Here is a 256,184-nt window from a genome sequence, read left to right on the forward strand (position 1 = left end):
TCATCTTGTGCTTGCCCATTCGGTTCTACAGTGAACTCATCCCAAAGACAGACACCTCAGTGTCCTCTGCCATGTCTGTGGGAAGCAGAAGGACCTGGTCTGAGTCCCCAGGCATCCTGACTTTTCCAGGGATATCTCATTGCTGTGCTCGGCCCTTTGAATTTCTTCCTCTCCAGGCTCTCAGCCCTGAAAAGATTCACCAGCAAAGGGAGCAAACAGGATCCCACAAGGGTCTGGAGGACAGGGGTGGCTCCTGGGACAGTGCAGTGCCGCAGCTCAGGATCCCGGCGCGCAGTGCCATCTCCTGGAAAGCCGGTCTGCAGCCGGACACATGGTAAGCAGAGCTTTGCTCCGGAGGGAGCAGAAGCGCTTCTGGCGGCTTGGCGATGCCTCCATGGCCACATTCTCTTCTCACCACTGAGAATCCCCCACCAAATTTCCCTTTCCCCAGCAGGCCGGAAGATGCTGCTCACCCTCATCTCCGAGGCACCCTGTGGCAGAACATCTCTGCATGGCTCCTTCCCAGTCTGGATGTTGAATACAAATCTCTAGGTACAAAAAGAACAGTAGAGAACAAATAAACATCTATAAATGCTACTCCTTAGCTTTTGTTCTGTTTGGGCATCAGTTGCCTGTTCAGTTGAGTGTCCTGTGTATTTGTTTGCCCTGTCAGTGTCCTGTTCACCTATTCCTCCTGGTTTTAAGGGACACTTTTCTCTGTCCCTCCCCAAGTTTGATGACCTCTTCATGAGCAACAACCAAGCCCCTCATCACACAGTTCACCCTATATTTAAAATGTTGCCACATCTTTTTAATGAGACAAAAATCTGTACACAGAACACACACTTGAATGCTGCTGGCTCTTGACTAAGCTCTACACTTACCCTGAAAAGAGAAGAAAAATGGGTGGTTCCGATGGCAATATGTTTACTCCTCTAGAAAAGTAACGCAGCTGAAGTGCTTAGTCACTGAAAAAATGCACACTGCAATTTAAAGCCAAAGGTTGGTATTTCTACCATTATTTTAGGCTTTGTGACATCTTCTGAGCTGTTGGGAGATTACTGTACTTCAGTAATCTGTCAGACACTGTGAAATAACTCGTGCTCCAAGGTAAGCCTGTAAAAGCTATTATTTGAAAAAGACTGTAATTATGTAAATACAAGGCCACAAGGTTCACAAACAAGAAGAAAAGCTACTGTGACTCGTGGTTGTTCACAGCTCTCCTTGGTCCCTTCACAGTGAGGATTCTGTGTTGCAAAGTTGTTGTCATGAACTCATTTTCACTTCCGCCTTGGCCCATACCAATGAACTGAAACAGCCTGTTTACCAAAATGTATTTTTTATTAAAATTCAGATTTGTAAAGGAGAGATCATTACACAAATGAGGTAAACCAACACATATGACATAGTTCTCACTTTAAAAATAAATTTCAATTCAGCAATTGATTTGATTCCACAAAGTCTAAGAGGAAGAGTCAGGCAAGTGCTACGCATGTGGTGAGATGCCAGACAAGGCAGGATCCACCCCGTCTCAGCTTGGAGGTGTCAGTCCCAAGGGAGCCTTTCAGGGACCAAACCCTTCTCATTGTGTTGTCCTTTTCTCCCCCTTCAGATTTGCAGACAAGAGATGAGTAAAGGACAGGGACCAACAGCGGTGACCTCTTCACCTACTGCTCTAACCAGGGGACTCCCATCAGCATCTCCCCATTAAAGGCTGTGTAAAGGTTTCATTTGATTGTGCAAATTCACTCCCTTGCCAGCCCTAAAGGAGACTTAACAGCAAGTAAATACCAGCTCTGGAAAAGTTCCATTTCAAAAGTAATACCTGGCAAGCAACAAGCCTGTTAAATGTAAGCCACTTTGCAGGTAGAAGGAGACGAGTTACACTTCCTTTTTTTCTTTCCCTAAGTTTTCTTCCATGTATGTACAAGTGGACAAGTTTGTGAAGTTACTGCAAGTCTGTGAAAATCATGTTGACCATCCTGTGCAATTAAGCTTTCTCATTAAGGACCGAGCCCCATAGCCTGAATGCTTCAGAAGTGGCTGTGATGATGTTTTACCCTGTATAACGGTATAGGACAGTGAGGAGAACCTCAGCTCTGTTTCTCAGGATGCGGCCGGCCAGCAGACAAACACGGAATGGCTGGACTCACTTCCAGCTCCCAAACAGTACAAAACAAACTCCACCAGCAGCAGAACCAAGTAATGCCCCAAAATTCACTCAAATCAGTGGCTGACAAACTCCTAAACATTGGGAACTCCTGTGTGGCTGCAGCTTAGTCCGGGACCTTAGTCCAGGTCCACTTTGATGGATCAAGGTATTCTGGAGGTGCCAAACTATGCAGATGAGGCAGAGATGGAGTTTCATCATTCAATCCACCTGAGTGAAACTCATCCAGGCCCTTGGGCGTTTACGCTGTGACAAATAAAGACATTGCACCAAGACATATCCCAGGAGAGTTTCTGGTACCCAAGACATGAAACTTCCATCACATCTGCCAAGCTGATAGAGAAATTTCATGACTGCACGCAGATAAAACATGAGGTGAATACACTGTTTCAATCCCACCGGGATCCTCAGGGGAGGTGGGTGGCACTTAAACTGCACAGAGGCTGGGTGCTGGTCTGCATGGGCTGGATGTCACGCTGCAGCATCCATAGCTCTCAGTGCAGAGGGAAGGTTCAACCACATCCAGGACCATGTTTCCAGTAAATGCTTCCAGCAAGAGCCAGAAATGCATTCACTGTGTGCGCTATGGTTCACGATCACTGTACCTTGGCAGCTGCAGCACTGATATCCCGACAAAACTCTCCACGTTAGAAGTCAGTTAAAGGCTATAGATCTTGAGAGAGAGACAAAGAGAGAGGCATCATACTTAGGAGAGATTTTTTCCAAACAGAAATTAAAAAATAACTTTAAAAAAAAAAAAAAAATCTATTGTTCGAGGAACTAAAACAACCCATATTAAGTTGCTGGTTTATTACACATCCTGCTATGGCTCTGAATGAGAGTCTTAAAAGGCAGATTAGCACAAGATTAGCAGAGAAAGCTGTTCAGGCTTAGCCAGGCTCCAAGGGAGCCATTCACACTGAGAAGAGCCAGCACCCCTCAGTCCCAAGTGTCCTCTGCCAGCATGGGCAGGTTTTTAGCATGGCAGATGTCCTATAGAATCATAGAATTGTTCAGGTTGGAAAAGACTTCTAAGATCATTAAGTCCAACCATTTCCCCAGCACTGCCACATCCACCACTAACCCATGTCCCCAAGTGCCACATCTACACATCTTTTAAATCCCTCCAGGAATGGTGACTCCACCACTGCCCTGGGCAGCATGTGCCAGGGCTTGACAACCCTCTCAGGGAAGAAATTTTTCCTAACATGAATCTGAAGTTCCCTCCCATCACTGTTTCTTTCACTGGATCATACCATCTTGCTGCCCTGTCTGGCCAGGGTCAGTGGTGACCGATGGACTGGGTGTATTGCTCTGCAAAAATCGACGGAAGTCCTTAATCATGGGGCGGAGGACCTGGATGAGGGCACTCAGTGCTGCCTGTGTCCCTTCCATGGCCTGTGCCTGCCGCTCCTGGGCGCACGCCTGCACCTCCTGCGAGCGGCGAATCATCTGGAGCAAGTCATTCTGCTGCTCCAGGTGCTGGGCAATCTCCTTCACGTGCAGATTGGTCACTCGCTGCTCCTGCAGGAGCTTGGCTGAGTTCAGGGCAATGCGGCTTTTCAGCTCCTGGGGCTTGGCAGACACCTCGTGTTGATGGGCCATCATCTCCAAGGGCGCCTCTGTGGTGACAGTGGTGGGGGCTTCTGTGGTGCAGTACTCCACAACCCCATCCTCCAGACTGTGGTAGGTTGTCTCTGCAGGAACTGAGAATAAAGGACAGAAAGGGAGTCAGGAGTAGCTGCGATACAGGATTTTTATCTACAGGACTATTCAGTGAATAGCACAAAAATATGGCCTGTTCAGTGAGATAACATACAATGGCCAGACATGCACAAAATGACCTATTTAAGTCTACTCCACCCTCAGTCGAGCTTCCTTCTGGGCAGTACAATCCAAAGGAATAGGGAATGCCTTATCTGTCTAGACAATATAATTTCTCAACCTCCAGTTTAGAACAATTTTTCCAAGCAGCATGAACTGACTGACATAACAGCAAAGACAAGATTCAGAATGGCCCCTCTCGGTAGAAGAGCTGCTCTTTACAACACTGCACACTGGGAAATCAGCCCTGGATATGTTTTTCCCTCTGCTTTTGTTCCCAGAGAGGGACTGAAGAATCTCCCAAGGTGCAAAGGATCCTTGACTCCTTTGTCCTTAAGGCTGAGTCCAGCTCTCAAAGCTGACTTTCAGTATGTGCCTGTCTTGCGGCCACTCCCCTGCAGCACAAGGGCAGACTGGGAGGAGCATTTCATTGCAGAGGTGTGGGGATTTCTTTTTGTTGGGGCTTTCTTTGCCCAAAGAACTTGTGGGCACCTGGAAATGCTCAAGGCCAGGCTGGATGCAGCAACCTGGTCTAGTGGAAGGTGTCTCTGCCCATGGCAGGGGGCTGGAACTGGGTGCTCTTTAAGGTCCTTTCCAACCCAAACCATTCTGTGGTTCTTTCCCCACACAAGGCTCGGGGTCTGCTCGAAGAGGGGTTTCAGGGCCTCTGTGTGACCCTCCAGTCCAGCCCAGAGCGTTCCAGCGGGCGCAGCACTCACTCTGGGTCAGGGTGACCGTGGTGGCCGACGCGGTGATGGGGATCTCGCTCCCGTCACCCGCGCCGCAGTCCCCGCTCGGCAGGCTGATGATGGTGGCCTCTCCCAGCAGGTTGCAGATGCGCTGCTGCATGGGGGTGAGGATCACCGGGGCGGCCGCGGCGCCCGCCGGGTCCTCGCCCTCGGGCCCGTTGCCGCCGCCGTTCTGGTTCTCGCCTCCTCCTTCCATGGCAGCCCGCACTTGGGCCACTTTGCGCCGCACCTCGGTCTTGAGGTCAGACCACTTCTTCTTGACCTCGGGCAGCTCGCGGTGGCAGGTGGCGACGGCGTTGACGCGGCGCAGGATGTCGTGCCAGGCGGCGGCCTTGGCGGCCAGCGGCACGCCCGCGTTGAAGTGGTTGACGAGGAGGTGCTTTCCCCGCTCCAGCTCCTCCACGATGATCTCCACCTCCCGCTCCGAGAAGTTCATCTTCCGCTTCTTGGCTGGGGGCGCCGGCGGCGACGCCATGGCCATGGGGGGGGGGGGGGGGGCACCGGGAACGGGGCACGGGGTCACACCTGGGGGGCCTGGGAGACGCTGGGCAGGGCCAAGGGGCGGCAGGGCCCCCCCACCCCCGGGACCGGGGACAACAGGGGGGCCCCGAGGCCCCTCAGGGCCCGAAGGGCTCGGTCCCCCCCCGTTCCCCCCTTGGCACCGCCAACGATACGCAAATTGCGTACGGCGCCCGCCCGGCAGCCCCGCGCAACAGCCCCCACCCTGCGGCACTGGCGTAATGGCTTCCAGAATCGGCCCCTCTTCCTGCCACGCCTGATTGGCCCTCCCGGCTGCCCGTCACATGACTTTCCCGCCTCCCGCCTGCAGTGCCGCATTATTATTGGCCAAGAGCCCTGTCCATCACGCAGCCAAGAGGCAGCCCCGCCCCGCCGCTGGTCTCAGGGCACTGGGCCTGCGTGGGGCCGGTGAGGGGTTGGGCCTGCTCGTGGATTTTCCCCGCTCTAATCCCATTGGGTACTTCTCCTGTCCATCAACCCAGAGCGCGCACTGGTTTCCAACCTACCGGATGCGCACGACATTCGTCAATCTCAAACTGACTCCCGGCTCTCGCTCTGATTGGAGATGTTCGCTTTATCACCGCCTTCCCAAGGGGTTCAGCCAATTGCGGTTTGGTCCGTGCGCCTGCCCCCAGCCCCTGTGCTCCGCGCCGAAACCCCGCGGCGCTTCCTTCCGATTGGTGGAGGCGAGGGCGTCCTCGGTGACGTCACGACCCGTAAATTCGCGTGGGCGCAGCGGGGCGTGGCCCGGGGCGTGTCTCCCGCTGTGATTGGCCAGCCGGGGGCGTCACGTGGCGGCGGCGGCGCGTGGCGCGAAGGCGGAAGCGGCGCCATTTGCCGGTGCCGCGGGCGTGAGGGGCGGGTGGGGGTTTGTGCCGGCGTAGCCATGCCGGGGGCGCGGCGCTCGCTCGCCTCCCCCGTGGTGAGCGGCGTGCTCTGCCCATGCGGCTCCCCGCACGGATCAGCGGTGGAGAGCGGCGGTAGCGGCGGGGGGAGCGCAGGGTCCTGCGGGCGGTCGCTGTGCGAGGCCTCCGAGCAGGACCGGCGTCTCCGCACCCTGTTCCAGAAGCTCGACGTGAACCGCGACGGCGCGCTCTGCATCCACGACCTGGCCGTGGGGCTGGGCCGCCTCGGGCTGCACCGCACCGAGCTGGATCTGCGGGTGAGCGGCGGCGGGCGGTGGGATGTGGCCCGGCGCGGCTAAGCGGTCCCGCGTTCCGGGGGTGAGGGAGGCTTTGGCCGCTCCCCTCGTCCCGTATCCACTGCGGAGCCGTCTCCGTGCTCGTCTCGCGAGCAGGACGTGGACTCTGGAGACCTTCCAGATGTGTCTGGCCGGGGCAGCGGTGGCACCTGCGCATTCTAGCACCATTGCAGAACCTGCGTCCCTTTAGCGTCCTGATCCCCGAGTGAGAGCGGGGCTGTGTGATGCGACACGGCCGCTCCGCTCCCCAAGGGTCCTGGCCTCAAAGCCCCCCTGCCGGCTTGCACACTAGACCCGGAGGAATCGGCTTGCTTGCCACCTGTAGGCATGGACGGTATTAACTGCCCGTAATTAATAAGAATAAAACCGTAGTATTTCGGCAGGAAAAACCATAAAGGAAATCGCCTTTCTCCAGGACTTAGGACAACTTGCATTTTGACTTACACTGGTGAAAGGTCCTTTGGAAGCGATTCTGTAGTCAAGAGTATTGTGCAGGTTTCATTCTATCACCGTTTTCCTCATATGAGTCTGGCACCGTGTTGCTACTCATGTTTGCCCAGGATGGCTTATGCCAGACTCGTTTATTTTAAGGGTTTGGAAATACCTTAGAATGTAGGGAGGCTACTGTACTGTACAGTTTGCACATGGAGTACATAAAACATGCAGCACTGGCTTTCTCTTTCAGTATTGGGAGCCTTTTGTGCTCACACCGCTGTGTGTGATGCTGTACACTGAGGGTTCCAAGGTTCAAAGTGATGCTGCTGTATTTAACTGTGATTAGTGTAATTTACATGTCTATGATGAATGGGCTTGTCCTCAGTGCTGCACAGTTTGTCCCTGCCTAGTCGCTTGTATTTTATGTGCGGGGCCATGAAAAAGCTGAGTATCATGTGAAGATAGGAGATAAACACATGGGCGCAGCCAGGGATGCGCCACCACAGAGTGCCTGAGTCCCGCAGGAAGGAAGAAGAGTTTAAGAATAACTTCTGACTCACTGAAAAGATATTTAATTCAAGTGACAGTTTGTATTCTCTCCCTGTTCTGGGAGTGGTGCCCCAGTTTGAGTGCTTTACTTGCACAGTCCTTTCCAGGGTTTCTAGTTCCTTTCTAACTTTGAATCTCCAGCATCTTAACTTCTAACATTTCTTTTTGGTCAGCATCTTCCTTGTTGGTGTAAAATACAAGAATTCCTTGTCAGTGTGATCTTGTGAGTAGTTTGGTTGTGCTGTTTCTCAGAAATAACATGAGTGCCATGGGGGTTTTCTGCTGGGTGTGTTTGGGTACCTAAAACTGATTGTACCACAAGTCACCTGTGCATGCCTGTGACACTGACCTGCTGCCACTTGTGGGGCCCAATCCTTGACCTCTGGCAAAAGACCCTCATAACCCAGAATGTTCTGTGCTTATGCCTGCATGCCTGCCTCGGTTTGCATTCCCTTCTCTTTCTGTGCATGTAATTCAATCCAGCCTAACAGTCTCCAGCCCAGGAAGAAGCACCTTAAAACAAACTGCGTTTTTACTTCCCAGCACAGAGTTTCTTTGCTTGGCGCGCTGCGGGAGCGGCACAGAGGAACCGTTCTGCGGGAACTGGAACTCGCTGCCGGAGGGAAGTGCTGGCTGGATGCTGCTTAACAATCCTGTCTTTCTGCTGAAGCCCTTGTCTGTCAGTATTGTTCCTCAGCCCTTTGCTTCCTCTGCCTCCTCTTCCACATCAATAGTGTGAGGGGGGTGAAACCCTGGCACGGGTTGCCCAGAGAAGCTGTGGCTGCCCCGTCCCTGGAAGGCCAGGCTGGAAGGGGCACTGAGCAACCTGATTTAGTGGAAGGTGTCCCTGCCTATGGCAGGGGGTTGGAACTGGGTGCTCTTTAAGGTCCTTTCCAACCCAAACCATTCTGGAGTTTGCAAAGCATTGTTAGTATGGTAGAGCATCCCCTTCAGCCGGATAAAAACCATTCAGAGTGAGGATGCAGGGTTCAAAACTCTCAAGTTCCAGTTAAAAATGTGGGAACAGCCCTCAGCTGGCTAGCAAACTTCCATGTTGTGCATTTTTTAGGGAAATCAAATAAACTTCCTGTTTCCCAGGCAGTTCTATTAATAAGTCAGTCTTTTTTCTGCTCCCTCCTTAGCTAATTATGGCACCTCAACGCTTAACTAATGTGAGGTCACGCTCGCGAAAAGTGCTTAAGTGTCAAGATGAAAAACCTTTCTGATTTATTGGGCATGGTGTTTGGAGACCAATTTAGGTATAAATCACATGGATTGCTTGTGATTAGTAAATTACTTGGTGCCTCTGGTGCACTTTATTTTTCCTTCCATGCAGCAGTACATTTGATATGGGAGTTGCCTTCCAGCGTTTGGGAGCAGATGGAGCATTGGGCTCGTAAAGTGAGGTTATCGCCAATCTTAGCTGCGTCAGTAGGCTAAAAGTCCTTGTGGTAACAATAACTTTTGGGCTGAACTTGAAAAGAAAATGAGCAATATTTTGGCTCCTTCAATGCTTGAGAGTTCTTGCTGAGATAAAATCCTTTGTGGCATTCTTGGAAAATTGCTGCCCTCTCTTTTAGACGTCGCCTTCTGTGGTGGGGGAGAGAAGGCTTGTACTCAGATGTCCCTTGAGGTGGAATTTGTTTATGTAAATGATGCTTGCTTTTTTTTTTTTTAACCCATACTGTAATCTTTAAACCAACGGACAAATACAGGGTGCCAAACCAGTGAGCCTTGTAACGAAATGCTTGTTTGCACTGGTCAGCATGAAGCAATCCACATACTTCACTCTGTTTAGGCAGTAAAGTGATAACCATATGAAGAATTTTTAAAATGCCTTTTTTTTTTCTACTGTGTGAAGGGATAGTCTTTTACTGCTAAATTTCATCTACCTCTGGAATGGTCAATGTCCTGTTACTGTTGCTTTCTGACTTTATATAGACCTATGGAACTGGAAATATGCACTTAATGGAAATACGGTGAATCAGAACTGTTTCCTACTTTGTATCTGGAGATGTCCTATTGCTGAAAGAATGTGTGATGGTAATATTTGTGTGTTTGCTAATACAACTGTTTTCCTACTGATCCTGATTAACTGCAGGGCTGGAGTGCCATTCCAAAACCTCATCTCTGCTGCTGAAGTTCCAGACAGTCTGAACTGGTGGGATTAATCCCAGCTGCCTAGAGACAGACTGAAGTGGTGAACTTTGTCTGCAGCTGCCTCTTCTGTAGTGGTGCTGAGCATCTTCTGCTGGACTAGTTCACTTTAAGAAACAGAGAAAACATAACCTTTTTCTCTTTTCAGTCCCAAATGTCCTCTTTGCCTCTGCTCTAACAATGATGTCCTCATTGGCCTTGTGATACTTTGCCTTCCTAAGTTCATATATGTGACTGTGATTGCGCCCTTGGTTTCAGCTTCCCCATGGGAAACTACATCAGCTCCCAGGCTGCTGAAATCTGCTTTCATCACTTCTTCCTTAGCCTCGTATCTCCTCTTTGATCTCCAGGTCCTGGCTGTCCAAACTTGCCCACAAGGTCTGTTTTGCACTTTTCCCATGTACTGAAGAAGCAAAGCTGTGCTGCTGCAGCTGGACTCTGCAGTGTTCTGTTTGCTTCAGGCCTTTCCTCCGAACAACTTTGCATTTTAAGTGTGTCCCTGGACTCTTCCAGCTGTGTCCATGCCATTCTGGGATAATAGATCAGTTAGCCCTTTTGCTAGTGACTCTGTGGATGGATTGAGAAACTCTTTCTACTGTAGCAGTTGCAATTGTAAAAAAATTTAATCTTGTTTCTGATCAGTACTTCATCTTCTGTTATGATGTCATCTAATTCTTCTTTCCAGGCTCTATTTCTGTAACTGTTTTATTCTTCAGCACTTTTGATACTCTGTTTTATACTATGTGCAATGTACTGCAATTCTTAGCAATTGTAAGGGGCAGAGGAAGCAGGGACTTCTTCCAGTATGATGCTTTCACCTGTTTTCCATTCACAGCCATCTGGAATTGGAGGACCCAAGTTTTTATTGTGTTACAAAAGTCAGTTTATGATAAAAAGAGCAAAATTCTAACACTGTTGTGTAATTTGGACTGGAATATCGCTCCAGCTCTCATTTAGATCTCTCAATATATCTCCAAACCTATATACATTTATGCATTATCACATTTTCATGGTTTATGTGTCTTGAATCCTGCTGGGGCACTTGTGGAGCTTTTAGCTGGGCCTTTGTAATTCATCCTGAAGGGTTGAGCAACACGAGGTTGTATCAGACAAATACTGTTACAGTTTGATATTACAGTTGATAGCCTTCCTTCTGCTGCCAACAACTTCTCATCCACCCATCTCCTTACTAATCCCAAAGGATAACCCTTTGTGGATATCCCAAACCAGCTGTAATACAAGGTGAAACCATTTTCAAGAACATGTTAATAAAATTCACACATTCATGAATAATGTTTATTAAAATAATAAAATAGATCATATTTGCTGGATCTGTAGGGAGTGGAAGCCTGTTTTTGCTCTTTGTAAATTATGAAATGTGTGGTTTGGTGGAGGCCCTGTTCTCATGCACTTGAGCAAGAGCAGAACTGTTGGTCAGTGATTTAATTGTAGATAAAACTTTCAATCTGTGATGAGTGGTTAGTTGGTATGAATTTGGGGTTTGTTGCCTTCTCTGAGTTAGGCTGAAGGCGCAAATGAACTCTTTGTAATTAAATAAACTCTTTGTGAGTTCTTGACAGCTGCAGAAAAGACTTTGAGAAGACAGGCCTTGGCTTTGGCACAAAGGAGACTTCTGGGTGCAGTGTTGGTTATTAATAGCCTTGGCCAGCAGCCCCTACAGTGAGAGCTTTGGGATGGGGAATGTCAGGGAGATGGGCTGGCACCCCAGCCGCCCGAGGCTGTCACTCTGCCAGAACCCAGAGGTCTTGCAGGGAGGGGCAACAGGGAGAAGAGGGGTGCTGGGGGACCAGGGAATCTCAGACTATCTTGGTGAAAGTCTTTACCCAAACTTGGTCTCTGGTCAGCCCTGCCTTAGTGTGATTAATGTGTGAAATGGGCAGTATGTGTCCACTCGATGTTCAGAGGGGAGGTTGGGAAGCAGGTTTTAAATGCAAATATGCACAGGAGAGACTTGCTCCTGCATGTTTCCTGTGCATATAAACAAACAATTGCAGATTAGACAAGTGTTGCTTTATGTTCATGTACATATAGGACCAGGTATACAACTCTTGAGGGATGTTTGCTCTTCCAGGATTGTTTTTTGTCCTATCTTGCAGAAAATTGGAGAAGCCTGGTGATTCTCTGGTTTATTTAGCAGAGACCTTTGTCCTATTTGCACAGTGCTAACCACCAAGGGCTGCTGGCTGACCTTTGAGAGATGTAGGTGCAACTTTGACTAGAGCATATAAATTTTAAATGTCAGCATTGTGTAAGAGTCTCTCTTCTAGAAAGGCATCCTGAATATCACTGATGTGGCCTCACAGTATTACTTCCTGCAGGATGGGGTCTGTTCTGAACTTTGTAGGGAAATGAATGGCTGTAGGAACCCCTCAGCCTGAGAGGAATGAAACGACAAAACTCATCCAAAGCAGCTGGTTGTGCCTGTGTAGAATATGCAGCAGTGCTTTGGTCTTTCAGTGTGTTCTGTGGGGCATTTTTTAGTGACCGGGCTCAATGCCTGTAGTGGACATATCTTCTTGTCCGCATCTGCACTGGCTTATTAGAATCATTAATATTGGAAAAGACCTGCAAGACAGAGTCCAAACTTTTACCCAACACCACCCTATTAACTAAACCATAGCACTAAGTGTCACATTGAGTTGTTTCGAGAACACCTCCAGGGATGGTGACCTCCCTGGACAGCATGGGCCAGTGCCTTACAAACCTTTCCGTGGAAAAAATGCTTCCTGATGTCCAACCTGAACCTCCCCTGGCATGTCTTAAGGCCATTTCCTCTTGTCCAGTTGCTGGTTGCCTCAGAGAAGAGGTCAACTTCCAGGTGGCTAAAACCTCCTTTCAGGGACTTGTCAGATTACTGAGATAACGGCAGGTAAAAAACTCCAGACTTCAGCATACTTACTGTTTCTTTTAATTTTTATTTTTAATCCAGCTGAATATTGAGCAGAACCCTTAAATGGCTGGTGAGCATTAATAAAATGACATCAAAGCCATAATAAAGACTTGGTCTCTTGTTTAAAAGCCCTACAAAATGGTGGTGCTGCAGCCCTGGGCTCTTGGTTGCACATAGTATAACATTATACGGTGTTGGGAGGAGGAGAAGGGGGAGGGAGCTTTTTCCTACAGCCCTACTTGTAGCAAATGGGAGTCTTTGTTCTTGTTCATGTCCTATTGCTATATTTGTCCCTGTGAATGTGGGACATGAGCACAGTTTAATGATGGCTCAGTCTTTGTCTCGGGTGGAGAAGCATAGCTGTGATAACTCATGTCCATTTGGGAAGGCAACGGAGATATCTTGAGTTTTTCCAGCTCACATGTCATGAGCTTCAGGGGAGCTTCTGGCAGCTAAAGTGGTTTGCAGTGGAGAATTCTGCTTTTAGAGAAATTGTTGAAATGTTTAGATCATGAGTTCCTTGGAAAGGCAAAGCTGCTTGGTATGCGAACCTACATTGTTTAGCCTGAGGAGAACCGTGTGGGGGCAGGTCTGGGCCCGGGCTGCTGCAGGGCCATCCTTTCTCACTACCTATTTTCCTGCTTAACTATCTAGTGCAGCAAGAAGTTGATTTTCTAATTTCTGAGTACTAAGGATGCCCTGTCTCTTGGTTAATCCCTGCTCTTCATAGAATATGATATGACCTTGGTGGAACTCTCTGTCCTGGGCAGTGGCTCTGTGCTCCCCCTCCCTGGCCAGCTCTCTCTGTATTTTTCTATTTGGCACTGGCTGTGGATGCCTGAATATATCAGCTTGGGTAGCTAATTGCTTCTGCCCGGGTTCCTGTAACAAGGAGACCTGGGTTTCTTTGTAGTGTTCCCTGAGCTATGCTGTGTCACCTTAATATATGAATGTACTTGAATGTCACCAGACAGTTTAATTATTTAAGCAGCAGTGGCCAAGACGTTTAGATTTTATGTCATGGTTCGAGAAGCACCGTGCAGGGTAAACCTCAACTTTCTAAAAGGTGTGAAGTAGTGACATACTTAGTTTTCTTCTTTCAGAAATTACATGTGAAAAGATAAGAGGTAATTGGTGGAGTCATGGTGGCCCATCCCAGCTAGGGGCTGGGTGCTATCTCTGGGTGGCACACAGTGTAGGCAGCAGGGCTCCCTGGGATGCTTCCAGGAGGCTCCCAAAGGAGATGAGTCACTGCTCATTCCTGCAGGGTCACCTAAGGAACCAGAGACTGCCAGCAACTCTCCTTGTGCTGGAGGAAGAAAGGGTCATTGCTCCCAGCACAGCTCACTCCCCTCTGGCCCCTTTTCTTTTTGCCCTCCCTCTCACATTTTTTACATGTTAGCAAGTCGTCAGTGATGAGGCCCACATATTTGCAGGAAAACGCTGTGCATTTACCCAAAAGTCTTCTAGAAACCATCTTAAAGCAAAAGTGAATTTCTGCCAGGTATACCAGCCTGGAAAAGGCAAGTGTCTGTCTGAAAACTGATGTGGCTGAAAAGGATACAATATACCTTAGTTCTATGGCTTACACAGAACCTCCCTCTGCCAGCTTGCAGTACTGAGGAAAATACTTTAATTGAGCAAAACATGTCAGTCTCGTGGCTTTTTTCTCTCTCTCTTTTGTCTCCATTTGGATAGATTATTGTCTCTTTATTGTCAGCTTCTCCTCAGGCTGTCTAATGACTGTCCATTTTGGTGTGCAGGGCTCTGAGGCCAGCTGCCACAGGCGCCTTCTGTCCCCAAGTGACTGGTGTGCTGGCTGAAAGCCAGAATTCAGATCACCCCTCCTGCTTTTTCTGCCTTAAATCCCAGGTCTGGATCATGCAAATGGCTGGAATTGGAGGAATGGCTGTCTTCTAATGAAGCTGAGGTTGGGAAAGCTGTTTCACTGTGGCCTAGGTGTTCAGTGAATTCTTGCTCCTCGTGTTCCTTTGTGTCAACTTTCACGCTGGACTCACAGTATTTATTACATCTATTTTATGTGTGAATTATTGGCTTTATGGTTTGTTTTGGTAGGGTAATACTTCCCTACAAATTCCCTGTAGGAGTGCAGTTGTCTTGCTTCTAGCTATAATCATCTTGCTGTTACTAGGTTTATTATTCTGAGCTAATAGAATTCCCCACTTGGTAAAATAAAATGCTTTTTTTTTTTTTTTCTTAAATATGATTAGAAAATTCCGTCTGTTCTCAAGGAGTTGTGTGAAATTAGTGTGGTGGCAGAATTCATCTGAGGTTTCCTTTACTGAGGACAGAGGCCAAGGAAGCATTGCATGTAGTTTCTTGCACAAATTATTATTTTCTTATGAAATCTCTGCGTGAACAAAGGAAGATGGGGGTCCCTGATGTGCACACACCTCTAATGTTAATACTAATGCAGGGGAACAATTCCAACAGTGTCAGGTAACATCTGCTCTTAAATGGGGCCTTTTGAGTATTAAGTGACCACAGAGGACAAATCTCAAGTTCTAATTTGGGTGCTTTGCCTTCTGTATCATGACTTGTAGCTGGGTGAGTGGCAGGGCAGCCTGCCTGTTGCTGCAGGCAGCTCAGATGCCCTTTCCACACTTTTTTGGACCCCATCCATGGGTAGCCTCAACTGGTTACCCCAGCAAAAAGCTCTGCAGATTTCTGGCTGGGTTAATGAGGTTGTCAGAGGAGCATGGGAGCAAGGTAAGTGCAGGGCTTAAGTGGATGTGTGAGATGACTTGTAGTGGCAGTAAGCTTCAGATTAGTTCACAGCTGCTTATGAAACCACAGCCTTAGGCTAATAGAAACTGATTTTGAAGAACCATGCCCAGTTCAGAAAATCTGCTTTGTTCCTCTGACTTGAGATCATTAAAAATTTCCAAATGTCATCTTAAAGGATCTGATTTATTACGTGTTAGAAAATAGTTTAACTTTTGTGCTTGTAGCTGTGATGACTAGCAGCAGCTCAAGGTAATGGAGGCATGACAAGAATTCCTCAGTCTTTTCTGCCTGTGCCTGAGCTGCTGACTGCATCCCAACTAGAACCAGACTGTGCCATTCTTTGGAGAGAGACACGGCTTTCCCACACCCTCACCCCAGTGTTACTGTCCCATAATTCTGTAAATTTGTTCTGTGTGGTTATTTTTTGGTATGTGTCAAATTTTAAGATAAAAAACTTTGTTGCATACTGTGCATCGACCTTGTGATTAAAAAGCATTTTTTTCTTCTTAAGTAATTCTGGTGTATTTGCAGAAGAATTTTTTTAATGTGATGTCTTCTATGTACTCGTCTCTCACGTTTTCCATTACTTAGATTTGTTACAGGAATTCAATGATAGCAAGTTCCCGAAAGTGATGTTCATCTCAAAATTTATGTGCAGCTTAGCTCTCAGACTTTTTAGATTTTGGATTGTATTTTCACATCTGACATCTGTATACTAGAAGTTTCCTGCAGTCTGTCACTCTCAAAAGCTGAAAACTGAGGTCCTTCGCTTGCTCTTGCTGTTCTGTGTTGGGTAGGGAGCCCCTGGTGATGGAACCTGTGGGGTCTCTACTCATTTCTCCTGCCTCTTAAAACCCCCGAAGTTATGGAAGAGTCACAATATTTTTGAAGTGAGGCATGCAGTGCCCTCTGTGGACACAAAGAATTTGGGAATATGAAGTAAGTTGAACTGTAAAGTGGAACATGCTGCTGGGTTCCTCCAGGGTGGGTTCTGGTGGGAGGCTGATACAGCCTCGCCAGTCAATGAACAGCTGCTGCTGTGGCAGCAGAGGAAAGTGTGCTATTTCTTGTAGAAGTCCAAGCAATATCATCTGTCCCTGTGCATATATATTACTATCTCCTTGCAGTCCTGCTCTGGCTGGTCCTACCTTTGACTAGGTGGCTCAAGGCTCCTCCAGCAGAGCTCGGCCAGCCGACCAACCAGCGATGGTTTAAGCACAGCTCTCGCACTGATGAATGGCCGTAAACGCTGTGCTGGGAGCCAAAGGCAGCAGCACAATGCAGCACCAAAGAGCTATTGTAGGCACGGATGAGACTATAATAGACCGGGGAGAGAGAGTGCACTTAGAGGTTAATGCGGCCATGGCTGGGCAAAGCCGGCTTCTCTCTGCAGAACCATCTGCTGCCGTAACAAAGAGCTGCAGCTGGAGCTGCGGAGCTACACACATCCCTCGCACGCTGCTCCTTGCTTTGGGGCAGTGCCTTCCAGCTCCGGCCGCTGCCCGGCTGCCCAGGGGCCGGCAGGCGCGTTCTCCTGCGGGCGGCCTCCCGCGCCGAGGGCGCGCTCCCGGCCGGCTGCGCGCGCTGCCGTGCTCCGGAGCAGCGCAGTGTTGGGAGCGAGGATTGGCTGGGCACTGCTGCAGTGGGGACGCAGCCTGGGTGCTCAGCATCGCTGCTCAGCCTCGCTGCTCGCCTGGGCTGCCGTTGGGATGAGCCGGGACGCGCGGCTCAGTTGGCAGCTCTGAGAAGCTCTTCTCGGAGAGGCTCATCTTTAGCTTTCCTCCTAAGCGCAGCGTCTCGGCTTCTCTGTCCAAGCAAGTCTCCAAAGCGCAGCGTCTCGGCTTCTCCGTGCCAGGGGGCTTGTGCTTTGTCTGTTGCCATCAGATTTCTGAGGCTCTGGTACAATGAGCTGCTTGTCAGGCCAGGCACGACTGCACTAGCAGCAATTTCTAAAGGCAGGAAGCGTCCGCAGGAGCGGTCTGTAAAGAATCTGAGCCTGTGGAGTCGCTGGGTTGAACCTCCCGCTGGCTGCCGTGCCGATTCCCGTCTTGGGGGTGCTTGGTAGTGCAGTCACATCATCCTTGGCAGCGGGCAGCTCCTGAGCGCGCAGGGTTTCCCTGCCCGGGATGCTCGCTGGAGCAGCAATGCTGCAGACCTTGTGGCATTTTCTGTCTAGCTTCCTTCCCAGGGCCATATGCCAAGGTCCTGCAGATGAAAAAGAGGATGAGGCCAGAAACACCACCCCACTTCCAGGCCCCGGGGAGAAAGGGCCAAAGGTGTTGGGGAAGACACAGGACAGAGGGACTGATCCCACTGAAAGGAGACCAACTATCCTACTGGTGGTTGGACCCGCAGAGCATTTTCCAAAGGTAATGGGATATCCAGGGGCCTGAGGAGGGGTTGGTGCACATGACAGTGGAGTGTGTGGTCTGCTGGGAGAAGGGGTATTGCAGGTGGAGTGTGTGAGTAGCTGTGTGTGTGAATTTGGGGAGGGGGGAGAGGAACAGGAAAAAGGAGCAGAGTCCAACGCGTGTGCTTGCTAGAAAGGAAGGGGGCGGGGGGGGGGGCAGGGGAGTGACTGAAGAGAGGAGGTGATCTAACCTTCCAAACATGATGTTCAAAGTGTGGGAGAAAAGTGCTGTTTAGGGGCATGGGGGAATATGGGGGCCTCCAGTGTTCCTGGGCAACTTGTAAGAAGCATGACTGAGAGGGCAGGGAATGATAATACAGGTTAGTGGCGAGTCCCACCCTTACACTGGAGACCGGCAAAGAATCAACTGCATCCTAAAATGTTCTGGAGTCATTCTCTGGTAATTTTGCAAGCCTTTGGTAAAACTTGCATGTTTTGAGCAAATGAGGCTCAAAAGGCAGAGCCCGGAAGAGAGTAAAGCCTGTCCCTGGGGAGCGGGTCGCATAAGGGAGAGGCTAAAATCTGCGTGAGGATGGAAAGTTCCCAGGGGGTGGGAGAGTGGGGAGGTAGTGGGGGTGCGCAGTTGGCAGAGAATAAATGGTGAGGCTTTGTCTGGGGGGAGGCGAACAAAAGCTGATTAGTTTAGTGCCGGAGCTCCCAGCACAGTGCTGGCCAACTGCAGTTCTGACTTATTTAATGGAGGAAGTGTTGTCTGTCTCCCCTGAGGATGATGCAGTCAGCTCTGACTACATGTGGTTTAAAACCAAGGGCGTGACCTGGGATTAGGGGAGAAAGAAGTTGGGCATAAGGTCTGTGAAGGGTGGGAGGTGAGGATAATACTGAAGGGCTGCAGCAGAGATAGGGGTGTGTGACTTTCAGCATCCAGTTTATTTGACAGGGAATTTGGCACGGTTGTTGCTATGAGCTTTCTCTTTAAAATGAGGGATGAACAGGTTTAGATTGTAGAGGGGATTAATATCTGTTCTGCTGCTGTTTGAATGGAAACAGACAGGGCGGCATTTCGCATTCCGGGGAGCAGAAGCCACTCCCTGCTTGAATCAGACTGAAAAATCTGCAGGGACTTTTGCCTTCATATGTATCCTTAGTAGTTAGCACTCTGCATCCCCTTCCAAAAGATGAACATGCGCATTTTGAGGAGGACTTTGGTGCACAGAGGTTGAAGAAGGACAGAGGCTCAGAACTGAAGGAAGTGGTGATGAAAACCTTGGAATTACAGGGCTGAAAATCTCTGGTGTCTTCCAGAAAACAATGGTCTCTCAGTCAGGGAGAGTCCATCTGTTCACACCTGGAAATAAAGCTTTCTCTGAAAGCTGATACCAGTCTCCTCTTTCCTGTGTGACCCTGGGAAGTTCTGCTGCATAGGAACCCTAGGATTGGCTAATAGAGAAATACCTAGAGGATAAGGATGTGGTAAAATGGAGTTATTGCATCTTAGGAATTAACTGCCCATCTACCAGGAGGTTGTGACTTTGTAATTTTAGCTTGCCCTGATTGTAAAGTAAAACGCAGAGTAAAGCTCTTCTGTTGAGGATTATGCAGATAGGTTTCACCTTGCAATTCGGGCTGGCTAATGCTTCATCCAGCCCATGGCTCAGCTGATGGACAATAACTTCTTAAGATGCTTGACTTGTTTGTGCTTGATCAGATATCAGTGTTCCAATTACCTGTCTGAAGGAGAAGTGTTGGGAAAAGTCTCGTACAGCCTTAGGGATAGATAATAAACCACTGTGAGCAAACAGTGTTATTTGGTGTTTATAGAAAATGTGGGGGCTTTTGTTCTCTGCCACTGGCTGGCTGTGACCTTGGGAGCAGTCTCTGGACTGGCAGACCACTTTGTTTTGTAAAAACACCTGTTACTACTTCTCTTATAAAAACACACAAAATATGACACCTGATACTGGGGTTTCTGTAAGGAATTGATGTGTATCAATAAACTTGACTGGAGGGGCTTCCTGGCCTTGGCTCTTCAGTCTTCACTTGTTGTTGGTATGTTTCTCCTCAGATGTTTGCCTGTTTGAAGCTGTTCCAACATGAGGCTGTTTTTGCAAATACGGGATAAAATCCTGATTGCAAATGTGTTATGTTGGCCCTGGATCTGTGTACACAGGAGACAGGCATGATCTGCTCCTGACGTCACCATCTGGACTTGTAACTTTGGATCTGTGTGTTGTCAGTGGAACAGGTCATCTTTCCTGGTTACCTTTATGTCAAATACCACATAGTGCTGTCTGCTGTGCCTGGTCTCCATCCTTCCCCTGGCAAAGCCTTTGCTGGTTGCAGCTCTTTCCTCTGCTGGGGTCTCTTAAATCATTAACTCCCCTCCTTCATACACCGTACGCTCTCTGTGCTTTGTGAGGACTTTCTGTACTGTCCAATTAATTATAAGCTAGTTTCCAGAAATTAAAAAAGACCAAGTCAGCGGAACCCAGCGAAACCTTCTAGCAATAGGGTTGGAGCCCAGAAAGCTGTTTTGCCTCTGAAGGAGGATGTTACGTGACTGTGACGCTTGCTGGCACTTGATATTTTTAGAGCCTTTTTTTTAGCAAAGAAAATTCAAAATTAAACAGCATACTTTCCTGCTCCTTGTATGGCTGCATCTTTCCATCCCTTGGGAGGTATGTTCTGGAGCTGATGTAGTAAACCAGTTATGAAGCAGATGCCTAGAAGAATACAAATGGCTTGGAAAGGTTAGCGTTGGAATGGCAGGGTATGGAAATTGGTAACTCAAGCAGCATTTAAAAAGAACCAAATCCTATAAATAAAATGAAAATCAGTTTGCTAAAAGGATAAAGAGCTGGGTTTGTCTTACTTCACGGCTCACTTTTCTTGTCATCAAGGAAACTACAGAGGGTATTAGCCAGGCTGGCTCCACATGGCTCAAAAATGTGTCGTTACAGTGGCAGAATTGGTGGATGGAAATATCAAGGAGGAGCGACTTCATTTGGAGCTCTGTGCCCTGTCCTTGGTTTGATCAGGAATAGACGGTGTTAATGAGGGATGTACTGTCTGTAGCTGGCCCCTGAAGCCCTGGGCTGAGTGTGCTGCTGCCCGCAGGGGCTGGGGCAGTGGGACTGGCTCTGTGTGTGCTGACATGTGGGCAGTGACCCCACACCAGTGTCGCAGCAGCACTGATCCCTGCAGCTTTGGAGAGCTGCCTGGCTCTTGAGCATTTCCAGCTTTACCAGGAATTTTTTAGCTGAAATATAAAAACTTCTTAATACTTGTTTAAGTTCCCTTTGTCATTATAACCTGAATTACTGGTATAAACTTCATTTGTAATCTGTCTCTCCTTCTTAGCTCACTGTCCTGTAATTAATACCCTGCTTAAAATCAGCTTTAACCTCATTAGCTTTCTCCTTTCCTCTGACGTAGGTAGTAGGGCCTTTTTTCCTAAAATGTGCCGATTTTGCCTTTTGTCTCTAGCTGCCAACTCCAAACAGAGTTTCTTAGGAAAATCTGCATCATGTTGGCATAGCAACTGAGCTGCCAAGCAGCTATAATAGTGATGCTTGGCAACTCGTGGGAAGGACTACGCAGGATCTTAAGGCTTTGTGAAGCAAATCTGAGCTAGATTTGTCCACTTACTACCTGTTGCTGGGGGTACCTGCTCTGCTCTGCTCGGTGAGGGCATTTGGTGTGTTCCGGTTTGGCCAAATTTAGAAATACATCCTCTCAGAGAAGGCACAACCACCCCTCCCCCACCAGGTTCGGGGAAAAAAAAAATTTCCTCGAATGAAAGTGAAAGAGATAAAAACTATTTATTTAACAAATACACAGGAAAAGGATAATAATGCTAAATGATAAAACCTCTTGCTCTGCTGAGAGAAACCTGGGGGAAAATTCAGAGTCCTTCCGTAGATCTCTCTCCCCCTCCTTGGAGCTGGGATGGGGTGGTGGGCCCACCTCCAGGGCCAAGGCCTCGGTGGAAAATCCTCCCAATGTATTCTGATGTTGAAACAGTCCAGCAGAGAAGAAGGGGAAAAAAAACGAAGTCCCAGGAAGACAAAAGTTCAACTCTCTGGAGGAAAAGGAGCTGAGAAAAAACTGCTGAAAGCTGGCTGGAAAGAAAAGCAAGCCGGGTACTTCCCTTCCCTCCCGCTCTCCTGCCACAGCTGAAAAAAGTGTCTCTATCTCTGTGTGACCTTGGAACATGAAAACAAACTGCTTTGAAAAAGTTTTGCTCAGTTTTTCCTCCCCTCTCTCAGGCTCAGTTTAAAGGCATAAAAAGGCAAAAAAATTAATTTCTGGGCATGGGGCAGCGATAGGGGATACACATCACAAAGTCACTCCAAGACAGGCATTGGACAATGGGGTGTGTGTATCATGAGGGTGCTGCTTGCAGTGAGACTGGACTTGGTGGGAAGGCTGGGGTGTGCTGTGGGTATGCATGCAGTGAGCTGCTGCAGCTGATCTTTAAGAGGATCTGGAGTCCCTGAGAAGATCCTGTTTTCATGCAGAGAGACGTCAGCAGGGAGTAGATTAAGCCTGGTTAGGTAACGTGGCAGTTGTGCCATGGTAGGTGAGGTGCCTCAGCGAGGGCAGAGGAGACCATTGTAGGTCCCGACTCCCAAGGGTACTGAGTTGCTGTGAGTCATGATCCATTAAGCTTTTTTTTTTTTAAAATCCTTGAAATTAAGCCACTGATTAAATATTCCCAGTTTGTGTGATTGACATGCAGCTCCATGAACAGCTCATTACAGACCTTGGCTTTGTTTGAGGAACAAAATACCACAGTAAAGATGTTTGGGTCCCCTGTGCATGAGGGCCTGAGGGGTGTGCTGGTTGGACTTTGCTCTGCCAGGCAGGCTGTTCAAACACAGCAAACACTAGAAAATGTTGCTGTGTCTGCAGCAGTGGGGAAGGCTGTTATCTGGTCTGGCTTGAACCAGTTCAGCAAACACACTGTGTTACTTCTAGTGCAGACAGGATTACAGCGTTTGGGTTACTGGCAGTGGCTTCTTGCATCTTCCTTGTGTGATAGCTTCTCTCTGATAAATACCAAGACTATAACTTCATTGAGAATTCATGGTAGCAGTCAGTGATTCTGTCCTGAACAGCATTGTTGCCTGCTGCACATTGGTACTCTCTCTGGAGAGCTAGGTGTTACTCCATACCTCAAACTCCACTAAATGCTCAGAAACCTGTAATTATACCTGCATTAAATGGTGCTTGTGCCACCCTCCCTCCAGCCTGGCTTGCTCCTAATGAGAGCTCAGGAACTTGCTTACAAAGTGGTTAAACTGTCAAGGGTAGAAACTGGAAAATGTTGTTCTACCCAGGACACTTCTCATAGCACATATCTGACTGCAACATTTAATTGGAGTCAGAAGAGGATGAAAAATATTAAGCTGGTGTAACTGCTGTGTGGATGCTTAGCTAGGAGGCTTAGAAGCAGATGAGGCTGTTTTGAAGCCTGCCCTTGATTTGGGCGATTTTCTCTGTATTTGGCTCAATGACAAACCTCCACAGGCTTTAATGGTACTGTGTTAGTAACTCTGGAGTGCTACAGCGGGGAGAGATCTTTGTGTGCAGGGGTTGTCTCCTCTTAGCTGGCACAAGTGGTTTTGGGAGAACTTGCAACCAAAGCCAGTCAACTCTGGCATAACAAAGTAACCTTGTAAAAGTGGAAAACTTTTGCTTAAACTAGCTATCCTAAACATGCATTAAAGCAATAAGTGGCTGGCATCCTGTTCTTACGGCACTTTAAAAAATTAATTTTTGGGAAGACAATGATAGTCCTCCTGTATTGCATGGGAGGGTTGTGATCAAGGGTGGGAGAGGTTGTGATCAAGACTGGTCCCCACTGTGCTACCTGTGTAAATCCCCAAAGAGGTGAGAACAGCATGAGAAAGGACTGATCACATGTAAAGAACAGCGAGTGTCCTGGCCCTTGGCCAAAGCCTCTTGGGTTAAGAGAGACACCCGGTAAGGGTTAACTGGCAGCGAGTGTGATTAAGGTACCTGGGTTTAATGGGAGGCAGCTCACGTGTCTCCTTCGTATCAGCTGGGTGGGACTGTACAGCCCCGGTTTCCCTTTTAAGTAGAAGGGCAGGGCTTGTGCAGCCAATCCCACTGGAGCCAGGCTCACTCGTAGGCATGTGTCATGAGACTTGCTGGTATTTCCTTTCCACTAGGTACTGAAATTAGCTCAGGGGAATCACTCAGTTTTACTTCCCTTCCTTGCTGTTCGGACTGAGCAGGGCAGCTGAGTCTCGGGCTCAGAAAGATGCTCTGCCTCTGTCTGTACGTGCCGGTGTTTGGGGAGAGGCAGACAGAGTTTGAGTACTTTGAGTCGAAGGGGCTCCCAGCTGAACTCAAATCCATCTTCCGACTCAGCCTCTTCATTCCTTCCCAGGAATTCTCCACCTACCGCCAGTGGAAGCAGGTATGGCCCTGAGGGACGAATGGAAGGGAAGGAGTGAGCGATGGAGGGGTGGGTGGTCTCTAATACCTTGAGTGGCTCGCTTGAGAGGGGGAGAAGTTCATGATGGCTCTGTTGTAATAACTGAGTAAAGCATGGAAACACTTCTCATGTCCCTTGGCAGGGATTGCTGAAGCAGCGTGAACTCTTTTCTTTTTGATTCTTTTGTTTTGAATTGGGTGAGATCCCAGTGTCTATCAGACTGTTTAAACCAGTTGATGTGAGTTAAATAGAAAAAAGGGGTTTTCCAAACGATGGAGTCTTCTGCTTCTACTGGTCTGTTCAGATACAGCGTTTCACATCCTCTTCCTCCTTCTTACATCCTTCCACCTGCCTCCTTCTGACAGCAGGACTGTAATGTAGAGTCAGCTGAAGCTGGTGAAGGTGAGCAGGTTTGTGCTGTGAGTGGGAGAGCAACTCTGAGTGACTCAGCCAGAGGTGGGTGGGCTGAGCTGGGGAAGGTTGTGCAAGAACGTTTTGCTTTGCTGTGGAAGGGAAATGCACTAAATCCATGGAGTGCTCCATCCTAATGTGTCTAGCTCTTGCTTTCAGCTTGCTGCTACTTTTTTTTTTCATGACCAGGCTGTCAAGGGCCCAGAGAGCTGATTATTGATCAGCCAAGCTGGGGAGGCTTTTCACACCTCTGTGCAGAGACATGGAGAGCAGGCTGGAAGGTGTGTGGGTTCCCACAGTGTGCTCCAGGGGCTGTGACTGCAGGTGACCACTTCTGCAGCTGAAATAGCTTTAATGACCAGATTTCACGGTTGCTGTTGAGAGTGAAGAGGTGCAGACAGATATTTGTTCGCACCTCCAGAGAAGATGCTGGGAGCTTGGCTTTCTCACCCCTCACACATATGCTGTGGGTTACTGTCAGGCAGGCAGCGGTTTTGTGCTGTGACTGTGGGAGAGGAAGGTGAACAGGGCAAAGCTTTTGCTGCCTGCAGTCTCTCATCACTCGTGGTGCATCTCTGCAGTTGTCGGGGTGTGCTGAGAGAGAGGGAGCAGTTGCACAGTCACATCTCTCTTACAGTGCCACCGAATTATTAATGCCTGTCAACTGGTTGGGGGTTGCCAGTGAGAGGGAAGCCCTGATTCAGCGGTTCAAGCCCAGTGTGCTGACAGGAGAGGGGTGTTGGTCTATATTTAGCCTATGAGTTGAATGTGAGGTCGTATCTGAACTTCACAATGGTCATATGATAAATGGCAGGTTAGGAATACTGGGCATACCTCAGAGGTCAGGGCAGCTGGGACAGCACTTTCTTATTTAAGGTTCATAAAGTGATTAGGAATAATCCTCATAGCATTAGGACTAAAGAGACAGGACTTGGTGGGTGAGAGAGAGAGTTTCAATAGCAAATCATTTAGTACTGAAGTAATTTTAAATTACACTGAAACAAAGACGGCTTATGAAGGGGACTGGTGGTCATAGACTGAGGACATACCACAGTGATCTTAGGCTTGCCTAATACTTTGAAGCCTAAATATTGAACAAGATACTGGTGAACAGAGGGTTAACCCAGTGTTTGATCTCGGCTCAGAGCTTCTTTAACAACCCGTCTGCTGTTAACATAAATGTTACAAGAATCAAACCAAAGCTTTGGGTGATGCACTAGACTGAATCACACCTCATTGAGTGTTGCTCACTGTTTCATGTTGGAAAAGACATAAAGGCTGTCAAAGGCAAGTGACTGAATCAGAAGGGGAATAGGAACTCCCTGAGCCACATTCTTGCAGTCTGGAGATCACCTCACCTGTCAACATGCAGCTGTGTGCCCATGGATAGGACAGTCCATGGGCTATTGCCTCATGTTACAGTGAGTTAATTAGTCATTTACCTTGTCCTAGATGTCTGGCATGGTTTGATCTTGATTTTAGCTTTGTCCTACTAAGAACCTATTCTTGCTCTATATGCATCTCATGGAAACTTGTGTAATTAAAGCACATAGCTTCAGGGTGCCTAAACCAGTTCACAAAGGTTTTTATCTTTGGCTGTGTTCGCTAGAGCTGGACAGGCTTTTGCTGGTTGGAGTTAGTTATTGCCAGAGGGAACTTAACTTCTCTAAGGATTGTAGTAGGCACAAATTCCTTCTCCTGTTCAGTTTTTTTAATTACCTGAAGTTCTGTGATTCACTTTTTATGCAAATCTGTTGCCTCATACTTAGTTCAAGAACCTTCATAAGGTTCATAAGGGCTTTACAAGGTGTTAATCAAGATACAGTCCTGAGATTAGACACATGACACTAGCAGAATATCCCTGATAAAACCATGAGGCATTCCATCTGTGTAATGGACTTTGGGAAACAGTTGGAATCAGGTGACTTTTCTACGCTACTGCATTGCTCAAATCTCTTGGAGGAATTACAATTCTGTCAGCTACTTTTTGGAGAAAAAGTCGAAGTTGTGTAGGAAGTGTTTTTTAAATATGGTAGAAGGGAGGATAGATCTGTCTGAATGAACAAAGGAACTGACAGTTCTTGGTTGTTTTCTGAACAGAAAATTGTGAAGGCTGGAGACAAAGATCTGGATGGACAGCTGGATTTTGAGGAATTTGTTCACTATCTCCAAGACCATGAAAAGAAGCTGAGACTGGTTTTCAAGAGTTTGGACAAAAAGAATGATGGTAAACACCTTTCTCATGCTCACGAGTGGACTCTGGTGCACGTGTTAGCCTGTAATGTGTGTCCTTGAGCTCACTGGGTATCTTTGCAGGCCGCATCGATGCGCAGGAGATTGTCCAGTCTCTCCGGGACCTGGGAGTCAAGATCTCTGAACAGCAGGCTGAGAAAATACTGAAGAGGTGAAGATTCCACTGGTTTTTCTGTTTTTTGTTGAGGGAGTTAGAAAGAAATGTAGGGACATGGAACCCATCTCTTTTTCCCCTGTATGCACTTTCCAGAGACTTTGGCTCCTCCCTTTTTTCCTATTATTTTCCATTTTGATTTTTCCCTGTGAATTGACATACAATTACAAAATCATAATGCTATATTGAGAGTTACTGTCGGTCTCTCCCTGACCTGTTATGGGGAAGTGCTTGCACCTAAGCTGATTTGCATCCTTGTCTGATTGTCCTGCTGCCCTGATCTTGCTGCTTTGGGGAGGGACTCTGCAGAGTGTTTGCTCTTTGCTTTATGCGTGTGGCACTAACATGTTAACAACCACTTATTTGTGCTGTTTTTTTCCTCTTTTTTTTTCCTCTGCTACCTTCCCTCTGTCTGTTTGCCTGTGTGTCAGAATAAGGACGGGACACTTCTGGGGTCCTGTCACCTAGTAAGTATGATTTTCCCTTCAGTGTCAGTTATGTCCCTAAATTTGGTAGGAGGGGGTGCAAATACTGTTGTGGGCTGGTTAGAAGGGAGACAGAGGGGAGGAGAGCCCACTTCTACCTCTGCATTGTTTGGTGAAGAGAAGATTTTCTAGGTTTGTCTTGTGTCTCTTTAGAAGTCTTTTAGTAGTTGCTTTGCAAAGCTCTTTTTGGTGTAGGCCTGGATAATCAAAGGGAAGGGGACGAGGAATTTGTCACCCAGTGGGATTCTGTACTCACCTGATGATCAATCTTTTTAGCATGGATAAAAATGGGACAATGACAATTGATTGGAATGAGTGGCGAGACTATCACCTGCTGCACCCCGTGGAGAACATTCCTGAAATCATCCTGTACTGGAAGCACTCCACGGTAAGAAGTAGTTCCTGTACAACACGTCCCAGTGTTTGCCCAGCGTCTTGGTCCAAGTCCTGGCCCCCAGGAGCTGCTATCAGCAGTTCCTATCTTTCTCTTCATGGTTCATAGCTGCCCTGTAGCCGTGGAAACTCAATTGCTTCCTGACCTCTGCTGTAATCTTGTCACCTATCACTGTCACAGCTGCTGGCACACGTGATGACGACTGCAGTACTGCAGGGAGACGAGGGTGTTCTCTTGGTGTGCACCTCCAGGAGCTCCTGCCAGTGGCTAGCCCCAGCTGGTTCAGGACCTGTTAAAACCAGAATCTGATTGCACAGCCAGCCATCCTTCCTGGAGATACATGTATGTGAATAGTATGTAATGAGATTTAACTGGCAGTGAGCTTGGAAGGTTCTGGAGAGGTCCAGCTTTTTTGCCATACAACTGCCTGCAGTTGGTCAGTTTGTTCCTAAATACAACCCACAGTATTTTGATATAGACAAATGTTCAGCAGTTGCCAGGTTCTTAGAGAGAAATCTTGACAGTTTCCCCTGTGACAAGTTCTAGCAGTGACAGCTCCTGTGGCCAGGCACAGCAGTTAGTGGCTGTAGATAAACTGCTGGCTTGGAATAAGCATATTCTGTACTTCAGCACTTGGCACTAATAAAGAGCAGTAAAACTTCAGCAAGATCACTGGCTGATGAAGCATTTCTCAACACCTTCTACTTTTGCAGATCTTTGATGTAGGAGAGAATTTGACTGTCCCTGATGAGTTCACTGTGGAAGAGAGGCAGACAGGGATGTGGTGGAGACACCTGGTTGCAGGTGGAGGTGCAGGTGCCGTGTCCAGAACCTGCACAGCTCCCTTGGACCGTTTGAAAGTGCTCATGCAGGTATGATGGAGTGGTTCCAGTTTGTTTAAATGCCTGAGCAGATTCCTTTAATATTTATGGTTACCTGGGAGATGATAATGTTCATCAACACATCCAGCACTCTGGCCAATGTTAATCTCATCATTCTTTTATTGCTATTTTTAAAAGCATTTTGAATTATTTAAGTGATCAAAGTTATATAAAAAAAGTTATTATTCATTGACTAGAAAAAGTACAGAGAATCTTTTTGGAGGTAGACATGTCAAAACTGTCAGTAATAACTTTTATGGAAAACTTGGGTTTTGGTGAAACAGGTTAAAATCCTGTGTTCGTTTGAAAGACCCTGAGGCCATGAGAGTTGAAGTGAACATGGTGGTCAGTTGGCAGAGCTTGTATTCAGTACTATCAGCATTAGAAAGAAGGTGGAAAATATTGATTTTAGTCTGCTTTGTCACTGCACCTGCTCTTGAACCATCTGAATTGTTGATGGGTAGTTGATCCTGTGCTAGGTATGGGAAAAAACCAGCACACTTGCCTGTTTAACCTTTCCTCCCATTCCAGAGGGAGATATTGATTAGATTCATTAGTTAATGGTAGACTTGCCAAAAAAGAAAAGAAGCTTGGTTTCCTATTGTAAAAGTTATCTGGAAGGGATTAAAGCCTTGGCAAATCTCTGGGTAAATAAAAAAGCGCCCTTTTGTCCCTGGATTACAGAAAAACGTTGCACTGTCGTAATGGGGACTGGAACTAATCCAGGCTTGTCTCTCTCCTCCAGGTTCATGCCTCCCGCAGTAACAACATGTGCATCATTGGCGGCTTCACTCAGATGATCCGGGAGGGTGGCCCAAGGTCACTGTGGCGAGGGAATGGCATCAATGTGCTGAAGATTGCACCCGAGTCAGCCATCAAGTTCATGGCCTATGAGCAGGTGAGGGCACAGACAAGTGTGACTGCACAAGGACATGCTGAAAGGAAAATGCTGGCTGAGATAAGTTATGGAGCCTCAATATCTGTCTGTTGTGGCTTCTGCAGATCAAGCGGTTCATTGGTACTGACCAGGAAATGCTGAGGATCCACGAGCGGCTCCTGGCCGGTTCTCTGGCGGGGGCCATTGCACAGAGCAGCATCTACCCCATGGAGGTGAGGCAGGAGACTGAGAGTGCAGCCCAGGAGGGCTCATGGGGAGGGGCAGGGATGGGAAGATGTGGGTAGAACAGCAGCGCTGTGATATTTAATTAATGAGTTCTCGGAGGTGGTACCAAGTAGTATTGCTTGCAGGACACTTGCTGTGGTCCTGACAGTCGTGCTCCTAAGAATGATTTTGTCTGTACATTGTTCTCCTGCTGATTCTCACAGGCCTTCATGCTATTTATTCTTCTAGGTTCTGAAAACACGGATGGCTCTAAGGAAGACAGGACAATACTCGGGCATGTTGGATTGTGCCAAAAACATCCTTGCAAAGGAAGGAATGGCTGCCTTCTACAAAGGCTACATCCCCAACATGTTGGGAATCATTCCATATGCTGGTATTGACCTGGCAGTCTATGAGGTATGAAGCCTTTAACCTGTTGTTAGGTTAAGCCTAACAATTATTATATGTTATTGCTAACCTGTTGTAGGGCTGTGCTGCTTGTGTGGCCTTACCACTGTCAGCCCTATCCGTCACAACAGGAGTTTAAGTAATTTATCAAAGCTTTCTTGAACAGCCTTATGGGGCACAAATGGATTTTTTTACTCAAAAACGGCCTAAAAGATAATCCAATATAATAATTCTATTTCATAAACCATAGTCAACATCATGCATGGTCTCTTGTTTCTTTTCTTCATGAGAAAATTGCAGCAGAAACTTAAAGGAGGGATTTTCCCCAGGCACTATGGCAGCAGCAGCTCAAAAAGATTTGAGAAGTCCTCTGCTTCTGGCTGAACTTGAATGGAACTTTCTGGGCCTTTACTCTAGATCTTTCATGAAATGTGATACTCCTTTGCTTGCCTCTTCCCTGCTAACATTGGGCTTGTTCCTTCCAGACACTGAAAAATACCTGGTTGCAACGTTATGCTGTCAACAGTGCTGATCCCGGGGTCTTTGTTCTGCTGGCCTGTGGCACCATCTCCAGCACCTGTGGACAGCTTGCCAGTTACCCACTGGCCCTTGTGAGGACACGCATGCAGGCCCAAGGTGAGAACTTTGGGAACAGTGGGAACTCCTGCCTTGGTTTCTGAGCAAGGCTGAAGGTTCTCTAGTGTAAACATTGCAACAACAGCCTCAGCTGGCCCACGCAGCTGAGCTGTGAGCTGTTTACGATGCTGCAAGGGGACAGTGGACTTCGTGCTGCCCTTCTAACCTCTGTGGCCAAGGACCTCCAGGACAGAGGTTCTGTTTTGCTCAGATCAGCAGTTCTGGGCTGAGGGCATCTGCAGAGCAGTTTGAGAAAATACTTGGAATGTGGAGCATGGAATGGGTAGCTGAGAAGTTAATGCTGTCCCCCACAAAGCACCTTTGCTGTGGGAACATCTGAAAGCACATGGATCAGAACTGCTCTTAGAAAACAAAAGTGTTTTCACCACGTAGTCTGCATTATTTATTGTGGCTTTCCCTGTTGCAGCTTCAGTGGAGGGTGCTCCTGAAGTGACCATGAGGGGACTGTTCAAACACATACTGAAGACAGAGGGAGCGTTTGGGCTTTACCGGGGTCTGGCGCCCAACTTTATGAAGGTGATCCCAGCTGTGAGCATCAGCTACGTGGTGTATGAAAACTTGAAGATGACTCTGGGCGTGGACTCGCGGTGACCAGGAGATGCTGAGGACTCGGAACTCTGAAATCTTGGGATGTGATCTCAAGACGTATAAGCCATCTCTCATTCTGTGAATGTGTCGACACTAAGCTGACTAAGCAAAGCTGTGAAATCTCAGATTGTTTGTGAGTCAGTAAGGAAGGGGGAGGAGAGGATCTGGTGTCCTTTGCCATCTTGCTACTCAGAGCTCCACATAAACCATCACGGGGTCCTTTTTGTTGGGCCTTTTGGGAGACCAGGAGATGAACTCCTGGGAACTCTTAAGGCGGGAGTTGCTGAGGTCAGTTCCCAGCAGTATGACAGAGTAGCGAAGATTTGGGTTACAGGTCTGCTCTCAGCATGTTGCCTGTACAGAGTGGTTTGCCTACAGATAAGCACCTTCTGACTTGCTGAAAGAGCTTCTTTTTTCATTCAGAGAGCTGCTTTTTCCATTCAGTTGTTTAACTTCCTACCCATTGTTTAAATTTGTACAAACCTTGTGTAGGAGCTGCTGCCACACCAGGCTTTTTATGTTTACAAGTATTCCTTTGGGTGGGAGACATTCACGTTCTGCTTCCAAGAATTGACATGAAATGTAACTTTGATCTATACTGGTTTGGAGGGCTGGTGGGCAGTGGTTTATCAAGCCAGGCTGAAGGTTACTTAAACCAGCCTGATGAAGAATTAGGATTATTTATTTTTTATAGGTTTAAGTGTGTCTCATAAACCTACTAACAGGATGCACTTACTAACAGAAGCAGCAGACTAGAGCCTGCATGCCTGTATCGTTTGCATGCCGGGATTGGCTTGTCTTATACTCTGCAGGGGCTTGGAAAGGGGAAGGCAGGAGAGCCCTGGGCTGCCCGGCTCATGTGATGCATGGCTTTAGTGAACAAAGACAAAATAACTCAGATCTCCTGTGCAGTTGTGCTCCCAGCACGACATGAGAGCCCCTGTGCAGCGTTGCATGGACCTCTGAATTCCATCCTGCCTGGTGCCGAGGAGAGCTCGTGAACCTTTTCCAAACCCTGTGCCTATGCTGCTATCTTATCTCTTTAGACCTCTTGGTAGATCGATGTTCAGGTTTCCATTGGTGCGATGGAGGCCCCAAGTCAAGAATGTCTGCTGTGGGAACAGGTGTTAGGGAGAGGGGCTGGCTGTCACTGGGAGAGGTGAGCTTTCAGTCCTGAAGACATACTTGCTTGTCTTTCAAAGGGTGCTTTTCATAAGGCTAAGGGAAAGAGATGGCTTTAAAATTTCTCTGATCGCATTATGGGCTGCTTTAGTTAATAGGATCCAGCTTCTGAGGCCTGGGAGATCCTCACCCAACTTTTCATTTTGGGTAAAATGGACGAGCGTTGCATTCCACTGTTTTACTGCTTAAAGCATATTTATTTTGTATTTATTTGAACAGAGTTATGTCAGACTATTTTTATAGGTTTGTTTAAATATTGTTACTGTGCTTGTATTTCTTCTGTTTTAAAAAGTTCTCTATTGGTTCTCTTACATCACACAGCTGAGTCGTGGGGAGGGATGCTAAAGTTACTCGTGTACCTGCCCTCTGGGGCTTGAGCTGCCTTTCCCACGCCTGGGTTTGTTGCTGGAGGACTTCAGCCCAGAGAAATTCTGTAGCAAGAAGCCATAGAGAGAAGGGAGCAAATGAGGAAGCAGAACCTTGGGGAGATGGTGCACGGTGAGGCTTGCCTTAGTTTGGAATCGCCTCTGTGCACGGTGGAAAGGCTTTGGGTGGATGGCTGAAGTTGGGAAGTGGAAGGTCTGTGGATGCTGGGTGTCACAACAGTTAATTAAGAGCACTTGGGGGAATTCTTAGGTAAGGGGGGAAGAGAGAAATCTCAGGGACTAAAGACAATACACGTTTCCAGAGAGATGGAAGGAAACTTGCACTTGGACATGAGCTGCTGCAGTTGTGCTTTGAGGCTGAATCAGCAGACCCTGCTGCTGAGCCAGTGCTCATCACATGCAGGAGGACATGCGGAGATGTGTGTGAGAAATCGGAAAAGGATTTGCTAGCACTCAGCAGCTGCTTTTTTTCTGACAGATTTTGGTGGTTCATGGAGAGTCTCCGAGGTGAGAGAGACTCTGCCTTGACTTTCAGTGCTGTCAGTAGTAGTCACATGGAAATCTAACCAGCAATGGATTAGTGATACGATTTTTTCCCACCCCCCTCTTCCTGAGACCTGTCATAAATTCTGCAGTGGCTCCTTCCTACCAGTGTGGCCTAATGAGAATATGAATATCAGAATGCAAAAATCAATGCAAAATGACAACCATCTTTGTAGCTGTAACCACAAATTGTTATAATGCAAATCTAACTTGGATTCTTCATGTAGGGAACAGTCTGCTAATAAAGGTCTGTTAAAGAGATAACCATGTCTCCATCTCTTTCTCTGTGGTGTATTGGTGCTCTTTGGGACCAGACTCTTCCTTGGCTAATTCGCTGACACTGGGAAGGATTCTCACTATGAGGACCTGGGAGAACAGAATTCTTAAAAGCAAAGCCAGCAAGATCAAGGCTAATGATAGTGATGATGAGTCAGGGATGTTCAGACACTGTTCACCTGTCTCTGAGGGTTGCTGGACTTTGCTCATCTATGCAGTATCCACAACACTCCATTCAGAGAAGTGAATTTCCCAGAAAACCTGAAAGCTCTGCAGTCCAGTTATCCCCTTGAAAGAACCTGGCTTACATGGTTTTCAAAATAAAGGCTTTGCACAAGTTTTTTAAGGAATAACAACCCAGCCAGGAACTACCCTTGAAGGTCATTCAGGAGCCATAGCCTGTAGTGCAAGTGGCTTCTGATTTGTGTAAGAAAACTTGCTGTGGGGGCCAGACTGGCTTTGTTGGTTCCTTACGTCTCCTGTAATTCAAGGCTTTTATTCAGCTATAAATCTACTCATAAAGCCTGGGTTTTTGTAATCTGAGCCACAGCTCTTCAGTGGTGTCTGCTGAGATGGGCCCTTTCACCGCAGCACTGGAGGCTGCTGCCAGCATCCCCTCAGCCCCTCTGCCCTCTAGAGAGGTTGGGGAGTTATGTTTCACATCACAAGCTGATAAAGAGGTGGGTAAAGCAAGGGCTGGCTGGATACCAGTGCCTCGAGACCTGGAGGGAACAGGCTGAACTTATTTTTTATCCTGCAGAAAAGCAATCTCAGGGGCGACCTCACTCTCCACAATTCCGGTGGGGGTTGGGCTCTGCTCCCAGGGAACAAGGGACAGGATGAGAGGGAATGGCCTCAAGTTGTGCCAAGGGAGGTTCAGACTGGACATGAGGAAAGATTTGTCAAGCATTGGAAGGGGCTGCCCAGGGAGGTGGTGGACTCACCATCCCTGGAAGCGTCCAAGGAATGGCTGGATGTGGCTCTCAGTGCTCTGGTCTGGTTTACAAGTTGAGGATGGGTCACAGGTTGGACTTGACCTTGGAGGTCTTTTCCAACCTTAATGATTCTGTGATCTTGTAAAAATTCATTTTTGCTAGCACAGTCACTCCAAAGGCTTAACACTGAAATTTTGCCTGGTAAAGGCAGCTGGACAGACACAGAGCACCCTGGAGCTCCAGAGGGAGTCACAGTTCTGACTGCTGCCTTCCCTCTAGCTTTTCTCATTTTCTTCCTTTTTAAGGAAGAGAGATATTTTCAGTGCTTAATTACTAAGTTAGAGCTGATACTGAATTACTCTCCAGACCACACAGCAGCAGCAGTCTCTTGTTAAATGCCCACTTCTACAATGGCAGTGATGGTGCTGTCTTCCCTTTGGGGCTGGGATAAGGGGTGTATGAGGTGCCTGACAAGTGCAGGGGTGCACTGGAGGCATGGAGAGCAATATCGTTCTTGGCACGTCTCATCTCCAGGGTGTTGAGCTTACGGAGAAATGAGAAAACATGACCTTTCCTCTGGGAAACGAAAAATCCAGGCGCGGTTGGGTTAGCACCCCTTCCCTCTGGCAGGAGGGTAATTTGTCAGTGCAAACCAAGCTTACAGATGGACATTAGCAGGGAGCACTTGCCTGGTCCAAAGGCTTTGGGCAGGAACATCTGTCCCACCTTAGCTACCTGGCAGTCAAGCTGCTGTCAAGAGAATTGGGTGGTTCCTTTGAGCTAAGCCCCCTTTTCCTCAGGCTGTAGTTACGGATAAGTTTCCCGCCTTCTCTATATCCCAGTTACTCCTCAAATGCCTGGTTTGTGTAAAATAGTTAATGATTGCCCTCTCCTGGTTGGCCTCCCTCACTGCTGCATTGCAGCGCTGCTTTTTGGCAGAGCTCTTTTCCAAGGTCAGTGGGAAGCTCCGGGTTGACTCTTGCAACTCCTGCCTGGATGACACAAGATGAATTGGGTGTTCGCTCTCTTTTTGCAAACCCCACTTCTGACCTCTTCAGAACCCTCTGCTCTCGCAAACCCCACGTCTGACCTCTTCAGAACCCTTTGCTCTCAAAAAATTTGGCACCAATTTGCATCTAATTTGAAGAAAACATTTATTGCCCAATGTGGGGTCAGTTCCCTGCACTCCCAGGCCAGGAAGTACCTGGAGCAGGTGATGCTGTGCCTGCAGCCACAGGCTCTGTGTGTGGGCTGTTGCTGCCTTTGTCTTCTTTCACTTGACACACCTCCTGTCAAAACAACAAAAACAGGGTAAGTGAATCTCAGCAAGAGAGAATTTACTCAAGAAAGAAGTATTTTCCTTCCCCCTTTTAGCTGATTATGTCTAAGAGGAGCTAAGGAAGCTCAGGGCTTTGCTGTGCTGGCCCAGACACAGACATTGCTTGCCCAGATGCTGAGCTCCTGCTGGTGCTATTTTCCAGGCCTGTGCTGGAAAGAGGAAACCAAGTTTCTGGGGCCAAGTTGGGCTATGTGTGCTCTGAAGAAAAGGGGGAACTCAGACTTTTGGGGGAAATAAGTAAAAAGCTTGTGCTGCTCAGGCACTCAGCATAGGTTAAATTCTGTTAATGCCTGCAGCTGGCACGGGGCTTTGTGAGTCGGCTCTGGTGCTCTGTTCACATCCACCTCCTTCAGCCTGATGACAAAAGTCCCCAAAATGTTTTCTGTGTTTGTTTAATTGGTTTTTTACTCCTTGGGTGCAGTGGCTTACCTTGGCCAATAACTGCTAACCCCAATTGCACCAGAGCTTGTAAGCACAGACAGTCCTGACTTATTCCCCTCATTTTGCCCAAATTTAAATGTGATCCACCGTGTGCAGTTAATGTAGAGGAGCTGGGCTCTGCCTCCCAGCTGCTGCTCGTTTGCTAAATGGGAGAGGAGGCCTGACCCTGCCCCAGCCCCAGGTGCAGCCCCATTCCAAGGGTTTCACTCTCTGCCCCTACACTCTCTGCCTTTGTTCTCTGTTCCCCTGAACCTGTGGGGCACAGTTTTAGAAGAAGCTTCTTGAGGGTGGATAAGGGTTGGGGACAATGTTGGATCCAGCCTGGCAGCCTGGTGTAGGGTTTTGGGCACCTCTGAAGACTCAGAGCCTCCTGATGTGGATGAGCAGATGACCAGGATGGAGCAGCAAAGGTAAGATGTTTTTCACCTTCACTTCACAAACGGGAGCCCCTGTCAAGCTGACTCAGGGTCTGGGTCATTTGCAGGATAAAATGTCTTGAAGTAGGTGGCAGAGGTGAGGACTGGATCTGGTAAACATTTTAGTGGAAAACCTGAAGGAAAAAAATCACCTGCTCTTTCTGCAGCTCATGGGGGCACCTGGTCCTTGCTGGGGGGCAAAATCAGGGGTTTCAAGGCAAAATCAGTAATTTCAGGGTAAAAATCCCTTGCCTATTCCCCCCCAGCAGGGGTAGACAAGCTGTTACCAGGGTTCCCAGTGGAGATGCTCAGGTGTAGTATTTGCTTTAGGAGTGCTATTTTAAACCTCAGTTGAAGCAAGCCTGTGGTTATTTAATCTCCTAAATCATTTCCACCACCTTGAAAATGTCTCTCCAAGACCCCAGTTTGGCAGCCAGAAGTGCAGCTTGGGCTCTTGCACCCCTGCCTGGAGGGGGCTGTGGTGGCTTTGCTGACCCTGGCCCCCCCCCAGAGGGCCCAGTACCGTTTTCCATGGCGCATACACGATCTGCTCTGCCCTCAGCCCCAGGCACTCGACGTGGTGCTCAAATTCCTCCCGATCAGCTGTGCTTATGCTCAGGTTCCGGGCTGGAGAAGAAGGATTTGTCAGGTGTTAGATTTGTTGGACTGATGGCCTCAGCACAGCCCTTTGTTCCACAAAATGCTGCTCCCCTTCCCCACCAGTGCTTGCTGTGGATGTGGTCTGTGTGGGGGTCTCTCACTCCCATAATGAACACACCTGAACAAAACCAACCTTGGGCATCACTTGTTTTAACCCTCTCCCAAACAACTCTGGTCCTGTATGCTTAAAGGGGTTGCAGGATGGTCTGAACCTCCTGGGGTGTCAGGAGGGACCGAGGTGAGCGTGGAGGCAGTTCTCTATATGTGTCTTCAAAATCTCTTAAAGCAACTGCTTTGCAGCCTGGCAAGATGATGGAGTCAAAACTGCCGCTTTATGGGGTTGTGGGTAAATCTGATCAACTTTAGCACTGCAAAGCCCAGGGAGGTAAGTATTGAAACATCATGGTTGGCTTGAAAATGTTGAGATTTTACAATGATGTCGATGCTGAATTGTATTTGCTTCCTGTTCTTTGAGTATTTATGTCATAAGTGGATTTGGTCTTTAACTTGCTCTTTTCTGCTCTGTCAGGAGATGTGGGGTTTAATGGGGTTTGCAAATCCTGTAACCCGTGGAGCGTTGGTCTCAGAAAAGTCACTGACTGTTGGTGAAACCAAGGTGCTGCATGGTTTTAGTTGATAATTTTGTGTGTGTTTGGGTGTTCCATGAGAGCTTTAAATTACTTTAGGATGGAGTTTCATACCGTAGAGATACTGCCCCAAATACGTCCTTTCCCTCTGCATTTGGTACTGGATGAGTAAAAGGTTTTCAGAGCTGAGGTTCATCAACATCCCTTCAGTTTTCTGGGTCTTGGCTTGGAGAGAACAGACACAATAATTCAGATTTTCAGTGCTGCAGCAGCAATAAACTCCAGCCCAGATGTGGGCAATGTCAGTAGTCCCTGGAATTCAACCCTCAGTAGCAGGTGAGGACAAATGTCTTGAAATAGGGTGACTTTTTTGGTTCTTGGTTTATATAAGTTGTATTTCTTAAAGATGGGGCTGGGGTGTGAAAGAGCCAAAGTCCCTCAGCTCCTGTCCTGCTGTTGGAACCTTGCAGTTTGGGGGTCTGTAAGAACAGGGAGAAACTGCCCCCTGCTCACAGCAGTGCTGTTGTGGCTGGGTCAGTGCAAACTGTATCCCAGGGGGTTGCAATTCCCACCCCAGATTGGCTCACCCCGCTTCCTCAGCAAGGAGGAAGCAACTCAGAACGAGAGGCTTCATTAATTCTCTGAAACCTGCCATGAGTGTTCCCTCCTTTCCCCAAGGGATTGTGAAATAACTTCACAACCAGGATGGTGTTCTCCTGCAGGGGTGGCAGCAGGTTTGCTCCTGGCACAGCATTACTCTGTGGGTTTAATGTGGCTGGGTGGTGGGGCTGTGATGCCTGGGGTGCCCCAGGAGTGGGAATAAACCTGGGTGCCCCTGGGTTTGGGGAGCTGTTTGGAGCCCACCGAGGCTTCAAACAGGCAAAGAGACTCAGGAATAAAATGCATTCGATAATGTAAAACAGGGACATGGGCCCTTTGTGTGTCTCAATCCATGTGAAACGGTGGGCTGGGTGATAACCCCACCTGCGCTGCTTACCGTGCTTCACCAGCGTGGTGTTACTGCCAGTGATTTCCAAGTAAGTGAGGTTGTTGGTAAAACACTGGTCCCCCCTGGAGAGAGAGGGGAAGGGGGTGATGCCATGGTCTGGAAAGGACCAGCAAAGCCCCGGTCCTGACCCCACATCGGGCACCTGCCACCTCCTCCCCAGGGTTAATTTCTCTCACTGTTAAAATCAAGGCATTTCTCCCGTGCCTCTGCCTGACCTCCAGTGGCAGCTCGCGGTCTCAGCCTTGCAATTGCTCCCCCACTCCTTGGTGGTGAGACATTTTCCACCCTGAAATAACTGAAACCTCAAAGTGCTGCCTGCATTGCCACAGAAAAATTCATCCCCTGAAATTCTGACCCTGTTGGGGAAACAGCTTTTGGTGCCTGGCAGAGTCAGCAGCCATGCCACAGGGACTTCTGGAAAAGTCTCCTCTCCTGGAGAGGTCTTCTCCTTGCCTTCATCCTCCATGCCTGCAGGGCTTGGTGCCTGTGAGACCTCTGTGCCCTGCAAAACTTGTCTAAACCTGCGGTCTGTTGAAATAAATAAGTAAATAAAGGGGATGAGGAAGAGAGAAGAGGGGAGAGGGTGCACAGAGCAGGCAGGAGAGACTCCTTTTGAAGAAACCAACCTGGAACCGTGCTCGTATCTTGTGCTAAAAGATTTTGGGGCTGTAGCAGGGAGGAGATGGGTTGAGAACCCAGGGACTGCATCTTACACAGCCACGTAGTGGGTGATGAGCAGCTCCTGCCCGCTGGCACTGGGCTCCATGTGCAGGTAGGCATGGTCGATGAGCAGCATCTCCACGCGGTGCGGGGGGAATTGGGCAGCCCCTGCCACATACAGCCACGTCCCCAGCAGCTGTGGGGAGAGAGGGACAGGGTGGTGAGGGTGAGATACCCTGAGATTTCCACCCTCCCCGTGGCATAATTGACATTGATGCTAGTTCTCCCTCTTGCATTTGCAGCAACAAGGTGAAACATTTGCAAATGAACTGGGGGAAAAAATAAATAGCTGAGTGTGGGGGTTGGGAAGGGTGCTGGCACCGGCTGTGGGTGCCCTGGGTGGTGCGGCAGGGTCAGGACAGTTTGACTTTGTTGCGGGGCATTTGCACCAAAAAATACCCATCCCACCTGCCTTGTTTCAAGGTCACTGTTGGGAACCTGAGAAAACTGGGTAATTCGAGGATTTTTGGACAGCAAACGTTTCCTGTTTGTTGCAGGTGTTTCTCTGACAGCACCTTGGCAGATGTGCCAGGGCAGCAGGGGGGGATAAGGTGGGGTATTCCTCTTTCCCAGGAGACAGTGAGGCTTAGCAGAGCACCCTCAAGCTGATTGCAGGCGTGGGAGAGCCCCCCAAGGCTCGTGTGTCTCCTACCTTGGAGGCCATGGAGTTGTCCGGGCGTTGGGCTCCGCAGGGGACAGCGTCCGTGGGCAGCAGCGCCGTGAGGCTGAGGATGACCACGAGCCCGGCTGTGTCCATGGCTGTCCGAGCACACTGGGTGAGCACAGTCCTGGACAGACGGACGCTGTTGGCTCCTGCAGCTGCACTGGGAGGGGACAGGATGTGCTCAGGGCTGCCGGATCTGCACTGGTGTCGCAACCGGTGCCTTTTGGGGTCGATGCCCAGGGAAGAGCCACGTGCTTGGCACTTGCCCTAGCCTTGGATGGATGTGGCTGCTGTTGGCAAGTGTCGGTAGGAGGAGGCTGTTGGTGATGCAGTTAACTGCATTTAAAACTTAAATCTGCCCTAAATTTCCCCACTTTTTTTCCTGCGAGCAGCTGCTGTAGTCCCATCTTGCTCTGCTAATGAGATGTTGTGTAGCCCTCCCAGTGCTGGCTTCGCTGCAGACACCCCTGCCCCCCAATCTCAGGCAAAGCCCAAGGGGCTTTGAAGAGAAGGTGCTTTTGCCGTCCTTGCCAAAACTGGCTTTAAAAGAGGTGCTTATGGGCCTCAGAGGTCACCCCGTCCTGTTGGACGTATCCCTGTGGCAGCTCTCTGACCCTCCCTGTCCTGCTGTTGTCCCTGTGTTGTCAGACAGGCAGGACTTGTTTTTCTGACATTTTGTTTGCCTTTTCCTCTCTGGCAGCAGAGCCTCCCTGAACCGTTTGGTCTGGCTCTGGGTAATGGTTTTTCCCATTGTCTCCCCTTTTCCCTCCTCAGAGACACCTGGGGAAGGTGCAGTGTCACCTCTTGTCACCCCACCCTGCAGTGACCCCTGCACAAGGCTGTGGTGTAGATGGAGCCTTGTGGGATTTGGCTTGAAAATTGAGGGTGGGATGTTCAGGTGCTAAAAGTGTTGTGGTGGGGGAGACTCAAGGGGGTTGGCAGGTTTGTGTGTTACCCTGATGGGTGGGTGCTCATGTCCCAATGTCCTGAGGCTGAGAGGGTCCCCTGCCACCACAGAGCTGGCATGAGGGATGAGCATCTCTGTGCCCACTGCCACACTTTGCCCTGGTTGAATTTTGTCTGGTTGGGTTTTGTCTGGATGTCTTTCACATCTCTGGGTGGGTTTGGAGATTCAGCACCATGGGCATGGCAGGCAGGAGGGGGTCCCAGAGAAGATGGAGCAGGAACAGCCAGTGGTAGAAACAAAGGAATTTATTTTGGGCCCAGTTGAGAACAGTGAAATCCAGGAGGAAAGGCAAAAACATGGATAGATAAGAAATCCTGAGGCTGTGCTGAGCCTGGCTGGGGCTGGAGGAGGATGAGGATGGAGCAGCTGACCCGGTCCATGGGGGTTACCCCATCTGTGGAACTGGAACTGCATTGCCTTCACCCGTTTGCTTCCCGGGCAGGGGACAGGCATGCTATGGGAGAGGGGAGATCGGCTCTTGGTGCTCCCTTACCACAGAACCACCAGGAATGGCTGGGGGAGGATGCTTGAGGAGGTTTGGGGATGCACAGCGGGGAAGCTGCGCTGGGGGGCTAAACTTAATTCCCCCCAGACCCCCATCCCAGCTGGAAACAGAACCTGGCCTGGGGCTTATCCACCCCAGGGAGGGGTTTGTACCTCTCTGGAAGTGTAGAACACATCCTCCTCAGTGAAGCCCAGGCAGTGCAGGTGGGCTTTGAACTCCTCCATGTGCTCTTTGCTCACGTTGGGTGTCCGTGCTGTCAGAGAAATGGAGAAGGGGGGGAAAGAAGTGGTGTTTTAGGGTTGCTTTGCTCCTGGGTGATCCCCATAGTGCAGATGGGGAGCTCACTGCCTGTCCCCATCTTTCCCCTCTCTGTATCAGGGGAAAAGGGGCTTTTTGCCCTGCTTGTGAGGACAGGAGATGTCTGTGCCTCTTGACTTGTCCCTGGGAAAGCATCTGCTCACCTGAGAGGCTCAGACTCGGGAAGTCAATGTTGATGTGGTTCAGGATCAGCAGGTCTTTGTCACTTTGGATCAGTCTGGCCATGGAAGCCACCATGTTATTATCAACTGGAAGGTATGGAGAGAGTGAGATTCCCCCACTGGTGAGGATCCACCCCATGCTGGGGCTCATCACCTTTTATCCTAGCGACTCATCCCAGTGGGGACCCACAGTACTGCCATAGACGCGGTGTGTGGTGGAAGAAATCTTTTCCCTCTGCCTCCAGACATGATTTTAGGTGTAAAAGGCTCAGGGTGCCAAGTACAGGGAGGCAAGAAGCACGAGGGTCCAAGGTGTGGCTGAGTCCCCCCACCCCATCCCATCCCTGTGCTACAACTGGAGCTTTACCGTGTATCAGGGTGGAGTTCTGGTGAACGACCTGGACCTTGCTGGAGTTCTTCACCACACATGTCTCATTCCTGTGGGGCAGAGAGGTCAGAGGGCGCAAATACCCCCCAAAACTGCCCCAACCAAACCTGAGGGATTTGGAACATGAGCAGGACTGCAGAGCTTAAATAAATGTGGCATAACTGCTCTCCAGCCCCAAATTTGTGGGGTGTCTCAGCCCAGAGGATGGCACCAGAGGGTAGCAATGCCCCTGGGGATGGAGGAGCCAGATCAGGGGGGTGAATCCCTGTCCTTACATTCTTATGATTTCAGTGATGTCGAGCTCATCTTCGTGGCTCCCGGGAGAGAAGGAAAAAGCCTCAAATGTCACTGCTCTCATCTCTTCCAGGTGAGGGGGATACCTGGAGGCACCAGCAATGTAGAACCACTGTCCCAGGAGCTGCAGAGGGGAGCAGAGTGGGGAAGGTTGGAGGGGCTGTGCCAGGTTCACTCCCAGGCACCCTGTGAGTGAAAGCAAATGCTGTGTCTTATGTCCTGCTGTCCCACAGCCAGGAGCACCCCCGGTAGGTGACTGTCCTGGGCACGATCCGGGCTGGGTGAGGGTCTCTGAGTTTTGTCCCCTCTCTGTTAAGGCACTGCTCCAGCTCCCAGGATGGCCAGTTCTTTCTGCAGGGGTGTCTTTCCTGCTCCATGCCACGCTGTCATTGCTTTCCTCCCATTAAAAGCTCCCAAGGGATTAAATACTGTTTATGCAGTTGAAGGGTTTGTGGATGGAGACTCATGACCTGAGTCACCATCACTTGAAGGACTTACAATGGTGTGGTGAGGCACTGGGATGGTGCTGCCCATCCTGGTTTGCAGGGAAATGGAAGCAGGACCCCTAAAAGCACCTGCTCATGAGATTATGGGTGCAGAGCCGCAAGGCTTAACCCCTTTCCCGTGCTCCTGTGCAGCAGTCTGGATTTTTTTTTAGGAAAACAAGCATGGACAGGCAGTGAGATAAACACTGAGCTGCCAGTGCTCTTCCCATAACCTCCTCCCGGATCCATAAGAGCTAGGGATGGTGATAGGGAACCAGAGGATAGGTGCCTCAGATGAGGGCAGGACTTACCCAAGGGACGGTGGTGTTGTCGAAAGTGATCGGGATGAGTGGGGCGCAGCTTGGGGGCTTGGTGGCCAGGGTGAGGGGCAGCCCCAGGAAGAGGGTGAGGGTGGCCAACATCTTCTGGCCGTCCAGGAGGATGTTCCTGCTCTGCCAGGCTGTTGCTCAGCTCTGTCCCTTATATAGGGCTGCCAGCAATGCTGGACATCCCCAGCACCAACGTGCCTGCTCTGCTGCCAGGCTGTTTGCTCAGGCATGAAGCAATAGCAGGCGGAAGAAATTCAGCTTGCAAAATCTTGGATTTCGCCAGTGTAAAAAGAGGAAAGAAAACCTCCCACCAATCTAATACGTCACCAATGCAGGCTTTTGTTCTCAGAAACTGCAATTAATTTTGTGGGTGCCTGGCGAAGTGCTCGGCAGCTTCAGGTGTGTTTGGAGACCTTGGGGACGCTAAGGGCAGCAGGACATGGCTTTCCTCCACAGGGCAAATAAACTGTTATGGAGATGGCTGGTTGGTAGCTTTAAGGGCTTTGGTCCCCGCTGGCCTCGTGTCCCCTTGGGACATGGGGCTTGCACGGGGGTTCACGTGTGCTCTTAGGAGTGCAGATCCCGTGGGGGATTCCATGGGGAAGGGGCCTTGGGTATATGAGGCAGGGAACCCATCAGTGCAATGGGCTCAGACTTTTTAAAAACCATAAATTACAACTTCTTTAAATGCAGCATCTCCGTATTTGACAGTGCCTTACAGCTCCTCTAATGTTGGCATCGTAATTAAGTGTGGTGATTAATTAATTAAAGGTGTTTGCTCTCACCCTGCCCTCAGCAGCTGCTTCAGGACCTGTGGCTCATGGCAGGGACAGTCAGCCCCAGGTAGCCGGGTTTTAGTGCCAAGGCGGAGCTGGTGCAATCAGCTAGCAGTGCCGGGAAGGGGCAGAGCACCAGCTGAGCAAACAGGGCTCAGCCCCTTCCCGCTGCCCTGTCGCATCTGGCACCACCCAAAGCAGCTCCTGTGCTGCACCGTAACGGGGTTTTCCCCCTTCCCTCCCTTCCTTCCCTTTGCCGCTCTCTTTTTTCGCCCCCTCCCCCTGCTTTGCCCCCTGCTGTTGCCCTCATCTTTCCCCTTTTTTCTCCCTTAGTTTCCCCGCTCTTCCTTTCCCCTCCACCCCATTTTCCCCCTACGTTTTTCTTTCTTTTTTTCCTTTCCCCTCTTTCTCCCCAGCACTGTGGCAGGATGGGGACACGGATGAGGCACAGCAGTTGGGAGCCATTGGGATCCCGACCTTGTTGTGTGTTTGGCATCATCCTGAGGGTTGGGCAGGTCATGCAGGGACTGGCAGGTTTGGCATGAGGAAGGTTTGGAGTGTGGGTTTGGTTCCTCAGATCACTTGGAGGAACCCCTGGGAAATGGGATATTTCTGTGCCTCTTGCCCACCTAGTTTCTTATGAAGAACCAAAAAAACCCCCGTTCCAGTCCTGTTTCATTGCCTCAGTTTTAAATATTTATTTAAAGTCAAAAAAAAAAAAAAAAAGAAAAGAAAAAGGGAAAAAAAAAGCTTTAATGAGAACAAATGGTAACTGAAGCCTTGAGAAAACACAAAACCAATGGCATGGGATGAGAGATGGAGAGACCTGGAGTATGGGGGGTGTGCAGGGAGGCAGCGAGTGATGGGTGGTGGTGGTTTTGGCCTGGGGATGAGGTATTTCTGGCAGGGGCTGTGTGGAGGGCGAGGTATTTGGGACAGATTATGTTAACCTTTTCCGATGGTGGCTGGGAACCAACCAGCAGGCAGTAGTGACAAAAAAAAACAAACAAACCAAAAAAAAAACCACAAAGAGAGACTCACAGATAATTTTTTTTCCTCAAAAAAATAAAATCCATGGTCCATATGAGACATCACAACTCCAAACAGGCACTGAAGAGTTTCTGATACAGTACAGCTCTGATTACATCAATATTATTCCTTATATAGAATTAAAGATTACCATAATTATCCTCTTAAAAAAAATTCCTCCAAATTTACATATAGAGACTAAATGTCTACAAAACTTAACAAACAAAACCCTTCCAAGCTCGGCTGGGTTCTGAAACAAGGTACCATCATGTCAGTCTTGACAGAGGGGCCGAGAGAAGAGTTGCAGAGCTGGGTTTAAACGTGAACTTAGCACAGGGAGTCATGTGGGCAACTCAGTACAGCCCGACTCAGTACATGACAACCGACTCCAAAGGAGCTCTCTGAGGCTCAACACTTCTAGATGAGATGTGTCCCTCACTCCCCTCCCGAAGCAGTGAAGTGCTGATCAACAACAACAACAAAAAGCAAATTTGCGTGTAAATTGTCCCGTAAGTGATGTTGGCTGTGGTGTGAGTTGTGGTATTGACACCCATGGCCACTGAAGGATCCCTTTTAAGGTGGCTGTTTCTCTGATTTAGCTGTAGAACACGATCTCCTCTCTTCCCAGAGCGATGATTCTATGGGGCTTATTTTTGGGTCTGTGGTGAGACATTGTAGCACCTTCATAACTTTAAATAAAGTCATATATATAAAATAACACACTTTTTTAAGAGCACCAGAGATTTCACAGTGAGAGGTAGAAACAAATCAGACGAGCCCATTCCCTCTCTCTATTTTAGCACCAATCTCCTCCCCTCTCCTCTTTCCATTCCCCCTTCTTTGCTTCCTGACTCTCCCCTACTCCAACACCACACGTGAGAGGGAGTGTTGATTAAACTCATGGAAGGAGGAACTTGGCTTTTTTTTTCTTTTTTTTTTTTTTCCTTTTTCTTTTTGCTTTAAATAATATAATATATATATTTTGTTTCTTCTAATATTGCACATCAAAATGCTTCCTGTACACAGAGCAGCCAGATTCAACTTGCAGCTCCGCCTGGGAGACCTGATGCAGCACACGGCCGTCCAGAAGGCGTCAAGCTCTGAGAGGGAAGCTCTATTTTTTTAATTATTTTTTCAATGGAAAGAACATTTGGTAACTTAGGAACCAGACAAAAATGGGTGGGTGGGTGGGTGGGGGGGAAACAATGAAAAAACCCACACGCTGCAAGTCGCTTGAGGTTTCTCTCAGCGTTTTCTTTGGTCATGGAAAAAGCTTTGTGTGTGGAACTGCAACATCCAGTCCCCTGATCCTTTTTCACTGCTCACGTCCTGACTGACGCCCGCTTCCCTCATGCCCTTGTTCTTCCTTCTTTCAACAACTGGCTGAGTTCAGTAGATCATGGGTTCTTGGAGAACTTGAGCCAAAGGCTGGAGCAAGAGTTGACCTAAAAGATACAGCCCAGCTGCCTTTGCTGCAGAGAGGTGGGAGAGCCCCTGTAAGGACAGGCCAATCGTGGGATTGGAGCCTCAGAGCCTGGTTTCCATAGCTTGGTTCAAAGGAAGCAGATGGGGCCGACCTCGAGGTGATACTGCTTTCCTGGCTCGGATGGGGGCAGGTTGTAGATGTTGACAATTGGCAGCTGCTGAGGGTCCTGGGTCCGAAACGAAAAGAGGGTCCGATGCCAGCGTCCGTCCTTGATCTGTGGGGAGAGGGGGGACAGAGAGAAAGCTGATGAACCAGGGGGTGAATCCTGCTGGAAAGGAATGTGTTTCATGAGGTGTAAGCCTGAAAATCCCTGTGTGAGACAAGGGACTGTCCCTTGGGCTGAGCAGGTCTGGGGTGGGTTTGGAGAGCATTTTGGGGAACCCTTTATCAGGCTGATGAAAACTGAGCTTGAGTGGTATCACCAAAACAAACTCCTAATGCTGTGAGCCTGAATGCAGCCCTGTGTCTCCTGACTCTCTGTGGCACCAGACAAGAGCCACGGCCACCACCCATGGGGAGCTGTTCCCCTTTCTGCCGTTTAACTGCTCCTATACATCACAGGTAACTTCAGAATTTCATCTTTTGCTTTCTGTTTGAAGGCCATCTGCTTCACAGGAGCTGCTATAGCATCCTGGACTGGAAAATAAGTGGAGACCTGGTAAACTTGACCCTTCTCCCTCGTAGGATGAGCAGCATAGGTGTTACTTGAGCTCCAGAGTGGGCTCTGGCATTTCTCTCTACTTCTTCTTCCCTCTTTCACAGCAACATACCTTGCAATCATCAGCTGCCACTTCTGGCCTGAGCTGCCCACCCGCTTCAAACATCTGCCCGTTCCAGGCCCTGAAGCGCACGGCTTTTTCCGAGGGCTTCTCAGAGGAGCCTTCCTGCCAGACAGAGGTGTTCAGGCAGTGGATGGTGATGTGCTGAACCACCTCTGAGCTCAGCAGTCGCAGGAAGTTCATCTGGACTCTCCCGATGTCAAAATCCAGCTGTAAGGTGACAGAGAGGTCATAGGGGCACCCTGCAGAGGGGCTGAGGGGAGCAGGGTTAGTGCAAGGTGGGATAGCAAAGGGGGTCTCCTTTCCTCTCAGCACTGGTGTCCAGCGCTGGATCTGATGTGAATATGGGCAATAAGGGTCAGATGCCAAGTCATTTTGGAAAGTTTTCATGGGGACACAGCAGGTCCTTAAGTAGGAGGAAAAGAATGTAAACTTTGAATTCAATACAACTTGCAAAGCAGGTTCCAGCTCATCTGCAGATACTGCTATTTGTATTTTTAGTACAGGTACTTCCTCAACAAAAATCCTGCAGCCATAACTTCACTGGAAACTTGTGTATTTAAGCTGATCTCACTTTTCCAGGTAGCGGAAAACAAAATGCGAGAGTGACTCGAACGTAAGTTAATTCAATAGAAGATTTGGGAGCACGTGTTTGTGAAATTACTGCTCATGTTAAGGCTACGCTAAGTTCATTAAACAGCACTAGCACACATGGCTTTGTCTTGACAAGAGTCAGTAACAGCCTTAGGTGTATTTTTTAACTTCTGAGAGCAGTCCTGAGTTCTGGCACTAATGCTGCCTTGAGGAGAAACCTGTGTGCTGTGTCCTTGTGATCACTGTCTGGCGTCCTGGGACAACACACCCTGCATAAATATTTGGCAATAGCAGTATGGGAAATGCTGCTCTGGGGCTGTGCCTACCTTGGAGACAGTGACAGGGCTGAGACACGTTTGGCCACCATTGGTGAAGTTGCAGATGACCTGTATGGTGTCTGAGGAACAGCCAAGATTTGGGTCAATCCAGTAGGTACCTGAGGAAATGGAGGATTTGGGAATTAACAAGGACACTTAACCTTTTCTGTGAATGACAAAAGGAGAGTTTTGGTTTCTTCATGACTAGTCCCAGGGAAGGAGACCCTGTGAAACAGCCCTGTGGAGGATGCAGCCTTTGCACATTCAGGGCTTCCTACCATCATTCAGCTTCTGTTCACAGTTCATGAGGTCCCGGCAGATGCGTGCAGGGTTTTCCTTGGTTCCCAGGGGTCTTTTGATGCTCTGAATGAGGTTGCTGAGGTAGTGTAGAGTCTTAAAGATCTCCCCTCCATGGTCCAGCATGAAAAGGTCTGGATGTTGGTAACCCTGGAGAAAAAAGAAGGCAAAGTCAGGGGTGCCTTGGGGGCACTGGGTGCTGTAACCACAAGGGTTTCTGCATCATTTTGAGAAAAATCAGTGGGTCAAAGACAGGCTGTGCTGGCTTGGGGCCAGTGAGCCACAGGCCTTGTATTGTCCCAAACAGGACATTGCTGAAATACTGGGAAAGTCACAATGGCAAAGTCAGGAGGTTTGAAGCTTCACAAATCAGTAACACAACAGAACCATATCTTTTAACTGGACCTTTGTCTGCATAAACTCCAGATATTCCACTAGAACAGTGACAAATCCTGATTTGTCAGGGCTTTGTATAAACTTTCTGCACATAGAAAGCACTGATAAGACCATTCCTAGTCTCCAGCTCAAGCAAAGACCAGGGAGTTCAAAAATTCCCTTGTACCTCTGTCTTGAGCGCGCTGTTGGAGTCGATCAGTGTCTGGAAAGCTGCCCCAAAGCTGTCTTGTTGCTGGTGTGGGGTGAAAAAGATGGAAACTGAGATTGTTAGAAGCTGAACATGCCCTGATGCAAGAAAACACTTCTCAATCTAAGGCTGTAGTTCAAGCATTGCTCTGCTAACAGAGCATCTCCTGCTGGACCTGAGTGTGTATCTTCAAGGTCCCAGCAGCACCTTGGCTCTGCAGGACTTACATCACCATTAACAAATGTACAGAGAATGGCAACTTACAAATGAGGCTGGAACTCCTGGCGGACCCTGGAAATCAGAGGGAAAAAGGGGCATCAGCCAGAAAGCTGGTCAGTCACTGCTGCACGGATATTTAGCCATGGCCTTTTGAAATCCCTGTTCCCCTGGAGCCCCTCAGTGCAGAGAAGTGAGAGCGGCAACAATGCTGTCTCTATAAAACACTTGGGGATGGTTTGGACTAAAGCACGAGAAACACTGGTCCATTCATGCACATGGTTTTGCATATGAGGAACATAACAAAGCCATAATTTCCAGTGAGGGAACAGTCCCTCTGGAGAGTACCATGGCAATCATTTCAGCTTGTTTCAATAATGAACTCTTCCCGCATCTACGTACCGGAGGGCCAGGGTATCCTCGTGGGCCTGGAGGACCCTAAAGACAGAGTGGTATCAGTCAGTGAAATATCTCCAGTTTTTATTTCCATTTCTCATGGTTTTCACCAGCAGGAATCTATTCCCAGCCGTATTTTTGACACCTCACAGCAGCTTGTCCCTCAAAACTTTCAAAAGACGGGAAGTGGTCCCATTTTGTCCCAGCTCTGGGCACATCTGTCTACGCCTGGTCTATTCCTGCTGCATCCCTTGTTTCCAGCCCTTTCAGCTCCTCAGCTGTCACTAAAGCTCTGTCCCCAGGTACTCGTCGCATTCTCTTTGTGCAATTACCCACCCTGGAGCTTTGCCCTTGCTGAAAGCAACTGTTTTACTTAAATACAAGATATCAGTCAGAAAAAGGGAAGTCAGATACTTACCCTTGGACCTTGCAGACCCTGCAGGGGGAAAAAAAAGGCACAGAAGCTGTCAGAAAATGCTCATTACTGACCCAAAATCTCCCTGTACAGCCATGTGCTGTTCCCAAGGTGCCTGTGCAAGGGCTGAGTGCTGTACTGGAGATACCACAGTTGTGGACAACATGGTGAAGTGTTGCTGGGTTAAGGAAATGGAAATTTTACCAGCAGAGTGGTGTGGATGTATGTGCACATGTGTAATCAGTGTCTTGCCCTCATGGGAGCCTGATACACCCTGTGGTCATAGCAGAGCCCAGAGTGACTCTTGATTGTTCAAAATCAGGGACCCTCTTAGGGGCACCCAAGGTGGGACCAGCACTTACCATCTCCCCACGGCTGCCTTTGTCTCCCTTGGGCCCCTGGAAAGCACAGGAGGTGGCTGTCACTGACCATTCACAAACTGCCCTGCTGGGTGCTGCCCCCCAGAAGCTCCTTGCAAGGACCCAAGTGCATCTCTAACTCATCAGCTCAGGTTGTCATATTGGCCTCCCCATCTCAAAGCAAAAAATGCCATTACTGGCTATTTTGGCAATGTCTGAGTTCATCTCACTGGTTTTTATCTCTGCCAGTAGCAGCCTCTGGACCAAGCTCTGAGTAGTGTCATGCTTGTGTTTTCACAAAGAGCTGACCTAATCTTTCACTTGTGTTCAGGGCCTTTGTCATTTCAGGGCAGGCAGGGATTTTCAACAATTCTCAAAATCAAGTGGTTCCCAGTTTAATACTTTAAAAAAAAATTATTTAAATGTGTTTTTTTTCCCCCTCAGGCCAAGTTATTTGGAAAATCTGGCTTTCAAAAATCTGCAATAACATTCTTGTCTTCCAGTCTATTGAAAACCTTGCACATATGTATTGCTGTTCCTCACTTTTCAGCTAATAATCTCCTGGCAACTGTTTATGCAGCCAGAGACTAAGCCTACACTTTTCTGAAGCTGCTGATCTTAAAACCCCATTTTGTTTTCCTGATTACAGCAGGATTTGGGGGTTACTTATGCTGGCCTCAAACACCTTGGATCTCATGCACTTAAATTCTTCTAAAAAATACAGGCAGAAAAGGAGTGTGGATACTTACAGGGCTTCCTGTGGGACCTTGAATGCCGAGAGGACCAATAATCCCTTCTTTTCCCTAGAGAAGAAAAGACCTGTGTGAGCCACCACATGGGAGCTGCCAGTCATTTTCAGTAAGGCAGACTCAGTGAGGACACAGAATCTTTGCTGCTTTTCAGCAACTTGGTGGTAGTATTTGCTGTAGCTGGAAGAAAAAATAATTTCAAACTGCAAGTCCAAAGAGACAAGTCCTCACAGTATGGTTGTCACAAGCCTTGTTAAACCTCAGAAATTCCAGAAGTAGAATGATTTCAGTGTAGCTGGAGTGCTCTGTGCAGTGTGGCTGTCTCCAAGCCCCATGCAGATGTGGTCACCTACAGCTGTGGAGCTCAGAGGTGGTGCCATGGCCTCAAGTCACCGTGCTCCTCACAGCCCCTGGAGCCTCACAGAAACAGGGGTGAAGGAAGGAAATCCTCCCAAACCCCACAAACTGGAAAACCACTCACCATGAGACCCGGTGGCCCACGTGGTCCCTGAATGCCTTTGAACCCAAGGTCTCCTGGGGGGCCCTGCGAACAAAAAATGAGATGTGAGGTCCACTAAATAACCAAACCCTGTGTTTATGTCCTTGCTTAGAGCTCTGTGTTAAGGACAGGAGTGCTGCCTCTTGTATATGGGAATGGGAAGATCCAATTTGTTGTAAATTCTTTTCCCAGTCCTGTTTTGCAAGGCTTTTACTTTTGACAGAAAACAAACAGTCCCCTCTTCACCAGGGAAATTATATGCTGATAAAATTAATCTAAATTTCAAGTCAAGGCTCTCAGTGTTAGGGATGCACATTGGTGTCTCAGGTGCAGGCTGATGTTTGATGCTGGAAATACAAATGTCAGAAAGGGGGAAGACAGCCATGGAATCTCTAGGACAGCCCTTTTCCTCCAACAAAGCATACGTAAGCACACACTCATTTAACAAATGAAGATTCATAAATTAAAGAAAGTTGGTATCAAAATTCAATTTCCACAGTTTCTGCAGAGCTGCTAGCAATGCAAAAAGTGTGGCATTACCTGTCCCCAGTAAAGTGAGACTAGAAAACCAACTGGTCACCAGCAGCCTCTTACCTTTGGCCCAAACAGTCCTGCAATCCCTGGAAATCCTGCCTCACCGAAGTCTCCCTGCATGTGACAGCCAAGACAAACACAAGAACAAAGGACAACAGTAAATTCACACTGGTGGCTGGAGATGTCACTCAGAGATGCACCAAGAGTTCAGCAGCTTCAGAGAAAGAGAAATCCGTGAGTCTCCTTCAGTCTAAGGACTGATAAGAAAGAGGAATAAAAAAAACCTGGAGGAGGAACTACACAAACATCAAGCTAGAAGCAACTCACTTGATCCCTTAGATCTCACCAATGCCACCTTTTTGCCCCCAAAATGGGAGGCAAACCAACACTATTCCTAGCAGATGCTTCTCTGGCTTGGCCCAGCAGAAGCAGGATGGAGAGCATCTACTCTGAGACTGATCTTGGAATTTCATGCTGCAAAATAACAGCCTCAAAGTTCTTTAAAACAAGCTCCTCTTTTAGTCCTAATGCAAACTGGACTGACCTACTAATTCAAACTATAATTTCAAACTATGCTCATTCAAGCTGTTTAAAAAGTGCATGTTCCTACAACATAACCTCCCACTCAAACCCAGGAAAACCATGCATACCCCCTAATCCTTTTCCTATTAACTCTGCAGGGATTTTTCCTCAATTTTGTAAGAAAAATAATAATAAAATAGTTGAAAGGCCATCAAGCTTGAATCAGCACATAGCATGCACCCTGAGAATAAAAAATGCACCCTGGGTAGTATGTTCTTGTGTAAACATCCTCCTTTCACCATGTTTGAGATGGTTATCCTTTGATATTTTTGAGCTTCTCAGATGTCAAAATTCAAGAAGATTCAACTTTTTTTGTAAAAAAAGGGATCAGAAACCTTCACCAGATGATTCTTCTCCAATGTTAGGAACATCAGAGATAGATAAGGCTTGTTTGGCCTCTTGGCAGGACTGTGTCAGCCATTCTGATGGTGCTTTTTGGGGTGTATTACAATGGTTTGTTCACTCAGTTGTAAATGACCCAAGTGGTGGGGCTTCCATCCCCTTTATTACAAGGTTGTTCCAGTGTCAGCCTAGAAACCTCACTTTTAGCAAGTTTTCCCTGCCATGACAGTGAGAAACTGCTTGGCGAGAAAGGGCTTGGTTGGACTCGGTGGAGCGTAAGAAACTTTCTAAGGATACAAATTGATTTAACTGCCCATTTATGGGTCCTGGAAAGGAAAACTGCTACCAACAGAGGACTAAGATCTTTCCTGCATCAGGAGAATCAACCAAGCCTTCTTTCTAGAGGAATTTCAGGCAAAAGCAAGTAGGAAGTCAGAAGGGTTTAAATGTCATGGAGTCACCTCAGCCAAAGGGACATGGTCGCTAGTCCTGCAGCAAATCAGGCAGTGACAATATGGGGCAAATGAATGTGTCACTTGTGTCACAGAGACAAAATGATCTGTGAGATTGATCTAGGATCAATAACAAAATGACATATGGTGGTGTTGGTTACTACCTTTCAGCCTGAAAACTGTCAGCACAGTTTTATATAAAACAGCCAAACAAGTATAGTTTAGTTGAGGTAGTTTGGGCAATCTTGTGCCTTGTTTTGTATCAGTCCTAATCTCTCTCCCAGAATCATGCTCAAGCTGGATATGGGCTCCCCTATAAAGACCCTCCCAGGAATCACCCTGCTTTCCAATCCTGTGGATCCACACCCTCTCCAGCTGGAGAAGCCTGGAGTCAGCTCTTATCAGCTCCATCACCACTAACCAGCTGTCCTTTGGGTCCCGGATCGCCAGGGCTCCCTGGAAGGCCCGTTCCTCCTGGTGATCCTCGCTTCCCTGTTTGGCCAGTCTGCCCAGGCAATCCTCTTTCACCCTAAAAATAACAGAATTCAAGTAATTCCAAAGGACAGGAGCTAAATACAACAGCACTCAGCTGAGGTAGCCATAGATGGAAAGCTGGAAAAGATGGCTCATTGGGATAAGGAATGTGGTTCCATCAGTGGATGCCCCAGGTCTGCTAAGGCAGGTTGTTCAGGATGCACAGGGTGAGACCAAGGTGGGCATGGCTGTGTCCCCTCCTGGGCTGCCCACAGAGCAGGAGCCTCAGCAGAGCTGTCCCACCTGCACGGGGGTGAGGAGAGAAAGGGGATCAAATATCTTCTCTTTGCATTTCCTACGTTCTTTGTCCTGCCCTGCAGCTTCCCATAGTCTCTTCCCCCAGCAGGCTGGCAATTGATGATTAATTCATGGAAAATGCTGAAGGCCTGCCAAGAGCAGGACTTCAATCCAGAGGCTGCAAACCCAACGTTTTCTCAACGTTAACTCTACAACTTCAATCCAGGGAGAGGCTTCTGCCACCCAGCACCACACTTTGCTCCCCACCTCTTCCCCTTGCCAAGTGCCAGGAGCAGCACAAGCTCCGGCTGCTCAATCTGAGGCAGACTGGGAGAGGGGAGCAAAGGCAAGGAGATGGTGGAAGGTAGGATGGTGGAACAGATGGAAAAGGGGCAACAAATTCTCCTGGAGGTAGGGTGTGAGTGTGTGACAAGGACACAGAGTCTGTCAGTCACCTCCTGTTGTACTGCCCAAGGCAGCTGGAGGGCAGCAAGTGACAGATCAAGGGCGATGTGTTACGGAGTCCTAATTTAAATCAGATCTCAGAGCTTCTCTAAACCCAGCTGGAGTCTTCCTATTTACAGAGTCTGTCTACAAACGACTGAATTGCTGTGAGTCCAGTTTAGATCCTGTGGTGAGTCTGAATCAGGGCAAGGACCAGGAAGAAACCCCAAGGTCACAAAAGCAGCTTGTCCCTGCTTCCACCCAGTGCGATGTCCAAGCTCATACTGGCTTCAGTCCTTCTAATGCAGTAAATATGCTAAAAACCAAGCAGCACAAATTTCCTTCCAGCAGCTCAGGCCTTGCAGAGCAGCTAGAACACTTGAACATCCCACAGAGTAGTCCATTCTGGACATCCTACAGGTGGGCTGCAGCAGTTCCTCTGCAACTTCTCCATGTTTTTTCTAGCCAGGTTTCTAATGATAAAAGACTAAAGTGTTTGTAGTGTGAGTATGTGTGTCTGCAGGCTCCTGAGTGTCCTTGGTAAAGGAAGAAAGGTCTCTGGGACATTCAGCTGCTGTGTACATCAGGAAAATGGATGGAGGGATGGATGGATGAGATGAAAGATCTACAGAGCCTCTAGCTAAGTGAAAGATGGCAGCAGGAACTGAGACTATATTAGACCTTGGAGAGTTCAAGCTCAGAGCCATCAGGCTCACAGACTGGCTCTCTCACAGCAGCATCTTAGGGAGTCAGAAACTCACCTTGAATCCTGGTGGTCCCTGTGCCCCTGGGAGTCCTGGCACACCGGGGTTCCCTCTCTTGCCTGACATCCCGGTCACACCTTCTTCCCCATCATCACCCTGCTCTCCCTAGAAAAGAAACACAGAAGAGGTTATGATACAAAACCCTTTTCCCTTCTGCACAGCTTCTGGGGGGACAGCAGAGTAGTGGGATTCTGCCCTCAGCAAGAGGGGGATAGGTTTGCAGGGGTGGGTTTGCAGATGTGGACAGAGTTCTGTGCATGTGAGTGTCTGTCAGGCTACAAAACCCACTTTATTTACAGATCTGGTCATGCAAAGGCAGCTGCTGCCTGTATGTGCAAGTGAGATGTGAAGAAGATGTACATGTACATTACATCTACTCTGGGTACATGTAAATTGGAATATCCACAGCTGGATCACATAATTTCTCCTGTGCTACCTTTTAGTTTTCCAGCTCCAATGTTGTGTTTGCTGTTAATGCCACAAGGTTACAGATGAAGCTTACCAGCATCCCAGGCACACCGTCCTTCCCAGGCACTCCGTCCACTCCAGGGGCACCCTCTTGACCCTGCCTTCCCACCACTCCTCGAGGACCTGGTAGCCCAAGGATGCCCTAAAATTACAAAGATGTTAGAGAAGGTGCTCCCAGACAGCGTTTCCTGGGGCAGAAAATGGAATTTTCACCTACCGGTGAGCCTCTGCTCCCTGCACTGCCCTGTGCTCCTTGCTTTCCTTTTTGACCCTGCAAGTAAAAAAAAGAAAGACATCTAAAATTGCAGCAGTTCTAGCACAGCTCCACTTGGGACTGTGACTTCAGAGTGTGCTTTTGGATAATGACTGGAAAGAGTTTTATAAAAGGGAGATTTATAAAGTCAGTTGCTCCAGCACTGGGGAATGAACTGCTATTTGGTTTTATTACAAGTGATTCTTCGTATGTCTTGAGAGTTCTAGGGCAGGAATGAATAGCTAGAAGGCAAGGACCTACATTTTTCCTAATACAGAGCAGATGAGGACAAATAAAGCAGGATGAACTCAAGGGAGGACTTGGTGCACTGGCAAACATTAGAACAAGATGCTAAAAACCTGAGTCCTCCATCAATTCCCTGACAGCAAACCCAGGACCCAGTGAGTCCTCTGAGGGTGTTCTCTGAGAAGTAGCTCCCTCTATTTTGGAAAGCTAATGGAAATTAAAAAGGGTGTCTTCTGTCTGAAATTTGCAGTGCTACTTTGTGAATAAAGGCATAAAAGAAATACTCCTGAGGTTTATTAGCTGTATAAAGGGTTAATTTGTGCAGAATGAATGGAAAACTCAGCCTCACCACCTTCACTAGGGCTCTCTTAGTGAGGTCATGTACTAAAGCACTTTTAAATTGAATAACTCATTTTCTGTGCATTGTTTCTCCATCTGCAGAGGACCAGGCTGGCCAGCTACATGAAAGAAATATTCCTGGGGGTGCTTTCCCTGCTATTCATTAGACCCAAAGGCAGTTCCAGATTGTCCATCGATGGGCAGAATTTATTTATCACCTGGTACACTTCTTGCCAAGAAGACCTAAAACTATCTTCTAGCCTTACCCCCAGCAGGGTCAGATTAAAAACCCTGACATCTGTCAGGAGAGAGCAGGAATTTGCTGAGTATTGAGGTCACATACTTATGTTTTAGCAAATAAAGTCCCTGGTCTGTGAGAATAATTAGCAAGCTGTCATTACAGCCAGATGTGGAGGTAGGAGTAGGTATGAAGTGCCCCAATGAACCCTGAAGGACCCATGTGTCCTGGGTTTTCTTGCTCAATTAGGACAAGAAATTAGAGGGATTGTTCCAAGAAAAAACTCCATGGATAAATGGACTCCAAACCCAGAAGGTTTCAAGCCAGAAAAGTTTATGGTTCAAATGAAAGGGAGAGACACTTGCCTGGCTCAGCCCTCCTTGGGGATGGACGAGACAGCTGTGGCTGGAGACAGCACAAACAGGGCATGGGAAAGAGACATAACCCATGGCAGAGACTAAAGACCTGCCCAAGAGTCACCCATCATGCTGGAGCTGGAATTGTCTTGATCTTCTCCAGCTCCACAAAGCGAACAAACCATTTGGCCTGTACACCCAAATATTTACAGCCCTTCCAAAAGGATCCCCACAGTCTTTTAAGGCATAGACCATAGGCAAAAATCCCACATGCTGGGCAAAACCATGACAATCCTCTTAATTAGACATTTTCTTTAAACTCAGGACACTATAAATGCACCCTGCTGAAACCTACCGCATCACCTTTGGATCCCTTTGCTCCTGGCTTGCCTGGTGATCCAGGATCCCCCTACAAAACATAAGCAAGAAAAATCTGCTTAAAATTCTCTTCTGGCAGTACCTTGCATGAAGTACAAAGAACAGCATTTTTTGTGCCCTAACAATGCTGACTGTATGGAAACAATTCAGGGAAACAGCCTGTACTCAGACAGGCCCCTGGGGACAAAGAAGCAAGGAACTGTCTCCAGAGAGCATCTAACAGGGTGTCGATTGGAGAAGAAGCAACTCTGCCCCTCACTTGGGTGGTGCCTGCATTTGTGGAAATCATTGACCAAATTCCAGATGGTGCCTGGAGAGCAGTGCTGAGAAGTAGGCAGGAAGGAGCCTGTGTAGAATGACTAGTTTACACAGTGATTGCTGGTACCACTTCCCTTTTGCACACTGCAGCCCTTGCCTTGGTTTCACCTGGGGAGTCAGGTGTTAGAAAAAGGGCTATGGAGTAAAGCAGAGAGGGTATTTCACTGCTCTCTTGCTGGTCTCTTCCCCATCACACTCATCTCAGTCTTTTCTCCCAGCCAGCCAGGTTGGGTTTTTTGGTCTGTATTTGTGTCAGTGGCCATTTCTGGATTAATATAAAATGAATGGTAAGGAAGGACTCCCTGCAGAGCTCTCCTTCTTCAGCTTGTTTTTGACCCACGTTCCTAATGGACATTTACTAAAGACAATCCAAAGCTCCTGCTTCCTTCTGAATCATCTGAGGGGCTACCACCCTCCCCCCCATAAACTACATCCACTGGGGAATGCAGCAACTCTACTCATTTCTGGGCCATATAACAGAGCAGTAGCATTTTAACCCCAAAATAGAATCTGTTGTTCTTCCCAGCAACCTTACAAAGAGTGGGAATTGATTCAACTTTATTTCCCAATACAAACTACATTTAATGTGCTGCTGCACTCACAGTTGCAATAGTCATGTATAAAGATGAGATGCTACTGTATATAACAAGGGAATAAAAAGTCCTTCCTTTGAATTTGGATTTAATTTAGTCTTTCACAAAGTCTTTCACTAGTTTGAGAGGAAACAATTTGCAAGCAGAATAATATGGTCTCACCTCACATTGGACTAGCAGAACATCAAAAGGATCACTTTCAAGCAGACCCTTCCACTGTCATTGTCATCTTCCACCACCCATCTCCTGAGATTTCTAGTCCCTCATGGACCATTCAGAAAGGAGGTTTTGGAAACAGGCACTGGGAGTGCTCCCTGTTATGTCACCCATTTATTAGTCTCAAATGTGGCTCAAAATACCCATTCCATAGGCCTGGCTGATGGAAATGGCCACATTTGATAGCTCACTACGCACTCCTCCTGCAGCCCTTCCCACCTCCCTGTTTTTCCCATGCCTGGGGCATTGGGTAGCTTACAATAAAGCAGCATCTCTTACTGGTAAGCCTTGCTGTCCAGGTTTTCCTCTTTCTCCATCAAGCCCTTCTTGACCCTTAAATAAATAACAGAGAGGGAACATGTCTTTGTTCTTTTGTGGCAATGGGAAAGAAAAATGAATGTAATGTGATTTAAGGGGCAGAAGAAGACACACGTGTCTGCATTCTGCTGACACAGAAATGGTGAAGTTGTGGGTAGTGCCCATGCTCCTGTGGATGCCTTTCCATGCTGTGGAAAGAGGAACTATCTAATGCATCCCAAAATACACACAGCATTAATGGAAGTGAACAGCTGGAGACAGCTGTCCTAGAAAGTAAGGCAGCAGTACTGCTACTCTGATGAACTCAAAATCTTCTGTAAATTACTGTAATGGGTCATTCTGACCAGGTGCTTTTGAATGGAGGTAACACTTAAGTCATGGCACCTTTGCAGATCAGCCCCAATCAGCTGGAAATGTCCTGCAAAGAGGGTATAAGGAGCACAGCAGGATAACTCATAGCCTTGATCTTGCTTTTGAGAGAAACCTTGCAAAGATTTTGGAAGCCTCCAAATCTTAAAGTTAACAGATCTTCCCATGGAAGAATCTACAGCCACAGGCATGTCAGTCTTGAAATTTCTGCAGCACTGGCATGGACTCATGCTCACACGTTGCCCAGGGTGTCTCCTTGATAATCACAGAGACCTCTGCTCAAATGGCACTGCTAATTCTTTTAGCCTCACTCAGGTGGGTGCAGGGCAGGGTGAGGTGCTGACTTTTTTGCCTTCAGTAATGTTTTTCTGCTTTAGGTAAAGCTGAATTGTTCCTTGTCTGAATCATAGCAGCAGCTGACCAGGGACATCAGCAGGTTATGAACTGGGACTGCTGGGCAAATCTGTGGGCTGATGTGGACTGGGAGCACTTCCCCAAGGCAAACATTTCTGAATCATGCATTTGGAATAAGACTCACAGGATAACCAGTGTCTCCAGGCTCCCCTCGGTCACCTCTGTCACCAACAGGGCCCTACAAGAGCACAACAAGGACTTGAGGTGGATGTAAACAAGCTGTCATCTGCAATATCTCAATGGTTTGTGCATGTTCTACAAGTAAGGCAGCAAGCCAACTAATCCACCCACAAAAATCAGTCCAGGATTGACTAGAGAAGGAATTTAACATCTTACTCTGTCTCCAGGTGGTCCCTGTGGGCCTTCTACCTTCCCGTCATCACCTTGTTCTCCCTGTGAATAAAATGTTAGTATTAATATAAACAGTAGATTTTACAGCAGATGCTTCTGTACAGATCCAATCCAGTCCTTCCATAACATGAGAAGGCAAAGCCTCTGTTGAATTTACTTTTTCATCCAGAGAAAGACTAAACATTTTTTTTTTTGTTGTTTGTTTCACTGACTCTTCACATTGCTTTCCTAATTTCTGGTGTTTCTGCCTGGTGCAACTCTCCTCCCTAAGTAACCAGGTGCAAAGGGTTACTTTCAACAATTCCTAAAACTAAGCAAGCAGGATGTAATTGCGACAATATGGGAAATAGCTCTCTGCCTCTGAATTTTATTGCTGACAGTTCAACCAAACTCTTTAATCAAGCATTTCCCCACCCTTGTTGAGTCCTGTCTGGGCTGTCGGTGGGAGCACGGGTGGTCTGGATGGGCTCCCTGGTTGTGTGCCACCATTGTGGGCTCATTTTACAATCAGCCAGGTGAGACAGCCTCCTACACACTCCTTTCCTTGCTGAGATGCTCCACAGCACAAGCTCAGAGCTCATGGTTTGGCTGGTAGATAACATCACCCAGCTTATTTATGACCGAGGTCTCTTCAAAACATCCACAGAGAGATCCCTTAAGACTTAACAGAGACACTATCCTTTTAAATTCTGTTGTGAAAGTCACTCAGGGTCACAATGTCCTGTTTTCTCTGGAGTCCAGCTCAGAGATAGCTGTTTCTTTGCTCCCCATGGAAGAATGCTATATTCCAGCTCCTCCAGTTTTTGACTACTCCATAGCAGTCTCTGGCACTTTGGCTCCTTAGGATGGACACGTCTCAGAGCTCCTTTGATGCTGCACTACTGGAGAAAGGGAGCTTGGGGTGTTCTGGCACAGTGGAGCTGCTGTATTTGGGGTGCTTGGGGTGCTCCAAGAGCCTTGAACATCCAAATCTCCAAAGAGCCAAGTTTTTCACAGACTTCTGTAATTCTCAGTGGTTGCACCAGCCCTTTCTGATGTATTTACAGTTCTCTTTGATGTTCTCTCTTTGATGTACTCTCCTGTTGGAGTTGCAGCTGCTGATAGTAAGGACACTTGGGAAATTTCTTGGTGAGCCTGTCTCTGAGAGAAACTTGGGTGGCAGAGAAGAGAGGAGGGGAAGCAAAGCCTCACAGGTTCTGCTGATGGTTTCCAGCGCTACTGAACTTGCTGCTGGAAGCCAGCACCAGAATACCTGGCAACTGATTTGCTTTCTAGCCACCATCTAAGGAATGTTGACTAGAAGGGAAACAAAGCCACCATTTCTCAAGTCTCAGGGAAAAAAATCATCCCAGTGGGTCTGTTACTATGCAGAAGTCTTGGCACTGATTGCTTCTTCCCAAGCAGGATGTGCATACCTTTGGCATTTGGGAGCTGAGTGTGATGAACTCAGAGAAAGCTCATAATTCTGGGGACCCTTGAAGAGCATCAAGACTCACAGACTTTCTCCCCATTGTAGCTTTGTTTCTCCTTGATGCTAATTCCCACCTTGTTCTCTGTCTCCTGCCTGAGAAAACCCTGTGGCCTGGTCAGCTCTAGGACTGTGAAACCAAGCTCCTCCAGAACTTCCTGGTGCCTCAACTGCTTGAGAGAGAGATGAAAGGTCTGTGCTAAATCTTCGGAAAGTTGCAGCGAAAAAAGTTAGAGTAAAGGGCAGCAAAGTAAACATGTTAGGATACAAATGGAAAATGCATGAAGAAGGGAAGGCTTGTTGTTGTTGGCTCCTGTCCCAAAGTGAGATACACCAGTTTGTAATTTTTAAAAGGATCACATCTGGACTGCTTTAAGCAGCTGCCAAGAGCAGGCGTCTGCTCTGAGCAAGGCCTCTTTGAGGAGCTGCTTCTCTAACACATTTCAAATGTATGAAATGTGGTGGAGTAGCTGCCTGGGATGGCACAAGGGAGCAGGATTCCACAGCAGTGCCTCTCAGCAAACCGCTTTCTACTCTGGAAAAGGGAAGACCTTCCCCACCATTATATCCTCCTCCTTTAGCACAGGTCCATTTACCATGTTACTTAAAGCTCACAGAGTACTCCTGGTCCCATTTCCATTTTCTCTTCATTTCTCACTTCCGGGCTTCCATTTTTGTGTTCACACACTTGTGAAAGGTTACAGATGTCTGGAGGGAAGGAGTCTGTCTGTCTTTAGGCTGGGATCCAGGCAACTCTTAGGAGATGAGGGTGGGTGGATAGGAAAACTTAGATGCAAGATTTTGTGGAGCACCTGGATGCTGCAGAAAGTGGTGCTGGAGGCTCAGCACATGATTTTGTGCTCTCCTGGTTCAGCATCTCCTCTTTCTGCTCCCCAGCAAGGTGTCAGCAGACCCACTGGCCTTCCAGGGGAACATGAGTGAGGAGATCCAGCTGTCAGTGGTCATTAACAGAGCTGACTGCTCTTAGCAGGGCGCATTGGATGCTTTGGTGGCTTCATCAGGCTTCAGCTTGGATACTTGCATGTAGAATTAATTTATCATAATACTGCTGTGCTCTTTTGACACCAGATCCACTCAGGGAGTGCTCTTCTAGTGTCCTTTTGCAGAGGAACATCTTCTTGTTGAAGGGCAAAATGCTCCACTGAGTGCTTCAGATGAATAATTTGGGGATCATTTGCTACTGAAATTATGTGACGTTTCAAGATGGCAACTTTAAAGGTTTCCAAATAAAACAACAGCTGCAATTTAAGCAATAGACACACATATCTGCACATCTCAGTGGCTGCAGGGTCAATGGCTGACCCTTCTTGTCCTAGTCATGACCCACAGCTTTTTGCCAGGATGCTTAAGATTCAACAGTGGAATTGTTGGAACCTCTGGGCAGGTTCTGAGCTGACCATGTGCCCGGTCATGAGCTCTCACATCATCCTGGACTGGTTGTGCTTGTCTAACACTTGCCAGGAAATTCAGCAAGGCAGCAATGGAGATATGAAGCAGCAGGAACATCACCAGCTGTTCCTCCATGGATGTGTTTCGGCAGCAGGAAATGAGAGAAAAAGCAAATGACCGTTGTTCACCCCCAAAGCAAAATTTCTGAGGCATGTGAATGTCTTAATGGAACACAACAGCTTGCCTTGCCCCAGTGATTCCTGGCTGCATGGGGCATCTCCAGGCAGAGCACAGTGTGAACAGGGTGTCCTGACACCAGGAGCCTGAGCTGAAGGGATCCATTCAAAGCCCCAGCAACGGCAAGTCCTTATAAGCTCATTTTATAAGCGATGAAGCTCCTGTCTGCACTACAGCTGCCCTCCCACCTGTGTGCAGAGGCAAAGCTGAATGCTGTCTTGGTGCTGGGGAGTAGAAAATGAGCAAAAAGAGTTCATGCAGCTCTCCTCTTCATGGGGACCTCACAACTGACCAGTGCCCATCACCATCACTTCCCTTCCCACACTGAGGGAGAATCACAGAATGGTTTGGGTTGGAAGGGACATTTAAGTCCATCTTGTTCCATCCCCTGCCATGGGCAGGGATGCCTTCCACTAGGCCAGGTTGCTCCAAGCCCCATCCAACCTGGTCTTGGACACTTCTAGGGATGGGGCAGCCCAGACCTGTGCCAGTGCTTTACCACCCTCTGAGTAGAGAGCTTCCTGACATCTAACCAAAATCTTTACACTTTTGTTTTAAAAGCATCCCCCCTTGTCCTATCCCTATCTGTAGTGTAGTGTCCACTGTAGGAAGTTGCTCCCCTCTTCCAGATAAGCCCCCTTTAAGTACTGGAAGGTCACAATGAGTTCTCCCCAGAACCTTCTGCAGAGAGATCTCAGGAGGGAGGGAGCATCGCTGCCGAAGGCATGTGAAGGACTCCATCAGCTCCGGGAGCGCCAAGCAGCCGGCAGAGCCGACAGGAAACCATTAAAGAGTGAGTCACTGCTCCAGCCTGAACTGGTTATGGCTGTGCTGACTCAGCAAAACGGGGAAAACACCAGGGAAAAGCCACCGTGGAAAGAGGGCTCTGAGTCAGGGCAGCTGCGGCCAGGGGGCTGTCGAAAGGTGGGCGACGAGGAACACGGAGCAAGGGCCATGGGGAGGAGAAACGCCAGCAGCTGGAGATCAGCTCATTTGTGCAGGGAGTTTTTCTGACCTGATCACAGAAAGCTACGAGTCTGATCTCTTTTGGCTTGGGGATGGAGCCGAATTCCTGAGGATACTGGAAAAACACATCCTCAGGGCTCACGCTGGCTGGCTCAGCCTCTGGCACAAGGGCACATGGTGTCTGGGAAGCACATGCTGGTGGCATGGTGTCCTGGCACTGACTGGCAGAGACAAGGCTTTGAGGGGTTATATAAATGGCTGTGTGGTTGAGGAGGCACCTCTGCCTGTGCCACAGGGTGAGGAGAGTGCAGATGCACGTGAGTTACAGCAGTGAGACAATCATCTCATTCAAGGGGAAATGAGATGGCCAAACCCCCTGACTTACCTTTTCCCCCTTTGGCCCTGGTGGTCCAATCGGCCCCGGTGGTCCTGCATGTCCCTGTGGAGAGCAGACAGCATGTGAGCAGGCAGGAAAGAGCTGCGAGACTGAAAGTCCTCCCTGGTTCTCTGCCAGGTCTTGTAAGCCCTGCGTGGTGCATGCCAGCTTTGGAGGGACACGTGGGTCATGGCAGAGATGAACCAAATGCAGGTGGTGCAAATGCAGATTTGACAAAGAACTAAACTCGAGATCAGAAATAAATCACTGCTTAGGAACAATCTGCATCCTGGAGTGGCGGTTTTGTTGCATTTAAGAACAGATAAAAACTGGAAGATGAAAATAAAACCCTTACCTGGTAACCCTTTAAGCCTGGGTCCCCTTGAGCACCCATCCTTCCTGGAGCTCCCTGGAGAGGCAAACAGACAGGGACTGAGAGAGCAGCCCATGGTGTTAGCACAAGAAGAGGATGCACTGGGCTGTGCAAAGCAAAGCTCGGCACCACGTGGGAGTGTGGCCAGTCCTTCTGGCCACCAGTGAGCTCTGCTGCAGCCACCTGATGGGCTTTTGCTTGGCTTTAACCTCTTACACATGGAGAGGGGTGCCAGGAGGCCATTCTGTTCCTTTGCCAGCCTGCAGCAATAGATTCCCCACCTCAGTCAGATTTGCTATCAGAAATGGCTGCATTTGTGTGCTCTTCATCTGCACTCCTGCACGTCTTTGTATCCAAACTAGTGTTGTGCTAGGAAGTCCACCAGTGAGACCATGCTCGGGCATGACCTAATCCTAAACTGTTGGGTGAAAACCTTCTGATGTGGGTTCTGAGGCAGAGAAAGGAGTTTTCTGGATTGTGATGAAGGCACTGCAAGAGCTATTAATCACATCTTTAGCAGAGTGAACAAAAGGGTTTAAATCAGATCATCAGATTAAAGTGAGTCACAAAATTTCCATATAATCCCATTTAGCATGGAATAAAGCTCTTTCCACAAGACAGAGATGTGTCCACTCCAAAAGACTGTTGCTCAGATATTGCTTTGCTTCCTTGTGAAATAATCCATGGAGGCTTTACCAAAGACTATTAAGGGAGGATATATGGTGAGGCCATAATTTTCAGTGCAGGAAAACACTATCAGCAGAACCATCACTCATTTGCTACTGTTCTGAAGTATCACCACTATTCCTAGTTCATAAATAACTGCTGACTTTGCACTAATTTCTATCAAATAGAGTGCAAGAAGTTTCCTTGCCAGCCTGCAATGCACAAGGTACTTTTACTTACCACTGCTGTTCTGATGCATTTGTCTCTTGTGCCTAAAGAAAATTAACTTTCTCCCCTCTCTGCCATACTGTTACCTCTGGAAGCCTCACCTTCAGTCCCCTGTTCAAACCCTTTCCCATGCTATATTTCTTGTTGCTCCAAGTGTTTTAGATAAGTAGATCAAGAGTGGGTGTAGAAACAGGGCAGAAGTCCAAGGCAGAGTTCCTTGTAACAACACAGCTCAGCTTGGAAGCAGCTCTTGCCATGAGTGTGTAGTCTCAAAGGGGGAAATCTTAACAAAAAATAGCTTATCAGCTCACTCAGCTGAGGAAAAATCCCCAATATTTCAGCAATTTCAGCCGAGCTGGGGAGTTGTGAAGAACTGCCATGATGCAACATGAGCTGGGCTCTCTTCTGTGCTGCTTGGAATGAGGGCTAAGATATTTTGGCCAATTAAAGCCATCTAACAGCATTTCCCTTTCTGTGCCCTGAAGCCTCTGCTGGGCTCTCTGCTCCATTTAGGCCCATGCCCACCACTGCCAGTCAGGTTTCTGCGTGTTGTGTTCAACCATTTGCAGAGCTCTTCTCACCATCGGTCCCAGGGTACCTCGGGATCCTTTAGGGCCTTGGTTCCCCTTTGGCCCTTGCTTCCCTGGGGATCCCATCTCACCGAGCTGCCCCTGGTAGCCTTTGCTGCCCTGCAGAGAAAAGGCAGAAACATCAGTGTCGGACAAAACTTCCTCTGCAGGAAAATATCAGAGATGAGTAATGAAAGGGAGGAGGTGACGTTATCAAAGAGAGGTGTTCCTACCTTCTGGCCAGGCTTGCCCTTTCCTCCCTGTTTTCCTGGTTTCCCTTCTGGTCCCTGGAAGAGGAAAAAAGAAAAAGGCTGTTGGAATGGGAAAGCAAAGAAGTCGCATCCCAACCAGCCACTCCCAAGTCATTTCCCTGGCACACACAAACCTGAGAGCATCCTCACCCACCCATGGGAGACAACAAGGAGGCCAGGAAGTTGTGCAGGTCAGACCACAATCCACAGGTGCTACAGCTGGGGTATGACTGAGTTTGGTCTTCAGCTGCTCCAACATGGAGGAAAACTCCTTGCTTAAAAGTGGAAAGATCTTTGTGCTCAAGTGACTACTGGGCAACACCGCTGAAAGGTGATACTGTGATAATTTTGATGATGATGATTTTAAAATCACATCTTGAAGACAGGTGGGTCATGGAAAACTGCCATCAGTTGTGTCCATCTGTCTCCAAGGGTGCAAAAGAGGGATCTCCAGAAGTTCACCCACCCAGCCTCTTCTACAGAACGGGCAGAAATGTGGAAAACACATTTACCCTGATTCCCCCTAAAGGTTTCCTCTGGTTTGCACCTGAGCTGCCATCTTTGCACCATTACTCTACCAACAGTTGTATCCTTCACCAACTGTGGCACTAAATTAGATATCAACACTTTCTATATAGTTGTAAGATCCTACCAATAGAACCATTGATTCCACAGCACCTCTCCTTATTTTTACCTTGTGAAAACAGGCAATGGTTTCATTCTCTATCCACCTACCATGCACAACTTCCTGCTCACGGTGAAAACCCCCTCCCTCTATTTGTGTTATTACTGCCACATGCCAAAACCACAATCTACTTCTAGAAATGGAATGGGATGCAAAACTTCAAGTGGGAGCCATGCCAAGCAGAGACAGGAATGCTGAACTGCTTTCAGAACCCAGTGTGGGTGCAGAACCTGCTGCCCCTCCTTGCACCCCCACCACAGAAATGCACTATGATGAGCAGCTAAATACAGCAGCCTCTCCTTAGGGAACCCAGGGAGCTCATTTTTTCCAGTGTTTGACTCTGTTAGCTGCAAGGGAGACAGAGTATTTTGAACTTGACAGAAAGAAGCAAAAAGTATAACTGAAGAAAGTAACTCATGCTTTTTGGCAATTATGACAAACTTTTCAACATCATCTCCACACCAGCACCACATCTCTTCCTCTTCTCCCGCTCCTCCCAGCTAAGAAGATATAATTTTCACCATGGTTGGTGTTGCAGTCTCAGCTGAATAAAAGCAGTTTATATATAAAGTGAGACGTATGGGGGTTTTCACTCTGATCTGAAACATGGGCCACAGAAGTGCCTGCTCTGAACACAAAGGAGCAATTCAGACTTATTCCAACCCTAAAGAATTGTGCCAGTTCACTTCTCCAGAGGGAATAGCTCCATTTTACCTGTCAAACATTTCAGGAGCCCGCCTTGCCAACACTATTAGGCTTCACAAAGGACAGGTCCCTGCTGAGGAGTACACGAGCCTTGTTCTGTGTCTCTTCCATACTGCTCAGGGTTTTTTGTTTGCTATTTTTTGCTGCCACTTCCCAAGAGATCACTTTTGGAACTACTTTCCCACAGATGCTGAGCAGCCGCAGTAGATGATGGGTGCCAAGCCTCCAGCATCACCCACGTGATTTACACTTTTGACAGGAGTATACAGAGAAGTCCTCACGAATGAAAGCATCAGAAATGGCCAGACCCTTCCAGCTCTACAGCAGCTCACTGTGGGACCTGTTACTCAACACCTGAAGCACAGTAACTCCCACAGCCCCTGCTCTGCAGCAGTGCCCTGGCACATTATGGCTTAAAAATTTGGAGAGGAAATAGTGGAAGCACTCACAAAACTTTACTGTCAAAACAAGATGTGACTGAATAAAGAGACAACTGGGGTTTCTAATCAGTTGCATAGTGTTTTTCCATCAGTCTCCCTGGACTGTGCTTTAAGAGCTTGTGGAAGCACAAGCAGTAGATGCTTCCTGCAAATGGGAGAAAGCCCATTTTAAGCTAGATCTGTTCCTAACCCAGTGATGGCCAAGCCTATGGTCTTCTCCAGCAGAGTAGTTTTCCACACTCAGATGTGCTCCTGGAACTGCAGTGCTGTGGCAGCTCACGAAACAAAAATTTCCATGCAAAGGTTCCATCCCCAGGCTGAGAATGTGCTATATTGTCTGTAAAAACGCAGATACCAGTACATTGATTAGACACACCCTTTATCATTGGGCAGGGCAGGTGGACCCTGTTCATGGGGAGGTCACGAAGATCTCACAGCTACTTCAGAAGAGTCTGAAGTACAGCTTGGCTCCCTCCACCAGGATTCATCTCCCATGGAAGTCTCATGACTGAAACTTGCTTCTACCCTGCATTGGAAAATGACTTTGCTTTTTGAGAAGACAAGTTTAGGCCTTACATTTTTCCATCTGAGAAACAAAATTTCCACACTGCTCCTAAAATTTGCCAGCGTTCAAGCTCCTGCTTGCACTCACCATCATGGAGTACAGATAGAGGGGCTGGAGTCATCTGGGAGAGGGTAAACAACAAAAACCAAACCCAACTTTGACAGTCCAAGTCCTGCTCGCAAAAACGAGCTCAATCCACAGTGAAACTGTGCCACGTTCAAACAGCTTCTCAAACTTTCTCAGGGTTCCTTCAGGTCGTCTTTTGCATTGGTGGTGGATGTGAGCACAGGTATGGGCTCCAATAAACTCCTTGTACCATTTTCCCCTTACGATGCATCGGCCTCATGGAGCAGGGATGTTCATGTGCTCCAGAAAGGCTCTCCTGGGTGCTCCAGCTGGGGTGCAGCTCCTTCTCCATTGCTGAAGGAAAAAACCATTGGCAGCATCACCAGCTCCTTTCAGTGATAGTGAGACAAGCTGTCACTCACAGGAAGCCGTGGAGACCTTGTTCCAAGCCTCCCTTGCTGTTCTTGACTCTCATCCACTGGTTAAAAGCTTGGCTGGTATAAAAAATTGGGTCAAACCATGCTGGTGACACCACTGGCAGAGATGTGGCTCAGATTTTGACTGACTGAGTCACCTCCTTGAGAGGAATAAGCTGTATCAGTCAGGGATATTTCCGTGCTCACCCAGCACGCTTTCTAGGACTTTGGCCAGCAAGCTCTGCTGGTGAGTGGGAAGCCTACCATGTGTCTGATTTTCCTGGATATGCTTTCTCCAACTGTGCAGGAATTCTTCCCAGATGAATTTAGAGGCAGTTCAACACTTGTCTGGGGTTCCCAGATATGTGATATCTCTACTTGTGATGATTCAGATGTGGTTGCTGTTGCAATCCCAGATGTTCCCAGGGCACATACGCAGGGGTTTGCACAGTTCCCAGAAATCACTGCACTGCCACACTCCACACATTGCACAGGGAAGAACAAGCTCAGCAACAACTTTGATAGCCTTCAAAAATAGCCCCATCCTTTTTCTCTCCATTCTTCTGACTCATCTGTCCAGGGATGAAAAAAATCAGGGCCAGAACAGGAAGAAAAAAAAAAAGCGATAAAAATAAAATCCAGTGAGATCTTATCTTCATCCAGGCTCTCCCCAAAGTACATCAGGAATGTAGCACCTTTTGATACCTCTTTCACTGCAGTGTGAAGTTCCTAAGGTTCCTAAGATTTCTTCTCTCTTTGCAGAGATAGGAGTGATGGCAGAAGATGTACAAAATCTTGCACATCAAAATAATTAAATCCAAGTTCCCTTTGCTGGACTCACATCAGTTGGGTTACTGTTCCAAGGCACTGAGCGTCTATGCTTTTATTCCCAGGGTTTGTACACATTTTGTTGTATGCTTTGGGTTACTGGTTTGCTGAGAAAACAAATCTTTCCAAGCTTCTTCTGTGAACAGGACTATTTTTAAATGGTGATTTCTCTTTATATGCTGCATTCTTCACTAGAAAAGCATATCAGTACCTCCAGATGACAATGGTATTTGTGACCAGGGACAGTGGAAAGCAGCAGTTTTATAAAGTCACATGCCTTCAGCTATGCCAAAATATCCAAAGGAAGCAAAAAAATTACAGTTTCAGGTCTAGCATATTTAAAATTTCATTGTAATCTTCAGTAAGGACACAGATTTACAAGGTTTTTTTTTAGTATAGCCTTAGATATTCCCCTAAGGGAAAGAAGAATGGTTTATTTTCCAATGCAAATTGGTTAATTCTTAAAGAAAAAGAAAAAGAGACTTCCAGCTGCTGATGGCCTTGACAGAAAAGTCAGATCTATTGCCCAGCACAGTGGTAACATTTAGTGGGAGCAAATAGATGAGCAGCTCAGCTTTAAATTCTCCAGACATCAACAGTTGAAATCTATGTTCCGACAACAACATCCAGAAAAACAAAACAAGGAAGTTGAATGAACTGCAGAGAGATATGCCCTGAACAGAGCCAAACAACAAACAGGGCTAAAATCCTGACCCAAACTTCACCATACCCAGTGATGCTCTTGCTGCAGGCACTGGGTCTGGGGAGTGGGAACAGAGATGTCACCCACCATCCTGGTTTGGCTCTTGGCATTCCAGAAGGCAAATATGTTCCCACCTTCCTTGCAGCACAGCACAGGAAGGAAGCTCTTGAAGGCACAGAACTGCTGGGAGAGCTTCCCAAAGCTTCCCTCAGGCTGCTTCATGATTGCTCAGTACTGCTGTGGAGCAGGAGCATATTTTCAAACTATTTTTTTTTTGGTTGTCATTGAGTAAAGGTCTGAGGTCACTCCTCCCTCCCAAAAATGAGGCAGGAAGAAACAGTACCACCAGAATACAGCTACTGAGTAAAGAAAAAAGTGACATGGTGACAGAGAAAAAAAAAAGTGATAGTTTGAGGCACTGGATGTAAAAAGGGCAGGAAAACTAAAGCAGCAATAAAGGTAGGAAGCATGAACCATAGGATGACCATGCCCATATTATCCAGGCCCAGCCAGTGAGTTCATTTAAAGGGAAATGAAAAAGCCCCATATAATTTCCTACTGCTCAGCAATGTCTCCATATGAGAACCTCTACTTAATAAACTTTGATCGAGAGAAGTCTCCCCCCATGGAGGACAGTTCACAAGCACTCAGGAAATTAGTGGGATTATTTGGGCTGGGCATTTGAAGACATAAACGTTTTGGATTTATAAGAAACACATTTCATAATCACTCTGCCTAGCAGTAGTTTGGAAGGGGAGGAGACAGGGGCAGCAGCTCCTGAATGAGTATGGGGAAAGAAGAAAGACTCAACTGTTCTCGAGAAGAAAGACCTAATTGTACTGTGAGGTTCAGAGGGTTTCACTGGGAACACTGGGAAGTAATGGGCTCTTGGCCTGCTTGTGGAAACCCGAGTGGGGAGTGCAGGTAGAGCTGGCTGGCTGTGCTCAAAGAAACAGCAAATTGGGGAAATCCTATAAAAAGGTCTTGGATGGCAAGACTACAGCCAGAGTCATTGTGACTTTCCTTTCAGCTGAGCTCCTCAGCTTAAAATAGGAATCCAATCCAAAATTTGTATCCTGAGCTCTCTGCTTTAGAGCAAACTCTTACCTGCATGCAGCTGTTGCTCTGAAACGTGCTGCTTTGGGTTTTGTGGAGGAGGAGGTCTATTTAACTTGATTTTCCTAAGCAGTCACAGTGTAAGGCAGCAAAAAGAGTCATGTACAGAGCAGTGCTGTGTGCTCTGAGCTGCTCTGGTTCAGTCTGATAGCTCTGAACTGCCCCCCCGCCCTTTACCTCTATTTCCTCATGTCTAAGAAAGCATGGGAGACAAAGGTGCCACTAAAACACTTGATGGCTGAGTGGGAAGTGTAGGAAAAGTTTGAAGCCTCATCCCCACTGCGCTGTGAAGCTTTCATACACAATGAAACCAAAATGCTCCAAAAAATTAGTATCAGAATCTGACAATGGGAAAGAAAAGAATAGAAAGAGCACCTGGGCAGCATAACTCTGACTGACACTCCCCCAAACAGTAAGGGTTAATATCTTCCTTTTGAAGGACACAGATGCCCTGGGGTTGTGGAAGAGGAAGGGAATAAAATCCTCTCTTGCAATAAGGAGGGGAATCTTGGAGGAACTGCCCAAAAAGTGTGTCTCCTTCGTCTGAGTCAGGAAAAAAACCATGCCAAGCCAATGGGATTTATTTCAAATTCTGGCTCATTATGACTCCTATTAACTCTAAATGAAGACCAGCTGGGATCAGCCTGCCTTCCCCAGCAGCAGAGCCTGTGAGGGCCAAACGGCCCCTCTGCTGCTGGAGAGCAGCCTCAGTTGCTGCAAGCAGCAGCTCCCTTGGGATTGGGAAAGCTCTGTGATTCCCTGTAGGATACACAGGGCTCACAGGCAACCCTGGTGCACTTCAAAGGTTTCAATGGATTTGGTGGACTGAGTCACAGAGAGCAGAATAGCAAAAAAGGGGGAAAAAGTCCCACACAATAATATCACCCAAACAACAAAATCTAGCATGTACCTCTCCATAAAGTGGGATGTTTAGAAAAGGCTGACCCTGTGGCCATCAGCACTGGTTATCAAAGCAAGAGGAGAAGCTGATTGCAGCCATGGGCACAGGGGCCCAGGGATGATCACATTGGTTCTAGGAGGGGAAGCAAAGAGACCCAGGCCTGCAGCTCCACAGAAAGGCATCACCCTGACTCTTGGTCTCATACTCTTCAAAGCAGAGGTTTTCAGCATATTTGACTGCATTTCTGAGCAACTTTATTCACCTTTGATTTTTGATGCAAGACAAATACCTGCTTATGGCTTTTCGGGGTGTTGGTCTGCACGAGTAATGATACTCTAGGGCTGTAACTCAAGGATACATCATGGCCAAGAGCAAACACCTTCAGCTTGGGAAACTGGGCTCCAGTATAAGAACTGGCCCCGCTGATATAGCAGCTACTGGAAAGGACAGGCTGTAGGGCAGGAGTATGGCCTGTTGTGATCTCCTGCTCCCCCTCTGCCACTGACTGACCTCCTGCATGACCCTGGGCAAGCCACTTTACTATCTTGTGCATCTACTCCTAACACATCCAAGGGCAGGACTTGGAGTAACACTACTCATTTACTAAGATTAAGGGTGTGAGGATCTCGCTGTTACCGCTGCCACACCGCCCCCCGCCCCCACACACCGAGCCTGGTGCTCTCCATTCCTTCCTCTGCTCAGTCAGAGGGTGACCCCACACCCTCCAGCCAGGGAGTTTAAGAAACTTCTTTCAAGTAATTACTCCACAGACAGCCCATGGTCCAGGGCACAAAAAACAGCTTTTCCAGGAAACAACAGCTCAGCACATTATCAAAAAAAGCATAAATTTCTGCATGGAAAGCAGAGATTAAAACCAGTGGTGACTCCAGGATTGTCCTTCGGCAGCCTCAGTGTTTTCAGGGAGCTGAATGCCATGGATGTGGTACTGCCAGCTGTGGCTGAGCTCATGTGTATGCAGTGAATGGCTGGATTCAGTGACAGCAGAACGAGGCGCTTTGTTGCAGAAAACCTTTCAATCATGTTTTCAGTGGCAGGAAACAGAAAAGAACAAAGAGCAAAAACCACTCTGGGACAAATTCTGCTGTAAGTGATGTTTGGACAACTTTGTAGAAGAGCAACATGTTGGATGAGAAGAAGCTCCTGCTCTGCCCTGGCACTACAAGGCTCAGACAGCAGCCCCATCTCAGCATGGCATTGCTGGAGCAGTTCTGCTAACTCAGAGCAGAAGGTCCATCCTGGCCAGCAAGTCCTCCTTCCAACTTCAGGACTGTAGCCTGTAGAGGAGAGAGGGACAAAAATGTGATGGGAAGGACCCTCAGAACACCATCCAGAGCTGTGTGTGGGGTTGCTGCTGCTCTGGGGAGCGACCACAGCACTAGAGCCATGAGTTCCCTCCGTGCTCTGTACTGGGCTGGAGAGTGGGCCTGTGAGTTCCCTCAAAAAACCTTCTCAGCTCTCCACCCCAGCCCAGCTCTGTCACCCTACCCTCCTGAAGAGCAAATAAAAAGACTTTGGATCTTGTTGCATCAGAGCAAAAGGATTTACAGCCCTTCAAGCTCTTCTGGGCTGATGGTGCACATCTGCATGCCACAGCAGGGCCAGCAAATGCAGCAAGATCTTCTCTGATGTAATTGTTTATGGCAGTTTAGACCATTGGAGTGTCTGGCTCAAAGCTTTCTGAGTCCTGACGTGGCTTGAATGACACTGCAGATAAGATTTCAGGTTAAAACGGAAGTGGAAAGATCTCCCAGTTTTGCTGAACAATGAGGGATTTTCTTGTTTCAGAGCATGTTGTTCAGTATTTCCAGGCTCTCAAATTGCTTTCCTGGAGCTGTAAACCCCTTGCTATCAGATGTCTGCTGTGTATGGCAACCAGCACATTACAAAAACCACGGCACAGAGCCACAGAGTGCAGCTGGAAACCCATCACCTCCCTCTGCCAACTGGCCTGGGTCTTCCTCAGCCACTGCTGGATCTGTCATCCTCCCAGGGAAGGGCTGAAAATGCTGCATTTTCCATCACTGCAGAGGAGAAGCAGCAGAGGGAAGCACTTTTGGAGGGAAGAGGTTGCTCTCAGGGCCCACTCGCCTGTGACCTGTTGGTGGCACACCAGTGACTTCAGCCTCTGGCTTTTACCATCCTCTGATGCAATGAGCAGCTCTGATGGGCAGTCAGATCCTTTGTGAATGCAGGGTACTCTCCAGGGATGTTCTCTGGGTGTTGCAGGCTCTGTGGCACTATTCCTTCACAGCCTTACAGATAAGCAGATAAATTATCTTTTTATTTTGACAAACCACACCATGACACTTGCACTGCTGATGGATGCCTTGCCAGGCTTTAGCAGGCTGTTGTACCTTCCAGTGCCCCACACACTGAGGAGAATATTCTTGTTCTGCCTTGCCCATACAAAAAGTCTGGATTTCCAGCCAGTCTCTCTGAAAGCAGATGCCCAATTAGTCCCTGGTGCTCTGCAAGGGGAAGGGCTTTTCAGCCCTTTTTGTTCAAACCAGAGGGCAAATGGCCATGTTCAGAAGAGAGTCAAGGTCAAGTGAAGGCAACAAGTTTCTGTTAGAAGACAGAAACCACTGTGAGGAGATAATACGTGGGCCAGCAGCTCAGGAAAGGTGCAAATCTCTGGAAATCTCTACTGGATCTTGCACTGGTGCTTTGATTTCTCTCTTATGGCCAGGGGAACAACTGGCCCATTCCTCCACTGAGCAGGAACTGGGGCTGAATGGAGCAGTGTGAACTTGGACAAAGTGACCAAAAGATAGAGGATACTCACTTAGCTCCAGCTGCCTTGAGCCCTGCCAGCCACAGCTGTGAAGCTCACGGACCATCTCAGCTGCCAGGTTTGTTTGCTGAAATCCACTGGCTTTGAAACACGTACAGATTACCCCTGGAGACTCGACTGGGGCCTCCCTGCGCTTTTTGTTTGAGATTCAAAACCACAGTGGAAACCGGTTTTCAGATATGTTAATGCTGTAAATGGCTGAGCCAAGTTAAAGCTAGCGATCTCTGAAAAACGTTTCCTGAGCACAGAGGGAAGTTTGGTTGTGCTCAGGCAGTCATGTGGTATCAGCATCAGGATGGCTTTCTGGAAAATGAAGCCTTGCTCAGGAAAGCCAGATGTGCCTCTGCTGATCCCACTGATCGCTAGGCGAGTGTCTCTCTTCTGTATGACCCAAAATGGCAGCACAGACCCTCTGTGCTTCCTCCATCTTTCAAAGTTGCTCTGGAGTAGGTCCCTTCATCTGCCATCTCCAGGGAGCTCCAGGACTGCAGATCCTCTAATCTCCTACCATCCCTCATGCTGGCTTGTTGCCACGTTAGGTGTGAGCTGGTCACGCCAAATTCCCCAGCTCCTATACCTGCTCTGCCAGCACTAGCCTCTGCTTCAGGCTGGGATATACAAAACGGGTCTGAAGATGTACCACCAGTGAAATCAGATCATTTCAGAGCAATCTGGCACCTCATCTCCTACATCTGTCACAAGGACACTTAATAGTGAAGTGTCACATTCCTGTAGACATAAGCAAAATAAAGATTAAGACTAAACATTTCCTTGGCGTTAAGGACAAACCTTCTAGATGTGGTGTGGCTGCATGATGAGAAGAGTTTTTCCAGAGATTGTTGCTGTCCATCGAAGGCATGCCTCTGTGAGTACCACTCTGGAGTAACACAGGGGCAAGCCAAGGTTTAGGAGAACCTTGTCTGTGTCCACAACTGCAGATGGGCATCAGCTTCCTCAAACTAACACCAACCTCTTCCAGAAGCAGAAGATGAGCTTCACACCCCCAAATGGAGCTCAGTTTGTTGTCACAGGTAACTGTACAGATCCTTGTGTGTGCACCTCTCCTACTAAGGGCACAGAAACACCAACATCTTCCCTGTCCCCTTTGTAGCTGAGCAGGATACCCCAACAAACACTAGAGCTGAGGAAAAGCCCAGGAAAACATCAGTGAATCCAGGCAGGAATGTGGTGAAGCAGACGTAAGGACTAGGGGATGTCATGCCAGGAGAGGCCAAATGAAGATGCAATAGCTGAAGATGAAGTTCTTAAAACCATCTAAACTGATTATTGGACAGCATTACACAATCACATCAGAAGTATTAAAACCATTCACAACAGGGTGGTGTGGAATCACTCAGTATCTGCAGCACCCAAACCCAACGTGCACCCTCTCCCTGCAATCCAAGTGCCTCCAACACCTTCCCCAACCAATTTCTGTGCCACCATATAAATCCTGGACAGGAGTTTGTCACCTTGACATCTGCCCTTGGGTGAACAACCTTCATGACTTCTCCATGACAAAATTTTTTGTTAACTTTGTCCAGTAGCCTTAAAGCCTTCTGTGCATCATGCAGTTTGTGGTGGGCTGTGCCTGTGGTGGCTTCTGCAGCATGTCCTCCAGAGGATGGCTTGGCTGGGTATTCCAGCTTCCAACCCTCAGCTGGAAAGGAGGGGCTTGCAGTTATCTCTAGCAGTGTGCACCTCTGAGCTGTAAACCTTATCTTGACAGAAATCTAAGGAAGATCCCACTGATATTTGTACTCGCCATGGGAACATAGAACGAAATTCTCAGTAATGGGAAGAGAAAAATTATTTGTGCTTCTGTCAGAGGACTTCCATATTTAAATGACCTCAGTGAGCACCAGAACACCAGCCTGTGTATTAGGTAACAGTGTCTGGCAGGGGAGGCAGCACTATCTGGAGCCTATGCAGGTCTGAAAGTCTGCCTGACTTAGGCATAAGGAAATACAAAGAAGTATATTAAAATAGTAGATGGAAATGTAGCACTCTGCAGTAAAAAAAAAAACAAAAGGGAGTGATTATGAACAGGAATCTTGGCTCTATTGACTCCTTTTTTTAAAAAATAAAACAGAAAACAGCATCATGTTCGCAGGGACATGCTGGCAAACAGCAGGGACAGAGTCTGAGAGAATTTGTATTTTATACTTTTAACTTAATATGGTTTTTGCATGATTTCAGTATTTTTATTGGTTCTTAAAACATACACATTATAAGCACATGAACCAGCCAGAAGTACAGCACATGCAGGGCGATTGTCCAGCTGTGCCAGCCTGCAGCTGGAAAAGAGCTGAGGTGTTGGGGACCACCCTTGCCTGTGGAGTGATCCCAATCTTGAAAGGGCTCCCTGTTGGGTACAGGGCCTGTGGCAAAGGGTAGCTTTATTTGGGGCAGGACTACAGGCTTATACTGCACATTTATGGTGCTGCATTAAAGCATTAAGCCAATGTTTCCACTTGCTAGTCAAGTCAGTACTCAAATACCAACCTCAGCCCAAAAATAACATAAATCCATCTCTTCTGCTGCTTCCATCTCCTCACACCCTTCTCCCTGTGCTCCTTTTAGCCAGCCACAACGTCACCAAGAGGAAAATCAGCGTTTCACCACGGAGCATCCACCCAGGCTCGGCGGTACCTGCCGGCCCTGCTGCTTCCCACCCAGCCTGGGCTGGCATTTCAGAACTGCCTTTAAACTCAGGCTTCTTGTTCCTTTGCCACAGATGTGTGGGATTGGAGCTGGTGTGTTCCCCAGCTGCATGAGGGGTAAGACACATGCTGCAGGGGAGCACGTGCATCCCACTGAACTGGGCTATCCCTCTGCTGAGCGAGCCTTACAAGCCCTTGCTGCTGCTAACTTTGATCCAAGACAATAATTACAATGAATAAACAATGTCATCAACCTGATAAACTCCACATTTCAAGCAGAAAGGCCTGACTTGCAGAGAAGCCCATTGAGGCACTGGGCAGAGCCATCCTCCACCTGACACTACCCTGTTCCCTCTCATCTCAGAGCCAGAATCAAACTTTTTCTAGAGCACCAAGATCAGACCTCCAAGTGAACCAGACATGCCCAGGATATTCATTGAGGATTCAGGAGTCATAGCCTGCTGATTTCTTCTAGTTGTTTTCTATATTTAATTGGGAAATCTTAGAAGGGAAGACCAGAAGCAAGCAAGTGGCCATCAGAGAAGGCACAAGGTGAATTCCCAGCTCCAGGCCCAAGCCAGCTGTAGCAACCAGGGAAGACTCAACCCCTCTCAGTCCTCTGGGCCTCCTCCCCATCACCCTGTTGGGTCCATCTTACAGATGTGGGAGGGAGGCACTATTTCTTAAAGACTGTGGCAGATCAGATTCACATTCTCACATGTGAATCCTAGTTGAAAGACCAAACCATCTCCTGGACATAGTTTTTCATGAAAACAACACATTTTACCATAATATTTATGACAAATTACATCTCAGGTGACCTCCTGCCCTAAGCAGTGTCCTGGTTCACACACTCATCACTACAGGGAACCCACGGGTCACCAAGGGCTGGTTTCGCAGACTCACTCGGACACCTGGGATGCCGGGAGATCCAAGAGATCCTTCTTTTCCCTTCAGTCCTTCATTGCCTTTTTCTCCTTTCTCTCCTTCTAGGCCTTGCTCTCCTTTGTCTCCCTGTGGAAGAGAGGAAGGTGGGAGGTTTTCATACCCACACAATACGTGGGTCACTGTACGAGGCTCTTGCAAGGGAAAACCTCACCACATAATTAGTATTTCAGGAGTGTGAGAGGAAGAAAGCCTGCAAGAAAAAGGATGAATGAGGATGAGTCATAATACACTTGACATTTAAAAAAGGAGCAAATCCAGGTTTCTTTTCTTTAAAATCTCTTGGCTGAAGGAGAAAGAACTCCCCCACTACACAGAGTAACCTGAACCCCTTTTCTTCTCCTGCAGTAAGGCCTGAACCTCCCACGTGAATGAGGCAGGCAGACAAGATTTGAAAGTCTCCCTTGCCTCATGCAGAAGACCTGAGCTTGGGATGCTGAAAGACTTTTAATAGGATGGGTTTGTCTGGAGCAGCTGCTCAGCTCTTGCTGCCAAACAGAAATCAGCCCAGGGCTCCAATAAACACTCTGTGAAACAGTGTCACTGTGCCCTGTAAAGGATCTATGGCCTGAGCAGTGGGTATCCTGTCAAATCACTGCTCTGACAATTACAGAATCATAGAATCAAAGAATCATTTGGGTTGGAAAAGGTGTTTAAGATGAATTAATCCAAACATCAACCCAGCACTGCCAAGCCCACCACTAAACCATGTCCCCAAGTACCACTTGTAGGGATAGTAACTCCACCACTTCCTGTTCTGACGCCTGGCCACCCTTTCAGTGAAGAAATTTTTCTCAATATCCACTTAGAGCTCCCCTGGTGAAACCAGTCATTGAAATTTATGAAAAAAATCTGGCAGATAATTAAATTTCAGTATTTGGCAAGATCAACCAACTGGAACACAAAGCAGAAATACAATCACAGAAGTGTAAGAAGCAAATTTGGAGCTGCTTTTCTTTTATCAAGATAAATAAAATACTGTAAATATTTTGTAATATTCAGTACTACCACTCAAAATTATATGGAGACAATGAAAAAGGCCAGTTTTATACTGACAGCAGCATGTGCAGCCAAGCAGCCTTGAACTGAACCATTTTCCTCTTGCACCTGTGTTGGGAGAGCTCAGCAAGATCTCATCTGGTTAAAGAGCACAGACACATCTGGTTAAGTGTCCAGAGAAACATTTGGGGTGGAAAGAGCTGGTTTGGTTCAAGAGCTCCTGGGCACAGCTAGCAGTGCAAGAGAATACAGAAGCCTTGACTGTCCTTAAGGAAGAGATTTTTGGTCCAACATTCAGAGATATGAGCAGAAGTAGAAACACATGGCAAATAATTTAACTAGAAAGAAGCATTAAACTGCATTGTTGTGGGATGGGCTGCTCTTTCTTTCCATGGAACAAAATTGTTGGCCTGTTTGGAAAGGCTGGCTGTGCAGAGACATGAATCAGAGCCCTGTTCCAAAGGCAAGGTAGCGAACTCACAGCAGTGAGATACAGAGTGAACCCTGAGCGAGATGCTGGGGCTCTGCCAAGGAAAAGGGATCTGGTTTCTTTACTCTCTAATATTGTCCTGGTCAGTGGTGCAGGGGAGAGTGATGGACAATTCTTGATTTCCCCTGCCAGGCCCAGGAATTCTTGATTAGTTGGAAATTTGATCTGTAAAGACTCAAATGAAACAGACAAATTGTTGGAAACCAGATTTTGAAGAACTTGACCTTTTTGGAGATCTGATCAGATGCCAAAAATGTGGGTAGAGGAGTGAAACAGGAGGGGTTTGTTTGCTTGCAGAAAAACAGTCCTTAGAGAGTGCAGGGCAGAGGCTTATTCCACAGAGGACCCAATAATCCCCTTGGCCTCATCCCGGCTCTGGGAATCACAGGGCCCTGAGTGCACAGAGATGTGTGTGAGAGCTGGAACTCCACGGGAGTGAGATTTACCTTGATCCCATCTGGCCCAAGCTGCCCGCTGTCCCCTTCTAGCCCGGATTCTCCCTGTGGGCAGAAGCAAACACCATAAGGATGTGCCTAAATGTCCTTTTCCCTGAGCTTTCTGCAGCTGGCTCACAGCGGCAGCGATGGGAGCCCAGTCCTGCACTCTAACACGTGTCCCATCTCATACCCTAATGCTGAACAAGCTCTTCCTGGAGCAAGAGCAGGAATTCAGCCTCTTGCTCTATTCTGAGCCACAGTTTCTCCTCCATGGACTCGCTGCTGGCCTGCAGGAAGCCCTCCTTCCCTGTGTGAAAAGGAGCTCAGTCTGAATTCATTTAACCTGGGGCTTCCTTATCCTGCTCCAACAACTGACCTCAGTCCTGGGAAGGGACACAGCCCCTCTGCCAGCCTCAATCCGTGCATTCATCCCCTCCTGCCCCCTCCCACGCACAGTGTATCCAGTGTTTCCCTGCTTAAAGCCGCCTTCTGCTCCAGTGTCCCTGGCCCTGCACGGACACAGCCTGTGGCAAACAGGAGAGGTCTGTTCCCACATCTGTTCCCACACTGCCTCTTTCACACTCGGTGTCACAGTGGCATCTGAGAGGCTCAGAGAGGCTGGTGAGCTCAGGCTGATGGGCTCTGTGGGAAAGGTACTTCCACCACCCGCAGAAGGAACAGGGGTCAGGACGCAGAGAACAGGGTCAGCCTGTCCAGGCTGTGGGAGAGCAGAGACAGAACCTCTGGGGAACTGATGAGGCACAGAAGCCCCACCAGAAGGTGGCCATACTCACTCTTTGGCCAACGAGACCTTGCTCTCCAGGGATTCCTAACTGGCCAGGATCACCCTAAAAAGAAGGAAGCACATACAAGGAGGCAAGCTGTTTACTGACAGTGAGTGAACATGAAGCACTTCCCATTGCACTCTTAATTTTGACTTTTTCTTTCCTTCTCCCACACAAACACCTTCAGCTGAGTTTTCAAAGGGGGTTCAAAGGCCCAGCATAGGGACAGTGCATAGGGACAGCAAAGAAGGACACATCTCACAGGCTCTGTTGCAATGATGCTTGACAGGACAGGGGTCACAGAGGGGTCTGAGCTGCCTGAAGCTGCAGACCCAGAAGGCATTCTCTGGCATGGTCCCTCACAGGCAAGCAGCAGTGTGGGTGCAATGTGGTGTGGTGGCAGACACGACCAGTGTGAGGGACAAAAAACCAACAGCTCTTTTAGCCCCAGTTCCAGAAGAATCGGAATCTTTGATAGCAGTAAAATGAATGAACAGAAGGCAGTGGAGCTGGCAAACAAATGGATCTTGCCAATATAGCACTGGGGGTAGGACGGCCGTAGGGCAGCTCTCTCCCATGTGTGCCCATCCCAGTGATCTGCTTTGCATGGAAGAGACCTCAGGAAATGCAGAGGATTCAAGGGAAAAAGGTTTGAGATATCCATAAGCCTCATCCCACAGCAAACTGCTCTGCAAGTGATGATTGCACAGACCAGTCTTGCTCCAGCACCTACCAGCTTGGAGAAGGAGCAGGATGGGACTCTCATACCACACCTTCCCAGCAAGGACAGCAGGTAAAGGGGTCTGTGCAAATCATCATGTCCTGCTCCACGGAGGGCAGCCGGGAGCACTGGAGCTGAAACACTCATGCATCAGGATGCCAAAGACACAGTAGCTCCAGTGAAGTGTCAGAAGATTTGCCAAGGAAAATATGGCAAAGGATGGGATGGGGGTGGGAGTCAAGAGCAGCACAGAGAAAATTGGATTTAATCCCCACACAGAGTTTGTTCGAAAGCTCTGATCACAGGGGCAAACCTTCAGACCAAGGGGGTTAGGATTAAATAAAACCCCCCCTGAGCTGCTCAGCATTGGGATTTTATTCAAACAAAGAGATGGCTTTTATGTGGACAAGAAAGTGCATTCATGGTCTGGAGCAGGGCACCCTTCCCCCTTAACCATCAGAGGAGTTCACTCCCCAGAGAGCTGAGGCTTGGAAACTGTGGCAGGACCTTGTCTGAGGGTATTTTTAAGTCTGAGACCTTCCTAAGACTCTTCTGGTTTCGAATTAGAAGCTGCCTGGATCTCTGAGTCTCAGGGCTCCCCTCTCCATTGAGATTTTGGATCTGCAAAGAGTTGAGCTTCATTTCCAAGGCCCTTCACAGCTCTTGAGGCACAAAATCCCTGGGATGGGGCTTCTCCCCAGCACTGACAGCCTCCCCCTCAGGATGGGGCTCAGGAATTTGTAAAAATGGCTAAAATTAACCCAGTTTTAGGTTTTTTAAACTTTGTCTTTTGTTGAATTCACTAGCTGCTGGAGGGTAAACCTGCAATGTCACTCAGTCCTGCAAAAACACAAGTTGCCATTTATGTCCCCAGTCTGACAGAGAAATTGCACTCAGGGTTTTTCTTACCTTCATGCCAGGTTCACCTGCCAGACCAGGTTGTCCCATTGAGCCTGGCGGTCCCTGGAAAAAAAACAAAACAAGATAATGAAAAAACCTATTGTAACCAAGCAGAAAGCAAGATCAAAGACATGATTCCTTTAGCAGAGCCCTCCTGGGACAGCCAAGCCCTGGTTCAATGCAATTACCTCCCCGGAGCTGGCTCAGGGTCCACAGCATCAAAGAGGCCTCTCGTGCCTGGATTCTGGGAGGGCTCTGATCAACTCTCACACCTCCCATCTCCCCAGCCTCCTCTGCCAAGCACCTTTCTCTACCTCCTTCCAATCCCTCTGCTTTCTAAGGTTAGTAACCCCACCAGGGAGCAGCACTGGAACCAGCTGGGATAGAAGGGAAGAGGTCCAGAATTAGACTTGGAAGCTCTTTGCAAGGGTCCAGCAGGCTGGGCTGGTACAGTGGGTAACAGAAGTGCTTGGCTGTGTTCTTGCTCTTGCTCCCTGCAGCCCCATTTCTCCATTCCCACTGGTGTGAGCACATCCTCTGCACCACCAGGCTCCTTTTGATGAAGCTCAAGCTGCCCCACAGGCCACAGCTTCGAGCTGAGCCTTTGTCCCCTGTTCCCAAAGAGGCAGGTGCACGATTGTGCTGCCAGCTAAAGTGAGCTGAGGGCAGCAAGGTGACACTGAGCCCTCCAGCACAAATTTTGGCCAGATTAGCCTTGACATCCACCAGCCAGCTGTCTTTGGCTGTACAGGGCCAGCAAACATCCAAAGGCTAACGCCTGGGCTCAGCCCAGAAATCCACAGCCCAGGCTGGACTGGCTGAGAGAAATTTTCTTGCTCTTGTGTGAGCACAGACTCCGGTAGAGGGGTTTGGCATCCCTCAGAGAGCCAGAAATGAGTGCCTGACCTGGAAAAAGATAGGAATTAAGATAGAAAGATGGAAGATGTGAGAATGACCTTGCAAACTGTTCTCACTCAGTCCAGCTCCATGTGCAGCCCCTGATAGTGGGGTCACAGTCATTTACTATCTTTAGTACTGAGATCTGTTGGGAGCTTTAATGTTTGTACATTTGCTCCTACCTCTGGGAAGCATGGGGAATGAGAGCCTGCAAAACAAGCCCAAAGATCGGACAGTCAAGCTTCTCTTTGAAGGATTTAAGTGGTTTATTTACTTACGATATTTGCATTCCGGACAACAATCTCCCTTCTCTTTACAGTTGGGAATAAAGGGAAAAAGAGCACATAATCAAGGGAGCAACCCAGGGAATAAAGCCAGTTGCTGGCTTGCTGAAATGGATTCAAGCAGAGGAGGGAGCAGGGTGTGTGTTGGGTTTGTGAACAAACGGTCAAGTCACGCAATGAGAAAATTCAAGCTCCAATGAAAGCAAAAATCCTGCTTTGGTTTCTCCAGAGGTGCCAGTGCAGAGAAAGGCTCCTGGAGGAGTTGCAGATTTGAATGAAGGTCTGTACTTTCTTGGTTGGCAGCATCCAGAGTGGCTCAGTAGCAGCTTTCCAGCTCCCCAGTGTGGTTTACCATGCTGAGAGCTTGCTCCATCTGGTCCAGCAGCCATGAGAATGGAAACTTTCATGACTCATACACTTTGCATAGATTGCATTCAAAGCCACCTTCATGTCTGTGTTACAGCTCAGGACCTACGGAACGGAGCTGTGCAAGGGGAACTGGCACACGTGATAGAAAGAGCCAAGACTGTATTATTTTAAGGGGAGTGAAATAAAGCCAAAAGTACACAGGAGTTGGGGGAAACCATGGAGGCATCCCCTGCACTCCATTGGGGCACTGTTTGGCAGCTGCTGCTCGGTTTTGATGTGTTTGTGCCACTGCTTCATGGCAACCACAGCCCGGCAGCACCGTCAGCAGCAAAGGCGTCTCTGAGCTTCCTGCACTGGCTGCAGCAGGCTCTGCTGGGGCTGCCATGGCCATCTGGGTGGGCTGGCAAACCTGTGTCGTGTCAGCAACAGCACCAGGGAGAGGGAAGGGCTAGTACTCAGTCTGAATTGTTTTTGTATTGGGTCACTGACTCTGCACCTCGGTGCAAAAAGTTGGTCCCTGGCGTGGTCACCTTTGAAATGTATCTTCTGTTGAGAAGACGGGTCTGCACTTTCACCAGCTGGGTGTCTGTGGCCTGTGATAAAAAAGGTGCTCAAATTTCTGATTTTCACTGTTTGTTTTGGAAGCTGACTTTCAGACTTAAGGGAAATCCTTCCTGCTCGTTCCACACTTCCAGGTGTGGAAGGATGCTCCCCTGCACATTTACTCCTCCCTCAGTCCTGCCACTCCTGATGGAAGGGGAAAACAAACAGGAACAAAGATCAGACCTACCTTATGCCCCATTTCTCCCAAAGGCCCAGGTGGCCCCTGTGGTCCTTGGGGGCCCTGCAAAATAGAGACACAAGGCTCTTTTCATACAACTGCTTTCATTTCTGAAGGACCATCACTTCCACAGTCTGTAAGATAAAACACCTGTTCCTTCCCACAGCTCAGAGGAGTTCTCACTGTGCAAGATCTGGCCAGTGGGATGGAGAGGCCAGCAGTGGGTGTGCTGAGGCACCTTAACAGGCAAAGAGCTCAGAAGACCCTTCATCCTCCTGGCTCCCATCTAAAACAACTGCAGTGAGTAATCTGAAAGTGTCTGGTTTACCCTCTCCCTTCACAGTCCAGCACTGCTGGCCCTCCTTGAGGTCTGTGTCTTTCCCCAGTGATTCCCCCAAAGCTGTGGGCTCAGTTCTGACACCATCAGCCTCCCTCCTTCTCCCCCTTCCACTCTACCTACACTCCAACTCCTTCTGTCCCAGACCCAACCTTGTCCTTTTCTACCTTCCCTTCCAAAATCCACACCAGGCTGTATCCTACACTCCCCCTGGTAGATCTGTGTCTCCCTTTTGCTTTCCAGGGGTCTGACCTTGTCTTTCCTTATGGCTCCTAGGACTCTAGCCAAGTCTTTCACATCTCTGACCATGCTGGAACTGTCAAGGATAGAGAAGCTGGGAACAGGATAAGCAGTGGGGAAGAGACAGACAGAGAAAGAAATGACGTGTCTGTGTGCAAGGAAAGACAGATGGAGAGAGAGTGATAAGACACTTGCCGGGTCGCCTGGAGGCCCTTTTGCTCCTGGAGGTCCAGAAGATCCTTGGATACCCTAGAAAAATTAGAAATACCAGAGTCAGCTCCAACCCAGCAGCAATCCTTCACATCTCTTGGCAGAAATGTGCACCTCAAAAATGCTCCAGTGACAGGAGGGGACAGGTGGCCCTGCAAGTGTAAGATAGGGTCCAGATTCTTCCTCCTGGACCAGGACTCAAAACTTAAGGACATGAGGTTATGAAAGGAAGTAGAAGGGATGGACACTTACTGGGAAGCCACGTGCTCCACTCTCCCCAGTCTCCCCCATCTTGCCCTGTGAACACACAGTTACAGCAATTATCAGCTGGGGATGTGCTGACACACCTGTGGGGCTTTGGCCTGGAGGGCACTGAGGACATGTGGGTGTCCCCAGGGTTGGCAGCTCTGGCTCTCACAGAGGACATACCTGCAGCCCATCTGGGCCCACCCTGCCTGGCTCCCCTGGTCGGCCCTGCAAAATAAAAAGACAAAGACACATCAGCAGGAGCACAAGCTGTTGGTGATGCTCTTCTGCCCTAGCCCATCTGCTCTTGCATTTTTGTGCATCAAATTTCTCTTCCAGTTCCCTGCAGCTTTTGAGAGGCCAAACACCTGGGATTATGCCCCCAGGAACACCCCAACCAGCTGTGAGTCTGGGCAAGGACCCTGATGCCAATGCTGGATAGATTTTACTCTGGTTGCAAGACAGACTCATCCCTGCTGGTGGATCCTCATGGAGCAATTGAACATCCCCTGTTCCTGGAGGAGGATGTGACTTTGATCCTGCCCAGAGCATTTCACAACACAGCTGAGAACAGCCTTGGCACTCACCTTGACACCTCGCAACCCTGGCTCGCCTACTGGTCCATCAGGCCCTCTGGCACCCTAGAAGGAGGCAAAAGAGAGGCAAAAATAAGAACACAGAGGATATGGCTCACTGGAAAATCCAGCTGTCACTTTAGCCTTGGCCACCAGGACAGTCCATGAGATCAATCCTGGCTAAGCCAACTTATACCTGCTTGGGTTGAGCACAGCAGCTCAGAGCCCAGGACTAAAAAGATTCTTTCTGTGTTTTGTTGCTTCATTTCTCACCGTTACCAGCACACAGCACTTTTTATTCCTGCTAAACCAACTACCAACCACAAATCTAAGCCAGAGGAGAAAAGCAGGCCAGGAACAACCTTATTTTCAGACAATGGATACATGACAACAGTTTTGCAATGCACAGACAAACTTGCAGTTCCAGCCTTATTAACAGCAAACATCTTTCCTCCTAGAAACCTTGCTTTTCCAACACCTTTGCCCTTAACCCTCAGCACACCACACTGTCTCATGGCCACAATCAGGGCAATAAAGCTCCAAAATATAGAGGTGCACAAGCCCCCACTGTACAGTACCTTCACATTGTCTTGGGCCCTAAATTCCTCTCAAAGAGAAGGGCATATTTGCTGGCAGCTGAACTCCAAGCCCTCAGCTACAGCTATGTGATATTTAAAGATCTGGCTGCTGTTAAGGACCAGGCATGTGCTCCTGCATGTGGAGGTGGGGAGGGTCTGGTGCCATGCCCGGCATCTGCTCCCAGCTGTGTGAGTGTGTGGTGGGCACAGGGACTTGGGGAGGTGTGTGGGACACACACCCTGCTGCAAATGAGCAGGTGTGAGTAGCTAAAATTGAGCAGTTCCTGGTACAGCTTGGGCATCACTGAGGAAGGACGTTCTTGTTCTTTCAGAGGGTTCCAAGTGAGGAGAGCCCTGGGAAGAGGGTAAGGATATGATCATAGAATCACAGAAAAAATGGTTTGGGTTGAAAGGGGCCTTACAGACCAGCTATCTTTTAAGCTCATTTCAGGAAAGCTGAACACACAACCCTCTGCACCATTTGACCCCCAGAGACCAGTGCATCACATTGACAGGGAATAAAGACCCACAGTGAAAGAAAATAAAAGAGTTAAAAAAGAGCATATCAAGAGACTATTAACAGACATCATGTTCATAATCAGTTCATGAGCTCAGTTGGGACTCTTAGGCTCCACTGCAAAATAAATAATAAATAAAAACAAAGAGCAGTGCTAGAATGTAGTGGTAAGAGGAATTCTGAGAGCTGGCCAATGCAGAAAGGGAAAACAGGAGCCAATGTGCTTAATCGGGATGCAAACTTAGTGCCAAAAGTAATAACAGGGTTAGGGAGCCAGTGTGTTAGAAAAGCAACTCCAGGATGACAGGCAAAGAGAGAGACTCACAAAGACAGGCAGTGTACAGCAGAAATGTATAGGAACCCCAGCCAAATTATTACAGCAGACAAACATTGTCAATATAAAATAATGCAAAAACTCCTACTGCGCTTGGCAAAGCCCTGTGCTGCTGAGAGGAGCAGAGATTGAATAACCAAGAGCCTGTATTGCACTGTCAGTATGGCACAGCTCTGAAGAATGCTCAGCCTGGCCTCCAGGACAGACAGACAGAGGACTGTGCCCCAGATGGGATCCCCACAAACAAAGGGGTGTTTCACTGCTGGGGCTGTGCTGCACAAATGTCCCAGCACCTCTCACCAGCCCAACACACCAAGTGATGTGGCTCATGCTGGCCCCTAGATCAGAGAGCAGTAAAGACCAAAAGTTTTATTAATCCATGTCCCTATAAACGTCAAAGCACAATGACAAAGACCAGAAAGTCACTTAAAAGCAGTACTACTGACAGCTTGAGTCAGGCAGCCCTGTTAGTTGGGGTGGCGGAAGAGCAGGGCCTGGAGGCATCCTGGAGGCTGCCTGGGGTGACTGGGACACCCAGCAAACACCCAGACTTGCACTGGGAAGGGAGGTGTCAGCATGGTGCTGGCACTCTGGGAAAGCACCCTTGACAACCACACGCTCATCCTCCCTGGAAAACAAACTGTTCCCCTTCTCTTTGAGCAGTCACTTGGATATTTCGTGCAATTACATCTTTACTGTATGAGATGATGTGGTGACCTGCTAGTGAAGCAGGGGAAGGATGTGCGGAGGGCAAGGATTCCATAGCTCAGGCCTGGAAGAGGGAACAGGGATCAGAAGCAAGTGGGACATGGAAATGACAGTGATGATCCGGGTTAGAGTTGGGAAGGAAACTGGAATGAATCTGGCCCCTCCAGATCCATCTTCTGAAGCCTGTCCTTGCCAGTGCTGGGGCTGCACTGAGCCAGGTGGAGGCTGCCAGGTGCCCTCAGTGAGGGCTGTGGCTGGCTGGGGAAGTGTTTACAGTATGCTCATCCCTTCCAGCAGAGCCCTGTCACCAGCATGGCAGGATCTGCCAGGGCAATCTCACTTCACAGCAGTCACCTGCCTAATCTCATCACAACACATCTCATCGGCATCTGACCCAAAGAAGGAGAAAGTGACCCTCTATTCTCAAATGCATCTGGCAAGCTTCATCTTCTCCAGCCTCCTGGGCTGAAACTTGGGATAAAGGCTTCCCCTAATTCACCCTGACAGGAAAAGCTACATTTAGTCAATTAGTTAAATCTTTAAAACTCTCTTTTACTGACAACACTGGTTAGAGACGAGTGAGTGAGGTCCTGGCAGCTCTCCAGGGAGCATCCCAATGCCAAGACCCTCAAGGCACAGCACGGTGCCTTCCCCCTGCAGACCTGGCAGCATGGCCTTGCAGGCAGGGCTGAGCACAGCCCCTGGGCTCCCCTTGCACCCTCAGTTCCCCTCAGTCAGTGGAGGCCAAGACAGCATTTCTCTGAGCTGAGCAACACCAAGCAGTGCTATCAGAAACCCCAGGCTAAACAAGGGGTTACGATAGTGGCCAGATGTGAACAGCTCACACATACAGGGGAACTCAGTTCCAGGCTTTGCCAGTCCAGGTGAGGCAATAGGGATATATCCTGCATCTAAAGTAGACAACGTTCCTGCAGAACTATGTACTCAACAAGCTGTTTCTGTAGAGCAGCGCTGCATTTCCTCCTGTTAAACACCTACTCAGAGCTCAGACAGAGACAGTGACCAGCCTCTGAACAGCAGCATGAAGCAGCAGTCAAGTAGCTCCTTTCCAGAAATCCAAAGCTCCTTCCTTACCCAGTTATGCAAATATTGATATTTTGCTATCACAGTCTGGCCAAACAAAAAAGCAAGCAGATGTTTTTAGTGAAGCCAAAGGGAGACATCCCTGGCCATGGATCTGGAATGAACTTTTTCTCAAACACTTCTAAGGCTTTCTCAGTCAACTAGAAAGATCCCTGGAAGCAAAACAATACCCACCACTTCTCCATGAACAACAACTCAGCTGGGCTTGGAAAGGCAAGTATTTTCAGGTTTGCTTAGATAACACCACTTAACAAATCCCTGCAGTTGGTGATGCTGGAAAGCATCGGGTCCATGTGGCAGAGGCAGTAATTCCTTCCCTCTGGCATGGAGCAGCAAAGGGCCTGGAGTGCAGGTGTGCTCCCCCTTATCTTTGATTTGCAGTCTTCACCTGGGCAGCAGCTGATGCAGGAGCTGGATGAATGAATGGCACGGTGGAAAAGAGAAATGTGCTTTGGGATCTGAAAAGCTCCCCTGTATATTGACAGGCACCTTGGCCAGGAGCATAGGGCGAGGTAAGGCACTTACAGCAGGATTTCAGGTGCAGCTTTATGATGTGAGTTACAAAATCATGGCTCTGGTTGATATTCAGCCTTTCATAGAGGTTCCCAGTCTTTTTGATGACATTATCCTTAGGAGAGCATGCTGGAGACCACACATTTTCCTGCTGTGAGGAGCTGATTAGCAGAAACGTGCTTTAGGATTTAAGTGACATAGAGTGAGGGGCTTGCTGGACCAGCTGCCTCCAAATTTAAACCTTGATTTGGTTAAATAATGAGGTTTAAGCATGTACACAGCTGTCACTAGCTGAATGTTAAGCACATGTTCAAGTGCTACACTGAGTACAGATGAAGGGAAATAAGCCTGGGCTCCCATGTCCAAATTTCTTCTCCTTAGGGAAGAGGAGAAGGGAAACAACATTTGAGGAAGATTGTTCACTATCAGTTTGGTGGAATAAACAAAGACTTGTGAAGGAACAATAGTTCTGTCAGAACTAAAAAGAAGGTTACAATTTAAAAAAATATTTTCTTTTTAAAATATACATGTCTTGACGATATAAAAGCTATCACAACATAAATGCAGACCCCAAAAAGTCTCCATTGTTCTTTACAATCAAAACCATATTTGCTATTTACGTTTCCTTCAAAAGCAAAATTACTTTAATGAAGCATCCACAAACAGAGCTCATGGAATCCAAAAACATCTGGAAGGGGCCGCATTCATGTTTCCACTCTGAATTGAATTACATCCCTTCTGTAAGCTAGGATAGAGAGAGGGTGATGTCTGAAATTACAACTGGGGGATCATTTCCCCATCCTGAGTAAGGCAAGAGCCAGAATCACAGGAGCAAGTAAGCAAACATAGGATACTATATGCCTGGAATATCTTCTGAGAGTATGAAGAGAAGGAAAAAGTGAATGAGAGAGATTCAAACCAGAAATCCTCCAGGCAGGAGATCTGCTGGTTTTTACAATGCTGACTTCCCTACATCATATCCACTGAAATCTGTAGAATTTCAAAGCAAAGCCCAGGTTCCTCCTTTCTGCTGGGAATCTTAGAAAGCGTATCTCTCTGCCTCACAAATTTGGTATGGATTATATCACTGCAGTGCTCAAACATCACCAGATCTCCACCACAGCACAGCCCAGCCCAGTAGTGGGAGGTGAGAGCAGGAGCACTAGCAGCAGATCCAGAGGCTCAGTCCCTGCTGCTAGAGCTTTAGGCAGAGTTTTACCCCTCTCCAATACTGGTGTCCTTAGGGTAAGATCAATTCCTTAATGCTCCCTTTTCCCCAGGCAGTGCCTCCTTTCTACCTCAGTGCTCTGCACATCCCGAAGTGACTTTTTGCAGGGCACTGCAGCCTGTCAGGATACAGCCACTGCTGCATTCTTGGTTTGCAGGGCTGAGATGCACTTTGGAGTCTGGCTTCCTCGGTGGAGGAATGTCCAGAGGGAGTGACTGGCACAGGATCTGCTGGACTGAACATCTGGAGAGGAAACGTAAACCCAGAGCATGAAGCTGCAGGTCTCTATGATACGTCATTTTGAGCATGGACAGTGCTGGTGGCAGCTGAAGTTCCACAGGATTTGTCTGGGGGGTTTGACACCCTCTCTCTGGATCCAGCTACAGCCAAAGGCAAGCCCCTGATGTCCCAGGCAACTTCCTTTCCTGGGATCTAAATCCAGCTTTCCTTGAGGGCTGAGGACTTGAGGTCAGTATGGATGTAAGAAGCTGAAGAAGGTTTATGTGAGTGAATCTTAGACAACCCAAGAGCCAGACACTGAAGTTGCCTGTGGATGCCTGCTGAAAGGAGAAGCTCAATGGCAGGGATGGGGGTGGATCCCTGGCTGGCAGCTGGGAGGAGGCAGTTCCAGGACTCCTTCTCTGTCACTGCAAACATTAAAGGCACTGGCAAAAGCACCCAGTCCCCTCAGAGGACCCACCTCTCCAAAACCCGCACATTCTCAACCTGGATTCATCCAGAAGGTGTTCCCTGTTCACCCCTGTGCTGCAGTTTTACCTTGAGATATTTTTCACCATCCATTCAGAGACTGCCATGAAGGAACACCTCCAGTTTTTCATCCATCATGATCATGGATGTCCCACACAGCCCAGTTAATCCCTGCTGTGCAGCACAGAGGAACCTCACTCCCCAGGGGCCCCTTTGCAAGTGGACCTGGGGAGTGAACTCCGTGGGCCTTCCCACCAAGGAGCACAGAGGAATGCGAGCTGTTTTGCCCAGCCACAAGTTAAAAGATGAACCATGATAAACATCTGCCAAGCTTGGATGTTACTGGCATCCTCCTAGATGGGATTTTAAAGTTTAGAGCAGTTCCAGGGTACGTAACTCCATGGTCACAAAGCTTCCTAGCTGGTTATTTCATTTTCTTTTGCTGGTCCCAGCTATCTGAAGAGACCATTCGCTCTGGCATAGGGAAACACACAATCCTTGGCTGTCCTGAATCCCCCAAGCAGAAGTTGCAGAAGAAGCAGAGAGTGGGAGTAGGTAAAATGTATAGTTTACTCCAGTGTACGTCTTTGAAAATGAAACGTGGAAACAGATCCTTGGAGGGAGAAACGCAAGATATGTTGTTGTTGGGGCCTTCAGCAGAACCCATGTATGCTTGCTATTAATACTTTGTAAAGCATCTGGACAAGGAAAAACAATCCAAAGCAGGGACGCTCCTGCAATAAATATCCCGTTGGAGAAGAAAGATTGAAGAGCTCGGTGGGATGGGGGCTGGATGTCACAAGCAGGAAACAAGCAGCTTTGGCAGGTCTAGAGGTCATTGTCTTGTCGGCTGTCACCCAAACAGAGCAGGGAGAGCCACACAAGAACTGACTCTGAGTGTCTGTGAGCTCATTATTGACAGAAACATGAACGCACAGCACTGTCAGTGGTGCCAGGCAGTACCTCACCCAGCACTAGGCTGGGGGCTGCTCTTGCCAGGCAGGGTGAAGAGTCACCTGTGCTTACAGGGTGGTACTGTTGAGATATGTACAGATAAAATCAGGGCTGGAAAAATCCTTAGAAAGGCATAGGACATGCTTATAATTTGATCTATTGGCAATGCAAAGCACACCTTCCTCACATCCCTGTGGAACCCTGCCAGGAGGTGTCAATCCTGTAAGACTGGAAGGGAACACATGGGTAGAACAGCTCAGCTCCACTTCTGTCAGCCTTCTCTCTTAATTCCATGTCATGACATAACATTTCTTCCTTCATCTGCCTCTGGTTATATCACAACACTTCATATCTCAGCTACTTTTTCTCCCATGGCAACAAAGGCACCTTTTCAGGTTTTCTACCTTCATCCTTTCCCCCAGCCCATCTATACCTGCAGACAACTAAATCATCATCCTCACCAGAAGTATCCATAAACTGTGTTTTGACATGGCAGATAGGCTGGACCACTTCCATGATAACCTCTACTCTGGACACCCCTCTGCCCTTACACATCCTTTGCGTTCACGTCCCTGGTAAGATTTGTTTCAAGGACCACACGGCCTTTATGTGCAGCAGAAACGTGGCTGTGGAGGTGCTGCCCAACTTCTGCTCATCTTCACACCCCCAGACTAAACCACCAGATTGTTTTTCCAATGGCTGAAACAGGAGAGGGATAAAAGCTCATGGAGAGTGCTTACCCTGCGGCCTTTCATCCCTCGGATCCCTGGTGCACCACGGGCTCCTGCTGGACCCTGGAAGGGAAAAAAGGAAACAAAATGAGGGTGGAGGAGAAGGAAGGCAGCAGCTTTGGTAAGACCCTACATTCCTATGTGATCTGCAGGGGCCTCAGATGCAGACCCTTGACCAGCAGATTGGTTCATTAAACTCTTGCTAAAAACATTGCCATGTTTACTTGTCTATAAATGCCTTTTTTTTTTAAACTCATGGATTGTCTTCGTATTGTGAACATTTAGGCCAAAGATCCTGGCTGAGGTTTGTATGCTTAATGACCTGCAGCCTGTTATCTGTGTCAGTGGTGTGATGTGAAGAGACGTTGAACATCCAGAATCCCCTCTGAATCTATTAAAAGCAGCTGTTGCTCAGCATCTGTTCAAAAATAATAATAACCAGGATCTGGTTTTTAGATGTCCAAATACAAAATCAGACACATCATCTTGGGTATCCAAGTTTGACCTTTTCAGCCAAATACTGACTTTAAGTAACTGTTGCCCCGTTAATGCTGCATAAATACTGATACTGGCAGATAGATACTAATTTAATGTGGGCTGTTGGTGTTGTGGATGATCCTGTTCTTCTTGCAATTACAGAAAGATTTCAGGTTTTCTTTTAACCTGGATTTGTACACACTTGATTCATTAATATGCATACAGGAAATGCAGAAGACAGCTTTTTTTCCCAGCTAAAATATTTATCAGAGTCAAAAAAAAAAAAAAAAAAAAAAAAAAAAAAAAAAAAGGACGATATATTTATTTTACAGGACTTAGTTCTGTTCAGCTTTTAAACCTGATATTTAAAGTTAGTGCCTTTCTCCTGTCAGAAAAGAAAACCTCAAAATGACACATTCACTCCTTACTCTCTCAAATATTCTGCATCAAATGTGGCTATTTATATATTAATAGCTTTTACCAACTGTCAGCTCTGCAAGCTCCACCACGGATCAGAACAGAATTGAACTGTGATCCTCCTACTGCTCCTACCACTACCATTTATGAAGATTTTGCTTTTGTATTGGAGATATCTTTGTGCATGGCATATAAGTTCAGGATACAAATGCTGAGCTGTTCTCATTCAGGATGGAAAAGTCAGTTGACTGTAACTGTATTTGTGATCACAGCACATCTCAGTTTTGGTCGTGAGGACAGCGGTGACTGGCACAGGCAGTGGATGTGTCAGATGCCTGTTTTATAGAGATTTTTATGTTAACCATGTACTGAAATGAAATTCTTAGTTGGTATTTGGAATCTTCTCTGAAAGTCTCAGCCTATCCCAAACAGCTTACGAAAATACGAGAACAGAAACATTCCTTGTAATGGCAAATGTTGAGGGAACAGCTAGATACCCTGCTGGAATTTCAAGGAACTGTTTAGGAGAAGAAAAGCGACCTTTAATACTCTTATATTATACACGTTATTTTCAAACTTGTGTATTAACACAAAAGATGCACCATAATGGTAAGAAGAGGAAAAAGGAATTCACAAGCCTCAGTCAGTAAACTGAAACCAAGGCCAAAGCTTCCTACCATTGACTATACCTTTGCTTCCCATTTCCAGTCATCCTTTGTTGAAATAATCAGCCATCACTGCTAAGGCTCATTCAAAGATTTTAACAGTTTAGGACAAACAACAACTGCATGCCTCAGGTCTGGCTTGAAAGGCAAATAAGGAATGTTTGGTGGAAAAACAGCTGGAGTTAATGAGTGCAGATTTGATATTAGGGGATTATTTGATTTACTGGCTCTGTGGGGAAGTTTGGCTTATTGAATTATGACTTTTTAAAATGCAGTTGTGGAGCAAACATTTGCTTGGATGAACTTGTTATTTGCCTGCAGGAGAAGAGGGAACTGAAGGCAGCGGAAGGACCTGGGCACGGTCTCAGCTCTCAGAGCTTTGCCAAGAGGTTTTGGTATCTCCACCTGGATCTGATGCCTCAGCTCATAACTATTGTTATGCCCCAGTGAAGACAGACAAAATTTGGCCTCACTTGAAGGTACATTTAGTGGTGCATGGGATGGTGCTCAGGGCTGGAGCTCTCTGCCACAGGACCAGCACAGAAACTGCCTTGGCCAAGGGTGCTCACAGGCCCAGAGCAGGAGGGAGCCCAATGCTCCAGCTGTCCCCAAGTCTTGTAGCAGCTAACATGACAGGAAGTTGCTAAAAATGGGTCATCTACAGATATCCAGATGCCTCCTAGGCTTCTGTCAACAGCAAGTGCTGCCACGAGGGGCCACAGAGCACCTCAGCGCTGGGGGCTGCGGGGGCATTGTGCTGCTTTTTTTGTAAGGACCAGGCTGGTGCCATGTTGCTGCTCTCCAGGCAAAGATGGGTCACCCTGAGATGCTGCTTGACCTCAGATTTTCTCTTTTCCTCACCTCCACTGACTTACTACTGCACGATCTGTGCCCAGGCAGCAGCTGCCTGCAGCCAGTGCCCCCAGAGCCTCCTGGAGCTCCTGGCAGCAGCAGAGCTGACCCCGATTTGGAGGCCACACCTTTGGCACCACCCGAGCATTTCACTGCTGTGATCTTCCTCCCATTTACCAGCACTGTGGGAATTCACACACTGAGCAAAATCCATTCCCTGCACCCACCCAGGGCTGCCTTGTTGTTGGCTCCAGTGGCACTTGTGCTTCTGGGAGAGCCCGAGCTCCATCTAAACAACGGCTGTGGGAAACTGGAGCCAGGCTAAAATCTGCCTCCACGGCGATTGCGTGCTCCAGCCGCAGCGTGCCAGATGAGCCTGTCCAGATGGAGGGTCAGTCTGGGGGAGCTGCTCTGCTGCTCCTCTCATGCCAGCAAGGGCTTTGACCATGCATGACGGTCACACTGCATGGCGTGGTCACTGTGATAAATGACTGTGATAAATCACTGTGATACGTCACTATATCAGATGGTGTGGTCACCACACTGCCAACCATTCCCAGCCTAGAACACCTTGAGCTAGGGAGCTTGTGTCCTGCTAAAAGATTGAGGCTGGATTATGATTTTTGCATCCTTCCTTAGGGAAATGGGTTACAAAATTTTGAATTAAGCTCTGTGCTTTTTTGCATCTCTTTCCATGTTGCTCCCACCCCTGTCCCATCCCTTTCCCCATATCTCTTGCTCATATCAAACTCAAATAAACTGCAATACACTTGCTTGACTTAACCCATGAATGCCCAGGATGTGGTATTACAAGGTGATGATAGCCTTTACTTACTGTTGGTCCAGGCACCCCAGGAACACCCACTCCTCCTGGCATCCCAGGGTGTCCCTAAAAGGAAAGGAAGAAGAACATGCCTGCTGTGAATGTCCACAATCTGCACAGCCCTTCTTCCTCCAAGTGGGAAGACAGGAAAAAAGGTGTTGTTGGCTGCTTGCAAGGTCAGGCAGATCTGATATTTGTCAGGGTAAAATTGCTCAGGGGCAGCAGATGGCCAGGCTGTCAATAGCCCAGCTCCAACCCGGCCAGTGATATCAGCAGCAAGATTTTCTGAAGAGCCCAGAAGAAAATGGGCTGAATTAATATGAAAATATGTCTTTTGGTCTTGTACTATGGGAGACAGGAAACAAATGTCAGAGCAGGACAAGATCCAGCTGAGGTCCCCACTGTTAAATTCCTAAATGTAGATCCCTGAATGGCAGAGCACAGCAAGGCACTGTGACTGTGCTGCCCAAGCTCCCTGTATTTCCAGTTGCTCTGGGCAGCTTGGACAGATCCTTATTCCTGGGCATTGTCTGTTCAAGAGGCTTGGGAACAGGCAATCCTTCAGTTCCTTGTTGTCTCCACTTGACACAGCAGGTCCTCAGCTGATGGAGCCACAGAACATACCTCGAAAACCAGTGTTGCTCTGAAGGGGAAACTGCTGAACACAATTGAGGCTACACCCCAATATCCAGTCAGTCAAATGGCCATTCCCATCCCCACAGACATGGGAAGAAATTGCAGCTGTTGTCATGGAACTAAAAGACCAGGAGAAGCTGCACCCTTGGCTAGGACAGAGAGGCGGCTGCAAGAGCGAGAGAATGCAGACTTACTCCTTACCATCGACCCCTTGACTCCTGGAGGGCCTGGGGGTCCCACTGAGCCACGGTCACCCTAGGAGAGAGACAGATGCATATGGAAGAGTGATCTAGAGCAATGAAACAACTAAAAAACCCCACAAATTCATGTCTATGCCATCCTACCAGAAATGCTTCCAGAATCACTCTCTTTCCATCCCTCTCATCAGAGTAGTGGAAGGATTGCAGGAATTAACTTATCCTCCATATCTCAAGAAAGGGGACTTTACTCTTGCCATCAAAACCTCCAAGGTATGAAGGAAAAAGGCACACCATCTTCAATTCCAAACAGTGCTAGGACTGAACCCAAGGAAATCTCCAGCCCTTCCCACCCAAGGCATGACATGCCTGTTCTGCATGATCACAATCCCTACGTGTGCTGGCATTTTCAGAGCCATGGATTTGAAATCTGTTGTCACAAGGCCCTGCTGAGAGCAGGGAATCAAGCTGGAAGAAACACATGCTGCCTGGTGCTTTCAGAGGAGACTGTGGGTGTTTTGGGGGAACTCCCTGTCCTGTGGCTCATACTGAGACCACAGTGCCAGCAACAATGACCTGGAGGTCTGATTTATGAGGGGCTCAGAGCTGGATGACTCCCCAGCCCACCCTGAAGATAAGACCCCTTCTAAAACAAGCTGTTAAAAAACTTAATGTACCAAAACATCACTTATTCATTGCAAAAGTCTTACTTATCCCCACATGCAGACCATCTCACTTCCTGTGGATACATCCTTGACCCAAAAGTAGGAGACAAGATGGTTAAGCCCCCATGAGCACCACAACTTGCTGATGTGAGGGTGACATGAAGGTGTGGCTTTAGCAATGGGACATCAACAGCTCCTTTGGGAGACGGTGGCAATTCCCACACAACTGTCTGTACTCTCCCTCCAGCCCCAGGGATGCACTGGGAGTTAGATCTGTTAGGTTTGTGTGCTCAGGGGGATGAGGAAGGAGGATTTAGAAAATGCTGCCAATTAGTTTACGCCCAAAATCTGACCTACCTTCCAGCAGCAAAAAGTGTAAGGGCAAATATTTTCTGGGCTCTAAGGAGCTTATTAAAAACAAACCCCAGAGTTTGTGTTGTCACCAGCTGGCCCTTGTAAACCAATGTACGGATTTTTTTTCTCTCTGAATGGATGGATTTTATTAAGTGTGTATTAACTGTATTGTTCTCTTTGATAATCTTTGGATTCTACTGGCTTCAGTCTTAAGTTTTGCAGCTCTCAGGATGGAGATTGCTGACTCAGCTATGTCTAATGAAAGCATATTTCCCACTTCATTTAGCTCACAAGAGCATAGTAAGCTGTAGGATACTATGCCAACTGGAGGCCTGGTTGAGGTTTTGATTTGATGATAGCTATTTCTGTTATCCCTAAGTTTGCCCTGGTAGAGAAGCCTCATGGAAATCCCAGCTGTGCTGAGGATCTCCAAAGGCAGATTTTCAAAGGACAGCCTGGGTTTGCCTTGACACCAATGTAACATCATCACAGTACAGAGCTGATCTGGAAGTTGGGGATAGCTCATGTGGTCAAGACTTTGGCACAGAAGGCGGAGGGACAGATGTTAATTTAATGGAATGGAGAAAAAGATCTTCCCACATCTGCTGCATGGCAAACACCTTATCCCCCATTCAATTCAGGGCTGCAGCTGCCAATGAGACAGCTCACTCAGGCACCAATTTTCTGTGTAACCACCCTGGACACACCACAGACTCTTTATTCCTCTGTCTCCCTTCTCTAAAATGCACCCCACATCATGTCATTCTTTTTAGTTCTTGTGGCCCTTGACAGCTTGGACTGAGGCTGACTCTGCTACTGCCCCACCAGGGCCCACAGGATGGAAAGGCCTTTCCAAAGGCTGCTGCGGACAGACAATAAAATGGATCTGCAGCAAACACAGTATAACTGTCACAGTCTTTACATCATTACCCAGAGGACAGGGCTTGAAGCAATAAAAGTGAGAAAGAGAGCACTGATGTGTGGAATGCATCATTTTATGCTCTTCACTATCTTTATGGCTGCACTGTGAATAATTAAACCACCAACAAAAACCAGCAGCATGCAAGTGAGATACAATGAGTGACATAGATGATTTGTCTTTGGGAGCTGCTTCCAAATAAAAGTTTACACTCTAATAGAGAACAATTTAATGTCCTTTTATGTTTTTATGTGAAATAAAGCCCTTTTTTTCACCCTGGAAGAGGTGTGTGTCTGTACTGTACACAAGAGGGCACCAGCCCTGAGTGTGCCCAAAGCAGTCAGGGGCAGCCAGACGGGATGCTCCTCATCAGATAAAAAAGGAAATATTTGGACCAGCCTTTGCTTAGATGAGTGGCTGCACTCTTGTACACCTGAGAAATTTCTGAGACCTCCTGTTCAATGCAGGCTCAGCCCTGGGCCTGCGTGACCCCTCTGGCAACCCAGAGCACACCTCTGCACAAATCTGCAACCTCAATCCCATGGACTCCTCCCACGACCAGCAACACAGGGCTGATGGATCCCTCATTCCCATAAAAACCAGAGCTGACTGTTAAATACAAACCATCTGGCATGTTATGAATGAGGAAAGTTAATTTTTCAAAGACTATTTGACAGCATCTCCCTGGAGGGCAGCGCATGTTAATTCCTGAATGAGAAGTGGATGGTTTTGGCCTGGTCCTAGTCTAGCTCAGACACCCTGGATGTGCTCCATTCCCAGCTGGGTGTTGCACTCACATGACAACTTAAATCTCCACAACCTTTCTCCCACCCCAGCCTCCCTCATCCTGCAAAAGTTACAACAACCATTTCATCGCAAGCAATCCTACCTTTTCTCCTGCTATTCCAGGCTCCCCCACTGGACCTATGAAACCCATTAGACCCTGAGGAAAGAGAAGAGCACAACTAATTTTCAGTTTTTATTTGCTGGGAAAGTAAACAGTTCCTTTGGTCCACCTTGCTGGTTACAATAGCACACCATCCCTCGTATAATGCTCAGTAATTCCTACTGGCTACCAGAGTGGATGGAGTTGCTCCCGGCCACGGGAATGTCTAACTCCACAGCTGGTTCTGCTTTAGGCACCAGCTGGAATGGCAGCATGAGGATCTGCAAGAACCACAACACACAGCACAGTGGATGAGTGAAGTGTGTTTCATAGAAAGACCGAGTCCATAGTGTGGCTTTATTCTGCGAGCTTTTCCCAAAAGTTTCCCCAAGAGCATCTGCAGCGGGAGCTCCTGGGTTGCACAGAGACTTACCATCATTTTAGCTGCTGGACTGGGTAGACGTCCTCTGGGTTAATCCAAGCTGCCTCAGCCCTTTGTGCAGACTAGTTTTGCCCTGGATAGTGTCATGCTGGTGGGATGCCAGTAGGAAATAAAGGTCCCCTCAGCCAGAGGGGCCAGCAGGGCAGTGGATCTCACACACTACCCAGAAACCATCTTGGAGCAAACCTCCAGTCTAAGCTCAGGGTTTAACAACGTTCGGGATAACGAAGAGGCAAACAGAACTGCTTTTAATTAGGCAGATGGAAACAGACGCAATCTCAAGCAAAGATTCCTGAGAATTAACATGTAGCAGCCTCCCTACCAGCTCCAGTGGCTTCTGGCTCTGGAGATACAAGGGACCATCCTCTTTGCCACTGTGGCCATTCGCTCTCACTGCGCGTTCTCATGGCCCCAGAAAGGGTCACTGGGAGACAGAGATCTACATTCAGTTCCTCCAGTGAGTCTGTAGCTAAAGGGATTCATCTCCTGTTGAGACACTTCACAACCTGCCCACACTTGGCATGGGTGGTGTCAAAGGAAGCTGTGCCCCAGCTTGTTTGATTTTAGGCAGCAGTCTGATTGGTGCTGGGGGGTGGCTGCTGAGCAAGTGGGAGCCAGGGGATGGATTTTCCAGTGGTATCACAGTGCTCTTCTTCTTTTTTTAGAATAATTTGAAATCTTCAAAATAAATTGTGAGGTTCTTCTATGCAAGAACAAACACCATGGGGGAAAAGGTACACCAGCAAGGCAACTTTTGGAACATGTTCTCAGGAAAGGGCAAGCTTTTCACCCCACTGTCTCCATTCTGAGGGAACAGCAAGAAAAGAAGGAAAAGTTTCCTCTCTGTACTCCTTCTGTCTTGCTTCCCCTGTTCATGGCTGGCCTGAGATGTGTGCAGTTCTTAGAGGAGCTCTCTGGAGCCTGTGCCTCGCTGAGGGTCTGTTTACACCCCTACAGTGACAGTGTGAGGTGACACTGCGCCCAGGTACAGAGGAACACACAGCGCCTGGAGCAGCATCCTCACAGGCTGTGCAACCTCTGTCACCAAAAGCCTCTCCCTTTCCATGAAGTTACACTCACAATGTAGAGATGTAACACAAAATAACCAGCCTCATCCTATTCCTGCATGAGCGAGACTCAGCAGACCCATTCCAAGACAGAAATCGCAATATAAGTCACTCTCCAATGACTTTTAGAGGGAACAGCTTCTGGCTCCAAACACTGAGAGGTTCCGTGCTTTAATATTCCTCATGTTAATTAAATGCCATCCTTTGAGATCTCTGGAGACAGGAGCTCCTCACTGAGACAGGCTGATGGGCTCAATAAAGGCATCGCTCACTGGAAGGCTCAGCCAGCTTTGCCTCTTGCAGGGAGCAGCCACACAACTCTGCTGTGAGCGGCACTTGTCACTCTGGTGTGGGAGCAACATCCAGGTAAAAAGAACTTGGAAACACTCATGAGAGAAGGCAAAAAGCCCAGTGGGTATGTTAGAACCTGAAGTTAGACGCTTGTGTTAGAAATTCATCCAGAGATGATGTCCAGGGAACTGGCAGGCCACTGTGCCATGATGGAAATACCAGTTAGCCATGGGATGACAAACAGAAAAGCTCTACTATCCTTTAGGGGTGTCACCAACTTTTCTGAAATGGTCTTTGCTTTGAAATGGCCTTTGAGTCTGAAGCTGAGGCAGTCCTGGAGCACAAGAGTGTCATCGTGGCCAGACTACACGGACCAGACACGTGCGAGCAGAGCTGGACTCGGCACAGATTGCCCAGTGCAGGAATCAGTGGGAGAGCAGAAAAGTCTGCAACATCTGCCTATGCAAGGTTGCCACTGGGTGGCATTGCTGAAGGCTGCTGGATCAATTGTCCTTTCAATTAGACACAAGTGCAGGTACACAACTGCATCCAATTTCTGAATTTTTCCAATAGCCCAAGGCCATGAAGAAGGGAAATGTTATGTCAGAGAATGGCAAAGCAATGAGATGCAACAGGGAAATGCATTGCTAGCCAAAAATACACAATAAAGCAAGAAAGAATACATCTCTTGTTCATTTCCAATTTCTTGGAAAACCACAGAACTCTCCCTCCTGGGAATATGCTCTTTAAGAAATTTCTAGTTCCTTAGGCCAGTCCCTGCAGAAGAAGGATCCCTGCTCTGCAGCAAGTGGTGGTACCATTCAGAACAAGACTGTTTCAAACTCCCTTCCACGGGGTGCTGCATATCCAAGCTCAGGCTTGAAGGCCAACCTTCAACTATCCATAGCAGCATCTTCTTCCACCCTAAAAGGTCTCTCAGGAATCTGGATCACGAAGCCAGATGTACTGGTGATGCTTCCCAAGCTGGCCTGCTGGTGCTTTGCAGAGGGGTTTGCAGGGATCTGAGTACACCAAGAGCCCCTAGTGCCCTCCTGAGACTCCCTGGGCTGTCACAGATGTGCTGCTTGTTACGGCAGCTTGTGCAGAAACCTGCTGGCATGGCCAACACTCGCCCTGCTGCACAGATCAGTGTTGGGATGGAAGGGGAGCACAGCCAACATTTCACTCCAAACCCAGGGAAAATTCTGCCTGCGCTGGTGCATTGGGGTATTGCTCAGGGGAAGATGCCACTGCTCCCTGTGTGAGACATGGTGTGAACATGAGATGCAGAGCAGGGACCCTGCTTCCAGCACAGTAGCTCTGCAGTGTTTGCAGCCAGCACTGTCTGCTCTGGGCTAAATTAACCAACATTGCTGTGTCTGCAAGCAGACACAAATCGAGATAGATATGTCTACACCAAATAAATCTCAGTAAATTATCAGGAGTATAAGAAAAACAGGGGAGATTGGGTAATGATGTTCTTCACTGGCCAAAATGGGATAGACACTAAAGGCAGGGAGATTTAGGTTTTAAGAACCAGAAGAGCTGCCAACGGCAAATATTTAATCAAAGCAGACATGAACTGTGGTCATTACACTAAAATGGCTGTGGTGCAACATATTTGTCTCAGGTTCCCAGGGTTGAAAAGAGGGCCTGCATCAAACATGACTCCAGGCAGTGTGTGTAATGATGCACGTGAAGTCCCAGCAGCGGTGGCTGCCCGGATAAAGGTCCACAACATACAGGAAAGAATGTAAAACATTTATATTAGAGGGGAGTTCAGCATGTCGCTCATGATTCAGTCTGCTGTATTCCCCAGCCAAGGGCATGGTGGAAAAGAGATGGAGATTGTTAAAAAGTTGCTGGGGGCTCGGAAGGGGAAGGAAAGGAGGGGGGACTGGTGGGTTGTAATTCCTAACTCCTGTCTCGCTTTCCCCATTTATTGTCCAGCCCTGTTATAATTAAGCCCCCCCTCTTGGCTCCATCAACAGAGAGCAAGTCAGCAATGAAGCCTTGCATAAATCATAGCCCATTTGAGAGAAACAACCGATCGGCGAGCCCAGCGTGAGCAGGGTCTCCCAGGGACGGGACCGCCAGTCGCTCCCAGCGGGAACCGATCACGGCCTTTCTGTTTTACTGGTTCGCTAGAACTCAAAACAAAACAAACCAGGGACAAAGGATGGGAGGGAGTAAATGTACAATCCTCCCATTCAGATGAAAGAAAGGGAAAGTAAAACAGTAAATATCACAGTTTAAGGGAGGACGCTCTGACCCGCAAAGAACAGCCATGTGGTTTAACCCCCTGTGCACCAGGCTCAGCCCTGCTCTGGCACCACGTTGGGCTCTTGCCACCCTGGGGAGTGAGGAAAGGGAAAGTGGAGACGTGCTGTTGAAACACTGTGTCACACCAAAGAGGCTGTGAGCACCACAGTGCCTGAAAATCCCTGACCGAGATGTCTGGAGGTCAGAGATGCCCCGGAGGAGAAAGTAAATGGGCTGGGAAAGGAGCAGCACTAAGGTGTGGGAAACACCAATGCAATTCCCTGCTCGGTTCTTGGTGACCCTCTTGACCTTGGCCAAGACAATCAGGAGCTCCTCATGTCAGACCCCGCCTGCAAACCTGACATTACACCCCCTCCTCCTTCGGAAGGGGAAAAACATGAAGGAGCTGGTGCTGGTGTCCTTTAACAAATTATCCTAGAATACTGATATTGAGACAACATACTTTGACCTTAAAGGACAAGAGTCCTCCAAGGAGCCTTGGCCATCCTTCCCAGCACAGAGCGATGGGTGCGTGGCTGACCCTGACACAGCCCTGTGAGTGAGCAGGGCTGTCACTTCTTGTACAGGGGAAAGGACTCAAACAGCTGCTCCTGCTATGACAGGACCTCCCCAGTCCCATTAAGGACATAAGTTAATTAAGGTCTCTTTCAGCTAGCACAACTCTTCACTGGGATTTTCTAGTGCCAAGCAGGGGGTTGCTGGGATGGCAGCACCTTCCTGTCTGCTGCAGGGGGTTACTTTTCCCACAGGTCTCTCTGACCTTCAACATGGACATTTTGGTGACATCCTCCGGCTGTGCATTCCCAGCTCTGGGACAGGAAGGCTGGTGGCTTCCTTGGCCAGAGGCCCCGTATTCCCTCTTCATATCCTTCTGACATCATCTACAGGCAAGCAAGGGTTAACCCACATATTTCCAGGGTACTGGGGTGCCCAGCAGCTGGAATCCTTCCAGCACATGGAGGCAGCAAGCATCTAATGAATGATCTTCCTGAGTCTGTGTCCTTGCAATGGAAAAACAACACATCAGGGACTGCCCTGTGGCTTAAAACCTCATTTTTCAATGAGAGCTCAAGTATCACTGGAAACCTTGCAGAAACTCCCATGTTTTCCTAAACAGATGTTCCTAAGAAAGGGAAGAAATCTCCAATGAGATGAATGGCTTATCTCTTCTCGTGCTGTTATGCTGAGGTTTTCTACTCTGAGAGAACCCATTCGTCAGGCAGAGCAGCAGGATTGAGAAGTGTGACCACCCTTACTGTGGAATAGAAAACATCAGGGTCTCCACGAGAGAAAACATGGTGAGGTGATGGTGTCTTCAGTGCCAAGGGCCTGGGCCCATCCTCTCAGGGCTCTGCTGAAAACCAATCCAGCCCCAACACCAACTGCTGAACTTTAAGTGGAGGGGGGAAGGAAACTCCAACACTCCAGCATTGTTCAGAGGAGGTGTGATGGGAGACGAGATTATTTCTCATTAGTCTGGTGAGACATTTTTGTTCTAATGACTTGACTGGTTTGGAAACGGAAACTTTCTGGGTGATATTTCTAGACAGAGACTAATTGACTAAGAATAACACAGGCAGCTTTCCTACTATTGCACTGGTTTCAGTGTCAGCAGAGGCCAGCTGTGTTTTCTTTTCGATGAACAGTGCCTAGAGTTCTCATCCAAGGTCAGTCCTGAGGGAAGTTAAAGAATAATAATCCTAATGATGCTTTGCCCTTCAAGGACAATGTCTTGTTAAGGATATCAAAACACTTCTAAATATTCATTTTTAACTGTATCCACAGGTGCCACTTCAGAACAGGAGGCGCTGGGCGGGGTAAGCACTGTTCAGGGCTGTCTCATGCCTTCCACAGAAGGAGAAACTGAGGCACAAAGCACTGGGAAGTGTTGCCTGAGATCGTGCAGAATCTGATAAAACTGCAACTAGAACTCAGATATGGGGAACAACTTTGCTCCTTCAGTAGCAAATTAACAACCCTAACACAGAAATGCCTCTAATTTCCAAATAGAAATAACCACCTTTGATATATACTGAGGCTGGTATCAGACTGCTGGTACTGAAAAGGATCCACCTTGGCTTTTTTAGACTTGCTTGGTCAGAAACCCTTGGAAGAAGTGGCCCCCAGCTGTTGCATACAGAGCAAAGAAGAGCCAGAGAGGCCGACAAGCTAAACCAAACCAAACCAAGTGTGCTGACCATCCAGCAGGGCAAGTGTTGGGAAAGACAGCAGTGGTGAGAAGCAACACCCCCAGTGCAAGGACCAGCTGCTACAGCCAGCTCGGTGTGGTCATGCAGGAACACACAGAACATGCTGGAGGCTCTGCGGCTTCAATTTCAGGGTTGTTGGTGGAAAAGTTTGTTGGTTTCAATCATAGAGACATGGGAACAATTGTTGCTCTTTCCTTGATGCCTGTGGTTCCCCCGAAGCCTACAGGGATAATGCATGTCCTGGGCTATACCAGCAGAATTTTCTCTGTGGAATTACAACAAAATGCAGCTCAGTGTCACTCTTCCCCAGGGTCTGGTTCCTTCAGCTGCTATCTCCTCTAGTCCCCAAAAATCCAGGGGAAGTGAAACCAACATAGCACCCAAAGCAGAGGATCCTACCCTTAAAACCTACATTGGCAAAGCCTGGAAGCTGGAGCACCAGGGCTGTTGCTAGCTTTGAGCTGGCCAGAAGTCCCTGGCCACTGCCCTCTGCGGGCACTCTGGGCACCCAGGACACATTGCACAGAGGAGATCATCAAAGAGACAAGGAAAATAAGGAATTTACCTGCTCACCAACTTTCCCTGGTCGGCCACGGTTTCCTGGCTCACCCTGCAGGACAAGGAGACAAGGGCACATGGGTAACTTGGTGCTGCCAGCCACACCCTGGGCACAACATGGCTCTTTGTACGCCCATGATTTGGGCTGCTGTGTGTGAATCAGGGAAAATCTGTGAGAAACAACATTTTACAAAACCAACTGTGACTTGGAAGATAATCCAAAGTAAGAAACAATGTTGACACAAACATGGAGCAAACACTTGCTGTTCTGGAGCAAAATGCTCCTAAAGCTGGTCCTACTGTAGAAAAATAACCTTCAGAGAACCACATTGAAACATAAGATGTCTACTGCCCTGTGGCATAGGCCTGGCCTAGTCCTGCTTACTTTATCCCAAAGTTTTACAAAGCATAAGAAGAAACAACAACTCAAATACTCCCAGGCAATGCTGCACCCTGATTCTGTTGTTATAAAACCTCGGACAGGCACAGGTTACCATCACATGGAGCACCCACAGGAAAACCACAGCAAGAACCTACGTGAGATAAATCCCAGTGCAGGAAGAAGGAGTTCAGAGCATGAAAATGATGAGGGGTGAAGGAGAAAGCAGAAGGAGAAGGATTTCAAACCCACCAGGGATAAGGGCAGCTGTGGCAGCACATGGAGGCAATCGGAGTGCCCCTGGATGGGCTGTCCAGAGGCCAGGCTCTCCAGTAACCAGCAGTGTCTCCAGGACAGCAGCTGTATTTTCTCAGTAGGCAGATATTCCAGATGTGCTGCCAGACCACATTTTTGCTATTTACTGTTTGAAGAGGTTGTTTTTTTTAGTTTTTCTCTTTCCTTTCGAGTGTGGGTTTGTGGAGAGCACTGCCCTGGGATGGCTCCTGCTGATAATTAGGCAGCAAAGATAGGAATGATGTGCATTGTTTTAGAACAAAACCATGGAGAAGCAATGGAAAATGAGATGATGATGGAGGGAGGAGTTGGTTAATATCAAAGGAGGAACACACTTGTTTATAATGGCTTAAAAATGCACCATCATTCTTTTTGAAGAAAGAAGCAGAAGCTGAGACCCCAAAATCCTGAGAAAAAGAGGAACCCTCAGTTTTCTTGTTCTCTCTGGAATGAATACCTGGGAGAGTGGTAAAGGTGAGAAAAGACATTTCCCTCTTCCTTTCCTCCCTTCTGCCCACTGCTTCCCTGATCAGGAACAAACTCTTTTCTTACCTTTGGACCGCTGGGACCAGGTGTTCCCGGAAATCCCTTCCGACCAGATCGACCCTGGAATACATGGAAAAACCATAAACATCAAAAGCTTGCAGCTGCTTTGGTCACAGGTGCAGCTTACATGCTTGTACGATAAAAGATAAAGATAAAACATTCATTTTCTGATCCACCTATTACCCATTTTCAGGATATTTTACTATCCTGAGGTGACAATTATGTACAGACCCATTACAAAATCCTGAGCTGGCAAGTTCAAGGATATGACAATATTCTTTTTGCTTCTTCTAACTGTGTTTCTGTGATACATCACAGACATCAAAAGGACTCTCTATAACTGTCCAGTCTTTTTTCTTTCTTTTTCCTCTACTCATTGAAAAATACTATAAATCAAGGAAGAAACATCAGGGCTGGTTACAGAGATGGTTTCCAGTCAGTGTCATTTATCTTGAGGATGAACTGTTTAAACATTAGAGGGTTTTTTAAGGTCTGAGACTTTAGGCAAGTCATAAACTCAACACCCTGTGCAAGACACTTCTTGGACTTTCAGCCATCCTGGATCAAGCAATCAATCAAGTCCTGGACAAGACAATAATTCATAGCAGGGCAGATTAACTTCCCAAACCAGGAGGGGTTGAAGCTTTATGAGAATTTAACTACAATTCCATTGCAAGGTCATCAGAGCTGGTAATAACTGAGTGAATGAATGACTGAAACATACCTCTGGACCAGGGACTCCTGGTGGTCCTAAGGGTCCTTCATCTCCCTGAGGAGAAAAGAAATTAAAATAAAAGGCAAAGTAGTGACAAAATTTGGACTCACCATGCAGCAAGAATGAAGTGCCTGCAGTATGAGCAGCAGTTAAACACAGGCTGTGTGCTCAGCTGTCACATTTTAACAGCTGAGTCCTCTTCTGTCTTAAAGCAGGCTCCGAGGTTTCTCAGGAAAAAAGATCTCAAGTCAAGTCCTGCCAGTAAAAGCCATCCAAAAATTGACCAAGGCAATGCCAGTTGATTTGGTCTATGATGGGCCAGATTTGGCCAGTAGGGTACACTGAACATGTTGCCATAACTGCTTCATTTGATTTGGCAGGGATGTGAATGCTATAGAGCTCTTTACTCTTTGTCTTTCTTACCCCCTTTCCTCTTCCTTCCCCCCAAAAAAGCATGCTCCAAAATTTCCCAGAGAACCACTTGGCAACTGTATGAATGTTTCCCTTTTGCTTTCAGCTGGGACTACACATGCTGCAGGATGGAGCTATCACAAAATCTCACACAGCAATTGGACTCGGTCCTCTCCCTTGGCTCTACACCAATTTCTAATGTGATAGGATCAGATCTCAGTTTCTAAGAGACCTTCAATTAAGCTTCACAAAAATTATCTCAAGTGTCTAAAACCAACTGCCAAGAGAGAAATTAAAAGCGCCCTTGGCAGCCACAGGCTGGCTGCTCTCATTTCAGTGGTCAGCCATGGTAATGAAGGGGCACTGACAGGCTGAGGGTGGGACTGGGGGTCAGGAACCCAGCTCCATGGGCTCAGACAAGCCACCCACAATATTCCACATTTCCAGTGGGATGTAATTCAGAGCCCTGACCCAGTGCCCAGGGTGACCTTAGTAGTAAGGGCACAGTGCTGCGCTCTGCTGCACACTCAAAGTCCTTCAGCACAGCTTGCACCAAACTCCATGTCCATGTCTTTGGGCTTACTTTTACACTCACTAACTAGAGGAAATTGAAGGCAGCTTGGTCATGCCTGCCTGAACCTGGAATGCAGGGCTTCGATTCCCTTTGTATTTTGTCTGAAATATTTTTTTTCCTATTTCACTGCAAATAAATGAGCTAATTTGCATTAATCCCATTTAGAGAACAAGCAGAAGAGTTCCCAGAAAAAGTTAAGAATTATTAGTGCTATTAAAACGAGCTCCTGCCCATGCATGTGCTCAGTGTTATTTACACAATGTCTCGTGACTCTGGACAAACAGCTTACACTGGCCTGAGTGAGAGGAAATTACACTGATGTCACTGGAGTTACAGCAGGATAAACGGGGAACCCAGACATTCTCTGCTGCTCCCATAGTGCATTTGCAGCTCCAGGACAATTAAATCAATGACAATTGTTCCCTTCTTAACTACTGCAAGTGGAATGGTGCTTCAAGTTCCGAGGTGAAAGTGGTGACTGCAAGCTCCGGGATGCTGAGCAAATGAATTTCTACAGAGCAGCAATTCCCGTTTCCTTCTCTTTTTACAGAGGGATGTTTCTCCATGTGAGAGAGCAGAGTCTGCAGGTCTCATGGTTGAAAAAGAACACACTTAAAAGGAGCAGAAAGCCAAAGCCAGGCCAGGCCATGTCTGTGCAAGGGAAAAGGGTTCTAACACCCATCTGGGGGTGGGCCAACAAGCTTTAAAAGCAAAGCCAAAGCAGAATTAAGGATCTGCAAATGCCAGCAGTGACTGGAGGCAGAGATCACAGGACCTGGAGATCACAGCTTTGAGGAAGCTCCTCTTCTGCAGGTCTCTGATCACTCAGTATAAGCCTCTGCTTCCAGATTCAGAGGGACCAGAGCATTTTAAACCACGGACACCATTTCAGCATGCATTAATTTACAAAAGTCGGCGTTGTTCTTTAAATCAAACCTCTTCTGAGCTGAGGACACTCACCTCTTGTCCAGGCAGTCCTCTTGGCCCAGGTAAACCTCGTGCTCCTGGCTTTCCCTGAGAAACAGCCAAAGAAAAAGATACTCAGAAAATAGAAACATAAGCCCAGAAGGGCAATTAAAATGAGAAAGTCTCTTTCACAGTCATGGGACATTATCCAATGTCAATTCTGTAACAGAAAAAAAAAACTGAAGAAAAGAAAACGCTGCACTTGGAGGGACCTCAAGCCAAACACACCAAGCTGAGATGCTGGCCAGGACAATCTTTAGGAATCTCCAGAGGTTTCTCTCTTCCCCTCTTCCCATTACTTTGTTTCCCCTGGCTGCTTCCAACCCCACACAGAACTGCAGTCTCCGCTCTACTCACCTTCAGACCTTCAGGACCGTTTTCTCCTGGTGGGCCAATGTCACCTGGGAAGCCCTGGAGAAAATGAGGAACAGTCAGGGTGCACAAGTGGAATTCTGCAGGCAGTGTCAGCCTCTGTGAGAGGTTTAGTTAATGACTAAGGGACAAGATGTGTTACATGCTGGTAGTGCCTTTGTGTGGGCCTCTGCGGCTTTGGGAGGGAATGGGACACAAACTCTTCCATCAGTTTGATGGAAGAGCAGCCTTTCCCAGCAGCTCCCTTTAGGTCCATCTTCTTACAAAATTTATTGCAGCGAGGGTCTCCCTGTCATCACACAGCTAAAAGCGGCAATTTCGGTTTTAATTAATCTTTATGAGTCAGCGCATAATCTCTGTGCTCTGAGAAAGAAGCTGCAGCCTCCTCACAAAGGGAAGCAGGCGAGGAATTAGGAAAGATGCTGACACCCTTCATTAGCTGCTGTCAGCCTGGCAGCAGCTCTTTCCCACCCACCCACCCTTCGAGGACAAAGGAATCCATGCTTATTTCCAATAGCAACAAAGAGGAACGACTGCTAAGTAGCAGCAGTCAGCTGAGAGCCCTTCCAGACCCTGTGAAATACCAGAACGCTGATGAGGGGAAAACAGACCATCACTTTGTGCTGGAAAGTGGCTTTCTAGCATCTTACACATTTTGTCTGGTTGCTTAGGAAGGACAAAAATGATGGTGTGCTGGGGGAAACTCATCCTGCATTTGAGGTATCACTGTGACTATTTTTTGGTAAAGGAAGTAACAGGATTTTCTACTTTAAATGGTATTTTGAGGGGAAAAAAATTAAAAAATTTTCTATGAGAAAAAAGGAGAAGGAAAAACCAGAAAACCATGAGATGCAGAATAGGTCATGAACCCATCTTGATCCTTCCTACCCCATCACCACACATGTGCCATTTTATCCCAGCAGAGAAGTGAAGCCCTAGGCTGCAAGGATGTGAGAAGGTGGTGGTGGGACATACCTCAGGGCCAGGTGGTCCTGGAAACCCAACTGGTCCTTTGTCACCGACTTTTCCCTGCAGAAATCAGAAAAACATGGGGAAAAGTGAGCTGGCTTCTGGCTGTTGGGTTTCCTATTTAGAACAGCACACCCCTGCCAAGCTGTCTTTCCAGCTGGGCAAGGAACCTTTAGAAAGGGAGATTAGGAAGCAGAGGGTGCTTGGTTACTTACCAAGGGGCCTGCTTTCCCTCGTGCCCCAGGGACCCCAGGCAAACCCTGGCTGCCCTGAGAGAGACACATTTTTTCAGAACACAATGAGGCATCAAAAAAATACCAATTCCCCATGCTCCAGCTTTGCTGCAGAATGGGAAGCATCTCCTAAAGGCTAGACTTAGCCCTGCATAGAGCTGAGACAGCTGCACTAATGTCAGTGAGATGTTTCTGTAGACAGCCCTGAATTTAGCCCCAAAGAACATGAGCTGCTGCCGTTGGCTGTGGCTCAGAGCCACACAGACTCCAGCACAGGGCTATGTGCAACATTTGTCAGCCACAGTCAGTATCACATCGAGTCACAGGGGAGAAGTCATTTGATCAGAAGTTATACAGAGCATTAAGTGCTTCGCTGGGTCAGGGTTTAAGTTGCTGCACTGAGCAGACAAAATCTCCTGCGTCTGCAGCCGCTGGACCACACACATTCAAAGGCATCCCCATCAATCCCATCACTTCCAATCTCTGATAGAAGACATAGCCCCTATAGAAAGGCCCCTGCAGAACTGCTTTTACTATGAGTAACTAGAAAATCCATATTCTGACATGGACTTTAGAAAAGGCACAGCATACCCCAAATGGGAACTATTCAAGAAGGGGAACCTGACAGCAGGATGCAGCTAATTCCAGCTCCTAGTGGGTGAACTGAGAAAACTGGTGGCCACTGCTATGTAAGGGGAAAAGAATGATGGAGAAAAGAAAAGCAAATACCTTGTCTCCTTGGAAGCCGATATCTCCTGGAACACCTGCTCTTCCCTGATCACCCTGGGTATACATCACCAGAGAGTTAAAATAGGCAACAGCAACAGACAAAATCCCCAGGTTGATGCTTAGAAGGTGCTTTGTATAGCAAAAGTCTCAGCACCAGCTCCACTCAAAACCGAACTGGTGGCAAGCTGCAGATCACATTGAATGTAACAACAACCCTGAACAAAGTGTGTATTTCCCAACTTGATTCTAAGGTGAGAAGGGAAACTGCAGGAGAGCAAAAACCAGGAATTCCCAAGCACTGTGTATCTACAGAAGCTGCAAGAAGAGAGACCACACTCCTCTGGCTAACAGCGACCATGAAGGTGGAGAAGTGTTAAATTCAGCTGAACAGAAGAGTTCAGTTTTCAATGAATGAACCTTTTCTCTCACAAGGCCCTATAGAAAAGAAAACAATCCTCATGGTTTCTGTGAGCATATCCTAGTCTTGACATCAAGCATCAATCCTCTTTCATAAGAAAGCAAGAGCAGCTTCTGGTAATGCTTTAGTACTACCTCACTGCCAATATCTGAGCTGAGATTCCCTGGGAGGGGTAGGCTGGTGTTCACTGGTATGGGGAGCACATCACTGACAATATTTCCTGAGCAAGCTGTCTGTCTGTCCCCTCATTGGACCAACATAACAGATTCTGACTCCCTGGGCGGAAGACAAATATCCCTGAAGGTTTTCCAAGGAGCAGTGGACTACCTTGCATTGGCTCTTAGCCCTGCTGTGAGCAGCTCTGTGGATCAAATGACCTTCTAATGCCCCTTCCAACCTCATGTATTTAGTGATTTATCTAAACAAAGGATGAGTCAATGATGGGGCAGAGAGAGGAAAATTCTACTTGGGAAGTCAAAGGAGGAACGACTACAATAACTTGGTACAATGACAAGACCCAACAAAAATAACTGCTGGGAGGAAGTCTCTCCCATGAACTTGGCTCCCCAGCGAGGGAATGAGCCACTCTAGAGCTGTATGTTTAAACATAGTCCACATGGAAGACATGTGGAGTCCTGCAACAGAGCCGAAGTCCACAGGGAGAGGACAGAGAAAGTCCATTTCACTCCAGAAAAACCACCCACTAGTTATCAGAGAGCTGAAATAATTGTAACTACTTCAGTAACATGCAGGGGATAATGAAATTGGGGATGGTTCAGGTTTGAGTTGGTAAAGACTTTTCAAAGACAGATTTTCAGAAGAAAAATAATTAAGAACTATGCAGATTCAATGATGGAAATATTTCATGGATTCACGCTAAATTTGCTTTAATTCTTTGGCAAATGTTCCCAGAACATTTCACTGAACCGTCTTCAAAACAAATCTTTTACATAGCAAAATTAGAATGTTGCTCTTAAAAATGTTAAATTGATTTTACTCATTTGGTTTTAAACCTAAAATATTTTAATTTGAGTCAAATAACCAACATTTTGTTTCATCTAAAGTATTTCCCATATGTTTTTTTTTTTTTTGGCAATGCAAAATGGAAACAATCAGCTCTTTACACAGCTTCAGTTCGGAAGAACCCCAAGTATTACATACAATAGAAATGGCAAAAAAACTACTGTGTGACCCAGCTCCTTTACAGACTTCTCTCATCTTCTCCCAATTTTCTACTTATTTTATGTAGTCCAAGGCTTAAAACACTGAAATCTACTTAATTCTTGCTCCCAACAGAAGGCAGCATGAAAACAGCTTTTCTGGAAGCAACAGGATGGCTCTGAGGTTTGTCTTTACCATCAATTCTGAGGGTCAAAAAAGAAAGATTATATTTTTTATTAAGCAATTTTCTACCCAGACAGTACAGGCGGCCATTGAAATACTGTTTCAGAAGAAATACTTGGACACTAAGTAATAACTACTAAAATAAAAGAGTTTCCAGAGCATAGCAAAAGGCAGGAACAAACCGTTGTTTCCAACCTTTAGGAAAAGTGGGGCATGACAATGAAACCAGCTTTTAAACAGCTCTGAGAAATGGGCATTAGAGAGGGTAAGAAGGAAGCAGGGGAAACAAAACACATCTCTTATGGGGAGCTGGACTTCATGCCAGATGTTCACATGTTACTGTGATAGCACAGCAAAATGTCACGGCATGAGCAGTCCATCTGTGGCTGTTAATCCCTTAAACCAGAACTGAGGACTGGGGCATCACCTTTCACCTGCCCTGGAACTGGGACTCAGAGTCTGTGTCCTTAATAAGAGGGAAAAATTACAGAGGAAAGAGGTCAGGCATGTTTGTTATTAAAAACTGCAGTGCCGAGATGACGAAATGGGCCTGCAAGGACTTTGTTCGTGGGGCAGGAAAAGGAATGTAGGATCTGAAATTACAAACAGGCTCTGCCCATGTTATGTTGCCTGTGCTTCATCTTTCACCTATAAAAAGAAATGCAGCTTCAGACACCCCGAGGCCCTTTGTAACCCAACACAAACAGAGAGGGGCTACAAGGGAAGGGACCAATGCACAGCTGTGGGATGTGCTTGCTGTCTATGCGATGCAGAGGAGGTTGTTGTGCAAAATCCCCTCAATTTTCCTCGACTGGAAGTCCCTGCTCCCAAGACTTCCTGCTTAGCAATGCAAAGGGAGCTAACGCCGCTCAACTCCAGAGGTATTTGCCTGAGCCATGTCCTCCACAAGTTACAGATGTCCTGATTCATAAAACTCCTTTGTGAGAACAAGTAGCTGGGATTTCCTCTGCTTCCTCCACCTTTCCCCTGCACTCATCACCCCACGTGGTCTTTTCAAGGCCGCTCTTTATTTCAGTTATACAGTAATTCCACTTCTCCCTGTAACAGCAGATAAAACCCTCTCTTCCCTGTCTCCTTGCCTGCATGAAAACACTGGAATGGCAACAGGAGGATGACCTGGACTGGCCTGTCTAGCTGCTAGATAAAAAGATGTGATTTCTGCCGGAGGAGTGAGATGTTGTCCGCTATTCTGGTTCACACCTGGTCATGTGATGTGAGGACATTCTCCCAGGTGGACACCGAGGTGGCAGCTCCAGTGACATTCCTGCTGCCTACACACACCATCCAGCCACCCTGTCATTATTCTCAGGTTTTACCAGCATTCATCTGACTGCTGCTGAGTGAAGGGAGTTTTTCTCAGCTACAAAAAGACAAACTTGTACAAGGCCACATGTTTTGGATGTGACCAAGACAGATGGGATTAATAGGAACTTGCAGACATCCAATTAAATCCTCATCAACCCATCCCCAGGAAGGCAGGATGACCTGCAGCCTGGAGCTTGCAGGGGGAGGCAGCTGGGGAGGAAGGAAAAGGTTTCCTGTACCTCAGGAGCGTGGGATTGTTGGGAGGATGGATAATTCCGCACTTGGGATTATTGTAAGGATAACTCCAGAGAGAGTCACAAACCATTTGGTTACTGTGATAGCAATGGCAGGGGAAATACTGGGCAGAAACAGCGTAGTTTCTATAAAGTGGTGGAGACTGAACTGTCCAAGAAGTTTAATTTTGCTAAACAATGATTTAAATGTTGGTGATTTTTAAGATATTTAACCATTTATTCCAGGGAATGGATGGAGGAGTCTGTGGACTCTAGGATCTGGTGTTTAGTCAAGAAACCAGCTACAATGTCTTAAGCTTGTCCTAAAGAAAAAGCCCTTCTCTTGCCTTGTCATTGCTCTCAACAGAAGTGGAAAAGCAGCACAGGGGAGAAATGGAAATTGCAGACACAGGAGTCCTGGCAAAGAGCTGCTATAATATAAGAAGAGTTGAATCAATTGGTTTGACACTACTTCCCCCCTGTGCAGTTTTGGGCTGCTAAATCATTCTCTAAAAGCAAACATCTAAGAAGAGAACAAAAAATCTGACAAGAGGAGGAAAATACACTTAATGGTCATTTTCCACTGCCCTCCTGAGCAATCAGAGCCACCAATAAATAACTGCACCTCCCACTCTTTCAGACTAAATAAATCCTACAGCCGAATATCTGTAGGAGGAGGGTTCTTATGACAGTGAGACATTTACACACACAGCTTCATGCTGATTTATCTCAAGCTCCGTGTTTTTGTGCCAGCACCACTAAATCACTGCAATCAAGGCCCCTCTCCATTTTGCTCTTTCTAAAGTGATTTATATCAGTTTGGGACAAGGCAATTTCCTCTCAGTAGGAAGCTGAACTGAGGTGAGGCTCCTTGAACAGGAGCAGGGATATCCAACACACAACAGTTTTTCCAGGGGATCCACCTGCTTTGTTTGATACAGGGCTGCTTTTTCACACCATGTTTCCCCCAAATGCATTAATACAAACTCACTGTCAGTGTCAGATCATCTCCTCCCCATCCCATCACATAAACAACATAAAAACAGTGGAACACCAGTTAATTGTACATTTACTGTCATCGCCAGTGTGAGACGGGAGCTCCAAAGAGGATCTGAGCATAACTGATCTATACTCCATGGAAAAGGGGATGGGGCAGATATCAAAGAAAGAAAAATCAAAACTAGAGTGTCAGAAATGGAGGGAGAATGAGAGGATGGGGTAGAGATGGCCAGAGTGGAACCAGCACTATGGTGCTGAATACGAAAGAAACTAGAAAGGTGGTTTCACATGCAAAATTAAAACACAGTGCAATAAGGGAGTATTCAGATCACCTTATCACCTTTCAGTCCATGTTCTCCAGGGTTTCCCATCAGCCCCTGAAATAAAAGAAAGTTCAGAGTGAGGTTGAGCCATGGTGGAGACTTGCTCAGGTCTGTGACATTGCTGTTTGCTGATGGGGTGGTAGTTCAGACCCACAGCACTGGCCTGGCACAGTCTCAAGGTCTGTCTGGGAGCCAGACTGCTCCCAAAGTGTGCTCCATCACACATTCTTCATGTGCTGGAGGCACACAGGGAAAATGCTCCTGGAATTCTCCATTGACTCACGCCTACTGCAGAGCACCAGTGGGATGTTGTGTTCAACAGTCCTGTGCCTGGACACACATCACTGCTGCCCATCCTTTCTCTCAGGACAGTCACCACTGCCCAAAGGAGGAACAGAATAACCTTCAGCTCAGCTATGGAGGGATGAGAGCTCACAGAGCTCACCTTTAATCCTTTTGGTCCTGGATAGCCAATTGGTCCAACAGGGCCCATGTCACCCTAGTGAGAGAAAGAAAATTACCACAGTCATTACATGCAAACCCAACAGATCCCTGCATGTGGTGAGAAGTTCCTCTGATATCCAGTCTCAGTATCCATGAAGAAATGCACTACTGATATCAACAAAAACAGCATCCTGGCATGAGTCAAGGCTCTTTGAATATGCAGACAGCCCCAGCACACAAAGGAAAGAGAGACAGGAGGTGAGGACAGAGGTGTCTCATCCTGCTGCAGTGAGAAGTCAGCGTGGCATTGTGTGTTGGGACTTACTCCAGCGCAGGAGGACAGCAGAGCTCTGGCTGCCGTGGGCACACATGTGCGATATACAACAGAAACCCTTCAGTGCTGCTGTTGAAATGGGCTCTGGCTGCTCTCTGCCATGAAAAGAGGCAGTGACAGCATCCACCAGCCTGGCCTCAGTGTGTAAATAAACAGGGCAGGCTTCCTGAAGGAGCGATTCTCCAGCCGCAGCCCCAGGCCCGCAGCCACGCAGAGGGAGCTGGGCTGCAGCTGTCCCAACAGAGCCCTTTTCATACCTCCCAGCATAAAGGCTGCTTGTAGAAATGCATTTACTTAGAGCTCTGCCCACATGATTAACTAGGAGAGCAAGAGGCTTTAGTTACACCTCATTCTGCTCTTCAGCCTCTCTTACACTGTGAACCAAACTCTGCAGGGTGCCTGTGGCAGCTGGAGCCGGGCTGGTCCCCAGGGTGCCTGCAGGTGCAAGGAAGAGACTGAATGGGGGCCATGTGTCACCTTCTCCATGCCCTGCAGTGTGAGTCCTGTGTGCAGACCCTGGGGAAGGAGCTAGAGCTGTCCTCCAAAGGGAGGACAAGGCAGGATGGAGCTGCTCCTTTCTCCCCAGGAGGATGGAGGAGGTCAGTCTTGGTCTATCCATCAGAGATGCTTCAGCATCCTGAATTCAGGAGATGCATGTTACCCTGGGACACAGGATCTACCTCAATTTGACCTGAATCTCAGTTTGAAGTTTGGCTGGGCCAATGTGGAGGGGAGGACAGGCAGCTTCTGACTCAATCATCTCTAGAAGGATTGTGATCCCATTTACCATCTCTGACCTTACACTTTCTAGTGAACAAAATACCAGTGAGATAATGGCAACAGGGGAAAGATGAATCTTTCCAAAAGCAAGGAGGAATATAATCCAATCTGGACAATGCCTTCAATGGGACTGTTTTAAATACCAGTCTTCCTCTTCCAGCTTTTTGCCAGGAGCTTTTCTTTCTGCTGCCATGGCTAAAGTAGTTACTTCCATCTCTACTAATGAGGGGAAACAGACCTAATTCCTGGCTCTATGGAATGCTTTCCCCTCAATCCACCTCTGTCCCAATCCCCCATCTCCAAGATGGGGGTTCCACCATATTCCCTGCTGTTCCTTCAAGGAATATAAGATGTCTGGGTTTGTGCAATGTCTAGTGCAATGGAGGCCTTGATCTCAGCTAAAACACACTCCTATAATTTGAGCTACAGAAAGGCAAAAGGGGAAGGTTTTTAACCATTCCTTGCAAGCCAAATTTCCATGAATTATCACAGATGAGGAGGAACCATTATGAAAGAATGCTGTAGTAGTAACAGAGCCTACCAATTTTTGTGCATGGAAAGGAATAACCTGAAACAGATCCTAGGACCTAAAAATAAACCACACTATGTTCAGCTGGGCATTCACTAACCCCCAGCACAGCTGCCAGAGGAGGAGTTGCCACCCAGCCTTACAGCTATTTATCTCCTGCTGGGGGAAAAGCGTAATGAAGGGTGGAATTTGGCTGAGTACATAATTACCTGGATCAGTGATGGGATGGTGAGAGTGCATGTAAAATTCCTGTCTACCCAGAGGACAAACTGTTCCTGTCCACGGTCTCTCCAGTGAACAAGAACTGTGTGTCCCTGAACTGCTTACAGGGACTTTCTTTTTAAGAGATCCTGGTGTGGAATGAATGCTGCATCTTTGAAGAAATACCCTGGCAAATGTTATCAAAAGGGCAAGTTATCAGGGAAAAAAAGACACTAAAACCAGACTTCTAATCTGTTTCCTTTTGCTTGGAAGGGTTTGCCCTCCTCCACCTCCCAATCCACCAGGAAACCCCCTCTCTCCCCAGATGTCACACCTCCCCCATACAAACAGTCATCCTGCTCATGGGAAGAGGAAAATCTGTGCGTAGTTAGGCAGGTTGAAAGGGTTGAAGCCCAACAAGCCAGATCTCCATTTTTTTTGTACTTACAATGAGTCCAAGGACTCCAGGAGGACCTGGGGCTCCCAGTTCTCCCTAAAAGGTAAGACAAACCCACATGGTTATGGACACTTTATAGACAAGCAGAGACTGAAAGGCAGCTTAGTATTTCAAGGGCTTGAGGGAAGGGAAAAGATCGTCCCTCCCCCTTCCATCCCCCCTTTCAACCCCAGCCCCTGCCCCACCAAAGGGATCCAGAACTTCCATCTTAGGGAGTGCACTTGTGAGCACATCCTGGGAAGACACAGGCTGCTTGTTGCTGGGCAGTTATTCCCAGGGCTGACTTCCCTCCCAGGAGCAGGCTGGATGAAAGGAACATTTTGCTGTGCAGGGTAGAGGTGGGAGCCTTCCCCAGGTCAGATCCAGCCATTGGCAGGGAGAGGAACCAGAGCAGGGTGGGGACACGGGGAGAGCAAGGCTAAGGTGGGAAGGAGAGGAAAGCTGTTGCTTTAGCTTTGGGAAAGGTGAGTTTTTGGGAGTGGTTAAGTAATAATAAAACTCATAGGAAAAGGAAGACCTGCATGAAAAGGAAACTGGGTAGTTTGGGGAGAGGGTATAGCAGGTTCTGGTGCTGGCAAATGGGTCCTGGGAATGTATTGGGCTCCTTGGAGCTCATCATTCCAAGGGTCATGGAGCTGGTTTGACTTCTCAGCTTCACCACAAGCTTCTTCTGTATGACCTCTCCAAAGACATGCAGAAGCACTGGTGGGTGCCCGATAGCATCTTCAAGTGAAGCACAGCAGAGAAGCTCTGCCAGACCCCCACAACTCATTGATCCAGGTCTCTGAGTAGTTCAGCCACCACGGGGTGCTCAGCCTGTCCCATGTCTCCCTCGGTGGCCTCCCTGGCCACGCTAACAGTGAGCTGCTTGTCAGGGCAAGGACCTGCTCTTACACACCTCCATCTCCAATGGGGCCTCTCAAAACAAGTGCATTGGAAATGCTGAACTTCCCGTTAACTCAGACAGTCCTGCCCCTGCTCTGGATCATGCTGGCTACTTTCTTTGACAGCCCTGCTCAGTTTATGGTGCACATCTGGTGGAGTCCCCTCCAGTGCAATAAAGCTCCCCTTTTATGGAAAGATCTGCCTAGTGGAAGAAGGAAAGAGAAGGGGACGCAACGTGACTGAATGTGCTCAGGGCTCCTTGGGTAAAGGGTTACGTGTGTTTATTTTATGGGAAGTGGAGTAAAGGACTATTGGGCAAGCACACACACACAAAAGTGTTTCATAATCTCAACCAGCCTAAAATTGCTTTTTTAATGGCCAGTTCCTTTCCTGCATACTTGGGACATCTGTGGAGCAATTGTTCCTCATGGGTGGGATTTCTGTGTCCTCAGAGCTACTGTTATAAGGTCGGCTTCAAACTTTTAGCTGAGGCCTGGCATTACTAGGCTCAGGAAGAAGAGGCAGTATGCCAGGAATGCTGAGCACAGGAGTTGCACGGTGGCCTGGGTTTCCCAGGAAGCTCTGCAGGCTCCCAGCGTGGCTGGGCTGCAGGCTGGGTGGATAGTCAGGTCTTGGTCCCACCAGTCTCAAGAGGCACTTCCAGATTTCTGACTTAGGTCATATGGATATCCCTCAAGAGAACAGGTATATGAGGAAATGCATGACCTCACAGCTGATGGAAGAGAATTTCCTCTTGGGAGAGGAGGGGGTGGACTCCCTTGAGAGATGTGGACAGGACTAGTTGTTAATTTGAGCCGTTCCTCGGCGTAGGAAATGGAGGATTTACAAGTGGCCTTTCCTGGCCATCAGTCCCTGACCTGCAAGGGAAATCAGGCTCTATTCTCCTTTTTTCAGCACACAAACCAGGCAGTGGGACAAGAGAGGAGATGAATCAACAGCCCTTTCCCACGTCTAATTCCTGTGATTAAGAGCCTAGTTGGAGTGGCTAAAGCACACCGGGGGAACGTGGGATCTGTAATGCGATGGCACAACAATTCTCATCGAGCTGGTAGGAGGGAAGAAGGCCCCTGAGGTTGGAAGAGCCTGTGCTGTCCCTGGAGGGGATGGAAAGGAGATCAGAGGCTGTTGGGTTCAGCCTTCCCCACGCGACCAGGGGATCAAACAGAGAATGTGGCAGCCGGGCCTCCGGCAGCCCTCCCGCCTGCGACAGCTCAGCTGCACACCCCACCTACCAAACTCAGCATATTTGTGTGCTCCACAAACAGACTTTCTGGCATTTTTCTGCGTCTGTGACTCCGCTTGTGACCCTGTGAACCTCCCTTTAAGTCAGCCCAAACAGTCTGTTTTCATTCTGTGATAGCCAAGGCACATTAATATTTAAAAGCCGTTGATAAGATGAAAGAAGAGCAATCCTTCTGGATGAATTAACAGGACATTTGCTGCTCTCCCAGGCTCTGGGAACTGCCATCAGCTGACTGGCATTGAGAATATCTTCTGAATGGGGCTGAGACAACTTGCATATTCAAAAGAAAACAAAGTAAGCTATTTGGGGGAAAAAAGTCTTCCTGTCCTCCAGGATCCCTGCTCTTCCTGGTGGGCTGGCTGGAAATAGCAGTATGATCAGAAAGTTTTCTACTTTGGGACTACTGATTCCACTCTGATCCATGGCTTAAATTGACTGAAGGATGGGAAAAGTCCTGCAGAAGTATTCCTTGGGAATATTCTTTCAGTTCATTGCATTTATGACTCTTGTGCTGAAATCCACAAAAGCTGGAGTGTAGCTGAGCTTGGCTTGGGGATTGGAGTCAATTGTATAAATAACTTTTTGCTGCATATATGACAAATGGGAACTTGCAGACACATGTGGAGTGGGTTACTTCACACAAATCATCCCATCAAACCCCAGAGCAGCACGGTGATTATGTGTGAATAACCAAGGCAGCAGGAATTTCAAAGAGGAATCAGTGCTGCTCACATGCTAATTCAGGGAAAACCAACACAGTAATTCAGAAAATAATTTAGGATAATTAATACATCTGAGAACTGTTGCAAACCACAAGGATGTGTTCTGTGAGCAGTAGCAAACACAGCACATCCCCACAGTTTAGTGCTACGAGAGCAGAGCAAATTAAGCCTTATCAGCACCCAGCTGCTTAAATGCCCTCTGTGACCATCCTGATCCAACTCCTGGGAGACACATCTCACTCTTAGGAAGCCAGCAGGGGTCAGATGAAGACTGAAGGGAGGCCAAGAGCTCAGGAGACTGAAGACTTACTCCCCATGCAGTCCCAGGGTTGGCTGAGGGATGGGGCAGGCAGCAGTCTCAGCTGTGGAGTCTGTCCCTCAGTGCTCCCAGACACTAGAGGAGGGAATCTGTGCCCTGTGGTATGGACAACACGGTCCAAACACTGCCTGCTCTGCCAGAGCAACATCCTTGCCCTTTTTCTCTTGACTTTCTCCTAGTCACACCCTCAGGATACGAAAGCATCTGTCAAGACTCAGGTGCGAGGAAGACAAGAGATGGAGACAGAAAACTGATGGCAAATGATGACCCAACAGTTACAGGAACCAAACACAGGAATTTTCAGCAGGGCAGGGATGTACATTTGTTTTTCAGGGGGGACAAAACCAGACAGCAGCTGCCACCAAGCGTAAAAGCTTCACTCAGCTCTAACTAGCATGATGCAGTACAGTGTGCTGTCTACTGCAAAAGAAAAAAGAAAGGAAAATGTTATGAACTTACAGGGTTCCCATCGATGCCTGGAGGTCCTCGTTCTCCAAAATTACCAGGAAAACCCTGAGAAGAGGAGGCAAATGTGAATGTTATTGAGGCTCCCTGGTGTAGACAGTCTGTTACAAACCACTCCCCTCGCACCCCGTGCAGCACTTTGGAAAGCAGTGGGACACAGGGACATGTCGGACAACCAGCCTGCCTGTCCTCATCCAAACCATTCCTGCCACACCAGCACAGCTCAACAAGGCCAAAACCCTGATTCATAAACCTCACTGCAGTGACTATATTGAAAAATGGATTGTCAATCTGAATTATTTAGTGCTATCTACTAGCAGGATCATTTGAACTGCACCCCCTTCTCTCAGGATAGCTGGACAGCACAAAGCCTGTTGGAGCCCATGCAGATGCTTAATGGAGCTGATCGGAGATGCCTGGTGAATTCATTCCCTTTCAGCTTGCCAGAGGAACAAACACTTCCAAACTCATTACAGTCCACACCCCAGAGCTGTGAAAGGCCATGTTTACTACATGAAAAAGTCACCACAAAAGACGACTTCATCTCATTACATCCAATACAAGTTTGGAAGACTTCAGATAATTATAGAGAAGGGAGTGGAGGTACTGAGCCAGAGCCAGAACATGGTGGTGTGACACGTTCTCTCTCACTCTTGGACAGATCCTGTGCTCCTCTAAGCCCCCCCAATTCCCTGCTATGACCAAATCCCAAAGCAGCTTTCTCTTCCCTGTCTTGCCATGCTCTGTCTCCTGCAGGAAGAACTCAAACTGGGAGTCAAAGTAGAAGTGCTTTATCCCCTTCTCTGGCTTGCCAGAAATACAAAGGAAAACACGGGCACGTTCTGGAATAGCTGAGAGCTGAAGAGACAGGGATGAAGCAGAAAGGGAGAGGATGCCCTCTTTTCCTGCCTGCTTCCCTGTACACCTACAAATACTGGTTATCTGGCAAAAGCAAATCTGAGGGAAGTGGATTGCAACGGCCAATGGCAACACACTTATCTGAAAACCCATCAGCAACAACAAAAACTCAAATGATCACAACAGACAGAACAGGAAAACTATACTGGGGAACTCTCTCATCCAAGACCTCCCTTGACCTTTGAGGGTTTACAGAGCAGAAGAGGTAAAAAGTTACTTCATAAAATCTAAGGTGAGAGATGGGACACCTATTTAAGTCAATCAAAATTTTGCCACTGACCTCAGAGCCATCATTTCAGCTCTTCTGTACCAATTGCCTACAGTACAAAGGACTGAACCAACACGAGCTACTGCTTGCTTGGATTCAACACTCCTATTTTGTGGGAATCACTGTGAATAGGAAAGTTGTCTGCCTTTCTCCAGCTAGGCACTACATCCCTGAGGCTTGTGCGCATGCCAAGAAGCTGTGGTAAGCAACCACTGGAAACAGCCTTCTGCCATCTAGAGACAAAGATGTCAAATATAACAAGAAGGCAGGGGGGGCTACAATTTTCTTTAATGAAGAAAAGGGGGAAAATAACTGCTACATGCTGAATCAGTCAGATAAGAAGAGAGAGATGTGCAGGGAAAACTCATTGCTCAGGCAAGACAAAAAACCAAGAAGACTGCCAGAATATTTTGCTGTTTACAGTCATACGACTTGCCAAGGAAAATATGAGCGTGCATAGACTGATACTGTACTTACGCTGCTGCAGATTTCAGTCACAGCCTTCACCATTCCCCCAGCTGCATCCTTCCTTCCTCAGAGGGCAGAGTTGGGCATGGAGTGACCCATGGATGCCACTGAGCAGCAGTCTGGCCCTGTGGCTGCTGAGGTGTCTGCTATGGAGCCGAGCTCTTGCCAACATGGGGAGATTTTACTACTTTGAATGGTACAATGAAAACAATATTGCTACAGCAGCATAGTATCAGCTAGGGGAATGCTTGCTCCAGACTAGAACACCGTCTCCTGAATTTTTAAAACTGCTGCAATGTGACATAAACAATGTGCTCCTGTGCCAGAATAAAAGAACCCAGATAAGGAACTATTTAAATGCACGTTTCACACGTGTGTTTCATGCCTTTTTATGCCTCAGTTTCCAGTATTAACCTTGCTGCTTAAAGACAGGAGATTTGAGGCACTTGGTGACAGAGTTAGTAAAAGTCTAACTTTTACACAGGTTTTCCAGCACTAGATCTCCAAATATCTAGAAAACCAGATTATTCCTGTGTTTGAATGGCAGAGCTGAGCACCGGAGGCCACTTGGCCAATATTACCCAGCAACCAAGAGATTCAGCAATAAAACCTGTTCACAGCATGCTGTGACTGCCCACAGAGCTCGGGGTTCTGTCCATCCTCAAGATGGGATGGAAAAGGGTCAAAGTGGGAGGAAGCTGAGAAGAAAAGCAGAACAGGCCCAGCACAACACTCACCCCCAAAGCCCCATCCTTGTCAACACCTGACTGTCCTTAACACACCATCTGCACTGCTGGCACCAGCAACCCGCAGCCCCAGCTCACCCATTGCTGGGGTGGTGGGTGGTCCCCTGGTACTTTTTGGCCCAAGCTGTAAAACAAACCCGGAAGAGGAGACAAATGGAAAGAGCAGCTTCAATTCAACTAACCCCAGGCATCCTAGCCCAGCAGTCGAGCTTAGCACACCAGTATTAACAGGTTTTGCACTTTAAATGAGGCTAAGGCTGGTGGCTGTGGCATGGAGCAGGATATTTCAGCATCCATACAATCTACAAAGACCCAAACTAGGTTGTGAAAGCTATTCCAGCACAGCTCTTGCACAGCAGGAAACAATCAGTCATCTAAGCCCCTAATGAAAAAGAAAGCACTTTGTTTCCATGGGGTAAGTAGTAGCAGTTTAAACCACAATAACAGTTCCAGTGACCACAGTGTTCTAATTTATTGGATCTCACATGTCTGTAAAACCTATTTTTTTGGTGCCTCTCCTGCCTAAGCCTAAAGGAGAAAGATGTTCCCCAGGAACACAACTAGCACTGTTCAACTAAAACCAGCAGCCTACAAGTTACAGACTTTGTTATCCCACTGGTTTCATTCCCCTAAGCTGTGATACCTCTGCTCTCCCATGCACTGCTCCAATAGCCTGAGGAGCCCCAACTGAGGGGGAACACATGAGGCAGGGAGCTCATTTTATGGTGCTGGCAGACAGGTGGGTCACAACTGGCAGCCCATTACAGGAGACTTTTGAAAGAGATTAAAGGGTCCAGCAGATTCAGAGTCTCCTGTGAGCGCAGAAGGGGTTTTGGTACAGAAAATCCATCGTTTTTCAGCGTGCTGTTTTTTCAGGGTCCCTGGAAATTATGCTTAAGAATTGTGACAGCAGAGGAAAACACCCCAGTGAAAAATATAGAGCCGTGCATCCTGCCTGCTCTGTGGGAGGGACAGGACGGGCAGGGAAGGACCAGGACAGGGAAGGGAATAGCAAATGGCAGCAGAACTAGGAAGAAAATGCTTGGCTAAGAAGTTTTGCTGGCCAAGAGCCGGCGGGGTGCTCCTCCACAGCGCTCCAGTCAGGTATGACAAAACTTTTGGCTCTATCTCACAGCTGGGAAATTCAGAGAGGAGATGGCGGAAAATGTCCAGCTGAATGGATTTCACATTGTCCGAAGGAGAAGTTCAATGAAAGAAGCAAGATGATGCTTGGGGAGGAGTTGGAAAGAGAGCACACAAACAGGTATTTTGGACTAACAAGATCTGGGTGCTCCTGCGCTCCCCCGTCCCCAATCCAACCACAACCCAACCCAATTTGTCCTCGCTGCACTCGGTGAACAGAGACACAGAGAGATAGAAACTGATTTATCCCAGGTTACACTGAGACGTCTGAAGCTGAAGCAGTAACAAAGTCTCTATCTTTGACATGTTCCAATAGTGCCTTAATTCTATTTCATCCCCCCTGCCTGCAAAGGGCATCCTTTCATACATCAGGAGACTCCTGCTGAGAACAACCAGACCTAGACAGACAGTGGAACCAGCTCCTCCTGCATCAGGGGATTACATCCCCCTCCACCTCCCCTTCCTTTCTTCCTCTGCTTAAAGCAAACAGAGCAGCCTGCCCTTTCTGCTGGCTGTTGTCAGCCAAAGCACTGCTCCTGGTTGGAGCAGACGCCACTGCTCCTTGTCTCTTGTCCCTGGAAGCAGCTGTCTCCTGGGAAGCAGGGACCGGTGACACACACGGTGCCCTTTGCTCAGCCAAAGTCCTTTCAGGTGTTCACGTGTGGGTGGGTGTGTTGTATGTATACAACATCTGATTCAGTTTAAAGCACTTTCCCTGAAGGAGTAAAGGAGGCAGTCTGGCAGCTGCTGCTCCAAAGAATCCTGGCAGGTCTTCACGCCAACAGAATCGTTCTCCAAAAATAGGATTTTATTTTCCTGTTGGCTGAAGGTGAAGCTGCTCAAACCAACCAGCCCTCTTGTCTTGTCTGCAAAAGACTCTATTTGCCAGTTGGCTCCAGCCAGGTGAATCACTGCCCAGGAGCCTCCCCAGGGATGGAACTTGCAAGTCAAACAATTTAAGTAAGGAAAAAGAAAAAAAAAAAAAGGCGGAGGAGAAGCAGGGCTGAGGGTGAGAGAAAGCATTCACTGGAAAAAAAGAAGGCGAATAAAACAAACAAGTGTAGCTTATGTTGGCAGCTCACACCTCTGAGAGAATTCCTGGTGTGGACAGCAGACTGAGCCCCTCCACAGGTGAGCAACGAGTGGCTCAGCCCCAGCAGGAGTCACCCCAAAGGCAGCCTGGCAGACCCTGTGCTCCTGCTGTGCCTCCCAGCAGCTGTAACTCAACAGCTACGAAGGGACCTCTGCCTTCCCCTGGGTCTAGGCAGTTTTCAATCCTGCAAAGAGGGAGATGCCATCCCTAGCTGGGTATAGAGTGAGGGTCCTGCTGCAGCTCTGCTCCTCTGCCACCTGAAAGGAAGCTTTGCTCTCTCCCCCGGGAGACTTCACAGCTCCGTGTCACCTCTTGGGACAAAGATTTCAGGGCATTTCTAAACATAATTCTCCCTCCAGCTGTGGGAGCACAGCAGGAGCAACACAACAAAAATTTCCTGAAGCCCCCCCCAGCAAACATCACTCAAGCGAAATGCCAGCCCCTCCACACTCCTGCTCTATTCCTTTTTCACTGGTACAGGATCTTTTCCCAACCTGCAGAGCTCTAACCAAGTTACCATTGCACAAACACGTTGGCCTAATGCCACAGACCACCGAGCCTGCCACTGCTCCTCCTTATCTATGGCCAACATTTCCAAATCAAGCAGCCTCCTATTCAAGAAAGGAAAGCTTTAGGGATCAAAATGTTTTCAGACTCAGAGGTGATAGTTGCATTATTTTTTCCCTATAATTTCTATCGAGAATAATTTTTGAGCTTTGATTTATGAATAAGCTTTGCCCTGAAGGATTAAAGATACCTGGGAAGCCTTGATTCAGTTCCTCACAAGATTTTTGAATGATGATGGACAAGTCTCCTAGGAACATTCTTGGAAAAAAACCAAATCTATTTGGGATTGTTTCTTTTCCTTCAATGGAAGTTATAGTTCTTGGCACCTTTCAAACTCTTTTCCCTGTGTTTTCAGTAATTTGCTTTGCCCATTCTTAAAAAAATGAAATACATACTGATATTGTCCACCTCTCCAGGTTATTTGTATGGTGTAATCATGGACATAGGAACATGTGAGAAGTAATCATGCAAGCACCTCACCACAGAGATTTGGGAAACTCCAGACATGTGGAACACAGCTCAGGCCAAAAAGAGATGGTGACATTTGCTCTGGGCTCATGCCTGCATTTCAGAGTGGTGAACCAGGCCCAGAAGGGTGGAGAGACCAGACCAGCTGCCCAGCTTTAGTGTCCAACTTCAGCATTGAAAAAAGTCACAGATTGCTCCAACCACATCTATTTAAAAAATTTAGGTTAACAAAGCAAAAAAAAAAAAAAAAAGCAAAGAATTTACTTAAATGGCTAACAGGAAACATCCGGTCCATGGGCTAAAACTCTCATTAAAAGAGGAGCTTTGTTCATGGCTAGTTTTCAGGACCTCTACTGGACTTTTCATGCAAACAGAATGATTAAAAGCATATTCTATTTGCTAATTAATCAGTTCCTGAAAAAGGCACCAAACATTTTGGTGCTGTGCTGGGGTACTGGCATAAAACAGAGCTACCCAAGTCCTGTCCATTAGCTCCTACAGACCACTTGTGCTCCTTTCTGCAGCTCATCTTGTGGATTTGCCTGTACACACAGGTCTTCAGCCCACACATTTCTCCACTGGCTTTAGCTGGCCACATCTAAGAGTACTATGAAGTGCTGTTACCAGTTTCCTAAATCTCAGCTCATGTGGTGCAGGAAACTCTTGGCTCACTCCAAATGCAAGGAAGGGTCTCAGCTGCATCCAAAGTAGAGAAAAGATTGGAGCAAGAGAGGAGCTGTTTATCCTCTTAGTCCCTACGGAGAGAAGCAACATTTGTTTTGTTGGTGTTCTGTGGCTGTGCCAGCCTTTCCAGGCACATGGCAGAGCATGTCTTCCCACTGTTGGCATGGACAATAGCTGAGCCTGTGTACCTTGGCAAAGCCCCACGCTCTGACGCTCAGGATTGATCTATCTCAGCCATCCATCAAAAGGTTTGGGGAAGCTACAAAAGAAAAACCTTGCTGACCCAGAGGCAGCCCTGCTTTTGGCTATCCAGAGTCTCCCATGAGGCAATTGATGCCTGTTCATATGATGCAAGAGCCTACTCACGCTGGTGGGGAGGGCAGGAGTATCACATGCCCTTCTGACAGCTGATCAGATGAAGAAAAAGCAATGTATTGTGACTTGGTGTTCACTGGAGGCAGGAGTTAATGCATGATAAGTAAACACAGAAGAAGACAGCACACACGAAAAACAGCCTGGTGAGAAGGTGCCACTGTGTCACAAGCTGAGAGCTGGAGAGGGCGATCCTGCCTGTGGTCAGCTCCTGGGAAGTGGACGCCAACTCCAGCGCCCTGGCATTGCACTGGTGCTCCCAGCAAACACTGAGGCTGGTTCCAGTGGCTGCCAGGTCACTGCTGGCTCTCACAGCCCCCATGCTGTGGGTGACAGGAGAGGGACACTGCTGGACTCACTCACATGCTGATCTCTATTACTTCAAATCCATGTGCCATTTTATGGCACCTCTTCCTTGACACACGAGCTGTAGTCCTTGGCATTTCCACTCTAAGCTTCAGCTGCTGAGCTCAAAGGAGAGCTCTCCAAGGACGGTGTTCCCTGGTTTGCACAGAGCCAGAAGAGCCAAGCAGCTTGTGTGACACTGCATGTCATGGAGAGAAACCAGAACAATGACCACAGAGACGGGCAGGGAAGCAGAGATATCTGCTTGTGGTGTTAATGTCTTGCTCGTGCTGCTGTTACCAAATCCTTCCAGCCCTGGGGATGGTCTGATCCTGTGCTGTTTTGTGGACCCTTTGGGCCAGGGCTTTTCTTTCATGAGGCTTTTGCATGGTACCTGACACAGTGAGGCTCTAAGCACAGGACCAGCAGCACCACCAGGTTCTTAGAAAAATATAAGGAAACCTCGGTTATGTTTGACTGACTTGTGAATAGATCTCAGATGAACCTCAAAATTACAAAGTATGTCTTTGAATTAAATTTTGCTCCTTCTTTTTTATCTCTTTGAAAGAATACTACTAACAAAACAGATTGTAAGCAAAAAATCATAGATATAAAATAGCACAGCTGGTGCAGTACTGACACTCTATGTGAAAAAGAGAGATATAAGCACACATCAAAACTAAAGATGAACCAAAAAAGAGCTCAAAGCTCTTTGGATATATTTCCTGAAAATTTGCCTTAAAATCTTTTCCTCTAGCAGGGCTTAAGAACTTCTGAAAATATTACACTCGATTTGAAGTTTAATACAATCTGCAGTGCAGACACTTCTGATTGTGGCTACCCATCTCCCACAGCATAAGGACAGCTTGGTGTTCCTTGAGCTAGTTCTATCTCCTACTCTTCCTATGAGTCATTTCCTACAGTGGCAGCACAGCTCCTTCCTAAAGATGAACCAGGACTGACACATTGCCTCTGCATGGCAAGACAGGGTATGAACAGCTTCTCTCACTCCTTCCCCCAGCAGCCCTGATAGGGTCTTGTTTTTATAATTTTTTTTCCCAGCTGCTCAACTGAACACCATAAAAATCCACAAAAAATACCATAAAAGACAATTTTTTTCAGCCACTGCACTGGCAAGACTGAAAGTTTAAGCAAGCAGTCGCATCAGCTCCAGCCCCCCAGCCCACCTCTAAAACAGGCAGATCCAGAGACGTACAGACTCATGTTATTTCAGCCTCCTTCATGCACTGGACTCCAATCATACCTCTCCCCCCAGACCACCCCCAGCCCTCTCCTTCTCCAGGGCCCATCTGTTGGGATGCACTGGCCTCCCGCGTCACTGATGTTGGGCAGGGAGAACCGAGCAGGAGGTGGAGTCAGCTGTTTTCACGACAGACTCACCACATCCCCCACAGCTCTGCAAAACTTAACTTCCCTGGAAGGATTTCAAGATCTGACTCATGTCCAGTTCCTCTATTTTAATCATTCCCTCTTACATCATTCTCGGAGGCCCACCATGTCACATGCAACCTCCCCCAGCCCCCCGCCCCTCCTTGGCTGAGCACTCATCTGCTGCCAGCTCTCATCCCAAACAAAGCCAGGTACAGAAGTATGTGTGATACCAACTCCCTTCCTCCTCTCTAGAGCATTCACCAGCTTTGATGGCAGCTAATAAGGGCTTCCAAGAGCTCCCCCCTGAAATGACAACACTGAGATAGCACAGGAACAGCAGCCACGCTGGCAAACCTAAGGGTGCGGGGATGGGAGAGACCAGAGAAATCCCAGAAGGCTCACGAAAACCCCAAAGCAGCTGGGAGGCAGCATTGGCCAGGAGATAGGTGTTGGGAAGAGAATCAGGTCAGCTGGCTCCTGCTTTCCATTTCTCCCAGAGACTTCCTGAATAACTGTGGATGTCACTTAATCTTTCTGTTCAAGCTCGGAAGCACAAATTGTCAGCATCGGTCCATTCAAGATTTCTTATTAAACCTGATATCATAAAACAGGGATGGAGCCAAAACTCTCTGAAGGAGCCAAGCAGAACAAAGGTGCTCATGCACAGCCATTTAATCCCTTCCCTAGATCCCAGCATAAATGCCTCCACGGCTGAGAGATTCCCTGCTGATCTCAGGGGAGCCCCTTGCTTGTAGCAATGACCGCCAGACCAAAACCCCTGCCTGGAAGATTACAAATCCTGGCCAACCAACAGCTGGAAGGCTTTGAGCCTGCAGCGTGCTCTGTGCAGAGAGAGCAGAGAGCAGAGCCCCTGCACCTAACGACAGCTGCTGTGTTTGTTTTGCCCTGGCCATTGAGTCATGGTTACACCACGGGCTCTGCACTTATTCATCATGGGGGTTTCTGGTGCAACCAGCAGCTTACAAAAGATCTGGTATAGATTTCCAGCACCCCTCCAAAAAATCTGCTTGACTGGTCCCCATCCCAGGCAGAGAAGGACAGGTGGGATGGACATGGCACTGCTGAGGTGTTTGCACAGCTTTCACAGTGAGAACATCAGCGAGCGGTGGGTGTGGACTCCTGGGATGGACTCCAGGCGAGGGGGGCAAGGGGAAAGCGCTGGATTTTTCTGTGTGTGGGTGAGTGGACATTTTGCAAGAAGCCTGTGAGTGCAATGATGTCCAGAGGTCAAATGAAACTCAGGCTAACATGAAGGACAAGGTGCAAAGGCAATGAGACACACCAGAGCTCCAACATGCCTGAGCTCTCTGCTGATTCCTGGAGCCAAAAGCTTTATCCAACTTCCTGAAGGAGGCATACAGAACTGCTTGGAAGAGGGTTGATGGGGTAAAGTCTTTCCTTTCTGTCCTTTCCCTGTTTCCTCTGCTCATTTCAGTATTTTTCCCACTTGCTCTTGCTTTTTGCTACAGTCAGCACAGTCCCCCTTGTTCTTCTACACAGCTCTCACAGCTGTTTTCAGCCCTACCTGCAAAAACCTCTTCCTCCTAGCTGAGCTCTCACATCTACCTGGTCTCCTTGCTCCTCAAACACATCTTCCCCAATATGTTACATCACCAAGGACAAAAAGGTTTCTATACAAAACCACGCTTGCATGACACAAACCAGGATGAGAAAAGAGTAGGAGAGAGTCACAACAAGAAAAGGATAATGTGATGGAACTGGTGGGAGTGCAAAGCAGGAGATGGAACAGAGCCAGTACAAACACCTGGGACGCTGCAATAATGGCTGGGAATTAAAAAGTGCATCCAGGGAAACAATTGGCCAGAGGCAGGACAGGAGGGAAGATGTTGTAGAAGAAAATCTAAGAAGTGTAAGATGCAAGGGAGCATGGAAAAAGAGTGCTAATGCCTGTGAATTGAGCAGAGCATGGAAGAAAGGAAGAGAGCAGTATCTCTATCTTTGGTTTTCTTCCTGCTTGAGAAGACAGACATGGAAAGGTCTGTTTGAAGATATGAAGGGACCCAGCCAAAAGCCACATGTCTTGTTTCCAGTTTCATTCAACAACATCTGCATAATAGACGAGGAAAAACTTTACCGGCCTACCCATCTTGCCCCTCTTCCCAGGAACTCCAGGGATCCCCTGCAAGGAAAAAACACAGAGAGTATAAAAAAAAAAAAAAAAAAGGTTCTGGTTGAGAAATCAAACAGCCAACCAACAATACAAAACAAAATGAGAAGAGAAAGGAGAATGCAAAACAGGCTAATGACTGCAGCATTGTTTGGGAATCAAAATTGACTACTTGCAGTCGGCTGCGAGAGCAGAAGACAATTAACCTTCACCCATTATCTATGGCCTCCCGAGGACACACGCAGGCAGCACCCCCAGGCTGGGGCTGTGCTTAGCAGGAGCAGTCATTAAGCTACTGGTCTGGAACCAAATGAAGGCCACCGCCGAGGCACTTGCTGCAGAACTTCTGTTTATGTTTCTTATTTAGTTATACAAGCATTAAATCAGCATCGCCAGAGTGCAGGGCAGGCCCCTCCCAGGCAGGCACACACATGCTCACTCCCACATGGTCCCAGGGCCTCTCTGGTTTCTGCAGCTTGCATTTGAGGGAGAAAAGCCTGGAATCAAACAGTGTTCATCTTCCAGTGACCTTTCTTAGGAGCTCTTGTAGCAGGAAGAGGGGGGTCCTTGGATGGGAAGAGATCAGGCAGTTGGGAGGAGGGGGAGATGGAGAGTGGAAAAGCAAGGGGTGTCCTGTAAAGCTCTGAACACTCGGGTTGGGGGAAGGCACAATGAAAAGGATGGGAGGAAGGGAGGACACAGCCACAGCTACCCACTCACAGCCCCATTCTTGACTGCCTAACTCAATGCAACTGGAAATAAAGCCATTTTCAGAAAGCTACTGTCTCTTCTGAGAGCCAGGCTCTTTGCAAACATCTCCAGTCAGATGCTGAGACAGAGTGGCTGGGAGGTCATTCCTGTGGGAGCAGGGAATCTCCATGTATATTCTCTTCATCCTGCCCCACCTCACCAAGATGAACTGGCAAGGGGGAGAGGGAAGGCAGGTTTTTAAGTGAAGGAGAATATAGAAAAACTCCTCTGTAGTCAACAGTGAGGTCTGATAGCCCTGCCTGAAGCCTGGGTTCTCCTCAACTGAATATCAGCATTATACAGGGACACAGGTCTTCATTCAAGGGTAGGAAGAGGCTAAGGAAGGGATAGTTAAGCATTCGGCATGCTTGCCTCCTTCCTCAGGAACTAGACATAGAGAAGGTTACATCAGGCTCTGAAGAACTGTATTCAACCAACACACCAAGGTTTTCTTCACAAAATACTCACTCGTTCTCCATCAGCCCCCGGTAGCCCAAATAATCCTGGGAGACCAATATACCCCTAAAGAAAAGAGGAAACAAGTAGTCAAATATGTTTCTCCATTAGCATCCAGTCAGTCTGTGTTTCCTGAAGAGCAGAGCAACCTCCAGTGTTGGTCAGTGGCAGCCATGATGAAATAAACCTTGAGGCAAGTGTATATGCCCATGGACTGCATGGTGCTGGCTTCCACGATGTAGTCCAAGGGCACATACCCTCACACCAGGGATCAGGAGGACTCCAGGCAGGAAGAGGACAGCCAAAAGAAACCTCACCTGGGCTGGCTCTACGCGTACCTGAGGGAAATGGAGCTTTGTTTGAGGTTAGCAAGAGCAATAGCAAAAGTAATCCACAGACCTACACCTCCTTTCATCTCTTTCTTTGCCTTTGACACTCATTTCCAACTGTTCTGTTGCACCAAGCCCTTTCTGTTTGTCTTCTGTCAGCTGGTGGTCACACACTGTAGCCCCTTCTGAGGCAAACCCCCTCTTTTGCCACCACCCTGCAGTCAGTCCTGGCTCTGCCCAAAGCCTGTCCCTGCACCACCAAGACCTTGTGCAAACCTTCGTCATCCCAAGCACTGAAGGCCCTGCCTGGGCTGGGAGAGGCGGAACCTGACATTCCAGGCTTGGGGGATTGATGTGAAGCTAAACTTGAACATCCACACAGATCCAAACTATAGGGAAACCACCTTTGCACCAACACATTTCACATAAAACCTGCTGCTTCCACACTCATCAGAAACATTGTGTTTTCAGGTTTCTCTATGGCCTTGGGGTCCTGCTGAGACAAGACATGCTGCATAAAACACTGTATTTCCCTTCCCTTGCCACAATGGCAGCCTTGTGTTTAATCCCTTTGCTCAGCAGCCTGGACAAAGTTACCTTGTGTGCTGGGCCTCTGCAAAGGCCCAACTGGTGCCAAACATGCCGAATCCAGAGGAAGTGAATTTCAGCTGGGAGCCTCCTCCGTGGCACCTCACTGTTACAAGTGCTAACATTGCTTTTCTCTCATCTTTCTTTCTCCCTCATCGCTAAATCTCTATCTGCCAAGCCCACCAAACTTTTTCACCAGTCCATCACTCCCTGTGTTTCCTTTAGAGACAACACCTAGCTGGGAAGTAATGCTACATTAAAATGATCCTGTCTGCCTTTGCCTCCTGAATCCTAAAAGAAACCACATAACTCCCGAACTTTTCCTGGAGAAGGAAAAAGTAGAGGTGGAGAATGAAGAAGAGTCCAGAAATGCACAAAATGCACATATCTTACCTTAGCACCCAATTCTGATTGACTGTGGTTGAACTGAGAAAGGACTTCCTTGGGTATTTATAAATATTTCAGTCCTCAGCACTCAGGGGTGCAACATGGAAAATAACTTCCAAATCTTACATTCTGCACATCTACCACCCAATAACTACACAAGGCCCTGGTTAGAGCAGTGAAAGAGATGCCCTAGGGAAAACTTCAGCCCTTGCAGAAGTGGGGTGAGCAAGTTGTGCTCTCAGATTTTCCTCTCTCCTGCAGGAACTGAACATGCCATCTCCCTTCCCAGCTCAGGAATACTGCTAGCTACAGGGTCAGCATTTGTTTATTCCTTGCAGTTTTCCTAATGATGAAAGCCAGCTGCTTGAATTTACTGCATATAGAGAAAGTATCACATGCTAGAGAAATGGGGGGGGGGTGGTGGGGGGGTGGTGTTTATTGGCTTAGAATCTCATTGTGAATTTATAATTGCAGGAAAAGAACAAAATGTGATTAACAAGAGCCTTAAGAAGTAACAAAAAAAGAATCCTTTGCAGTGAGAATAAAACCCCAGCAATTATTTTTGGTGAGTAAAACCAGACAGGACGGAGATACTGTTTTTATTTGCACATGGCTTCAAGATGCTGGCTTGCTGTTGTGCATAATGATATAAATCACTCCCAAACCAGGCCTGTACCCAAATAAGCCCATATTCAGCGTGGTCAAAGACCACTGAACCACACTGATTGAAACTAAAGAGGCCTTTGGGACATGGGGCTTGCAGGCTTTGATAGGAATTTGTAAGCCATTCTTTCCTCTCCTGCAATGTGAGCTCTGAAGGGGCTGACTTTATCATCAGCACTATTGGGGAACCTTGATCATGGTACATTCCATGTTTAATTTTAAAAACTTAACAGTGCTTCAATAAACAAGCAGTGCACGTTTCAAATCCCCCAAACTCAACAAATTAAAGCAACTAGCTTCTGCATTGCAAAATCAAGCATAATATTTCTTGAGAAGCCTTTGATAAAAACAAGCAGAGAAAAGCCAGACGAAAGGTTGCTTACCCGAGTGCCTTTTGGGCCAGATTCCCCTATGGGGCCAGGTAAACCCTAGAACAGAAGGGAAAAAACAAAGACAAATGTGGACAAGCTTTAACTTAAAATAATGAGCAGTGCCAACCCCCCAAGCACCATCCCTGCATGGTTCTGCTTTAAGTGCTTCTTAAAGCTCTTAAAGCTTTAAGTGCTGCGTGGTTCTGCTTTAAGGTTTTGCTTTAAGAGTCCAAGGAGTATCAACAAAGGAGAAAAAAAAGACAAAATGATACAAATAACAGATCTCCCATTGTTGGGGAGCTGGGACTCAGCAGAACCTGAGACTGCTGCACGTAGTGAGCCTTCCCTGGGGCTGAAGCAGAGATTTCTGATGATAAAGACCACAAGGGCTGATGCAGTGGGGTGTCCAGAGGTTGTGTTACACTTTGGATGCGAGGCACAATGATGCTCTGTGCCCAACAGCTCTCCATTCATCTTCCTGACTAAGCAAACACATGAGTAGCAAATGTATTCCAATACCTGCTTAGGGAGCACTGATGGAATGAGAAAGTCTGATTTCTACAGCCTAGAAAGTCACTTAGCTTTGCAGGTACTCTGATATCTCTAACCCTTTGCAGCATCAGCTATGGAAAGAATTGAAAGTTCATTCCCCATTCTAATTCTATGCCTAATGCTGCTCACTTAAAGTACTGCAAAGAAGTGTAAAAATGCAAAATAAATTTTCATGTTTATTATCTTCTAGCAAGGTACCAGATCAATTTTTTTTTGTTCTAGTTCCAAGTGTTGATGGGATTTTCTGGGGGGGGGAGGGAAGGCTAAATCCATATTTTCTTCAGCTGGCAGCACTGCAGGCTCAGCCTGGGATGTGAAAGTCCAGTTGTGCGCTTTCCTGGCTCTTGCATCATTGCCAAAGATTTCAGGCATCAGGGTGAAGTTACAATCCTGCCTGTGATGCACAAACCAAACCCAAGCCAAGCCCTCTCTCCCACTGCTGCAGAGCCAGCACAGCTGACAGGAGTAACGAGTAGTAAAATCTCAGTAAAGTAAACAGCTCTGATGCAGGATACACACAGCATTCAGATAGGCCGAAAAAAAGCTGCCTTAAAAAAATAGAAAAGTCACTTTCCTGGCCCAAACCACATTTTAAGAAGGCAGTTTTGTTCTTTGAATGTCAAGGCACAGATTTCATCCTGCTTATCTGATGGGCTGAATTGCTTAACAGCATTTATTAACCTTGTATGTCCAAAATCTCCTGGACCTCTTCTTATTAGTCATCTAACACACATTCACACCTAGGAGACTCTTTGGCATGCTCAGCTCTAAGAGCCTTTCAGAGTATGAATGGAGCATTTAGTCAGGTGCATAAAGCTCCCATCCAGTTCTGCCATCTGTGCTCTCCAGTGTGCAAGCAGGGTATCAGTTTAATTTTCAATTTAAAATGGGTCATGCATTATTGACAGTCTGAGGCAGAGAGATGCAGACTTGTTCTGCAGGTCTAGTTCACATTTAATCCAACAACCTACACATCTGCATAAAAAATTCACATCCAAACTCATGATAAGTCTGAAAGACTCAGGACAGAGCACTTGGGATCTTTGGCATATGCCTGGTCTCTTGGCTTAGAGATAAACATGGCAGAATCCAACATTAATGTGTCCATTTTAGAAAATCCTGACAAACTCACTTCACCACAAACTGTTATAGGGCTAGATGTTCTGTCCTCCAACAGATTCCATTTTTTAGGGTCTTACAAATTCTCCTCTTTCCTTTCCACTATTAAGCATCTTACATCAGTAGGACAACAAAGTGTCTAGTCTTGACCCATTACCCAATGCACACTCCTCCATTCCTAAAGTTGTCTTTGTGTAATTTTTTTCAGCATGAGAACAAAGACTTGATTGTCTTTCATCATCTTATTTGCAGCTGCAAATATGATTTTTATATCTATATTTACAGTTCATGCATAACGTTATGTGTGTGTATACGTATGATCATGCCAGTACATTTTACTAGTGAGAGTTCATCTAAATCTCCTCCTCCAATAATAAATACACCTTTTTCCATCCCAGGTTTCTAACTTGTCCAACATTAGATGCAAAATATGCCTAAAAGAGAAGGGTTAGCAGCTTGCAGGTATCTCTCTGCTCTGCTGCTCTGTTTTTTCCCTGTTATACTGAAGAAAAATCTGTCAGAATTTACTATAGAAATTCAGGTGTTATCTATCATAGGCACAAAATACTTTTTAACAATATTTCGGAGTTTAAAGACTGTATTATTGGTACACATCTTGAGGAGGAAAGAAGGAAAATATTCAGACATCAAATATTCAAATATACCAACATTTTCTAGAGGACTGCACTGTCCTTAGTGGGGCATGTCTTTAGCTACCTGCACACCCAAATCCCTACTGTGTGCACAGCATGATGAGATTTACTGCACCTGCCTGCCAGGATAACCTTTGGCACCTGGACTTCCAGCTGGTCCTTGTTCACCCTTTGGAGAGAAAAAAGAAAAGGCACAAAAGGTCAGGTGAATGTCCCACTTGGGAAGTGTCTTTAGCTGCATCACTGTGGAATGGATTAACCTGATGCACATTTATCAAGAGGAAAAAAATATTAAGGGTAGATCATGAAGTTAATTAACAAGGGGGGAAAACACACAGAAGCCAAGTCAACAGGACCCGTACACTAAGCAAGTGCTGCTGTTTCTCCTTCTCCCTTCATTTGCAGGGAAAGCAGCAGATAGTCTGGAACAAGGACGCTAAGAGAAGGTGTAAGGCTGCATCTATATCTGGCATATGGAACCGTTTTGCTGGTGGGAAAGCACTGCCAAAATTCTTCAGAACTAAATGGATTCATGTATAATATCCTTTAACATCATTGCTAACAGGGCCTGCTATTCATTGCCTTTTTTTTTTTTACTGCATTGCAAACATCAAACTTAACCAAATAAAGAGGGGGAAGAAAAGGGGAGGGGGGAAATGGGCTTTGGGAAGGGAATGACATATACTCAACACATTGTGGTTAGTAAAGTCCAGGTGAAATTAATGTAAAAAGACAAATAAAGGGGGAGGATGGTGAGCTGGTTTTTCTTCCCCCAAGTAAACTTAGCATGGCTGAGCAGTGAAAATTAGAAATTAAATTTAGCAACTCCAAGGCAGTCTCCTCCCACCATCCCATTGATGCTGGGTCCGTGTGTGTGCTCAGATCCCAGTGTGTGCTGAGCAGCCCTGGAAGGAGCTGGCTGTCCACACCAAGCAGGCTGTACCAGAGCCAAACCAGCATCACAGCCAGCAAATCCATCCCTCCTTAAAGGTCCCCTGTTGGGAAGTGGGAAAACTCACCTGGTCTCCAGGGTGACCTAGTGGTCCAGGGTAGCCTTTATATCCCTGTCAAAATAGGATGGAGGAGATGAATACTAAGAAACAAAAATACAGTAAAAAAATACAGTACTGGGTTTGGTTTTAATTTCTCTTTGCAGGTGGGATTATTGTTCTGAGGTGAAGCAGGATTTTAGACAGCATTAAACAATCATGCAAACTTTTATCAAGCTGCTTTGTGCTTGCACCACCCAAACCTGCTGATGTGCCCTGCTGTGGTCTGGGGTGGTACATACTCCGGAAGGAATTGCTCCATGAACACATTTAGAGTGGTCTCCATGCTCAGATCTGTCTATTTGTAATCTACACCTTGAGCAAGGCTGCCCTTAATCCTCAGGAAACCACAGGCCCGTAGAATGAAATGTTGGCTTTGGGCACATTGGGGACTACAACAACATGAGTCACTTGTGTTTCAGAGCTCTTACTTTTGCTTTAGAATTTGAAATGCCACATGAAACACCAAAACAACCATTTACTGTCACAGGAAACTTTGATTTTTCTACCTTGAGCTTGTTCAGCTTCCACCTTTTCTAATCTAATTATTACGAGATCCAGAGGTCTTCATTATGAAGCTACTAAAAATCGTGAGCAAGCTGCCTCTCAACCTGCTCTCTCTGCTAAACTAATTAGAATGAGTTTCTTAATCCACCTTGCTTACTGGCAAGTGTTTCAGGCTTCAAATCATTCCCACAGGTCTTTCATAAACCTGCTTCAGTTTGTCAGTATTTCATTTTTTTGGGGGGATGCAGACACCGGAGCAGGACAAGGGCAGCCTGTTTGACTGCAGACTGAGCCCTGTGTGTCTTTCAAGGAGTTTGCTTTCTCCTGGATTTACCTAGAGCTCCCTTCAAATAGAGTAAATTTTGTATGTGATTAACGCTTCAGGTTTTTTCCCTCTTCTTTATTATCTTGCTTCAGCTGTTTAAAACAAATTCACTTCCATCAAGAGAAGCAGAGCAGGAGATTAAACTCAGTTACAGAGATGACTGTTTAGCTGGGCTACCAGCAAGATTAAAAAAAAAAAAAAAGCAGAAAATTTAACTTGAAACAAATGGGAGAGAAAAAAATAAACATGGAACAATCCTTGCACAAATACTAGAGAAATAACAAATTGCTTTCAATGGTGGATTACAACTAATTGTACCTCAGTCCCTGCTGCTCACCCTGTCCTGGGCTCCAGCGCACCTCATCTGTCTCTGAACTCCACAGGGAGTGTCCCTGCTCTGGAAGCCATCACCAGGCCCAGGGGTGACCGAGCACTTGGCCTTTGGCTCCACTCACCACATGAACCCAGGACTGTTTCTGCTCCCAGGTCCACATCTCTGCTTAACAGCTTTTTTATTCTTCCCACAGGCTATTCCAGACCTGCAGCCTGAGCTTTTGCTGGCAGGGTGTGCAACGCTCTCAGCCATCCTGGCCACTACCCGCTCCCCTTTGCATTCCTCCTGCCTTGTTATTTCAGACAGTCTGGCCTGGAAAGATGTTGATTCCCTTCTCACCAATTCTCTCCTGCTTGGCCTTGCTCTGGACAGAGCTGCACCTCCTGGCAAGGCTGACATGAAAGAGACTTGTTTGAACCACCTTAAGGGTCCTTTCTCCAAATGTTGTGAGAGCATTTCAGTCAGACATTCCTCACTGCAAGTGCCTCAGCAGCTCTTGGAGGAGGACCAGCACACAGGATTCCCTGCCCCTCTCCAGGAATCTGCCCCATGAAATCTTCTCCTGCTCATCCTCTCCCTGGCTCCTCCACAGAGGCTTAGCAGAAAGGAGGGAGCATGGTCCACCCTGGTTGGGTGTCTGGCCTGAAGGTGAGAGCTGCCAACAGAAACATCCCTGGGTTCAGCATCTCCAGTCATTCCCTGGAACTCAGATTTCCATGGGGTCTTCTCCTGGGACCTCTGCCCAATTCTTCCAGACTGGAGCAGGAGCTCCATTTGTCTCTAGATAGCTGGAACACCAAGCTTAGAAATATTTTACTTTTCCACTGATAAGAAAGATGTGCCTGGCTTGGCTGCTCTGAACCATTCTGCTCCAGCTGGGTTTCTGGAGGATGGGTGTTTTGAGCCTGCTGTGTCCACTCAAAGTAGGTGGTGGCGTGATGGTCCCTTGAGATGCTCAAAGCATGTCCTGAACTAAATCCTGCACCAAGCACCACATTGCTAGTTCCGTAAGTGAATGGCACTTAGGTTAAGTATGTAGACACTCTGCTACCGTTGTGTTCTATTAAATATTCTCCTCGCTACGTATCCTGGGCTCTGGAGTTTCAAATGTATTTCTTCACAATTTACCACAGTTATTTCTGCCCCAGGTTAATTATAATGAGGGAAAACCAGAAAAGCTCATGTATGTTAGAGCTGGCTGCAGTGTGAAAGTATTTACCTGCTAAAATCCTCTTCAAATAGCAGTAAAATGACAGGGCAGAGGGTATGAAAACAACTGCATTTGCTCTTTTATCTGAACACTTCCTGATGATTACAGGGCAGTCAATACAAAGGGCTGTGATTTAGAAAGGAAATTGTGCTCCAGTGAAGAATTTACTCATCTATGATGATATATAATCCACTCTCTCCTAGCTAAAGGGATCATCCTGCACTTTGGTAGGAAATGTGAAAAATAAAGGGGCCAGGGAATGACACCTGCATACAGGATGTTTTGAAGCCCTGACCACTTCCTAGCTCTGTCTTTGCTCTCTGACTCTAATGAAGCTTTGCCTCTCTCACTGCTGCTGTTTTCTCCTCTGGAGAAATGATGCTGCTCTGCTGAGATCTATCTCCAAGGCAGCTGTGGTCTGCCAAAGCCAAAGTCCACAGGTTCATAGGCACCAGATGGACAGGCAGAGGGAACGTCCAAGACACCCTTCCTGAGAACTCCTGGTCTGCAGAAGCACCATTTACTCTGTGTGGAGAAGATGAGAAACACACCTGCTGCTTCTAAGGCAGTTTCATGTACTCATAGATGTGTGGAGCTAAAACAACTTTGGGGGTGCTCTGAGATCAGCCTGTCCAATCCTACAAGTCCAATCCAAGTTTGTCAGCATTCCCAAGGCAGGCACTGAGGAATGAGCCACACTATCCAAAACCATATGCTGCTGGTTGTGGCTCCAGCTCATGCTGCTGAGCCAGTGGTTTCATTTAGTGGGAAAAGTATTTTATTTCTCCTGGTGAAATATTTTGCCCATTTGAAGGTTTCTACATGGTGTTCTCAGATCAAAGCCCTGAGAGCCCTTTTTGCAGCCCTTCCATGGAGTGAGCTGAGGGGTGCCCATTTCCAAGGTGTTGCTGTTTTCCGGTAGCCAAAATATGTTGCCCACCTTCAGCCAAGTACCAGTGTATTTTCACTGGGAGAATGCCAGCAGGGAATCCAGATTAAAAAAAAAGATTTTTCCAAACATTCCTCCAATGTAATGCCAATTACATTATTAGCATCTTAACGTAAGATGCTAATAAAAGCCAGGTTACACCAAACCCACTGCCAGACTAGTGCTACTGGGAGGTGTTTTTAAGCTGCACCAAGGAAAAATTTCAACATCCAACTTGTTCATTACTTGAAGAAACAGAAGCATACCCCTGCCTTTACCCAGTCCTGTGGGAGTTAAGATCAGATGTGAAGGCCATGTGCTGGACTTGGGAATGTTTGTTCAATCTCCTATTCCTTCTCTGCTTTTTCCACTATGAGTCCTTGCACTCCTGACATTGCATTTTGCTGATCGTAACCACAAGGTTTTGTTTTATGAGCTGTTATACCAGGAAAATTGTATTCTTTGCACCCTATTAGTTAGAACTTGTTTGTGACAGCAAAAGATCCGTAATCGATCACTCAGCTGCTCCTACTCCACACAGCACCCCAAGCGTGACCAGCCTTGGAGCAGAAAAATAAACTCAGCCTCTCCTCTTGGCAATTCGGTTCTAGTATAAAGCATACAACAAATAATCATGGAGAGGGAGGGTTCCTTTCAGCCTCCTCCACACTCCACTCTCTCCTTGGAGTATTAAAACACCCGAGGAGGTGTTTGTGTGCAGCTAACTGACCTGAGGAACAGTGTACGGTCAATGGCCCATTGACCGATAAAGTGATTGAAACAAGATGCTAATTTTAACTGTTCAGTTTAGCTGTGGCAATATTGGCTTGCTGGGGAGTCATGGCCACTGAGTCCCACTCAAACAGCTTCCTGCAACAGGTCCAGCTTCCAAAAAAAGAAACCTACCTACCAACACAGCCTGGAACTGGAAACTCAGCTGCAATGCCCTTGATCTATGAGAGATCTGAGCTCCAGATATGGATTGCTGAGGCATTGCTGTGCAGGCTTGAAGGCATGGATACAGACACACACCCTGCTGCCTCAGGAAAACAGGGATGGATCTTGTGTTCTATCCTTACATACCCTTTTCTAGGCATAAATGTGTTGTTTGTGATGTTAATGGTGTTGAAGCATCAATATGGAAGCAAATAAAGTAAAACCTGACCAGTGCTGACAGTCTCCAAGCAAAATAAAGAGGGAAGGCACACAGATACTTTTTTGAAATGTGCTTTACCAAGATAGACAGCCATGGTTTCCTTGGAATGCTGATACTGTTCTGAATCCAACCTTTGAGTATTGCTGTTGGTTGGAGATCCCTTTAGTTAATGCACTGGCTGCACCAGGTCTAAATTGAGCTTGCTGAGGAACACCCAGTGTCAGGGTGCAGAGGGATGTGGAATACAAAGAAAGAACAGAATTCTGTATCCAGAATTTCATTTCATACTCTTACACAGTCTTTAGGCAGTTGCTTCAGCCTATCTCCCTAGGTTATACACCTGCAAAATAGGCATAAGGCTCTTTGGGTGGGTACTGGGACTTTTAATTAAATCTTTTAGGCAGAGTTAAAGAAGAAAATTTAAAAATAAAATTATCGATCTAATTCACTAGAAAAGTACACTCTTACCTTTCTACCAGGTGGTCCAGGGAACCCAGTTAAACCAGGTAAGCCCACATCTCCCTGTAGGAAGCAAGCAAGTTCTATTAGTTTTCAGCAACATTTTCCCAATGCGTCCTGCAGTTACTGCAATTATTTTGCTGACACCAGCCCCCAGCTATTGATATTTCTGGTTCTAATCACAACTCTTCAAAACCTGACTGGATAAGAAGTGTAGATTTAAACAACATCTCTATTAACTGGCTCATATAAATAATAACCCCAGTTAATTAATGGCAGCTGCTGCTGGAGTCCAGCTTTTCGCAAGCAGAATGAATGCGCTTTTTTCCCCCTCAATGATCTCGTTCAGTCACATGCTTCATTCGCCTTTCAGTAGGCATTGAAATCGCCAAGGCAAGGAAATTTTAGCTTTTAAGTGTAATAAGAACAACAGGTACCTCCTGCCAAATCCTGTGATTTACTCTCACACTCTGCTACTGCACTGGCTCAGCCCATGGCTCCTGTTCGGATGGTGCTGGTGGTGTAATTATTTAACCTGCCCAGATGACACGGATTGAACCTTTGCAGGCTGCTAGTGGGAGGGTTTGTTCAGTGGCCTGTACTTCTGAAAAGGGATTGCATCACATCCCGCTGGCAAACCCAAACCATCACAGAACGGATGAGTGCATTGCTGTGAGACCTCTCCAACACCCAACTCGGCTGTGTGAGCCCACTTTGGCCTCCTCTGATCAGAGTCAAAAAACCCTGGAGTGCCTTCTTACTGAAATTTTAAAAATTTCCTGTATCTAGCTTGAAAATTAGGCATCACTCCAAACTCCTGCCGGAAACTCCTTATTCCTATTACTGCTAACAAATAAAACCTTGCTAACACAAGCTAAAGGCAATCTGGATCTCTCCCTTTTTACCAAGCACTGTCTTCAAGAAAACAGTTCCAGACCCTGCAGGTGGATGATTTCCATGTGATGCCACTCCAATATAGTGTACCAGAAATTTCAAAAGACATCTCATGCTGTTAAGTTAAAAGCATCATTTCAGACTTAGCCTTCTTAATGTTTTCTAGCATTGCCTTCCATCTTGCTGTTGTGTGGCCTCACTGTGCTTTATGGAGGCAGCTGGTGTCAAATGAAGGGCCCAAGCTCCTTATGGCTGGTGCTTTCTATGAGCTGTGCATTTATAGCAAGACTTATGGTGAAAGGAAGAGAACCAGGCTTCTGCCCTGGACAAGAGTTACCAAGGATTGTGCAGGCATCACTGAAAGAACTAACTGAGGTAGATGATGTGGAGCCCTGATTGCCCTACTGTTCATTTCTAGAATTCTGTGAGGGCTTGTTGCCTCAGTAAAAATCACTCAGCTGTGAAACAGCAAAAATGGGAGTTGTAAGTTATTGAAAAGAATTAGCAGAAGTCTGATCCTTAACAACTGCTAAACCCAGAAAGCAGCTTTCCTTCCTAGCTAGGTGCTTTGTGCTGGTTTGAGCAGCCCTTGGTGGAAACCCCTCAGTGCGGTCCATGCCTTAGAAGCCTCTACCAAGAAACCTCTACCTTGATGGGGCTGCAGCAGGAGGCAAACCCCCGTTCCTCAGCTCCTCGGCAAGAACATCCTTTCCTTGGCCTTCAAGGTTTTTATTCCTTAGACTGGGATTGCCTTTTGCTGCAGCTGCATGCCCAGACTGTGGCTGTACCTTCAACGTGCTACTTGAAACACTTGGCTGAAGTAGCCACATGCCTGTGGCAACAGGGACTTCAGTTGGGCTGCAGATTGTGGATAAATTGGATGAACACTCAGACAACAACACTGTGGCAGGTGGCACCTCAGTGCACTATGATCAGTGAGGGCTACCTCTCTTTAATCCTGAATCCATGGTCTAAGCCTTATTTCCCAGTCCTATGTCTACTTGAGCAGCTGTGATGCTTGTGGCTGCAGTGCAGACTCCCTGTGTGTGTGCACAGGTCTAAAAGCCCACCATGGCCTCGGGGTGACATCTCACCTTCTGCCCATTGCGAGCTTTTCCAGGCGACAGGCCAGGATCACCTTTCTGACCCTGAAATGAAAAACTTACATTAGTGACATAATCCAAGGGCTCAGCCCACAGATGTGGTTCTGCTTCCACCAAGCCTCCAAACTAGAAAACCATTTTTTTTATTGCAGTCTTCCTTGACATCCCAAATGTATTAAAGTGGCTGGGAATAGCTGTTTTGCTGGGGGTGGATTTGCTAAGTGATTGCTGCTGCTAAAGAGTTGAGTTTTAAACAGTAGTTGACAGTATTAAATTGGCTAAAGAAAAGATAACTGGAAGAAAGCAATGTCAGGACTTTTGATACTTATTAGACCAGACAGCTGCGATTCCTTCCTTGTCTACAACTACCATCACAAAAATAATTACCAAACCTAATACTGGGGCTAAACCATCCTTCTTGACAACTCACTAGATGCTGTTGCTTTTTTAACTGTGAGGAACAGATGAAACTGCAGAGAAAGTTGTACTAATTAGACACCCCCAACAGCCCGAGCAGAGGCTCCGAGGCTGGCAGAAAGCGGCACGCTCGACCTTAAGTGGCAGTGTTCCTTATTTTCCTCCTTAACAACCATGACGAGGGAAATTACAGTTTGAGGCTGTGATCTTCCAACAAACAGGCTGGAATCTCAGCAGCTTTTGATCATCTAATTCCAGCAGATTCCATTGGAAATCCCACTTCCAATTCTCAGAAGGTGGAAAGGTAATGTGAGCACCTAACAGGGGAAGAGATGCAAGTAGAAAAATCTAGAAGACACTGAAGTGTCCCAGGTTCTTTGGGTAGGGGAGAGCTAAAGCTCAGCACACATAACATCTCTTCTGGCCCAGCCAGGATGGGTATCCCCGGATCAGTCACTATTTAACACCCCATGAATCATAAGCAAGCCACAACCTCTGTGTGCCACATCAGCACAGGACAGCTGGGAGGGTTAATTAATGGCTGTCAAGTGAAGTGATTACAGGGAAGGGGAGACCCAGAAAGGAGCAATACTGGTTATTAACTGGCATTTCTCATGAGCAGCACAGAGCTCTGGCTACAGCCAGCTGAGCTGCTTTTCCACACAGCCTCACTGTAAGTACATTCCACGTGTACTTCCCACCTTGCACAGAGTGTAAATCTCCCCTTCTCCTCCTCCTCCAGCATCCACCACAAGCTGCAACACTCAGGAATGAGACTGCTTGGCTCTGGACTGTAGGGAGCACTGCAGATTCAAGGCAGAGGCATCTGCACAAATTCTGAATGAAGGCTGCTGGGTTTGCAAACAGTAAATGAAGTCATGCAGATAATCTTGCTTTGCATGCAGCTGTTATCAGGGCAATTCTCCCACTCCTTGAGGTTCAGAGCAGTCAGTGGGTGCTGCCACTGCTGGGAACAGATTAGAGAAGCCCTTGGGATCGCTGGGCATTCATTTCTACTCTGCAAAATTAATTCACTGCAGCAGGTAGACACCCACCACTTTCCCTAAATCTTCCCATGTGTTCCATGCAATGGCTTTGAGACATGGAAAAGAACACAAGCCTCTTGTGTTTTCCCCTGGGAAGCTCCAGATCGCATTAGCAAAGTCTCTGCTTTGCCCTGGTTCTGTGCTCAGCACTGCTGAGACCATCACACAGGTGAAGAATTCAGCCACGAGCAGGGTCACATGTCCCTGAGGTTAATCAGCAATGGGACCAGAGGGAACGGATGCCTGGATGTGAGGGCTGAAATTGTGGATTAATTGCTTGAGTCTTCTTATACAGAAATGGCAACAGGGGAATTAACCCAAGTCTTGTCCATCACCAAGCCATAGCACCTTTGCAACAAGCTTCTCTCTTTCCCATCCTAATTTACTGAGAACACTTGTTCCTCTCGTAAAGGAAGAAATTGTTTTCTTCTGGTTTTTTTTTCCTACCTGGGAGAAGTTTAGAGCTGTGCAATTTAAACATCCCAGTTTTGCAATCCCACTAATACTATTTTGAACATCAGTGAGCCAAACTGATGAGCTACCCTGGAGAAAAAACATTAACTAAACTGAAAATTCAATATTTTTCAAGCACATCCTGAGAGATACATCCAGTCATTAGCAAAAACACCCCTCCTGTCCTCCAGCAGCTTTCAGGTGACAGACCCAGTCATGACCCCAGCCCAGCCTGTGCCTACAGCTATTTCAAAGGTTATCTGCAATAATCATTCTCTGCTAACCAGATGCAACAGCAGTTTTACAACTGCCAAGGACAACAAGCAGAATGCAGAAAGTGGCAAGAATCCTCCTTTAAGCAGTTTCATATCATGAATTGCTGAGCTAAGCACCACAGGCTAAATTCCCAGGTGACACAAGCAGGTGTAATGCCACTGGAGTCAGTGAAACGATGCCCAAGCAGATCAGCAGGATTTTGGCTCAACATCTACAAACAGCTCTGTGCAAAAGATCAGCTTCCTAAGTCCCAGGAATTACAAGTGCTCAGCTCCAGTGGTGAGAATAAAGTGGGCTCTGCACAGGGTTGACTGTGAAATGCAGAAACACAACTAAAGCACTACAACCAGGCAGGAGACACATAAATACATCCAGAGCCTGCAGTGCCACACCACAGCCCTTTAAAGGCTCTGGTCATTCAGTTGATAAAAATTATGCTCCTGGGTCCCTTCTTAAGTGACAATGACTTGGGAGTTAGTCACCGTTTCCAAGCTGTATCTATCTGGGAAACTTCAATTTCCTTTCTTTGATTGCTTGTTTCTTCCGTGGGATTAACTGCTATCTAAGCAAGACCAAGCCCAGCAGCCACTTGTCGGCTCTCAGCAAGAGAAGTTCCACTTGGAGCTGCTCTGCCCTGTTGCCTAGGCTGAGCTCTCACAAGTCCATGATTTCTGCCACGTGCTGGGTCTATTAAGAAGATTCCCATCTCTGAAAGTGTCCAAGGCCAGGTTGGATGGAGCTCTGAGTGACCTGTTCTAGTGGAGGATGTCCCTGCCCATGGCAGGGCATTGGAATGAGATGAGCTTTAAAGTTCCAACCCAAAGCATTCTTTGATGATTTTATGATGAAGGCATCAGGTCCCAGGTGAAGGCCTACAGGCAGTTAAAACATAAAAATTAAAACACCACTTTTTGGGGCAAAGTCTGTCTTCTGGGACTGGTGTGACACCAGAGAATTGAAGGGAAGGAGGGTAGCCAAAACTCTGGCATCCGACACACACCTTCCAAAGGGCATTTCTGAGGCAGAGATGATGGAATCAGGGCTTACCAGGCTCTCCGTGCTAGAGGTGAACCTTCGCCGTGTCCTGGGCTGAGCTCCAGCTCTCACATCCCATTGCAAACCTAATATTTCTTTTGACCATGAACAGACCAATCCTGCAAATGGTGGCTAGACAGAATTAAAATATATCACAGAGCCGGATATATCATGGATGACACCGGATTTCTGCTGCAGACTTACAGCTCTCCATCCACTGAGAATTCCTGCTGCCAGACTGTGCATTGAGATGGAGGAAAAATGCTTACAGTAAGACTTAATTTCTATTAGGTGACCAACTGAATATAAATTTACAGCCAAATGATGATTTCTGATAAGTCATTAGGCTAAAAGTGTTTTTTAAAAAACCCCCTGTAGCATAGAAACATAGTTTGCTCTACAGCTTGGACCAGGCTGGATTTGCTAGGCTGGAAGTTAGATAAAAGAAGTTTAATTTGACTTATAAAACTCAACAAGTGTGATCTGGAAGTCATTGATGGAGAATAAATGCAGAACACTAGGACGTAGAACTTTTACAGGCTCACTTTTCAGGCCGTACGTGGAATTTAAACCAGCTGCTGTTCACCAGCATGTCTCCAGTGCCTAATTTTTAATCATGCAGAGGCAGCATGCCAAGTTTCCAGAATCTTTTTCCCAGAGCATCAATAGTGCTCGTAACATCTCTGCCTACTGATGAGATCATGAAAAGACAGAACTATTGCTCGCACCTTCCTCTGGTTGGCTGAGACATCCTACAGCGTCCCTGGTACTGAAAATCTCTGCTAAGTATTGCCTCTCCAAACTCCATTGTTCTTTAGTCCAACACAGATGTTATAAAATATAAACCTATTCCTTTGTAAACAATCATACCAAAGCAATCCAAACCAATTTTCCAGGAACTCCACAGTCTTTAGGTAACACAAGTCTTATACATGGAACAAGCTGGGAATTAAAACACCTTTTGGAAGGGTTTTGCTGCACACTGGATTAGGACCCCTCCAGAGCCATATTTGTGCTCAATCCCAGGCAAAGGGAGAGGGTCCAGCTGCCGGGGGTGATTCCCACCTCGCTGTGATCCAGCTGCCAGCTGGAGGGAATGTGTGTACAGGAGAAAAGGACAGAACACAGGGCCCCTGGCACTGCAGGAGGTCTGTGAGCCCTCATGGGAGAGGTAAGGGTATCTAGAAGGAAGCCATGAGATTAGTTTTGGAGGACTGATGGAGTTCAGAGTTCCCAGAAACTCTGGAGAGGGAAAGCAAGAAGAAGGAGTTTCAGGAGGAAGAAAGCAGAGGAAGACACTGGGTGCTGCCAGTCACCCCTGCCACTGTCCAGACTCAAAGGTGGAGGAACAGGCTGCAAAATTCAGAGGAGAGAAATAAGAAAGCAAAGAAAATCAGAGCTGGTGAAGCTCTGGAGTGGGAGGATTCCACTGCCCTTGTCTAACGCAGCAGTTTGTGCCCTGGCACAGGCATAGCTTAAGCAGTATCCTAATTAGGCAGTCTTTGAAATTCAGGAGAACCAAGGATGGAGGCACAGAGCAGGGTCTCTCTGGGCACAGGAAAAGGCCTTGGCTGTGATGCTGGAGAGCCCCTGTGAGAGCAGACTGGAGGGAGAAATGGCTTCAGCGACTGTCTTTTTGTACACAGCAGGATTAAAAAAAAGCTGTCCTTCCCCCAGGATGTCCTGTGGGGTGGGAAGCTGAAAGCTCCTCGCACCAGTTCATACTTACTTTCAGTCCTGGGGGACCAGGTGAGCCAGGGTTTCCATGGGGACCCGGAGGACCCTAAAACACACAACAAACACAAAACAGAGTCAAAAGGAGACAGTGGGAATCTACATTAATCCTGGAGCAGCCGAAAGCCGCTGGCTGTGCTGTGCCAGACTTAACCCACAGCCCCAGATCCAGGGCCCTGGCAGGGGGATGGTGGCACTGGACCCTCCCTGGCACCCACAGAGGGGGAAACTCAGTTGTGGGTTCCCACTGGCCTCTACAGAAGGGGATGTGTGTCTGTCACCACAAGACATGTCATGACACTGAGATAATTTGGGTAAACCAAACATTCCACAGGTCAGGGGAGTCCAAGCTCTGGGAGGAGCCCCAGCAGAAGGGGATGGAAGCAGGCGGAGGGGAGCAGAAGTGTGCGGGGGTGTTAACAGTATTTTTTTTTTTTGGTGAGAATGGAAGAGAGCAGAAGTAATCACTACAGGAAAACTGTTCAGCTCTTTGGGGTGAACTCATTTTCCCTACAAGCCAACCAGATTTTTGCCTTTAGAGGTTGGAAAGAAAATGGATAATCAGACAAGAAAACAGTGGGAATAGCAGTAAGTCCATGTAAACCCTTTAAATCCGTATTTTACGTAGCTAAATCTATATTTTTCCTTAGTTCTCACAAGCCAGTGACACTGCCAGAGTATCCACCTCAGATCACATACACCAGTATCTCCTTTTACATCGTATTTTAAAAGTACCCTGCATATTTTCCGAAGACTATTTAAGGAGTTATCTGGAATAAGCAGCTAAGAATAGTTTATGCCTGGATTGTACACAGCACAGAAGATCTGCTAACCTTTCAGGCAGAAGTAATAACAATTCTAAGTCCTCTTGAACACGTTCCTGGGAGATGAAACAACCTGAAGGTTCAACTCCAAGAATTCTGCCAAGAACGTGTGAGAGCTCTACAGCACCATGAGGAGCCCTTTATGTACCCTCAAGTTCGGGGAGTACCAGCAAAGGGATAAAAACCACTCGGGCACTTTCTCAGCAAGCTGTAGAATTTCTAATGAGCATTTTAGGGCCAAAATCTTCAGGGTCTGATTTCCAAGGAAAATCACTGCAGTTAAACATGCCACTGCTAGCCAAGTTCAGTGCCCTTGCTCTCTTCTGAGAGTATCAGTACACTGATCTCTATTCAGTTTTATTTTTACTGCATTTTAATAGAAAATAACGCCTTTTAAAATTGCATCTTGTGGTACAGACAGTTCCTGAATGCTCAGTGCTATTTCACAATATGCTGCTCTGCTGAAAGAGGGGGTTTAATTAAAAGATTGAGACTGAACTTTTCAAATGGCAATTTTTACCCAAGTTAACATCCCATTCTTAAATTCCTCCCAGATTTTCAGCCTGAACCCAAATACATTTATTGCCCCGTTCTTAATTTGCTTCCACATTTTCACCTGAAATTCTCCTGTTTAGCCTGGCTGTGAATTTCCAGTGAAACTGAAACAGCTTTAATTAAATTAAGGTGCTTGAGTATCAACTTCTCATTTGAAAACCAATACAGTTGCTGTAGCAAGAGTACCTGGACACTGAGGAGTCTTAAATAAATTAATCTTCCCAGCAAACTGTGGAATCACTTGCCCACCTTATTGGGTGGGACACTGAAACAGAGACTGAATGTGCTGCTTAAGGTAATTCAACAAGACTGTAGTGTCAAAAATGCTTCAATCCAAGTCTTTCAAGTCTCAAATATGTAGGAAAATTATTAATAAGTGACAAAAATCAGAACAGCAAAGTCTCTATAAAAGATGAGTCCCTAAAAAGCTTTTACATGGAAGCAATAATCAGGGTAGCTCTGAACAGGGTTAATAAATCCAGCCTACTGCTGGATTTGAGGAGGGAATTCAGCTGTAACTCAACTTTGGAGTGAGGCAGCTTGGCCCAAAGCCCACATCAGTGCAGTCATTTGAAGTTTGTGCTCCACCGTAGCCCAGGGCAGGCTTACTACAGTGTCAGGCTGGAGGGAGCAGCTTGGTGTGGCGTGACTCCCAGATGAAAGTGATGCTTTCCAAGAGGAAACCTGGAACGTGGGAAGCTCAGCTGCCAATCCAGAACTCCTGGATAAGAGGCTAATCACACCCCCAGCAAAATCTGGTGCAGGTTCTTCCAGAGTAAACCAAAGCACAGCAACAAAATCCCAAAACATCTTAACCAGAAGGAGGGGAGAAGGGATGAAGAATCCAGTCACAGTTTCTAGTGATTAAAAGTGTGATTATGAAAACAGAGACTCCTGAGATAAAATAGAGCCTTCACCACCGAGTTCAATGAGTCTGACAGAGTATATCCAGTATAATCCAGGCAAAGGAAGGTCAGAGACTCATCCTGTCCCTAAAGACCAATGTGGTCTTATCCTAGTGGAAGTGGCCACATCCTGGTGATGAAGTGACAGTGGGAAGTCCAGTCTGGCATGAAGGAAACTGCTGTGACCAGTTCTGGGGCTTGTGTTAGGCATCTGAAACTGCTCTGGGAATTGTGGAGAGAAAAGGGTGTTGTCTGCCAGCAGTACTAAAAATTGTAAAAAATAATTGATCTTGATGTGTTCCAACATGGTGAGTCCCAAATCTGTGATGCTACCCACATTCTTGGCAGAGGGGGAAGATGCTGCGTGGTACAGTTAGATGAGCTGAGAAACAAATGGCTCAGGACAGTAGCTGCCTCAGGAGCTGTCAGCAACAGTTAATTGCTATATTTTATTAATTCAATCCTGAATTAATTCGATTTATCACTCCCACCTAGAAATTTGGATTCTCCTAAATATATTTATCATCAATACATCGGTTTTGCTCCTCTTATCTACACACAGGGTAGGACAATGCTGAGACCACTGAATGAAAAAATCCCACTGCATGTGTCACTATATGCTTGGGTGCTCATTTTCCCACCCACTTTGGCTTCCTATGTCTGCTGAAACAATCCAATCTAGCAGCAGGCAAACTTGCATCTGAAACCTTCCAAGCCTTGTATCAGAAACTCAGTGGAAAATTTTACCGTGGGACAGCAGCAGCCTGAGGCTACTCCATGGCACAGAGACCAGAACAATCCCTGAATGTGCTCTCCAAGCAAGGAGGGGTTGCCCGTCTCCCTGGAATGTCTTCTACGTGAATGATGCTACTTGAGAAGGACACTGAGCCACTCAGTTCAGCTTGGGGATGCCTGGAGATGGGACCCTGCTCACAGAAGTGCTTTTATGGCTAATGGTTCACAGCCCACAAAAATTAACAGAAGTGTAACTGTGCATAGCTCCCCCCAACCCTCCAGCATTCACAAGGAGGGGAAAAAAAAAATCCTCCCAACTCCTGCTAAATGCTAGAGAGCTTCAGTCAGAGGAATGACTGCTCATTTGAAACTCATTATGTCTTGGGGTTTCACTGTGGAAAGCAACTTTTTTTGCTTCTGACCTACGGATCCCACAGTGACCCCTGGCTTACTGAAAAAGAGATAAATATTAGAAGTGAAGCCAAGCAAACTGTTTCTTTAAACACTTTTCAGAAATTGGAAAGTCTTCCTAATGGAATGAGGATACTGGGGAATCTCCACGACTGACTGAGTTGCTTGTTTCAGGGAGGAAGCCCTGCATTTCAAAGGAAAGGGAGATTTTTTCCAACCACAGACCAAATGTAACAGCGACGTGTTACACTGGGACCTCACAGTCTTTCAAGCTGCTGTGGTTCACAGGAGGATGGCAAGTGCATCCTGAAGCATCAGGGAGTGCATATGTATTCCCTTCACCCATCCATTTTGACTTCTCCCATGTTGTCGCAGAGTTTAAACAAACCAAGAGCAATTACAGCATCTCAGGCTTTTTATTGCTGATTCTGCCTCTGGCCTGTTGTGTGGACAGGGATAAAACACTTCTTGTACCTGCGTTTCCTCACTTGTTGGAGAAGGAGTGACTTCCAGTGGGACCTGGCTTCCTGAGTTAAGTGTTTTGGAAAGTTTGGCTGTTGCTCTTTCCTTGCTATCCTGGGGGCTCAGCAAACAACCAAAGCCAGGTTGGACAGGGCTTGGAGCAACCTGGTCTAGTGGAAGGTTCCCTGCCCATGGTGTTAGGTTGGAACAAGATGATCTTTAAGGTCCCTTTCAACCCAAACCATTCCATGAACTGGACTCCTGTCTGGCATGTATCTGAGACTGGCTGTTTCCTTCACGTAGAGGTAAAACTGGGATTTCCACAGCCTCATCTGGAAGGCAGAGTTTAAGTGTCACTCCTCACAGCACTTTTCTGCAGTCCTGATCAAACTGTGGGCACTTTGCTGGTCAAACTACACCAGTGAGGGCTGGAATGAGTCACCATTTGTGGTGAAGGCAGACGTGCTGTCCAAACCCCTCATGCAGACAGCACTGGGTGAAGCTCACAGAGCCCGGGGTGAAGCAGGAACAAGCTACAATGGTGAAGGAGTTATTGCTCCAGTGGGAGCTCTTTGTTGACAGCTCCTTGTAGAGCTTGTTGGCACATGCCTAAGAGCAAATCCCAGCCTCAGCCTCTGCCTCCCTGGGAAACCCTAATGTTTGAAGAAATGCAAAAGTCAGAAATAAAAGCTCAACACACATGGCTTGCACAGAACAGGGAGTGTCACCCAGTGGCACCACTCACACTCACCACCATGGAAAAGCTGTCCCACAACCTGCCTGGCATTCCACATCATATAAAGCTGAGGAAATCCTTTATTGCTAACACTGTCATTCCCTTAGATCTTACACAGACACTTGATAAGGCACACAGCATATTTATCCAAGAACAAGCAGTGTGGACAGACCTCTTATTATGCCTCAAATTCGTTAGTGCAGACGTGAAAGGTGAAAACCATCCTAGCTGGATATAGACAGAGAGAAACCCTTCCTGGAGAGCACACGTGGCAGTACAGCAATATCTCTGCAGATTGGAGAGCTCCTGAGATAATGTTATTAGCCATTACTATTGCATTTTTTAACTTCTTTGCCTTGGAGTCCCTCAGGAAATAATGAGAAGAAGAAACACTCAATTTTCACTTGTTATGAAAATGAAAATTTGCATTCATAGCTGCAGAGAGCAGAGCACAGGAATAGCCTGAATCTCTCTCAGTGGGTCCCTGCTGCTGAGTGACAGGGTGTACAACTAACTCCATGCTCCTGAAATGGGCATTGGCTTTTAACAATGGAGAAATTGTCATTTTCAACAAGACTACGACTATCCACTCTGCTACCCTGCCTTGGATTGCTCTTGAATGCTGAGATATGTCCTGATCAGAATCTCTTCCATGCTGTTACAGAGGCTGGGATGTGCCTTGGCAAAGCAGGTGGCACTGCCTACATGGAAGAGCCGCCCACAGACTGCACAGGCCAGTCTGGTGATACTCATCTGCTGAAAACCAGGAGACAGATATATGGGATCAGCCAGATTTTCTTACAGACTCTCACCCACCACAGTCTCACCCTCAAGGCAAAGGCTAATCAGAGATTTCATTTTACCCTGACCAACATGGGGGGAAAAAAGGGAGGAGACAATATGGAGTGGAAATTCTGCACTACACATCAGCATGGGGCAACTTCACAGCTACAGAAAGTCACAAGTCAAATGCTGCTACTGGATTTTCAAATGCACTGTTGTACTACCTGTTGTAAGTAACTACCTGTTGTAGGTAACTGTACAAACATTAGTAACGTAGAAATTATGCAAGTTACAGCAAGGGCAATTAAATCTCATGCATTAGGCCATAAACTGCTTTGGTGACAAAAAGATCCTTCCTTTCCTCTGCATCCAGCACTGAAAAGTTGCCTGCGATGTTCACCTCTCCTCTGGAGCTCCAAACTTGGCCTGGAGCTTGATGGGACACCTCATGGCTTATCCATGGGCTGGTGCAAGAACTCTGCTGCTGCTTTTTTGCAGGAGAGGTAGAACATGACCCCTGCAATGTTGCACATTTAAGTTGTTCAAGCACAACAAAAGCAAAAGATGCAAGAATTCCCCTAAGCCTGTCTTAGTTCCTGGCAGCTCCACTTTCCAATGAAATCCCTAAACCCCAAAGAGACACATAAAAAAATTGCTAGGAGAAACACATCCCAAAGTCAAAACAATTTAGGCACAGAGCAGTCCTGTCTCCAGTGCTCCAGGCTAGACATTCACAGAGTGACCCTTCTGCCCCTTCCCAAAATTAGCACAGCCTGTTTGCAGATGTCTGAGCCAAGCCAGGCTCAGCTGTGCTGAGCACTTCCTAACTGGGAACTCTTTCCTGGACCAATTCTCAGCACCTCTGGCAGGGACTGAGCTCAGAAACCCTCTGTTGCTTATTGTCTTTCAGAGGATCATCTTAAATATAGGATGGAGCATGCCACAGCTGGGGAGTAACAGACAATTATGACACAGCTTCCATGATGCTGTTTCTTTCAAAAAAAACTCAAGTGGAATTGGGATGTAGAGCTGAAATTTGGTCACTCATACAGCAGGCAGGGAATGCAGCTGGGGACTCCAGACCTGGAGTTTAGTTTGCAAACCACAGGATTGCCAGCAGTAACACCAAACACCCCTCATTAAGCAATGAGCTGGGATAGGAACCAGCTTTAATGGGGATGCCAAGAAATGCAAACTCTGGGCAATCTACTGATGTGGGAACTGCTTGGGCACTTCTGACAGAAGATATCAGGGCTGATGCTTCACTAAAAAACTTCTCTAACGTGGAACAGATTGTCCCATCTATAAACACGAGCCTGGTGCTGCCTAATCCTGCTCACTTACAGCCCAAATCAACTTTCAAGGCTGTTCACACAGGCCCAGGCTCCAGGGGTCCTGCAGACCTGCATTTCACCATTGGAGAAAGGAGATGAGTTTATTTTTGCTGGCTACTGCAAGATCTCACAGGATTCTAACAAGTGTCCCGGGGGAATGCCGAGCCTCCCAGCTCTCAGCCTCTAGCTTGTTCTTTAAAGACATTACACGGGGTTGAGTTTTAGCCAAGTATGTGTGAGGAAATCTCCCTTTGCTGCCAGGCCAGGATGCTGCCTGGATCACGGATCCAGATATTCCCTTTTTCCAGCCTCAGACACTCACACCTTTGGATTCCCAACCCACACCAGTCCAGTGCTCAGGAAAGGGGCTCCATGGCTGTACCCTGTGGGACAACAGTGTGCTTCCAGGAAAGCTGCACCGTACTAGCAGGAGAACAGTGCCAGCACTTCACCGTATCCAGGTCAGGCACTCTGCCCAGCCCTGGGAGAGTTAGGCCAGCGCGGAAGGCTTTCCTCGCAGCTAGCTGCAGCACTCAGCTCCAGATGTTTCCTCAGCATAGCACTCCATGTTCAAAGATCTGCATCAGAATTTCATTCGGGAAGGAAGAAATTCTGCAAGAGCCATTGCGAATTCCTGAACAGATAAGCCATTCTGCTTTAGAGATTGAAAAGGAGTCAGAGAGTAGGTCTCAGTCTGGGGAACAAAATACCTCATATCTCTGTGTGTTTGAGTCCTTGATCCTGGACCATGGTCCCACTAATGAAGCACCTTGAACTAAACAATTTGTGAAGCTGGGGAGAGTGAAGGGGAGTACAAAAAGCAGCCAAAGCTAATATTCAGCACTGGGTTTGCAAGAAGGAACAGATACTAGAAACAAAATGAGACAGACAGACCTCATTCTTCTGACAGCCATGTGGAAACATCTGTCCCCAGCCTTTGCTGATGCCAAACCTTAGCTTAAGGAAGCTGCAAATCACCAGTGTGGCCTCCTGAAAACCTCCAACAGGGAATGAGAGAGAAGGAGACCAGATCTTAACAGAGAGGGGCCTGAAGCAATCATTACTCAGCCACAGGAACTACAACAGCCCTTGGAACAACAGGACAGGCAGATTAAAATACAAATGGTTGGAAGTTTTTAAAGCACTTACTCGAGAACCTCTCTTGCCAGGGGGTCCTGGTAAGCCCGGCAGACCTGGTGGGCCCTAGAAGAACAAAAATAGGTATTAGTGATGGTTCTGTAACAGTATGGTGCTCCTGACAGTGCTTCACAGAGACCCATAACACAATCAGTTGGAGAAGACCTGGGGAGAAGGGTCAATTACAGCATCACAGCCAAAATTTCCCTTTAGTTTATGCTATTACTATAAAGGGATAAAAAGCCACGTACAAAAACATCTGCAGGAGCACGTATTTCCATAGAGACAGAGCATCCCCATCTTTCTGCTGCAGCCTGCATTCCCAGGATCACAGCTGTGTCTCATGCTTCCCCTCTCCTGGACCTGTGCTGTATCACAGGGGTAACACAACTGTCTCCCAGCTTTGGATTTTCCTGCTATGTGTTAGCACCTTGGCAAGGGAAGCACATTGTGTGTTCTAATCTGTATCAGCTGGACACGTGCAGCTCTTGGTATTGTAGGTTCTTATATGAGTTACAACATAATCATAACCCCAGCACTTCATATTTTAGAGCAGCAGGATATAAAACATAATAAAATTGGTGTCAACGTTGGAAATTCTTAAATACGGTTCTATAGCAAAGGGAAGGTCGAGTTATACGCATCAGAGTAGTGGGGGCTCTTGGAAGAGGGTAGGAACAAAGTGGAGATATCAGGAGCCCAGCTGTGCACTGATCTGAAACAGGTTAGGAAAAAATACTTAACCAATGAGGTTTGAACTCCTTTGAATTTATTCATCTATTTATTCTTTTTTTTTCAATGGGCTGGAGAATTCAGATTTCTAGAGGGCCATCTGCAACTCCTAGTAACTCCTCAAAACTTCTTTTCCCCCAAGCCAAACACGTCTGACAAGAATAACTGCTAATTAAAGCGTCTCCCAGAGGATTTATATTCTGGTAACTTGCTACAAAAGACAGGTTTCCATTGCATTCAGCAGGGAGAGACATCCAGAGCAGCTGACTGAAGGATGTTTGGAAGGCAGCCTGAGCTCTCTGACTACGTGGCAGGTGGGAAAGCAGGTCCCAGGAACAACATTCCACAGGGATGAGGGTGCAGTGCATAGAGCAGGTGCAGGATGAGCCCCATGGCCACATTCTGGCCTTTTTCCCTTCCCACTGGCTCATCCCTGTGGGATCTCCTCCCTGAGCAAAGCCCACTGCCAGGCTGGCCCTGCTGCTCAGAGCTGCTCAGGTTGGTACTGCCCCTAAGCAGGAGCAAAAAAGCTCATGATCTCTAGAGTGCAGTTCCCAGGAGTCATCAAGGGCATGATTCAGTAAGAAAAAAAAATTGACCCAGGAGATCCCTACCCTGAATCTCATGTCCAGGAAAAGATTTTGGAAAGAGAAAACTTGCCTGAACCATACAGGTAACTGATGGATAAATACTCCAGTGATATTACCAACCTTCCTACATGTAAACAGCACATTAAGCTGTACAAACGTGATCTATTTTAAGAGCTAAACTCAGCACAGTAAAAAAAAAATCAGGGAAGGCATAATCAAAGCCCAATGTCCCCTGTGCTATCAATTTATCAGCACAACAAATAAATCATAACTTTTTATCCCTGTAGATAGTTCTAGCGGTAGTAAAGATAACAAGAAAAGGCTTGTTTTAAAAGAGCCTACAGAGCACAGAACAGCTAATACCCCTCACTGAGACACACAGGGATGGACTTCTGTCACCATATGACTCATTGCTGCTGCCCAACCCTGCCTGCCCTGGAGATGTCCAGTCTCTATAGCCTGGGACACTTCATCTGACCCCTCTGCCAGTTGCTTATTGCTGGCTAACACAGTATTACTGGTCTTTGTATTAACAACCCCCATTGATACAGCTGACCCTCATTTTAGCAATATCCCAGTGTTTTAACCTGTCACTGTGCCAGCTCAGGGCCCCGTGCATAATGCAATTATACAGCTGTGCAAATAGACATGTAATTGTAGGGGTTTTTTAAGCTTCATGTATAATTGTGCTCCAGAATCCCACCTTTTATTAAAAATATCCCCCTGCCCTAGTTGGGATGATAACTATCAGTGCACGAGTCCAGTGCAACTCAGGCAGCAACAGTTTTAATAAAATTTACCAGAGATTAATCCAAGTCCTTAACCTCTCCTCCATCAAAACCCATCCCCATTTACACCCTTAGAAGAAGTAAAAGAGCAGATGCATGGCATTCCCCATGTACCAGAATTGAGGTGACCTTTTCCACCTTCCTGCTAACAGCAGCTGCAATTGTACTTGGCCACTTGAGCAAAAACCTTCTCCAAAAACGTGGGCCGCTCAGAACAGACTGAAGCTAACACAAAAATAAGGAGAGAGTTAATACTGGCACTGGAGTGGGAATATGGAGTTGAGAGAAAGGCTTCTAGCTGGAAAAGCACAGAGCAGTGCACAGTTCAGGAGTCCCTGCCACTTTGCTTTGATTTGGCATCCCTTCAGACTTATTTTTTCCTTTCTTGAAGAGTAAGAGGGATAAAGGTGACTGTGGGATGACTGGCTAAAAGGTGCCAGCCACTACAGTAACTGCAGAAGGTAGGAGTGTGACCACTTATAAATTTGAAGCCAGTCAAGGTGGAAGAGGACTGGGGCAGTGGATGGACACAGGTAGTGGTGAGGAGTGACACACTGTGAGGCCACTTTGTACTTCTCACATTTCTCAGTTCCTTGGTAGCTGGGTTGGATGGGATGTGGACTGTGCCTTCCTAGTGACTTGTTTTGCCTCTGCCTCCGTATCACCCAGCCCCTGTTCTCAGACAAGAGGCTCAAGCTCTCGGACAAGAGCCCCACATCCCACAACTGGCTTTGCCTGGGGAGAGCAAAGCTGAAATACACTCAAGGAAAATGTGCATCCGGAGAGTCAGCCAGAGGAGAATGGGCCTGGATCAGGACCCAACTACTTACAAATGATGGATGAAGTCCCACTTCAGGCAGAGGGCTCCACAGGGAGAGCAGGAGATGTCTATCAACAAGGTGCCAAGAGCCCGCCTGGGGGTGATGCCTACACAGCCCCTGCCTGCACCAGAGACACCTCCACCCTCACGCCCAACTCAGATCACACCGAGCCTGCGGGGACCTCTCCACTGTAGCCTGGGGAATTTCATCAGGAGCACAGGGAGTGCTCCAAGGGGCAGGAAGATTTCCTGCTCCTGGCAGTGGGATGAGGATATCAGTGCTCCGGCCCTACCCTCCCATTGCAGAGATCAGCAAAGCTGAGGCCTCCTGTGGTGAGCTACTGCTCCTGGCACTGCAGCTCTTGTCTCTCTGGCTCCTTGCCTGCTCCTTCTGCAAACTGATGGCAGAGAACACACACCCTGTTGTCACACAAAGCAAGATCAGAGATCAAGGAGAAACTCAGCAGCAGCAGATGCTCTCTCTCTTCTCAAGCCAAACAGCTGAGCTGTTAACCAGCCTGAACAGCTCCTGAAGCAGCTCATGGCAGCCACAATAAAGTTTAACCCTTCTCAGTTTCCCACGGTAGCATTAGGAACAACGACCTATCCCACCAAATGATTACAGGATTTATTCTAAGCTGCTGCTGGGAAACTTTCTGGTGCAAAAGGGACTGTTTTTTTATCTTAGCCCTCTGAGCTTCAAATTGCAAATGGAAAATTAAACTAAGTTGTCTAAAAGAGAAATACATCGGACTCCAAGGACAAGGGAAATCTCATCATTTCCTCTTGCTGCTAATTTATACCCCTGTCTCTCCCACACTGTGATCCCCCTCGCACTGCTTCCTCTGGCCACAGCAGCGCTTCAGGGAGCAAGGTGCCCTCTGCACTCCAAACTCAGCGAGGGCAAACCTGCTGCGGAAGGCTTGAATGAAAGCATACTGAGTACAGGAATTGGTGCTGAAAATTGGGAAACGACTCCTGAATCAACTTGGTCAGATAGCAAAAGATTCCTGTAATTGTTTCCCCCAGGGTGAGTACTCAGCCTGGCAGCAAAGAGCTGAAAGTTTCCAGGAAACTATTAAGCTCATATTCCAGCGCACACTGACAGATGGACATACTTACTTTAGGGTCTTCCTAATGTATTTCTGCCCAGACACTAGTGGCACAGTTCTCCTGTGTCCCAGAAAAGTGTGTTTTAGAAGTGCAAAACACTGCTAGGACTGAGGAGAGAGAACATTATTCTTTCTCAGGTGCTAGTGCCTGTGGTAAAAGCCAACTTAAAAGGGAGTTCAGAAACCACATCGAAAGCTTCTCCCCACATTGGCACCAGGTTCTGAGCAGTGAGTGACATTACCCCTGCAGATAAAGGACCTGAACTGTTTTCTTCCAAGAAGAAATATTCCTACAGGAAAAAAGGCCACTGGCACAAATCTACCCTTTAGCCTGGGAAGCACCAGCAAGGAAGGACTGAGCAGCTACAGGGACAGCACTGGAATTCAAAATTCCCTGCTTAGGGGAAGAGGAGGAGAAAAAAAACCCTCATCTTCAACAGCCTGCCAACCCCTCCTCACCTCCCTGTCATTGCCAGGCACTTCATGGCTCTAAGAACTGCCTAAAACAAAGCTAGAATTTCAGGGGGGCGGGGGGGAACTCCCAACACTTTGGTTACTTTCTTCTCCAAGGCAGGCTTATCATATTAAAATTTGGACACGTCTGGGTTTCAACCAGTCTAAAAACAAAAAGTCCTCATAATTTTGGCAGGAGCTGAGCTGCTGGTGGAGAGCCAGCCTTGTAACACGATTTCCGCACTAGGCACAGATGTTGTTCTGGGTCTGTGCAACACCTATCACACAAAGGTCCTTTTCCACAATTGGGATCCTCCCAGAGTAGCAGCACAATACACAACAAAATAGGAGTGTTCCAGCTTGATGAAAGCAACTTTTCTATGAGGACATTTCAGGAACAAGCTCTGCAGGGGGTACTTCAGACACTGGAGCAATCCCAGACCTTGGAATGCAGCCTGAAAGGCTGGGAAGGAATAGAGGGATCACCTACTCTACAACTCACTTTCTATTTTTAAAGATTTATAAAAATACTTGCATATATTTGTACAATCCTAGATCCTTTGCAGCACATTTATCTCAAACACACAATCAACTATCTCTCTTTGAAATTACCTTTATTTTACACAAATAGACCTTTCTGATGCTCGGTCATTTGCCTGCAAGTTTTCCCTTCAGGGATCTTTCCGGTTAAATCACCAAAAAAGTTTGATCCAACTGTGTGAGCAAGGATAAAACTTTTCCCATGCATCATACAAAGCATGCAGTCTCCCTTTTTTTTTTATTATTAATGTGACTCATTCATTAATAGATATTCAAACACACTGTGTGTTCCTTAATTTATCACGAACTGGCAGCTCAAACAGCCTTTTCTGGTGCGAGGAGGACTGGAAACAGGCACTTCATATATTTTATCGGTGTTTCCAGTCACCTCTCTTCCCTGCCCACTGATTGAATTGGCTGGGATTGCTTCTTTAGGGAAGGAGCTGGGCTCCAAGACAAACTGCTCGTGCGGAGGATGGCAGCTGGAGCAGTCTAGACTGGGGACGCGCTCGGAAACACATGTGCCTCGCAGAGAGGGAGACAGGGAAAGAGGGCAGGAGAGGGAGCTGCCTGCCAGGCACCACCACTGGCTCTGACTTGGGGCTTCTGGCCCTGGACATGCAGATGGAACTGAGGGCTGCTAGCCCCCCTGTCCTCTGACTGGATATTCGGGATGTCCTTGAAACACACTCCCTGTTCCTCTTATGTTACTCAGTGCTTCCGCAGCCTCTCAGTGAACTCAGCCTGCTTCTCTGCACATTCAGCATAAGGGGTGGTTTTCTTGCTCTAAAAATAACCCTCAGACTCATCAAGAGTCAATACAGGCTTGTCTGTAGGGATCAAAAAGCTATGGAATTGCAGCTTTATATGGGAGGAGAAAGGTCTCACTTGGGGTACACTGTGCTAGACCCAGTCACGCCAGGGCAAGGGGTTTGCCACAGCTGTACCTGGCAGGTGGTGCTGGTGGGCAGGGGAGAGGCTACAGTAGCCCCTCCAAATCTCCCTGCCAAATCTGCTGCTGGTCTAGACAAGCAAATGACATCCCACCCACTGGAAGATTCAAATATTCATCACACCACAGCCCTAGTTCAAGAGTTTGACATGCTCACAACAGATACTATTTTTCAGTATGCATTTTTCTTTTGGGGGGGTGGTTTTAGGCTACTTCCAGCCATGTGCTGGGGTCATGCTGCAGGGCCTGGAGCTCTGGAGCAAGGCTGGCTGGAGGTGCTTTGGGCAGTGGGGATGATTCAGAGGGACCTTTGCCAGCTGCTGAGTCAGTGCTGTGTTACTGACCTCGTATGATGTCTGGGCGTTCCTTTTGTTGTTTCTCCCCTCCAGAAAAACCAAAGAGCTGAGATCCCAAATGCTTGTGGTTATTAATGGTTCCCAAGAAGTTTTTCTTTTTTAAGAACATATTGCACTCCTTCCTCTAGCTGCTCAGCAAATCCAGCATTCCTGAAGAATTAATGCTCTGCCATGAGTTGCATGTGGAATGCAGTGTCTCCACTTCCTTTTGCACAGCACCCAGGTAGTCCTTCAGGACAGATTAATACATGGACGGTGCTGAATTTTATTCCTAAATAAATCCTTTCAGTCCTTTGCTCCCACTCCTCTAACCATCAAACCTTTCTTCTACTGTTGGATGGGGCCTTTCTGCACCACTAAGATTATTCCATTGGTTGTTTTAGTAGAATTTACAAAGCCACAACTGCAGACACCACAGATCCTGAGTCATCACTGCCTCACACCAGGGCTGCCATTTCCATTCTGACGTTGAGATGATCAGGATGAACAATAGTCCTTTCTCTCTAGGTGGATGGTTCTGTGGCTGCCAGTCTGCCCAGAAATCACAGCCAAGATGGCCCCGGTCCTTGCTGAACAGGCAGAAGGCAGTTCCCCACCCACACACCTCCCTGCCCAGGGTGACAATCTTCTTGAAGAGACCTTGTATCAGGCAACAACTGGGAAAACTAATTAATCACCTTATCCTTCCCTCTGTGTGCCGGACAGTGGATGACATTTCCAGCCCCCAACCTGCCCTGGCCAGGCCAAGTGCCAGGCTGGCATATCACTGACCTCATCAGAAATGCCTGCCCTGCAGCACGAGGGTAGCACCAGGTAATTACTCAAGCCCAGAACATTTATCAGCACTTGTTCTGAAACACGCTCATCTGGCCATGGAAGTACTGCATTAATTTCTCAACATGTCATCCCCATTCCGATCTTTTCTCCTCTTCCCCTTCCCACGTCAGAGACATCCAAGGAAGCATGGTACACAGATCTCCAAGTGAGTCACAGGAGCTATCGAGCATCATGTGGCAGCCAGCTCCAGCCAAGACATAACCTTTCCCTCCCCAAGCAGTTTGTTTCCAGCAGTCAAAGAGAATGAGGCCAGACAGAGCCTCAGAAAGTTCTCCTTTCCCTCAATTCAGGACTCCAGTTGTTCTCAGACAGAATGGAAAAATCCTGCCATCTCTTCCCTCAGCCTTCCACAGCCTGAATCCATTTCTTTGTTATGATTCACAAGCCTGAGAAGGATTTTCCACTCCAGTTCTGTAATAAGCTCTTTACATTGCAGGGGCTTAGAGCTTGGTCACCCTCATGACACTTGAAGAGCAAGAAAGTGGCAGAGGTCAGGATTTTGATGGGCTTGGAGCAGCCACCCAGATTCACCCTTACAGCTAAGTGATGTTTTAAGGGAAATGCACAACTGCTGAATTTCTTCTCTTGGAAATGTGCCTGAAATGACTGTCCACAAAACACAGAAGCCTGCCCAAAGACCAGATTGCTGGAGCTTGTTCTATCTACTCAGGGATTTATCAAAACTTCTCCAAGCACCAACCAAGATTCCATGAGGGTTGGGCGCCTGTAGCCCACACTCAACCCCTGCCCAGGCAGCACCTTCACCTCTCCCAGGGGCAGGAACCTGGGAACAAAACACCACCCTGGGTGACTCTATACCCAAAGTACAGGGAGAGAAATCACCACCCAGCTTCGAGATGGGACGGGAGGAAAAACAAACTGCTAAGTTCCCATTGAGGACTTGGGGAGACCAACCATTCCACTTTAGGTGTTACTTGCACCAAGGAGTAGCTCTGTGGAGAAAAGTGCTGGTCATTCCTTATGCCAGCCTCAATATTTCCATTGTAAACACTTCTTTCACTATTTTAAGAAGTCAGCTGTAAAAATTCACTCTAGGCTGGATCTTGGCAACCAAAGGCTCTGTCTGGGAGAAACTTCTTTTACATGCACAACCCCTCTGTCCTATTGACAGTTTGGGCTGGAACACCAAATCCCCCTAAAAGTTGGCCAGTTTAAAGATCATGTTTGCATTCTCAAATCTGAAAAAAAAAAAAAAAAAAAGAACAGCCAGCAGATAATTAGTGGGGCCTGAGTGCTTTTAGCATTACAAAACGTGTGTATGCTTTTACAGTGGCCAAGATATACAACCTGAAATGGGTTATTTTATGTGGAATGCAGTAGTTAAATTTATAAAGGAAACTTTTTGCATGTTTTAAGTGCAGGCTATGAGAAATAAAAAACAGAACTAAACACCCAAGCAAAAATTATACCATAAAAATAGATGAGAGTTTGTTTAAAAAAAATAAATCCTGAAGCCATCTCTGCACTTGCATTTGCTGAAGCAGGGCACTTTTCTGGATCTGTGAGTATCAGATACAAACCAAACTAATAACTAGTGTCAAGAAATAGCTAACTTGAGGCATGTTCTTAAGGTATCTGGGTTTTCTATGGAAGATGACCAGAGATAAACCAGGGGGTGGAAGATAGCCCCAACCCGGCCATTAACACTTTAGCTAGTAATTGAAAGGAAAAGAAAGCGGGATTTCTCTTTTTTTCCCCCTTTCTTTTTCTAAATCTAACATTAAGCAGCAACTTTAACCACAAATGTTTAATGGCATCCACCGTCACTAAACACTCAGGTTCAAAGTGAGATTTATGCTAAAATCGTGACGATCAGGAATGCAGTGGTGCTTGGCTGCCACACTTGGATAAGCTTCATAGAAACCCTTGGAGGTTGTGGTCTGCCAGCCCTTGAGCTGAGCTGTGACTGGGAATAGCTAACATGAAGAGCCTGAACATACCTGAGGTCCTCTCTCTCCTTTCACTCCTGGATATCCCAGTAAAAATGGAAATGGAGTGGGTCCCAAAGGGTCAAAGATTTGATAGCCATCCATGGCAGCCGGGGTTGTGAGGTTGAAGGCCTGTGCCCTGGCTCTGGAGCCAGGCCAGGCAGACCCCAGGTGTGGTTTGGTGTACACCAGAGGGATGATACTGGGATCCACTCTCCTGGTGGGGGACGGCATATGCTTCTTTGGAATGGGCCCACGGCTTGAGTTCTGCAGGGTTTGCTTTAGGGTAACAAGGTGGACGTTGCTCGTTGTGTTATCAGTCACCCTCCTCATTGGCTTTACAGTACTGGGGGCTTCAGGGGGCTCAACGGTTGGCTTTTGGTTGATCTTCTTTTTGGTGTCTTGCTTGGATTCCTTCCTGCTGGCTGTGACCAGGCTCTGGCTTGTTGGTGGGACCCTCTTGGCAGTGGGAAGGGGAGTTTTCTCCCTGGGCGTGCTAGGAGTGGGCCGAGACACCCTGAGGGTCGTCCCCGTGCCCCAAGGGAGCGAGCGGGTGGGTACCTGTGATTTGGCACTTGACAGAACAGGTGGGGCCACTGTGATCTTGGTGGCTTTGGTAGTCAGTCTCAGCAGTGACGGTGGGGTTGACAGCAATGTGATGGTTGTTGCACCTGCACCCCTCATCTTGAGGGGTGCAGTGACCCTGCCAAACTCCAAGTTTGGGGCAGCAGTGGTCAGGTTTTTCAGACCCTGCAGAGAGGGCTCCGTAGGCTGTGGGGTACTGGGGGAGGCACTGGGATCCCTGGGCAGGAGGGGGATGAGTGGGGGCAAGTTGGGCCGGTAGGTATCTGCTTGCCTGCACTGTTTTTTCAGGTATTTACAGTAATGATGAGCTGCCTTGGCAGAAGGATAAATATCAAACTGGCAGATGGCTCCTTCAAACTGCACGGAGTGCTGGCTTATCTTCCCAAAGAGGAAAGATCCATGTGGATCCAATGCCTCGTCCTTTTTAAAATGCAAATCCGCATGTACTCTGTGCTTCCCACAAGAAGTAAATAAAGTGACTGTCTGGCCACGAATGTTGATGGCCATATTGTGCCACTGGCCATCGTGGACATTGTAATCAAAATATACAGAGCGCTTGTGGCCCACATACACGATGATCTGCCCAGGCACAAACTGGACCCCTAGCTGCAGTTTTTTCTTTTTGCTCTTGACAGCAAAGAGAAAAGCATTGTTGATGCGGTGGGAGCAGAGGCTCAGCACCAGCAGCAGGTCAGAGCTGGAGCCTGCAGGGAGGAGGGTGCTGAGCGGTGCTTCGACACGTGCTCGCTGAGTGAAGATGACCCCTGATTTGAAAGGAATGACTCCTTGAGGAACTGTACGTGAGGAGGACCATCCACTCGATGGCCTTTTCCCTGACAGGCCCAGTCTTTGAAGAACATCCACATCTGAAAGGGAAGCACAAAGATTATGTGAGGTGCTGGGCAACCCAAGGGCTGAATGGGTGTGGAGGGAGGTCAAACCAATCCATGCATAAAGGCAACAGGATACAGGAAATCCCAACTCACATATATAATCCCACCCTCTCACATATATATTCAAATAACCAGCATGGAGAACTCCCAGCTCTTCTCGCATCATGTGAGGAGCAAGGGCATGCTCAACATGATTACCAGCAATTGCCAAAATGCGTCAGCTCCATGGTACATCTGGTGAGTTTTCCTGCCCCACCAGGGACCAGCTCAGATGTTCTGGAGGGAACTGAGCTCACTAAAAGGAAATTTCCCACTAGGCACCACTAGTCCACTTCCTGGGATTTAATTCTGAGTACTGACCACATAGCTGGAAAGGAATTTGAACAACAGATTGAGCTGGGATTGCAAAATTTTATATCCCCAGAGGGCAAGTAAACAAAACTTCCAAAGGGAGCAAAAGCTTTGTATCTGTCTCTCTTCAAGCTAGCAAGGAGCAGCTTTCAATCTTTGGAAAGTCTAGGGAAGTGAAGGTGCCTCCCAGTGTGAAAGAATTGCACCCAGATTTCAGTGAACTGCTCAAGGTTCTCAACAGCAGTACTTTTTTTCCCAGAAGATCATCTTACAGCATTAAATTATTTTAATAGGCTGGAACCAGACTTGGTTTGTGAAGAGCTCAGAAATTGGTTATGGCAGCCACTGAGTAGTGCAGGTAAGATTAGCCTCCTGTATAATGTCACCTAGGAGCCAGGTGCCTTGTTCAAGACAGGAGGAGAGAGATTGATGCCCAGAGGACTTTTCTCCACCAACTCCAGCAGGAACCTGCAATGGACAGATGAGCAGAATCCCCTCCTGTCTGTCCCTGAGGTCTATCAGAAGCCATTCACAGCTCAGATTAGCAGGCAACAGCAACACAAACTGGGGCCAGCTGGCAGCAACCTCAGCTGAAGTACTTAATTGGAGAAGATGCTGAGGTCTACAGGAGTGAAGGTGCAAAAGTAAATGTGCCCAGACCTGAAAAAGGTCTTCTGTTGAGCAGCTAAAGGAGCTCAGCCTGGAGAAAAAGGAGGCTCAGGGGAGAACTTCTCACTCTCTACAACTCCCTGACAGGAGGATGTAGTCAGGTGGGGGTCAGGTTCTGCTCCCAAGTAACAAGCAACAGGATGAGAGGAAATGACCTCAAGTTGTCCTGGGAGTGGGGGGAAGGGGGTGTTAGAATGAAGAGTAGGAAAGGCTTCTTCACCAAAAGGCTTGTAAAGCATTGGAACAAGCTGCCCAGGGACGTGGTGGAGTCACTATCCATGAAGTACTCAAAAAACATTAGATGTGGCACTGGGGGACATCTAATGGTTTAGTGGTGGGCTTGGCAGTCCTGGGTTAATGGCTGGATTTGATCATTTGTAAGGGTTTTCCAACCCAAATGATCCTATGAAGGTGATCATGATTCCCATGACATTATCACTGTTGACAGTGAGCTAGGATAACTGCACTTCCTTCCCTCTTCCTGCCCAAATGCAATCCCCATTACTTCTTGACCAAACAATGCTCCTGTTCCAGTGTTCTTAGGGGAAGCCAGTCTGGGCTGTACAACCCAAATGCTGATGTTGCAAGGCAAGATTTTAACACTCAGAAAGGTGGTGGTGCCAATCATGGTTAACACCATGGGATTGCAACTTTCCTAGATTAAAAGTAAATCAACAGTTCTCCAAAGAAAAAAAAAAATGAGCTAATTTTCTAAAGGTGCCTTGGTATTCAGCTGCTTTCACCCTTAACTATTAAACGTTCAGCACAGAACACAATATTTGGAGGACAGGCACTTACAGAGCCCATTGGTGTTGGCCAGAAGGGCTGTAGACTCAAGCAGTCTGAGACCTGTAATGTTGCTGGCCAGGAAGGGAGGAGAATGATGAGAAAACCTCTGTTCCTTGACTTTGGCAAAAACTTTGGCCATTTTTGTGCGTAAGAACGAGTCAATCAATATTTACTTGGCCTGAGTTTAGCTTTATTCCCACCTTCCTTTTTTAAAGCAGCTTGACTCATTTTCTAGCAGACACTACCCTGGAGAAGGTGCGTCAGATGGAGAAAAGGATGGAAATGTTCCCACTCTGTGCAGAGGGGTAATTTACTGCACAGCATGTTCAAGTGTTAATGACAGTATTTCTCCCATACTCTGAAATCCTTGGTCCCCCACTGTTTTTATTCCATATTGTCCAACAGGGCTGTCTCTCAGCCTTCCCCTCTCTTTACTGAACAGAGGAATCATGGCAGTGTCTTCATTCTGGATAATCTCCAGAGCCTATGAAACAGCAAAGGCCAAAGCCTGGCTTTAGTGAAGTGAAGTGGGACCCTTGCCACAGACTTCAAAGGCATCAGGATTTATCCCTAAGGAAATAAATTTACCACTTAAGTGAGGAGCTAGACTCCAGCTTCCAATTTCTACATGTATTTTTAGGTTCTCTCTCAGAGACGGACAGGGGTTGTCTCTGCTGGAGATGCTGCACACTCCAGGAGTTATTTATTTGGTAGCTGCTCTGCAAGGACCTAAGGACGTTTCCCTGCTCAGAGGATGCCACTGCTGTTTGCAATCCCAATACAAGTGCCTCGTTAGCAACGGCATCCAGGAGTGCTTAAGGAAAAAAGCACAACCCAAACACTCCTCTCCCTCAAAACCCGCTAAGGTGGAGCCAAACTCTGGATGCCTATGCAAAATCTGATTAAAGAGTCCTCATGCAGGACACGTATGTAGACTTTCCAGCACTAGGTCCAGGCACAGAGCTCAGCACTCCTGTGCACCCAGCCCATCTGCCTCTCCGGCCCATCCAGCTGTCCCGGGCTGCTGGGGCACATCTCCTGGGATATGGGATGTCATCAACTAACGTAAAACACAAGGTAATTCTGACTTCCTGAAGCAGCTCCAAGTTTAGCAGAGGATTTTTTCCCCTTCAAATTTTTTCCTCTGCGGATTTTTCCATCAAAACACATTATTTGAAAAGAGCATTCACATACATCTCCCTGATCCCAGGTGCCTCAAAGCTAGTAACAACATTCCTGTCAGCAACATTTGAGCAACTGGGAAAAACTGTTCTATCAGACTCTGTGCCTGAAGTGAGATACACAGAGATTCTTGAACAACCATATGATCATCTCTGAAAAAGGGGAAAAAATATTTTATTGTTCTCCTTTCCATCTCTTTCTTTCCCTCCCCCTTTCTCCACACAAAAAGCTGTATAAGAGAAAGAAGCCAAAAGACAGGAGAGAAATAACATGCAGCTTTCCCAGATTCCAGCAGCCAAGGTGTGATACCCACAGATAAAACTGTGTTGAGTAAGTGCAGCATTTCCAAAAGTTAGTCAGTGCACAGCAAATGAACTCACCTCACAATCTTTTGGATTTGTAACACTTATGGAAAGATCATCCTCTGTGTTCCCTGATTTTCCAGTGTACAGGAAGACTTCTAATCCTTAGAGTAACAGCCACAGTGTTTTCAAAAGCCCACAGCATTGGCTTATTTTCATCCTCACACTGACCTATGATCAAATTCTTACTACTTCTGACTCTCATGTTTGAAAATCCTGGGTGATAACACAGCCTCAAGTCACCAATGTTTACATACAGCCTTCACTTCCTTGGAAGGTTTTATTTTCTGGTGCCCAGAAGGAAATCCTCTCTCTCATTGTGTGAAAACCAGGCAAGTTTTTAAAAATTCTTTTATCACAGAGACAGTATCTCAGAGAGGAATTATTGACTACACCAAGGTAAACACAATGAGAGTGAAATTAAAGAGTTTGCTTTAGATTGATGGCAACAAAAGACATGGCACCATCCTATAATTATCACAGGAGTAAAATGATGGATAGAGGTGAATCTAAACAGCATATTATAATCCACTTGAAAAGGGAGATGCCAAGACACAATATTTGTTCTGCCTCTTTACGAGCTGACATAAAACTTGCTCTGAAAACTGCTTGACTAAGTAATTCAGCCAGATGTTCACCTCCTTTGCATGGAGGCAGAATTTGGAAAATATTACATTTTTCAAAATTGCTGATGGCAGGGATCTATTCCCCCCCTGTAAAAAGTGCTCCATGGGCTGGCTGACATCTGAGTGTTGACCAAATTTCTATTTTTCCTTCATGTTTTGGAGACTGAGGGGAGAGCCCTGGAGCCTGCTAGTCCACTTAGTGTTGTGTGCTGACAGCAGGGGAAGCTGTTCACTTCCAGCAATACCCATGTAAAACATTCATGTAGGAAAGGTATTGCTATTTTAAGAGGAGAAGGCTCCTTTACAAACAGATACTGCATAGATGCTCAGCGCCTGCTGTCAGCTGTAAAAGATGAATATTTTTTTTTGTGCTTTTGTTGACTTTGAAGATTTTCATCTCCTCTTGTAGGGTCATTGATTATTGTACCCCAGCCTAGTCCTGTCCCTGGCACCACCAGGGAGGTGATGCCTGGAGAAGGGGTGTAAGGACAGGGTGAAGGTGTCACTTCTCTATAGAATATTCCCTTACAGCACAGGGATTGAACCAGATATAGCCATTCTATTATCAACCAACCCTGTGGGAATTTCCTCCCTTAAATTTGCTTTTACCTTTAGAACTCACATAATTTCTATATGCATAACATCCCCCATGCTGGCAGGGGCATGCCTGGGGTGCACCAAAGTCAAGGAAATATCTGTCTGCCAGAGGCACTTAATTCCATAAAGCACCAGTCTCAAGGGGCCCTTTCTAAAAGCAGTTAAGTCCTGGCAAGTGCAAGTAGATGCCAGTGACATTTTAGACACAAAGTGCTTCATTTGCACCAGTTCCATGAGACTCTGAAAATTCTGTGGGGCATGTAATCACCTGTAGAAAACCTGGTTCTTTTGCCAGCCTTAACTGCACCATCTATATCATCCATACTGCAATGGTCAGCAACAAATGCATCTAACTGTGCACTGGGCTCAGACATTGTTAAGTTATAATCCTACACTGGTACCAAAGCACTTGGCTTTTACTTTTGTTGAAAGAGGAGAGAAGAAAGAAAAAAAAAAAGTGTCATTTACCTTCAGAATTTCCCTGTGTGAATCCCAGGAACCAGGTAAAACACAATATAGTCCAGAAAAAGCAGAATCCCCTAAAATTGGAAGAGAAGAAAAAAAACAATGAGTTTCTACAATAGTAGTAACAAAACCAATTCCACTGTTAAAGGTCTTCTCCTTGATCCCAAGTCTAGCCAAGGCAGTGACAGTGTCAGCATGACTCCAGGAAGTAGACTTAGGCTGAGACCTTATTTGTCTGCTTTAAAGTCATCTAAAGCCCACTGAACTTAGTGGAAAGGCTTCCCAATGGTATCAGGATCCTTGAACCAGGACCAGCCCAGTGTTTTGAGAGGCAGGGTCATCACTGCTGAGTCATCAGTGCCTTTGCTACTGCTGCTCTTTGGCACTCACCCCACCTAGAAATGCAAGAGGACGGAGAAATCATTCAAAGCTGGGAGACCGAAAGCCCTGCCGGGAGTACACGTGCAGGGCTGTGGGGACATGGGTGGGAAATGGGCTGACACACAGTGCCCTGTCACCTCAGCAAACAAATCCTGAGTCCTAATGCTTTACTGCTTAACAATATCCTAAACATGCAATGGATCTACTATATGGATCTACTTCTCATTTTACACCCAGATGCAAAGATGGGGGCAGCTTCTAACCACTCAGCACCCTGTGCTGAGCCACTGAGGACCTTCTCACAGGCCTGGTATGGCAGGAAAGGTTATAAAGTGGGAGATCCACAGACTTCCAACCCTGCCTTAGACCCTTTCATGCCTGAGAGGGAATTTGACAAACCTCTCCATTAGCTCAGCTTTAAGCCTTCAAGTGCCATTGAAAACAGCAGCTCAGGGGAAAAAAAACTTGTACCAGAAAGGCAGCTAAAGCCCTCCTTTTCCCCCATCTGCCTCCTTGGTTTGTAGCCAACTAACAAACATGGGAAAGTCCTTGGTTAGGCTCACTTAAAGTTGTCAGTGGAAGATTGAATTCCCTCATCTTCTAGAGAGGATATTTAACAGCTTCATCAGCAGAGACTGCTGGAGGAACAGGCAGAAATGTAAACTACAGAAAGTCCTCAGCCAGGAGACAGCAGTGTGGGATATCCACAGGTTGTTCGCCACTTCAGCCCAGTCAGTGTGAACACCGGGCTGTGCAAAGCCACACCAAAGTGCAGCTTGCTCATTTCTCACAATCTGACACACAAATCATATATCAAACAGGGTTAGAGACCACTCTTCTCCTGCCATCAAGCCTCAGCTTTAGCCCAAGAAAGCATCCTCTGAGACGATGTATTACACTGGGCCAATCCTCACTTGTGCAGGAGACCCTTTCCCACAGCTAAAATGAAGCCACAGTGATTTACATCAGTGGGGAAACCTGGCCCTGAATGTAAAAATCCATCCAAGGAATCCAGCTATTAGCTAATATTTTAAGGCTTGAAGGGATAAAATACTGGAGCAGTCCCACATCAACTGGGAAACAAGTGAGCTGAAGCAATCCATGTCCTCCTTTACTGTTTCCATCACCCTGACACTGGTCTGCACATTTCAGGAGCTCTGGGACTGCTTTAGTTTATGAAAGAACAGGCGGGAATAGCCCAATCCTGGTGTTCTTTCGTCATGTCCTACAACCAGCCATATCCTAACCAGGAAACCCTCACCATGCTCCAGAGATCTCCAGCTGGGGAGCCTTGATTCTTTTCTGACAACTTCATCCCTTGAGACACAACTGTCAGGCTGAAGACACTGCCAAGTCCAAGGAGAGCTGCTGTCCCAGTATCTTCAGGGAGCGGAGGAAGGGAAGCAGAATAGGATGATTCTTCATGGCCACCTCCGCAGTAATTTTTTTTGCATGAGAGAGGCTACAATCCACAAGACAACCCGAATTTCTGTGCTCACCTCCAACAGAGTTTTAAGACGTGGATGCAATTCCATGTGTGCATGGAGCAAAGACCTGACTGGGTATCACCAGCTGGGCTCGACTGCCTGATGAGAGCACAGGAAGACAGGGAAGGGGGTCACCAGCAGCAGTCCCAAGCATTAAGGACCTGTGGTCTGGTGAGGATCAGATTTGTACAACCACTGCTGCTCACAACACACTGAACTGAAGTCCACTTTTGGTTTTTTTGAGGGGTGCCTTCACAAACCAAACTCCCTGTTGATTGACACAATGAGGAGAATAAGTCTTGGGGGAAAATCCAGCACGTAATTTCATTCCAGTGACACTCACAGGCTATAAAGGAGACGAATGCACAGTGCGGGATCCAGCTGGCCCCAGCCCTGCTCCTGGACCCCTCTCACAGCCAACACCATCAGAGCTGAGAGCAGGGCCGGGTGCCAAAACACTGAAGAAAAACACTTTGGCAAAATTTACCAACTTAATGGAAAAAGCAAAAGCAGCTTCCAAATGGCAGCCGTGTGAGTGATGGGGCTGTTAATTATCCCAGGGTTTTTAATGCAGGCTCTTTTTCCCTTACAGCTCAGCAGTGACAGAGCTGCATAAGCAGCTTGAGCAGCAAGAGTAAAGAAGATTTTTCTCCTTATGTAGAGCTATCAAACCCACCTTGCCTTTTTCTCAGCTTCTTCTCATGAGCAGTGACTTCCACTGAGATTCTATCAAGAGGTACCACTAAAGGCGTTTATTTCTTTTATTCACACGGTCTACAAATACCACAACGAGGATCCTGGTCTTGTTCAGCCTGGAGAAGAGAATGCTCAAGAGAGGACTGAGAGCAACTTCCAGTGCCTAAAGGAGCTCCAAGAGAGATGGAGAGGGACTTTGGACAAGGGCATGGAGGAACAGGGCGAAGAGGAAGGCTTTAAACTGAAGGTGGGCAGATTTAGAACTGATACTATGAAGAAGTTCTTCCCGGTGAGGATGGTGAGGCCCAGGCACAGCTTGCCCAGAGAAGCTGTGGCTGCCCCATCACTGCAAGCATCCAAGGCCAGGCTGGACAGGGCTTGGAGCAACCTGGTTTAGTGGAAGGTGTCTCTCTCTGCCCATGGCAGGGGGTAGAATGAGATGAACTTTTAAGGTCCCTTCCAACCCAAACCACTGCTGCAGTCACTGAGTGTAGAGGTGCCCATAGCACACATGATGTAAGCTCACATGAGTGAAAAGTTTTCCAGTGCAGACACAAACTCTCTTTACAGCAAACTGAAGTTACTGACTACAGCTTAATTTTACTTCCCTACTTTTGGCCAACTCCTGGGGATCAGTCCACGGGAACTGACCAGTGCCAGAAGTCCAAGGTAAAGTACAACTGAGAGGGACAGAGAAGCACAAACACCCTTATTATTCCCTTCTAAACAGACAAATGCTGGAAGAAAGCCCTACGCTGAATTAAGGACAACAGTAACACAACAGCCTTCAGGGTAAACTTGGTCACAAATTATCCTCCAAAAAGTGCCAATTTGACAAAGCTGAGGCAACCTGTAAAATAATTGTGATCAGCTAATTCCCCACTATTTCTGGAATTGGTTTGGAACAATTTCAGCTTTTTTTAATTAAAAGGTTTGCCCTGCCTTAAAATAAGAAGTCCAAATGATTTTGACATCTTGTTTGCTTAGATGATGGGTTGAAGCTAAAGGAAATGTTTCAAGGGCCCACAGCAGCATTTACCTTTTTATTTTGCTTTCTCCCTCATTTACAGTGGGGAAATGGCTTTGAAATTGCAAACATTACTGCAAGGTGGAAAAACAATTCCCCACCACTTTTCTCCATTCAGGTGTACTTTTTTCCTGTTCAAAAGACCACAAAGCCAGCTGGAGGCTGAAAACTGCTTTTCAAGAAAAGCAAATCTGCATTTCTAGCCGTAGATCAGACAGTGTATCTTAAAAAGGACAAAATGCATGTGTGGCTTAAGATCTTTTGCACATGAGTGGAGGTGGTATTTTATAAGACTCCCAAGCAAGTTTTGACAGACAACAGGAAGCAAATCACAACCTATAAACTGAGGCTTTAAATTGTACTGTGCATCAATTCCATCCCAGCTTTTTCGGGTAGAAATCTTATTTTGTACCAATAACATCCTTTGTGGAGCTTCTGGAAACGATGGTATTTCTCCACTCCCCCTCAGTTTCTGGCAAGAGCAATGGAAACACACAGCTATGTAGATGTCTCCGTACTGACCCTACTCAGTCCTTTGCTGGACCTCTCCTGCAGTATAAACGACATACTGACTTACACCTCCAGGCAAAGATTTTGTACACAGGCGCTGCTGCAAACCCCAGCATGATAAGGGCAGAATTTCTGAAACAACCGAAATACTGTTAGTTTTTAATCCCCATTCAGCATCTACATTTCTAAGGGAAAGTATTGAGCACCCAAACAGATATGACCCATATAAATCCATTCTTAAGGTCATTTAAAAATACTAAGAAAACAGAGTGACCAAGACAATGTCCATATTAAGTAAGGAAGAATGAAATCCCTATTCCTGGAAGTGTTCAAGGCCAGGTTAGGTGGGGCTTAGATCAAGCTGGTCTAATGGAAGGTGTCCCTGCCCATGGCAGGAGAGTTGCATCCATAAAGGTCCCATATTTGCTCATCTGGCACCTATAGCTCCTCTTAGGACTTCTCCAGGAGGGCCATCCTGACCTGCAGTGCACAGAAGGTGGGGATGAAGCACCAGCATGGCCAGGGTGACCTCCTGCAGACACGTCACACCTTGTCCTCTCAGGGGTTTGTGCTGGCATCTGCAGACAGAGGGCTGAAGGGCTCCAAACCACTGGTCCTTGTCCTCCTAACTGGAATTAGAGCCTGTGTATCCATTGCACAAAGCTGTCCCAGAACTGAGCTCCTACTGGTGACAACCTGCTTCCTCATCTGAGAGATACCAGACAGATATGACTCCCAGACAGCTCCCAGCAGCTCTCCACAGCAGGGGATCTTTCCTGGGAACCCATTCCTCAGCCTCCTCTTCGCTCCCCATCCCTGTCTGGGATATTGACTTTGCTGCTGTATGAAGTGACAACACTCCTCAGTGCTGGCCCTGGCTCTTGTGTTCTCCAATAACTGGAGCCCTTGACAAACAGAAGTGCTAAGCGTGATCTGTCATCTAACTCCTTTTTTGTCCTTCCAACAAATGCCTTTGCATTCCTTCATTTTGTGAATGGGGTTTGGCAGGGCCATGTAGAATTCCCATTTGCACTTCAGTAAGCGTCCATCATTTCCACTTAAGCCTTCAACAAATTGGCAAAGAAAGGGAAGGGGAAAAAACCCCCACAAACTCTGTGTCGCCGGGCAGAGATTTCCAACGAGAGTCTCACCACAAACCTGGGCAACCTTCAGTCAGTAACAGAGTCTCCATGAACAGAGATATTAAGCAGGGCAGATCTTAACCCCTCAACCCATTGCAGAAAGGGGATGAAGCTGGAGCTTTATTTTAATAAAGGACATGCTTGGAAACACACATTGAAATAGCAGGAGAGGGTGAACCTGGACACTGGACCTGGGCTGTGATGCTGTCTATCCCTCCTGGGACACATCTCCAGACGCAATTTCCTCCTTTCTAACCCCAAGCCCCCAGCACACACATCATTTGCCACTCTGTTGCTGAATTTGTCCAGCAGTGCAATAATCTGTCCCCAAACCACCTCCCCAGCTTGCAAGCAATCCTCTTTTCCTCTTAAAAAGGATCCATGCCTTCCCTCCAGCCCTTTTAGGCCTTCCCAGGGGCTGACCCATCTTAATGGTGACATGTGGATGCTGTAGTACCATGTGTAGTACCATTTCTCATCCAGCACAGATGGGCCAGGTAGCCTCAGAGCAGCATTGTGCCAACACCCCAGGGCTGTCACCCATCAGAGGCTTCCAGGAGCATTGAGGCTCCTCCATGGGCAACATGTGGCACTGGGGCTGGAATGCACCAAAGCAGCACAACCACAGTGGAACAGCCCCAGTGCTATGGTCTGGACATGTGCTCGATGTGTGGTGGAATGCATACCTTCCCCTTTGTTTTGGGGAGCCTGTGGTCACCAAAAATGCATCAGCAGAAATGACCAAGAGGGGCACATTAACCTTGAAGAGCCTGTAAAACTTTGTGTTCTTCTGGTTTTACAAACTTTGGCAGCTCAAGTCTTCAAGCATACTCTGCAACTGCTGCTCCTTCCCTGGGGAGCCAGCCCTCCCACCACTCCCACCCGCAAGTCTCCTGTACATCCAGCAGCTCCCCAACCACCAGCCCTACTCCAGAAGATGCTGCAGGAGTGCTGGTACAGGAGAGACCCCATTGCCACAGAGGAATGCACCGGATCATTCCCATCACGAGCTGTCTTCAGGCAGCACAGCCCTCACCCACCCCAAGAGTGGCCTGGTGAGCCCAGGCACACGCCAGCTCCGGGCTCAGAGCACCCTCTCCAAGACCAGCAGCCTCAATGGGACCATCGAGCTGTGGGGATGGTGGGATGCACAGTGCTCTGCCAAGCAAATCAAAACCCAGCACCAAAAAGCCCTTTGGGAGATGATGCAAAGGGCAACAAGCGACCTCTGCTGAGGAGGGATCGGAGCAGCACATGGGAGGGAGACAGGCCGGGGAAGAGCCTGGAACAAAAGGCTCTCGGTTCCGAGGCACCAGGACAGACCAAAGCCAGATTTCCCACGGCACTGCAAGGCTCAAAGCCTGTGCAGCCGTGCTGTGATAGCGTGGGACACCCTGCCGCAGAACCAGACACGGATCTCCGGCGGGCCAGAAGCCACACTGCCTTCTCCTGGGTCCCCTCCTTCCTAAACCTGTCCTCACACGGGTCCGATTTGTCCTCAAGCAGGATCTAGGACCTGAGCGGGATCTCCCTGTCCTCATCTGTAGCGTGATCACGGCCAACTCCTCCACCAGGCCGAGCAGCTGGTGCTCTGTGAGTGGCTGTGCCTCATGCCAAGTGTCTCTCCAGCACCGGAGTCCGTCCCCTTGCTGTGACACGCTGCTCCTGCTCTTTCAAAGGAACCTTTATCTGTCTGTTCCCATTCGGACTTCTCCCTTTCTGACGCTAGCCACCCTTGCACGGTCCCAGGCGGTTCTCCCAGACCATGTCCAGCACTAGAAAGGTGTAACTGGGAGATGCTGCAGTTACCAGCATCTCCAGACATGCCACAGCCACGTCTACGCAAAGAAACCCCCAAATAAACAAAAACCCCACACCGCAATAACCCTAAAGCACTGAGATTCGGTCCTCGTGAGTATATAAACACGCAGAAAACTTGTCAACGAGAGCAGCTGCAGCCCCTGGGAAGGGGTCTGGGCTCTCTGTGTGACTCCACACACAGACTGAGCTTCCAAAGGGAACAGCACATTCATCCACCTCCCGGCTCTAGAAAAGGGGCGGAAACAGGATGACCCCGGTGGTGGAGGGGGGCTGCCCCCAAATCCCCGAGCCCCGTTCCCCCTCTTTCCCCCATCGCCCAGTCCAGCCGAGCAGGGGGATCCTGTACACAACTTTTTCAAACTGCCAAGCAGAAGAATCCCAGCCCTTCCAAGGGAGTGTCGGTAAATCATCAGTACATCCGACAACGCAGCCAGCGGGATTAACCCTTTGTGGGTCCCCAGGAAAATAATAACAACAACAACAACGCATTTAACAATGCAAATAGTAAAAGTTGGTCCCAGCTGTGGGAGAAGGGGGACGGGCAGGGTGTGTGCCGGGATCTTTTTCATACACACACGGATGGAGAGGAAGCAGCATTTTGTGTGTGCCGAGCACATGAAGAGCTGCCACCGCGCACCTCCGCCGTGCCTCAACCCTCCGGGCTCTCCCACCTCCCGCAGCACCTCGGCCAGACCCAGGTACCCGTGTCCCCGAGGGACAGGGCGAGGAGCAGAAGCCCCCTGCTCCCAGGAGGGGCTGGAACCGGGCAGGGTGAGGGGTGCGAGGGACAGCGGATCGCCCGTTCTACATCTGCGTGGGGGCTACACCGGCGCCCACCTCCCGGAGCAGCTCCTGGAGCTGGGACACCCTTTCCTGGTGCATGGGGGGAGCAGGGGGGGAGGCTCCTCCTGGCCGTCCCGGCGCCGATCCCCCGCTCCCGCTCCCCGCAGCCCTATTTCTCCCTCTCCCGCTCCACAGCGTGGCCTCCCTGCTCCCAGCCCATTCTCCTCTCCAGACCAGGAGTTTTCACATCATCCCCTGGCAGAGGAATGTCTTCCCCCACCCCGTTCCCAAATCCCGGGATCTCGCGGCTCCCCGGCACCCCCAGCCCGCCCGGGATGCCCTTCCCCAGCGCCGGGAGAAGCGGAGTTTGTACTCACCCCCTGCCTGCTGCTGTAGCTCTGAGTCTGGAGACCGGCTCTGATTCCGGCTCCATCACGTTTAGTGCATTGTCTCTTTCGGGCAATTTTTGCAGCAATCCATCAGAAATCGGGGGACAAGCCGGTTTGTGGGTACATCCTTTCCAGGAGCTCGGCTCTCTGCCTCGCTAAGGGGCTCAGCTGTGTCACAGACACCCCTGGCCCGGACGGCTCACTCCTTCCTCCTTCTCTTCTGGGTCCTTTTGCTTACACAGATCTTTTAATCCCATTTAACTCCCTCTCGGCAGACTGCAATTACCTTGGAAAAAGAAGAGAGAACACAAAGTACACTCTAGGAAGCCAGGCTGGCCCATGGTCGCTGGATTTCTTGCCTCTCTTTTTTATCCTCTCCTTATAAATAGTGCAATTTCTGTGATTTCTGATTTCCAAAGTCCTTGATTTCAAGTGTTTTTTCTTAGCTGTTACTTTTTTTGTTGTTGGTTGGTTGGTTGGTGGTTGTAATTATTATTTTTATTTGCAATGCAGATGTGCCTCCCACCCCCCAAGGATCTCTCCTCTGGACTTAGAGAGAAGAGGAAAAGGCAGATTTTGAAAAATGAAAATTATTTAAGGATGTCCTTACTGCCTCTCTCTGCTGCCCTCCTCTGTAATAGCGAAGCATTTACGAGAAATAATACAAAATAAATAAATAATTGGGGGAAAAAAAAAAAAAAAAAAAGAAGGAAACTTTCGGCCAGAAGAGCTGCGGGGAAAGAATTGAAGACCCTGTCCAGGCTCCAAGGAGGGAAGCATAGGCCCTTCTTTGGGGAGGCTGATGACGGAAATTGTAGCCCCCTGCACTCACCTGTCCAGGGCCATGAGCCCCAAACCGGCCTCGAGCCACCTTATAAAGTACCTGACACGGCTTTTCCCTTGGGATCAGCGCTTGGTGCAGGCAGTTGGGAGCCTGTGGATGGGACTAAGGCTTGGAGGAGAAAAGCCCCCCATGCCCCTGTTCCCCTCCTTGCCCTGCTCTGCTTCCCTGTGGCATCTCCAGAGCCCCTCTCCTCCCAGCACCAAGGGGTGGAATCTGCATCCAGAGGGCAGGGAGAGGGGAATGAGTTTTCCTACGCAAGACCCATCAGAACAAGTTGGATTCCAAGTCGGCTTCGCCAGCTCTGTCAGGAGAGGGAACTTCCACATGCGGATAAAACCTTCATCCCTGTTTTCCACTCCTCTTCCAAAGCCCCACCCAGCCAACCGTGCGCCCCCCAGGGCGACGGGCAGGTCCCTCTTGTCCACAGCAGGACACAGCAAATCCCTCAGCTCCATGAGACTCCCTCAGGCAGGTGAGGGCAGCTCACCGCTCCGAGCCGTCCCACCTCCTCCGTGCACCCCTGGGTGGCCCTACCCTGCTCCCTCCCCCTCTCAGCACCTCTGCCTTGGGCACTTACTCTGCAGTGAGGCGAGAGGCTGTGCAGCATCTCCCCGCAGCCCCATGGCCGTGGGCATTCATTTGTCCCAGCAGCTTACGGCAATTGCTACGTCTTAAAAAATAATAAAAAAGCAATTAAAAAAAAAAAAGGAAAAAAGAAAACTCAGACAAACCCCAAAGCCCCTTTCTCCTTCCTTCCCCTTCAAGGTGTCTCCTGCGCCGGGAGCCCGGGAGAGGCGGCCGGGGTGAGGGGCCCGGAACCAGCCGGGGTTTTCTGGGTTCCCCCCAAATTCAGCAGATAATCCTTCCCCGGGCTAGCGCGGGCACGTCCCCCTCGGGCCGTCGCTCCACTCGTGGGTCACGGATGCTGCAGGGATCCAGGAGAGAAGGGCGTTGGGAGCGGGCACTGGGAGGGACATGGATGAGAAAGAGGTGGTGGTTCTAAGGCTGCACTTGTCCTTTTAAATAGCTGCAGCCCGGGGACTCCGGGCTGGCGGGGGTGCCCCAGGTATCCGGTTTCAGCAAACAGCAGCTAATGAGCAGAGATCCAGCCTCCGAGGGGCAGGATCAGCGCTGCCGGCGGGCAGGGGGGCACCCCGGGCACCCCACCAGGAGGGGAGGGGGCTGCCGCAGGGAGGGGAGGGCTGCGGGTCAGGGGCTGCGTGGTCACTGGCAGGGCAAGGGGACGGGGCTGCAGGGGCTACAGGGACCCCCAGGGCAAGGGCACGGGGCTGCAGGGCACAGGGCAGGTCCTGCGAGGTGCTGAGCACCCAGCACAGATCCGAGACACCAGTGTGGGTCTGTCATCAAAACTGACCCACCCCAGGAGCTCCCTCCACAAAGGTGTCCTGTATCTTACTACGTTATGCCCTGAGATGGGGAAGGGCTAAAGCACCTCAAACCTAGGCAGTAAACTTACATACTCCCCATGAAAAATACACAGCCACAAAGAGGACCCCACATCGACCCACCAAATACCTGAACTTGAGGCTAGAGGGGATTGATGTTACATCATGTTCAGAGCAGAAAATTCAAGGACCCACTGGCCTGACTCAGCAATGCAGGTTTTACTCAAAAACCTGACCTCAGAGCGTGGCCAAAAGTAGAGGTTTCCACTATAAATTTGATCTCCTATATGACATCTTCTGCTACCACACAAGCTAAGGGCTTCTCTCCCTTAATACATATATTTGGCTTGGTTGTGATTGCTTGCTGGGGCTGTGGTTTTGCATCTCCCAGTTTCTATAGGCAGAAGATTTTATTCATACCTTTGCTCTGAAGCATCTACATTTTGCTTCCTTTCTTGTTATAGCAGATGAAGTTTTAAGTAGTGGCAGCAAAAAAATTTTGCAACAAGCAGCATTGGGACTGGGGTAAACTAACAGCCTCACAGTCCCCCTGTCCTCTAGAAAACCTTCTCAGAAGGGTGCAGCTAAATTACACATCCAGATACTTGTAAGAAGTTCCTATTTACAGAAAAACTTGTCTCAAACCCCTCTGAAGGCCCAGGAACTCAGATGACCCAAACAGTCCAGCTTTGAGGACTGGGACCTTTGGGACAACAGGCAGTGATAGAGCTTGTCAGAAACACCATAAAATCTCTATTTTTCTTAGCTATTTTTTCCCCCAGCTGTTCTTTCCATGTTTCTCAGTCACACATTCCTCACTGAGAAACATATTCTAGCCATGCTGAAGTGTTTAGAATAAAGCTTCAATCAATTAAAAAAACCCCCATTTTTGCAAATAACTGTGGGTTAATCCCTCTGCTGTTGAATACACCTTCAATTCTCCTGCTTATTTCTACCTTTTCTCTCTGCTGAATGCAGCAAATATTTAGTAAACTCCCAAACCCCAATGTCTTGGGGTGACTTTATGATACGTACCCAGAAAGGTACAAGGCCCTTTTCAGAGAGAGGGACAAAAAGAAAAGGAAAATGATGTGCTGCATCTTTTTGCAAATACTTATCCAAATGGGATGTGCACAGATAGCTGGGAAAGGACTGATGATGCTTCAGGTCTACAGCATCTCACCGAGAACCACCAAAAAACTCACTGACAGCCTCATCCTTAAATCCTCTGCACATATTTGCTCAGATGAATATTTTCAAACCAAACACATACCTAAAAGCTTTGCTAGCGTGAAGACACAAATGTATCCCAGCAGTAGGAAAAAGGGAATTAGTTTAAAACAAAAGGAAACCCAACATTGCTGAAGCCAAGACTAGTGCCAAGTGAATTCAGGTTCAAAAATTAGACCTCATTCTTCAAAAAGAAAAAAACCACAACATATGATCTGAATAGAAATATATTTAGCAGATTTATTTTTCTTCCCTTGCAAATTTAAATAGAAGCCATTTTAAAACACTAAATAAACTGAAGTAAATCGGCACAGCAGTGAAATGAAGAAAAGCAAAAAAAAAGAAAAAATAAATTGGAATTGAATCGTTTAATTAGCCAAAATAAGTACAGGGAGGAAGAAATGCCACCACACAACATGGGGAACAGAACACTTGCTTTTGACGAAACACACTCTCAAAAAAAGCAGCATGTCATTACAGCCTGAATAAACACAGCATTTTGAATATTCACCCATATTTAGCCACTTTACAGAAGAACCAGTACCCACCTCTCCTCAGGAGCTGTAGCTTGGTTAAGCATCAAGGCTCTCATCAATATAACTTTGTCTCTTTGCTCCTCTTGGGAAACTGACTGTGGAGGCATCTTGAGCCATGGCAAGTGGTGTCACAGCTGCCCTGTGTGACTCACAGTCCCTGGCTCCAGGGAGCAGAGGAATCCCAGACTAACCTGGTCCTGCCCTCCCACTTTGGCTTGCCTCGGAGGACAACACTGAATTACAGTTCAATAATTTTTACCTTTGCCCAAGTACGAAAAGTATCCTGGCTCACTCATTGCCCCCAGAACTCACAACGAATTATAGGGATGTATTTGGATATATTTAGATAAATACTCCATTCAGGTTTAGAACTGCGGCATAACCAGGCAGAAGTGAAAACCATGGCACCGGAAAAACCTGTGGGAGGCATCAAACAAACATGCAAAGGAAAGGTGGGATAAAGAGCCTTTCACTCCCTGCTGGGCTGAGGATCCACACCCAGCCCGGAGCAGGAGTATCTAAACTTGGTAGCTGGCTAAGAGTTGCTGAAGCCACAGGAAGTGGGAACCCAGCCTGTGGGAAGCAGCCCTGCCATGAAGGGGTGATGGTCCCGGTGATGGTGGGAGGGCACAGCTCTGCAGCCCCACAACATGCATCACATGGAGGTGGGCTACTGGGGAGGGCTGGATCCGCACCTGTAAGCCCAGCAGGAACAGGAGATTAACCATCCACACAAGTGGGACTCAGCCCCAGCCCACACACAGTCATGGTACTCCAGGCAGTGGCACAGGAGGGACTGGCTGTGCCCGTTTCCAGCTCTGGGGAATGTCTGCTTGAGGGCTGACTCAGCACCTACGCTGCAAACATCAGCAGCCTCGGCAGCCAGAGCCCCCGGGGGCTGGTACTGATCCCTGGCTGCTGGGATGGCACTGAGATATTTCTGCTGAAGCAACCATTTCTATCCCTTTTCTACCTCTGAGTAGAAACTTGGCACACTTGGCTGCAGTGCTCTCTCAAGTATGTAATTCCCTGTATAGGATTTCCTAATCCCTACATGACTTTTCTATTCAGATCCTGCATTTGACATGACTGTACCAGCACTTCCTCACATCCATGAGCTCTACTCAAATGACTGACACTAGTTCAAGCCCTGGATTAAAGCCTTCCCTACCCTGTAGGGATCTGGTCATGAGCAGAAACCTGCTGAAGAGCTTCATTTGCCTGCTGAGAAGTCTCACCATCCATGGCAGAGACAAGATCTCAAGGAAGGCAGAAGGCGCCCAGCTGGGATCTGGTCAATGGATGCTCCTAATTTGGTCTCTGGCTTCAGCCATCACTGCAAGATTAGGAGGTTTCTGCAGAAGAGCAGAACATGCAGCACTCCTGGTTTTAGGGTTTGCTGTTTGACAGCTGTTCATGATCCAAAAGCTGCTGTGGGTTGTGTTTCTTGTTCCCAGCGCACTGTAGAAGGTATTAATTATAGAGGAGATGTACAGAAAGCTCAAAAAATCATGTATGTAACAGAATTGCTGCCCAGTGTTATTCCCCCCCCTTCTCCACAGACTTTCTGACAAAGCCATTCCTGTCCTGTGCCACAGGCTCCCGGTGATATGTTTGAACTTCTGCAGCCGTTTGATGTAAAATGTTTTAAATTCTTTTTGGGAACACTAAAGGCTTTTGTCTCCTGGCCGGTGCGGTGGGGATGCCATGTATGGCAGAGACAGATCTTTCTGTGCTTTCCAACTGCACCGTATCACATCGGGCTGCCCAGCCAGCCGAGAGGTGGGAATGGCTGTTAATCATTAAATGGAGCCTTTTTCCATGGGAATGAAAGGGAACACAATGCAGCGATACAAGTCCAAGCCCACCCTTCCCATGGAAAGGCTGCCTACTGATTACAGCTCTGTCCTACCCTTACATTTAGACGTTTGGAGAGCTACAGTTTTACAGGATGGCTGTGAAGTGATTTTTCAGCTGATGGCAGCAGCAGCGTTGGGCTGACAGGTCAGCCCCGACACCATGATGCATCACCACGCTTTGACAGGAGGATATCACAGTTCCTAAATCCTGACTGCCTTTAAGGTATCAGGCAAAGACTGCCTGGTCTTGTGAACATCCCTTTATTTCCCTGTTTGTCTGTTCTCTCCCTGGTTTAGGACCTATTCAGTCACTGGTGCTAGTGGAAAACACAAGAGAATCAATACCACTGGCCGGTTTGGAGCTGTGTTCTCCAGTCTAAACACCAGACCAGCCTGTTCTGCTGCCTGTGGCATAGTGTGGTGATCCTACATTTGAACAGAAGAATACCAAGATCAGTTTCTCCCTTTTACTACGGAAGGAAAAAATAATTCACCATTAAATGCCCCCTGGGCTGCTGCACACGAGAAGCACATCCCCCTGTCTGGAGGTTTGCTAGTTAAATGCAGCAGTGCATCAGCAAGCACAAGTGCTTTTCCTACCAGTGTGCCAAAAGAGCTTGTTCATGCCATGGGTTCATGGAGATGGTTGTGTGCTGTCCTGGATGAGTATAGGTGACATGAGCTCTGTAAAGAAACAGCACATCTCTTCTTCATGAAACAGAACCACCCTGAAAGTGCCTTCTTCCCCCTCGGCAAAGAAATCACACCAGCACATAAAAGTGCCTGCTGATCTAAATAATTTCCTGCACATTAAGGACAAAAGGACAACTGCTACTGTGGTTGCTGCTGCTATGACAGCAATTTACCATGGCAGGCAGTGCACACCAGTGTGTAATATTTCAGTCTGAATTCTGCAGGTGCACAACCCTTGTGACTTTTAGGCAGCACTTCCCAGTCGTAGCGTGACCTGCCAGTGCTCTGGCTATCCCAGTGACACTGGTGCAGGTATGGGTCAGTGCTTGTGCCAGAGCCCTGCACCCACAACACAGAACTGATGTAGGAGAGACCTGTTCTGATCACTCTGGACAAGGACTTGGGAGCTGCAGGCAGCACACATTGGAAGGTACTGGCTTCGGAGTCAAGCCAGGTCCTTCTGGAACAGGGATGCTGTTTGCTCTGAGGATGAAGAACAAGCCTAAGGGCAAGGACACAGTGCTGGTGGCAGCTGGAGCTCATGTGCACACCCAGGCAGCCTCAAGGCAAAGTTCAAAGGGAGATGGAAGTCAGTACAAGATCTTGGCCTTCAAGAGAAGGCAGTGTGTTACAGCACAAATGCCTGGGACAAGGTTTCGTGCAAGACAGAAACTAAGCCTGAGTCAGATTCTGAGTAGTTTCAGTGAGGAAGGGAGAGGAAAAAAGAGCTTAGAAAACATCAAAGCAAATCCTGGTCATGACAAAAAGTTAAGATAAAATCCGAAGGTAGTTTAAGATGAAATCCAAAAGGTAGTTTTTCTACTGTCTAAGCAAGATGTATTCTCTGTTTTCAACTGCTGTAGGAAGATAACCCTGTGTCCTGCTGCTGGGCAGGCCTGTGGGAGCAGTTTACTGTGCAAAAGGAAATCATACCTGCAGGAAGAAGCTGAAGTGGAAATGATAAGTCCAAGGCAAAGTGAAGGAAGGGTGAGACTAGACAGATTTGAGGTGAGAATTTGTTGGGCTCCACCCTGCACTGGACTCTAATGACACCAGAAAAGCTCCTTTAGCAGTGACAAAGATGAGGCAGCCCTTGCACAAACACACGTGTATATTAAGCAAAAGCCTGTACTCTGCTACATCCTGAGGTATCAACACCAAAAAGCAACTGCAATTTGGTTTGTGTAATCAGAATAATTTTAAGAGATGACCCAACCATAACAAGGAATTGCTGAACTTAAATCTGAGCCACAACACACTGCTACAACACCATTTCCTTTTGCAATTGTGCTCAGCTATTTCTGTGACCAGTTGCTCACCACTGTTTTGATGAAAAGTGCTGAGGCTGGAGAGAGGGGTCACCTCCTTCCTTAGAGGCTGTTTGGTGCTGGGTGCCTCGGGCTGAGCCAGGCAGCTCTGCTGCCTGAAAGCAGCACTATCCTGAGGCTCACACGCTAACCTACATCCCAGCAGGGTTCAGGTTTGGCTTTCACTACTCCAGTGACCTGCAGGGTGACCTGAAACAACTTAAACCATTGCTTTTGTGCCACTATTTTCTTGTCTCTAGAGTGAAGCTTGTGATATAGATCATCTTATGTGTAAAGAGGTTTAAGACCTTCAGACATAAAGCACTGCCAGTGGCTGTTATTACTTCACTGTGCAGTTGGCAGCAGCCCCTCATGCAGGAGCAAGTGTAAATCTATTTCCCAACCAGTTTTATATTCAGCACAACCTGCCATCCTCCAGATGCACAGTTCATTAGAGACCGCTCAGTTTTATCTGGCTGTAAAGGCCAGTGTAAAAAAAACCAGCCCTGCTGATTAAACATGCAATTCAAATCCATCTCCTGGAGCAGAGCAGACAGTTCCTGGTGCTTTATCTGCACTGACTGAAACGCAATCTCACAATCTGTATCACTTAGAGCAGAACAATGCTCGATTTCTTCATACTCCACTCGAGTTGTTAACACATAAAGCAGAAACATAGCCCATTTTCACAGAGAAGGTCTCTTCTGACATACTCAGTGTGTTAACCCAGAGTATACAAATCTGCTTCAAAGCTAATAGGCTTTTTTTCTTCCTGCAAACACACTTCTCCACATCTGCACACACTCTCTCTCTCTACTTGAACAGCAATAGTATTTGGTAAAGCTCTCCAAACAGGAGCCACTGCAGAAAAGCTGAATTTACTGATGTGTGGGTAAGAACTAACAAGAGACCTGGTTGGTCTCTGTTCAAAAAGAAAAAGAGAAAAAAAAAAAAAAATCAAGTCAATAAGACAATATTTATACACCCACTGGTGAAATAAATTTCACCCTTCCCCAGAAGAGGGACATAAAATGAAGTGATTGAAACAGGATTTCATGGAAGGGGACTTTGTTTGCTTATTTGTTTTCAGAGTTTGGGATATATTTGGGATTATTAAAAATTTTTTTATTGTAATTTGAATGCAGTTGTACTGTACAGAGCCCATCAGAGCAGCTTCACAGTGGGACCTGCCACTGAGGATCAAAAAAAAAAAGGGGGGTGCAATGAGATTATCTTTGAAAGTCTCTTCCAACCCTAAACCATTGTATGACTATGTTCTATGATTCTATGATATTTCAGAAATATAGCCAAGGGGGTAAGTCCTCATTTGCAGCATCCGGTGGCATCATTGTAGAGGAGCCTTTGTACACACCAAATCAGGGCATTTTTGTTCCCATTTCCCATTCTCCCAGAATCTGTGGGATTGAAGAGCCTTGTCACCAACCAGAGTTACCTCAGGGTCAAGTTTTACACTCCAAAAACTAAAGAAAAAAATGCTGTTTACTGTCCAATTTCTTAGAAAACTGTCAAATCCCTCTTCACGTGGAACTTCTCATTTGTGTGTCATCAGCAAACTTTTCCACTGGCAAACTCAGCATAGGTAAACAAAGTTTATGCTTTATCATTGTAATCTGCCTTCATAGCCAGCCTGAACACCCACCCTGCTTCTGTTATATTGCTTTTCTCTGACTTTTCTTCATTATGAGCTAAGATTAAGCTATTTCTTGTTTAGCTTAAAAAGGGCGACTTTTAGTCCCGTTCTACTGCTCAGTGTATCTTGAGATGCTCTTCTCTGAACAGCTCTGACTCTTTTCCCATCAAACCCCATATTTAGCACACAAACCAGGCCAAAACTCACTGTAAAATTTGCATTAATCAGCAGAATGGGATAAATGAGACTATTTAGTATTTTACATCTTCAAAAGCCTTGAATAAGCAACAATATTGTGCTAATATTCTTGTCAGTGGCTTTGCCCCAGGCAGGGAGCAGGTACGGTATTTGCATTGTGGTGCTGATGCCGTGCATCTGACACCTCATTACTAAAAGGCCAACACAGCTCCAGTCATTAACCGATGTGGGCAACTCACCTCTGCCTTCCTCGAAACAACACAGAACACCCCAAACAGCAATCCTCTGGTGAACAGGTCATTAGCACAAAAACCCCCTCACTTGGATGCCCCTAGGTGCCTTTCATCATCACATCCTAAAAGCACTTTGCAATGATTACTGTGATCCTTGATTCATCACCCACCCAAGCAGCTTTCCTTAACTCCCAGCTGGATGTACAGAAAGCTGCAGATACAGAAAGGGGTAATTCTGAACGAGAGTGTTCTCTGGGAGCTGCATTTATCACCCCAACTTCAGAAAGTAAAACCAGACCATTTGTAACTTGTCCCATCCCAATCCCAGCGAGAAGCAAAGCAAGGAGAGCCCAGGAATCCATGCCCTCCCTCCCCTTGACACCACTGCTCTGGGGAGGTACTGGAAAACTCTCCTGTCCTATTGACATATTCAGCAAAGGGACCTTGTGCTGAAAATAAAGTTTCTCTGTATCCTTCACCCCGAGCTGGTTTTTACTTTTTTCCCCTGACATGCCATTATTAAACAACAGCAGCAAACTAGCTTCTGGGTAAAACTTCCCCTAAAGTGGTTGGAAGACAGCAAGAAATGCCAAGATACAGCAAGAAATGCCAAGATTTCTATTTTCCTCCTTCTTTAAAGAGGAAATAACATTAAATTTAAATATTTGTAAATGGCACTGATTAACACTTTATTTTATAGCTTTGATTTTTTAAACTATTCCTTTTTTTTTTTAGTCCAACAAAGACTCCCTTTCCCCACAGCAATGCTAGGGGGGAACTCTACTGAAAATTATAGATTCCAGAGTTTGCAAGAGAACCACAAAGGCTTAAATATAGTTATTGACATTCCAAACACCCACTGAAGGCTTAATCTTACCTTGGCCAGAAATAACCACACAAAGTGATGGTAGAAAACATCAAACCACCTCAACCAGGGACAGCTGATTACTGCAGTGCTGTTATGGATAAATTGGCTTTCGTAGGTGGCTATTCGAGAGTTAATGATACAGTCAGTGTAATATTAATGAGTTGTGAGTTATTAAGTTAAATGTGCTGATGTACGGGTGTAATACTGGAATGTAAGCACTGGACGGGGGTACAGGAAGGACCCAATGGGTTTAACAGAAGGAACCTTCCAGCACATGGCCTCATAGGGTATTAGAGGTGACCACGGCACCCTAGAGCGTGATTGGAAAATGAGCCAACCAAGGAAATGGACTTATTCGAAAATGATTGGTGAGGAATGCACGGGGTATGGACCAACAGTGAACAGGGAAAGGAGCAATCAGTGGGAGGATTAAGAAACGCACCAATCCAGGGGTACCAAAGACTTTAAAAGCCACCAGGTGCTCTGCACCGGGTCCTCCTGCGGAACTCCTGAGGTCCAAGGGAGCGCCCAGTGTGTCACACTGTCTTTACTCTGGCCTGTCACACAGGCCCTGGGCTTATCCTGGGGCCTCGTTTCCAATTGTTCTCTGTTCACAACAAACAGGCTTACCTTTTAAAGGTTGCTGGCCACGTTTTGAACAGTGGGGCACAGAGGGATGCCCTGCTCCCCTCCTGTCCCTGCCTAGAGGGGACACTGATGGGGCTAATGCTGTCATCCTGCTGGTTTCCTTACGGGAATTTATCCCCCATAACGAAGGGCTGCACAAGTTACCCCCCCCCCCCTTCTCCAAGAAAGGACCCAAAGGAGCTCCTGTCTCTGCTGTGGGATTCAATCCCCGTGTTCTGCATTTTTAATGCATTTGTGCTGCTCCCAGACCACGTGGGTGCACCGCATCCCCCTGGGGACCCATGGCAAAGGTGCTGGAGGGAAGGAAGGCTTCGCAGAGAGAGATGTGACACTCCTCAGAATTAGCAAATGCCTTGATGGCTCTCCCCCATCCCTGTCTGCTCACAGGCTGTGCCGGCAGATCCTGAAGGAATGGTGCTGGTGGGCAGCAGACTTCTCACCCCAACAGCTGCAGGCTGTGTGTCTACAGAGATGCTGAAAGGGTTAGAAAAGGTGAATCATCTCTACGGTGATCCCAGGGAGCCTCCTGAGCATCATTCCCTCTGAGGGATCCTGGATGTGTCCATGTGGCTGTGGCTGAGTACACTGTGACTGGGCCCCAGTGATTTATGGGCTGTCCTACTGCAGTGCTCACACAGAGCCCCCTCAAACCCACAGCATGACCTTGTGACAGCAGGGAGGAGCCTGAGGTGGAGGCAGCAGCAAGGACCTGGGTCATTGTCACAGGCAGAGACTGATAGAGAGCTTGGGAGACAAAGCACAGAGCCATCGTCAACAACCCAACCCAACCTCTTTCATTTTCATTGTCTCAGCAGGGGAAGTCCCCATCGCTGTCCCCACAAATGACAGGGTGTTTTTTGAGGGGACGGGGAAGGTTGTTCCACCTGGGCTGCCTTTGCCCCGGGGCACTGCACACCATCACCTTCACGGCAGTCAGTCAGGGCAGTGGTTCCAGTGCTACAAGTAACAACAGGCTGGACCACAAACCCCCATTTAGACCAGAGCAAGGGGGATTCATGCAAAACCCACAGTGAAGCTTTTAGGACCTGTAGGAATAAATTGCTGACTGCAGGAACCTGGTTCACACTAACATCCTGCCCCTCTCCATGGAGCTGTAGGGATCAGAAAGTCCAAGGGAAGATGGGTAGACCAAGGCTGGGGTCACTCCATGGCAGACTGGGAGCGTGTGGTGCATGAGGGTCATGGCTATGGGGAAAGCAAGTTCAGGCAGGCCTAAATTCCCTCCACTTGTATTTTTTCCATCAAGAGATGTTGCCTTTGTCTTGGCACTGGACAGCACGGTTGTACCTGCACTTCATGGCACTGACCCCCTGCCAGCAGCCTGTGGGATTCCATCTCTGCTCCATGCAGGGGAGTGTTCCTGTGAGAGGCTTTGATGGGAGCAGTTCCCCAGCCGGCCCACCGGGTAGACAAAAAGCTTTTGTCACAAGGGGAAGGTCGGAATTAACCCTTCTCTGTAGCGAACTCCATGGCGTGTATGCCCAGGAAATTTGTCACCTGGCAGCATGGCCCTGTGCCCATCCCATCCCCTCACTGACCCTCTGAGTCACAGGTGGCATCTGCAGCCCCAGACACAACCAAGAGGCTGATGTAAAACTTCTGAAGAAAGGAAACTGGGAAGCAGAGACCTTCCCAGGAGAAATGTGGTACCAATATCCAGATCCCATGGTTACAGCGAATGCTTGGAGCTCTCATTTACAAGAGTGATCAAATATTTCTCAAATCTGGAAGAGAGAAAGTAAATGGAGTAAAAGCTAAAACTGAGTGGGCTGGTTATTGAAAACAGCAGTATTACACTTATTTGTTTCTCCTCTCCTGTGCACCAGCTTTTGTCCACTGAATAGCTACAGAATTCACTGGCATTATTCCTAATTTTACAATGATTTGGAAGAAGAGGAGACAAAGGCAAGCAAACAAAGCTAATTGCCTTCAGTGTTTTGTTTATCTGGGTTTTGTTCAGCCAAACAAAGAGGACGTTCAGGTCCAAACTGACTGTGGAGCCACAGATCTCTTTTGCTTGGCTGGTCTGTTTAAAAACAGTTTGCAATTTTGGCATCCAGCATCTTCAGCAACTACCACTTGCAACTACTTTCTTATCTCCATTTGGTCACTATAGAAACTCTGGTCACCCCAGCCACCATTACTACAGATTAATCAAGCCTGCAAAGCCCCTCCAAAAAAAACAGGAAGTCCTCCATGAACCAATCCCTTGGTCATAAAAAGAACAAAGCCAGCAGAAGATTAGTCACTGGATGCTATTTCCAATGCAAAAGTCCTAGCAGGAAAAGTCCCAATTTTAATAACAAAGCTATGCATTGTCACCCATCCATACCAACAGACTTTTGTTCTTGGAGCCAGGGAAGAACACACTGAGCACAAATGTAAATAATATGGCTGGGAGGGCTGCTGGCTGTGCTGCTGGCAACACCCCCCAGAACATGGACTAAAGGAATCACAACCAACCAGTTCTGCCAGCTCTGGTTGCCTTCCCAGCATCTCAGATTTCCCAGCACAGTCTGAGGAAGGCACAGCAGGATTTTCAATCATCAGGCAGAGGAAAAAAGCAAGGAAGAGGAGTTTGGAAAGACAAATCTGGCCTGCTGTGGTTGCTACAGTTGTTTGAATGCAGATGTGCAAGAACCGAGGTCTCCTATACCTGTAAGACCCTAGGAGAGATTCTAACAAAAGATCACCAGATGTTAAATATGCTGGTGAGAAACAGTCACAGGTATCTCCGCAGGTCTCTGCAGGTGTGTCTCAGCACTGCAAGGTGGGATTGGAGAGCCTTCAAGGAGCTACACAAAAGAAAAAGGAGATTCCTAACAGTGTCACCTGTCCCAAAGTGCCAAAGCCAGCAGGATGCAGGGTTTGGGAACCACCTGTTGTGATGCAGAGCATCAACAGCTCGGTTTGGTCCTTACATTTTCTCAAACAGGGAGCAGCGGTGCAGGATCTGTTCTCTGTTGCTAATTCTTACAAGTGTGCAAGAATAGAAGTTTCATAAAGCTCTGGACTGTGTGTAACATCATCTTATTCAGAGGAAAAAAAGGTGTTGGCAGTAATTTGTATTTCTAGAAGGAAAAATGAAAAAGTAAAGTTTGAGAACCTTGCTGTGCTCACTGCCTCGAACACCTTCTTCAAAATGATTTAATGCTTCAAATTACATTGGGATCCTGGGAATAATTTGTAAAAGTTAGGCTCCTGGAGGCTTTTATGTTTCTAGTGTACCACAGGCTGCCCTGTGACATGAAATGAAGGATGCATTTGGATTAACCTTGTGCAGTGTCCAGGACAGACAAGGAAAAGGTGCCTGACCAGCTCAAGGCTTGTTGCTCAGTAACCAGAGCTGTTACAGTGCTGACTCTACAGGAATTTAACATTAATCCCTCCAGCTCAACTATAAAAAGACAATTTAAAAAAATTAATTTATATTATTACTTTTGTTTGCACAGACCACTCTTAGAGTGGGCTCACAAGGAGAACGGGAAGGTAAGAAACAAGGAGAAGCAAATACAAACAGTTTGGGAGGGACCCTTTGGAAATCAGGCACGGTTCAAAGCTTTCTCTTTCAAGTGTCCTTCAGTCTCCTCACATCAGGGAGGGAGCACAGAGGAACTGGGTCACTGAATCCAGGGAAAAGTCAAACAAGAAAATCTCAGCTGAAACACCCAAGGCTGGCATGTCACGATCCTGTTTCCAAGGGGTGAGTTTCTGCTAGGCTTGACTGAAATGTGAGCAAGATGGGCTTTAAATAATTGCTTTAAATATCAAGGAAAATGAGAAAGAAAAATTGGGTGCAAGGCATTGGATAACCAGACCCCCATTTTGCATTGGGATGGAAGCCAGGAGGGGAAAGGAGAGCAGCAGCCCACTCTAAAGTCATGTTGAACTCAGACCTGCATTTGACAAAGGGCTTTTGGGTCTTTGGTTAGTTGTAAACCATCTTAAACCCCAGCTTTCAGTTACATATCAGAAATTAAGCTCTTAATCTCTGTTTGTACACACAGACAGAGGCAGACACACAAATGCTCAACACTTCGAAAATGACTGGGTCAAGGTGCTTCCACTTTTGTAACTCTACTTGTGATCCCAGAAAAAAAAAAACTTGTTTCCAAAACCACTCCTCATCTGCATCCAGAAATTCTCCTATTCATAGGAAAGGATTCCCTACACCAAAAATTAATAATTAGGTACATTAAGATGTTGCCCATCTTCTCTATTTATCCCCTATTTTTTCCTTCTGATTGTACAACATTGATAAAATGATGCTCACTGTTTTGTCAATCAATCTTATCACTTGAGATTCCTCCTTTTTCTCTTACAGGCACAAAAGCATAGTGCTTCAGCACAAGCTAAGGTTACTGTCATTTCCAAGATTGTTGCCAAGGTGATGCTCTCTTCCTTCATTACAAATTACTCCCGAAACAATTGGATGCTCCCCTGGTTTGACTTCTGGGGGGGGGCACGAACACAGCAACTGCCTTGAAAGTGCCTTGGCTGGGTTTGGAAGATCCCTGCTCCTGGCTTTCCTCCCTCCCTTTAGCCACTAGACAAACCCAGGCTCTGGAACGAAAGGGACTTTCACACAAAACAGCAAATCCAGCTCAATTTTCCACAGTCTGTGCCTCTGGCTGCCAGCCTGTGGTGCTACTGCTGGACCTCCCCATGCTGGGTGTGCTCTGGGTGTCTGATCCTCACAAACACAGCCTGCTGGCAAAAGGAACAGCATTTCACACTGCTCCATTCTGGGGCAGATCCAGGGGGTCACCTCAGACTATCAGGTGCTCTCACTGTCTGCATTTCAGCCTGACACTTCCCAAGTGCTTCCTCAGAATGAGGCTTGGCAGTTGCAGATCTGCAAGAGTCCTCCTGGTTAGAGCATCTCAGAGCAAGCACTGACAGGGATTTACCAGAGTTCAGAGATCCGATGGCAAGAGACATTCACAATGGATTTGGGAGGCTCAAAATAGACCTTGCACCTTCTCCCTGGACTTGCAATACCTGGGGGTTGCTTTAACAGATGCCTCTTCCTCACTTCTGCATCATTGTGTTAACTTTTTCATATTACTTACATCTTTCCCCCACATCCTTTGAATTGCAATAGATTTATTTATTTTTAACATGCTTTTACATCACACACATGCCAACAGAAATTATTAATTTCCTTAGGACATGTGTGCATACAGCAAAGTATCTTCCCACTATATTGCACCAAAAGAAGCCTTGTCTGGTCCAAGATCCTTCTATTATTCCACACATTATAGAAACTCCAAGCACCCAACTGGGACCTCTTTGTGCTCGAGCTGGACAGGTGCAAAGAAAACGTTACCAGCACTCAAAACTTCGTTATTGAAATTCTGAAGAAAAGGAGGGAAAAGAGCCCTGAGGGGACACTAACTCCAGCTCCTCACACAAGCCACATCTTTCGCATCCCACCTCACTTCCCTTCCTTAAGGATGAAGCAACCTTAGGAACAACCAAAGACTTGGACAAGCTGCACAGCACGTCTTTAGTGCACTAAAAGCAAAAGAAACACTCATTATAACCTCTTCAGGCCACTCAAGTATCACATCACAGTGATTATTCCCTGTTTTAACATCAGTATGCCAGGCTTTATACACATCAGCCATGTGCTAAAGGGAAAAAGTTCCCACAAATCTGCCTATTTATTTTTGGAAAGGGCCTGGCAGAACTATCAGCTTCTATCTTTGACCCACTCTGCTGGGGAAAACCTTATTCACAGTAACCAGAATATTTGAAGAACACCAAAAAAAGAAAGCAATACCAGTAAAATAAAAAGCCAGAATTCATTTCAGCATCACAGAAGTTCTGGTGCTGGGGACAGCAGGGATGCCACAAAGCCATAAGGCTGCAGGCAGTCACTGCACCTTCTGCAGAGCTTGTGATGGAGCTCGTGGCTTCACCACGGGTTCACTTATTGTGGAGAGAAGCATGGAGTTCATCCATGGTTCCTTGCCCTTTGCACATTCCTCCCTCCCTGTTCCAAGTCAGGGAGTTTCTGCTCACTCAGCAGAAATTAGACTGGTTTGCTTTTTGAAAAAAATAGGAAATTATTGAGCTTCTGCTTTTGCTTCTTGCATGCCAGGTGAAAAGAAGAGTAGGAAACAGAGAGGTAGAGTTGGAGAGGTACAGGAGTTTCCAGGCATCCAGCTTCCACTGCTAGCAAAGGTGTCACTGGCACACACCAGGACTTCCCTGCATAGCACCTTCTCCAGGTTCACTTACCTGTTCCTGCAGCAGGTGGAGAGCAGCAGGCTCCCTTCTAACTGTCTGTGGCTGGGAGAAAGAGGAGGGCAACATGGAAGCCCCCTGCAAGGCTCCTGTCCCTGCCTCCTGCTCCCTGACCCCTGGGGATGCTGGAGCAGCCATCAGGCTTTTTCTGATCCAAGTGGGAAAAAGCTCTTCCCATTTTTGGTGCAGAGGAGGAAAGAACTTCTGGTGCTGCCAGCGTTGCTCTCCTGTACAACTCCTCTGTGGTGTGTGGAGTGTCCACAGCTGCAGTTTTAAGGATATATAGGGGGGTTTTACACCCTAATGAAGGTGAGGAAGCAGCACAGTCCAAGGAGAAAGAGGAGGGGAGAAAGCCAGGATCTCATCCAACTTTCCACTTTAGAAAAGCAGAACACCACATTTCTCCTTGAAGGACACAGGGGGATAAAAGTGTTTGCGAACTTTGAGATTTAATCAGCAATTTTGAAAATAACCAGAAAAATAAAGACAATAACTCAATCCACAGGAAACTACCAGCTTGCTCAGGGGTATTTTGAAGTACTTAAGCAACTGTAAAAACTCTACTGTAGAGTTCTATGTTCCTCACTAGAAAGCTTCACTCTTATCCCAGATATCTAATTCCATCCTTAAACTACAAAAATATGAACCTGTCTTCAATTATAAAGGACTGTCTCTTGTTAGCAGTTGGTCCTAAACTTGCCATGATCTAGAAAGGATTAAAACATTGTTTGGAGGAAGAAAAAAAAAAAAAAAAAAAAAAAAAAGAAAGCAAAAAGGGAATATACCCCAAAGGATTATTTGATGGTCCTATCTTAATATTACATTACTTTAGCAGACTTTAGTTAAGTCTTCAGACAAAGGGGAGTGTTTTAGGATTCCTCCTCTATTCCCTTGAAAGGGAACTGGAAATGCTCTCACTTTGCCAAGACCCGATTTTCTGCCCTTTGTCCCATCTGCAGCCACTCCACACCACGACGGAGGCAGCCCGGGCTCTGCTGGGGGACAAGGAGACATCCAGAGGGACACAAAGTCTCCCAGGTCCTCATGGATAATTAAGCTTTAGCCATGGGTGCCCCCTTGTGCCTTGGTGAGTAATTCAGCACAACCGAGGGAGTCAAACAGAACCATGGGAGGGTTAGGGTTAGAGTGGACCTGAAACCTCATCTCATTTCCCCTTCAGAGGGAAAACGGAATATCCTGGGGGGTTGGACTTAATGACCAGGCCAGGTCGGAGGGGCTCGGAGCACCCTGGTCTAGTGGAAGCTGTCCCTGCCCATGGCAGGGGGGTCGGAACTGGATGAGTTTTAAGGTCCCCCCAGCCCAAATCATTGCACAATCCTGTGATCCAGCTGCAGCATGACTGATGCACACATCGGGGTGAAGATGAGCCATGTACACCCTCAGTCAGTGGCAGGACTACACGAAGGCTGTGCCTTTCTACCTCTCTCTCAGCAGCATCATTCAAGCTCTCTGGCATTTTGGCACAACTAAAGATGGATTTTTCCGCTTCCACCACTTGGCATTCATTGCTGGGGGCTGTTTGTCTCTCTTCTGCTATTTGTGCTGCAGAAGGCCAGTCCTATCACTCCTCATCTGTGCTGCTCTGAATCTCACGGCAGAAAGGGGCAGAGTCGCTCTGTGTCTCTGAATCCAACAACAGTCACTTCACTGCTGAGCCTCAATCAGCACTTTAATGGGCCCAATTTTCCAGCTTTTGATCAAAATGCCTTTAGAGCAGCACATCTTCAGATACCGCCTCTGGCATTCCAAAATAAGCAAAAAGAACAAGATAACCTTTGTGAGGCTTCTCTCCCTACAATCTATAGCTGAATCTACACAAGCTCATTTTAGTTTCTCCTTAACCCAGTCTGGTACACGAGAATTGAGCAAAGCTGGATGTGAAATGGCTCCCAACTTCTCAAATTGCTTATTAGCTTTTTGGGAAGACATGGCAGTTTCTTCATCTTTGAAAAGATGAATGGATATTTTGTCTCTGGAACCCCCCCACAGCGTGCAGATTTGACATACGAAGTCCAAGCTAAATTTAGTTGTGAACAATTACACAAGTCAAAGGGTCTGGCTTTGGGACTTCAGTGAAGGCACCAAAAATACAGAAATACTCTAAACCCCCCCAAACTATTCTCCTGGTGTTTGAATCCCTCAGTACAGACAAATCAGAGAAACGGTGTTAGGAAATTTTAGGTTGATTTTATAATTAATTCAATATTAACCAAACAGGCTTCTTTTAAGCCATTGCTAAAAAAAATTAGTATTTTTTCAAGAGTCACCTACAAAGGTTAACTCTGTTTAATACAGATATTAAAATGTAGTTATTTCTCTCTCATTGCCAAAGTTACTCCATGTTTACATGGTTTTGGCTGCTTTGGGACTTGGCAGAACCTTACCAGGCTTCATTGCTTTGGTGCAAAAGGTGCAATGAGGAGTTTTGGGAAACTAATTCCAAGATCCTTTCAGTCAATACCATCATCCTACAGGATAAACTGCTTCCCCTTCAGAAACGTGGAAATGCCAATGGTAAAGACTCCCAGTGCTTTGCACCAGGTTTGTGGCACAGTCAGACCGTTCTTGTAGCCAACACCATTGCTGAGAACAGACAATACTTGGGGTACCATAAATACCCAAGTACTTCATGTTGAACCAAAACTTTCTGATCAATTTTCAAAGTTTGTTTCAGAAAAAACCTGAAAGGCAAAAAGGTAACGCATCAGTGTGCAACAGCTGGGGAAAATGTCCTGGGTTTCCTTCAGCTTTTGCTTCTCCAGCTAAAAAGCAGTTAGAGTTGGGCACAATTCACAAGTACCTTTGGTTGACCTAAAGTGAAAAACTTTTAGCATGTAAATAATTCATCTGGAACTTCTTGCCCAGTTCTGAAATTACACACCTCCAGAGTTATTTTTCACAGTGCAGGTGGACAAGCAGCAAAGAAGCAGCACCTGTGGAGGGTTATTTACTTCCTACACACAAGACTCTGGACCTGCATCGGCAGCAGTATCATTTCCCTGGTGCTTTGGCTTCAGGTTAGGGTCAATTCATGAAGCAAAGCTGATGCCTGAAGCACCCAGAATTCACATTTATTTGCATCTCTCCTGTTTGGTGAGGACATCAAAGCCACTCAGTAAATCCACATCACAGGTTCCTCTTCCACAAAGGAGCAAACCATGTACTGAATATTTACTCTTACTTCCCAGAAGAACAACATCGGCTCAGGGGACTGGGGCATCAAAGGGGTGACAGGATTGTTCATACATTAACAGTTGAGTACTTTGAAGCAATTTTAGAGATGTACACATGGATTTCTGGTCCTTATTAAAATTAATGAAAGGTTTGCATCCAAATACCACTGCTGCCTCAGAAACCTCACTCATTATGGCTCAGAAGTTGCCTCTGTCATACAAAACCTCTCAGGATGATTTACAAAGTTGTACATGAGTCAGTTATATTTCAAGTCACAATTATTACCTAAGGTTAAATTACATATTTGGGGGGGGGAGGGGGAGGAAGGAGGAAGAAAAAGCTTCAGGACAGACAGGTGGAGCAGTTACTAAAGGGGAGTGCAGTATTTTAGGGGCTGAGGCATCAACAGCACATGAGCTTAAGAAAGCAAAGAGCACAAAAACAGCTGGACTGAGCACAGCAGAGACAGCAGGGACTCCTCAGATCCCAGTGCTCAGATTGTGTTTTAAAGTTCACAGAGCCAAAAAAGAAAAGAAACAGCAGCAGGAGTAGTGTAGCCAGCCCCTCTCACACTAAGGCACAGGAAGTGCATCTCCAAAGATTTCTATTAACCTCATATTTTACACACACACAAGCCCCATCCCTCCCCCTCATATGATTGTATTTTCACAGTAATCATTTCTCTGACTCTGTTGCAAAAAGCTTCTGCTTCGCACCAGGCTCCTGCTCCCAGCAGAGTGGAATGGGAGTGAAATGAATCCTGAGCAGAGTCAGGCTCCAAAGATTGCCATTACCTAATCCTGTACCATTACACAAATGTATTTGTTAGGAATATTCCAAGGTTTTGGGGAAAGGCTTACAACAGCTTGCAGTGTTCCCATGCCCACCACGAACACTGCCTTTACCCATGGTGTAACCACGTTTGCGCTCCTACATGGAAAAGACAGGGAATTAAAGCAAACCTCAGAAATGTTGAGGAAAGAGTTCTTCAAACTCTGAAAAGACTGGCTTATTATGTTATTACAATTCCCTGGAAATTGCTACGTAGTCATCACTAGAGCATAAAATTTCATCAGAAGCCTCTGTAACATTCTTGCATATGGATTCCAGGAGAAGCTTAAAAAAACCTCTTGTCCATCTACAGCATCAGAGTGTGCATCTGGCAACATAGGACTTTTTGATTGCAGCCACCCACTACATGGATTTTTGATTAGCCACATTGTTTAAACCAACCACAAACCTTTACAGCAAGCCCTGGGTTGCCAGGCAAAGGATCAGTCCCCAAGGCTCAGCCCAGCTTCACAAAATTCTTCCACTGGTTCTGGGCTGAAGTTCAAGTCAACCTCTAGATGGGGAGATGGGTTTCAGTTTAGAATTGGCAACTCTGCCTGATTTAATCAAAAGTCTCATGATGTTGGCATATTGCTTAAAACCCCAGGTCTTGGAATCTTGCACAATTTGACTTCTGCTTAAGAACCCCAAAACCTCTCTTCCATGTAAGCGCCCTGCAGACCTGAGACATGAGTTCTACAGAATTCTCCTTCAGAAGTCAGAGGAAAGAAGGCTACATGACATATCATTTAAGCGTCCTTGGTTTTGGGAAATGTATTGATGACTTTATTTAATCATCTGGTATTAACAGTGTGTTTCTGGAATCATTACACGAAGATTTTCTTTCAAAACCCTGACTTTAACTTATTTGCTTTGAAATTCTGGATATATTAATGCAAAGGAAAATGCAAAAGGAGAGAAGGGGAAATGAAACAGTGGCAAACATTCAAATATTTTTTAAAGCAGAATGAACTATTTCCTCTCTAAAACACACTGCTGCACTTATTTTCCTGTGGGTTGAGATATTCCTGACTGACCTGCAGCCTCTAGAATGTGATAAGTTGAGCAGGACCTTGGAATATATCATCTTAAAGTCCTAGTCAATGATCTACTTTAAAGCTGCAGACTGACTCCAAATAATCCCACAAAATCTGCACCAGCCACCATACCTGAAGCCAATTTATGATGAGTGACTATAATTTAGAGTCCAACAGAGCTGTACCTGTGATCTCTCTGGCTTCTCTAACAGCATTTACTTTCCAGCACTGGTTTTATCTTTCCCTTTTCATCCTTCCCCGTCTTCCCCTCCCTCCTCACACAGTGGCTCTTTCATCTGCTCTCAATAGGTGCTGCTCTACGTAATTAATTGAGGACTTAACAAGTGCACTTTCTAATTAAAGTAAATAAACCTGTACTCGGAACAGTGGCTCAGTGTTACCCAGCCCTCCTTCCTCAGGAACAGGATATTATGGGCTCCACCTCCTCAGTAGCAAATTAATGTATTAAACTAATAGAGCAGCAGCAACAACAACAGTCTCTTAAAGCATCGTTTAGAAAGATGATTGTAAAACAAAGCAATTTCCAGCCTTGAAATTTCTCTGCACTCAATGAGATCAATATTATTTGGCAGAGAATCAGACTTTAGCAAGAGGGAAAACAAAAAGCCATAGATCTCATTTTCAAACCCAAACTCCCATATGGTGCTTCCAGAGCTCCTGGATGGATTGGGAGGAGGCTGGAGGAAGAGGCTGGGGAACAGAATCACAGTGGGGTATTTCTGTTACCTCCTGTGGTACCTAAATGAGTAAATCTGTCCCAAAATAACACCCAGTATTAAGACTTTCCTCCTTCTTTAGGGTTGCTTCTGTGCCATGAATCCAAGAAGAAAATTCAGAGAGGTTGTTTGGAAAATTGCCGTCTATCCTCACCCTTGATCTGTATTCGAAATTTTATGTGGCTCTCCACCTCTGTTGTTAAACTCATGATGATATCCTTAATGTACAAATGACTCAAACCAGATGCACATAAAAGAAAACTGGTTATTAATCCCACCACTTCCACTAGGTTAAGCAAGGACATCACTGTCTCTTTTATGGAATAGGTCAGACTGTGGAAGCATTTGCAAAGAGCTGTGCTCAGCTGAAGGAGAAAGTCTGAAGCAAGAGAGAATAGAGAGGCCAAATACAGCAGGCAATGTTCTGTCAGGGAGGAAAACAACTTTTTCTTATCCCCCCCTCCAGTGTAAGCAGTTAAACACAGCACCAGGAGTTTGGGGATGGTGGTGGCACCCACTTGAAGGCTCCACCTGCAATGGGAACAGCACCATCTGCAATTCCAGCCTGTGAAAACCCAGGCAAAAGGTAGATTTCCAAAATAAATCAAGTTAGACACCATCTTTTTCTACTACTGAAGAACTTTCTGTAGCAGTAAGGATGAAACCAAAATCCTGAGGATTTCACAGTATTCTATAAATGGTCAAAAGTGTTTCCAAATCAGCATTTGAAATTTTGTCAATTTGTTTCCACAGATGGGCTGGGAGCACAACTGTGTTGGTTTAGGCCTTAAGTACCTGAAACTCATTAAGTCAAAGGAAAGCTTTGTGTCTTTCCTTGGCTCTCGGATGCGCCTACAGGTTTCAATAGCCTGGACAGGAAGAACAAATAGGAAAGAGGGAAGAGAGGTGTATGGAGCAATGAGGAGTAAGAAAAGAACTGCATTTTGCATGAAATTATTCTCTGCTTCTTGTAAGCTCCTGGCTTTGAGTAGTTAGTCTAGAAATAAAGATTTGTTTGTGTTCTTCACAGTGTCTCCCTGTTGTGGAGACCAGACAGAAGGCCAAACAAAATTGCACTCTTCTCACTACATTTCCTTCAGCCATAAACACCTTCATTTATGTATATTTAAACCAAAAAAAAAAAAAAAAAAAAAAAAAAAAAGAAAAAAAGCAAGCAAACAAAAAAGCCAGTAAAGTGCAGTTTAAATTTTATTTAGCTATATGCAAAAATCAGCCAGAGCCCAGGCAGAACGGTTCGGCAGATCCTGGCTTCAAGCTCTAGTCTTTAATATTAATTATCTCAAAATTCTTGTGTGCTTTGGTTTTGCACAATAGTAGGAAAAAGAGATGCCTCAAAAATTGGTTGGAGTTTGGATCAGCACAGCTGTCAGAACTCATTTATCTGCCAGCCAGAGCTCTTGGTATAACTCTTTCCCCCATATGCCACATGGCCTGGACATTGTTATCAACAGTTGGCAGCACAGATGCGTCCACTAAAATAAACACTATTTGTTTAATATTATTTTTAAGAAACCAGGCATTATTTTCTCTGCCTGAAACTCTCAGTCACACTCAGTTTTCCAGAGGGAAGCTGCTGTTTTTCAGCAGGTCCAAAGACTCAAGTTACCCCTTCAAATAGAAATCCACTCGCCTTTCCTAGAATTAAAGCCAATGGAGAAACAATAACTCTACTCCAGCCTGACATCCTGAGCCATGAGAGGGAGTGAGGGGTGTAGGAGGGATGGAGCAGCTGAGCAGGGAACACAGTTGAACTCGAGAGTAGTGACCAGCAGCTCCACAAACCCACAGCACTGTGCTATTGTGTTAGCACTGGAAGCATGACATGAAAAGCATCATTTTAGCTGCATTATATTATTAATTTAGCTAAAAGCCATTGCCTTCTCCAGATTGTGTTAAAATATCCGTTTCCTACTGAAATAGTTTCTTTTCTGCCCAGCCAAATAATAAAAGCAGTTGGGTTTGGGGATGTGTAGGAGAAAAGGGCCCCTAGGTCTTTTCCAGTTTTGGGCCTGTGGAAACTTAAGAGAACACATACAAAAAAGTGATCAAAGTCCAAAGGGCCAGAGGGTTTGGTGCTTGTTTTTGTTCCTTCCCTGCCAAGGCAGCAGCAGTTGCCTGTTCTTTCCTTCATGCCTGGCACTGGCAGGACAAGCCTCTGCTCTTAGTACCACCACAGGCCCTTGGCACCCACTTGCAGCTCTGCTGTCCCGAGCTGATCCTTTTATTCCGTGGCACTCACCTCAGATGGATTTCAGCTGGCTTGGTGGCCTTGCTATTAAAATAAAAACCAGGATGAATCACCTCCAGTTTATAAATGGAGAGAGTCACAAGCTTGCTGCTCCTGTTAGCCACTGTTTGTCCCACATGCCAAAATATCCACCCTTTTTTGGGCATTTCAGCCACCAGAGCCACCAAAAAACCCTCTTCTTCAACAGGGTGGGTGTTGTCAAAGTTTATTTTAGCCCTTAAAGAAGATAATCCCTGTCTACTTGCTCCTGAGAGTGGCCTCCTCACACTAATTTTACTATTGATTTCTAAGTTCTGTTTCTTTGGAAGTCTTTTCTGTTCATTCGATGCTGAAGCAAAAATCCTTGGGTTTTTTTTATTCTGTAAACACCAATATTTGCTCCTGCAGTGACCTAAAGAGTAAGGATGCTCTTCAGTGAAAAGAAGGTCAAGAAAGGATGAGAACTTGAGATAGACTTCAGATTGTGCTGTCTAAGACCTCCTCACCAAACCCAGCAGAACAGGAGCCTCCTTTTGTTATTTATATTTAAAGCCTGTCAAACTCTTTGTGTAAGCCTGATCCTGCTCTCCAGGCAGTTATTCCTGCTGCCACCTAACGCTGTCCCAGGCTCGCTGGCACTGGTGTGCCCTCAGTCAGAGGGGATGCAGCATTACCGCTGCGATGTCCTTCAGGACCAACTTTGGGAGCAGAAAGGCGCTGGCTGGGCGCCTGTGCTGGTTCCTCCATGGAGGAGGCACCTCAGGGCTGATGGTGTGGGCTCGTGTTAACCCAGAGGCAAAGGAAAAGAGAGGGGCCTCTGCTCTGGGCTTATCGTCAAAGGGTCCAGGAACCAGAAAAAAGCACCAAGGGGCTTTTGCTTTCAGTTTTATAGGGGGGAAAGAGGCGGGGAAAGGGAAGGAAACCAGTGAGATACAAGCCAGGGGGAGGATACAATTCAACAAGAACCAATGGAGGAACCGGGAGATACAACAGGGAACCAATGAACCACAGAAGAACAGAGAACTCTCTCGAACAGGAGGAGGTGGTTTGAACCCAGGTGCCGCCCAGGGGGATGCAGCTTAGGCTTCTGTGCCACCCATGGATGCGCCCTCCAACTCACTGTCCTGGGTGGGGAATTCCAGCCAAGGGATAGCCCTGATTTGATTGGCATTCAACTGCGGCAGCCCAGCAGCAGGCTGGGTCACCACAACATCCAGTGAAATAGTTTTGTGATCGTATGGAAATAATGGAAATATGACATAGAGATCTCGCTCAATCCCCCCAAGAGTTTTGTTGTCAAAGTCAGAATTTTCCTGCAAATCCCTCAGTAGTAGAAATACAGATTTGTTCTGCTAACAGCGAGGCTTAAGCTGGTAGAAGAAAAGAGGATTATCAGTAACATGTCAACAAAGCCACTGCATTAAACCGTGACACCTGGCCAGGACCCAGCAAAGGTGAAAAGGTGGCAGAATAGGTAGAATAGAGAGAATATGGGAAAGAAATGCAGGCAACATTCACAGGATCCTTTCCACCACATTAAACTGCTATTGATGCACCTAAAGTGTCAGATCCAGTACACAGACTAACTAGAGCTTGATACCATCAATACAGGTCAGAAAATCAGATGCATCCCTGGCAAAATGCACTCAGAGGGAGCAGGGTGCAGCCCCTCAGTGAAACTCAACATGCAGTTAAACTGTGTAACCCATTGCTACAGGATATCTTGGAAAGCAATTGGAAAAATCTGTCCATGGGTGTAAAATAAAAAAGGCACCATCACAAAAAACCCCCTAGGCTGAAGTCACTGGAAAAAAACCCAGACCTGTAGGAAAACTCTGTGCTGGTTGTTACCCTCTTGCCTGGCTGCTCTCGCTGGGGACAGGGCCATGAGACTGGACGGATTTACACTGTGAGTGCTCCTTCATCCTCAGGGTCTTTGACCCAGGGACAGGCACTGCCTTCACTTCAAATTATCATTGCTGATTTTTCTAAACAAGATTCAGGTCAATGCACAGCTTTGTGCTCCTGCCACTTGACTTTGAAACCAGGACTTTGCCTGCATGGGGAATGCAAAGCACAGGGGCAATAGAGAGGGAGCAGTGCCATGTAAGAGCAGAATGATCATAAACAGGGGATTTGCACATCATCTGTTAAAGCTTTCTGGACAGGGACCATCCTGCTGGCACAGGGACATCTGGCACCTCCCACACACTGCCCTGATGTCCAGCTACAGGACACATGTGTGCCTTTGATTGTAAACAGAACAGTCTAGAAGTGATCTTTTTTTTTTCCACAGGCCTGCACTTGTTTGCTTGTTGTCCAAGCTAACAAGATCTATCCCCCAAGAGTAAAGAAATAAATTTCTTTTCATGTCATGGGAACACACAAACAAACCCCAAACCCTTGAACAGGGCTTGCAGAGAGTCCAAGAAAGCCACAGGTACATGATGCAAAGGAGCCACGAGTGTTACACAGATTTGGCACCTGAGGAAATTAAACCTCAGCTCTGCTGGAGCACCAGGGATGGGTGTCTGATGCAGATTAGGAAACAGATTACTGTCCCCAGGAAGAAAACAAGACTGTGAAAGAACAAACCCCTTGAGGTGTGATCCTCCTGGATCACAAAACATGTCACTAAATCCTGGGCAAGGAGATTGGGCACCTCTGTGCTCCCATTGGGGGACCCATTTTCTCCCAAGGATAAGCAAAAGGCTTCTCAGATTGAGTCTCCTCTCCCCAGAGTAAGAATTTACACACATCAGGGATTTTAGGGATGAAAAAGGCCTGTTAAAAATGCCAAGCTGCTGACTCTGGCTGCCTTGACATCCCTTACTCCCTAAGTGTGCTCTTTCCAACCAGTTTACCTGGCTGGTACAAGCTCTTTTCTTCCAATACCACAACAAGTAACCTTGGGACACTCAAGGAAATGAAGGATATGAACACAAACTATTAAACAGCATTTTTAAGGCAGCAAATGAGCCAGCACAGCTCACATCTCCCATGAGGTAGAAAAAGGGAAAGGGTTTGAATTCAAGGTCTGGCAAAACGATGTGAGCCCATCAACTGATGGAGGACTTTTGGATGTGTTTCACCACTATTGTGGCACAACAGTTTAGGGGGGTGTTTGGATTTGTCCCAGTCACCCCCTTTTCCTACTCCTGTACAGCCAAGAGGAGGATTGGCTCTCTGGTGTCTTGTGCACCCCACTGCAGAGCTCAGACCCCAAGGACCAATCTCCTCTTCAAGCAGTAATTTCCCAAGTGCCCTTCCCAGCCTGTTCTTTCTAATCCTCTACTTCTCAGAAACCTTTAAATATATATTTTAAATTCCAACCAGATTCTCGGACTTGGCAGATAAACTGTGGGTCCCATAAGAGTTATATTTTCTTTGAAAGCCTTGAATGAAGCCTTTATAAAAAACTTCATTAATATTGCTACCTATATGCCTACTCCCCACTTCCTGCACAAATCCAAACAGATTCTCCACACAGAAAGACTTTTGAAATTCGCATATTTACTTCTCCCAAACAGTGAGAGTGTTACTGAGGAGTTTGTGGTAGAGTCAGGCCACATGTGCGTTGTCTTGATGGAGTTTAAAAAGATGAAGCCTTCTATTCACTGGAGATGAAAAAAGTAGATGCAAGAGGGGAGGACCTAAAGCTGGGGAGATTAGGGCTCTGGACTCCTGTGCCCTGGCTCCGTGCCTTTGGCACAATTTGGCCCATTTTTGCTATTATATTATGACAGTAAAGAGTCATTACAGCTCATGCAGTACAGTGTGTACAAGGGTGTTAAAGCTGCTTTTGCCAAACTAGTCAAACTTAGTAAAGGAGTTGTTTCAAAAGTAGTTCAAAAGCCATTTTGTTTTGTGGGGTTTTTTTTGTTGGTTGTAGCTTTTTAAAAAAAAAAAAACAAAACCAAAACCAAGACACAAACACCACCCCCCTCCCCCAAATTCTCCAAACTATTCTGCTTTATCCATCAAGATCCAACCATTCCCTCAAGTAACTGTGTCCCCCAAACAAATTCTGCTCCCACTGCAGTTAGAGGGTGCAGGACCCCTGGCTGAAAAAGGGGTTGGCAACAACTGGGATGCAGAGGTAGGAGTAAAACACTCTGCCAGAGGGCAGCAGGAACCCAGCATCTCATAGTATTTCTGTTTTTAAAAGTCAGCTTCTTCCAGGTGCATTATCAAAGTTTGAGTAGCAGCAGGAATAGTTGCAGACAGTAAAGGGCAACACACTGGGTAAAGATGGGCAGAGAACAGAACAGGCACCTGGCACAGCCCCACTTCTTTCCTCCACTACACTTCCAATTTCCCTTTTCCCATTCAAGGCCAAAAGATATGTAATTCTTCTTGAAAAGCTACAGCCTACATGCCATGACATGCAAGTAATCCCTCTGAAGACTACTTAAATGTTTAAAATTATTCATGCTTGTAAATAGATCTCAGGCAAGGCTGTTGGTACAAGAGGGACTGGGAAATCTTTCCGAGCTTCACATACATTCAATGTAAAGTGGTCTGTGGGGCTGGCAGCCAAGTGTGCACACACCTAGGACACACAGCAATTCCAGACCTCCTTATGTACAGCGTTAGAGGCAGCAGAATTCAAAGAGGGGACCCTCAGTTGGGCACCAAACCTCCTACACCTCGAAATGACTTAGTGGTATCATTTCCTTTGGCCAGGCTTTGACTGATGGCTTTAGAAATTCTCCTTTGACACAAATGTTTGAGCCTCTGAGCAGAGAGCAAGGCTCATCACTGGTCAGGTATCAGAAAAAGGACCACAGACCTAACCTGAAAATAGGACTAAATGGGGGAGATGCTTTGGGTATCTCAATAGGACTTGTTGTCCTTGTTAAAACAAGTAGCTTGTTTTAAACTGGGATTTTAAATATAAAATGCAGCAAGCAAAGGAAAACAAAATAGGAAAGAAAATCCATTTGAACTTCTTCAGTTGGAAATTAAATTTCTGATTAAGAGTTGTGTGATCTTCCCTTTCAAAGGAGCACAAAGAAAATTCTGAACAAAACACAAACCATGAAATATCTCACAGGAAGTTGAATCCGTTATTCAGTATCCCTCTGCTCCTCCACAGGCAGCACTCCCAGCAGAAAACATCCCCCCAACACCACTGCTGGGGGCTCCCATGACACGAACACAGGGAAGTGCTTTGGGGAACAGCAAGAGCACAAACTGTCACAGAAGAATTGAAGTATTCTGGATTGGAGTTTTCCTTACAAAAAAAAAAATCCTGTTGGAAGGAGAATGTTTTCCAAGCAGATAATTTTAAATTATTTATCAGGGATAATTACAGCCTACTCCAGTTTGTTTGGTACAAATAATCAAAATCAGAATTGCATCAGATTTTGGCTGCAGGAGGGAGATAGGGAGTAGCTGTTTCAGCTCCAGGCTGGGATAGCTCTCTCCCACCCTCCTGTATCCCAGTGCTTCAACCAACCTGCCCTTCAGCCTGAGCTCTGTGGCTCAGGACACTCTGCTGTGCCCCAGGGGATGGCACACACATGCTGGAACCACAGGGCAAAGGCTGCAGCCTCTGAGCTTGGCTGTCATCTCATCAGAAATCCATGAGAAAGCCAATTCCATCCCTCAGACTTCCTGGTTCTCAGTGACAGGTTTCCGTGATGCACTACCCCAGGTGGGTTGGGAAGATGTTTTCTTGGCACCTGGAAGGCAGTTTGACCCTCTGAGATAGGAAAACCACAGGATTGCTGTGATATAGTCTGGAAATTGCCCTGAAAAACTTTTCTTCCATAAAATTCTCTATCTTAGGGACTACCTTGGAAGGAGCTGAGCACCTCACATAAATCAAAAGCCTTCCTGGGGCAGAGATTCCATCAGGAGGAGCCCCTGTACCACAGTACCGCCACACCTACCTGTGCTGTAACCCAACATTTCTAAGTGGAAATAACACATTAAATTTGAACTACTGCAGCTGTGGATAAGAGTTCAGTTTTAATGGGAACCCACTGTGAGGGGAGAGAAAAACTCCAGCACTGGCTGGTTCTTTGAAAGGAACAAAGGCCAGCAATATCTCAGCAGAGAGTATGGGAAGGGTAAATATCCATGTGCAGCATAGCCAAGGATTGTCTGGAAGTCCTTTACAGAACAAATGAAAGGCTGAAACCTTAAGAAGTTTGAGGGTTTTTTTCTCCTTTTTTTAAGAAATAAACATCTGTGGGAAGTATTTTTGAGACATATAATGCACCTCACATAGTACCCTAAGGCACATCTTTAGAGTGGAAATAAACCTTCCATACTAGGAGTTTGTTAACATTGTGACAGGAATCAGATGCAAACACAAAAGCTCACTTGTTTTGTAATGACTTGCCGAGATAAGTGTCCCTTATCAGCAATACTGTTTTCTTTTGGAAAGGAAGGGGCTCTGTGTGTACAAGCAGAGGATGGAAGTCAATGAAAACAGAAGGCTGGAGAGGTCTGAATGGGTATTTTGTACTGTAATTCTAGCTTGGGGCTGCTTTTTTGGGTGCGGAAATATCAAACACTGACCTCCCACTGACGGCCCTTGGCAGTCGGATAAGTCGCTCATTTATTTTTGCTCAGCCACAAAGCTGCTGTGTAACATGGCAAGGTCCTTCCCAAGTTCCACAGGGCAGATACCTCTCCCAGCAAACTGCCTGCACCCAGCTCCACTCCCAGCCCTCCACTGCCCCTGCTCAAAATATCATCCAGCTCCTGCCCACAGCCAGGTAACCCCCACAGCAGCACTCCTCAGGCAGCTCTTTCAGTTTGGGAAGAAAAGAGGATTTGTACAGAAGAAATCTGGGGCCTTTGGTGGTGATCTGGGGACTTTTCTGCTTCTGACCCAGTGATCTGTTATAGACAGAAGGTACCTGAATGAAGCGAGAACCTCTAGGGAAGGGCTGGGCTCTTCTCTTGAGCAGTGCAAACTCAGAAACCAACATGTGGCATCAAGATTCAGCATAATTAAAGCAGAACCACAACAGTGGGGAGTTCTGATAAGAAAATAAATAAAATTGGCATCTCTGCTCTCAGGGGAGCGTTTCAGACCTTTCTGCTGCATCAGGAGGTTCAATCAATCAACAGTTCTCTTAAGACACCATAACACCACCACTTCTGACATTCCAGAGACCATCACGGCACACTCAAGCAGCAGCACAACTTTGGGATGTGCTGTCACCAGATCACAAGAGGTTTTCCCTCTGCCCACATCAGTTTGTCTCCCAGTAACTGTATTGGCAGCTCTGAACATAATGTGGAGTTGTACCCAGTCCGGATAGAAAAGCATGGGATCCATCAGCAGGATGCATCAGCAATCCCATGTCAACAGCCCATCCACGGCAGATGAGGCAGAAACTCAGTGGTTCCCAAGCACTTCGTCTCCCACAAGGCACAGGCTGTATGTGGTCACATGCTACTTGTTAGACAGAGAGAGACTGAAAAATCTGGATTAAATGAAAGGAAAACAGCCCTGATAACCATCAATGTATCAGTGAACACTCCATTTCCCCACTGCCTTGACACATACAGAGAGGAAAGGGTGCAAGACAAGAGGAAACTTTCACTCTTGTCTTGTCAGGCAACAGAAGCCAATAGACTGAAGGAATGGCTGTGCTATCATCTCCCACAGCCAAGGCAACGTGGAGAACTGGCCAAAACAGCACAGTTGAGGTTTGAATTTTCATATTTGAGGCTACCCAGCTCAGCCCCATTCTGCTGCTGGAGTGATCCAGGCTGGAAGATCCTCAGAGCAATCATGAGGACATGATTTCTTTGACCTATGCCAAGTACTGTGAAAATCCAGTCTGACACTGTGATGCATTTTTGCTCCTCCATTTCTAATTCAGACACTAATACCTACACAGACTCTGTTCCATAAACAAGTCTGGAACTAGACAGCGGGGATCAAAGGATTTTGTGGGATTCAGATGATACAGCCAAGGAATGCTCTAACACCATCCATCAGAGACAAAAATTAAAAAGGCAGGTTCAAGGAAAGACATCCACCAGGAAAGCACTCATGGGCAATGGAGTGGCTTGAACTTGCAGTAATTGTCACTTCAAAACATGTTCTCTTCATCTGTTGTGGATTTGGCACTTTGCTTGCCATGAGAAGGTCACCATGAAATAACTGGCTGTTAGTAAGAAAATGCCAGCTCCCTGAGACTGGGATACTCCTACTCTAGAAGGCTCCTGTCAGAAGACTGGCAGCCAGGGGAAGAATGAGAACGACCCAAAGCCCTCGTGATCCCATCCACAACAGCCAGCTGTATGCTGCAAGAGCAAGCACCCGCTATGACAGAGACAGGAGATGTGGAAGCTCTGAGACAAAAGCAGGGAGGGCTCTGCATCAACTGCTGCATGGAGAAATCCAAAAAGTTGCTTTCTGGCTACAAACCAGGAGCAGAAACAGAATCAGGCATTTTGGTGCAATCTCACTCCCTTCAGTGTGAATTTGATCATGGAGTTCCTTAATGCATGAATAAAGTGGTCCTAAAATCCAGGAAAGGCACCACTGCACTGCTCTTCACCTCCTTGGAGCCTGGAAACTTCTTCTTACCTCCAGTTTGGCAATATTCTCAGAGTAATGAGTAATTTGGAAAAATTAACTACTGCCGTGCATATTACCACCACCTACATCATACCAGATTGATTACAAGAACTAAAGTACTAAAATGTCAAAAACCTTACCTACATCATCATCTACTGCTCCTCCCCATCCACACACCCTCCTTCCACATCACTGAAACAAACTTACTTAACAGGTTTAATTTCTGACAAAACCTTGTTACCGCTCAGGCGGCCATCAGCCATTCCCTTATTCCAGAAGCCAGAGAGGAGCTACCCTGCTCTGCAGTTCCTGTTTTCTTCCCTCCCCTACACTTCTTAAAGCACAGTTTGCTCTTTCAGTTCTGAGTAACATCACTCATCACCAGGAGTCTTTGAAGGGAGCCAAGACCAAACTGGTGCTCAGAATCCTCTTTGGCACTGTTTTGGGTACTTCAAGGTGAATTTTATCCTGGCCAATTACCCAAGTCCCTCTAGTGTGAGCCCACACTATCAATGCCTGTAGAGCACTAACTGGAATATCAAGCTGCACTCATACAAGTTTGGATGGACATTCTGAAAACAGGGAATGTTCTGGCCTCATTTACCATGCAGCTGGGCAGAGGATGGCTGCCTGATCAGTCTCATTCACAATGACTTTTCCTTTTACTGTTTTTTTTTTTTTTGAAGGTATGCCTATTCATTTGATCTAGTTTCTACCTTTTTCTTTTTGTCTTTCCTTTTTGATTCTCAGGGCACCGAGCAGCTCTCAGCTCAGCTGAGCTGATCTCTTTTTATACTCCCTCTGTTTCCTTTCATCAGGATAATTTGCACTTGTGTCCCTCATAAGTCAGTCTTTCACACATTACAGCAATCAACCGATCTGAGAGAAACAAGACAAAAATCACTGTGTTCTGGGAGGCTTGTGAAGATACTGGAGGCCATATGTTCCCATCCCCAAATGGAATGCAACTTATGCTTTCCATCACAACTTGCTGCTATAGAAGCCTCTTTTATTCAGCTTAAACCTAAGTCGTTGAAGTCACTCGGCTCCCAACTAGGAGGCGAGCATCCCTCAGCTGGAAAAAGGGTGTGGTCTGTGGTCAGGGAGGAGCAGCCAGGACATGCCATCCCTACAACCCACATATCCTGCTCAAACCATAGCCACTCATGCAGAAGCAGCCTTGCAGGGAGCAGCCTCCTCCTGGGCCACAAAGCTACTTGAGAACTCATGCTATGGAGCCATGTTGTGCACATGGAACTGTGTGTGTCTGCATCCCACAGCCTCCCATCCCTGCATTTATGCTCTCTCATCCAGCTGTGTTTTGGAAACCCACTGACAGCAACAGTGGGCCGGTGTCACACTGCTTTTCCACTGTGTGCCGATCCCCTGCTAATGGACACTGGGTGATCCAAGCTTGGGAGTCTTGAGCCTGGTCCCTGTGCCTGGGGGACAGCCAGCACTACAGCCACACTTTTCTCAGTTCATCAGCCCACTCCCTGTATTGAGTCTGAGTCCAAACCCACCCATGAGGGGAATGGCACCCCATAATCACATCCATCAGTATTTAATCTTTTCCATCTTATCACACTGTGCAACACATCAAGCAATTTTAGGTTTCTTCACCTGCTGCTTTCTCACCTATATTCTCTGGAACATGCAGTCTTCCATCCAGCCCTATTCCAGTTAAAACTCTTCACCTCTCTCCCCACACTCCATAAAGCCTCCCCACGGGTCTTCAATTGCTATGCACCACTAGCTTCCCACCCTCCCACCAACACCCCAGCCACAGCTTTGGCTCACTCGGCTCTCTCCCTGCTCCTGGGAGACCCAAATTCAGTAACTGTGTGGGGTTTGTCATTTCAAGAACGTGGCCTCTCACATTCCCCACCCTGTTGAAATCCCCACTCCCACCCTGCCAAACTCCTGCTCAGGTCCACGTGTTGGCTCATCCTCCCATGGCTGCATCCGCCTCTGCTCCAGCCTTGGCTGAGGCTTTCCCTCGGCTCGTATCCACCTGGAACAGCACCGGGATGACTTTGTTTTAAATCTGTTTGCTTCCCCCAAATAATTCTCCCTTTTCTTTTATCTTTTGATTTCCTCTTCAGCCCCCAAGGTAAAGCCACTTCTCTGCACTCTCAAAGACCCTTCAGAGCCCCACCACTAACAGCAGCAAAGTGCACCCCTCTCCTCCCTTGGAGCTTTTCCAACTCTTTCCTCTCTGATATCTCAAAGAAAATCCCCCCAAACAGCCAGGCTGCTGCTGTGCCAAAGCCACTGTTGCTCTTGAAAGCCACGGTTTGCGCTGTTGCTCTTGGTGCTCCCAAGCTTGGTGTGTCCATATCACCGTGGGCTCCATCCTCCCACCCACACTATCCCTGTTCCTACCTGGGACCCTCCACCCTGCAGCACCACAGCTGATAAACTGCATGTCAGGAAGACTCACGCATCCAAACAAACTCCAATTTCTTCCATCTCCCTTGTAAAGGAAAAATTCATCCTTTGCAATTTGTTTTTATGAGGCCAGCTTTTACAGACCCTCCAGCTCTCGTTATGGAAAATAAGTGGAAACTCCTGGCAGGGGATTATATCCTTTGTTGTTTTGGTTGTTTTTTTTTTAATATATACGAGCAAAAGCATATATTATGCACTGCCTACATCGGCTTTGCCAACAAGATTTGCTGATGCTTGCAAAAACTATAGGATAGTTGTCCAAATTTGCCTGCCACTTGCTACCCATAGACAGTCATGAATTGTCCTTCTTGCTGACAAGTTAATGTTGCATCATAAACTGCAAGTTTTGTTGCTATAACACATGACTGAATTCAATATGTCAGGAAAATGATTAATTGCCCCAGAGATTTGGATCTTTAAAAATAGCAGAAATTCAAAAGCCCAATGTTCTTTATTCTAATGCTGGTAGAATTTACATCATGGTTAATAAATAACAGGCCTCCTTCAGAAATTAGGTCATTAGATTATTCTATTTGCAAACAAAAATTCAATCAGATAGAACTGGTAATATCTGAGATACATTGATGAGACTATTATGACATCTCAAAAGCTTATGGGGATTATTTCAAGAAAGTCTTGGTCTGACTTTCATATGTTTGCAAGTTTAGGTGCTCCAGTATTGGGGTAGATAAAAAAAAATAAAAAGGTTCTTAACAGCAACTCAGAATCTTGTATGTTATTATATCCCAAAAAAGGGGTGCATGTCCTCACAAGGGGCAGACACTGATCTCTCTGTGACAGGGACAGGACCAAAAGGAACAGCTGGAGCTGTGACAGAGGTTTAGGTTGAATATTAGGAAAAGGTCCTTCACCCAGAGGGTGGCTGGGCACTGCCCAGGCTCCCCAGGGAATGGGCACAGCCCCAAGGCTGCCAGAGCTCCAGGAGCATTTGGACACCACTCTCAGGCACAGGGTGGGTTTGTTGGGGGGTCTGTGCAGGGCCAGGAGCTGGACTGGATGATCCTTGTGGGTCCCTTCCAGCTCAGGATATTCTATGATTCCATGAAAACAGAACATGTGCTTTCAGCATTTGGAGTTGCAGTTGTAAGAGATTCTTCCAAGCCCTGTACAGTACCATTACGACAAATGTGCTCTGAATTCACTTTTCTCCAGTCATTTTGCTGCTTTATATGTAGCTGGGATGCATGAGACCATAACCAAAGGATCTAATTCCAGGGTAACACGTTACATTGAGCATCTTTGCTTCTTTGCTGAGCATGGCCATGCAGCACCACAACAAAACCCAGCCTCTCTCCACCAAAACAACCAAGGGAGCGCATAACAACTGGGTTATTGCACCAACACCAAGGGACTTGCCCATCCCAAAGATGATGCACTTTCTCTAGTGCATCCACAGCCATCACAGATGGCCTTTGCCAGTGCTTGACAGCAAATCTGCAGAGGGAACTGCTTCTGGTGGGATGCTCAGGCAAACCCAGAGACAGGCAGGAAGGGGCCACATTTCCCTTCCTGAGCCAATCCTGACCATTTTCACATACCTCTCCTGCACAGAGCAGCCTTCCCAGCCCCAGCACCCCACCAAGAGTCTGGGAAGAGCTGCTGTTGCCAGGAGGCACACGGAAAAATAGAAGCCAATTATAAGTGATGGCTGGGCTGACAGTGAGTACTTTTAATACAGCCACCACACACGAATGCCAATACACTGGACTGAATCCCTTTCTCATCAGCCCTTTGTATGCTGCAGGCTGCCAAGGGGAGCACGGCCCCCAGCACGACAGAGCCTGACCTCAGGGCTGCCTTCCCGGGGTGTGGGATGAGGGAATCAGCACTCTGAGGCTTCGGGAAGCAGATGTGGATAAAATCAACTGGGACATTACCAGTTTGTTAAGCTGGTACCTGTGTCTTTTTCATTTCTCAGAAGTCCTGGAAACGCAGGAAGAAATCAATAGTTCCCCAGTGTTAGAGGATGCCTGGAACAGAACAGGCTGCTTTTACCCAGAGCACACCTATTCCCAAGAGATGCAGGGAAATTTGGCACATAAAGGCAATTGATTGAGTGGCTTTGTCATAATACAGACCTGGGGTCACGCTGGGGGGAAGAGAGGGAAACCCCCTGGGGGCCTGCAGAGAGACCTTGTCTCCTGCAAAGGGACACAGCAGCCCGAGGGGACAGAGGGGAGCTGCACACAGGGCTCTCGATCGCTCTGCTCCTGCCTTGGGGCCAGTGCTGGCTCTGACAGCGGCCACCAACACCAGCCTTCATGTTAAACAACAAATCTATCAGTCTGCAGCCTGTGCTCTAACAGCCCTATACAGCCCAGCACTCCAGGAAACAGGACACACCAGCGCTTGGGACAGAGGGCTCTTTCCTATTTTCTCTTTAAATGTCTCCCTGCTTCTCTTAGGGCAGAGGAAGGTTGGTAAATAGAGCCCATGGTAGCACAGAAACACAAGCCTGGCCTGTACCTGGGTTGTTTGTTTTAGAAAATGTTCTCCACTGAGGCTTTTCTGTTCCCTCCAGTCTCCACACCAGGACCCCAAGCTTTGGCCAAGCGTCTGCTCCTAACACTTTTTTGTTTTCTTAAATGGACTGAGAAGTCCTTTCATAAAGTTCACTTGAGGAAAACATATTCATCCCAGGGTCCAAGCAGGGTTTCAGCTCAGCCCCTCACCCACATGGACAGTGAGCCCATCTCATGACAATGCTCTGGCCTTGAAGAGCCACATCCATGCACAAAAACCCCTTTCTGAGAAGATTTTGCATCCATGGAGCTGCAAGGACTTACAGCAATTCTCTCACCACAGCTCTCCAGGGGGTGGACACCAACCTGATGCTCTCCCTCAGCTGCCTCTGCCTGCCTGCTGCTGATGTGGTCTTGGGAAAACTCAGTATTTAAGACATCTTCCCTCCCCATTTTCAAGTCTGGGCACCTAAGTGTGAATATAAGTATCTATTTTTGCAAGTGTCCTGTAGGTTTTCCAACCTCAAAGTGTGGAAGGCAATGTTTAAAAAATGGGTAGAAGCACTTCCGTGTCAGATTAATGTTTCAGACCTGGGTTATTCCCCACTATTTTTTGAAGGGCAAGTTCTCACTGCTGGAGGAAGGCACAAAAAAGTCCTAACAGTGCTTTACAGGGTGACTCATCCTGACTCAACAAACAGGTCCTGGGACTAACCCTGATCCTGTTGTATGGAGCTGGCTAGACAACTTGCCCATCTCCTACATTAGATTTCCATCAGAATTTAGGATAGGCACAGAAATGAGCAAGAAGACAAGGAGATACAGAAACACCTGGAAAATTAACCCCTGGCTGCAAAACAATTCAGTAAAGTTACAAATAAGCCCAGCAGAATAAGTTGTCTTTCTTGGCTGTCCAGTCACAGCCACCTCCCAGGATGTATGAAACACCAGTATGGGATGGAGATGAGTTTCCCAGAAGCCTGTGTAGGATGGGACCAGGAGTGGAGGCACCAGAGAAAGTTTGGTGTCCCAGGGGAGCAGCCACACACTGCTCCAAAAGCTGACCTTCCAGTCCTCCACAATTAGGGGGAGGCTCTAATCATTGCTAAGAAAAGCAGGCAGATGGCAAGGGGCAGATGTAGTAATTTGAGGGGGTTTCCTTCCTGTGAAGATGAGTTGGCACCACAGGAATGAGAAAAGCTCAACAAGGAATGAGAAGCTCAACACAGAGGTGAAGTCTGCCTGAAAACTGGCACAACACGTCACTGCACTGAAGGATTTCAGTTTTCACATGCTCCATTTTTCCATCCCAACAAAATGAATTTTTCCACAGAAGCAGATGCTTTTCTTGAAAGATTTCTTTGAGCAGAAATGCCAAATTCTCCATCAGGAAACTGTTCTGATGGAAGCATTTTCACCCAGCCCCATTCAAGGTCTATTTCAGGACTGGCCTCTGCTGGCCTGAGTCAGTTCTTTAACTCATCACGGGTTGTTTTTCCTGCCATTACGTACTTTTAAATTGAGAGTGTCTCTGCTTTAACTGAGCTCCTGCTACTATTTAAACAAGCCCTTGTTCTGAGTCAGGTCATGAACACTGAGCACTGCAGTCCTGGTGTGACCAGGGGCTGCCGGGCAACAACCACCTCCCAGTAGGGAATCCCCTCCCAGCAGGATCGTGGCTGTTGCACAGGGATTCCTCACCCCTCCACACTTTTCTCTGATCCCCCCTCTGAAAATCCAACAATTTCAAACTAGTTTTAAGGCATTTTTCAGCCACCCATTTCCAGAGTGATGTCAGAAGAGTTTAAAACCGTTGTCTGGTTCCACAGGGTCATTCCCACTCACATTGCCACTGATGAGCTGGGAACGATTTCTTTTCCTGCTCAGTTTCAGCTCAGCATCGATGTTGCATCCCCCGCCCTCCAAGTGCAGGAGGATGAGAGTACCAAGGAACAGCAAATGCCACCACCACAGCAAGGTATAGCAGCTGAATCAAGCAGCTTGGGATGCTCCAACCACATCTCCAGGCCTCACTTCAGTGTTTTGCCACCCTTCCCAAGGAGGGCTTTGACCAACCCCCTGCGTTTTCCATTACTGGGATGGGATTTGGGCAAGGTGGGCTGCAGACAATTAACAGGGCAGATTCCTGTAGCTCTGACCTGCACTGGTATCAGCAGCCTCTGCCTTGAGGCACAAAACAGCGAAGCACCCAGCAGGAATTTCATGTGTTTCCATTTAGGTTGGCAAAGACCTTTAGTTCATGAATTCCAACTGTTAGCCCAGCACTGCCATGTCCACCAGTAAAATAATGTCCTTAAGTGCCAAGCTTTTTGAATACTTCCAAAGATGGCAATTCCCCCCTTCCCTGGGCAGCCTGTTCAATGCCTGACCACTCTGTCAGTGAAACAGTTTTCCTTAATATCCCAATCTAACCTCCCCCAGGAAAACTTCAGGCTATTTCATCTTGTCTAACTGCTTGTTACTTGGGAGAAGGGACTGGTCCCCACCTTGCTCTCCTCAACTACCTGAAAGGAGGTTGTAGCTAGAAGGTCCCTACTCAGCCTCCTTTTCTCCCAACTAAAAACCCAGTTCCCTCAGCCACTTCTCACAAGGGTTGTGCTCCAGACCCTTCCCCAGCTCCATCTCCCTTCTTTGGAAGCGCAACACTTAAATTTAACAACAGCATTTAACAAATGCCACCAAATGGCTCCCCGTTGAGAAAGCCACCTGCAATCGGCACAGCAGCACAGACACCCACAGAACTCGCTGCCACAGCTGCCCCTGTCCTGCCCCAGGGGATGGTGGGGACCTTTTCCCACATCTCACCCTCTCCCGGCGCTCCCACATCTTCTCCCAGGCGGGAGCAGAGGATTTGTGGCCTCCAGTTGCCCTCTTGTGGTGCAGCTCAAGTCAGGCATCGCAGCAGTTTTCAATATATACCCGCAGCTGGAAGCTCAAATCTCCACATCATGCACATAGAAACATAAACACATTTTCCTGAGGTACCTTTTCAGACCTCTCCAAGCACCAGCTGTGCCGAGCTGTCCACCTTTTGCAGCTCAGAACAACATCCTTCCACTCAATGCTGGTTTTCATAGGAGCATTAAAAAAAAAAATTCTATGTGTAAGAGGATTGGATTTCCAGTAAAAACTCCAGCCAAAAACCATTTGAAAGTTTGTGTTTGTTTGTTTTCTTTAAACAAATCAAAACAAACTCTGCTTTAGCCAAGAGCTGAACCAAAAAGTTATTCTTGTCCCTCCACAAATAAGTCCTGTGGAACACTGGATCTTTTCAAACCAACAACAAAAGCTGTACCATAAATAGAGATTACTTGTTTTCACTTCTATCATTTCCATTACAAAGACACTTCATCTTCTATTGAACTAGCTCGTGGTTTAAATTAAAATTTGTTTTTAAATAGAAATATTGTTCTCTTCACTCAGTGGTGAAAGCATACCACTGTAGGAGATCACTGAGTAGGAGATCAGTAACACTGGTGGCTGTTAGACTCCCCCTGTCATTTAGGAAGGTAGTTTAATTCACAGCACTGCCTGAAGTGAGTTAAATACATCTCTGCAGAGGATCTTGGACACTGGCACCTTGGAGTGTTGGGCCTTCTGAGCTAAGCCTCACCTCTAACTCTCTCTAGAAACCTACAATCACTCTGGTGCCCCAATGACATAAGGACGTATTTGGTATTGCTGGACAACCTTCAGAAAGGTCCTGCACATCCCACACCAGACCCCTTTCTTCCTGCCCTTCATTGGTACCACCAGGCTCCACAATATTTTTCACTCAAGCCTGTGCTGTGAGCTCCAACCAACCCAACCAAGAACCACTGGATTAAAACCAAAAGACATCACAGATTTCATCTGAGTCCATGCCTGGAGGTGTTCCCAGCTGGGTGGCGGAGGACCCTGAAGAACCTGGTCTAGTGGAAGGTGCCCCTGCCTGTGGCAGGGGATTGTAACAAGATCTTTAAGGTCCCTTCCAACCCAAATGAATCTAGGGTTCTATGATTTACAGTCACAGTTCAGTGTAAGACACTTCGACAAGCAAACCCTACAAGGGCAGTCACCATTCCCCAAACAACACAGCTTCCAGGCAGAGAAACCTGCTTTAATTGTACTTCAGCACAGGACAGAGCCTAGAGGATGGAGCTGCATGTCCTGTGCAGGCAAGGCCAGATGACTTAGTAGCTCTTTTGAGATCTGCTCTTAGACCTTGAATTTCAGAAAAACAACAATCCCAGGAAAATCAATGGAAAAGCAATTTGCTGAATGGTTAAGACATAAGAGCCAATCCATATTTTGACCAGCCCATCACAACCAAACCAAGCACTTTAAAAAGCCATTAATACCAACTTCCAAACAGTCTAGGGCACAAAGGGAGAAAAAGCAGATTTAAATGCTGAGATGCACATGAGCCAGGAGTACTCTGCTGCCATCTCCAGTGCAGAGAGAAAACCTGCCTGTGCCTCATCCTCTGGTGGATGCTACACACATTTTTCAAGTTAGAGAAACCCACTGGCAATTTGCTAGGGGAGAAGGTCAGCTCACATGAGATTTCTTTAAAATGACCTTGCTAAACAGCATCTCCTTCTGCTACAGCTGGGGACTTGGGTCTGATCCCCTTGCAGCATTTCCCGCTTCCCAGATTTGAGCACTGTGCCCTCTGATCATGCAGGAGAGGTGAGAGGCCAGAAGAGATGCTTGTGGTGTGCCATAACAAACTGAGATACAGAGATCCACCTGCACAGCACTGAGATCCCACCAGGACACCAGTGATTCTTTTGTGTGCTTCACCCATGGATCACCCAAACACCACCATCAATCACACACATGTTTAGGCTGGAGCTTTGCTCTCCAAGCCTCACTGAGCTCATTAAGGGGGCTCCAGCGTGCCCTAGGCACCACTCAGGCTCGGTGCTTTTTCCCCCGAGCAGGACTCTTTACACCCTGGCACTGAGCTGTTAGCCAGAACTGGGAACAAGTGAAACAACCAAATTAATTGAATGAACATTAATTGGTTCATTGCATCCCCTGCCAGAGATGTGGCAGCTTTTGAGTGCCACCACCACCAGCTCCAGGCTGGGTTGATGTTGCACCACAGGAAGGCAGTTGCTGAAGGGACATATTTCTCCTGGCTCCCAGGTCTGCAGGAACCTTCCCTAGATTTGCACCCACTACAGATTCACAGTCTTACTGGAAAAAACAGCAAACTGACATTCCACAAAGGAAAACAAACCAAATAAGCCCAGGAAGCAGGTTGGGGCCCTGCCAAACCCAGGATTGGTGGCATGAGCTACTCACCAGCTGCGTATGACCACCGGCTCCCCCCATGTGCCACCCCTCCATCCAGGGGGCTCAGCTCACCCATCGGGACCCTCTAGAGCATCCCCAAACCCCCAACTCCCCCCCCATCCAAGTTCACATGAAGCCAGGAGGATGCTCAGTGCCTCTGGCACACACTCCCTGCTGGGGCAGGACCACCCAGCCACAGGAGCTGCCCAGCCTGGCTGCTTTAATGCCTGTCCGGGGAGCAGATGGAGGCCAAGTTCTCATTACTGCAGATCGTTAGCTGGATGGGAAGAGGCCTCCCCTTATTGCTTTCCCACGTTGACACCAAAGAAGCTGCATCACTCTGCTCCCAACTGGAGGGCCTGCTGGCTCAGGTCGAGGTGAGCCTCAACCCAAGGGCATTAACCCTTTCTGCATCACCTTTTATTGCTGTTTCAGTCCCCGAGGACATCCCTTGGGAGTCAAGCAACTGCTGCCCTCAGAGGGCAGCCAAACAACTTAAAGGAGGAGTTGGGCATGTTTCACTTGTACATATTTTCAGGACTCACATAGTTTAACCAGAGCCAAAATCCTGCCTGAAAGGTGATTTCTGTCAAACAGGAGCCATGTCAGCTGCTGTCTGGGACTATTCATCCTCCCTCACCAACAACCAGGCCAGGTGCCAGGGGATTCAAAATAACTGTTGGTAAAGCCTTGCTCAACCCATTCACCAGGCAGCCCCCCAGCCATCAGTGCCAGCACAGCCAAGGGGAGAAAGAAGTTTGGGAACGCCTAAAGTTTACATTTTCACCACCAATTTAGTGATGATTTAACTTAACGTCTGACAGCTCTTTCAGCAGCAAGTATTTTTATCAGTAAAGCAAACTAGGGAAGCTTTGCGTGTCAATGAGAGCAGAGGCACAGGTACAGAGCAGTGAAGGTGACAGAGAAGCCATAGCCACCCTCAGTAGCACCAGAAACCACTGACACAGGCTCAGACGTGTGAAACAGGGATGGACATTTCCCACAGGGGAAACAAACACTCCACAACCCTGCAGCAAATCCCTCATCTGGGCAGGAGAGTGCTTGATCCACCTTCTGCACCTCTGCCCCTCTCCCCACCAGGGCCCTGTTAGCCTGAGCCCTTCATTAACCCCCTCCTTTTGGATGAGGGAACATACTGGCAGCAGTGCATGTCACACCAGTTGCACCCCAGTTTCCACAGCAAAACCACCCTCACACCCACCCCAGGAAATCCCACTCTAGGCAATAGCTGGAATGGGGCTCCCAGGGGAGCCCCCCCTGCCAGGCACACAGCTCACTGTGAGCACTCAAAACAGCTGATAAAACCCAAAACCCCACCTCACCTTACCTCAGCTCAGCTGGGGGCAGTTCACCTCTAATCACCACACAGGCTCTGCTCCTCCTTGAGGAGCCCCTGCAGCCAGTTTAATGTTCCCTGACCTTCCCTAGAGGATTCAGAATGCCCCTGACAGAGGCTTTGATCCCATTTCTGACTGCTGTCGTTCTCCTGAAGGATACCTTGTTGTCATTCCCCTTTACACTCCCGAAATGGTTATTTTTATCCCCCAGGTGTTTCCCATTGCTGCACCTCCTGCTCCTTCAGGCACAGCAATTTAACAGCATCCACCCCTCAGACCCGCACAGATTACAGCACTCTCGTGGTCTGTGCTGGAACTGCTCAGTCCCTGGCTGTATCCTGTGAACAATCTACCAGCTAATTAGTAATTAATTATTTGCACATCCCTAATGCTTCCTTTCCAGGCTAGCAGAGCATTTTACGAGCATAAAGGGACCAAAATTCGGCATTCCCCAGAGCCAGCGGGGAGCCTAACACACCCAGGGATAGCAAAAGTTGCTCTGCTGCTCACATCAGCTGCTGGGACACTGCAGTTTTGGGGCATGAATGCCATCCTCGTGTGCACCATTCATATCTTTGAGCTACAGACTATTTTCCTCTGTGCCCGTTGTGCACCACTTCCATCCAATAGAGCCATGTGCAGCCATACCCACTAGAGAACAGCAGTAACCTCTCTCCCCCCTCCTTTTTCTTTCCCCCTTAAGCCAACATAAGCATTACATTCTTTCTGAGCCACAACTCCCGTGTTGAACACCATGATTTAGGGCTCTAAACACCATTGAGAAGCACATAAGAACCCCCTGCCTGCTGCAGAAGCCTCTCTTTTCTCCCAGGGCTGCAGAGGGGAGAAACAGGACCTCAAATCAGCAGCAGTTGCCAGCAGCAATTGGCATCCTGGATGCAAGTAACTTTCACTCCCTTTGCCCTCATAAATAAGAAGAAAAAAGTTAAGAATTGCTTTGCCAGATGGCTGTAGATCATAAGCAATCTGTCAAAGGAAAAATAAACTGCTCACTGCTTTTCCGCACAGGACTGAAACATATCTGCATTTCCCCTTTGATAACACCAGAAACCTTACCCATATAGGGAGAAATGGTATTAACTTTGCAGGACCTGGAGCTGCAGGTCCATCACCCTCAATCCCTCTGTGCTTTGTACCCCTTCCTTGTATTTATTTAGAAGTCAATAAGGCCTTCCCAGTAAATCTGAGTCCAACACACACAACACAGACAGTTACATGGGATGGCCACATGGATCTGCGCTGGCCCCAGGACCAGCTCCCCTTCTTCAGCACACTTTGGATGGGCAAAACTCAGAGATCACTCTTTGAAGTCCATAAGCTGCAGCTGTTGGAAACCAGCTCCAGAAAGGCTGTTTCTGGCTTTTCACAGATTAAACCCCACAGGCACTCTTTTGGCTTTAAGGCAGCAAAGCACAGCTAACCCAGGCAGGAACCTGGGGCACTCAGGGCTATCTCTACCTCAGCCCACCTGCTGGTGGGATAAAACCTGGACCAGCCTGTTGTTACCTGCTGGTGGTCACCCCCCTAAGCATCCCACACTCAGTGGTACTGCCAGAGGAGATGTGTTATCTGCCCCTGAGGCTGGGGAGAGCAGGCTTTCTCACTCCAACAGCCCCCTGCACCCCACAAACACAACCATTGCCTGCAACACACAGAGCTCATTTCACCCCAACTGCTTTACCTGCGACAGTGAGGACATCCTGCACCCAGCACACACACCTCAGAGAAGAGAGCAACCCTTCCTGTAGCAGAGATATCTCCCTGCCTCTTGAAACTGCTCCCACTCCTTCCCATCAGCAGATGATGTCTGCTAGGGCTGGCCTTGACCATCAGCAACTGTGCTAGGGCAGGGCATGGGCTCAGGGCTCTGCTACCACCTGGCACCCACTGATTTGCTGCAGCTGTTGCAGGAGCTTGCAGGTTATCATAGAATCACAGAATCACGTGTGATCTCCAGCTGGAAGGGATCCATAAGAATCATCCAGTCCAACTCCCTCCTCCTCGCAGGAGTACCTCACACTAACCTGAACATCAGCACACTCCTTGCTGCCCTCAGGCTCAGGTGCTTTGGGCTACAGCTGCCACTTCACACTGGGAGGATCCCAGTCTGTACTGGAACGTGGCCAGGGGATCCAGTTTGTCCTGTCCCCTTCAGGTCAGGACATGACCCTGAGTCATTTCATCATGTTTTCACATCAATAAAGAAGTTTCCACAAATGACCAAAGCTTGTGCTGGGCTTAGCAGAGAGCCATAGGGTTTCATCCAATGCTGTTGTTCCTCTGTCTCTATTTTTGAAGGAAACTAAACAGGAATTAGCCAGAGACAGTGGATCCTGAAGCTGTATCTTTTCACAACACCTGCTCAAAAGGTGAGCAGGACAGAAGACACTGCTGTTCCTTGCCCGATTACAAAGCCATTACCTCCAGCAGAGACTACAATGGGCCCAACATACCTGCCAGATTTCTTCTTCCCAGATGTTTTGTTGCCAGATTTTTTGAGTCTTTATTGGCCAGGCTGTCAAGACGCATCATCCGAATTTCCTTGTCCTGAGATTCCCCTTTTTCCCTGGTTTCTGGCCTCAGCCCACCTTGCCCACATCAAGCAGATGGTGCCCCGAGCCTCGTGTTGGAAGTGCTGTTGGCCCAAATGAAGCGTAACATGCCGAGTTGTCCCTAACAAAGGGGTCCTCTGTTTGGCTTTCCTGGGAGGCTTATTATAGTCGGCGTTTATTTTGGCCTGGGACCAAAACATGCATTAGTGTGCTTCATCCTGTGCACTTCTGTGTGCAGCTCTGACAGGCGTGGGGGCTTGCAGATGCCAGGCTAGGCTGGAGGGAAGTTTTTCAGGAGTTAAAAATCCTCTTCCCATACACACACTGTTCAGCAAAATGGGCCCAGGGCATCCTGGCATGCTGGGGAAGGTCCATACTGACCTCCCATCCTTGCCCAGTTTGCTGTGGGGCAGTGGTGAGTGCCAGGGGCAGGCTCAGGGATCTGCCCCACAGTCCCAGCTGGGCTGTGCAGTAATGAATTTTGGTTTCTCGTAGTGGGATAATGATACTGAACCTGCCTCATAAATGTTTCAGGATGTAACAAGAAAAGCAACAGGTTCACACTGTGCCCGAAGGATGGATCTACAGTGGCTGAAGGGGCATTCCCATTCCCAGTGCATGGAGCTGGAGAAACGTCTCTCCATGCCACACCAGGTGATGCAGGTGCTGTCCACCACCCTACGTATCAGTTACTTTGAGGGTGATGCCACCCTTTCCCTGCAAACTGGTGCACCTCTGACCAGGGTCAAGAGAGGCCCTTAAACTACATTTTGTAGCCTCAAAAGAAACACCAGCAGGGTGCTGGGCAGCAGCAATAGCTCACCAGGGGTGACAGGAGCCCCAGGGCAGATGCTGGGACACTCAGCCCCCCCACGCTGCACCACTGCTGCTGCCACAGGTGCTGCCACTGTGTCCCTGTGTGAGCAGTTCCCTCACAGTGCTTTTGGCACGTCCTTTGCTGAGTTGTAAATGTCAAAGCAGATGGCATCTGCTCTCTGTGCCATGCTGTAATTAGAAAACAGTATTATTAAAACCACTTCCCATCTCTGCTTTCTTTTCATCTCCCCTCCTTCCCGTTGTTCCTCTATTCTCTCCCGTGCAGCCCGTGGCCTTTGGGCTGAATGCTGATGAGCTGTTGTTTGGTCTAATCTGCAGTGCTTGTTAACGGGGCTGTTAACACAGTTTCAAACCACCTGCTCTGGATTGGCTTCCCGTAAGTCCTGCCCCTCCAAATCAGAGCCCATTGCTGGGGAGGTGCTGGGGTTATTGCTCTTTTCTGCTTCAGATGCTCACGGGCACAAGTTGTGCCACCCACGTTGAAACCGAGCTCTGCGCAAATCCATGTGTTTTGCTGTGAGGGCGTCTGTGCCGACATGATCTTTTTTGTAAATCACTACATAAAGGCATTGCATATATATCTATACACCCAGCCTTATATCCTTCCCCACAATTATTTGTTTCCAACAGGAGCATGGCCAGAGTTGGCAGCCACCAACAGGGATACAGGGATAGAGCACCTCTCCTGTGAGAGAGGGCTGAGAGAATTGGGTTTGTTCAGCCTGGAAAAGGAAAGGATTGAGACTCACCTCATTGTGGCTTTCCAGGATCTGAGGGGATCCATCAGAAAGATGGAAAGAAGGCATGGAGTGACAGGACAAGATGGAATGATTTCAAACTGAAAGAGAGTAGGTTTACATGAGATATTAGGAAGAGATTCTTCCCTGTAAGGGTGGGGAAGCCCTGGCACAGGGTGCCCAGAGAAGCTGTGGCTGCCCCATCCCTGGAAGTGTCCAAGGCCAGGTTGGACTGGGCTTGGAGCAACCTGGGATAGTGGAAGGTGTCCCTGCCCATGGCAGGGGGTGGAATGAGATGATCTTTAAGGTCCCTTCCAAACAAAATCAGTCTGTGATTCTGTGATTTCTCCTGGGCCATCTGCTCCCACCTGAGACATCCAAGTGCCAGCATTGGATGAGGGATGCTTATCAGCACTCTTTGCACAGCAAGGATTTTACCTTCAATTCATGCATCTTACAGTCAAATTTCAAATGTAAAGCATGGGCACAACACCCACAGATACCGCTCCCTCTGCTGAGTGAGAAGAAGCAGATAGGAGGTGGGGAGGAATTGCAGGAAGGGACAGGAACAGTCAGGTGGCCCAAGAGAAGAGATGCCAGTGGAACTGAGACCTTGGGGAGTTACTGAGCAAGAGAACTGGAGTCTCCTCTCTGCCAGACACAGCATGACTCACACTTCCCTAAGAAGTGCTTTGAGCTTACTGGGTGGCAGCTGGGCCATAGAAGTTGAGCATTATTTGTATGTGGCACTCCAAGGTGTGTTAAGATGCCATTTCAACCCCAGTTCAACACACTCTGGGGCACATCAGTGACACCCCAGCTCTGAGTTATACCACCTTGAGCTGCTCTGAGGGCTGGGGAGGGAAGCCAGCTGCAATTTACTGCTGGAGAAGCAGCTGGAAGGGCTCTTCCACCTGTCAGCCAGTGCACATCTGGGTCTCTCGTTTTAGTATCACTTTAGTCTAGGAGTAGATGGAAACTTCCAGAAGCTGAGGTAACTTTCTAAGAGCAAGTTAGGAGCATCATAAAAGAGTACCAAAAGTGTGGTGAAGACATTTGTACCATTTTCCTACCTAATTTTCTCCTTTTGTTGAGTGCTGTGTTTTGGGCTAGATGAGAACCCTGGTCTCTCCAGAGTGCTCCCATAGCTGGTACTGGGATCTGGAGCTGCAGACAGCAATTTGCCAAGCACAAAGATGCCTTTGAACCTAATAACTTGCAGACAATACTCTTTTACATGCTAATAGATACGATTGTTCTTCAAATGTCTGACATTTATAGCAGTATAATATCTCTGGTGGAAAGCATGCCAGGGATAGGCATGACTTCCCAAGGCAAGTGCTGGGGAAGGAAAACGATGGAACAGGAATTAATAGACAAGATTTGTGGCTGAATTTCACTTTAGGTTTCCTCCAATTGCTGCTGTTTCCTTCCCATATTTCAAAAGCAATGACTGCCCTGGAAGGTAATTGTCTTGTTTAAAAGACAGGTGTCTTCCAAGGAAGGCACGAGTCTCCCTTGAAATGAAAAAAAAAATTGCAACCCCCTTCCCTCCGAATTATTGTAATCTTGAAATCAAGGGGCTTTTAGGCAAAGGTATGGGAAATAGGAATAACAGTTCTTTACTATTATATATCTCTATGTGTATAACCAGTCAAACAAACAGCAATAACTCTGGCAGTAACAGCGAACAATCCCAAACCCAGTGCCAGCCTTCTCGGCTGTCGGGCCCTTTCCCCTCGGGTGCAGTTCCGCTCGCAGCCGGCAGGGGCGCTGGCGGCTCCCGGTGAGCAGGGCAGGTGCGATGGTTCCCCCGCGGCTGCAGGGGGCGCTCCGGGGCGAGCTCGGGGAGCGCGCGGCACCGGTGCCCTGGGATCCCGGGAAGGGATGGGACAAAGGCCTCACAAACCCCTGGGCAGCCGATCCCGGTGTCCGGCCGGACCCTCGGGAACAGCAGGCTGGAACGGCAGGGACGAGCACAAACCCCGGGTGGCAGACGAGATGTATGGAACTCCGGAGCTGCAGCAGGAACCCCGGAGGTCTGGGCAGGCAGGGTGAGCAGGGCTACAGAGCAGTGAAGGCTCAAAGGCAGCAATGGGGGCAGGGTGGCCACAGCCCGGCTCCCAGCAGGGCAGGGGAAGGTGGCCTTGGGAATCCCGGGGTTTCTCCAGTAGAAGGAAGGCAGCCGAAAAAGCAGAAACCTGCCACGCTGATGAATTACTTCCAGCCTCTCTCTCCCGTCCAAAATGCTGAGAACTCACCACCCACAAGCCCAGGTGAAAGAGAGTAGCCAGATGGACCCCTCCTTCTATGGCCAGGTCTTTTGTTTTTCTGAAGCACCCAGTAATTTGTCCCCCTGGCAACATACATGGGGAAAATTCTTTAAGAGAAAAAGAAAACAGAAGGAGAACTCCTAAAACCCCAACAGTTATTCACACAAAACCCCCTAAACAAAGTAGTGTAAATAGAGCAGCAAACAGAGATGGGCTGTAAATCAGCATCATCCACCTGGAAGCTTTGCTGGCTGGTATCCAACCAAAAAATCCGGGCCAGGCCTCAGTAGCTCTGCTTAATATCAGAGAGACAATAGGCAGGAATGCCTGCCTGGAGATGTTTGCTTGAAACAGATGAATTATTAATAAACTTATTGTTATTTGTTACTGTTCTTAAGCAGCTTGTCTCAGTACACATGTTAAAGTGGATTTCAGTCTTTCCTTATTATGCCTAACAAATATTTGTGTCCAGATGTGATGTGGGGACGGTATCTAAATTCTGATAGGAGATGCCCAGAGGGAATTTGTGGGGCAGTGGGAAATCTGGGCTTGTGTTTGCATCCATGCCCACCTGAGTTTTGTTTGCTTGAGTCAAGCATCTTTCCAATGGCCAGCCAGCCCATAATATTGTTGGAAAACCTGCTAGGAGAAGATATGCAGCAGCTCTAAGGGGCAGAGCTGGCATTGTACCCAGAACTCCAGGTGACTCCATCCTCAGGTTGAGTCCTGCCAATATCTCTGCTGCTTTCCTAACAGAGAGGAGGGCTTGAGGAACAGCAAGCCTTATATTTTTAGGGCTAGTTCGTGGCTGAGACAGGAGTGGGAATGTTGCCATGATGTCTACTGAATGCTACTGCTGCTCTCATTTGTCTGTACAGTTTTGGAGGAGTTGCAGATGGCCCTTTAAATACTTGCAAGGCCTGCAACTTTTCCGGAGTGGGTTTTTTTTTCCTTTCTCCAAGATACTTGGCTCCCTACAATAATTAATATTATCTAATGGGGTGAAAAGCAAAGCGAAGCCTTCATATTTGAGATTATTCACACAAACAAAAATGTAAACAGCTGTCTGAGAGAGAACGAAGAAATGGGCTCCGAGACAGGACTCTGCAGGAATGAGCTGCCTGGAGCTGTACAAAAACCTGTGTGCTGGGATGTTTAGTGCCCACTGGGCACAGCCAAGAGATGCTGTGCTGCCACATCCTGGACAAGGAATGGGGCCACTAGCAGCCCCAGGGGGGGCTTATTCCCTAGAAATCTCAATTCCCATAAGACCCGCTCCTCTCCAATGCCAAAACTTACCATTGTACTCATCCAAACAGCTCAGCCTGGCTGAAAACTTCCAGGACTCAGGGAATCACAAGGAGAAAAACATCCCCTCAAGAACCGCAAGCACTTAGTTTCAGATCTATTCCCAGACCACAGGGGGCAGGATCACAAAGCTGGGTGGCTTCAGAGAACATGGACAGAGTGACAGGGCAGGTCATTAGCTGGGCTCTGCCATGGCAGGTGGCTCTGGTCAAAGGCAGCACTGAGAGGTGCCCTGGCAGAAACATCCCTGGTTGCAGGGACAGCTCTGTAATGAACTGAGCTGCAAGCTGCTGCATTGTACCCTTCTGAAGGAGGCACTGGCTTTTAAAGTGAGCAGATCACCTCAGGAGGAGCTAATGAAGCATTTCTCTTTGTGTTCCCCTGCCTTTCTCCCTGCCCTTGCCCTTTGGGCACAGGAACCCTCCATATTATTCATCCTGACTTTGCTTAGTTCTTGAAACAGGGCTTTTCCTCCCATGGCATTTATAAAGACTCAGTTATTTCTTCCAATACAAAAAGTTCCTGCTTCTGAGGCTCAGGGAAAATCTGTTTGGCTGGTGCTTGTCTCCTGCAGGGCTCTTTGCAGGGAATGGAGATGGAAACAGCAGGGTGGGAGCTGCTGGGGAGGGCAAAGGAGGAGAAGGTAACCACAGGGAGACAGCTCCAAAGAGCTGGGAAACAACAGTCCTGTCTGTGGCAGAGGAAAATGTGTAAGGGAGTGCTGGAAACACTGACTGCCAACGGGGGAGGTTGTATTTGCTCAGAAATGCATGGCTTGACTGTGGCTCTGGGTGAATTAATGAATGTATGTACTGCAAGGGGCTCAGAGGAGACTGTTCCTGCAGAAAGGGGGAATTTCTCTTGGCCGTGTTTGAGAAGGGTGCTGCTGTTCTTGGGGTAGTGACAGGGACAGTGCAGCCACCCATCCAAGGCCTTGGTGCCTCATGAGCTCTGAAGAACAAAATAACTCAGGTGGCCTGTGCAGATTCCCAGATCCAGGGTGAATTTCATTGTATCTGCCTTTTGGGGGAGAAATCTTGGTAGCAGAGCTAGAGAATTTCAGCACAACACTCTGTTGGCTCTACTCCTCCGCCTTCTCTCTGTCTGCTGTGAACAGAGCAATTGGGTATCTGAGATCTGGTGAGGACTTTTCTTCCAGTCAGGAGAGACAGAGGAAAGTTTCAAAATTCTCTGCAAGAGGCTGGAAGAAATATTTTTCGCTTGGTCAAACAGATTTTAATAATTTTAAACATTTTTGTTTTCCTGGTGATTTATTTTATTCCAAAATTAGATCTTGTAAATTGTTTCAAACTGGAAAAACTCAAGATAACTCATTCCACAAATTTGGGAAGAGGATGTTGTGACTCAGCGGGAGCAATGTGTTTCTCTTTCTGTCCCTGACATGATTTTTCTGTGAAATGGCCATGACCTTTCGCTGTTTTCATTTTCCCACACCTGCATCGTCCAACAAGTGGTGGCTCTGGAAGTGGCTTTTCCAAGCACCTGCAACCAAGAGCTGAATTTCTGCTGTTTGCAGGCGGAACAGGCGAAAGGCTGTGGGCACCATCACCATGGATATTCCCAGCAGAGAGAGGAATCATAGTGAGGAATGCACTTTATATAACTCCCTGGCTGAGGGAATATTTCCCAAGTTTATGTTACAGTCACTGAGCAAATCTCTTGGCTGCACAGAACCATCCCTGTCGTACAAAGCTGGGGAGGGAAAGGCGAGACCCAGCTCAGGGAGCACTGGGAGCCAAGCTGCAGCCAAAATACGGTTCTGATCTTCCAAAACATTCTGGTGGTCCAGTGGCTGCCAGGTTGGAACATTCTGTTTGCTCTCTGGCAGCTACCAGGCAGTTTGCAAGGTCATTCCTAACTGCAGAGCTGATGCTTGCAGGATTCAAGCAGGTCAAGCTCATGGAAAGTGTGGGTGAGGGAGCCTTGCAGGATGACAATCCCAGGATTTGATTTCCTGCCATCTTGCCCATCATGCAGTTGCTGATGAGGCTCTGGTGTGCTGGGTGCTGCCAATGCTGGGCGATACACAGGATCTACATGTGCTGGGGGGTTCTCCCAGCATCTCCATGGGCTCTCCATGGCTCTGCCTCAGCCTCTGGCTCAGCAGTGCAGCCCGACATGCTCATCCTTCCCTGCTGCTCATACTTTTGGTGTGAGTAATCTGCCCCAGAGCCTCCCTTGTGGGTCCTGGAGCCTCTTGGGCTGACCAGAACAGGGTCATGAATTTCTGCTGTTTCACAGCTCCAGCTTGATGGCTCCCTGTTGGGTTCAGGCTGGAGTGAGCCAGGGTTTGGCCTGTCATCTCCCTGGAGCATGGCAGTGTTTTGTGGATACTGCTCTAGCAAATGGCTTTGAAATAAAAATAGCGCTGATTAACCCCATTCTAGCAGTGTCTGTGTGAGTCAGAGTGTGATGGGTATCAGGACACTCTCAGGCAATGTCTATGCCAGCTGCTGGACTTCCTCTGCAACAAATGATGCTGTGCAACAAGCTCTAATGCTAACACTAAACTTGCACATGAAAAAACCCCACTGCTATTTAGCTGGTAGCTCCTGGTACCTCCCCTCAATCCCCAGTGGTGTCCCTTTGGGGCAGGTATTAGGGAAATGCTAGTTCTGGGAGCTTTGACAAATAAATCCTCTAGACCTCATTGTAAGGCTGGAAAGTCTCCCACCTCTCAATTTTTGGAGACCAGGAAATGAAGCACAGAGAAGTGTTGCTGATCTGGAGGATGGCCTCTCTGCCAGACCCCAGTGTTGGACCTTCTGAATGGAGAGGGAGCTGCCTCACTTCATTCTTGATGGAGCTCTGGACAAGCTTTTCTGGCTGATTGTAGGACTCAGGCATGAAGCCAACAAATCTGCAGCCTTTGAATTCAACACCTCCCTCTTCCCCCAAAGTCAACAAGAGCTTTGTTCACCTCTGGACAGCTGAATTTCCACTTTATAAATCCAGCCCCCTTCTAACCTGGCTTGGGGCACCATCAGTACTGTTATTCCATTAAATCAGAGTAAAATTATTATCTTTTGTTTCCTTTTTCTTGAAACCACAGGTTCACTCTGGCCTCTGTGCAATTAATCCCAGACCTGATTCTGCAGGTGGGAAGTCTGTGAGTTCCCAGGACAATGTGTTTCCTCCAGTGGCCATGGCACTTTTCACCTTTTTCCTCACACCTTTAGTAGATATTTCTTTGAGGCGATGGATACAACATGTTACCAAGGCAATGGAAAATCCAGGCTCCATATTGCAGATTTCTTCTCCAGCAGGACTTGGAGGGAATGGGGGAGGAGTCAAGAGCATTATTATTGAATTAATTATTATTGAATTCATTACTGTTGAATTCAGAGGGAGCTCCATGAGACTGGTGGGGAGGATTGAGCTCCCTACACTGCTGACCCTGGCAATAATTGTTCACCATATGGGGATTTTGTCTCTGGTCTGCATTACCAGAGGGTTTCTGAGGGCAGTGTTGGAGGTTAGGATTTTTCCTTTTTTTTCCTTTTCTTTCTCTCAGGGAATTTTCTCCCATTTGTTGCATAAGAGATGGGAATGACCAATACTGAAGAGACAAAAGAAGAGGCCAAGCAGTGGGGAAGGGGTGCAGCTGGTTGCAGCCTCTCAGCTGGGAGGCTTTCTCTGGGAAGGGCAGAGATACTGTGAGATTTCGGCTGGCGGGGTCAGGGGCGGGGCTCGGCTCTGCTCTCTCGAGATTGGAGTGGAGACAGGTGGGGTTTGTTGCCAGCCCGTTGCTGCCCAGAGGATTCGCTGCCACTGTCCTCCCACTGTTTCTCCTACCGTGGGTGAGCCTTTGCCCCTAAGAGCCGCTGTTGAACTGGGACCTTTCCAACACCTGACCTCACTGGGAAGGGGACCCCGACCCCCTCCCCCTTCCCAGAGGGTGCGTCTCCCCAGCTGCGTGTGGCAGCTGCTTGCTGGAGCCCGGCTGCCGCTGCCCAGCCCTGCTCTTTGCTGCTGCTGCTGCTTCGGGGTTTTTGCTACACCTCAACTCCACATCCCGTGTCTGCCCGATCCCCCGCGGCTCCTGCTACAGCTGTGGAGTTTCTGCTACACTTTGTTTGCTGCCCTGGCATCTGCTTGTTGTAAACGAGGCTGAGACTTTTAAAGGAAAAGTCAACTCGCTTATTTGTTAACCGCTGAGAGCGGGAACCCAGGATAAGCCCAGGCTCCGCGCGACAAGCCAGAAAAAAAAACCAACCCAGTGTGCCGCACAGGGCATTCCTTCGGACTCAGGTTCCTCAGGAAGACCCCACCGCGCAGGGGCTCAGCCCCGGGGCTGTTTTATAGTCCCTCTGATGTTATGATTGGTGGAGCTCCGATCCTCCCTCTGGTGGCTCGTTGCCAGGGTCCTCATTGGTGTTCAGCTCCATCAATCTCTGGGGCGTCGAGTGATTGGTTTGCCCTCTAACCAATAATCCTTCAAGATGTTTACATCATAAACCATGAAGTCATCTTAAGAACATCCCAGAACATTCTCCACTTTTCTGTAGACCTACCACTCTTCCCCCATTTGGTGTCACCATCTAGCGATCACATAGCAGCATTACACCCGTACACTCGCAATAATAAGCAACTTATTAACTGTGTATAACAAGTAACTATTAACTTCTCTTTAACCAAAAGAAAAACTTTTAACCATTTATTACATGCTCGCCTCCGCTGTTGCAGCCGCCGCACCGAGGTTGCCGCTGCAGCCTCTTTCGCCATCCGGAGGGGCCCCGGGCCCAGCTGCCGCTGGGGCTTTGTAAAGGAAACGCCTTTTGTGTCTCTGCCGCCCGCGCGCCCGCCATTCCCGTGTGGAGAGAGACGGGCGGCCCCGCGCCACAGCGCCCCCTGCAGGCGGGGGAATCCCCGCACCCGCCCTGCCCGGCCGGGAGCCGCCAGCGCCCCTGGCGGCCGCGAGCGGAGCTGCAGCGCAGGGGAAAGGGCTGCGGCCGGGAGAGGCTGCGCTGGGCTTGTGCTTCTGTCTGTTGGGGCTGCCGTTGTTGGTGCTCTTTGTTTGTCTTCTTATATATATATATATATATATATACTAGTAAAGAACTGTTATTCCTTTTCTCATATCTTTGCCTGAAAGCCCCTTAATTTCAAAGTTCTGATCATTTTTAGGGAAGGGGGTCATATTTTCCATTCCAAGGGAGGTTCCTGTCTTCCTTGGCAGACACCTGTCTTTCAAAGACAGGCAGCCATGCTCATTCCCAGTGGGATTCTCTGCATGGCACTGGCTGAGAGGAGGCTGCTACACTGGGTTAGGGTTTGGCTGACAGGAGGCTGCTACACTGGGGAGCCCAGCACTGACCACAGGCCCTGGCACTGCCATTCCATGGGTGACACCAGGGATACACCAGCACAGCACAGTGCCAGGGAACAAGGGCAGTGTCCAGAGCACAGTGTTACACTGGCTTTGACTTCTGAACCTGGCCCCTGTGGAAACCAGGAGTGGGAACGTTAAGTAATCCTTTATATTTACCGCCATGGTAGGTGCTGTGGTGGGATTTTGAGGGGTGCTGTGTGTTCCTTGGGGCTCAGACAGGGATGAGAAATGTTTCTGCTGCAGCCCAGGGCCACAGTCTGCAGGTACTTGCTGGCCAGACACCTCCTCCTGGCCCAGGGATGCAATTCCTACCCTCAAGCCCTCAGGAGGAGCCAGGCACCATTGCGCCGTCAATGCCACAACAAGGAGGACTATCCCTCTGTCTGGAACGTGCTGTCACATTGTCCCCAGAGCCCCATTCCCGCAAACCCGTGGTGCTTTGGGTGCCAGCAGAGCCACTCCAGAGGGCAGCAGATGTTGCACAGCTGGACAGGCTGTGTGGAGCAACACTGACATGCAGTGGTCAGCAGCTGCATCTCTGCCTGCCTGCCCCTGCCCAACCCAGCTCAGCCTCACCAGGGATGGCTCCAGGCCAAACCTTGCATTGCTTCCCAAAAATTTAGCTATTTCCCCGTGGAAAAACCCCATCCTGGCTGGTTATCTTCCTCACACAAAAGCAGTGTTTGCCACAGAGAAATCACCTGCTGGTTAAAGAGGGAGGAATTGCTAGCAGAAGCATTTTTTTCCCAGCATGTTATTTTAATTCCTTTAAAACTGCCCCATAAGACTGCTGGTAAATGACCATGCTGCAACCCAGAGGGTGCTGACAGGCAGTTGTTCCCAGATGGAAAAGTAGCTGCAATGCTGAACCAGGGAAGGAAAAGACTGGGAGGAGAGTAATTTCAGATATTTGAGCTCTCAGGAGCTCTGGGTGTGATGTTGGCAGCTACATTGCTCAGAAGAGTTTGGCCACTGGGTGCCTGTGCTGCAAATCTGTCCCTTTTATCAGTGCTGATGTGTTTTGAAAGCCAGGAAAATGGCATGAGGTTGGGCTACCCTGGCTGCCAGCTCTGCTCCCCAGAGCTGTCACATGGTCACAGTGTCAGCTCATGGTGGCACTAGGGTATGAGCCAGCTGTGGCCAGCTGGCCCCATTCTCTGCTCTGCAAGGGTCCTCAGATGTGAGCCCAGTTGTGGATGGATGTCTGCCAGACTGAAGCACCAAAACCCGGGAGTGGTGATGACAGGGAACAGAGAAAAAGAGAAAACAGGGAAATTACAACATCTGATGCAAGAAAAATCTCCCTTTTCCCAGGTTCAGCGTCCAGTGTTTAGCAAACCAGGCATTTATAGTAAAAGTCCAAAAGATGCTGTTGTGGCCTGAATACAGGAGACATTGGAGCAGTTCAGGGAGGAACACTTAGGAAGGAAAAAGGCACTCCAGTCTCAGCAAAGGGGGTGCTTTGGGCTGGTTTGGTTCTGTATAAAGAGCCAAGCCAGGGCTGTAGTGGAGCACCAGCTCAATGGAAGCTTCCTGGGAGTGTGTGGTGTTTTAGCCAAAAGACTGAATAAGATTCTCGAATGTGTGAGAGGGGAAACAATGAGTAGGTGCTGGGAGAGGATTTTACCTTTGTATAGGGCTGAGCATAGTGATTCAGGAATTTCGCATCCAGTTCAGGTGTCTGCATTTAAGAGAGGGTGTTAGAGAGTGTTGAAAAGAGCTACAAAAATGATTGAAAGACTGGAGAAAGAGCTTTACAGGGGAGAGAACTTAAAGACCTCCATCTGTTCGTGTTATTAAAAAAAGAGGTTGAGAGGTGACTTGATGACAGTATATAAATACTTTCAGAGGGAGAAAAGAGTGGGCACTGCAGGATCTGTAATTGAGCAGGGCAAAAACCATGGATGGCTGGAAGCAAGAGCCAGATGAAGTCAAACTGGAAATTAATCACCTTCATTGTTTATAAAAACCCCAACAGGTCCAACATTTTGGAACAAATCCAAAGGAAAAGGGTGGTTTTTTCGGTCTCAGTGTCTGAAAATTAAGACTGGAAGCTTTTTGCAAAGGCCTGTGTTAGCTAAGGCACAAGTTAGCACTGAATGGCTGGAGCTTAATGTGGGATTATTGGGTTGAAATGGTTGTGTGGATACACTCAGAATTGCAGTGGCATCCCAAAAGATGTACTAGCACATATCTTTGGGCTTATCTACTCCTGAGCACGATAGTGAAGAATGTTAACTCGGGAGCAAGGATGAAGTGAAGAACAGAAAGGAAAATAATCCATCATGGGGTTGATTTTACTTACTGGCTTTTAAGTAAAAAAAAAATAAATCAGAGACAACGAAGAGCAACCCCCTTTACCCAGACACCTGCAGGTGTGGAGAAGCTGGCCAGGTATGGTCAGTCAGAATGACCCTCTGGAAGTGGGTGGATGAGTTGCTGTCCCGAATGAATGACATCAGTTTGAGAAGGGGTTTAGCTGTGCTGGTGTAGAACACGCTCCTGATGACAGCCTTGTGGCCCTTCTGAGTGCAGACTCCGGATCTGGCTGTGGGAGGGTGTGATCTTCCCTACCCTGGGCACACATCTGGTCCTTTGTTCTGGACAATGGGAAGGTCCCTTCCTCTGTGCTCCTGCCCTTGCTGCTGTTCCTGGCCGTGTTCCCACTGGCTCAGCCAAGCCCCTGCCTGCTCTCAGGCCCCTTACACATATCCCGCTCCTGGCAGCTGGGAGCAGTTGGATTTTGGGATGTGGTGGTGCCAGGTTTTGGGTTCTCCTTGCAGCAGGGAAGCTCAGGCCCAAGCACTTGGTGGAGAAGCAGAAATAAAAGGTTTTGCTTTGTTGGCTGATGGATTGTCCAGGGTTAGAGCCCAAATGGCCACTCTATGTCCCACCTGCACCCCTGGGAATATCAATGTCTCCTGCCTTCACACCGACACTTTCCTAAATTATTCGGGGTTACAGGATTTGGCAGCTGAAAAGGTCAAACGCTGACAAGTGTGTTGTCCTCAACACTGTCTTTGGCTGGGCTTCATTTCCTAACTCCAGCCGAGTCCCCCAGCCCTGCTACTTGTGTGATGCTCCAGCACTGGTCACTGCCAAGAGACAGGATGAGCCCCAGCCTTGCTGGAGCCTCCTGGGGAAATCACTGAAACAAACACGTGGAAAGAATCAAACACCTTGAGTGTTTTAGGAGGGAGCTTGGGCTCTGAGGTCAGCACCTGGCTCAGTGTGGTCAGTCCCTGCCTTAGGCAATGTGGGAATAGCTAATAGCCTGTCTAATTTGGGCAGGCCTCTCAATCCCTAATCCCCTCCCTCCCCACGTCCTGGGTAATAACATGCTTTCAATATTCAATGAAAAAAACCTGAGTGAAAGGCGAAATGTCTGTCTGTGGCAGAAAGCAAGAGATTGAAAGTGTTACCGGTGCTTTAGGGTGGGTAATAGCAGGAGATTTGTGAAAGGGATCTGGAAGAAAAGCCCTTTTTCAAAGGAATTGTATAATCACTGGTAGCTCAGTGTCTCACACTCAAGGACTTGCCTTCACAATCTGCCATCAGAGGAGAGGATTTGCTGCTCTCTTCTGTAGATGAGCACTACAGAAACCCTTCCCACACTGCTTTTCTAAATCTTCTTTGAAGGGATGCTCCTCTGCTCCTACCGAGTGTCAGGGCTGTCCCTGCTTTGTAACCCACATTTGCAGAAATAATCAGGAATAAAAAGGGGAGCAGAAAACACCTGCCGTGGAGGGATGCCCCTCAAAATCCCAGTGTCCCCAGAGCCAGGGACTGGGGAGAGGGGTCCAGAGTGATGCTGGAGGCTTCACTGGAGAGGAAGTATGCCCCCCTTGTAGATCTGTGGGGTGCTCAGCTGCAGGCAGAGCTCTTTCGGCAGCAGGAAGGGTAGAAAGGGTTTCAGTGGAAATTATCTTTATTGGCAAGTGCAGCTTTGCTGAAATCAACCATTTTGTGGGAACATGTAGGAAGCGATTGATGGGAAAAAATTCAGAACCATTCGTTTTGACCTTCAGAGGGTAATTTTTTCTTCCAAAGCATTTAATTTCAACAAATTGCTCAGTTTAGTTTTGATGTTAGCACTCAAATTGATACCATTTTCATCTTCCATGTGTGTGAGCTGCTGGTTCCTTGCTGTATCCTGGCAGTGCTGGGCTCCAGTGGCACCCACAGCACTTTTCCATGCCATGCTTCCAGTCACACAGCAAAGCAATCCTTCCACATAAATGCTTCTGAAAGCCTTCTCCAACAAATTTGGGATGGACAAGAGGATTTGGAGATGAAAACACATCTGAAAGTGTGACAATTTCCTGTGGAAGAGAAATTGTACTTTCCAAGCACTCTGAGTCAGCAGTACAGAGCCTGACCCTCCCTGCTCAGCCCTTCTGATCCAGCCTCTCAGAGAACAGCAGTAAACATATACATTAGCCAATTCATTCCATGTTTTGCATTTGTAGGGCATTTTTTATGTCAAAAGGAGCTTAGCTTTAAATTTTTGTGACCTTGACATGCTTAAAGTTAAGCTTTAAGTCTGTGTAGAATTGGGACCTGTTAGTGGTCCACATACCCCTGCCATGTCCTGCTGATATCCCCCTGGCAAGAGAGGGAGGTCTGGCTGCTGATTGCATTGATTTGAGGTGACAACAGACCTGTGCCAATGCCGGCTTTCGTTATGCTCATGTAGGAGTGGTGGTGGCTGCAGCACGCAGCATTTGCATCCCCGTTCACCACCAGGGCTGGGACTTTTGCTGCTGTCTGGGAAGTTGCAAGAAGGACAACAACTGTTCCCTGTTTCATCCCTGCAGTGCTTTGTGCAGATAAAAGAGGTGTGTGAGGCTGCAGAGGCTGCAGGGAGCTCATGGCTAGCGCAAAGTCATGGCCCTTCCTATCCATGCCCGGGATCCAAGGCTCCTCCTGGGTGGATTTGCAGGGAGCTGGAGGGAGGGATGCTCAGGTCTCAGCACTGCAGTGACAGGGCTCTCCTGGGCTCACCTTTAAAGCAACATCATTACTTCAGAGACATGTACAAGGGCAAATTCCCTGTGAGCATAGTGTCTGAGGGAGCTGGACCCAACGAGGGAGGAATTTGTCACCTCTGGAAGCTCGGTGATGCTGTGGATGCTCCTCCTGCACACCGAGGCAAGGCTCCAGGCCTCTGCCCACCCAGCCCCGCCACCAGCAGCTGGAGGCCTGCAGAGACAACTCCCCAGGCTCCGTTTTTAACTCACTCGCTTTCATTTATATTCAGTTAGAGGATAAATGTAGGCAATGTGTGCGCTCAGCTCAGTCAAAGCTCCCACTCCAAAGCAACCACAGAGAAGGTATTTTATTTTTAAAATAGATGTAGGAAGAGATGAAGACAGGGAGTTGTGCACTCTATCACCTTCTTGTTGCTAATGTTGGCCTGGTCATGAAAACAGAAAGATTTATAAAAATTATTTGTTTTCCAAGACATGTGCTGTTCACTCAGCTCCAGCATGGAAAATAAAGCCAAGCCTTCTGCTCGTGCTTTAAGTCAGTTCCTGTGTCTCATGACCAGGTTTGTAGAGATGCTGCTGAGGATTTTGACTTTCAGTCACTCTTTATTCGATGATTTAAATAAATTATAAATATGCGTACAGAATAATGAAAATATTCATGGTAGAAGTGCAGCCTAAAGAATGTATTGATCTCCCTTGCATCAGGGCAATGCCTGACAGGGCTCTGCAAAGGGAGTGGAGGGCACCCTGAGTCTGGCTCTTAAATGAAGGTGGAAAAGTTTCCAGCATTGTGTGCAGCTCAGTCTCACAGGCTGTGTGCCCTGATAAGGCACATGGGATCTCACTATCAACCCTCTGCATTTAGAGCAGAATTTTGCCCTAAAAGATGATCCTGACATGCTTAAAAGTGACAGCAGCCTTTTGCAGTGCGTTTTAAGCACATGTACGCCGACACCTACAATGTGTTGACCAGCCTGGACTCAGCCCTGTGCCTCAGTACCCACGGCAGAGTTGTGCTGCCTTGTCTTCTCTGGGCTCTGCCCACCCCAGAGCACACAAAACTTTCAAAACCCACTTAATACACGTTGACTTAATGGGAGTTGTGCAGCAAAATGCTGCTGGGTGCTTGGAATGTGAGGTCCGCGCAGAGGATTCATTACTCCTGCATTGTAATTAATGATAATTAAAAAAAAAAAAAAGATAAGTTTTTGTACCGAGAGTTATGCTGAATGTGAGAATTAACATCTCATTGAATTATCAAAGCTTTCAAGTAGTGGGTGGTGGAGAGTGGCTTGGGGCTTGCAAATAGGTCAGAGAAAGAGCTGGTTGCTAAATATCTGATGGAAACTTTCCACTGGGGAAGAAAATCTTGCTGATTTGATGGAATAGGAACAATTCTTGGGAGGATGTCGATTCCATTAAAACTTATGGAAAAAGCAGGCATGGAAGCTGGGCTGCCTGCATGTGACATGGGCTCTGTGGCTTGTTCCCCGGGGATCCCTCCTGTTCACATATGCATTACTCCCCTTGTCATTGCAAAATGAAAACACAAAAAGAAGGGAAGTGTGAGCGTTTTGGTGGCATGGTGCCAGCACAGGTCTGTTCTTGTGCCTTTGGCAGCTCCAGCTGAATGCCCTTGAAAGCAGCCATCAGTTTTTCGGGTGCTTGGGTTTATGGGTTCAGCCAGGGATGGTTTGGATGCGGTGCTTTGGGCTGTGGAGCACTTGCAACTCTGTGTGACATCAACAGGGGGAGCGGCAGGTCCTGCAGAGCTGTCCCTGCGCCGGGCCTGGGACGCGCCATCCTCCAGTCCCTTTACCAGCATCCTCCATCCCTTTTCACCCAGCATCCTCCATCCCGTTTATCCAACATTTTCCATCCCCTTCGCCCAGTATCTCCCACAGCCTTTCTCCAGCCTTCAACCCAGCCTTCTCCTGGCAGCTTGCGGGGCTGGCAGTGGTTTCCACCTAGGTGGGAATTCATCCCTCAGGTTTTCCACCCCTGCTGCCACTGGGATGTGGCATTACCATGAAGGCTCTGAGTTGTGTGTACCCACAATGTGGCAGAGACAGTAAATTTTATTGTTGTGGCTCTTTGTAATGATTCTCATAATAATTCAGCACTGAAATCAGCCAGCTGGGTAGAAGGAGTCTCTGTTTTTGCATGTGATGCCACCTCCAAGGGGTGGCCAGTTCTTTTGCATGGGTCCTGCTGGATTAAGGATGCCCAAGGATCTCCAACACTACCAGGATCTTCCTGTCTCCCTCCTTTGTTGGGGTGACAGCAGAGGGCCACCTGAGGGTAAAGAGGTGAAGGACTGACAGGCTTAACTGCACCTCCCAAGCAGGGGGGAGAACGTAATATTTTGGGAACCAGATGAGCAGATCTGGCAGCCTGTGCTGTGCCGACCCTTGTGGGGAGCAGCCCTGAGCTGAGAGGTGGGCACAGGGTCCATCCTTTGGCTGCTGAGGCTGTGCAACTTCTATTTAAAACTAAGGAATTTCTTTGTTCCAGGCAACTCCATAATCTTTCCTCTGCTCAGCTTCTTCTTCCTGTTCCCATAGAAAATAACCTTGTGTGAACTGCTGGAGGAGACAGTGGCTCAGCAAACCCTCCTGCCTCCCTGCCAGCTGCGTTCCCTCTGATCAGAGGGACCCTCTGGTCCTGTGGGGAGTGACCGGCTGGTGGCAATTATGGAAAGCAGATCTCAGAAGGGTTTGTCTCCGTGGGGGAAAAGGCACAGCAGAGCTGCTGGGGAATAATAATTCTATTATTATGCAGGAATAAAGTCCCGTTTATTTCTGAGAAGGGGATGGGTATGGGGGAAGAGCAGTGAGTGATTGCAGAATAATTATCTCACAGCAGCTATGCCAGGCAGTGTTTCCCTTGTAGGCAACTCCTAAATATTGTGCTAGAGAAGGACTGCCAGCTTGGACTGTGTGGTCGGTGAAGATGCGGCTGTCCCATCCCAGAGGGCACTTGTCAGCATCCATTGGCTCCTGCGGGAACAAGAGATGATGCAAACACTCACCTGGCAGTGCCACACACCTGCGGGCAGGGCCGGGCAGCCAAGAGCCACCAAGCTCCCAGTGCTCTGCACCTTCCCGCAGTAGGATGTGTAGGGATGCTGCTGCTGCTGCTGCCCTACGGCTCTGTCCGGCCCACCCAGCTCCTCCAGCACATCCCAGCGTGCTTCCACGTGCCTTTGTCTTTATCGGAGCGACGTTTTCCCACCGCGCGGGGCTGGCAGCGCATTCCTGTCGTGCTTCACCACGCGTGAACCAGCGATCACCCAGTTGGGTGCCGTGAATAATTAATATGTGTCACTGTGCTTCCTACCCCCGCGGCGCTCTCGATCGCTCCTCCGGGACGAGGGGATTTGGCCAAGGTCATTGCCGGTGTCGGCCCCAGCAGGACCGCAGGTGGGGAGCAGCCTGGGGGAGCCCCCAGGTGTCATTGTCCTTGTGGCTGCTTCCCGCATGCCTGTTGGGTGGGGAAAGCTCTCTCTGGGAGAGGAGCAGCACAAAAGGGGAGCGGCATTACTGCAGGCCTGGAGATGCAGGGGGTACATGAACGGAGGTGGCTGCCGGGGGGGTCGTGCCGAGGGGTGGTGACCCCCCCGACCTGCTGGATCCCTCCAGAGACCCGCAGCAGGATGGAAGGAGCATCACCCCTTTCTGAAAACCGCTTTGTGACCCGATGCGATTC

The 256,184-nt window shown here is 47.5% G+C and overlaps 5 protein-coding genes and 2 long non-coding RNA genes across 19 annotated transcripts; 3 read left to right on the top strand and 4 right to left on the bottom strand.

The window, feature by feature from the left end:
• Nucleotides 1-1,320: 1,320 nt before the first annotated feature.
• On the bottom strand, nt 1,321-5,481 carry NAIF1 (nuclear apoptosis inducing factor 1). 2 transcript variants are annotated; one of them, XM_032130451.1, is made up of 3 exons: nt 4,714-5,478; nt 3,427-3,876; nt 1,321-2,843 (listed from the first exon to the last, which is right to left on the bottom strand). In XM_032130451.1, the coding sequence occupies exons 1-3, from the start codon at nt 5,222-5,224 to the stop codon at nt 2,836-2,838; spliced, it is 969 nt and encodes a 322-aa protein (XP_031986342.1). In that variant the 5' UTR covers nt 5,225-5,478; the 3' UTR covers nt 1,321-2,835. The 2 variants fall into 2 exon arrangements, with proteins under 2 accessions (XP_031986342.1, XP_031986341.1); XM_032130450.1 differs by lacking the exon at nt 1,321-2,843 and having other exon boundaries at nt 3,302-3,876; nt 4,714-5,481.
• A 331-nt stretch (nt 5,482-5,812) lies between these two features.
• Nucleotides 5,813-33,805, top strand: SLC25A25 (solute carrier family 25 member 25). 6 transcript variants are annotated; one of them, XM_032130443.1, is made up of 11 exons: nt 5,813-6,424; nt 26,609-26,735; nt 26,825-26,912; nt 27,347-27,382; nt 27,677-27,788; nt 28,508-28,666; nt 29,421-29,573; nt 29,678-29,785; nt 30,027-30,194; nt 30,671-30,821; nt 31,249-33,805. In XM_032130443.1, exons 1-11 carry the CDS (start codon nt 5,828-5,830, stop codon nt 31,431-31,433), a joined length of 1,884 nt encoding a protein of 627 aa, XP_031986334.1. In that variant the 5' UTR covers nt 5,813-5,827; the 3' UTR covers nt 31,434-33,805. The 6 variants fall into 6 exon arrangements, with proteins under 6 accessions (XP_031986334.1, XP_031986335.1, XP_031986336.1 ...); XM_032130445.1 differs by lacking the exon at nt 5,813-6,424 and adding an exon at nt 16,929-17,632; XM_032130447.1 differs by lacking the exon at nt 5,813-6,424 and adding an exon at nt 23,749-24,079.
• Nucleotides 33,806-35,887: 2,082 nt separating this feature from the next.
• LOC116454456 (alpha-1-acid glycoprotein-like) lies at nt 35,888-40,769 on the bottom strand. The gene is made up of 6 exons (XM_032131094.1): nt 40,577-40,769; nt 39,918-40,060; nt 39,193-39,266; nt 38,310-38,420; nt 37,472-37,575; nt 35,888-36,041 (listed from the first exon to the last, which is right to left on the bottom strand). The coding sequence occupies exons 1-6, from the start codon at nt 40,679-40,681 to the stop codon at nt 35,925-35,927; spliced, it is 654 nt and encodes a 217-aa protein (XP_031986985.1). The 5' UTR covers nt 40,682-40,769; the 3' UTR covers nt 35,888-35,924.
• A 1,013-nt stretch (nt 40,770-41,782) lies between these two features.
• On the bottom strand, nt 41,783-44,181 carry LOC116454457 (alpha-1-acid glycoprotein 1-like). The gene is made up of 6 exons (XM_032131095.1): nt 44,018-44,181; nt 43,203-43,345; nt 42,907-42,977; nt 42,522-42,626; nt 42,213-42,313; nt 41,783-42,009 (listed from the first exon to the last, which is right to left on the bottom strand). The coding sequence occupies exons 1-6, from the start codon at nt 44,126-44,128 to the stop codon at nt 41,941-41,943; spliced, it is 600 nt and encodes a 199-aa protein (XP_031986986.1). The 5' UTR covers nt 44,129-44,181; the 3' UTR covers nt 41,783-41,940.
• Nucleotides 44,182-45,841: 1,660 nt separating this feature from the next.
• LOC116454283 (collagen alpha-1(XXVII) chain B-like) lies at nt 45,842-192,646 on the bottom strand. Of its 7 annotated transcripts, none has more exons than XM_032130713.1 (62): nt 192,489-192,646; nt 188,449-188,746; nt 180,228-180,298; nt 173,718-175,156; nt 164,589-164,642; nt 156,690-156,743; nt 151,725-151,778; nt 149,746-149,799; nt 144,788-144,832; nt 143,884-143,937; nt 141,457-141,501; nt 139,119-139,172; nt 137,868-137,912; nt 127,282-127,335; nt 123,624-123,668; nt 121,333-121,386; nt 120,897-120,941; nt 116,245-116,298; nt 115,498-115,551; nt 115,289-115,342; nt 114,299-114,352; nt 113,936-113,989; nt 112,000-112,044; nt 111,282-111,335; nt 110,064-110,108; nt 103,209-103,262; nt 100,386-100,439; nt 99,561-99,614; nt 96,324-96,377; nt 88,952-89,005; nt 88,548-88,592; nt 88,371-88,415; nt 88,104-88,157; nt 87,341-87,394; nt 85,010-85,063; nt 83,389-83,442; nt 82,604-82,657; nt 80,630-80,737; nt 67,803-67,856; nt 67,582-67,689; nt 66,089-66,142; nt 65,743-65,796; nt 61,262-61,318; nt 61,050-61,103; nt 60,104-60,157; nt 58,675-58,728; nt 57,105-57,158; nt 56,922-57,029; nt 56,417-56,524; nt 54,862-54,969; nt 53,125-53,178; nt 52,513-52,575; nt 52,032-52,085; nt 51,286-51,321; nt 50,927-50,944; nt 50,515-50,550; nt 50,161-50,187; nt 49,876-49,941; nt 49,295-49,463; nt 49,026-49,135; nt 48,097-48,315; nt 45,842-47,540 (listed from the first exon to the last, which is right to left on the bottom strand). In XM_032130713.1, the coding sequence occupies exons 2-62, from the start codon at nt 188,502-188,504 to the stop codon at nt 47,394-47,396; spliced, it is 5,241 nt and encodes a 1,746-aa protein (XP_031986604.1). In that variant the 5' UTR covers nt 188,505-188,746; nt 192,489-192,646; the 3' UTR covers nt 45,842-47,393. The 7 variants fall into 7 exon arrangements, with proteins under 7 accessions (XP_031986604.1, XP_031986605.1, XP_031986603.1 ...); XM_032130714.1 differs by lacking the exon at nt 192,489-192,646 and adding an exon at nt 190,036-190,353; XM_032130712.1 differs by lacking the exon at nt 192,489-192,646 and adding an exon at nt 189,882-189,963.
• On the top strand, nt 140,067-147,069 carry LOC116454286. The gene is made up of 2 exons (XR_004244048.1): nt 140,067-140,975; nt 144,174-147,069. It is a non-coding gene; the product is annotated as an uncharacterized LOC116454286 (long non-coding RNA).
• LOC116454285 lies at nt 187,616-190,011 on the top strand. Its single transcript, XR_004244047.1, has 2 exons — nt 187,616-187,986; nt 188,974-190,011. It is a non-coding gene; the product is annotated as an uncharacterized LOC116454285 (long non-coding RNA).
• Nucleotides 192,647-256,184: the final 63,538 nt, after the last annotated feature.

Source organism: Corvus moneduloides, chromosome 21 (assembly GCF_009650955.1).
Source record: "Corvus moneduloides isolate bCorMon1 chromosome 21, bCorMon1.pri, whole genome shotgun sequence".
Lineage (NCBI taxonomy): Eukaryota > Metazoa > Chordata > Aves > Passeriformes > Corvidae > Corvus > Corvus moneduloides.

Excerpts from the sequence above, each read along its gene's own strand:
- NAIF1 (XM_032130450.1), bottom strand. The coding sequence starts at position 5,224 with ATGGCCATGGCGTCGCCGCCGGCGCCCCCAGCCAAGAAGCGGAAGATG. Across the intron at positions 3,877-4,713 it reads CACGGTCACCCTGACCCAGA|TTCCTGCAGAGACAACCTAC; the intron begins GTGAGTGCTGCG and ends CTTTATTCTCAG.
- SLC25A25 (XM_032130443.1), top strand. The coding sequence starts at position 5,828 with ATGTTCGCTTTATCACCGCCTTCCCAAGGGGTTCAGCCAATTGCGGTT. Across the intron at positions 26,913-27,346 it reads GCTGAGAAAATACTGAAGAG|AATAAGGACGGGACACTTCT; the intron begins GTGAAGATTCCA and ends CCTGTGTGTCAG. Across the intron at positions 27,383-27,676 it reads TTCTGGGGTCCTGTCACCTA|CATGGATAAAAATGGGACAA; the intron begins GTAAGTATGATT and ends CAATCTTTTTAG.
- LOC116454456 (XM_032131094.1), bottom strand. The coding sequence starts at position 40,681 with ATGGACACAGCCGGGCTCGTGGTCATCCTCAGCCTCACGGCGCTGCTG. Across the intron at positions 40,061-40,576 it reads ACAACTCCATGGCCTCCAAG|CTGCTGGGGACGTGGCTGTA; the intron begins GTAGGAGACACA and ends CTCTCCCCACAG. Across the intron at positions 36,042-37,471 it reads TGTATGCGCCATGGAAAACG|GAGGTGTGTCAAGTGAAAGA; the intron begins GTACTGGGCCCT and ends TTGTTTTGACAG.
- LOC116454457 (XM_032131095.1), bottom strand. The coding sequence starts at position 44,128 with ATGTTGGCCACCCTCACCCTCTTCCTGGGGCTGCCCCTCACCCTGGCC. Across the intron at positions 42,978-43,202 it reads ATCACTGAAATCATAAGAAT|GAATGAGACATGTGTGGTGA; the intron begins GTAAGGACAGGG and ends TCTGCCCCACAG. Across the intron at positions 42,010-42,212 it reads TGTTCTACACTTCCAGAGAG|CATGCCTGTCCCCTGCCCGG; the intron begins GTACAAACCCCT and ends CCTCTCCCATAG.
- LOC116454283 (XM_032130713.1), bottom strand. The coding sequence starts at position 188,504 with ATGGAGCCGGAATCAGAGCCGGTCTCCAGACTCAGAGCTACAGCAGCA. Across the intron at positions 96,378-99,560 it reads CTGGGGTGCCTGGACCAACA|GGTCCAGCAGGAGCCCGTGG; the intron begins GTAAGTAAAGGC and ends TTTCCCTTCCAG. Across the intron at positions 57,030-57,104 it reads CAGGGAGCAGAGGCTCACCG|GGCATCCTTGGGCTACCAGG; the intron begins GTAGGTGAAAAT and ends TTGTAATTTTAG.